This window comes from Sesamum indicum, linkage group LG5 (assembly GCF_026168435.1).
Source record: "Sesamum indicum cultivar Baizhima isolate 11 linkage group LG5, ASM2616843v1, whole genome shotgun sequence".
In the NCBI taxonomy this organism is placed as follows: domain Eukaryota; kingdom Viridiplantae; phylum Streptophyta; class Magnoliopsida; order Lamiales; family Pedaliaceae; genus Sesamum; species Sesamum indicum.
Genome location: NC_142661.1, coordinates 19,424,389 through 19,703,301, shown reverse-complemented (window position 1 = coordinate 19,703,301; position 278,913 = coordinate 19,424,389). Strand labels below are relative to the sequence as shown.

General features: G+C 34.0%; 40 protein-coding genes and 1 non-coding gene across 81 annotated transcripts; 17 read left to right on the top strand and 24 right to left on the bottom strand.

Annotated features, from left to right (window-relative positions):
* Positions 1-2,224: 2,224 nt before the first annotated feature.
* On the bottom strand, positions 2,225-5,941 carry LOC105161384 (auxin response factor 18). 2 transcript variants are annotated; one of them, XM_088880538.1, is made up of 4 exons: positions 5,849-5,941; positions 3,876-5,066; positions 2,604-3,490; positions 2,225-2,520 (listed from the first exon to the last, which is right to left on the bottom strand). In XM_088880538.1, exons 2-4 carry the CDS (start codon positions 4,983-4,985, stop codon positions 2,451-2,453), a joined length of 2,067 nt encoding a protein of 688 aa, XP_088736664.1. In that variant the 5' UTR covers positions 4,986-5,066; positions 5,849-5,941; the 3' UTR covers positions 2,225-2,450. The 2 variants fall into 2 exon arrangements, with proteins under 2 accessions (XP_088736664.1, XP_011077348.1); XM_011079046.3 differs by lacking the exon at positions 5,849-5,941 and adding an exon at positions 5,215-5,817.
* Positions 5,942-14,751: 8,810 nt separating this feature from the next.
* Positions 14,752-18,500, bottom strand: LOC105161382 (cytokinin riboside 5'-monophosphate phosphoribohydrolase LOG3). The gene is made up of 7 exons (XM_011079045.3): positions 18,065-18,500; positions 17,270-17,367; positions 17,061-17,091; positions 16,217-16,316; positions 15,456-15,526; positions 15,203-15,346; positions 14,752-15,100 (listed from the first exon to the last, which is right to left on the bottom strand). The coding sequence occupies exons 1-7, from the start codon at positions 18,182-18,184 to the stop codon at positions 15,005-15,007; spliced, it is 660 nt and encodes a 219-aa protein (XP_011077347.1). The 5' UTR covers positions 18,185-18,500; the 3' UTR covers positions 14,752-15,004.
* Positions 18,501-26,693: 8,193 nt separating this feature from the next.
* On the bottom strand, positions 26,694-29,439 carry LOC105161381 (29 kDa ribonucleoprotein A, chloroplastic). The gene is made up of 5 exons (XM_011079044.3): positions 28,989-29,439; positions 28,335-28,436; positions 27,843-28,145; positions 27,226-27,330; positions 26,694-26,966 (listed from the first exon to the last, which is right to left on the bottom strand). The coding sequence occupies exons 1-4, from the start codon at positions 29,352-29,354 to the stop codon at positions 27,268-27,270; spliced, it is 834 nt and encodes a 277-aa protein (XP_011077346.1). The 5' UTR covers positions 29,355-29,439; the 3' UTR covers positions 26,694-26,966; positions 27,226-27,267.
* Positions 29,440-30,482: 1,043 nt separating this feature from the next.
* Positions 30,483-34,724, bottom strand: LOC105161380 (synaptotagmin-3). Of its 2 annotated transcripts, XM_011079041.3 has the most exons (12): positions 34,323-34,722; positions 33,794-33,892; positions 33,659-33,709; positions 33,440-33,563; positions 33,177-33,295; positions 32,606-32,707; positions 32,441-32,515; positions 31,957-32,033; positions 31,580-31,829; positions 31,068-31,436; positions 30,853-30,984; positions 30,483-30,776 (listed from the first exon to the last, which is right to left on the bottom strand). In XM_011079041.3, the coding sequence occupies exons 1-12, from the start codon at positions 34,434-34,436 to the stop codon at positions 30,648-30,650; spliced, it is 1,641 nt and encodes a 546-aa protein (XP_011077343.1). In that variant the 5' UTR covers positions 34,437-34,722; the 3' UTR covers positions 30,483-30,647. The 2 variants fall into 2 exon arrangements, with proteins under 2 accessions (XP_011077343.1, XP_011077342.1); XM_011079040.3 differs by having other exon boundaries at positions 32,441-32,707; positions 34,323-34,724.
* Positions 34,725-37,429: 2,705 nt separating this feature from the next.
* Positions 37,430-45,949, top strand: LOC105161379 (ethylene-insensitive protein 2.2). The gene is given in 8 exon segments (XM_011079038.3): positions 37,430-37,656; positions 39,618-40,429; positions 40,981-41,067; positions 41,160-41,270; positions 41,355-41,567; positions 41,987-42,172; positions 42,278-44,893; positions 45,288-45,949. Coding segments are annotated over 7 exon segments (3,843 nt in total). The 5' UTR covers positions 37,430-37,656; positions 39,618-40,180; the 3' UTR covers positions 45,669-45,949.
* Positions 45,950-49,013: 3,064 nt separating this feature from the next.
* Positions 49,014-52,196, top strand: LOC105161378 (phenylalanine ammonia-lyase). The gene is made up of 2 exons (XM_011079036.3): positions 49,014-49,508; positions 50,267-52,196. The coding sequence occupies exons 1-2, from the start codon at positions 49,120-49,122 to the stop codon at positions 52,014-52,016; spliced, it is 2,139 nt and encodes a 712-aa protein (XP_011077338.1). The 5' UTR covers positions 49,014-49,119; the 3' UTR covers positions 52,017-52,196.
* Positions 52,197-53,491: 1,295 nt separating this feature from the next.
* LOC105161377 (3-isopropylmalate dehydrogenase, chloroplastic) lies at positions 53,492-56,961 on the top strand. Its single transcript, XM_011079035.3, has 7 exons — positions 53,492-53,797; positions 54,690-55,010; positions 55,095-55,256; positions 55,343-55,417; positions 55,607-55,716; positions 55,792-55,864; positions 56,566-56,961. Exons 1-7 carry the CDS (start codon positions 53,615-53,617, stop codon positions 56,755-56,757), a joined length of 1,116 nt encoding a protein of 371 aa, XP_011077337.1. The 5' UTR covers positions 53,492-53,614; the 3' UTR covers positions 56,758-56,961.
* Positions 56,962-58,052: 1,091 nt separating this feature from the next.
* LOC105161376 (adenosine kinase 2) lies at positions 58,053-61,746 on the top strand. Its single transcript, XM_011079034.3, has 12 exons — positions 58,053-58,228; positions 58,571-58,624; positions 59,343-59,389; positions 59,496-59,527; positions 59,638-59,739; positions 59,973-60,037; positions 60,119-60,195; positions 60,270-60,367; positions 60,672-60,742; positions 60,828-60,894; positions 60,982-61,165; positions 61,388-61,746. The coding sequence occupies exons 1-12, from the start codon at positions 58,146-58,148 to the stop codon at positions 61,528-61,530; spliced, it is 1,023 nt and encodes a 340-aa protein (XP_011077336.1). The 5' UTR covers positions 58,053-58,145; the 3' UTR covers positions 61,531-61,746.
* A 1,184-nt stretch (positions 61,747-62,930) lies between these two features.
* Positions 62,931-67,915, top strand: LOC105161374 (uncharacterized). Of its 3 annotated transcripts, none has more exons than XM_088880791.1 (2): positions 62,931-65,894; positions 66,026-67,915. In XM_088880791.1, the coding sequence occupies exon 1, from the start codon at positions 63,054-63,056 to the stop codon at positions 64,464-64,466; it is 1,413 nt and encodes a 470-aa protein (XP_088736917.1). In that variant the 5' UTR covers positions 62,931-63,053; the 3' UTR covers positions 64,467-65,894; positions 66,026-67,915. The 3 variants fall into 3 exon arrangements, with proteins under 3 accessions (XP_088736917.1, XP_088736919.1, XP_088736918.1); XM_088880793.1 differs by having other exon boundaries at positions 62,931-66,161; positions 66,362-67,915; XM_088880792.1 differs by having other exon boundaries at positions 62,931-67,392; positions 67,743-67,915.
* Positions 67,916-69,404: 1,489 nt separating this feature from the next.
* On the bottom strand, positions 69,405-74,933 carry LOC105161373 (uncharacterized). Of its 4 annotated transcripts, XM_011079031.3 has the most exons (8): positions 74,602-74,933; positions 73,611-73,776; positions 72,989-73,041; positions 72,436-72,523; positions 71,484-72,307; positions 70,166-70,639; positions 69,998-70,051; positions 69,405-69,860 (listed from the first exon to the last, which is right to left on the bottom strand). In XM_011079031.3, exons 2-8 carry the CDS (start codon positions 73,771-73,773, stop codon positions 69,660-69,662), a joined length of 1,857 nt encoding a protein of 618 aa, XP_011077333.1. In that variant the 5' UTR covers positions 73,774-73,776; positions 74,602-74,933; the 3' UTR covers positions 69,405-69,659. The 4 variants fall into 4 exon arrangements, with proteins under 4 accessions (XP_011077333.1, XP_020549631.1, XP_020549630.1 ...); XM_020693972.2 differs by lacking the exon at positions 73,611-73,776 and having other exon boundaries at positions 72,436-72,542; XM_020693971.2 differs by lacking the exon at positions 73,611-73,776.
* A 151-nt stretch (positions 74,934-75,084) lies between these two features.
* LOC105161372 (uncharacterized) lies at positions 75,085-78,914 on the bottom strand. 2 transcript variants are annotated; one of them, XM_088880651.1, is made up of 7 exons: positions 78,341-78,914; positions 77,618-77,714; positions 77,429-77,544; positions 76,893-76,937; positions 76,135-76,160; positions 75,547-75,682; positions 75,085-75,331 (listed from the first exon to the last, which is right to left on the bottom strand). In XM_088880651.1, exons 1-7 carry the CDS (start codon positions 78,588-78,590, stop codon positions 75,216-75,218), a joined length of 786 nt encoding a protein of 261 aa, XP_088736777.1. In that variant the 5' UTR covers positions 78,591-78,914; the 3' UTR covers positions 75,085-75,215. The 2 variants fall into 2 exon arrangements, with proteins under 2 accessions (XP_088736777.1, XP_088736778.1); XM_088880652.1 differs by having other exon boundaries at positions 75,085-75,328; positions 78,341-78,911.
* Positions 78,915-79,766: 852 nt separating this feature from the next.
* Positions 79,767-80,800, bottom strand: LOC105161371 (transcription factor TCP11). The gene has a single exon (XM_011079029.3). The coding sequence runs from the start codon at positions 80,707-80,709 to the stop codon at positions 80,062-80,064; it is 648 nt and encodes a 215-aa protein (XP_011077331.1). The 5' UTR covers positions 80,710-80,800; the 3' UTR covers positions 79,767-80,061.
* Positions 80,801-93,741: 12,941 nt separating this feature from the next.
* ROT4 (DVL family protein) lies at positions 93,742-94,345 on the top strand. The gene has a single exon (XM_011079028.3). The coding sequence runs from the start codon at positions 94,011-94,013 to the stop codon at positions 94,185-94,187; it is 177 nt and encodes a 58-aa protein (XP_011077330.1). The 5' UTR covers positions 93,742-94,010; the 3' UTR covers positions 94,188-94,345.
* A 7,126-nt stretch (positions 94,346-101,471) lies between these two features.
* LOC105161369 (cell division cycle protein 48 homolog) lies at positions 101,472-106,208 on the bottom strand. Its single transcript, XM_011079027.3, is given in 10 exon segments — positions 101,472-102,078; positions 102,165-102,524; positions 102,609-102,890; positions 102,987-103,058; positions 103,143-103,364; positions 103,457-104,223; positions 104,683-104,911; positions 105,519-105,541; positions 105,544-105,683; positions 105,856-106,208. Coding segments are annotated over 10 exon segments (2,418 nt in total). The 5' UTR covers positions 105,885-106,208; the 3' UTR covers positions 101,472-101,784.
* A 2,264-nt stretch (positions 106,209-108,472) lies between these two features.
* Positions 108,473-110,579, bottom strand: LOC105161368 (UDP-Glycosyltransferase superfamily protein). The gene is made up of 2 exons (XM_011079025.3): positions 110,057-110,579; positions 108,473-109,529 (listed from the first exon to the last, which is right to left on the bottom strand). Exons 1-2 carry the CDS (start codon positions 110,577-110,579, stop codon positions 108,619-108,621), a joined length of 1,434 nt encoding a protein of 477 aa, XP_011077327.1. The 3' UTR covers positions 108,473-108,618.
* A 2,208-nt stretch (positions 110,580-112,787) lies between these two features.
* TKI1 (TSL-kinase interacting protein 1) lies at positions 112,788-120,319 on the bottom strand. Of its 5 annotated transcripts, none has more exons than XM_088880751.1 (14): positions 120,210-120,319; positions 119,059-119,283; positions 118,873-118,955; positions 118,728-118,775; positions 118,530-118,639; positions 117,866-117,950; positions 117,501-117,783; positions 116,062-116,196; positions 115,811-115,962; positions 115,480-115,718; positions 115,064-115,397; positions 113,709-114,101; positions 113,483-113,611; positions 112,788-113,293 (listed from the first exon to the last, which is right to left on the bottom strand). In XM_088880751.1, exons 2-14 carry the CDS (start codon positions 119,177-119,179, stop codon positions 113,066-113,068), a joined length of 2,340 nt encoding a protein of 779 aa, XP_088736877.1. In that variant the 5' UTR covers positions 119,180-119,283; positions 120,210-120,319; the 3' UTR covers positions 112,788-113,065. The 5 variants fall into 5 exon arrangements, with proteins under 5 accessions (XP_088736877.1, XP_088736875.1, XP_088736876.1 ...); XM_088880749.1 differs by having other exon boundaries at positions 120,100-120,227; XM_088880750.1 differs by lacking the exon at positions 120,210-120,319 and adding an exon at positions 119,990-120,107.
* A 5,171-nt stretch (positions 120,320-125,490) lies between these two features.
* On the bottom strand, positions 125,491-128,609 carry TAF8 (TBP-associated factor 8). 2 transcript variants are annotated; one of them, XM_020694091.2, is made up of 3 exons: positions 126,794-128,609; positions 126,578-126,685; positions 125,491-125,965 (listed from the first exon to the last, which is right to left on the bottom strand). In XM_020694091.2, exon 1 carries the CDS (start codon positions 128,059-128,061, stop codon positions 126,952-126,954), a length of 1,110 nt encoding a protein of 369 aa, XP_020549750.2. In that variant the 5' UTR covers positions 128,062-128,609; the 3' UTR covers positions 125,491-125,965; positions 126,578-126,685; positions 126,794-126,951. The 2 variants fall into 2 exon arrangements, with proteins under 2 accessions (XP_020549750.2, XP_088736339.1); XM_088880213.1 differs by lacking the exon at positions 126,578-126,685.
* Positions 128,610-131,027: 2,418 nt separating this feature from the next.
* Positions 131,028-133,093, top strand: LOC105161364 (thylakoid lumen 15.0 kDa protein). Its single transcript, XM_011079022.3, has 6 exons — positions 131,028-131,431; positions 131,725-131,828; positions 132,081-132,171; positions 132,261-132,329; positions 132,413-132,522; positions 132,611-133,093. The coding sequence occupies exons 1-6, from the start codon at positions 131,224-131,226 to the stop codon at positions 132,701-132,703; spliced, it is 675 nt and encodes a 224-aa protein (XP_011077324.1). The 5' UTR covers positions 131,028-131,223; the 3' UTR covers positions 132,704-133,093.
* A 510-nt stretch (positions 133,094-133,603) lies between these two features.
* LOC105161363 (acylphosphatase family) lies at positions 133,604-134,794 on the bottom strand. The gene is made up of 2 exons (XM_011079021.3): positions 134,468-134,794; positions 133,604-134,151 (listed from the first exon to the last, which is right to left on the bottom strand). The coding sequence occupies exons 1-2, from the start codon at positions 134,747-134,749 to the stop codon at positions 133,885-133,887; spliced, it is 549 nt and encodes a 182-aa protein (XP_011077323.1). The 5' UTR covers positions 134,750-134,794; the 3' UTR covers positions 133,604-133,884.
* Positions 134,795-144,601: 9,807 nt separating this feature from the next.
* On the bottom strand, positions 144,602-147,454 carry LOC105161362 (heavy metal-associated isoprenylated plant protein 6). 2 transcript variants are annotated; one of them, XM_011079020.3, is made up of 5 exons: positions 147,297-147,454; positions 146,991-147,162; positions 146,102-146,343; positions 145,813-145,903; positions 144,602-145,497 (listed from the first exon to the last, which is right to left on the bottom strand). In XM_011079020.3, exons 1-5 carry the CDS (start codon positions 147,438-147,440, stop codon positions 144,890-144,892), a joined length of 1,257 nt encoding a protein of 418 aa, XP_011077322.2. In that variant the 5' UTR covers positions 147,441-147,454; the 3' UTR covers positions 144,602-144,889. The 2 variants fall into 2 exon arrangements, with proteins under 2 accessions (XP_011077322.2, XP_020549732.1); XM_020694073.2 differs by having other exon boundaries at positions 147,279-147,320.
* Positions 147,455-149,871: 2,417 nt separating this feature from the next.
* LOC105161361 (zinc finger (C2H2 type) family protein) lies at positions 149,872-152,287 on the top strand. The gene is made up of 4 exons (XM_011079019.3): positions 149,872-150,034; positions 150,127-150,235; positions 150,342-150,404; positions 152,032-152,287. The coding sequence occupies exons 1-4, from the start codon at positions 149,950-149,952 to the stop codon at positions 152,132-152,134; spliced, it is 360 nt and encodes a 119-aa protein (XP_011077321.1). The 5' UTR covers positions 149,872-149,949; the 3' UTR covers positions 152,135-152,287.
* Positions 152,288-154,001: 1,714 nt separating this feature from the next.
* On the bottom strand, positions 154,002-160,385 carry LOC105161360 (ABC transporter B family member 1). The gene is made up of 10 exons (XM_011079016.3): positions 159,585-160,385; positions 159,443-159,497; positions 159,165-159,340; positions 158,875-159,075; positions 158,540-158,799; positions 158,135-158,451; positions 157,809-158,032; positions 156,452-156,825; positions 155,653-156,367; positions 154,002-155,538 (listed from the first exon to the last, which is right to left on the bottom strand). Exons 1-10 carry the CDS (start codon positions 160,053-160,055, stop codon positions 154,282-154,284), a joined length of 4,050 nt encoding a protein of 1,349 aa, XP_011077318.1. The 5' UTR covers positions 160,056-160,385; the 3' UTR covers positions 154,002-154,281.
* An 8,948-nt stretch (positions 160,386-169,333) lies between these two features.
* On the bottom strand, positions 169,334-173,596 carry LOC105161483 (transcription factor RAX1). Of its 6 annotated transcripts, none has more exons than XR_002287056.2 (5): positions 173,280-173,594; positions 173,038-173,167; positions 172,167-172,908; positions 170,357-170,436; positions 169,334-169,708 (listed from the first exon to the last, which is right to left on the bottom strand). XR_002287056.2 is itself a non-coding variant. In XM_011079181.3 (4 exons), the coding sequence occupies exons 1-3, from the start codon at positions 173,413-173,415 to the stop codon at positions 172,176-172,178; spliced, it is 999 nt and encodes a 332-aa protein (XP_011077483.1). In that variant the 5' UTR covers positions 173,416-173,594; the 3' UTR covers positions 170,161-170,436; positions 172,167-172,175. The 6 variants fall into 6 exon arrangements, 4 of the variants coding, with proteins under 4 accessions (XP_011077483.1, XP_088736527.1, XP_020549322.1 ...); XR_016065447.1 differs by lacking the exon at positions 169,334-169,708 and having other exon boundaries at positions 170,155-170,436; positions 172,167-172,330; positions 172,455-172,908; positions 173,280-173,596; XM_011079181.3 differs by lacking the exon at positions 169,334-169,708 and having other exon boundaries at positions 170,161-170,436.
* A 4,553-nt stretch (positions 173,597-178,149) lies between these two features.
* Positions 178,150-180,641, top strand: LOC105161359 (S-adenosylmethionine synthase 3). The gene is made up of 2 exons (XM_011079015.3): positions 178,150-178,307; positions 179,154-180,641. The coding sequence occupies exon 2, from the start codon at positions 179,160-179,162 to the stop codon at positions 180,330-180,332; it is 1,173 nt and encodes a 390-aa protein (XP_011077317.1). The 5' UTR covers positions 178,150-178,307; positions 179,154-179,159; the 3' UTR covers positions 180,333-180,641.
* A 97-nt stretch (positions 180,642-180,738) lies between these two features.
* On the bottom strand, positions 180,739-181,878 carry LOC105161358 (Thioredoxin superfamily protein). 2 transcript variants are annotated; one of them, XM_011079013.3, is made up of 4 exons: positions 181,860-181,878; positions 181,405-181,608; positions 181,293-181,318; positions 180,739-181,100 (listed from the first exon to the last, which is right to left on the bottom strand). In XM_011079013.3, exons 2-4 carry the CDS (start codon positions 181,561-181,563, stop codon positions 180,881-180,883), a joined length of 405 nt encoding a protein of 134 aa, XP_011077315.2. In that variant the 5' UTR covers positions 181,564-181,608; positions 181,860-181,878; the 3' UTR covers positions 180,739-180,880. The 2 variants fall into 2 exon arrangements, with proteins under 2 accessions (XP_011077315.2, XP_088736372.1); XM_088880246.1 differs by lacking the exons at positions 181,293-181,318; positions 181,860-181,878 and adding an exon at positions 181,752-181,817 and having other exon boundaries at positions 180,959-181,100.
* A 328-nt stretch (positions 181,879-182,206) lies between these two features.
* On the bottom strand, positions 182,207-189,228 carry LOC105161356 (phosphoadenosine phosphosulfate (PAPS) reductase family protein). Of its 4 annotated transcripts, none has more exons than XM_020693836.2 (17): positions 188,999-189,227; positions 188,518-188,639; positions 187,990-188,035; positions 187,713-187,882; positions 187,450-187,567; positions 187,262-187,344; positions 185,806-185,865; positions 185,289-185,537; positions 184,849-184,945; positions 184,377-184,427; positions 184,134-184,214; positions 183,830-183,901; positions 183,667-183,729; positions 183,167-183,319; positions 182,854-182,911; positions 182,701-182,753; positions 182,207-182,612 (listed from the first exon to the last, which is right to left on the bottom strand). In XM_020693836.2, the coding sequence occupies exons 2-17, from the start codon at positions 188,616-188,618 to the stop codon at positions 182,535-182,537; spliced, it is 1,533 nt and encodes a 510-aa protein (XP_020549495.1). In that variant the 5' UTR covers positions 188,619-188,639; positions 188,999-189,227; the 3' UTR covers positions 182,207-182,534. The 4 variants fall into 4 exon arrangements, with proteins under 4 accessions (XP_020549495.1, XP_011077312.1, XP_011077313.1 ...); XM_011079010.3 differs by having other exon boundaries at positions 188,518-188,643; positions 188,999-189,226; XM_011079011.3 differs by lacking the exon at positions 188,999-189,227 and adding an exon at positions 188,748-188,970 and having other exon boundaries at positions 188,518-188,643.
* A 516-nt stretch (positions 189,229-189,744) lies between these two features.
* Positions 189,745-192,082, bottom strand: LOC105161355 (zinc finger protein). 3 transcript variants are annotated; one of them, XM_088880243.1, is made up of 5 exons: positions 191,757-192,082; positions 190,757-190,927; positions 190,455-190,623; positions 190,203-190,269; positions 189,745-190,123 (listed from the first exon to the last, which is right to left on the bottom strand). In XM_088880243.1, exons 2-5 carry the CDS (start codon positions 190,875-190,877, stop codon positions 190,082-190,084), a joined length of 399 nt encoding a protein of 132 aa, XP_088736369.1. In that variant the 5' UTR covers positions 190,878-190,927; positions 191,757-192,082; the 3' UTR covers positions 189,745-190,081. The 3 variants fall into 3 exon arrangements, with proteins under 3 accessions (XP_088736369.1, XP_088736367.1, XP_088736370.1); XM_088880241.1 differs by having other exon boundaries at positions 189,745-190,126; positions 191,757-192,080; XM_088880244.1 differs by having other exon boundaries at positions 189,745-190,126; positions 190,203-190,265; positions 190,532-190,623; positions 191,757-192,074.
* Positions 192,083-193,086: 1,004 nt separating this feature from the next.
* Positions 193,087-193,177, top strand: TRNAY-GUA (transfer RNA tyrosine (anticodon GUA)). Its single transcript is given in 2 exon segments — positions 193,087-193,123; positions 193,142-193,177. It is a non-coding gene; the product is annotated as a tRNA-Tyr (tRNA).
* A 373-nt stretch (positions 193,178-193,550) lies between these two features.
* CDC25 (Rhodanese/Cell cycle control phosphatase superfamily protein) lies at positions 193,551-195,740 on the top strand. Its single transcript, XM_011079008.3, has 3 exons — positions 193,551-193,759; positions 193,848-193,986; positions 195,421-195,740. Exons 1-3 carry the CDS (start codon positions 193,677-193,679, stop codon positions 195,580-195,582), a joined length of 384 nt encoding a protein of 127 aa, XP_011077310.1. The 5' UTR covers positions 193,551-193,676; the 3' UTR covers positions 195,583-195,740.
* Positions 195,741-196,467: 727 nt separating this feature from the next.
* On the top strand, positions 196,468-198,316 carry LOC105161353 (uncharacterized). The gene is made up of 4 exons (XM_011079007.3): positions 196,468-196,624; positions 196,713-196,790; positions 196,917-197,021; positions 198,041-198,316. Exons 1-4 carry the CDS (start codon positions 196,622-196,624, stop codon positions 198,116-198,118), a joined length of 264 nt encoding a protein of 87 aa, XP_011077309.1. The 5' UTR covers positions 196,468-196,621; the 3' UTR covers positions 198,119-198,316.
* Positions 198,317-202,962: 4,646 nt separating this feature from the next.
* On the top strand, positions 202,963-206,082 carry LOC105161352 (ACT domain-containing protein ACR10). Of its 2 annotated transcripts, XM_088880240.1 has the most exons (7): positions 202,963-203,227; positions 203,510-203,702; positions 203,979-204,197; positions 204,545-204,650; positions 204,783-205,119; positions 205,196-205,480; positions 205,705-206,082. In XM_088880240.1, the coding sequence occupies exons 2-7, from the start codon at positions 203,549-203,551 to the stop codon at positions 205,840-205,842; spliced, it is 1,239 nt and encodes a 412-aa protein (XP_088736366.1). In that variant the 5' UTR covers positions 202,963-203,227; positions 203,510-203,548; the 3' UTR covers positions 205,843-206,082. The 2 variants fall into 2 exon arrangements, with proteins under 2 accessions (XP_088736366.1, XP_011077308.1); XM_011079006.3 differs by having other exon boundaries at positions 202,963-203,702.
* Positions 206,083-206,197: 115 nt separating this feature from the next.
* Positions 206,198-209,271, bottom strand: LOC105161482 (uncharacterized). The gene is made up of 13 exons (XM_020693882.2): positions 209,047-209,271; positions 208,739-208,876; positions 208,565-208,646; positions 208,385-208,461; positions 208,116-208,231; positions 207,924-208,032; positions 207,729-207,845; positions 207,519-207,610; positions 207,357-207,423; positions 207,177-207,258; positions 206,864-206,955; positions 206,569-206,712; positions 206,198-206,468 (listed from the first exon to the last, which is right to left on the bottom strand). The coding sequence occupies exons 1-13, from the start codon at positions 209,269-209,271 to the stop codon at positions 206,322-206,324; spliced, it is 1,488 nt and encodes a 495-aa protein (XP_020549541.1). The 3' UTR covers positions 206,198-206,321.
* Positions 209,272-211,525: 2,254 nt separating this feature from the next.
* LOC105161351 (serine/threonine protein phosphatase 2A 57 kDa regulatory subunit B' beta isoform-like) lies at positions 211,526-215,156 on the top strand. The gene is made up of 2 exons (XM_011079005.3): positions 211,526-213,030; positions 214,513-215,156. Exons 1-2 carry the CDS (start codon positions 211,864-211,866, stop codon positions 214,816-214,818), a joined length of 1,473 nt encoding a protein of 490 aa, XP_011077307.2. The 5' UTR covers positions 211,526-211,863; the 3' UTR covers positions 214,819-215,156.
* Positions 215,157-219,419: 4,263 nt separating this feature from the next.
* Positions 219,420-222,013, top strand: LOC105161349 (carbonic anhydrase Nec1-like). The gene is made up of 7 exons (XM_011078999.3): positions 219,420-219,630; positions 219,735-219,946; positions 220,727-220,833; positions 220,963-221,077; positions 221,251-221,418; positions 221,496-221,549; positions 221,694-222,013. Exons 1-7 carry the CDS (start codon positions 219,531-219,533, stop codon positions 221,772-221,774), a joined length of 837 nt encoding a protein of 278 aa, XP_011077301.1. The 5' UTR covers positions 219,420-219,530; the 3' UTR covers positions 221,775-222,013.
* A 65-nt stretch (positions 222,014-222,078) lies between these two features.
* Positions 222,079-225,517, bottom strand: LOC105161350 (E3 ubiquitin-protein ligase RZFP34). 4 transcript variants are annotated; one of them, XM_020694083.2, is made up of 13 exons: positions 225,077-225,517; positions 224,869-224,992; positions 224,167-224,254; positions 224,012-224,071; positions 223,782-223,814; positions 223,482-223,559; positions 223,345-223,388; positions 223,203-223,243; positions 223,032-223,114; positions 222,785-222,876; positions 222,610-222,679; positions 222,458-222,499; positions 222,079-222,373 (listed from the first exon to the last, which is right to left on the bottom strand). In XM_020694083.2, the coding sequence occupies exons 2-13, from the start codon at positions 224,952-224,954 to the stop codon at positions 222,221-222,223; spliced, it is 870 nt and encodes a 289-aa protein (XP_020549742.1). In that variant the 5' UTR covers positions 224,955-224,992; positions 225,077-225,517; the 3' UTR covers positions 222,079-222,220. The 4 variants fall into 4 exon arrangements, with proteins under 4 accessions (XP_020549742.1, XP_011077305.1, XP_011077306.2 ...); XM_011079003.3 differs by having other exon boundaries at positions 225,171-225,517; XM_011079004.3 differs by having other exon boundaries at positions 225,070-225,516.
* A 1,646-nt stretch (positions 225,518-227,163) lies between these two features.
* Positions 227,164-228,855, bottom strand: GAMMA-TIP (gamma tonoplast intrinsic protein). The gene is made up of 2 exons (XM_011078998.3): positions 228,392-228,855; positions 227,164-227,748 (listed from the first exon to the last, which is right to left on the bottom strand). The coding sequence occupies exons 1-2, from the start codon at positions 228,773-228,775 to the stop codon at positions 227,374-227,376; spliced, it is 759 nt and encodes a 252-aa protein (XP_011077300.1). The 5' UTR covers positions 228,776-228,855; the 3' UTR covers positions 227,164-227,373.
* Positions 228,856-238,574: 9,719 nt separating this feature from the next.
* Positions 238,575-239,705, top strand: LOC105161346 (C2H2-type zinc finger family protein). Its single transcript, XM_011078997.3, has one exon. The coding sequence runs from the start codon at positions 238,724-238,726 to the stop codon at positions 239,525-239,527; it is 804 nt and encodes a 267-aa protein (XP_011077299.1). The 5' UTR covers positions 238,575-238,723; the 3' UTR covers positions 239,528-239,705.
* A 3,638-nt stretch (positions 239,706-243,343) lies between these two features.
* LOC105161345 (Ankyrin repeat family protein) lies at positions 243,344-245,465 on the top strand. The gene is made up of 6 exons (XM_011078996.3): positions 243,344-243,626; positions 244,415-244,506; positions 244,600-244,678; positions 244,767-244,861; positions 244,963-245,058; positions 245,131-245,465. The coding sequence occupies exons 1-6, from the start codon at positions 243,446-243,448 to the stop codon at positions 245,209-245,211; spliced, it is 624 nt and encodes a 207-aa protein (XP_011077298.1). The 5' UTR covers positions 243,344-243,445; the 3' UTR covers positions 245,212-245,465.
* A 416-nt stretch (positions 245,466-245,881) lies between these two features.
* Positions 245,882-249,771, bottom strand: RABC2A (RAB GTPase homolog C2A). Of its 3 annotated transcripts, none has more exons than XM_011078994.3 (6): positions 249,269-249,771; positions 248,439-248,474; positions 248,200-248,265; positions 247,597-247,718; positions 246,715-246,843; positions 245,882-246,333 (listed from the first exon to the last, which is right to left on the bottom strand). In XM_011078994.3, exons 1-6 carry the CDS (start codon positions 249,405-249,407, stop codon positions 246,223-246,225), a joined length of 603 nt encoding a protein of 200 aa, XP_011077296.1. In that variant the 5' UTR covers positions 249,408-249,771; the 3' UTR covers positions 245,882-246,222. The 3 variants fall into 3 exon arrangements, with proteins under 3 accessions (XP_011077296.1, XP_011077295.1, XP_011077297.1); XM_011078993.3 differs by having other exon boundaries at positions 248,406-248,474; positions 249,269-249,768; XM_011078995.3 differs by lacking the exon at positions 248,439-248,474 and having other exon boundaries at positions 249,269-249,770.
* Positions 249,772-250,858: 1,087 nt separating this feature from the next.
* LOC105161343 (phosphatidylinositol 4-phosphate 5-kinase 9) lies at positions 250,859-256,719 on the bottom strand. Of its 10 annotated transcripts, none has more exons than XM_088880742.1 (11): positions 256,449-256,716; positions 255,989-256,043; positions 255,344-255,418; positions 254,051-255,235; positions 253,716-253,883; positions 253,095-253,260; positions 252,866-252,976; positions 252,549-252,736; positions 252,292-252,449; positions 251,668-251,830; positions 250,859-251,306 (listed from the first exon to the last, which is right to left on the bottom strand). In XM_088880742.1, the coding sequence occupies exons 4-11, from the start codon at positions 255,016-255,018 to the stop codon at positions 251,030-251,032; spliced, it is 2,199 nt and encodes a 732-aa protein (XP_088736868.1). In that variant the 5' UTR covers positions 255,019-255,235; positions 255,344-255,418; positions 255,989-256,043; positions 256,449-256,716; the 3' UTR covers positions 250,859-251,029. The 10 variants fall into 10 exon arrangements, with proteins under 10 accessions (XP_088736868.1, XP_088736869.1, XP_088736870.1 ...); XM_088880743.1 differs by having other exon boundaries at positions 254,051-255,145; XM_088880744.1 differs by having other exon boundaries at positions 255,989-256,032.
* Positions 256,720-263,573: 6,854 nt separating this feature from the next.
* NODGS (nodulin/glutamine synthase-like protein) lies at positions 263,574-274,562 on the bottom strand. The gene is made up of 18 exons (XM_088880654.1): positions 274,305-274,562; positions 272,278-272,529; positions 271,810-271,876; positions 271,590-271,706; positions 271,414-271,519; positions 271,000-271,156; positions 270,809-270,904; positions 270,596-270,644; positions 269,115-269,386; positions 268,461-268,633; positions 267,909-268,029; positions 267,786-267,838; positions 267,580-267,709; positions 266,721-266,866; positions 265,623-265,811; positions 264,700-264,932; positions 264,236-264,378; positions 263,574-263,854 (listed from the first exon to the last, which is right to left on the bottom strand). The coding sequence occupies exons 1-18, from the start codon at positions 274,467-274,469 to the stop codon at positions 263,792-263,794; spliced, it is 2,532 nt and encodes an 843-aa protein (XP_088736780.1). The 5' UTR covers positions 274,470-274,562; the 3' UTR covers positions 263,574-263,791.
* Positions 274,563-278,913: the final 4,351 nt, after the last annotated feature.

Below are 278,913 nucleotides of genomic sequence, written 5' to 3'. Positions count from 1 at the left end.
AATACTTTGGGCCCATTTTATCGTTTTGGGCCTTGCTTCTTTTATCCATGTGAGTATGTGTATAATATTTTAAAAGCATTAGCTAATTTAGGAATGTCTTTTGATTATGAATAACTTCACACATTTTTCTGTTCTTTTTTTTTTTGGTTATTTTTCAAGCATTTATTTTTTTATATTTGAACCGGTTTCAATCAAATCAGAACTAATCTCAACCAGTATATTTTGTTTCTGATATAATACATGTAAATTATTAACAGAGTGAATAATCACGTAAACAAATAATCTTTTTTAAAAAGGATCATCTTATAACCGTACGTTACAGATGAGCAGAGATGGGTGATGATTGATACTGTGCTCAAAATACAGAGAATACATTCAAATAATAAGACAAGTTTCCATGAAAATCATCATTATTAATGATGTATCAATATCATAATCATGGAAAATTTACTGACAATACTCTATTTCCCCTTGTCGTAATTTTCCATTCTGGTAACAATAGTTAATAGATTGAATTTTCTTTCTATTTTAAATTATGTTGTATTTTTTAATTTATTTTATATATACACATCACGTATATAAATTTTATGAGTTTTGCCAATTGATATCTATTTATCGAAGGAAAATAAAAAAAAAATATTAAGTATAGTTTTTTAAATTATAAATAATCTATGTATACTTATACAAAATTCCAAATAATGACAATATAATCACCCCTAACATATTCTAATCCAAAAGTGAGTGTATCAAAGTTTGTCTGGGATTCGAACATTTGGAGGTGGATGGTGGCTCAAGTCCACATCAATCATTGGGCCTACGCATCTGCATTCGGCGTCTGGTAGTCTCCAGATCTCTCTGTTTGGGCCCATTCCTAAGGTAAGTGAGAGTTCAGTGGTGATTATATATTTAATAAATAAATCCATATATAATACCATCGTATTATTCTTTTCCATAAATAAATTTTTATGGAAGCATAATTTTTATTGTAATTAATTATTATGATAAAAGATAATTAAAAATTATACTTTTATTTCATGATCCATAGTCTGTTTATAAAAATTATCCATGCCCTTTTTATAATTATAGAAATCACTCCTAACAGTAAAAAAGTAGGGATAGTTTGTATAATAGTGTTAATATTTTTTAGTGGGTGTCTGTGTATTGCCCAAAAGGCATGAGTGATTTATGTAAATAAATTATAGTTTAGGGGTATAAATATAATTATTCTACGAGAAATTATGGCAACTATTAATTAATCACAATTGCTATATATTACGCGTGTTTGTTTTTGCGTGCGTTCAAAATATTAGTTATAATTAAGAATCATTTAGTCATAGCTAAAATAATTGCAAAAGGCAATTGATTATTATTAAATTTTAAGTTTTTATATTAATTTTATTTCACTCTAATAGATAGTATCAATTTATGAAAATTTTTATAATATAATAATTTATGATATAAAAAATAATTCATATATTTGATGTATTTATTGATTTTGGAATGCAACTACAGAAGTTGACAGTGTTATAGAGTCGTGATTGTAGTTGGTAGTTATTCAACGACTTTGATAGAAATCACGGCGTATATTATGGGATAATGGTAGGCTCTGAAAACAAAGAAGAAATCAATTTCATCATCATAAAACAACACTATGGAAATGGCGTTGTTCCTTCATCTTCAGCCATCCACGTGTCATTTCCTTCTGTCATCGCCCTACTGGATCCTGGCCCTTATATTATAAAGTATTTAAAGAAATCGTTCTTTCTGAGATGCGGTAAAACTTCAATCCGCAAGCAACACGACTTTATGGAAGTTGAAGTTTTCAGGGTGACGCCTACCACATACGAGCATATTATTAGTGGACCCCACTTGTACAACGTACTTCTCACACGTACGTGCGTGCACCGGGCAAGTGTCCAAATCTAAACAATTAATAATTTATTATTTTTTAATAAATAAATTGCAATAACCCATCTCCCACTGAATAATATATCTATTCAAGTAGTAAATAAATAAAAATACTTATATAAAATAAGACAAATATCCATACATAGCATAAGACTGAAATTTATAATTTCAAATTTGTGTTCGTTATATTTATTATATATACACAACAACAGCAACATCGTGCCACGATAATTAATATTTAATAAAATGAGTTAACGAGCAAGACGTACGGCGCGAGAACAGGAAAAGTTGCATCAATTTTATGAGAGGTCCAAGATAGTAACCATATGACTTTTGTTCCAAACATAAAACTATTAATAATGTTTCAACTGTTTGTTGATTATGGGGATTAATTGCCTGCACAAACACTAGAAAAACAACCAACATTAGATATCCCAAACATATTCCTAAATTTATGTTGGATCCCAAGGACAAAATTTCATTCTGTCATGTTCCCAACAAGGAACAAATTCCAAACTCAACATTACGGTTAGAACACGGATCTAAGCACCTACGTTGTCACTGCTTGAATCAGCAACAATTGTCAACCTTCTCGCCGTTTTCATGAAGTTACTGCAACAGGGACACACACATAAGTTTAAAGTTTTAGGGAAGACAATGATACTCGTGTGAGTAGAAAGAACAAAACATCTCACCTAAATGGTTCGTCACCAAGTTGCCGGACTACTCCTGCGGTGTCTCGATAGTGGACATGATTCGGAGTTTCCGAAATTTCATTCCCGAACATGTCTGTCAATTTCCTGTGCAGCTCTTCATAGGAACCGAGCAGAGAAAGATCAAGAGTCCGGCCCACGTCCTTGGATTCCATGAAAACTTTGCAGTGCTCAATCTCTAACCTTAGTTCCGATTGAAATACTTCACAAGAAGAGCGCTCGGGGACATCACTCCGATGAAAAGTGGAAATGGATCTATCACAAGTATTTCCAATTCTATCAGCATTGCAATCGGAAGAATTATTGTCAGCAGGGATGGTGGAGACAGTGTCGCTGGAGCTACTCTGTTTCTTGACAATTATTGGCTGACCAAAAAGCAAAAATGGGGCTGACTTCTCATTATGGGATTTTTCTCTTGATCCCTGAGCTGAATTTCCCATGGTTAGAAGACTAGTAGTATTTTCATTACTGCCAGGCTTGAGGGTGACGGAATTGGGGTCTCCACTAGATACGGAAGCTCCATCGCGAGGCAGAAAACCAACAGGAAACAAACCTGATTGCAGTGTAATGAGGTTGAGATCTGATAATGATAAACCATATTGAGCATGCCTGGCTCCCTGCATGCCAGCAGGAGTCTTGTCGGCAAGACAACCCAAGTGGTTGCCAGACCTACGAACGTGGTTGCCGCAAAATGCTGGCAAAGGAAGTTGTCCGTCTAGAGGGAAATCTGGATTCTGCTGGAGTCTCAATTTCTTATGTGGAGGTGAGAAAGGTGAGAGATCGATGGTGGGCATGTTTGATACTAATTCCACCAGCCATGGGCTCACGCGTTTCACATTTTGAAGTAAATCAGGCTCATCCCATCTCACCTACAAGGATTCACTTTTATAAATACATGGATGTTCCAACACTCCTAGCAGATATTGTCCGGTCCCCAGCCGAAAGAAATCCATTAAACGATGAGAATATAAATTTGCAGTTATCATCTTTCAGCAAGCAAAAAATTAAAAGACTCTAACAAGATTCTGGAATAATCAAACTATAAACTTAAGATATGCATCACAGGTCATGTCTTTATATGCAAGATAATTTAGGATCCGTAGTAATAGAGCAAGTATGCTTTGGCAAAACGGAAACAGTTTTCCGTGGGACAACATTTTGCACCACAAACTGAGGCCTACAGCACAATTGTTTCAGAGAAGTAACGACGAACTAAGCTAAAACAAGTTACAACAAACAGAAATCAAAACTAACCTGGAGAAGCCTCCAAGGCGAATTAGGCCATCGAATGGGATCAATAACTTGGACTGATGATATGGTTCCCATGAACCAACTTATACGCGATGAATCCTCCGTCTCAAAGGCCATCTTGAACCTCATCCCTGAGCACCAATGTATTTGCATTGCTGCCTTTACGAGAGAGGCCTTTACACAGAACTCGGGAGTGCTAGCTCGAGGATAGTAAACCACATCAAAGGGTTGTCCACTGGCAGCAAGAGTTGCAGCTTCAATCACGTCTTCTGCCTTCACCTGTCCCCTGCTTATCAAACTCCCGCCCTCATTTTCGTTCCTGTTTCTAGTCAAATTGCTCTCCTTCTTACTCAGAAGTGCTTGAAATCCTCCACATGGCACAATGCCTTTGCCACCTATTTGACTCCACCCCAATGACATTTCAGGTTCGCCACCAATTCCCCTCTTTGCACGTCTGATTTCAACACAAAGATCGCCGTTTTCTGCCCTCAGAAACACAATTGAATCACCTGCCACAAGCTTCTTATGGTTTACGAAATTACTCCATCCAGTTGTCAAGAGATGCCGCCTCGGTGTCCCTCTGTAAATATGCCTGAATTTCCAAATCTCCCCATGAACATCCTTTGCAAGAATAGTCTGAACCGGAGGATCTGCAGAGTAGTCTAGCCGAGGAAAAATTGTCTCAGCACAATACCTAGGCACTGAAAATCCTCCACCATTGTTTGCATCCGACTGAGTTAACGTCTTTGCAAACGACGTTGGCTTGTCTTGATTCTCAGTACCATTGAGCCTAATAGCCCCATCATTATCAAAATCAACTTCATTCCCAGCAATCGGGACCAATCGAATTTTCACAAAAACCTCATCAGTCTCAGGATCTGCCATGAACTTAACCGCAGATACTTTACAGGGTATATAAGATGGAAAAGTAGGATAATTCCCAATATCAACTTTCACACAAGCATGCTCTAAATGACCTTGAGGAAAGTAAAACACCTTAGAATTTACCGGCGGCATTTGCACCATGCTACCCGCGCAGGCATGCCACAAATGAGAATCCAAACATTTCTCTGTTTCTTTCATTTTCCCTTTGGATTCTATAAAGGTAATCATTGGAACCAAGAATTTTACACCACAACAATCAAAACCCAGAATTCAGTCCGTGTCCTCTCTTGCAGACATAATAAGTAAATGCTGTCACAAAATTAAAGACAAATTTCTGAGACACAGGTATGAACAACTCATGCAAAAGCAGAAAAAAAAAAAAAAAAAAAAAAAAAAAAAGAGAAGGCAAAGCATACCAACGATAGTAAATTTAGCAAAAAGAATTGTAATTTCTTACAGTAATTGTCACCGGCAGGCAAACAATCCCATCTGAAGGAACACCAAAAAACACATTTTTCCTAGAAAACCAAACTCCTAATCTTGGAAAATCAGAATCCCAATTGTCTGAAAACAAATGATCCTTGTACGGAACCCAGAAAATCCCGTTTTCTTCAATCTGACCGCTCTGCTAAAAACTCTTCATCTCAGTGCAAGAAGCCCACAAAATCTTTTCCAAGAAACTAAGACTACATGGACAAAATGAACTCTTCTCTACAAAAAATTGAAAACCCTCCTCCAGATTCTCTGCTCTTCCACTTCTCACCCAAAAGTACTCAACTTTTCAAATAAAAACTCAAAGCAAATCATGAATTTACGGAAAATTTAAGATGAAAAAAAGAAATAATCAACCAAGAGGCAAAATTACACTTTCACTTCTAGCTTTTCTTCCATGCTTACACTCAACTCCCACTCTATATACAGAAAGCAAAATCTTTCTTGTTTCTCTCTCCAAACCGTCCTCTGCCAAAAGTCCTTTTTGTTTTCTCTCTCCTTTGTCCTTAATTTCACCTGAAGAGTTTTATTACTGTAACCTATGACTCTTACTTTTTGCTTTTGTTGTTGAATCAAAAGGATATATTAATATTTCTTACCTTTTTCTTCGGATCTGAAGAAACTTCTAATGTACTTTGGGTAGCCAGCACAACAACAAAGATCTTAAAGCAATCTAACCTACTACCTAGTATCACTCTTACTCTGCTCGTCTAGTTCATTCAATTTTACTTCTTTTTTTTTTTTCAATATTTCCAACTCAAATATTATTACAAATATAAAATTTTTATGAATCTTTTATGTTTTATGAACTGGCTCTGGTCAACATATAATGTCGATTCAACAAATATTTAACTTATTTTTCCTCAAATTAACAAATATTCAATATCATCATAATTTTAGAATTTGACGTGAAGAGAGTCGTATTCCTCATTTATACTTACTTCGATTGTAAGAAGGTAAGCGTTGTCTTCTAACAAATTTTTTTATTTTAAATTTTACTAAATATATAAGAATAAGTATTAAATCCCCACCTAAACACAAACGACTATTTAAAAAAAAAATTAAACCTATTAGTTTAATCATAAACAAAGACAATTTCCACTGTTTTTCCCCTTGCTGATCATTACCCATTTTGTCCCTTTGCTTTTTTCTAGACTTGAGTAATAATATAGACTAATGCATGTGGTAATTTATTTTATTTGTTTAATAATTATAATATGAATAAACACATTCTGTTTGTTGGATTCAATTCGATACTTGTTCATTAGTGTAATTGTATTAGTTTTTATTAAATTAATTTTGTCCTGAGAGTTTGAAAGGATCAAGGTATTGTAGTTAGTGAAAAAAACAGTGGAATTAATTAATTAATTAATTAGTCTAATCTTAATTTCCTTAATTGAGGCAAGTCAATAGTTGCCCTAAAAGCAAGGCAGGCAGTCTGAGTCGGTAGACAAGGAAATGAACATTAAAAAATGTTGAGGGGGTCCAAAGATGTCGTCATTAGAATTGTATTTTCTTTTTTTTTTCCCACCCATTAATTAATATATTCTTCAAGATTACGTCCATCTACTCATTTTTCCTTATAATCACATCATGAACAAACTATATATGTATTAGTTGTTTGAAAATTTTAATTTCTTTAATGCAAATATATAAATATTTTTGTTTACAAATTTTCATGATGCACCAAAAATGTAAATGATTAATACTGCAATTTTTAAATTAGAAAATATGATTTAAATGAGTCAATTCGATTATCAATATTCAAAACAGAGTGTTCTTTCATGATACGAATGCAAATACAATATTTTTCTTTTTTTTTTTAATTACTCTCACTTTTCTCATCTTTTCTTCTTCATGGTCATGAGTTTGGGGATTTTTTGGGAAATTCCCCATCTTTACATATTAATGGCCTAATTAATTCCTATTATGTATACTAATTAAAAAGAAAAGAGAGTTTTGTACTCATAAATGACGGTTAATGATACTGTCTAATTTATTTAATTATATTTAACTAATAAATTAGTTTTTTTATTTATTTTTTTAATGTAACTAAAAAAATAGAAAATATATTTAAATTTAATATGTTTTGATTGAGGGGGCACCATCTTATGTAGAAATTATTTATGGGATAGTAGAAAAGAGAGGTGTTTATTAGTTGTAAGGAAAGCACAAGATGCAAGAAAATGATTAGAATGTGACTAAGGGCATTGCCAATTGCCATATGCCTCCAAGAGTCTTGAAATCATTATGTCATGGACTATGCCCACTCACTCCATACTGCCGCTTCCCATAAGGCAACGAATATTTTCTAATTTTTATCCTCTATTTCAAGGAGAGTTGTTATTTTTAGTTTTTCATGAATTACTGAGTTAGACATTTTTAATTTTGTACGAATTGATTTATAAAAGTAAAGTTGCAATTTAATTAAGTCATATGTAATTACGTGTAATTCTCATATCAAATTAGTCGAAAAAAAACTAAACTTGCTAAGATTTTAAAGTTATAAAATTAAATTACAAAACTCAATTCTTGTAGGATGAAAAATGTCGAGCCTTCAATTACTGGATTAAAATTACACTTTTTTCTTGTACATAGCAACACACATGAGTGTAAAATGTGAATGTGTGTTTGTATGATGCAAATATATAATTATGGTTATTATTAGGATAAATGTCTGATCAGTGGTTGGACGAAAAAACAAATAACAATATACGTACTGCATGTGGGGCTCAGAAAATAATTAAAAATAGTAACGACAAAAGACTCTAAGGACATGCATGTTTTTACTTAAATTGGGTTGATTTTGTGACACACCAAACGTCGTTTTTTTAAATTGTCTAGTGACTGATTTTTAAATTAATGAATTATAAATTTATAAATTATATTGACATGACTGATTTACATATATTACAGTTGTAAAAATCACAATAAAAAATATATTCCAAGTGTGAATAAACTTGAGGTTCACTCTATTTTATATGTTGGAAACTAGCTAGTTATCCAATTGACTTGAACATAATATTGGTGGAGTCTACAAACTAAATTCATTGCGAGGGCATGAACATGGACTTGGACCAATGGACCTACAATAGGCTATTTATGTAGCTCCCCTTACCACATTGTATTTAAATACCATTAATTATTATATACTTTCTTTAATTATAACCCCTCTTATAAGATATCTTCATTTATCAATATAATATATAAATGTATCAAGAGATAACAGGTATATCCAAAAGATAATATTTACTCTCTCCAAATGCCCTCGTATACAAAACTCAAAGAAAAATAACACAACAACTAACTGTATAAAATTTTAAATGCAAACCGGGCAAGAGACTAGCATATTTAATATTCTCATAACCAAAAATATTGGCTTTAAATGTCACAACTGACCCACCTATTCACAATAACAGCATGACCTATCTCCTGAAAAAAAAACATGGCAAATTTGATGAGTTGCCAACTCAGTAAGTACTAGTTAATTAGCCTATATATGTATATACATATATAGGCATGTATAACAGAAGACCACTTCATTCAACGATAACAATCAACCAGCATTTATTTTATAATAACAAAGTTGCAATTTCGATTATACCAATCAATCGATACTTGTGTCACAATTTCATGAAGTCATGAAATAATAATACTAATAATCAATCGAAACTAATATCAGAATCAAACACCATACTCAATGTGATTCATGCATTATTAAAGTTTAATTCTCTTAATTTTTAATTATCTCTTTTGAGCCCTGCTTAGCCTAACCGAATCATATTATGTGGTTTTGCCTGTTCTAATCATCTTAGTCAATGTCATACAATCAACATCACAAAGTATGCATTGTATGTGATATCCCCACACTGGTCAAGTGTGTAGCAATCCAAGCGCAGGTCATCATACCAAACATGGCACTCTCACACCACCCCAATGTGTAGCTAACAGCATAGGATATTCCCCTTATCCGAAATACCCCGGTATTCTTCGCGCCATGATACCTAGCTATATATTCATTTTTCTCATATCATATATCGCATTATCATGACAGCACACAGGTCATCATTAATGACATCACGTCATTGTAAACCATTGAATATGCTCAGGTTAGGTAAGCCATCTTTTCCATCTCAATAAATTATTTATGTTTTATCAACTCCATAGTTTAGTTTGTTCGACACTCATCTCAGTGTATCATTTGCACATTGACAACTTCACAATTTGTTTTTAGTCAATCATCAAATGAAAATGTGCCACAATCATGTACAACAACTCCATCATTCGTTTCTATCTAACAACGAAATCAATCAATTAGGAGCATGTTACGATCATCTCCATAATTCAACTTTATTCACTACATGTATCACACAACATAGCCAAAACATATAACAACCACTTCATGAGACAGCCATATAATCCAATTAAGTACATGAAAATTTATGATCAAGTGCACAGGTAAACAAGTAGATACATATATATATAGATCCAATTAACTATACTTACCTCAAATCTCAAAATGATTCAGTTAACACAAAGAACCGCTCAACCCTCTATCTTGTAGTCATGTCCTATAATAAAAGTATTATACATATAATCAATATATTAAGAATATCATAAATGGTAATAAGACATTAAATAATATTCGTACATTTCCACCAATCTTTTAATATTTCATTTATATCGAAATTTAGACCTCCATTCCATTTTCTTCTAAATAAATAAATTTTCTAAACTTCTCAAATATCTTTTTAATTTATCAACTAACTCATAAGAATTCATTTAATCGTACCCCTTTTATCTTTCTAATAATCGTTCTTAAATAACATCCCTGAATTGAATCATCACGATAATCTCATTTTCTTTTTAAAAATCATAATATTTCTCAAATATAATTTTTTAATATTTCTTAAATATAATTTTCGAATATTTCTAGAAGTTTTTTATTAATTTTTGTTATTATATAATTTAATTAAACACCAATACATATAGCTATCATTTGATTAACAATAATTAAATTTAACAAATCTAATAATTTGATCAATCAATTATAACATTTTTAAATCAAATGAGATATTTAATTCACCACCAACTTAAATAGTCAATTCATGAAATATTCTAATTAAACAATATATCGATCAATATAAATTATATTTAGTAAATGGGCTAACCAAATAATATAATTATATAAATTAATAAAAATTTTAATTATTAAAACCTTACCTGTTTCGCTCTCATCCGAAAATGGAGGGGTTTACTGTGTGTGCGTGTTAAGCATATGTGTTTGTGCAATACAAAAATATATATAGATGTGTTAAAGTGAGCCGGTGGGGAGTGATGGCCCACCGCCACATACTTATTATATATAGATAAATATATATTATTTATTTTTATTTAATTTAATTTTTTTTAAAATATCACTTACGTTTTTCTTAATTTCTTAATTAGTATTATTTGATATCAATTTATAATGAATTCCAACTTACTCTATTCAAATTTTAATATATTTGAATTTCAACCTATAACTTATTTATAATAAAATTTAAATTTTTTTAATAGTAATCAATTAGTCTCTTAATAATGTGTAAAATATTATGAACGCCACAATTTACAAGTTAGAAAATGACAAGTAAGAAGTGATGAGTTCATGAGGCTAGCATATCGCGCACATGTTGCGCCAATAGTTATTAAGCTGCTCTTATTTAAAATTTAATGTAATTATGTTTTGATGTTTTATTACTTAAAATATTACAATTAGTATTTTTTATATTTGATTTTGTCCAACAAATAAATCAACCTGTTAGTAAAAAATCATGAAAAATGCTGAAATGTGCAAAAGAAATTAAATAAAAATTTATATTTTTCACTGATTGACTTACGGACTTATTGTAGATTAAATAAATATTTTCTGAGACAAACTACCCTTATAAGAATGAAGATGTATAAGGATCGTTTGGTTATCAATAATAAGTCAGTAATATATCAATCGAAGTAAATACAAATTTTCATTTAATTATTTTACTGATATCAATAAATTCTGTTGAATTTTAACTAATGAATAGATCTATTTATTAAATAAAAATAAATATTATAGGTATTAAATATAATTTTTTAAATCACATAAAATTTAAGTATAATTACAACACACCTCAAGAATGATGTAATTATCCCTTAACAATATTATATACGTACGAGGTATGCATATGCTTCATCTGTCTCTATATTGACATTCTCCCATTTAATTTCAACTACATCTTAAAATAAGTTTTTTATTTTTTTAAATAATAATTTTATTTATACAATTAATCGCCTTATTATTATTTAGAATAGTTGTTTAAGACTCACATTATGATATTATGTATTTTATGGATAATAATAAATTTAAATCAGATTTATATATTTTCAATTCTTATTTAAAACATGGTTTTCAATGTGTGAAAATGCACATTACAAGTTAGGATGAAGAGGATGTAAATCCAATTTTGTATTGTATTTTATGTACTTTGATTTTTAGCCATTTTATTTTTAAGGATACTAAATATGTCATATATTTTTTTAATTTGCAATTTTGGTTTTTAAATTATTGAAATTTGCAAATATTTATAAAACAAAAGTACTCGCCCTGCGCGTCCTTTTTTACGAATCATTAATTTTTTATTGGGGTTCAATTTATTTTAATAAATTATGTATAATTTTTTTAAAAAATAAACCTCATGCTGACACCCCTTGTAGTGGCTGATGGTCTTATAAATATTACATTCATATGCAAAACATTATATGTTAATAATTATTTAAGTATTAAATTCGTAAAATATTGAAAATAGCATGAATTTAATTGCAACAAAAAATTAAACTGCAAAAGCCCAGTGAGCCCACTCTATGCTGACAGCTACAAGACAACAAACGGGCTGAGGAGGTTGACTCTAGAAGTCCAGGGGAAGCACGTGTCAGGAGATGAGTGGAGAATGACGTATGGTGTTTGCCCAACCGCTGACTGCTTTGCCGGTCTGCGGAATCTTTGCCGTTTTTGTTACTGAGAAGAAGGATACAGTCGTCGGGGTACGTTCGTAAATTCGCCTTGGTAATTTCTCCAAATATTGGAAAAATGTTGAAATCGTGAGGATAAAAAATTAAACATAAATTTAATGAAATTTAGCGGTGGAAAAATTATACCATTTATATAAAGTGGCTTCATGTATAATTTATTTATCAGTTAAATATTAAGGTACTCAATGGGGTGAGAGTCCTCCAAAAAGTCCCATGAACCTTTTCCTGAAATAAGTCCCAAGGAAATTAGAACTCAAAAGAAGAATTGGTCTCTTGGAAGCTCAGGGGGCCCAACATCACCTTGGTTGCCAGCAAAACACTTGTCTAGGTTAGCAGATATTGTTCGAGAAAAACCTAACACAGAGATCCGGGAAGATGAACTCCTGAAGAAGTGGGAGTCTTATTCTGCCAAGGACTTTCAATAAAATCGGACTTTCTTTAGATTTCTCAAATCAACAAATCAGAAATTCAAGGAAATTTATCTACTGGCAACTACCTTCCCAACTCCCTAGGTAGGGAACCAGACTCCTATACTACTGTGGGACTTCGACTATAAATTCAAGTTTTGGCTCCTCATGCAAGGGGATGATTTTTTTTTTAGCATACATAAACAATTTATGCCATATATACTTATTTTTACTCATTCTTATAACACAACTTGCTATCTTATTTTTGTGCTTTCCCTTTCCAACATTAATTTTTTTAATATTACATATTGAGTTGGGCATTGAAATATTAATTTTTTTTTGTAAGTTTCCATCTTTAAACTTGCATCGAATTTGACCCACCAAGAAACTCAAATCCACAAACTGTTTTATCCATGAGCTTTTTACATGCATTAATAGAGCTTATAAGATATTCAATATCAATTTTGCTATTAATATGATAAAAAAGTTTGTTAAAATTTTATAAATAAATTAAGAATTCTGTACTTTTTCTAAATAATCTTAGAAGCTCAATTAAAAAAAATATTATTTAATATTTTAAAAAACTTATAGTTTCCTCAACCAACCTCAAAATTTGGAGTTTGAATTAAGACATAGGTTTAATAAATTACAGTCTTGGGAGGTCTCCAAGTGGATTTTTTCTTTCTTTTTTTTTTTTTAATAGAATGCAATTTGTTGCATCATTTAATATATTTAAATTTACAGTTAATTTAATACATTAATAATCTAAATCAATAAATACGAAATAAAATATAATACACTATTATAAAAATAAACATATATCATTGTAAAATTACAAGTTAATCGAAAAAGCAAATCCTGGTTGTAGATGTTTTGTTATTGTGGATGTGGGCATGCAAAGCCGAGGAGACCTACACATTGTGTAAAATGTCCTTATCAAATTTTGTGGCCCAACCTAATTATCAACCTCTCATTTCCGAAATGAATTTTCATTGTCATTTTAATGGGCCCCTTTTTCCTCTTTTAATTTTGGGTCTAAACAAAAATACGTTCAAGCCATTTTACAAAGACAGAAATGGTTGTCTGTTGTCTGCAAGAGAGAGAAAATTAGAGGAGAATAAGGTTGTAACTTGTAGGCTACATGATTTAAGAAGAGGAGAGGGCATTGATTAGACCTTTCAACAACCAAAATGCGCTTGTTTTATTCTGCTGGCAAGAACAAGATCACTACATTTTGATGATATGAAATGAAACTGAAATGCAGCAGCAGCAGCATGCATGGGACCATTCCTACCTATAATTTTGTCTTAAATTATACACCCCACACTCTTCTCATCTTGTCTCAATCATCTCTCTTCTGTTCATTCTCTCTCCCAGACAGACATCATCTTTCTCATCCACTATTTCTAGTTTTTAATAATTAACTTAGGCTCGCTAATCTTGAATTCTATATGTAATTCTGGTCTCAACGAAAAAATACCATCACGCAGCAATTAATTGTCTTTGAGGCTACAACCTTAGCTCTAGGCACCATGCTTTCATTGTGTAAAGCTAAAATTTCATGTCAACAAAGATCATCTATGGCGTTGGGGTCAATGTCCAAATTAAAGTTGGTCGAATCTCAACAGCAAACAATGCATTAGAGATGGAATGAGTTGAAACCACATGGTCCAGCTGGTTCTTACATTGCTGCAAATGTGGAACACATGAATGATGAAAGTAGGCAGATTCGCAAGTTAACCATTACCAACCAGATGCCCACCACTCTTCCATCTTCACCCAGAATCCTAAACCAGGAAACTCTGGACCATATAATTTGTTTGCTCATTCTTCAACGACAGGATTGTCTCTTAGAGAAACATGATGTACCCTACTACTTCCATTAATCACATCAAGTAATTATTACCAATCAGCAGCGTTAAGTACTCGAATACAATTCTTGTCGCTGTTAAATTTTTAATACCATTAGTGTTTTTTGTGTTTTCTTGTACTGGCAGAAGCATAATTTCGTATACGTTTGAGAAGAGATCAAGAAGAACAAAACATCATAGGACAAAACTAGTAAAGTTGATATTAGCTTGGGAATTACATAATAGATTTTACTAGTTATATTACAAATTGCAACTCGAACTAAATTTCCATGTGAAGGGAAATTAATAGGTAAGTCTCATATAAAGAGAGGTCATTTCCAGATAGAAATTTACAAAAAGATTTCCCCCACAACAAAAATTTTAAAAATCCCAAGTTAGCTTAATTCTTGCAATGCCAATGATATCCCTCTATGCTGCAGACTCCATTTTTTCACCTGGAAATATCGTACTTCTGGGAGTAACCGAGCTGCTGCTCCATCTCCCAGCTCAGCTTCGGAGCAACTCGTTCATGGCGTGGTACATATTCCTACAAATTACAGACATTTATGTAAACAATAAAACCTTAATGTACCATGACAAGTGGAAACAATTTCATTAGCTGCTTTCATTCAGCTCAACAATTGATCACCTCTAATTTCTTGACCAGCTCCGTTGCTGTAGGAGCAGAGACGATAATGTGGCGAGCGTTCGGACTAATGAAACCTTCCTCTACAGCTTTGTCAATGAACGAGAGCAACGAGTTATAGTATCCGTCCACGTTCAGCAGCCCTACCTGCAAAAACGCCACATAGTCGTTTTAAGTCACTATCTTTTAGTGCAAAAGGGTCTCCCAATCGTTAGATGGAGTAACATTCTTGAGCTACAGATCAAGAAAGGTATACCGGTTTATCATGGATGCCGAGTTGAGCCCAGGTTATGACTTCAAGCAATTCCTCCAGAGTTCCATAACCTCCTGTATGCATTAAACTCGACATGGTTACTTAAAAGTTTGAATTATTTGATCAGTGATTGTGACAGGGACAAACAGGCCTTCAATTTTCACATAAATTGTGGGACACATTAATGTTCTTGTCTGAGTAAAGAGTTGGATGATGGTTGGAGAATAATCATTAATGGCTTAGTGCATCTCTGCTCAGCTGGAACAGGCATGTTTGTTTCACATTAGGAGAATCAGATGGCCCCAGACAGTCCTTCTACATTTCCCAAAACTGGCATTCATTTTTCTCATCTTTTAGTAAAAATAAGAGGCATTAATCATTATCCTCTGCAAGCCTATCAGTAATGATTTCTCTTATACAAACAGGGTAGAACGGTAGTGTACTTGAGTATTTATTCACTCTGTGAAATGGTAGACTTGCACAGGAACTAGAATTTATTACAATGGGTTTCTTGCAAAGTTAGTACAAGAAAAATTGATTTTATACTGTTTGCTTCCTTTTGAATTTATCAAAAAAGTATGCTATTGAAACTGACAGAGCATCAAGAAAGAAATGATGCAGCACTGAGAATGAGACTGTGAACTCTGAGTTGGAGAGAGGGGCAAAAATATGAGATAGTGAAAGAACTAAAGCATCAGTTTGGTTAGGTTGACTTGGAATATTTGGCAAAAAATGTACTGATTGGGGCAGGGGTTTACACCAACCTGGTAAGGCAATAAAAGCATCTGAATGCTTAGCCATCTCGGCTTTCCTTTGATGCATATCTGCAACTGCTTTCACTTCCCCTACTGTTTCACCAGTTAACTGCAAAAGGGGTACACAGCATTCCATAAAGCAAGAAAATGTTGATAAAAGCTAAAAATGGGGGCAAAAGTTTTCATGATGTTTTAAGTGTTGTGCAGTGAAGCAATGATGGTGTTTGCAGGAAAAAACATTGGGCTAATGCAAGAAATTTCAGAGTCAGCAACTCCAGAAGCAAGTAGTGGTTGATGCAGTACAAGATGAAAATGTATGCATGGACCAACTTAAGGAATTTAAATCAGGGAAAAGGCCAAGATCGAAAAATACAAGCGATAATAACAATGGTTAGAGCTAAGGAAACAGAAATGGCAAAATCAGAGAAAAATGTTGTAGTCCAAAAATGACAACATTTTTGGTGAAAAACCAGATACCTAAGTGAGTCTATTCTGTGGATAAGGCTAGCAAGGACCAAGCAGGAAACAGGGAGGACGTTCACTTTGTCAGAATCAGTGAGCAGAAACAAAGAACAGAAGAGAAATGAATTCAATCACATTTTTTAACTTAGAAAATAAAAATTTAGAGCCAAGAAAAGGTTAAGAAGGGAGAAGATAGTTAAAAAAGAAAGGGAAAATGAAAGCAAACAAGAAAGAAACCAACCAAGAATATACCACAAGAACTACTGTGACTGCGGCCATGGAAAGAAAAAGAGGAAAACAATTGCAATATACTACTTTAGTGGGGTTTTTACAGTTAAATTATTCATCAAGAAGAAAAGGGTCAAGACTTTTTTAACCATAGCAGACATACCTCTCGAGGCATGAGTGTCTTGGGAATCACCCTGCAAGGGGACAATAACATGACAAAAAGATCAGTTTTAGTAAAGTGTTTAAGCAAAACATGTCATAACAACAGTAAACTCAATTTATTTAACAGCTCCCATTTGCTATTTCTCACACCTTTTTGAGGCCAATATTCAAGGATATGGATTACAATATGTAAGATAAAAAGAAGCTCACCCAATTACATGCCGACCACCATCATGAACAGCTTGTGAAACCAATCCCATCAGGCCTATGCTGCCTCCTCCATAGACCAAATCAATGTTCCTAGAAACCTTAAGAAACACAAACACACATTGGGTTAAAGTTCCAATGCTCTGAGCAAAATGAAGGCTTTTCAAGTGGCCTCATATGGGTTTAACTTTAACATATCTATGTGAGCAGCTAGCCTCCCTTTTAATGTTGTTAAGGAGGAGAAGTTTAATACACAAAGAAGATTTTTCCATAGCTATATGCAGATAAAACAGTGGGAGTACTTGTAGTACATTCAGATAATATGTTCTTATCCATTTGAGGATGAGAAGAAGTATTCATTGCAAGCATTTGAGAGAGGCCTGTGATGAAAGCAACAGGACGTGTTTTATAGTACAAGATACAAACCAAAGATTAATGACAAAAAACCAAGTAAGATCTTCATCTTTTTCCATCTCCATGTACAAGAAGGAACCCAAAAGTTGTTGAGCTTTTAGTAATTTGGACTCTCCACACACACAGATAATAGCTTTCTGCTTGAAAGCCTTTGAGAAACAACACATTTGCATGAGAACGCATAAACGAAAAACAATCAGGCCAACAGCAAAGCTACAACCTGAAAACTCTTAATGCAAGAATGAAAAACGGAGACATGGGTTTACTCAACCAGGACAACAAGTTCTTGCAAGAACCCATATAAGAGATGCCAAGACAAGAATTTGATTGGTTTATGAACAGCCCATGTGGAAAACAAAGCTGAAAAAAGACAAGTAGTAGTACCAAAACGTTGCCGAGTTGAACAGCAGCTTCTTGGTAGCTACTCTTCTTGCCTTGGCTACTCCCACAGAAGACACAAATCCTCTTGAATTTCGATGCTTTCACTTCACTCTCTTTCTCCATTTTTGTTCAAATATCTCTCTGCCTCACCCTCTGCTTGGTTTTTATATATTTGTCTTTTTTATCTCTTGATATATGTGACGACTTAGAAGAAAAGAAGAATCTTGCTTCTAATCCCCTTCTTGCCCTGTATATACACCTTCACCCTAAGCTATTATGTATTCATATACTGCCTAGTGCCTACCTCTGCACATAACATACATACATACACTACCAAATAACTTGAGAGAGAGAGAGAGAGAGAGAGAGAGAGAAAATTTGTGCTATCAAGGGATACAAAGCATCAACTGGAATCCTTTTGCTTCACCACTCTTGGCCCTGCCCCAAAAACATTGGGTTGGATTTTACATATATAATAACGGCATTCCCACGTGTTACAAAAGAATTGCCTACGGGCACGTGTGGACCACCTCTAAATTTTAACTCCATCCAACTTAAATTAATAATACACTTGTCCTGTAAATTGAAATAGCCCTCAAGATTATATAATTAATTAAATTTTATTGATTTAGTTACTGTGTTGTATCCTCCAGATCTTCTCAGTGCACCATCAATCATCACCACAAACTTTTGTACCTTTTTCTGGGCTAAGCGCAAATAGTTGATACTATTCCAAACTTTAGGCTTACATGCAATTTTACCATTTAAAAGATGTAAATCTTACATAATTTTGCAACTTCTTAAATTGCATTTCTCTCCTCATCTAACTTATCAAATTAAATAAAATTTATTGAGTAAATTGAGCAAGAAGAATTATAAACTTTCAGCCATATGATATTTTTTATATTTTATAAGGATTAATTTAACTTCTTATTTTCTTGAAAACGAGAAGTTAGTATTAGTGTACTATAAAAAAAAAAAAGAATTATTCTGTAAATTATAAATGACTACAGCTCACAGCAAATCAATACTACATACCACGGTCATACAACACTACTGTAAAAATTTAAATTTTGACCACGATTAACCAACAATCACTATGATTTTAACTATGTCAAAACATTCATCATGGTTCTGGTTAACATTTTGATTTCGCCTGAAACAACAATGGACCGTTGCATAGTCGTAATTAATTAATATTCTCCATAATTTTTTACTTTTAATTATAGTAATTAACCATGAAAAAAATCATATTTTTCCTTACCGTGGAAACTTAATGAAAAGGAAGAAATGAGTTTGATGTATTTAGAATTGTTTACGTGTTCATTTTAAATGTGGAAAAAGTAGTTCTACTTTCTAAAGCATGTATTTAATTGGTCACTAACCAGCTATTATTATTAATTACTTACATGTAATAACTACTAATGTAAAATAGAGAGAAACAGACAGACAGACAGACAGAGAGAGAGAGAGAGGTCAATTTCATATGACTTAATTAATTCTATATTACCTACTTTTTGTTTATAACTTTTTTCACTTTTGGAACAAGTGATTTATTTTTTTTCATTAAGACTTGAAACATTTGAGAATATTAGATAAGATTTATTAGGAAGTGGAGCTTTGCCAAACTCTATTTAAGACGTGCTATCATAAGTTGTATATCACTTAAATAAGCATAGCCAAACACTCCCCTAATTAACTTCAATTAAGCTTCCCCTAATGCTATCCATTCAATTCTCACACCCTGCCACAAATTCTAACTCCCATCATACTTGAATTAATTATATAATAAATAAATATATTATATTTGTTACGTGGTTGATTCGATATGATCATATTTGTTTTGAATAAAAAATTTTATCTTAGACTCGTTTCTTGTAAATAAGATCATATGTTTGACGAGGGACCGTATATATCTTTTGAATATATATAATTAGGTTGAGAAGCATAGGTGGAAAAATTTTATTCGAATTAGATTCTAAATCAATCGTAATGGTTGATCACTTTCTTAAATTATACACCAATTATGTGATAAACGTATTGTACTTATCATATAATTAATTCAAATTCAATCAAACTTGATCAAAATTAGAGTTTTGGAGACATAGGTATAGGTCGTAGTAAGTATAATAAGGTAATTATTGGACAGGAAAAGTGCATAGGTAGAGAGAGCTCATAAAACTGACAAATTCCTGAACGTTGATCACTTTATCTTGATCATTTGTGTGCTATCCTCAGCTAGGTCGGGTACGCCTAACCTCATCCATCATTATTCCACGTACTTACTTTTGATAAATATTTTGATAATTAATTATAAAACTGTAAAGTGTATAAAATGTTGGTGATTTCAATTTTGTATTTTAATGGTCACACATATTAAATAAGTATTAAAATTTTAATAATAAGTTGAAAACTTAGATCGTGCATCAACTATAAAATTAGCGTTAATATTCTTATCTTTTATCAGAAATTTTAAAAATTTATATTACACTAAGATCGAAACATCTTATAAACTGCAAAAACAAACTACGAGCTCATAAATATTTCAACCCAACATCTTCTAACTATGGACATACATCATTATGAATTTTGGTGGGGAAGAAACTACCAAAACCCATGTAGACATGATCTACCCAACCTTAAATCGATACATACTATTCTTAACTACATGGATCATTGCAGCATGCCTCCCACTGCTGTAAGAATTGCCCATACTGCCACACTTGCACCTTCATAACTCCATTTATAGATCAAACACTTGTACACTAATTGATTGGGGATGAAAATATGTATAATTCAAGGACATTATCGGAGTTTTAATTTGAGAGAGAGCCATCCCAAAATACTATCTGGTTATCTAAAAATTATAAAATAAAAATTAACAATCATTTAATAAATTCGTCATCATCATGACGACCCATGTAAGAAGGCAAGGGAGCAGAAATTCTGACCGCTCCCCTTTGCTAATTTAGTTGAGAAACAGGCATTGGGATTTTGGATTGTAATAAAACGTGTCGGTAATGGTAATGGAATTGGCACTTTACGGCCTGAAAACTTGAAAAGATTAGCGCCTTTCCATCTGTACTGTGAAAGCTTAAAATGGACAGAGTGAGATGGGCTTCTTTTTTTCTGTTTTTATATATTTGCATGCGTGTTCATATATTTTACATTAGAATATGTACTATATATATATATAAACAAAAATATATTATTATTAATAATTAGTATGGGCATGTCAGTATATATATGTGTGTGTGTGTAAAATGCAAAGGAATTCGGATGTGTTTTTTTTTTTTTAACAATATATATAGAGCAGTGTGCAAACTAAAAATTGATGTTCATGTCCCCCTCTAACTCTATTCTATGTGTTGTATAACTTGGATGAAACATTTTATTACCTGAGCAATCATGCTTGTCCCCCCCACCCCCCCTTTTCCCATACCATATATATTTGCATTTTTCCATTTAGTTTTTCAGAAATTTCCTATTTAATTCTTTGTGAAATAATTAATTTTGGAGTTATTTAGGATTCAAAAATAAGAATTTATATATTTGATGCATGCAGTGAATGGAGCAGTGGTTGGGTGGTTAGTGTACCATATTTGGCAAGGAGTAGTGCAGATTCAAAAATTGAAATGGGTTTGCTTGCACTGAGATAACAAATTTTGTAATGTGTTATCCCATATTCAATTAATCTGCCTGCACGCTTTTAAACTCGTATATATTTTTGCATCCATTCACCATTCTTACTTTATTCATAATTACTGCTTTAATTATGTGGTCTATACCTCCTGTGTTTATATGTATATAATAAATGATGCACCTCTATCAACCAATCTTCACTTCTCTGCAACAAATATTGTTCCCCTCCCCTCTCATATTTATATTTCTCATTTGGCTTTTAGATGTGTCAACTATTTCCTTCAAGAAATTAATTATTAGTTAAGAATTGATCGTTATGTCGCTTTAGTATTTAATTCATATATATATATATGTATATATATTTGTAAAAAACACAACTTCATTATTTCAGTAGTTACTAAATGCTCGAATTTATAAAATTTCGGGTCATGAGATATAAACCTAAAAGAAATGAGTAAATATTGACAAAAATTCCTACCGTACCATTGGTTGGATCTGTAGAAAAAGAAATGAGTAAATATTGACAAAAATTCCTACCATACCAATAGGTTGGATTTGTAGAGGTTGCGGCTATAGCCTATAAGGTACGAGGTTAGGACCTAAAAAGTTTCATCCTCAAAATTCTTTTTATACTGTGGTACGCATCATAAAAGAAAATAAGAGTTTCTCAAAGTAGGCAAATTCATAATAATCTAAATTGTTGTCTACATTCTCATCCCCAGTGCACATATAATTTCGACTAAACAATTAATTCGTTATAAATAACATCACACACAACATCAACAACATGAAACAACATTATTAATTATTGTCCAAGGAAAGATAAGTTTAGACTCAAAATTAGCAAAAGCTCGACAGCAACACATTCACTCACTCACTCACTCTCGCTCCACAAAGAACAAAGAGACGTGAGATGACACTCTACCACTATCTATCAAAAAAGTGGCAAAAACTTCGCCCTTTATGATTAGCAGCATAATCGCATTGGGGTTTGCTGTCTACTTCTTATTGGCTGACATTCTTGCATAATAGTGTGGAAGCCCTCTTAGGACAGATGGCGGCCAATGGGGTTGCAGGATGCTGCTGATGAGTGATGGCTTTGTCACCAATTATGTTTCTTCATCAAATTACCTGTGACTCGCACGAACCCTTGTCCCCAACCGTGGCTCGACACGTATAGGCTCAGGCAACACCAATGTCGTGGGTCCCACTCTTCTTGATCTGGTCCCATAAAGTTCCAACACAAGTATCATCACCTGCTTGTCGCACAAAACAGAGATGTGTGCTATGCTTGCTTAATTTGGAGGGGAAGTTGCATTTCTACTTTTGTTGTTCAACTTACTAAATTTGGAGTGTGGGGAAAACTTTGGTTTATCTTGGGCTTAGGTTCTCTTTTTACACACACGCAACTCAAGCACGCATATATATTTAAACATAAAACCGTATTTTGGGCTTGGATTTTTATTTTTTCCGCCAACACTCAACTCATGTAGATACAGATTCAAACACAAGATTATTCACTAAAAATCTTGAGCTCGAATCATTAGATTGTCCCCTAAAAATGCATCTTGTACTTGGATTTTTTCTATACTTTTTTTGCTATATATATTACTTAGGTTCAAAATTTGAATAAAGGACGCTTCAAATTACATTGCATGCATTGACCTTGATTTGAAATTTATTTTGGGATTCCTTTGAACTAAATTAAAAATATTTGTTTTATATGATGCATGTTATATATTTGCAATTTCTATATATATATATATATTATAATTCCCTTCTTGTGAGGTTCATTGGCAGGGATATTGACTTGAAGATATGGAGAGAGGTAGATTTGTGGAGGACGGTAGTGTCATGTCTGTCTCCGAAATGTAATGTTGTATTATTACATAGGATAAAAGGTTGTGTGTGGTTTTGTGTGTTTGGCTGAGTCAATATGTCACTCAGATTGGCTCCAAATTGTGTTTGCTTCTTCTTTCTTCTCCCTCTTGGATTTGTAAATTGTACAGGTGGAGACAGACGGCATTGGTGTGTGTGGTTGATCATCAAAGTATAGTGTATCCATTGTGTGTGTGTGTGTGTGTAGCCATGCATGCACATTTGCTGTTTCTTTCTAAGTGTTAGAATTAGCAGATATAGAAAGTGGTTTAATGTTAAGCACCTTGACTTGAGAAGCAAATTAAACAATCAAACCTCATGATATGGAGAATGTAACATCAGTTGGTGGAGTGGAAAACAAGTATATATGGCCATGGGCAGACACTCAGACATTATGAATTCGCAAGGTTCCCAACAATGGGCTTTCTTGGGATTTCCATCTTCCATTGCCCCTTTCCTCATTCTCCATAATAATAATAATGAAGAATTATTTTTTTTACATTCCTCACTTATCATTTATTTATATATGATTTTTAAAAGATTAAATACCTACCTATTAAAAATCTCAACATCATTTACACAAATTATCTCTATCTTTTTAGAGAATTGCACATACACTTCTAGAAAATGTTAATATCATTAAACAAATTACCTTTGTTTTTTGGATGTTATAGATGATTTCCATAATTATGCATAAAATAAGAGTTGTTTGTGTATAGATCAAGGGATGTAAATGTAATTATTCCTAAATAATAATATAAATGTATTTTGGTGAATTTTTTTTTAAATTCGACGTTTCATTTTCTGAAAAAACTAATCATAGAAATTGTTGCATTTATTTTGCCTTATTTTTGTTCTTCCTAATTTATATTTGTTTTATTTTTTGCTATTGTGCAAATTTTTAGTTATTTAGGAGCTAAAGTAATATATAGCGAGTATTGAAAAAATAGTCCAGGACCAAATTCGGTAGGCCCAAGCTCACTACCCCAACCCACCACCTCGAAGGTCTGACCCGATCTACCCATTACTTGACCCGGTTCCTATTTTTAGATGACTGAAACCCTTCGCATTCTTATTCTTTTTCCTTGGCCGAATTTATTAACCCTTCTCGTATTCTTTCCTCTTTCTCGATTTTTTGCGCCATCTTCAATGTCTTTTCTCTATTTATTCACTATCTTTGGGAAGAAAAAGAAGAGAGAAACAAGTGAAGAAAAAATAAAAGAGATCGGTAAACCTGAGCCGAAATGATTTACGGTTGCTCTTTTTCTCACTGTTCCTATTAATTTATAATTGTTGTTATATTGGTTTGTACTCTACTGTAATAATTGTATTTTTTTGTAGGCTCACTGCAGGGATAAATTCCCAACAGCGAGCACACTTAATTTTGTGGAAAAATAATTTTTAGGATAATTGCACTCACTTCCCTTAAGGTTTAGTGTAATTACACGTAAACTCCCTATAATTTAAAAATTACATTTAGTACCCTAGAGGTTTACTTTCGTCTAACAGATAGAACTTTTTGTTAGTCAAAATTTATTAAATTTGTTGATATTATTAAAGAAAAAATGAATAAAAATTGACATTTATTCTGGATTGACTTATTACCGAACTATTACAGGTCAAATAATTTTTTTATGACTAAACTATCTTTGTGACCGTGAAGATATACATCCTCACATGCATTAATGTGTAAAGATATATAAGAATAATTTGGTCATAAAAAATATTCATTTGACCTGCAATAAATGAAAAATAAATCAATCGAGGGTAAATATGAATTTTATCCCCATTTTTATACTAATATTAACAAATTTGGTGAACTTTAATTAACGAATGGACTTATTTATTAGATGCAACGGAAGTACCGTATGCAATTGTTTAAACTACAAAAATTTACATGTCATTACACCAAATTTTAGAATAATAAAATACAATTAGGGACACTTTTGGCCGTCACTTAGACGAGTACTTTGGGTGAAAAGTGCCTTAATGTAGCATACTAAGAATTACATTTTTCAGGGTGAAGATTGCAATATATTTTTTTACTCGGGGTGGTAAGTAACCTTTTGATTTGTTTTCAGGTACAATGTGTAATTTAACCTCGACAAACTGGTTAAAGTTAGTTCAATTAACGTTGTTTGTTTATTGACAAGGTTTCCATCGGCAAACTTATGTTTTACCCATCCTATCCAGGGTCCAGGCCTCCTCAAGAATATGCTTTTCACTTAGAACATACGGAGTGTTTGTATGAGTTTAAAAACAAAATACTTTTAAGTTTTTTGCTTTAAAAAAGTACTTTTGAAATGTCTCGAATGCTAGTTTCTGCTTTTAAAACTGCTAAGGAGCTTCTAGCTGTTTTGTTTTTTTCTGTAAATAAATTTTACTTTATTTTTTTATTACTATACCCTCATTACAGTAATCTTAATTCAACTTTATCATTTTTAATTTATTTTTAGAATTTCATATTTAAAGTTAATATCGAAATTTTTAAACAATTGCAATAATTTAACAATAATCAAAGTTACACTTTATTTTATAATTTTTATATTTTTTTGCTATGTTATCGAATTATATCATTCTTTTATCATTAAAAAATATGAATTAACTGGCTATGATTAATTAACAATTTCTTTCTTCTTTTTTTTTTTTTTTTTGCATTCGTGCAAGTTTAATTATTGTGTATAAATCAACATTATATTACTTAACTTGTGGGAGCTTTATTAAATTAAACATTCATTTTTTTCTATTAATATATCAATATAAATAAATAAAAAAATATATTAATCAAAATAAAATTTATTATTTTTTAAAAAAAATTATTATTGACAAACAACAAATGCAAATATACGTAAAAATATCTTTTAAACAAATGGGGGCAAAATAATTTTTTTAAGCAATTAAGTTTGTTTTAGAAGTAATTCTTTCCAAACAATACTCAATTTAGCTTTTGACTGTTTTTAATCACTTTTAATTCTGCTACAATTTTAATTTTTTTCTATGAAAATCACTTTTCTAATGGCAGAAGTTTTCAATAACACTCCCTTAGTATATGACAGTTAGCTGCTTATCCATCATTTCACAACTGCACAATATTTCACACTGCAAAGCTCAATAATCCAAAAAACTAATATTCTTCCAAATGGGGTATTACAGAATTTCAATTTTCAGATAAACATTCGGAGCATACATTGCAAAGTTCATACACTTCCACAACAGGAGTTTTAGCATGGATGAAAGGAATCAAATCCATGGTCTAGTCCAGACGCGAGCATCAAAATGCAGAGTTGCAGCAAGTGCAAGGTGGAAGGTGCAAGTTCTTCCATCTCATATCAAGGATCGCCTCACAGCTCACAGGGCCGTTTATGCTGTAACTCTTGATATATCTCTGATATACAAAACAAATTTGAAGTGAAACACGCATTTAATTGAGACATACAAGGTCAAACAGTCGAGGTAAGTGGGAGCACCAAACATATTAATTAAAACTCAAATTTGCAGTAGAAAATGTTGATCCATAGCATACGGATAGGGTAATTGCTTCATATGCATAATGTACCAATCAACATCAACTTAAGAGAGTAATCCTCGAGGAAATATCACATGTCACAGCTGCTAATCCAGCAACCATTGAGTTAGAAATATACCCTGAATATATGCCATTTGGAAGATCTTGACAGATTCAGTCATTAATATTCACGCCTTGGACGGGCCTCAGCAGGGCTAACTCGAATAGGTCTGCCGTTAAGGTCCTACACCAAGAAATTTCAATGAGATTGGAAATACTTCATAGACACTGAAGGAACCAGCACTACAGATACAAGTCCAAGTTAAATAATAAAAATAAAAAAACAAATAAAAAATCCAGGAGAAAAAGTCATTGAAGATGTGCAATGAATTTGAAGACTTTTCTTTTCAAGAATCGGGTGTTTATTGGTTAAATAAAATACAGTTGATTTTAAGTTAAAAGTTTTTCATCTTACTTTTAGCGCTAGAAGATGGAGTGAATGAAGGACTCTACTATGATAAACTATCCAAGCTCAAATTTCATTCATCACTGCAAATGACATCATTGTCGAACAAGATTCTGAATCATAAAAGCTAGTAGCAGTAAGAAACAAACATAGGCAAAAGACTAAGATAATGCTCAAGTCTCAGGATTAAACCAAAACATGTGAACATAACAAACCAACAGTCTACACGACACACACACACACACATTCACCAACAAATATGAGTATGAGCATCACAACATGATACTTACAACACCATCCAATGATTCAATGGCATTGTTGACCTCTTCAGCACAACTGTATGTTACAAAACCAAAACCCCTCGATCTACCACTTTCCCTGTCATAAACCACCCTTGCTTCCTTAACATTTCCTTGCTCACTAAACAAGGTCTCAAGTGCAAGATTGTCAACCCCCCAGGCGAGGTTACCCACATAAACTCTGTTGGTGTTATCCGAATTTGTCCCTCCTCTGGGTCCTCCTCGGAATGGAGAATTTTCCCGCTTAGAAGGAGGTGGCCCAGAATTTACCCTTAAAACTCTGCCCTCGAGTTCCTGCAAATGATCATAAACTTCAGCACATTGAGTTCCAATGGCCTAACAAATTAAGCTAGGAAAAATTGGTGCACAACATACAGAAATCTTGAGAAAATATAAACCCAAATCAGTAACATGACATCCTCAGTGAAGTGTTGCTTTAGAAACTTAGTTAACTTATATGCCTAAGAGAGTGATGGAGCTTACATATCCATTGAACTTTTCGGCAGCAGCTTCCACTTCCTCGATTGTAGACATAGTCACGAAACCAAAGCCTCTACTTCGTCCTGACATCTTGTCATAGATAACCTGCAAAAGTTTCATAGCTCAGCAAGCCAAAAATTTATATCGTTTTTATATCAAACCTTCTCAGATTGACTGCTCAAGCACAAGCTTTGAAAGTACAAAAGCCGAGATAATATCCGAATTTTATTTAAAAGAAATACTTTCCAGATAGCCAAATGACCATCAGAATGAATTGTATTAAAACTTAGCTTGAAGAAGCACGGAAATGTGTAAATCCATGCACATTCATGAAGGTTGGTCATTGCATACCATGCAAGCATAAGCTCCAAAACTGATAGTCAGTACATTTTGAGCACAAATGCAGAAGAATATATAGATATATAGTTATACGCAAATGCAGTGTAAGACCATCATCCCTTCCCGATTTCAAGAATCCAATCCATAAAACTAAGGAACACCGACAGCATGAAAAAAGTAGTGAACTCAGACTCACCAAAAAATGAAACAAGAAAACGTAAAGGAACCCTTTTCTCTTCCATTAGTAGAAGCTCAGATAATTCCACAAAACCAAGAAAGAAAGTAAATACTTGGGAAGTAGCCAAACATTGAAATTACCTCAACCATCTGAACATTTCCGGCTTGTTCAAACAGTCCAGCAAGCCCAGCACTGTCAACACTAAAAGGCAAATTCCCAACAAAAAGTTTTAAGTCGGGCGAGAAACGCGGCTCCTCAGAGCCAGAAAAATCGAGGCTTTCGTCTTCCACCTCTTCATCCAACTCAGATGAAACCGCAACGTTGCTGACGAACCTGGATGTGCGGTGTGCATAAGTATTGACAGTGGAAAGCGGAAGGACGAGTTTAGGCAGAGGTTTGAGAGAAGAGGGAGTGAAGAGAGAAGCAGAGGAAGCGGAGGAGGAGGAAGAATGGTGGAGGGAGAGGGTTTGAGGAGTGAGGGAGAGGAAATGGAGTGAAGCAGCCATTGCTACGGTGTGTAGAGGATAAGGCCTTTGAGTTTGAAGGTCTCTCTCTTCTTGAAATGGGGTTTCGGAGAAGAGTTTAATAGACGGAAGAGATATTTGTGGACGGACACAGATACTTGAGCCCTATGGATAAGGCATTAAGGGCATGTTTGGTGTCCCCAATTGAAAATAATATAATAGTATATATATTTTACCATTTTATTGGATAAAATAAAAAGTTTAAGTTTTACAAAATAAAAAGAAATAAATTCGGTACCGTATAATCATACGATAATAAAATATCTCAAAAATGATATTCAACTAATGTTTGTTTAATCCTGAAAAACAAGTCTTACCAACTTCTCATTTAATAAAATTCTTAGTCACGTTAATTTGATTTGATCGAATTAATTATATAATATGTCGTGATCAATTCAAAATTAATTAGATTTGATCTGAATTAAAGTGTGCTTGACGACTATATTTAATAAAAATAACTGCGACTTGTTAAATTGATAAAATTAGACGTTTATATCCATTTTGTGACAGAATTAAAATAAAAATACCTCTTGATTTAACCTCTCCAAAAAATTCCTTATTTTGGAAAGGACCAACCAGACGTGGATGAAAAAATCTTACAACATAGCTGGACTGCTAGCCACTAGGTGGTCTTAGCAACAACAAGGACAAAGTAAATACCAGCCATACACAAAAATATGGGTAAACTGAGGATTTCATTTCATGCTTCAACACTGTATGAATGTTAGACCATAAAATAAAGGAATAAATTACGACGAACTATCTTTTAATTTTTCATAATTAAAAATATTTTTTTATTATTTAAAAAATTATAGATATCTATTTAAAATTAATAGTTGTCTAAAAAATACTTCTTGGGGCAGCCCATTATAAGAGTATATTTGTTAGACGATTGTTAATTTTAAGGGATATTTGTAATATTTTAAACATAAAGAAGATATTGTAATTATGACAAATCTTATGAGAGCTTGTTGTAATTTATTCCCAAAATAAAATAAGATAGTTGTTGGGATAAAAATAAAAAAATATATTTAATATATTTGTACCTCAATCATGCTTAGTTGTTTTTACAAGTATAGTAAAAGCTAAACCGCAAGAACAGACTCTCCCTTTCATGGAGTGTTTTTGTATTCTGTTAACTGCAATAAAAGAAATTTTTACATCTCTGTTGCTACTGCTACAGTTGATTTGCCTTTGTGTGTGCTTTTCGAACACAAATGTAATAAAAAGAAACATGGAATTCTGATGCCATAACTCAACAGACAGCAGTGAGAGTCATATCACCTTCCACCTTATAACCAAGTGTATACTTCCATCTCTGGAGTTGATAAGACTGTACTTCTCATTGATATGCCCATTGTAGACTACATCAGCCAGATTAATATCTACATACCCCAGCGACTCCTAAGTCGAAAACAAGAATTAAGTAATATCAGTTTCGAAGTTTGAGAATGATAAGAATGTAATAATCTTTTTGTACCTTGGTCATAAATCCCAAGCGTCGTCTCCTCTTAGCAATCACTTCGATGTGTATTTTGTCCTTAACGGGAGCTTCGTCTAATAAGAACTGAAATTCTTCGTTCCAAACCGGGTTCCGAGTATTCTTGATAGACTGTGAGAGTATATTGTAGAGAACACAATTACGTTTCAACTAAATGATGGCCGAGTAATGAAAGTGGGATTAGTGCAATCTACCTTAGTTTTTCTCTTGTCTCCTCTGAAGAGGATTGTGGCATAAGGACTAACGTGGTTCTTCTTCCCTTCAACGTCCTTTGCTTCTATGACGGCAACCAGAAGCAAACCTGATCCACTTAATGAGATGTTTCCATGAAAATTGTTACAACTTCCATTCCCTGCAACATCTATTCTTCCACTGTATTTTAGGCTGTCTTCCAGGAAAGGAACAAAGGTCATTTCCACTAGGATACTGCCTCGTGGCTTCTTGTTATGAGGGTCGTCCGGATGCATGCTGTGTAGCAGATCAAGGGTGAATTCTTGCTTCTTGTACGGGATGAGCTCATTCAGAGGAACCACTTGCATCCCAAGATAATCATGAGCACCGACCTGCCATTCAAACAAGAAAAGCAATACCACGTTTAGTCGAAATCCCACTTAATGAACAAAGATTTCATCGTGTTCTACTGTAACATATGATAAAAGGAAAATTCCTGGCCGGATTTACTAATAAAATTTTACTAGTAGTAAACCTTTTCCCAGTCATACAGTTGCAATTGGAGAACTTGAGACTCTGGATCCTTCACGATCAGCTTGAAGTCCTCGCACCATACAGGGTTCAAACTGTTCATTACGACTGAAGTCTTCTTTGCTGGAAGCCTTTCCCCAGTAAGGCTGAGTTTGACGTAGGGGTCAGATGCACCCAGGAAATCCATTTTCAAGAGTTTGTGTGCTCTTACAACCTTAACGTTCAATATTCCGACAGGCTTCTTTGCTGCTCCTCTGCAGAAGTAAAATGTTAGAGAAGTTCTATTGGTCTTCTTTGCTTAGAAACATACATGTAATTCTCCTTTTCACCTCTAAAAGAAAACAAATTATTTTCAATAGCTCCCATCACTGTTGAACTTACATTGAACTATCAAGGATATCTAGGTCATACGTTTGGGGCCAGAGATAAAGCTTGGCAACTTGTTTTGCAATAACTTCCTGCAGGAAACCAACGTCCAGGCATCATGATAAATGCAGCACAAGTTTTTAGTTCTTTCTTTTGTTCGGACATTAAAGAACCTCAAATTTGTTATTTCCTGACTATCTAAGTCGAGCATATGCGTTTCACAGATACAACTGTCTGAACACTCAAACATGGTCCTGGTGAACTTGAAGGAAGCAGAGAAAAAGCTACAGAATCAAACATCGGGTTAACTAGGTTGACTTAACATGGGTAGAAAAGCAAAATAATTCATAGACTTAAAATACTTTTTCGTTAATCTTATAGACCTTCTCCACGTGCTGCGACGTGGATACTGAGAACTTTTTGGATCTAACATGCATTATCAATGCAGATTTACAATTAAGTTCTCATGCACATTCAGAAACACACTGCGAAAAGGCACCTGGACAAGCTGGTAGAGGCCAGGTATCGACATAATATCTCCTCCCATGACTCTTAGTCCAAAGTCTATCTTTGGCTGCAATCTTGCAAAGAGTATATCAAGTGTGTACAATAGTTCTTCCGAAGAAATCAGAAACCTGGAAGCGGAAATATTTGAATTGTTTACCTTCTCCATCAATGAAACAGCAACGCTTGAGAAACATGGGAATGTTGGTACGAAAGGTCTTAAAACCATCCTGACTGCTGCTGATGCTTGAATGTCCACCATCTGGCCTTAAACAAAATTATATGATCTCAGAATCAGTGTAATAATCAGTATGCATTGAAAAATTAAACCGAGCAAGAAAAATTATGATCTTGCACCTGCAATCTACAAAATGTTCTTTTGTTTTTTTTTTAAACTTGTTAATGCAAAATCCTCGGGAAGTTAAGACTAATATATGAATCTTGATATGGCTGGAAGAGAGCATGATTCACAGTATTTGTTTAAGGCCGATGATGTGCCATTCCTTTTAACCTCAGCAATTTCTTAAGTGTTTATTTCTCTAAATTAAGCCTTAGAATTGTGATTAGAGACCATGGATAAACCAATACCGACATTCTTTCTTTGACAACAGAACTTCCAACAGTTCTCTCGCAACGTCAAGGAATGTGACTAATTGCAAGAAATTTGAAATTCTACTCTCAGAACTCTTCCATTATGGTCAAAAGCGCAGAGGTAGAGAAGTTCTCCTAACCTGGACCGTCAGTTGCAGACACAACAGTTTGATTGCCAAACAAATGTCAGCATTTCCAGCCCATCTCAGTGAAAGATCAAGAACTAGTTCATTCTCTTTAGAATCTTGGGTCTTCAGGCCTGGAAAAAGGTGAGATTGCAGAACCATATTACACTATATAATGGACAAAACTGGATTTCTTATGATTATATGCGACTAACGGTCACCAGCAGAACAAATCAATATTGATCTTCAGATTTTTCAGCCACTCGATTCTTGCTTACCATGAATTGTGGGAGGTAAGTCTCCAAGAGTAAGGCGCTGAAAACAAATAGATTTTATCTGATATTTGCCAACATACTCAGCAAAGAGATCGTCCATTGTGGTTTTTATAATCCCACATGCAGCCTGCAGAAGACGGACGAAATTAGGAAGGGGAAATGAAGCAAACTATACAGCTTATGCCCGGAGGCCTCAACAGAGAATCTTCAATGTAACATCACCTTATCAAAGTACGGCCACATATCAATGATAAACTTGTTTAACCAATCAACCTGCAACATTTAAAGTACCACTCATTTCAAAAATCCTAAACCTTCACCATGAAACTTGTAATAAAACCATTTGAAATCGCTCACTCTCTCGTAATCTGGATTCATCACCCACAATGGAAGTTCAGGGACGATATCTATCATAGAGTTTGAGTCAATACTATTGAGTGACCTCGTAACACCTTCCTGAAAGTTTAACCACAAGAGAATTAGTATACTCTCTATCTGTAAATACGCAAAATTTCCAGTCGGATATCAGTATACTGGAGTTTTCCATCTTGAGCTCACATTGAAAAGCTGACAGGGAAACTAGTAATTAGACCAGGACATGTTTCAAAAGACTGAAACTTGGACAGTAAACCTCGGAAAGCTTCATACTTGCTCTGAGTATGAATCATGCAAGAGATACAGAAAATTCAACACGAATACAAGAAAACAGACAAGATCTATACGTAGTACACTTCTCATCTAACCAGAGATATTGTTCTACATTCATTACATGGAGAAATAAACGTTGATTCTACAGAGGATGTCTTTTATGTAAATAGCCGCATGTAGATTGAACACACACTGAGAGAGGCAGACAAATGTTAATTGAAACAGTATGAACTCTGACCTTCTTAACATTTCTGGGTCGAAAGTATATGAACATGAAGAATCCCAGAAAAAGACCAATCGGTATTCCGATTCCAAATCCAACCATTCCCAACAAACTATCAAGAATCCCCATTTTGTGTGATGATCAAAAAACGATCAAACGAAACTCCTGTTTCATTGGTCGTGATCAAGAATCATGTCCCACGTTGTCGGGACAAGAGCAGAATTCTTGATCAGAACGGGAATGTGAAATCAAGAACTGGGATGCAAGGAAATGTATTATTGGGGTTATAGGTGTAATAAAAAAAGAAAGATTTCCCTGCTGTGTAGTGGCGATAGGATATATACTGTATTGATACTGTTCAATTTAACACTAGCAGAATTGAGGATTTGAAATCTGACAGAAACAGAGAGGGCGACAACACGTGGACATGAATGAAGCGTGGTCTGAATGGAACACGTTTTGTGCCCGCGTTGGTAGTTGTCTTGTGCTACAGAATATCTTACAATGTGGTTGGACTTGGTGAATTGCTTACAATACTATGAATATTTGTTTACTTGCGACTTGCAAGGATGGTGATCCAAGCCTGCAACTCTTTCCACTTTCTTAATTGTTAAATTTTCACTTTTTCTTTTCTCAAGCAAAATAATCATATTTCATCAAAATATTCAGTATCAATTAAATCAATAGTTTCATAAATCAGTAAGATACAAAATATTATATAAATAAACAAACATTCTCAAACTCAATTTCACTATAAGGACAATAACTTCGTTGGCTCGTTTTACTCGTATAATAAATTATTATTATTATTTAAAAAATTTAAGATCGTAAATTTTACTCTTCATTATTTCTTATAATGAATATGAGATGTGTAAGAATTTGATTGTGTAACTTGAACGTTTATGACAAATCCAAAATCACAAGAAAATGAAAGAATTAAGAATGTGGCTGAATATGAAGGTTGGAATTCAGACAAGTGGTTGGAAATGTTCCACCTTTGGATTTGTCAGTTTTCACTTAATTATTGGTGACACAAATATGAACACCATAGCCAATTCTTAGGGGATACTTCTCAATTTCTTGCAATAATAGTTTAGAATTACTTGTTTCTCAGTTTTCCACAATCTTTCTTTAATTATTTTTAACAATTATAGTAGTCGTCATGCAAGATGCGTGCAATTCAAATAATACGGTTTTAAGTCTAAATTTTTCCTATTTTTTTTTCAATAAAAACAAGGACTAAACTAAATTTCTTGTAATTTAAGTAAATATAATAAAATTCTCCGGCGATGGTTTTGACTATATCTTAAATTTTATAATTAAAAATAAAATAATTTAAATTCTAAAAATGAAATATGTAACTTTTTAAATTTCACGATGAAAAAAAATAAAACAAAACTCGACCGTATGGAAATTGTTTTAAGAATATTGAATTCCATATTAATTGGACTCAAAATTAAAAACTCACTCAAAATAAAGATGGGCCGATGTGTGATCCAGTCCATTTGTGATAAATAAGGTAAGCCCAGCCCAGTTCTAAGAACCATGAAATCGCTTAGATACAATGAACCGACAACCCTAAAACAATCAAAACACAAAATTATTATTAATAATAATTAAAAAATTATATTTAAACACCCCAAAAATCACAATCTGATAAAGATAACCTAGATTCTTGGGAGTAATTATGCTTCATCCATATGGGAATTAGTCTTCTCTACCCCCATCATTAACCATTGAAAAAGATGGATTTAATTCCCTAATTCTCTACTTTCAAGCCTTTAAATCTTAATCTTATGTAATATATTTTTTTTGGTTAAAAAAATACAATGAAGATAATGTGGTTTAATGTAAGTTTAAGGAAGTATACCATGAATGTGTTCATTAAGTTGAATGAACTGTACATTTAATACATATATTGATTTGTGTAATCCCTATTTGTCGCTTTGATACCACCGATCATCAAAAATGGAAAATTTCTATTCAAATCATATTTACCTTCATTTAAACCAATTTATTTATAGATACATATAATACATATTTATACGTATAATTAAATTTTTAATATTTCAATACCTAAATCATAGACATATAAATTTGCAAACCCACCCCATTTCCATTCTTAATATAAATTGTTAATGAATATTGATTATTATTAATAATAATAAATAACCATCAAAGAAGTAGACAAAATTACATAGTTGGGGATGAGTTCAAAGTTCCGAGACATCAACTGTTTCCCCAAAGAGAAATGGGAATGCTTCAGATTTGCAATTAAGCTGCTCTCTTCCCAATTAATTAATTAATTCTATTTATTGAGGGGTTTCTCGAATATCTATAATTTACACAATAATAAAATCACCAGTTTATATGCATTTTGTGTACATCTATGTTTCCTAATTTAATTCAGGGATAGCTATATCTACATATCGAATTTATTATTTATCTATATAAACTATTCATATTTTTTTTTTTATAATTATGAAAATTATCCATTACATTTAAAAAAATATTTCATCATTCATTCGCCTTTCAGGGCCTATTCAAAAGAGAATTCAGTACTTCTTGTTCTTGAACATCTGAGCTGGTAGTTCGATGTTCAGAAATTCTTGTTTGGACGACTCATAACATTCATACATAATATTTTTATCTAAGCTTTCAATTATATGTCTTTCAATAATAATATACCGTTTCATGGAGTTAAGGTCCAAAATATGGAAGAAAGAAGTGTCTCATCCGCTCTACCACTCAATCAGTTAGCTTATTCTTATACTCCTTTCATGCTCATGCCACATTGAAGTACTGCAGAAGAAAAAACACCAAAATTTATCGAGTAGTTAACATGTTGGTTAACTGAGTAGTTTGTGTAATAGTGTTGATACTTTTTGAGGTGTATGTATAATTTTTTAAAAAAAATATAAATAATTTATATAAAGAAGGTCATGTATTAGGGATATGAACGTAATAAGGAAAAAATGAAATGAAAGTGGACTAATTAAATAAAAAAGGAAAAAGAAAAAGGGAAAATGCTTTTTAGTTGAGGGTCCCCATTTTCCCTTTGGGGAAAGATATTTCTCACACACACACATACACGCACTATTATAATCAATCAATTAATAAATATATAAAAATATTTTCTGCCCTCTCTCTCTCTCTCTCTCTCTCTCTCTCTTTCTACAGTGAACCAGCTCACATTCTTCCCAATCTCTCCATCTGTATCTCTATCCGTATCTGCATCTGTCTATGGTTTCCTTCTCTAGTTGAGTTAGTATATGCTAACGTCTGGCTTTCTTCGAGGGCTCTGATCTGAACTCCGAGCACGCACGACCGCAGAGAAACGCGAAAAAAGGTGAAAATATATGTAGAGATTGGGTTAGTGAAGTGGAGAGATAAATGAACTTTAATGGTTTATGCGTACTCGTCAAATCTTTCCGTTACGTACATGTTGGGTTGTGTATAATGTGTGTGTGTGTGTGTGTACGGTTTTGGGTTTGTGTGTGTGCGGGTATACAGCTTTGTTTCCTCTACAGGGTCGGAGTGGTCATTGTTATCAGTTTCGGATCGTTTTCAGGCTACTGAATTATAACAACTTTGTGATTCATATGAGTCTTTCTGAGGTTCACCCCAATGGTGGGTTTTTAGTCGTTGTTCGAGGGTTTTGAGATCAAAGGGTTTTTGTTTGAGGAATTAGGGCTTTTGGGGTCTCCTATGTTGCTCCGTCGATTTTCCGGTCTGATTGGTGTTGCTGCGAAGATCCATTTGATGTCAAGTATAGTATTGCTTGCTATTTGGTGAATCGTCAGTTTATTCCACAATTTGTCATTGATTAAGTTGTTGATTTCCATTTGAGGATTTCTGTTTTCTTTAGCCACCGGATTCCGGAACATATGGCCGTTGTCGCGTCAAGAGGCCATTTTGTTGTTGCTGCTTAAACATGCAGACACATAATTGATAGTTGAGTTCCTGATTATTGAACTCGTTTGCAGTTTGTTACTGTTGCTCCTATTATAACCAAGATTGTTGAGATAATTAACTTGTTTAATTAGCTGTTTCCTGACATATATTTTAGGTGTGTATTTCTATTTGTGAGGTGACCTTTGCATGTTTGGTACATGAACTGATAATTTTAGGAAAAATCTGTCAAGATAGATTCTACCTGGAGGATGATCTTTGCCATTCCTTCTTGTGGCTGTGATGGCTTCCGAAATGGAATAATCTTTTTCTTTCCTCTGTTTGGTTTGCTTAATTACACAGTTGAACTGAAATAAGTATTAGCTTAGCACAACTATCTACCTTGTTTTATAATACAAAATGCATTTTAAACATTAAAAAAATTGATAAATAATAAGTGATAGCATTAATATGACTACAATTACATAAATATTCATTTATATAAAATTTTAAATGTATAATAGAATATTAAGATATTTAATACATATTACATATTTTGCATGTGTATACACTATAGATATGAATATGCATATATTGTGTGTATATATATATAGCTAAACATATTTATTGATTATGCACACGTACTTTAGGTATAATATATTGTATATTATTTATAAAAGTCTGCTATAAGATATCTATGTAGTAAGAACATATAGAAAATATTAATAAGTATACATATACAATTCTATATAACTTCGTATATATATATATCTCAAAGTTTATTGATAATATCTGCTTAGGAGAATATAAGTTTTACACACACATGTACATGCTGTGATTTAGTTAATGTTATCATAATTAAAGATTTGAGTGAAAGTTAGAGGTAGCGAGGGGACCTTCTTTTAGCCATGATTACAAATGATTTCGACTTAATGGGGATTACTCTCCCATGGTTATTGAGGAATGAGTTTCCCCCCTTTTAGCTAGAATGTCTCATCCTTGTACTCCTTTATCACACTTGTCTTGTATTGTTCCTACCAAAGAAGAAGTGGCATTAAATTATTAAATAAGTGGGGAAGTCTTTCACTAAAATCTCTATACCCTCATATGAAACGTGTCATTAGTATTCTGTGGTTGGAGCTGAAATTCTTAAACCATCTTTTTGAAGGAAAGAAATTAATTCTTGACCCATTAAATGATATCTTGAAGCTCCTGCACAATTGGAAAAATATGAAGTGTTTGGAATCACTGTCGTTTCCAGTTGACATTTATCTTAAATATGACTATTGAATTTTGAACAGTGTGGAGACTGTTAATACTGTTGTTTTTTGTTGTATATAGTCTGTAGCACTTGGACGTGTTAAGAAACTCCAAGTTGTAAAATTGATTTGATCCTGAGATATTACATTTATTTTGCAGCTATTTCATCGTATCAGGATTTGTAGAGTGTAGCTCCATAAAGCAGTATTTTCATCAGTGCCTGCCTTCTTGGAACACATTTTTTGCTTTGTGGTCAACCGCTTTTGGGTGTTCTTGTACAACTGGGAGCAGAAGCTCAACTCAGTCATTAGAGGTTCTCATAGTCAGGCGATGACAAAGATTCAGTAAAGATCTACCATATTCTGCCAGGAAATGAAATTAATTACCTATTGGTGTGAAGGTAGTTTTGCTTGTGAGTAGTGTCAAGGTCTTTGTCAAGGATTGTCATGTGACCATACAAGTGAAGCTGGAACTTGGAATAATGACCATATACTAAGTTGTGGACTGCCTTTGTAAGATGTTAAAAGATATTATCTAGTCTCAGATGAATACTGAGCGGAGTTTCTGATTGAATCTGCAGCAGGTCAGGTTTATGGTGGAAGCATTTATTCTATGTTAGGCGGTATGCAGTTACGCTTAGTAATTTCTGCACACTTTACAGCTCCTTCAAAGTGGCGAGTCTGAAAGGATAATGATACTTTACTTTTGAACATTGGGAGCAAATGGAGTCGAAGACTGTGACAACTGATTATCAGCCAAGCACTAGGGGTCGGATGCTTGCTGCTGCTGGACCGGTGCTGTGGGTTGCTGTCAGCTATGTAGACCCTGGAAAGTGGGCTGCAGCTGTGGATGGGGGAGCTCGGTTTGGCTTTGATTTGGCATTGCTTGTGCTTATTATAAATTGTGCTGCTATATTATGTCACTACCTATCTGCCCGCATAGCCATTGCCACTGGCAAAGATCTTGCGCAGGTGGTTATTTTCCATTAGCATTTTATTTTTCTTGAGGTGCATTAAATTTTCCTAGACTTCACAGCTTCAACTTCCTTGAATTAAAATTTGAACTGTTGGGAGATGAATTGAGGATTCCATCAGCTCATGCTTATGCATTTGCTTTGAATATCGAAGACGAGCTATTTACTTCACAGGCTAACTTAAGGATATATGCATCAATTCGCAGCTTAAGGAATTCAAAGTTGGCTTCAACATGAAAAACTGTAGTGATTAGAAGTGACATTTTAATGGTTTAAAAGTTAAAACAGGGCCCCTCTCTTAGCTGGTAATGTTCTAAGTTCTAACTAGTTTGAGTGCAACTTATCTGCCAACTAATCTTTATGTTTTCCCTCTTATAAGTATCACTGACTGATGGGAGAATTAGTTTAACTCCTCTTCTGCCCATGCTTTCTCCAATTCATCATATATTTCTATATTGTATCAAAGTTTTATGCAGTACTCTGTTTCAGTACTCTTCTTTTATATAATTTATGAAGATATATGAACTCATTTTCCTAGTGATGTTGTAGATTTGCAGCGAGGAATATGATGATATAATATGTGTGCTTTTAGGAATTGAGGCAGAGGTCTCTATGATTGCTTTGGATCTGACGATGGTATTTTTACCTTTCAGATATTATTTCTAGTTAATTGTTTTTTCCTGGTTATAGTCTGTTTTACTAATTGCAGATATGAATGTTTCTTGTAGGTTCTGGGAACTGCTTATGGCCTTAATGTTATTGTCGGAATTGACCTATTTAATTGTGTTTTCTTGACTGGCTTTGATGCTGTAGTATTTCCAATTCTTGCCAGCTTCCTTGTAAGTTTTTCTACTCCGTGTGGTTAAAATTTCTTGGTTCTCAGATTGGTGCAAACTGCAAACCGGTGCAACTACTGTTTCCAGGGAAACCCAAAGGCAAAGTTCTTGTCCATATGCTTGGCAAGCTTTATATTAGTATCTTATTTTTGTGGAGTTCTGCTAAGTCAACCTGAGAGCTCTGTGACCATGGGTGGGATGCTTAATAAGCTGAGCGGAGAAAATGCATATGCACTGATGAGTCTCCTTGGGGCAAATATTATGCCTCACAATTTTTACCTCCATTCCTCTATTGTACAGGTTTAAACTCTCTCACTCCCCCCCACCCCACCCACCCACCCACACACACACACTGGATCATCCTCCCTCTTTTATTTTTTGTTGACTTGTTCATTCTCGAGCACTTTTGCCTTGATGACTGTAGGCATCAATGTTCCGGCAATTGGAAGTTAAAACATGCTTAGGTCATTAGCAGTTTTTACTGTGTTTCTCAATCTGTTGCATCTTTTATAATTTGGTCGCTTCGAATATGTTTATGGTGTTTGAGCAATTTTCTCCTTTGACGATTAACTTCACATGAGGCATGCCCACTCAAAAGATCAATTTTCGAATGTGCATGTGTGTTATTCTTCTTTATTTTCCTTACATAGTATCTTAATAAATTTTCTGAAAATGGGTTTGTGATGCTTTGCTGATCGGTCTTTACAATGCTTTTGCAGCAAGATCAGGTGCAAACAAATGTTTCTAAAGTGGCGTTGTGTCACGATCATTTTTTTGCCACTTTGTGCATCTTCAGTGGAATTTTTCTGGTCAACTGTATGCTGATGAACCTAGCAGCTAATGTGTTCTATAGTAGTGGACTTGTTTCGCTCACTTTACAGGATGCACTGTCATTGTTAGAACAGGTTGGTTTTAGATATGCAAAGTAGTGATTTATCTATCTTGTAAAATGGGACTTTTCAATATTCTGGTATCTTCTAATTTATTATGAGCTCTGAATGATGATGCAGGTATTTAGGAGCTCAATAGCTTCAATTTCATTGTTAGTTGTTATGTTTTTCTCCAGCCAATTAATAGCACTAACATGGAGTCTTGGAAGACAAGTGGTTGCCCAAGATTTGTTCAGATTGGAGATTCCTGGATGGCTTCATCGTGCTACGATCAGAATAATTGCCATCATTCCAGCCCTCTATTGCGTCTGGAATTCCGGAGCTGAAGGTATATTTCAACTCCTGGTCTTTACGCAGGTCGTGATTGCCCTTCTGCTTCCATCTTCTGTGATTCCCCTATTTCGAGTCGCTTCGTCCAGATCAATCATGGGCCCCTACAAAGTTTCTCGTCTGGTGGAATTCTCAGCTTTAGTCTCCTTTGTGGGGATGCTAGGACTAAAAATTGTCTTTGTCATAGAAATGATATTCGGCAGTAGCGAGTGGGTTAGTAGTTTAAAATGGAATATTGGGAGTGCTGTGCCTATTCCATATCTTACTCTTCTGATGGCCGCTCTAGCATCCCTCTGTTTGATGCTTTTGCTGGCAACCACTCCACTGAAGTCCGCGAGCCCTGGAACAAATAATCGGGCAATGAAGTGGGAAGAAAAATCCGAGATGCCTGAGTCAGCTATAGAGAGGGTCGGAACCGAAGTCACTGAAGTCCCATATCGATCTGAAAAGGCTATGGAGCAGCAGGAACCTGAATTATCATTGAAGAAATCCATTAGAAACTGTCAGACCATATCAATTCTGAGTCCTGATCTGAGTTCGCCTGAAACGCTTGCGGATTCTGAGAGCAATCTTTGTTTGACTATGATTCAGGAGAATAAATCTGAGATCACATTTTTGAAGCCTGCCATAGGCAATCCTGAGGCAACTGGAACCCTCTCAGAAGGAGCATTGGCTGGGGTGAACGAGGTTGTTAAAAGTGAATTACTGGATGCCAGCACCTTGAGCGATGGGGGAAAAGACATGGTTGAAAAGACATTGGAAATAGAGGGACATGTGAGGAATGAGAGGGACGGTGACTCACGTGCTTGGGAGGCTGAAGAGTTGACTAAAGATGTTTCTGAGAGCAACCAGTCTTTGACATCGGAGGGTTCTGAATCATTTAGAAGTCTTAACTGTAAAATTGACAGTGTGGGAAGTGGTGGAGGAAGTCTCTCAAGATTAGCAGGATTAGGCCGTGCTGCAAGGCGTCAGTTAACTGCAATCCTTGATGAGTTCTGGGGGCAGTTGTTTGATTTCCATGGGCAAGCAACACAGGAAGCAAAGGCCAAGAAACTGGATGTTCTGCTGGGGGTTGATTCCAAGGTAGATTCTAAATCTTCTTTTCAATCTGTTAAATTGGAGGGTGCCAGTAAGCAGTCTACTGGATATATCCCTTCTACTGGTGGAAGAGGATCTGATTCTTCTAGAGTTTCAAGTTTTTGCAATCCCTTGAAGCAGCATTATGGACAGAGCAATATTGGATTACCTCTTGGGATGCAGCAAAGATCATCAATTTCCTCTAACCACATGCAACTATTAGATGCATATGTGCGAAGTTCCGGCCACAATATGCTCGAGTCCGGTGAGAGGCGCTATTATAGTGTACATGTTCCATCAACTTCTGATGGTTATGATCAGCAACCAGCAACCATTCATGGTTATGATTTGAAATCATATCTGGGTCGAATGGTTAAAGAAGAAGGTTCCGAATGTCGGAAAGATCAACTGGATTCACTAATGCAAAACTCCACACCCTCAATCAAATCAGAATCTGTGTACTCATATGGTAGGCCGTTGGGGCAGAAGCCACATAGTGGATCACGGACTCTCACTCCTCCTGGTTTTCACAATGTTCCTGTTTCCCGAAACAGTTCATTGAAATCTGAAAGACCCTTCCAGAATCTTTACACTCCTGAACCTGTGGGTCTCCCTAATACCTCGCCCAATGAGAGGAAATTTTATAGCTTGCCAGACATATCAGGACTTTATATCCCCCAACGAGACTCCTCTTTGTCTGGAAACAGCTCTCAGCGTGATAAACCTATGATTTATGGTCAGTCCATTAATCACCCAGCTCGCAAGCAACCATGTCTGAGTGCTGCGACATTATCTGGTACTGCTTTGGGATTTAATGGACCCCCTTCTTCAGAGTTTCATAGAGATGCTTTTTCTTTGCATTTCAATTCTAGCTCAGCTGGTTCACTGTGGTCTAAGCAGCCGTATGAACAGTTTGGTGTGGCTGATAAATCTCCTTCAGTCCAGGAAGCTGCGTCAGTCGTGGATATAGAAGCAAAACTTCTCCAGTCTTTCAGAAGTTGTATCATAAAACTTCTGAAGCTGGAAGGATCTGATTGGTTGTTCGGACAAAATGATGGGGCTGATGAAGACATTATAGATCGCGTAGCTGCAAGGGAGAAAATCTTGTATGAAGTTGAAACTAGGGCTCTAGACAGAAAGATGCAAATGGACGAGGCAGACCAATCAAACTTTATGCCAGTTCCTAATTGTGGTGAGGGATGTGTTTGGAGAGTAGATCTTATTATAAGCTTTGGAGTTTGGTGCATCCACAGGATTCTTGATCTTTCGCTCATGGAAAGTAGGCCGGAGCTGTGGGGGAAATATACCTATGTACTCAATCGTCTTCAGGTAAAGACCACTACTATTTCTGTTCTCTACCTTAGAACCTGCTTTTTCCTCATTTAGTCTTAAAAATATCTGTCATGGATTAGGGCATTAGTATCTTATTGCTTTACTTCGTTCTCTTCAGTACTGAATTCAAAGCAAGCAGATTCTGCTAATGTGAATTTATTAATGTTCTGTTGGCTACTTTCTTGCACTTTATGTTGTTGCTGCCTATGTTTATCCTTTTTCTGGGAATGGAACTTGAAAAAGAAATGGTGTCCTTTTGGATTACGATGAATCTCAAGAGTTAATTGTGCTTCTAGTTTATAGCTGTTTCCTGTCAAAGTTTTTTTGTCCTGCAGTTGGCTGTTCTCCTTGTGCGATCTGATCTCAGAAACATCTATTTTTATGACTGTAGGGGATTATTGATCCGGCCTTTTCGAAGACTCGTTCTCCAATGGCTCCTTGCTTCTGCCTTCAGCTTACTGTTGGAGAACAGCCAAAGCCGAGTCCACCCATTTCAAATGGGAGCTTACCTCCGCACTCAAAACCTGGCCGCGGAAAATTCACGACAGCAGCAATGCTGTTAGACATAATCAAAGATGTAGAAAGTGCTATATCCTGTCGTAAGGGTCGAACAGGCACTGCAGCCGGCGATGTAGCTTTTCCCAAAGGGAAGGAAAATTTGGCATCCGTACTCAAGCGATACAAACGTCGTTTGTCAAATAAGCCAGTTGGGTCTCAGGAAATCGGGCATGGGCTGCGCAAGATAGCAGTATGACCTCCTCAGGGATTGTAACTTTAATCCAGTTCCTAGAAGCTGTAGACAAATATGCTTATTCGGTTGCTAGGTTTTGGAGAAAAACCCATACTGAGCATGAGAACTGGGCTCAGCTGACATAAACTCGCCGGGCCTCCCATCTCTCTTCCTTCTTGTGTATTAAATCTCAGTTCCTGTTTTAGTTTCTCCATCTGCTTTGTGGTGTATTCATAGGAGGATAAAATGTGGTGGGTGTAGTGCATTAGCAAAAGGAAGGTGGGTATAAAGAAATGTGAAATATATTTAATTTACAGGTTCAACATTTCACTCATTGATAACTGATGTGTGTGTGTGTGTGTGTGTGTGTGTGTACAGAAGAAGGGTACGACAGGATGTGGGTGGGTGTAATTTTCAGGCGAAATTGCATCCCATGTGTTTGAATCTTTCACCACCAGCAGCTGTGAATGATTGAAAATAGTGATACTCTTGTTGTTTCAATGGGAATGAAAATACATCGCCTCATTCAGAAGCATGAATATGATAAGAGTTGAAAATGGCTTTATTGTTTGTTTTCACAAATCTTGTTCCTACCTAACAAATACATATTTAATAATATGATAATTGGTAGATAGAGATGATCTCACTATTTCCTGGCACAACCACCTAAATTAATGGGGTGGGGGGCAACCGGGCAAGTTAAGTTAGAGTTGTTAATCCCAATTAATATACACACAAGTCCACAAAGTCATTGGCTGCTTTCCCTATTTCTTCTTCTCCTTCTTAATTGTATAAATAATAAATAATCATGACTCATCACAGGCAGTTGTTCCTACTTTCCTGCTAATCCCATTTCTCATTTCTATGTTATTACCTATAATACCCTCTACCAACTCCCTCCTATTTCTCATTCCCATCTTCCTTTGGTAAAGCACTTTCCACCTACACTTCTTTCTTCATCATTTCTAGGAATAATTACGTATGCATTTTCTAACTTATCATCTGTTTACGGGTGATTTATGTAAATTATGTTGATATTTCTAATAGATGAATTATATAAAAAGACCATAGATTAAATAGTGCAAATATAATTGCCTTTAAATTTTATTCTTATAGAATTGCCGTTGCTCCTTTTCTTTTTTATTTTTGCAAAACATAAATCACATCAACCCACTATTCTAGTATTCAAGTTGGAGGAAATTTGATTATAGCATGAAATAAAATAAGTGATCCACTTAACATTGAAATTCTTTCTTATTCAAAAATACAACATGTCAATAAATTTGGTTTTGAAAAGGAGAGAGTGTATATAATTTCATTCCCCAACTCAACTCTAGAGTTGCCATCAACATTGGGATGGAACTAAAAGCGTGGTTGTTGAATTAACAAACAAAGGCACAAAGCACATGATTGGTGGAAGCCACACAATGCACACCACTCTTCACCACCAAACACAGCAGGAGAAAGCGCTCTTTGTCAAACCAACTTGTTTTTGTCCAAATATCAAAATACACACGCACATACACCTGCAATACACACGCACATACAAATATTCTCAATTGTTTTTTAAATGCATTTGGATGTATAATATAAGTTAATATTACATCAAAATGTATTTTTTTTAACTACTTGAATGAAACACCATTAATATTTTAGCTTCATGATTAAGATTGGAATTTCATAAACAAGTTCAAATTTCAATCTAATTTGCACCCAAGAGAGTGGAGGTTAGTGGGGGACATAATGGTCAAGTCAAGTTGCCCGAGTGCAGTCAAACCACACCATTTTCGTCATTTACTATATTTTATTATTAATAATAATTAATCATTGAATGCTATGAAATATTGGTGAAAATTGCTTTCATCCTGTCTCATTCACACAACTTCTAATTAATTATACATTAACCATTAATTATGTAATAAATACATCCCACTTATTACAGAGTGATTAATTAAATATGATGCACAATAACACTCCTTCAGCTTTATGGACCATATCACTAACTCTACTTCGTCTCAATTTTCTCTTCATCCATCATCTCTTTTTCAAAAATCAAGACAATCTGAATCAAGTTTTTCCGGCTCAACAATTTACAACACTCTATCTATTTTAAGCCCATCTACAATTTGAAAACTCAATTCAAAACATATTTAATTTTGCATTAATCAGATACAAACGGCACAAGTACTACATTAATTTCAAACGAAGAATTTGAATAGCATGTCAACCCCAAAACCTCATCAACTTACCTAAGTATTTTTTTTAAAATAAAATTATAAAATTAGAGTGAATAATATTTCGTAGTATCATAGTCGCAAGCAACCCATATGAGTATATAAATTTAATCCTAAGATGTTTAACGAGGAGCGCGACAAACTTGGGCGACGGCCGACTGTCAAAGCTTTAATTGTCAGCTACCACAGCTCTTTGATTGTAGCCACGAAACTCACCAAAAACCAGAGCCTATTTGTTTAATTCTTGTCCAATAATAAGATACATTACATTACATGACAACGACTCTCTTCTCCTACAAATAACTACCAACTACAACTCATCTTTTCTAACAACAACCAAAATCAAATTCAAATATATATGTATATATATATATTAAATTATTATCACGTTACTTGATATTCCATCTCTATTTAAATGACTTTACAAAATAAAATAATATTTTTTAAATTATAAAATAAGAATCAAAAGTTAGAAAATTAGACAACTGATATATTTTTCCTATTTTGCATATACAAAAAAAAAGATTAATAAGATTTTTCTGTTGAATGTATCGTTCAATAGATCATCTAACCAAAAATAATACATATATATTAATATAAAAAAAATATAATCTACGTTAAAAAATAATGATTAATGACACAACTGTACTAATTTCTTATGAAGCTAAAAGTACCATTCACCTGATAATATAATTGATTTATTATACTTTTCAAATATTACATTTATTGAGAATTTTTTTTTTATTTCTTTTTTTAATATAATGTATTTTTTTTAAAAATATAAAAAACTATTTACTATATATATATTGGGATCGATATGTCATAATTGATAATATATAATTAAATAAAGTCAATTAATTTATGTGGAAAAATATTTCAATCCAATCCCACTGCCACCAACCCCCCGCGAAAAAGCAAATATAAAAAATCCACGTCCGCGGATCCGTACCGTTGAAATAATCCCATGAATGGTCCAGATCAATCCTCAACCAACCCCCACTCTTGGGGAACTTAATGCCTGTTTCCATCCTCCACCCCTCTCTCCCCCTCTAACGCCAAATCCCACCTACCAAAACCTATACGTATATGTTTCTGTATCTATTACCATAACACAAAGCACAAACCTCCCTCTATTTAAAGCCACACACCTTACTTACCACATTTCAAGAACTCTCTCTCTCCCTCTCTCTTTCTCACACACACAGCACACACAAACATCTCTCTTCTTCCTAGTGTGTGATCTGTGTGTGGGTATTTCCATGGCTGCTGCGACGGAGAATGGCCATCACTCGAACGGGTTCTGCGTGCAGAAGCAGAAGGATCCGTTGAACTGGGGCGCGGCGGCGGAGGCCCTGAAAGGGAGCCACCTCGATGAGGTGAAGCGGATGGTGGAGGAGTTCAGGAAGCCGGTGGTGAAGCTGGGCGGAGAGACGCTGACTATATCGCAGGTGGCGGCGATCGCATCCAGGGATAATGCGGTGGCGGTGGAGCTGGCAGAGTCGGCGAGGGCCGGCGTGAAGGCCAGCAGCGACTGGGTTATGGAGAGCATGAATAAGGGGACGGATAGCTACGGCGTCACCACCGGTTTCGGGGCGACGTCGCATCGGAGGACCAAGCAGGGTGGCGCTCTGCAGAAGGAGCTCATTAGGTAATTTTCTAAAATTACTGCTGGTAATTTTGTTTTATATTATCTTATGTTTATATATTCTTTATTGTTTTAAAATCTTTGCAAAAGTAATATTCAAAGCGGGACCTATCTTTGGGGTTAGCAATTGCTGAATTTGTTGTTTTTAAGATAGAAAATTACCATATATAGTAATTTTTGGAAATGGTATCGAGGGATGGTGGTACTCAATATAAAAAAAAAAAAATTAATTCAAATTAAATTTGGTGGGAGTGTAGGAAAATTTGACAATTTTCTTTTTTAACTGTGTACTATGAATTTGGCTGTCAGATGTGATGGGTAATATAGTACTTTCCTATTTCGACTGTAACAAAAAATAAAATAAAAGGATTTTTGAGGGGCAGACGTTGACCGTTGGCTGAGTATATTTAGAAGTGGGGGATGGCTGGCCATGTTATTGTTGGACATTGGTATAATACAGTTATCTTAACTAAATGACCCAAAAGCTGTATTTATATATGGTTCCTCGGATCCTGCAATATCCCTTTTGTCTAAGTATTACAAGTAAACTATAAATCACATTAATTCCACTAAATCTTGATTTAATTATAAGTGTATTATTATATTTGTCAATTTATGATATATATGTTTGCTCTGTTTAGGGCTCCAGTTCTTGCCATGTTAATGCATTGCTTGATCTTGAAACATAAAAGTTGAAAACCTCAGATTTTGTAATATCTGTCTCAAAATTTCTGACTTGTCTCAAACTTCATTGACACCAGGTTCTTGAATGCTGGAATATTCGGACAAGGCACTGAGTCATGTCACACTCTGCCCCACTCGGCAACAAGAGCAGCAATGCTTGTCCGAATCAACACCCTTCTCCAGGGCTACTCAGGCATCAGGTTTGAAATCCTGGAAGCCATCACCAAGTTCCTCAACCACAATATCACTCCATGCTTGCCCCTTCGTGGCACGATCACAGCCTCTGGTGACCTCGTCCCCTTATCCTACATTGCTGGGCTGCTCACTGGCCGCCCCAATTCTAAGGCCGTTGGCCCCAATGGAGAAGCCCTCAATGCTGAGGAGGCCTTCAAGCTTGCTGGTGTTGTTGGAGGGTTCTTCGAGTTGCAGCCAAAAGAAGGGCTTGCACTGGTCAATGGCACGGCTGTTGGTTCTGGTTTGGCCTCGATTGCCCTGTACGAAGCCAACATTCTTGCTGTGTTATCCGAAGTTATGTCGGCTGTTTTTGCTGAAGTTATGAATGGAAAGCCTGAGTTCACCGATCATTTAACGCACAAGTTGAAGCACCATCCCGGTCAGATTGAGGCTGCTGCCATCATGGAACACATCCTTGATGGTAGCTCTTATGTTAAGGCTGCTGAGAAGATGCACGAAATGGATCCGTTGCAGAAGCCGAAGCAAGACAGATATGCTCTTAGAACGTCGCCCCAGTGGCTCGGGCCTCAAATTGAAGTCATTCGCACAGCGACTAAGATGATTGAGAGGGAGATCAACTCTGTCAATGATAACCCCTTGATTGATGTCTCAAGGAACAAGGCCTTGCACGGTGGGAATTTCCAGGGTACCCCAATTGGAGTGTCCATGGACAACGTTAGATTGGCCATTGCAGCGATCGGGAAGTTGATGTTTGCTCAATTTTCTGAACTGGTTAATGATTTCTACAACAACGGGTTGCCTTCTAATCTCTCCGGTGGGAGGAATCCCAGCTTGGATTACGGTTTCAAGGGAGCTGAAATTGCCATGGCTTCCTACTGTTCAGAGATCCAGTTCTTGGCAAATCCCGTAACAAATCACGTGCAGAGTGCTGAGCAACATAACCAAGATGTTAACTCTTTGGGCTTGATCTCTTCAAGGAAAACAGTTGAGGCTTTGGACATCTTGAAGCTCATGTCCTCCACATACCTAATTGCTCTGTGTCAAGCCATTGATTTGAGGCACTTGGAGGAGAATCTGAGGCTAGCTGTCAAGAACACCGTCAGCCAAGTTGCTAAGAGAACTCTAACAATGGGTGTCAATGGAGAGCTTCATCCATCAAGATTCTGCGAGAAGGATCTGCTCCGAGTGGTGGACCGTGAGTACGTCTTTGCATACGTCGATGACCCTTGCAGTGAAAACTACCCATTGATGCAGAAACTGAGGCAAGTGCTCGTGGAACACGCATTAAAAAATGGCGACAACGAGAAGAACTTGAGCACGTCTATCTTCCAGAAAATTGGTGCTTTTGAGGATGAACTTAAAGCCCTCTTGCCCAAAGAAGTCGAGAGTGCCAGAATTGCGTTGGAGAGTGGAAATCCAGCTATCGCTAACAGGATCAAGGAATGCAGATCATACCCCTTGTACAGATTCATTAGGGAGGAACTGGGAACCGGGTTCTTGACTGGAGAGAAGGTTACATCGCCGGGCGAGGAGGGTGACAAGGTGTTCACAGCATTGAGCAAGGGGCTGATTGTTGATCCATTGTTGAAATGCCTTGAGGGTTGGAGTGGTTCACCTCTTCCTATCTGCTAGTTAAGTTTGATTCTTGGAAAACATGATGCCTTTTGTTAGATTCTTGTTTCTGATTTTCAACTTGTGTCTATGTAACCTCTGTGTAAGGTGAATTACTATGTGTAAAAAGTTTCTTAAGACTTTCATGTTACCCTATAATTATCGAATGTTCAGACCTCAAATGCGTTGATTTTTGATGAATTATGGAGTGAAAAAAGCATCAATATCCACAAAAATATCTTAACCTTGAGCTGGAGATGTTCTTGTTAACGTTGTTTGGATTTGAGCAATGCATGGGCTAATTTCAATTTGCGCCAATTCAAATAATGATACTTCCAAATATCACAATATCATTTCCACTAATTAACTATACTTTCGAAAAAGTAGTTAAATTTTTTAGGGAAAAAAGTGGATAAGTGATTAATATATAAAATAATGTATAAGTATTTGATTAAAAAATTGATACATATTTGCAAGATCATTTAACTACTTTGGTGAGTAGGTAGAATTTAGGATATGATTGGTATGTGTGGATACGAAATCAACTTAGGAATGGAATAATGATAGAAAAAGAATTGCATTTGAATAAAATTTCAATGATTGATATATATATATATATATAATAAATTAGAATGTCACGAAATTATTATTCTTTTAATTGATTTCATTCAAGTAATTGATAATTAGTAATAGAATGAAAATACTTTTATGAAAAACTTGTTTTTTTAGTAATTTACTTTTTTAAAAAAATTATTTATCCATTTTTTATTAGATATGTTGAGTTCAATTATATAGAAGCAAGTCAGATATTATTTTCCCGACTCGGGAGTATTTGATCGTTGAGCCTTAGAATAAAAAGATCCAATTCACGTCCTCTGCTAAGAATCTCTCATATTCGGTTCTTTAATCTTCCCCGACCATAGCCTCAATCGAGGTCGCATTATCTATGGAAGTAATAGTATATATATATATGAAAAAAGTATTTACTTACATAAAAAATTGATTGAATAAATGTATAGATAATATTTTTCTTAAAAGAATGATTCGGACAACCCAATAAATATTAATTAGAAGTAGGTGAAAGAAATATTTGAATTAATAAAAATCAAATTAATATTACTTTTTGGATGGCCATGCATACAACATACATAATTATTTCAGATACAAGTACTTAAATTTAAATTGAAATTAGATATTAAACTAATACAATAAAAAAAATATTTTATTTCAAATATATTATGTTGGGTGATGGAATGATTAATCTCTTATCTAAGAGAATAATCGAATAAGTATTTTTAAATATAAAAATAAACTTTGAGAATGTCCATTCAATTCTCACTCCATTTATACTTACCGATCACCCCTTAGTCATTATACGGAGGGGTATTTTCAAAAATAAAAATAAAAAAAAAATAGAGAATTTTGTTTATTAATTTGCTAAAAATATGAAAGGGAGTTATTTAAAAGGAAAAGGGAAGAGTAGTAGGTTCATTTTATGTATAGTGGCTGACTTTGACCTCTCAATTGCTCAAAGGACAACTCTTGTTTTACATATTGTAGTTGATAGAAGAAGATTGAAGAATCAAGGTTAGGCCCATAACCGGAAGCCACAGTCGCGAATGGCGTCACAAATCGTAAGACGACTCGCTCGGAGCGGAGCCTATGCTGGAATCTTCTCCTCCCCCAACCCTACTTTCCTAGATCGGACCTTTTCTTCCGCCGCTTCCGGTTCCAATCTGATCCGAGCCACTCTCTTCCCAGGAGATGGCATCGGCCCTGAGATCGCCCAATCGGTTAAGCAGGTTCCACGAACACGTTCCATGACTTATTTATTTATGTATAGTTATTTTGATTTTCACCTTTTTTTTTAAAAATATTATATTGACGGAGCGGGGGAGGACTTTGCCTTTCGAAGAAATGTTGGAGCTAGGGTGATTAAGTGACGCGTGCTAGAATTTTTGCTGAATTTTGGGTGATTTTGGAATGCGTATCTTTTGTTGCTTTCTGTTGATGGTTAATTAATAAGTGATAATGGACTGAAATATTGTGTGCCTTATTCATCACTTGTTGCTTTTCTTTGTGCTAGCTGGATTCTGCCACAATCTTGAAGGATAGCAGAGTTAGGACTTTCCTGGAGTAGTTTCTAATGTAGTTTTGGTTGATTGGGAAAAAAAATGAAACGTGTAGACAATAACCTTGGTTGTATTCGTCATTCAAATCCATCTTTGTGGATAGTATTGTTATCTACACTCTTTCACTAGGGAAAGGACTGAGTGCATTTTGAATTTGGTTGGCTAAATATGTGCTTAAAGAAATAACCTTTTCATTTCAAGAATTGTGTACGGCGGTCAACAGGGTGTAGTTGTAAATCCAGCTGCAATCCGACCAAAGGTGTATTATATTTCTATAGCATCCAAATATCCTTGGTAGTCCTTTTTATTCATGTTTTCCCGACATTGGAAAAAATGTGAGAGCTATGAGATGATAAGTCATCTTCTTTGGCATATTCATTATCATTTATCGGTCTTTTCCAGCTAAGCTAATTTTTGGCTTTGTATTGCTGTAGGCATGTAATGTCTGTCATAGTTAAGGCTCTATTTTGTAATGAAGATTTCCATGACGATTTGAAGCTTTTTTTCAGAGGAACGAGCTATTATGCCTAATGTAAAAACTTAATACGTGGTAAAAATCCAGGTATTTAGAGTTGCTGAAGTGCCAATTGAATGGGAAGAACACTTTGTTGGGACAGAGATAGATCCTAGAACTCAGAGTTTTCTAACATGGGAAAGTCTTGAATCTGTGAGAAGAAACAAAGTTGGTTTAAAAGGGCCAATGGCCACACCGATTGGGAAAGGTCATCGGTCCCTTAACCTTACCTTGAGGAAAGAGCTCAATCTGTACGCCAATGTCAGACCTTGTTACAGCCTACCTGGATACAAGACGAAATATGATGATGTAGATCTCATTACTATTCGTGAGAACACAGAAGGAGAATACAGTGGACTTGAACATCAAGTAAGTTTTGTACATGGACAGTCATTATCATAAAGCAACTCTTATGTTGTTAATTTGATTGAGCCTGTGTATTATATCTATTAGGTGGTAAGGGGTGTTGTTGAAAGTCTCAAAATCATTACACGCCAAGCAAGTCTGAGAGTTGCAGAGTATGCTTTTCACTACGCCAAGACCCACGGACGAGAAAGAGTATCTGCAATACATAAAGCCAACATCATGCAGAAAACTGATGGTCTTTTCCTTAAGGTCTGCATTTATGCATATGCTAGTTATTGATGTTCCTTTTAAACCTTTTTCTAACTTCAGTTTCTTCTTTACACTTTTTTCTGCAGTGTTGTCGTGAAGTTGCAGAAAAGTACCCGGAAATAGTTTATGAAGAAGTAGTGATCGACAATTGCTGTATGATGGTACGAGAGATTGTCTTTTATGGATGCAGAATTAATGTTGGGAAAGCTAATATCTCCTGAAAATAGTTGGGAATGCTTATGTTTATCAGTATCAACATAATTGCAGTTGCATTATCGCCATAAGTTCTATGCATATGAAAAGACAAACAATGTAATTAGAGAGTAAAATGTTCCTTTTTCTGTTTGCAGCTTGTGAAGAATCCATCACTTTTTGATGTTCTTGTGATGCCTAATCTCTATGGTGACATAATAAGTGACCTTTGTGCTGGTTTGATTGGGGGCTTAGGCTTAACTCCAAGGTACATTCTATTTTGTCTGGTCTTTTGATGGATGTTCTCCTTGACTAATTTCACTTTACCTGGTCCCTTGTGCAGTTGCAATATTGGTGAGGGGGGGATTGCTCTTGCTGAGGCCGTACATGGTTCTGCACCTGATATTGCAGGAAAGGTTAGTACCGAAGCAGCTCTGCACTTCTTTTCTGCTTCAAGATCCGAAGTGTTTGTATGAGGTTATTATTGCCTCATAGTGCCATATGATTAGTTATACTTGCTAATGTGTCAAAAATGCTAATTGACACATGAATAGCGCCGATCTAAAACTCGCATATAATGAGGAGAATATGTTTTCGAGTAGTTTCTAAGTGTTTCCAGTTCAATGGTAACAATAAGCTTTGGTTCAACTTTGCAACTATAGTGGCTGAACCACGTTACGGGCATATGTTTATAGACATTTCTGAAACATGCAATCATTGTGGTCCATCAACATAGTGTTAACTTTCTCTAAGTCTCTTCAGTTAGATAGTCTGGTTATGATTTTGAAGATGCCATAAATAAGTGCTACTGATTCAGTTGAGGAATTGATATTGTTAGGATGCACATAATCACTGTCACATTATCTAGATCACATTTTTGAAGTTCTCAAATATGCAAGCAAGGTTTTCTGATAGTAAGGGGATGTAACAATTCAGTGGAGCTTAACAAGACTTTTTTGAAGCATGGTTGGAATTATTAACGAGCTTGAAATCATGTGTGAGCTTTGATTGATAAAAGAGTCAAGCTGAATGAGCTCTAATACAGCGAATGATTGTTCCTTCTCTTCTTTATAAGCAATATAACAGCTGCTTAGATAATTGGTTAATGTTGCTGTAGAATTTGGCAAATCCAACTGCTTTGCTTCTGAGTGCTGTCACTATGCTGCGCCATTTGGATCTGCACGATAAAGCTGATAAAATCCAGGATGCTGTTTTGAAGACGATTGCTGAAGGGAAGTACAGAACAGGTGATCTTGGCGGTAAATCAACAACAACAGATTTCACCAAGGCAATCTGCGATCACCTCTGAAATTGTGGATCGGCATATGTACATTTTAACTTATTTGCATTCAGCTCAACAGGAGTTTGTTGAGATGTTTCTTTCAACACAATTTCATACAATCAGAATTAGTCTGTGAAGCATATTCCTTCACCTTGATGATTTACCATTACCAGAGGATCTTCCAGCAATTTTGCTCGATGAAGCCAATAAGACACGGCCCTGTTCAATTAATTCTGGGGTGGCAATGCAGCCTGCCTGGTCTCTTGTAGTTGGTTCAGAGTTTTACATGCTTTTCCTCTTAAGAGCTCCTATCTTTATTTTCTCCCCAAAAACGGGAAAAAAAAAAAACATAAGAGAAAAGGTATCAAACTTGTTTCCAAACTGAGTTGAGCTGTTAAGAGAATTCGCTATGGTAGTTGTTAAAGCTATAATCTGTCTTTTGAGTTGGAAACAAAATATGAGATTGCGTTGTTTAATAAAGAAGTTCCGTTGTTCTATTCTCTGAGTCGTGGCATATTTCGTGTGCAAGTATTCTGTCGGTAGATCTCCAGTGGGGGGGGTTTGGTGCACGAGTGACATGTTTAATATTTTATTTAGAGAATACACCAAAGTCATGAAACCCTAACCTCACCTTACCTCGCTGCATGGACCACATTCTCTGTTTGAGTTAAATTGAGTGTTGAAGTTGTTTTCAGTTTTTGCAGTTATAATTCCGACAGTTTTTAATAGGTGAAAATCTTGTGGATAATTGATCTCTTAATCTAATGGTTAAGATTGAGATTTTTAAAATTATGAGTTAAAGTCTCATTAAATATATTACAATTTGTTATTTCATAATTTTAAGTTAGATTGATGTATTGTTTAATTATTTAATTTTTTAAAATAATAATATAAAAAAAGCGACAATCTTGTCTATTTAACAAGATGTCATTTGATTACTTTTGAACATCTAATAAAAACTTGAAGATATCTTTAAACTCAAATTATGTTGAAGTTAAATTAATGTTACCAAATAAGTTTTTGTATGTGATGGATTATGAAATTCATTAATAACTCCAAAACATTCATTAATTAATTGTATTAGGTTAGGTATGGTACAGTTGAGGAGGGTGGCCATGTCCGTGTCATCACCATTCACCAGAGCAGGGTAACTTTAGAAGAGATGACAGTTTTGTATTTCCAATTTTGTCCTTGAGTCCAACACCCCAACAGCACGCATCTCTATGTTATAGGAACGGTAAAATCTCAGCCCCACAAAAATCTGCCCTACCCCTTACCAACCACATTTCTCTCCCAATTTTTCTCCACCTATATATATATTCACCCTCAACCCCCTCACCCACTCTACTTCCTCTGTTCGATCCTTTCACTCAATTCCCAAACTTTCACGCGCATTTCGATCTCAACCAGCTCAAATGGAGTTCGAGGGAATTCTACTGGGAATGGGCAACCCCCTCTTGGATATTTCTGCTGTCGTGGATCAGGAGTTCTTAGACAAGTAAGTCCTGGAGATTGTTTCTTGTTCTCTATGACATTGTTTTTTCCCCCCATTTATATGCGTGTTTGAGCTGGAGATCTGGCATTTTTATATACCTTTGTTTTGATTTTGGGGCTTTCAGTTTTGTGGATCTGTGTGCATGGTGATAGTTTTGCTTGTTAATGACCACGGTTTCATATGCGCCAGTGCACAATTGTAGCTTTTTTTGTAGATATGATGCATCTTCAGTTCGTTTTATTAGATCTGAGATTTTTCATTCCTAGTTCTGTGAATCAATGTGTTGTGGTGATTTTGTTAATCTATGTGTACGATGAAGCTAATCAGGTTACTATTGCACGACAGGTATGACCTTAAAATGAACAATGCAATTCTCGCAGAGGAAAAGCACTTGCCTATGTGAGTAACTCATTCCCCCCCTTCCCCTCTCCTTTGAATTGTACTCCGACATCTGTTCTTTTAGATCTGTAGGTCAGTTATTAAAGTTCCAGTATAGGATCGTGATCTGAATGGTTTTCTGTTTACTTTAAATACTGAACAGCGTCTGAATCTTGATCTATTTCTAAACATGAAGCGGTATGAGAAATTACTCTTTATAGTGGCTATTTTTCGAGTTCACTACAACCTGATTAAATCCAGAATTAGTGATGCTTGTTAAAGTTACAATCACTCTGATCCAATTTGTCCTATGCATGCTGAAGAATGAAGATGGTCCTTTTGCTTCCCTGATCATATGTGGTCCAGCGGATTCATCATGCTCTGTTTTCTGTTTACCTTAAGTTAAACAAGGTCTGATGCTTTTTTATTCTTCTGGTTAGGCAACTATTACAATGTCTCTTTTTCTCCTTAGATCATGAATTTCAAAAACAAAATTTTGTGTATGGTCTAGGGGCTATTCATTTAATAATTAAAATTCTGCAAAAACACTGGATCATGTAACAGAAGTTCAGGTAATATTGCCAGAGGTCCATCTAATAATGAGTCGGGATTATAAATCTAGATATACTCATATTAGAGAAAACGTCTAGTAAGGTGAAGCATGGGCCCGGTTTTATTCCTCAGAATGATTGTCATATGATCAGGTGCGGATGTAATTCTTGATTGATGTGTTTCTCAGGTATGAAGAAATGGCATCGAAGTATAAAGTGGAGTACATTGCTGGAGGTAATTTATCATCAGTGAAAGCTTGATTGTTCCTATCTGTTCTCATCATACTTATCATTCAAATTTTATCAGCATTTACTAGTGACTCATGATATTTATGATGCAGGGGCTACTCAAAATTCAATCAGAGTTGCCCAGGTAAATGAGATTCCTGTTTATAGCTTCATAATTTTAAGCAAGTATACAGTTGCCCAACAACGTCATACCAGTTATGCGTGTTCTGATTTCCAAGTTGCCGTCATATACAGTGGTTGCTACAAAAACCTGGTGCAACTGGTTACATGGGTTCCATTGGGAAGGACAAATTTGGGGAAGAAATGAAGAAAAATGCAACGGAAGCTGGTGTCAACGTAAGTATTCTGTCCTGTTTCCTTAACCACCATTATCACCCTTTTAATATTATATCCGCATAATTTCTTACACTTGTTTAAAATTGTAGTCCTGTCATCCAATTTATTACAGCATCAAGACAATGTTCTTGTTATCTTCTATTCCTTATTTTTTTCTTTTTAATCATTGGAGACCCTCAATCATGAAAGACTATTATTGTGATATTTTCTATCTTTTCCCCATGGTTGCATAGGTTCATTATTATGAAGATGATTCTCCAACTGGCACTTGTGGTGTCTGTGTGCTTGGTGGCGAAAGGTTAGTTTCCTTTAAGGGATGGTTGTTTTATTTACTTCAAATTTCTTGTGGCTAACCAAGTCATGGATTAATGTATTGCAGGTCACTTGTTGCCAATTTGTCAGCTGCCAATTGCTACAAACCTGATCACTTGAAGAAACCAGAAAACTGGGCCTTGGGTATGCTTGGCATAATTGGTACTTCTTGGTTAATTTTATACAATCTATTTAACTTATGCGTCGTCTTTTGACAGTGGAAAAGGCCAAATACTACTATATTGCTGGGTTTTTCCTCACAGTTTCTCCAGAGTCTATCATGCTTGTTGCTGAGCACGCAATTGCAAAAAACAAGGTCAGGAATTTTGATGATTAGAGATTGTTTTATTGGAGTGAAAAATAAATGTACATGAAAATACTCTATCTTGAAAATGAACTGCATAAGTAAATGTTTTGTATTGAGTTTGAGATATAAGTATAGGATAAATAAACCTGATTGATCAAAAGGCAAAAACATCTTCATCTTGATTTTTATTTCCTTTATTAAACACAATAAAAAGGTTAATTTTTAAATTAGAAATATTATTCTCCACGCTCCGTTTCTCTCATTGAATCAAACATTTATTGCCTACTTATTCTAAATGTTAATGGATATGTAGGTTTTCTGTACAAACCTTTCTGCTCCATTTATTTGTGAGTTCTTCAAGGATGTACAAGACAAAGTATTACCGTAAGGCTGATTTCCTGATTCTTTGAATTAGCTAGATGATTCAGAAGGAGAGAGAATGATATGCCTTATACTATTTGGGTTTCAGGTATGTGGACTATGTTTTCGGGAATGAAACGGAAGCAAGAACTTTCTCCAAAGTTCATGGCTGGGAGGTAATATTTCCAATTTTCCAGCACATCAGTTCACTCATGTGGTCTCTTATTATATAAGACTAAAATGCAGTTGTTTTTGATGGGCAGACAGAGGATGTGACAGAAATAGCTTTGAAAATCTCCCAGTTGCCAAAGGCATCTGGAACGCACAAAAGAGTTACTGTTATTACACAGGGTGCAGATCCAGTTGTGGTTGCGGAGGATGGGAAGGTGAAGTTGTTGTCTGTCATTCCATTGCCTAAAGAGAAACTTGTCGATACCAATGGTGCAGGTGTGTGATTGTGTTGTTTTTGAGAGCCTCTAATGCCAAAAAAAGTAAAATGTCCACTTAGAATAATCTAAATAAAATCTAATTAAAGATAATGAACTCCCAACTCTAAAAAGGCTTTCTATCATAATCCCTCTGACGGTATCAGCCTTCAAAGTTTCCAGATCCAACTTCTTTCAACTGCTGCATGATCTGAAACTTATTCTGCATCAACGTTTCTTGCAGGGGATGCCTTCGTTGGGGGATTTTTGTCTCAGTTGGTTCAAGAGAGATCCATTGAAGATTGTGTAAGAGCCGGTTGCTACGCAGCTAATGTCGTCATCCAGAGGCCCGGTTGCACATACCCGGAGAAGCCAGATTTTAAATGAGAGTCATCCTTCCATTTTCCATTACCTTTACTATTCTTAGCTGAAATTTGAATATCAAAAACTTATTGCATGTATTTTTGCCGTATTTGTATTTGGCCTACACTATTCATTGTAGTGCCTGCGCCACTCCACGCCCAGCCGGCCCACGCCACCTCCGTTGTATTCTTGTTTGCAAGGGATTTTGGTTCCTTTAATATCATATTTTTTGCTTAATCACTTAACATGTCATTTTGTTATTTGATGAAATCCATGTTAACATAGATGTTGTATTTATGTTGGCTGATCCCACATTATAGATCTAAATCAAATCATTTCGGCTGAATGAGGGAAAAGAGTATCAGCCAGACCAAGCTCATAGCAGTTATGATTATAACTTGGAGATAATCAAAGTGAGCAGAGCACGTGAAGCAGCTTTGTTCATTCATTGTATGAAACCAATTCAATAGAAGACCGACGACTTAAAGTTGGAGGTCAACTCAATGGATATTACATTTGGAATCATACGATGATATAATGGATTTGGAATTATAGTTACTAAATTATTAAATTACATTAGATGGATGTACATAATTAAATATTTATTTACAATTGAATAAAATAATAAATACTCAATCAAAATAAATTAACTTTAAAATATGTATTAATAAAATTAATTAATCAAAAAATATAATTATCTGTGGAAGAATAAAAATATTGCTAGTTCAGTAGCCTTCCTTGATAAATAGTATAGATTAAGCAAATGAAGAGCAGGAATACTATACCCTCTGTTTCTTTTTCTTTATTCTTCCTTCTTAAAATTCTTGATCTGCAGGTCCTCTAGTTAACTATTAAACTCGATTACTTACATATATATATATATATATATATATAATCCCCAAGCCCCTTTTAAATTGCAAAAAGTAATGACTTTCTTAGAGTTCAAAATCAGTATTAGGTTGATAAAAATGATTTGATGATCGAAATTTCATGCTCAATCCCAAGTATATAGTTTTAAATTATAAAGCCTAATAATAATTAATTAGTTATTAATAATGCTAAATAAGTAGCTTTATACTAAATTAGTTTGTAGTATATTAATATGGAAAAATTACAACAAACTCTTTCAAGATTTATCATAATTATAATTATTCTCTTATTATTGAAAAAAATATTAACAATCTTCTAATAATATCCCATCGTGACCACTCATTATAAGAAGAATTGTTAATTTTAATAAGTATTTATAATTTTTTAAATAATAAAAATTATTTATAATTATAATAAATTTTAAAAAAATTAGTTGTAATTTTATTCCATATATATATATAGGTAGAGTTGTATACATAGAATTTAAAAATAAAAGGTATCAACTTTTTTTCCAAAGATGCAATAGCAATAGCAATAGCAATAGATTGTTTCCAAGAACCAAAACTCCCATACCATACCATACGCCATATGCCATACGACGCCTCATCGCATTCACTCCCCATCCCAAATTATATTTCCCAAACTTTTCAATCACGCCCGTTTTCAAACCCTCCGCCATGAACCACCTTAATCCTCCTCCTCCTCCACCTCCTCCTCCGCCGCCTATCATCCGCCATACCAGCACCACCCAAATCCTCAAGCAAACTACCTCCCTCTTCTTCTCTCATCCTCTCACTTTCGTCTTCCTCTCATCTCTCCTCCTCACCTTCCGTTCCAACGTTCACAGCGCCTCTCACTACCTTTCCTCTCTCATCGACCGTGACCCTTCCTTGAAATCCCTCCTCTCCCGCCTCGATTTCTCTTCCCCCTCCCATCTCCACCACCCCCGCCGTCACTCCCACCACCCACTCCACTACCGGCGTCGTCGCGCCTTTCTCCACCTCTCCCGCGTCGGCACCCTTGACGATGACTTCTTCTCCGGGGATTCTGATTTTGACCGCTCCCTCTTCCACCCCTCCTCCGGCAAACCTCCCCCCAATGCCACTTTTGTCCGTCTCTCTGACTTCAAACCAGAGTACGGCTTCTCCAATTCCATCGTTGATAATGGAATCTCTTTCCCGAAAATTGTTAAGCCAGGAGCTGTCGGTTTTAAGCCGGAGGTTAGGAAAAATGTTACACTTCTTGAAGAAGAGGAAAGGAAATTTGTTGAGAGCAGATTAGATGACAGTAATGCGGTCGTAGATTTGGATTTCTTGATAAAGGGTTTTGAATTGGGGCATCGAGACGCAACTTCTTTGTTCTTTCTGGCGGGTGTCTTGTCCGCCACTTATGCATATGTTGTGTTGGCATTTATAGTTACCTATACTTGGGTGAATGGGATTATTTTCCTTAGAGTGGTGGACCATTTGTTGGGGAATTACAGATCTTTCTTGCGAACTGTGTGGAATGGCTCAAATATCGGACTCAGGAGGCTTTCTGGGTTTATTCTGATGAAATGGGCCGTGAGAGATGCACTGGCGCAGCTTATGGGAATATTCTTTTTCGGGGAGATTGAAGATCAATTTGTGTTTTTCAAGGTTTTCTTGAGGATGAAGTTTATGCCATTTGCCAATGTGGCACCATGGGTTATAGGGCATGAGTGGGAGAGTGCGGGCTTCATTGTGGTCTGGTCCTTGAGTGATTTGATGCTGGGTTTCTTATTTGCCGTCGATTCCTGGGTAGCAATAGTTGACGCGAGGAGGGGGGGCAGAGAAATTGTTAGAGAAGGATGTCACATGCTGGTAGCAATGTTTTGCCCTGCTTTCGAAATAAGGTGGTTAGAAGCTATCACTTGTGGATCAGTTGGGAGGTGGGTGTTGAGGAGGATATTTGGGGATGTTTTCACATTGGTTTTTCAGTCATTAATGGAGGTGTATTTTATGGTAGCATGGCTGGTCTTTTACTTTGCAGCAAGACACAAGGATGATGCTGCACTTGGAAGACCATTTGGAAGAAGAGAATTGGAAGGTCTTCTTGAGGTTGCCAGGTGATACTCAACAAAATTAGTAAAATCTTTTGCCAGACTTGATTTCACGTATCAAAAGTAGTGGTAACTCGCTTGGTTGCGACGCTAAATAGCAGTAACCTTTTCTGGTGCTTCTGTTGTTCAATTTGCGAAAAATGTGAATTAGCACTGCCATTGTTTGGTGATGTTACCAGTTATGTTTGTATGTACTTTGCTAAGAGCCTAAGAGGTAATATGTTGTAAATCTCCACAGAATTTCATCATGTGTATACAGCTTTGCAGACTCTGCGTTTTTTTGACCTTCAAGAATGTGCTGTTCTTGGTATTGCTACTAATAGTTGCAAGATACATTTTACTTAAGATTGTGAATATGTATGCTCATTCAAGCAACATATGCTTCGAGTTTTCATGGGGTGCATAAAAGCAAAGGCCACTGGTTAATTCTTCTTGTTTCATATGGCGGCAGTTTACATTAGCTAGGTTTCATACCTAAACTATGATTTTTTTTTCTTGCATTATGACCATTGAGTTCTTATTTTCCAGTTTGATGCAAAAGGACGAGGCAGCTTTAATTTGATGTCCGACTTGATGTCTTACTAGGGGAAAAAGGTGTGCTAAGTCCATAGGGTTTGAGTGTTGCTATTGTAGTGTAAGTAGGTCCAGTGTATAATTAATAAGAAAATCTCATAGTCTGTTTGTTCTTTTATCCACAAATGTTGTCATCACTAGTAAGGGAGTTGATATTTAGCTGTCATGTAAAAGATTCGGGGCACTGGGCAGGTAGAAGTTTGATCTCCTATCAGCATGATCATTTTGTAGTGGAACAATATATAGGTGGTCTGAAGGATGGGGGTAATATTGTTTGAGTGGAGTTTGCGGTCCTTAACAACATTCCTGGTTCTTGAATGAACTCACTCCAGTTAGTGTCACTTTTACTCGTGCAACTTCTTAAGTTACTGTACTGGATCGGAGTCTATGTCTCAGAGGTAGGATTCATTCCAGCCTTCAGAAGCAGGTTTCTTTGGAAAACTTTATTCTTGTGTGAAGGGGGGAAGGCCGTATTGGACTATTATGATCATTGTTTCTTACCAGGAGACTCTTGACAATGTCGTCAGGTTACTTTTTGCTACATAATTTGCAAAGAAGAGTTTGGTTCTTCTATGATTGTAGTTGCAAACGTGTAAGGAAACAAGTATTTGCGCTCATGGACGGATCTGGAAGTAGATTGGTCCTGATCAGCACCAATAGGATAAATCCAAAGAGTTCTATGTCATGGAGTATAGAATGCACGGCTGTGGCATCTCGGCAATGCTACCAAGGAAGTGCTTATACAGAAGTTCAATGATGTTCTCATATAGCAAAACTGACGCTGCTTCTGTATCTTTTCTGTTTGAAGACAGGAAGTTGCTGAGAACTTGTCTTTCCTTATGACGGCAGTTTGCATCACTACAAGGTTTAAGTTTCAATGAGAAATGTAGCAAGAGCATGTTGGTCCGATTTTTTATTTAATGAATCTGAGTATTTCTAGATTTACTGTTTCTTTTTTAAATATTGACGAAAGAGGAGGTGAAATAATTGATGCAGTGCTTGGTCAAGGCAAAGATGATGGAGAGTGCAACAGTAATTACTATAACTGATCAATGGCTGAAGCCAACTTGATTCAAATATGGAAAATGGAGAAAGCAGATTGGAGAGGAGGAAAGAAACAGCCAACCCTGGGGTAGGGTATCAGGTCATTTTGATACTTGACCTTTTCAAATGCTGCATTTAGTGCATATGGCAACTCTCAGGAAATTTTAGGCGGTCAATGATAGTGTTAAATCCCTTTTTTACTTTTTACCGTTTAATTTCTCGCACTATATATTATTCTCTGTACTTTTTAAATTTTTCTTTTACGGCCTGTTAAATTGTTTTGTGCAGCTCTTAAAGCTAGCATCTCTCCAGTGCCCCCGGTTCAGTTGAAGCATTCTTCTTGAGCTTTCATGCCAAATAAGAAGTTTTATCTAATGGTAGAGATATGGAATTTCGTTAACTATGTCTTAAGGGATCCTCTGGACGTTTTTGGCTGCTAAAAGGAAACTGCTCTTTTTCTGATAAGGTTTTCCCAGTCTGCTATTGTTGTGAATCATCTGAATAATGTGGTATCTTATAGTTTTTCAGTTTATCTCCCAGACATGACGATAACTTTTAAGATTTGCCCTTTTCTGATGTCTATAGTCCGTATCCATGCCTGCAGAATACCTTCAGGACTTTCTTGGAGTTGGTAAACTATTTGAGCTTTTTCTTTTTGTTGATAGTTTGTGGCGTCTGAGCATGAGTTAGACGTGCGCCATTGTTTAGATCCTTTATGTAGAGTGTCCAGGCCCATTGGAATTTATTTTATTCCTATGAATTTGTGTATGGTTGCACCATTGTTTATAAATCTGGAGTATTTTGAACAATAGTCGCTTGGGTATGATAGTTGTTATGGTTGCCTTTTCTTCATTATTGTGGTTTTGGAATAAAACCTTACAACTACTATCATTTACCTTTCAGAGCTGCCACCAAGAGCACAATATAGGATGGTAAATTGCTGAATTTGATGACTCAAATTATTTCTAATGCACAGAGAAGTTATGTGGATGTACTCAACCCCTACTGTGAGATGATTCTATGCATCTTGATGTTCTTTCTCTGTTTCTTTCCTTAAGAACATGCATCTTTTCACTTCCTTAGGGAAATATTTGTCGTGTCGCCATTTTTATTTTGTGCATTTTCTTTTTCTGTTTACTCTCAATTTATGCTTTCCGGGCTTGATCTAGCAAAGCCATGTATAAGGGGTGCTTCAGACCTCTTATGGTCTTCTCCCACAACTACCAAGCAAACTTTTAGGACATCTCCAAGAACTATCTTCTCGTCATCCTGTGGAGGCCACGAAGACCATTGACAACATACATCATAGGCTGCGAAAGGTACATGCCGTCCATCCTTTGCCACTTTTTCTTGCACGCTTTTCTCTTGGAATATTCATCTTCTCTCTTCATCTGTTTGTGTTTGTTTGGTGAGTGAGAGATATTTTCGCTGCTAGTATTGAATTGATTGGAAGGTGGAAATTTTGGGAGGATGATGTTTCGATATCAAGAGGTCAATGTAACAGCAAAGAAAGGGTTGGGTTTGGAAGATTAAATGGTTGACATACTTGTATTTTTAGACAATTATTTTTTACTTTGTCTAGTTAGTGATTATCCAATGGTTGTGGCTACGGTTGAGCAAGTTAATTACTTCGTCTCTCATCATATTAAGGCAATTCATTGGTTAACAGTTCTCTCCTTTGAGCATGGTCTGCAGCAGCCAGCTTATACGGTTCAAAAATGCTTTCATCTTTCGGCTATGTGAGGGATGCTCAAATACTCTGAAGTGTGTGGACAAATGTGTTGTAATGGAGTTTACTTTATTCTTTGATATTATTATTACATGAGTTGATGTGATATATAACTACTTGTACATGAGCAGAAACATAATTGAAGAGCCATCGACTGTTGTGGACCATGTGGGGTCAAAAGTCTAGAAGAGATCTCCAATCTCACACATTTCCTCCTACTCTCCTACATTTTAGCATTATAGAGCAAATATTATCTATTCTATCAACAAATCAGTACATAATGGTTTTTAATATTAATAACATGTGTTTGGTGGAAAATTTCTAAATCTGAAAGTGTTAATATGCATGGGGTGCCTTGATTAAGGAACCCCTTCAATTTTCTTTTCAGTTTTTTGGTAATTAAAGTTAAGGAACAGGCAGTAAGCGTAGCGATCATCGTTGAGGTTGATCATACAAGTAGGTCTTTGATTGTAATGGTAGGAGTCTCCCTCTTCCATACTACTGTTTGAGACACGACTATGACCAAAAGAGAAGAGGCAACCACAATACTCTACTCCTATTGGTGTAAAAATCACGTTTCATAATTAAAAGTCAGGTTGCAAAGGAGTTTCGTGCATGAAAAAGGGTGCATCTGCATCCCAATCTGTAAATCTGAATTGTTGGAGAGAGAGAGAGAGGGGTGGGATCGGGAGCATTTAATGAAATGTTAGTGAAGCACATGATAATGTGGGTCAAAAACTCTGCCCAGACAGAGACGCACAGGCACGTTGGTGACACCTCAAGACTGCATGTCTCCGCGTGTGTGGGGTTGGATTGGTGAATGCTGGCCGCTGCTCCTTTCTTTATTATGAAAAGATACGTAATTCAAGAAATATCTCTCTGATGATTCCGAATTAAAAATCCCTGAAATTTAGATCAACGGAAACGACTGCAATTGAAAAAAATGCCAACGGACAAGCTTGCCTCTTGACATTCCGTTGCCTGGAATGGCATTTTTTCCAAGTCAAAAATAAAATATTTGTGGCTGCTGGGATTCGTGCCCAGGTCTCCACGGCCACAACGTGGAATTCTCACCACTAAACTACAGCCACTGGATGCTTCAAGCTTATTTATATGCAATATTTATTTGAAATGACATATTAAATGCTTGTGTTGGTTCCAAATTTTTATTTTCAGGTATTGTTACATAATCCACCCACCCTTATTGATATACTTCCACTTGTACTCGAGGAAGAATCTTCTTCATGCTCCATTTGCTTTTTATTTTTAGGTTGTATATGCAGACCAATACACTCATGCGTTTACTTTGTATTATAAAAACTCATTTTTTTTTTATCTAAAAGTCCAATATTAATTACCATCTGAGTTTAATAACTCAACCCACTTAAACTACTTAAGGCAAACAATCTAAGTAAACACAGTATAATTATTGCAAAACATTTTTTATCCTGCCATTCAAATAACTCATCACAAATACAAAGGTAAGAAGATGCACGGTGGATAGCTGCAATGCAGTTTAATTAAGATTGGCGTCTTGCGATCAGGTAGACAAAAACAATGCCTTCAAGTTGCATTATGATGCCCAGACCATAAGAAATGCGATTAAACAACCAATGATCATATTACCTCCTGATTGTTGTTAGCTAAAAAATGGTACTGCAATGTTACCATGCTACGCTAGGGCTGCTAAAATCCACCACTCGAAATACTAGATGTTCAGCTACAATCTGTTTAGATATAAGTCAAATGTTTTAAAGCCTTCATTCCCACATGCTGTTTGGAATAGACAGGCAGCATCGAATGGATGCAGGATGTCGAAAAACATATACAATTGCCTAGTCACTCATGAGGAAAGAATCAACTGCCATTAATACTTCGTAGGATTCTTCTATAGTCACTCAATGTTATATCTGTGCTTCTGTCAGGAGAATCATGATGAATAAGCGGAATCTTTGGTCTCTGACCTTTGGGATAAGGGTAAATGGTGGCCAGTTCACAAACACGGAGCAGGATGGACTTTGGCAGAGGACGCCAGGCCATATTGCGTTTCTTCTCTCCCTGCAGCAAAATGTACATCAAGAACAAAAACTCTCAATCTAGGGGTATATGTAATATTCCATAATAGCAAGCAGCAGCAGATGAAAAACATAATAGATAATATGCCTTAAAGAAATTTACAAGTGTATATGACTAACCTGGCGCCCTTGGTCCAGAATACCACTCGCTTTCAAAAGATTTCGCCACTTGTCCTTGTGTAAATTCACAAACAAAAGGTGGTTTCAAGCCCAGATATAGGATCAAAAAGAGTATAACCAAATAAAAAGGATGATGATGTCACGCAAAAAAAAGGATGAGGAACTGACCTTGAGATCTACAGACGTACGATGCGCAGATGTGGAAAAGAAAAGTTTCTTTATGCGACTCCATCTTCCAACTCCATACTGAGAGACGCCATCAATCAATTTCCTAACCTCTGTGATAGTCCAAAGTCTATGATGCTTTCTCCGACCACTAACTTCTTCAGGCCTCTCAGGAATTGTACAGTCATCTCTTTTCTTTTGATGTGCTCCTGTGAGACAGTCACCCCTTTTCTTCGGAGTCATGGCAATTATGCAATCATCCTTTTTCTTCTGACTTGCTAGTGATATCCGGTCACTACTCTTTTTTGAATGAGCTACAGTAAACTGGTCATCCCTTTTTGTCTTACTTGCAGCACAATCATCCCTTTTCTTCGGATGAACTGCGCTGATACATTCATCCCTTTTCTTTTTCTTGTTTGGAGTAACACATTTACCTTTTGACTTGGTCATCAAATTTCTAGTATCCACATGCTGGACCTGTTTGCACAAAATACCATCATAGTCATTTGAGTTCAACAGCTACAAAACTGTTTCAATTACAGACATGTACAATCTGATATTGTAACAGATAAATAACTGTGAATATCTTAAGAAAACAAAAGATTTAAGTGTCATTTCCTTTTCCTCTTACGGAACCATGGAATAACTCGTCTTTGATATAGCTTTAAAGTATTTCAACCAGAATTAGGAAGTGAAAAGCAGATAATTAAGAGATTAGATGTTGAAATCAAACCTGGTAGAGCTGGCAAGTTGCCAAGGGGCATCAGACAGTTTCTGTGAAGCAGGGAAGGGGGGAAGAGATATTTAAACCAGTACTGACCAATCATTAAAACAGAACCCTTTTTCTTTTATTAATTAGAATAAGGAAACTTGCCGCTTTTTACTAAAACGATCCTTTCTAATTCTAGACGTCCCACATTACATAATTAGAAACGAAACAGCCTCCTCATTTGTAACTAAAACTGCTAGGTATACTTTCAGGCCAGCAACCAACACTACTTACCCCCTTATAGAAACTGAAGACACCATAGCGAAAATAATGGAAAAAATACAAATAATTCATCAAGGTAGATGCACTCTAAACTCAAGAACAAGTTTACACCAAGACACACTCACACACCAAAACCAAAACCAAAACAAGAAAAAAGAAAATGATAATAATAATTAATAAATAAATGACACGTAAAAGAAAGCAAGAAAAGAAAAGAAATCCCTGGGTGCATCAAAGAGAGTATACAGGAAATTAGACAGAAAACAGTTTGAAGCTACAGCTAACTTTAGGTCAAAACGAAATAAAGGATGCCTTGCTTTGAGAACTTACCAGATCACATGTACGCCCCTTTGGACATTCTTTATGAACCAAAGAGCCAAAGGGCACTTGAATAGCTATGACAGAAGACTCCTCAGCAGGTAATTGTGTTGCTCTAGAAGCCACATGGCACTTCTTATGATCTTTAACTCCAAGAGACTTATCTTTGAGGGTGGAAGTAGAAACCTCTCGTCTTTTTCTAGAATATGCAGGAATAGGATCTGCTAATTCATCAACATACCTCTGTGTGGGCTTACGTGATCTCTTTTGTGTTGGACGACCAGTACAGTTTGCTTGAACTGACGTCAATTCATCAGCATACCTCTGTGTGGGCTTACGTGATCTCTTTTGCATGGGAAGATCAGTGCAGTTTGCTTGAACAGACGTCGTTAAAGCCTCCTGCCGCGGAAATATGTTGGTCTCACCATCTTGGCCTGTGACCTCAGTTTCATCATTTTTCTGAGTCATTGGACTGCAGAACATTTCATCCGATGGGGAATGTTCTCCATCATTCCCATCAGATAAGATATCTTGAGAAGAACAGCTTGGACTATTGTGAGTCTTGCCAATATTCTGTACAGTACAGGACCCAGGAGAAATTGAAGGATTCTCCTCAACCAACATTTCACTCTTATTGCAACTAGGAATGTCACTCTCCGAGCTCCCCATATCCAGTTGATCTTTTTGGCAGTCAAGCACTTGCTTTATTTGAAAGAGCGATGATTTCCAACGAGTGTCAGAACCAGCACTTTGCATTTGACTGTCTGAAACTGAAGCCGCCAAGCCTTCACTACAACCATAATCCAAATCTGTAATGCTTTCAGCAAATTCAACACCTGAACAAATAGAGCAATTTTTTTATTTTCATTTGTCCTTTTGGGTGGTGGAGAGGGGGAGTATTAGCATCACTACTTGACGCCTCTAAAAGATTGACAACAACTGCAAACAAGGAAAGCATACCCACCTAGAAGGTAATCATCTCCCATGCTACAGAAATCATTATGTGATCGAAAATATCCAAATTCGACTTCATTAGGCATCGAATCAAGTACCTACATGGGAACCATTTTACTAAGACAAAAATGGCATCAAATAGTAGAAACATATCAGTTTCTTTTGTCTTGTCCCTCAACTTCTGTTGAAATATTATCTTCATTTCAAAAACAATGCTAGTGACACATATCAAAGGAATTGATACAAATGCAAGCTGCTGGTCATTCACAATTTACACGGAAGAGGTTCAAGGGCCATAGACAATGAGATAAGGATAGACCCTTTAGCATCCTAAAAAGTAAAGTCTCAATATGGTGGGCCATAATTAAAACATAAGAACAAGTGAATGCTCAGAAGACGAGGCAACACGATATCCACAACTATGGGAACATAACTGAGATGCATGTAGTTAATAATCCATAACAAGCATTAGGTTCACATTTTATAATCAAATTAAATAATAACACGTTTACAAGTATCTGGATCAACCATCACTAACGGACAAATAACCAAATAAGACATACTTCTCCATTGAGAATATCTTCCCCTTCCTGAGCAATAGCAGTATCTGGCCCACCTGCACAAAATCACAAAGTTATGAACAATAGCATGTTAGAGCCCAGCAAACATGCAGACTCACGGATTTGGGAAAAACAACTCGGAAAGAGCTTTCTTTTTCCTCAGAATGAAACAAAAGGAAGAGGAGCAATATTTCATTAATGCAGGCAGCTATGGATAACTTGTCAGGAAATCTAAGTCAAAGCAAAACAAAATCTAGAGTCACTGAGATAAGCATTGATCTCCTTGAAGGTAAGAACAATTACTAGCTATAGAAATGATTAAAATACATCTTGCTAAAATTTGATGTAATACCCATAAAGATGTTACAACTTGAGATAAGATGTAAACCAATGAAATGCTAAATCATCATTACAAAGAATTACAGTATCGGCACCCCTCCTCCACAAGTTCTTTATAGCAGCTCTTCTCCTCAGATTTCTCAAGTATCAATTGTTCCATGAGCATTTTCAAATCACTCCAACCATCATTGACCAAATAATAAAGACGATATATTCAGTTTCTTATTAATCTTATTAGTCAGCATGAGAGGAGAAAGGAGTTCACGCTACTAGATTTAAACTGTACCAAAACTGCAGGAAAAATCTTTTATGTCCATAGCATTCTCTGGAGTCTTCCTACAACATATGACACTATCCATTGGCGCATGCCCATCATGGGGTTCTACAAGCAGACGCTCAACATCAATTGTCCCATCTTCCAATCCACGAGTTGGGGGTCCATTATCCATGACCTGATAAATATTATTAATATGAAAAGCATTCTATTTACACTTGTACAATAACACAATATTCTACTTAAAGATAATTTGGAATATACACCAAAGATATAGCAAAGCCAACAAAAATAACTAAGTAAAGGATTTCGATATTTGCAATCACTGGCAAATGGGCCAAGACAGCTATACAATTTATGTGCCAAGTTTCATCTCATCAAGCCATTCCGCTAATTTTGAACGAACTCGATGAGGATTCAACAGCAAAATACTTCACATTCAAATTGCCGAAAAATGATATTAAAAGATATCCCAGAAAAAACTTTGGTCAAATTTAGTTGCGACTCAACTTTGTTCCTAGAGGACAACAAAACTCCAAACTAAGTTCTGCCATCTAATCCGAATGTAATAGTTTATCTTTATTCAACATCACACAGACCAAACATAAATACAGGTAGAAGGACGGATGTGCTTTTTATTATAATAAAACCACTTCTCGGTAGATGTAAATGTGCCAGCGCCGATCATCGCTAAGCATAAAAGACAGTCACTTGAGTAGGCCCTACGCTTGTGTCTTTCGCACATTTCACACGTCTCATGTACTAATCTACTTGAGACGCTTCGCATCTACACATTAGGATAACCGTGATTGACAATCTTGTCATTCTTCAACCACCCAACTTCCCTCCCCCAGTATATAAACCTAAAACAACTAGAATAAAAGGCAACATAAATTTTACCAGTATATCGAACCAAAGATCAGAGTAATGCGCATAACGGCAAAAACAAAAGAGAAAATGCGCAAAACAGTGAGAGAATTAGCAAGCAAAAGAAGAAACTAACCGGAACGGAGCAATTGCCCGAGTCGGCTTGATTCAGATGCTACTGAGTGTGGGTGGGTGTGTATGAGAGAGAAAGAGGGGGGGAAAGGGATGGGTCATAGAAGAATGGAAAAAGGGAGGAACAGTGACGCAATTTATGACGCGGAATCGAAAGGGGTTGTACAAAGTTGTAATGGAAAATGAGTTTGGGGTCCGCCGTGGCGATGCCTCCTGCGCAGTTATTGTGATTCGTAGGTGATGTGACAAGGACGCTTAACAGGAAGTCGTTGCCTACACCCACCGCCACCCCAGGCCTTTTCATTTATTTATTATTATTATTATTGTTTGTTGTTAACTAATCCAAGAAATTCACGCTTAAAAATTTGTCAACCCCCCCATAATAAGGGACCATACTTTTTAAATATATAAAATAGTGAAATATTTAATTAACAATGAGGAATGCATTTGTGGTTCCATACGGAAAAGCTCGAGGGGGCCTTTGCACTTCAAAAATCATAATAGATCTATATTATATGTAATGGTAAAAACTTTTGATTCCATGTGAAAAAGACAACTAAATCATGAAAGATATGAAGAAAGGTCAAGAGATCAGGTCGGGTGAAAAGTAATCCTAATTCATGACCGTGGCCCGTCTCCTTGCTCTCCTGTTGAGTTTCCGTTCATCGACAATCCTCTTATTTTCACGTCGTAGTGAACTTCTTCAACTCTTCTAAGGTCAAACCTCATTCCTGCTTCAGTGGAAAAAAAAAAAAAGAACCATTTTGTTTAATGCATATCAAATTCATAGAAAAAGAAAGAAGAGCTTATAGTTGGAGCAACTTATGGAGATAAAAATACGCAAATTCCTGAGAACTATTAAAGCAAAGTGCAGAACAAAAACTCTTGGTCCTTATTCATATCAGATATCAGATTGCATTAAGTATTTTTACCAGAGTAATAAGCTTACCATCAAATTTCTTGTGCAGAAAGTCATTCCGCAGGTTGAGCATGCGAAATGCTGCATTCACATCTGTTAAGAACTTCAATACTTTTCTTGGACAGTCATAATTACCAGCAGTCACTTGGTTCACCACATACCTAGGCTGCAAATGATCATGTAACTCAGTAATTTTCTTTCCAATAAAAAGCAAACACATCTATAATCACCAACTACTTGCCTCATCCATTACAAATGGCAATGCATTGCATTTAACTATTTTTTCTTTCTAGAGAAATTTTGGTAAGGAACAAAACCAATGGAGTTATGTTTCTCGGGCTGATGCCATCTAAATTTACCATTCGGATATGTTGCTTTCAAATAGAAGTGTCTGGACCATCTCCAGTTTTCCATTGCACAAACAAAATTTTGTGCCAGATCAGAGATGGTGATTTTTCATTTGATTCTTATCGAGAGCACTATTTCAGAAATTCAGGTGGTTTTGCATCACCACTTCGGAGACATCCTATCTCAAAGATATGAATTCATTTTCTTACACCAACTGTTGCTTTTCTCAACATTAAAGTGCAGCAACAGGCTTTTGATGAGAGCGCTTACCAGATCATTGGACATAAAACAAATTCCTGCAGAAGAATAAAAACTTTATATTAGAGCATAGGAGAAACATGACCAAGTTAAAGGATGCAGGAGAAGGTAAACACGGCTGTTCATAGCTATATAATGTAGTAAAGGAATAATTAAAGAAATACATAAAATGCTACAGAAGCAATGTGACAGTAACAGAAAAAAATTAATCAAATTCCCTAAACAGCAAAAGCACTTTCAGAAACACAGTCAATTATCTCTATGTCGCTTCCTTTGAGCTGTAAATTCCCTCCCTCGGACTAACTTTTTCCCAAGTCTTGTTCAGTCCACACCATTATTATACTCTTCAAAAGACCAGGAAGGAAAGCCAATGAGCGCAAGTTTTAAATGCTTTCTATCCAAATATGGTGTGAAGGACAGTTTCATCTACAGCTACAAAGTGAACTTCCAGAGCAAGATGATGGTGAATAAATTCTCAAGATTTTCACTATTGTTGAACACTGAAAAACACTAGTGCATTCAGATAAGGACCTGCAGTAATATTAGTTGTCAAATTTTTTTTGGTGGCTCGACTAGAGGTTTACTTTCTGAATTCGTTTGTGAAGTGGTAGTTTAAATTTAGACCGAAGAATAACACAATTAAAGAATTCTGTACATACAAATATAATATGAAGTAGCATAGTTGTCTCAGAACTGAAAGTTGTTGCCTACCAAAAGCAAGACAAGCAATTAAAATAAAAAAAAAATGTAGCCAGAACTTTGACGCTTACCAATGAGATAGTCTTCAATATCCAGGCCAAACTCCAATGGCTTTACTGTGTAAAAGAGCAAGAAACAGAATTTCAAACACTGCCATTTCTTTGGGAACTGTAATAAATTTATAGATCTGATATAATAAACTGAAGAATATCTTCACAAACTAATTCAGCATAATGGTAAAAAAGAAAGAGATAAAGCTTGAGTATCAAAATCTAGCTTTAACTGCTTTCTGTTGCCAGTTTTAATGGATACATATTTGGGCTCATAAAATAGCAAGAAAGTGAAAGCAGACTTATCTCCTTATAAAGCTAAGCAATTTGCAGCTAGATCCAACGTAAAAAAAGAGCAGAGGAAATGTGGGTCAAAGAAATCCAGCATGATCAAACATCATGAGGCCACAGCTGTAGGATTAGAACTAAATTTGATGGGCAGAAACTTTCATAAAGATGAATAACCTTAAATTTTCACAAAAGTTTTATTCAACAATAAAGAAAAATATATACAGGGTCCAGGATAGTCATTCACTTGTAATTTAAGTGGAACATACACCCAAGTTTTTCCTCAGCTTCTGCATGCAGAAGAAGACTCTCAGTTTCTAACCAATGCATGAATGCAAGCAGCCATACTACATTCTGTGTCTTACCCCTCCAATCACCATGATACCTACAAATGAACCATACAAGTATTAGTTCTGAAAACAGAGAATTGCTCGAGCACAATAAATTCTCCTTCTCACCTGTAATAATGGCCAGGGCATTCCCACGTAATTTCTGCAAGCTTACCATATAGCTCTTTCAGCACACCAATCTGCCCTTTTGCCTTCTCCAAAACCTCTATTCAAAAATCAACTATTTAACAAAAATGATATCTAAAACAACCATAGGAAGAAACAATGACTAGTTTCAATAGTAAGAAAAAGTGTTGAAATTCTCTCATCTCAACTTTATCCTAGCATTTTGCTTCCATCTCTCCCAATATAATCTGAATCACATTCAGAGGGCAAATCAAAAAGTCACTTTCAAATGCCAACATAGCTTCTTTGCTGTCACCACGCAAGAAGTATATGGTATTGGATAGTGGATAGAATACAGCCCGATTAAGTCTGTAATACTTTCTAATTTCATTAACAAGTATAACTAATACTCCTGTGACAATATTCTAATTTTATTGTTTCTAAGGATCAAAATACCTATCAATAAAAGGAATCATATTGATCATCAACTTTCAAGCACTATCTATAAAAGGAATAGTAGGATATATTTTTAAGTCTTAACAGACCTCCATGTCAAGTTAAATTGTACTTAAAAAATTTTAGGTCCGAAGGAGTATCTGGTTTTGAAAACCATATTCGAATGGCATAGCTCGTAACAATGGAAGATAAGTAAATCCATGAAAAAGGGGGAGAAAGACAAAATTGGGGGAAATAGGCAGGAATAAAGCTGAAATCAGAGAATTGGACCAGTTACGGGGCGAGACTGATGAATAAGCAGTAGGCTTGAGTGCATAAGTCTGGCCGCGGACTCAATTTCCGAAGCAACGCTCCGAATACGCTCACGCAAGCAGCCGGAATCATCGAAGTGGTGGCGGAAATCCTGGAACTGCTTCTCCAGCGCGGATGAATGAGGGGAGTGGGAGACACTGTCTTGGGTAGCCATCGAAGTGTGTTTCGAGGTCAACATAGAAGCAGAAAATTGAAGAGAAGAATCCATAGTTGCAGAGAATCAAGACTGATGTGAGCTCACAACTTGTGTATAGCTTAATCTCTGCCCTTCTAACTAATGCTAACGAATTGAACAAGTGGTAAAAGAGTGAACAACTAATTACAAGGGAAGAAGTTGTTATTTCAGTTAAAAGGCAGAAAACATAAAAGTGATGTGTGTTGGCTTGGTAATGTGTGTCTTGTTTCTTTTGCTAGTTGCAGAAACAGAGTAAACCAGCAAGAATTCCTTCAAAGTGAGAATAGAAAGCTTAGAGGGCGAAACAAGGGAGGATAATGAGGGAGTTTCGGTTGGGAATACGGTTTTGAGGAAATACGAGTGTAGTCCAAAAACCGATTTCATTTTGGTGTAACTTTTACTTGCCACCTTCAAATTAAGAAAACATTATTTCATTCCCTTGTAATATTTTTTCCAGAGATATTACTTAGAATAGTGAAAATATAATAAATTTTTATTTGAACTTAATAATAGCATAACCTAATTTATTATAAAATAAAATAGTTATAAATTATGTTTGTTTTGCTATGAATTAAATGTAAATTTTTTTAACTTTGAGAGATTTATTTGCAATTCAATCTCAGTGAGCCATTTTTCAATAAAACTACATATTGATATTTTAAATTGAGAGTGGGTAAGTCTTAGCGTAATGGTGGGACCACAATCAATAAACAAAGCTTTTAATTTGACCTTAAATATGGGAGCGGAGCAGGAGGAACAGCATATCCAAGTTTCACCTGAGCCGGGTCCCACCTCCATGCTCCAATCATTGTCTCACTATCCCACAGGCCTGCGCACTCTTTTCACTCAGTATCCCATTTTCATTTCCATCACAATAAACTCTCCCAATTCAACACTATTATATCCTTTCATACATCTTTATGCTTGGAATTCAAAATTTTTTATAAACAAATATTTTGAATGTGTGCAAGAAAAACAATACTGATTTCAATTTATTTTGCATTTTAGTGATGAGATCATTCTGGGAATATTATTTATAACTTAAAGTATATATGGATTGCATTTGATTTAAATTTATAATGGTGAGACTCGTTCTTTAAACATCGGTATGATTTAATATTTTATTGCAATTAAACTTTTTTTAGAAACAAATTAAGATTTCACTGTGCCATAAGTAAAAAATGAGTTGAGTAAGCAGTCAAATTCATGTTTTCGCAAAAAAATGCATAATTATAATTGTCAGTAATTTATATAAATATATATATATATATGACATTTAATTTAAGCTCAGAGTACACAATTCCCAATTCTGAAAAATAAGATGAGAAGACATTTATCTTAAATTCCAAAAGGGGCCCATTCCAAATTTAATTTTCAATTTTCCCCATTTTTAAATGAGAAAAAGGCCCTGAAACCCTGACAGGTTAATTATAGTCATACACAATTTAATTAATTGGAGTAGCCTAATTACTCCTGCTAGATAGGTTATAATCTAGCCCGGTACCTACTGATTATCTCCTCCCACTCCGCTATAACTGTCCACCTCGTCCTCCACCATAGCCGGTTGCAATAGCAGCGCCATAAACGGCATATGCCGATACCCGCTCATAGGAAACTCCAACGTCGACGCCTCCTGCTGCCTCAGGTTCGGTCTGCAGTTTGGCTCCGGAGGTGGCCCGGCCGTCAACATAATATTGCTGCTGGGCGAAGATAAGGTCATTGGGGATTGGACGGTGGCGGAGGGGTTGGAAAGCGGGACGGCGCAGGAGGAACTGGAGATGGCTTGCGCCGGGACGGTGCCAGTCCCGGTAGCGGCTATAATTGAGGGCTCGGCCTGGCGAAGGAGCCACTCAATCGTCTCGCCATCAGAGCGATGGCCGAGTTCCCGCGTCAGCTGGAAGACGCGGGCAGCGCAGAGCGCCGGTATCCTGATGCGGCGGCCACGGCCGTTGACCTTGGAATGGCGATCTTTACGGGAGGACCCACCAGCGGGCTTCCTGGAGCCCACCCTCGGCGTTAAATTCTGGGTGGCGGCGGAGGCGTTGGTGAAGGGATGAGGGGCGGTGGGCGGAAGGGCGAGATGGCGGAGGTTTGGTGGAAGAGAGAGAGGGTTGTCAGAGATTTCGTTAAGAACCATAGCGGAAGAAGACATAACTTCACTGACGTTGAGTTTTATTTATTTGTGGGGTGTTTTAGGGTTATCGTAAAGAAGGAGACTTGCTCTGTGTGTGTGTGTGTGACCCCACAAGTTGAAAAAGTACAATTGAGAGAGCGTGGGTGGGCTGTTTTATAACAAGAACTAGGTGGGCCAGTCCCTGCTAAGCTTCTGACATTTGTACCTCGGAAGGTGTATGTGGGCTTTTGGGCCTAAACTATGGCTATGGGCTTCTGGGTCCCACACTGTCAAAAATATTTTTGTCTGTACAGTTGACAACTTAATATTTATTTATGAAGCGTCTGGTATTTGAACTTTGAATATATGCGTGTGCTGAGTGTGTGGGTATTTAAAAATAATAATAAGTCTAATTACCTGTTTCCTTTTCAAGAAAAGTAGCATTCTTCTAATTCTTTTCTTTTAAGAGCACAATTTGAATTGTCCCTATGGTTTCAAGAAATTATGAGTTTGCTCCTATTCACACTATATAATTAAAGATTAAAATAAGCATTTTAGCATAATTATTAATTGTCATATCATAATTTGTCAACGTGAACTTTATGTAATTGAACAATTCTGTACATTGCAACACAAATTTTAGCTAAAAACAAAGGTTTTTTGTCGTTTCTTTAATTGTACCCATTTTATTATGGAAACTCCATAACTTCACGTTTCGTTATAAATTTCCGTACAATGTAACCTATATTCATAAATTAGTAATGATTTGTTCACGTCATTTTCCCATTTGCATTAACTTAGATAAAATAATAATTACAGAAAGTACAATCATTCAAATTGCATCAAAACAAAAATAAAATATTTTATCATATGCACGATACAAATTCTCGTGACTAACTTCATACCAAAATCGTGATCAAGATTTTCTTTTATTCTGGATCATTGGAGTATACACAAAAAAGAAAAAAAAAAAAAAAGAGTAGCCATTTAACTTTTCCTACATCCTAGTTACACAGTTTAAGTACCATGCCCCCAGAGTACAAATGCAGCTACAATTACTAACAAGCTTGAGGTTATAAATTCAATTATTATTAAATGTGTGCGTATTTATTTCAGTTCATGTAAATTTTTATAATCTATTGTAATGTAAATTTATTAATCGAATCGACATATTATTCAATTTATTGATATTATTGCATTTTCAATTATACTAAGAGATTTATGCATATCGTCCTTTATAAATAAATTCGAAGTCATGGATTCGAGTCTTATTGAGCGTGTGAATATTTGTCTCACCGTATGTGAGTGTTTATTGTAATTTGTTTATAGTAGTATTAATGTATTCGTTGAATTAAAAATTATTTTAACTTATTTTTAATATATTAATATATTTATTGAATCGAAATCTTATTCTGAAAAAATATACTAAGAGAGTCATTCTCAAAATTCAGCGCCATTTTTCAAAATTTTCAAGAATCAGAGTGTGGGCATTACAATATTGTGAGGTCAGCCCGGGACAAGAAATCTTTGTGCTGCTGTTCCTCCCAACTACTTACCTTACGTTTCAGTTTTTCTTTCACTTGTCGTAAACAGACAAAACTGTTTTGGTGAAGAATTAATGTAAAAATGAAGACGTGTATTCTTTCTGGGAAAATGAAGAATTTAAAACCAGAAAAAAAAATAAAGAAATAAACAGGGTGTTTAGTAAATTACAGCATTAACCCTCAAAGGAATCTTAATATTTACTCATTGTTTTATCCTTTTTGGGAAAACTACAAGATTTAAATGAATGTCTGATATTTTTCATTTATTAATCATTATTGTTGATATTATCTAAACAGAGGATTATTGAAGTTTTTCATTAATGCAATTACTTAATTAATGGTATCTAATTTGCTGGTTTGAAGAGGAGAAAATGGGGAAAAAGATTGAGGATTAATACTTTTTTCCAGCTGGATTTACATTTAAAACTTTATTATATGGGTGGTTAAATTATTTAGTAGAATTATATTTATTTATTTTGGACAATTGTATGAAGTCTTGACACTGTTCCACCAATTTTTTGTGATTAAGAAATGTTCTTCAACTAATAAAATAACTCTTATAAAAAAAATTGATAAGATAACTAACTTTTTTAACTTACTAAATTTTATATTAACTTAATTATTTAATTAATTTATATTAAGAATTAAAAATTATTTATTATATATAGATAGGACGGCATGTCAGGACGAATAGTAAAACAAAAAGACAAGAGAGAAAGAGAAGAAAATGTAAATTGGGCTTATGTGAAGCCCAAGTGGGTATTTGGGCAAAGATTGAGGGTAGGTTATGTATTTGGGACGAATACGTAGGACTCTAACACACATCTTTCAATTCCATTTTTGACAGGAATTGGGTGGGGCCACGGCATCTCCAAACGTCAGAGATTTTATTTAAAATCGCGTAAAAGAAGTGACAATTATTATGATAACAAATGAAGGTGAAAAACGATATATTATGCTTACTGCGTCATATAAACATCGCTATCAAGCTTCTTATTTTTTCAAAATATAGTAACTGCATTTATGAAAAGTGAAAATTAATAACTTTTTTTATCTAAATAATTTTATTAATATGAAAATGGCATCTCAAGAAACACTAATGGAACCTGCATTTTTTAACTAGACCTCTATTTCTAAATGTATATTGGGTTGGGTTGCGTTGGACAAATCTAGAATCAAGTGAACCAAATAAAAATAGAAAATGAGTCGGTACGATACAGACTTGATTCGGACTAAGTTGATTCTAGATTTGGAATTAGTCCAACTCAATGATCCAAAATAACTTGGTCCTAAGCCGAACCTAGTCCGGGCTAGTATGTTGTCCCATTTGGGTTTAATAATGTATTATATGTAATTTTTATTTTATTTTTGAATTGACTATACGGTAGATTTTTTAAAAATGTGCAGCTCTAGAACTTTTATTTTTATTGTTTTATTTCTAAAGTCTTGTACGTTAATTCATTAATACTCTTTAATTATTTTCTCAAAGTTTATTTCAATTTTTTTTACTTGTTATTATCTAAGTTTATTAGCCAAATTATTGTTTGAATTCATTATGTAGTTTTAACTACTCTTTTGCTAGTTATATATATATATATATATATATATTTAATACAACAATAAAAAAGTTAAATACTCATTCAAAAAGTATCTTAATTTCATAAAAGATAAAATAAAACCCATCAGACTTGATATGGGCCTGGATGGAAACTCAATCGAACAGGTTTATGGATTGGATTGGAGTTTGAAAATACACTGAACTGAAACTCATTTAAATGTCCAAAAATATTCTTGGACCAGCCATAAAAAATATTAAACTAATTCTAAATTAAAATTTTCAAACTGATCTATTCCACTAAGTCAAGCTTTTCAAACTTGACTTGTATTGTTAAAATGGTTTTAAACAAGCACTTAATCACCCCACCATGTGGGGTGTTGTCTATTAAAATGACCACTTGTGTCCTTTTCTTTATTTTTTCTTTTGTTTTTTTCGCCTTTAAAAAAAATAAAAATAAAAACAAAAGGGAAGAAAGTTAAGAACAAAATAATATATAAATAGAAATAGAAAAATACAAAAACGAGGAATGGACGGCGCCGAGGAATCTAATCATAGTAAGGAAGTAAGAGCGCCGGGCATTGTCATTGTGTTGTGTAGTAGTACTAGGTCAGGTGGTCGTTGTCTGGCATGACGGGCGCACACAACCCTCATTCTCTCCTACTATACTATATATCTTTCTTAAATTTCCTATCTATCTATATAATAATTTCAACATCCTTACTAGATTTCCTTGCTTTGACTTTCCAACCTTTATTCTCCTACTAATGTTTATATGACTCATCAAAATAAATCCCAATCGCTTATTAGACCTGGAGGGGGTGGGGGGTGGGGTGTTAGAGAAGTTATCTTGAGCTGCCCATTTAGGTTTATTGTTGCTTTTACAATTTTTCCCTCCATTGAGACAAGAAATTACAACTTCATCTCATGTTTGAAATTGAGAAAATCAAACATGTTTAAAAAAAAAAAAGAAAATCAGTGCTAAATCTTGATGAAACACAAACATGGTAAATGTTTGTCCTGATTTGTTTTGAGAGTTTTTGTGGTGTTTTTAGATGTTTTGAAACAGTGTATCATTTGTTTTTAATCCAAATAAATCTACACTAATTATAGGCCCTACAACTAAAAAAATTATATACATACTCATACATATATAAATAAATATATATAAAAGAGACATGATTTGACAATGAACAGTAGTTTTTGTCTCTCACTAAACATTATCAAATATACCGTACTTATTTTATATTATCTCCAAAAATAAATCCAAACATATACATTATTTCTAATACATACTTATCTTTATTTTTCTCTTTTTATCTTCACAAATCACACTAAAACAAGTAAAAAGTGGAACCAAACTTAGTGATGACCATTCTCTGAGGTTGTCGCCTCTCTCGGGCCGTCATTCACCGCAAAATCCGTTGTTCTTCTAGGTTGCCCAAACAACATTCTTGTGAAATCCTACAAAAATGGCTAAAAAAGAAAAAGAAAAATTGATCAAAATACATTGGATGACGATGAAAATTTTTATGTGATAGTATTCGATCTAATCTATTATATTTGATCATATTTAAATATGTTTAACCGTTGTAATAAGCTGTCAATTTAAGTCTATAAATGACAGTTTTAAAATTTGATTTTTCACTCACAATATTTGTCATACAATGTAAACAATCAACCACCTTGTTAACAGATCACACTATTAAATCGGATAAATAAAAACTGAATAAATTTTTTTAAATTACTCTGTCAAACTATTTTATTCAATCAGACTCTATCAACAACTTTTTCCAACTATATAAGTGGAACGACCCATTCTCTCAAACTAGCAGGCCCAGTACAAAATGGACGGCCCGAGACAATAGTGGAATGAGTTACCCCAACCAATCCCAACTGATCCATTGCTTGTGAACTGATAGAAATACCCCTATAAATTATAAAAGTTGCATTATATTCAGGAACATTTTAGGAATTGTGCATTTTATATATCCAACCTTTAGTTCTATCCAATAAATGGTGTATTAGCAAAGAGATATTCTAATAGTTCGATTCTGTTTAAACATGGCAATAGATTCAGGTCGACTTAGCAAGTTTGGGATGGGTCTTAGATTTTGGTGCAGACCCCTCCAGAATGATATATGTAATTTTAATTTATAATTTACTCAGATACATTAACTTTTTTAGCAATACATGTATTTATAAAATAAATTGTATTTAATAAAAGAGTAATTTTTTTTCCTACAGAAAAATCAATTTCTTGAAAAATAAAAGAAAATTAATTAAGTTTTACGAGTTGAATCGTTGTCTGAAAGAAGGGGTCACAAATTGCAAAATTCTACTAAAAGTGAAGCGGGACGATGCTAGATAGGAAACCGGCCACGAATCCATTTCGTTGTCATACCTAATTCCTCGAACAAACGTTTTTTATTTATTTTATCACAAATTTTTTCGTTCTTGATTTAATTATTTGAAAATTATACCTTGATTTCTAATCCTTTCAAACATTGGATCCACATAATTTTGGCCCCTCCAAATTGAAAGGGTCATAAAGTACAAATTAAAATAATTTTTGGGTGCGAATTTTCCTAAATTATTTAGATAAAGAAAGGTCCATCAATCATAATGCTTGTGCTTCCCATCACAATTTCTTGAGGTTGGCCTACACATCTTCAGGTGGGCAGCTTAATTCATGCAACGGAATCTACTTTATAATAATTAAATTAAAATATATTTTCATTTATAAACTATACTTTTTATGTAGGCTACGGATATAAAACAATACGAGCGTTATCAATTGGTAGGAACATTGTCAAGAATTTTCGACATGCACATGAGATTTGAAAGATCCGGAATTAGGTGTGCATGACTGAATATGAGATATGAATGTAATAATGATACTTAAGAAAGACAATCAAAAATAAATTGCAACCAACTCTTATGAGATTTGATATAATTTAGATACTTTATTGTTATTTGAAAAATTACTAATATTCCTATTAATGTTTGATAAGATTATGTAATTTTTTGATAGAAGCTTGTAATTGTCAACTTTACTGTTATTATATATATATATATATTATTAAAAAAATAAAAATTATAAAAAATCGAATGAGGTGGGTAAAAAATGACAAATGGTCCACTTAGTTCATAAAATTTTAAAAAAATAAATAAAATTATAATTCATAGTGAACGAGGGAGTTTTAGCTAGTTCACTACGAAAAATAAATGAAAACCTGATGAGAGACTAACGGATTAAAGCAGATGTTAGATGGTCGTTAAAATGAGGGGTATATTAGTAATTTCTCAAATGATAAAGAACGTATTTGTAATTTTGTCTAATATTAAGAGAGCTTATTGTAATAATTGTAGTTGACGTGATGTGTCTTTTCTTTTTCTTTTTTTCAGAACAAAGAATTGCATTATTTGAGAGATAATCCCAAAAAGTTTCTCACAAGCAATTACATATTGATCGAAATAAAAAAATATATTACGAGACAAGATGAGATGCGATGGAAATTATTTCAGAAGCAAATGTCTAATGAAAATTTATTTCTCAACAGCATAAAATAGCGATTACCTTCAATATTCATCTACTATTAATAGTTAATCAATATTAATATTAAAATATTGAACATTTAAATACAGATGATGAATAAAACATAAAAATTAATAAAAAAGGAAAGTTCATCGTGAGTGATGATACATGAGGAATTTGTTGTGCATGCGCATGTACATTGAGTATTGTTCCTCGATTTTATTAATATAAATGTTATATTTCCCATATTCATAATTAATTGAATTTTGTTTTATTATAGTTTTTCTTTTACTTTTCCGTGGGCGTGTGGGTATTTATTTTCTTGGAATCCCTTTTCTATAACTTGAACTTCGTATTATTTGCAAAGACTGACTTATAATTAGGATGTGAATATTATGGAACTATAAGAACAAAAGGTTCTTTAAATTTATTGGCAGTTTAATTAAGAAATCGAACTTTTTTATATGTTTGTACGCGCAATTTGGAGTTGAACATGAAGTATTTTACATATATGTGTGGGAATAATCTAGTACTAGGTTGACTTTAATTTATAAATCCAAGAACACTTTATGGGAACTTGAAGCTTGTGGGAGTTGAGGAAACGTGACTCGTACTTTTATGAATTAATTAAAATTCTGGTTTTAATAGTGTATTTTAATTCTTTGAACTATAAAAAATTCTTTAAAAAGATCTTTGCCAGTTGTAAATTTAATGAATCAAGGAAAAAAAAAGTGAATTTTTTATGTGCAATTTTATTTAGCATTTGTGAGAAAATAAAAAAGAGAAGAAAGAATAAATAAAAGAAAAGAAAATCAATAAATTTAAAGAAGAAAATATTTGGTGGATGTAGTGTTGGTGGGCTAGCGCCAACGCATCTACAGGACAACATCCAACTGCGACATAAAGGGTCCACCAGCCGCTCCCAAAATATTCTTCAACTTAATTACAATACATCCCTCGTATTATTAATTTCGTGAAAAAGCTGATTTCATAAGTTTTTTTTTTTAAATATGATCTTATTAGTTTGCAATAAGTATTGTTTAAAATAATTTATAGAGAAAGTTACAACATTAATTGTGCTAAGAATAATATTAATTAAAACCTTGTAATTTTGCTTTTTGCTAAATGTTGCTGATTCTATGCATGTCTCCCTTTAATTGTATTTTGTTATAATACCAAAAAAAAAAAAAAAATAGAGTTAGCTAACACTTAATTATTACAATTGACAACTGTAAATTTATGCAAATATTTCTAATTTCATTAGTATTATTCACTATTATATATTAAATTATGGTATATGTGGAATTAATTTGTTATTGAAATATTAATTACATGCTAATTACATGACATGACCTCGAAAAGTAAGATAATTTATATGATGATGTCAGAGAAGGTATCTAATTAAATCAAAGCTCTGGATTATTATTTTGATTCATATATTAAAATTGTCGTAATTAATTAATCAATGTATTTTAGGACACCTGAAGTTTAATTTTGCTTGTACTATGTATGTGAAGTTCATATCATAAACATAATCTATAATCACCTTTATGTTATAGTTGGATTGAAAATTGTTTTTCTCCAATTTTCGTATTTTCACAAATGTAATATAATTGTTCGTGCACTATGAAAATTTTGGTATTGTAAAGGGGCGATTGGGATACACAAATTCATTTTTGAATATTTGCCAATGAGAAAAACGTAAATCTTGAGGATTATATTTTTCTTAGTTTTTCAAATTTAATATCAGACTGTATTGATATTTGAAAAGTATTATTAAATATATCGTACAGTCAAAAGCACTACAATTAATACTCACAAAAGTTAAGAGAATTATTTAAAGCAAACGTTACTATCAAGAATCTAACACATGTAATGTTCAAAGTAAGTATCAAATCTACGAATATTATCTGAACGCGTGTAATTTACTCAAAATATTAATATTTTTTTTTTAAAAAAAAAGAATGAATAATTGGAGACTTTTTCCAGCTAGGTTTATGCCAAGTGAGCATGTAAGCTCAACCTAGTATAAAACCTAGTACTTCGGAACTGAGAGGGCATCTCATCAACTCCATATATCTTTTCAATTCCTCCCACCCCTCTCTCTCTCTCTCTCTCTTACACACACACACAGTTCAGTTTGTGCTAACAAAGCCTTTTTTTCTTGTTTGTATGCATATGCAAACCCTAGTGTTTAATTAGGGTTTTTGTTCTTAATACCATAGAAAAAGGGTTTTCTTTCCGATTCAATTAATATTGATAGAAAGATGTGTGAACGGATCGATAAATAGTCGTTATTTTGCAAATGCAGTGTCATCAAGATTCACATTCAAACGTCCTGACGTGATACGACGACACGCAATGAGAATCTTGATGATGCTGCATTAGCAAATATCGACTCTGGTACCAACAGTAATATATATATATGTATATATTATGACTATTTGATTTCCAGTTATTGTAAATCTAGCTCACGTCTCTTGTTTTTTGATCAATTGCTCTGTGTTCATTTCACAAAATTTTGGTAGGTAAATTTGTATGGATCATAAATAAATATGTGGTATTGGTATTGATCAATCACATCAGACGGTACTGATCGAAGTGAAAGGTAATCTATATTAGATTTTGTTGTCCATTCTCAATTATATGCTTCCCTGTCTCCTCTTTTATTTTTTTTCGAGTCAAATAATGTTCGTAAATTCTAAATAACAAATAAATGTGTTCATTTTCTGACTATTTGAGGAGCTTTCCGTATGTATTTTATTTAGGTTAATTTCTTGCTAATGGGATGATGAGGAACTATGTGCACCATAAAAAGATTCTCTACCTTATTAATCATTATAATTTAAATCAAAATAAATCAATATTATTTATTACAGTCGAATAAATTTGATGTGAAATATTAAATTTTGATGTCCACGGTTAATTAATTAACATTCGTCAGTAATTAAAATATTTACAATAATTTCTAGCTGTAGTTAATATTAAAATTTGCAATTTGGTCCCCCTCCCACAACCTTTACTAAAAGAAATATAATATTTAACTATAATTAGTGAATAGTTATTGATCATGGTTACACAAATAATTATTGGCCGTGGTTCTTACAAGTGTGGTGAAAATACATTTGCTCTGACTCAAAATCATGCCAAAACTAATTTTCATAGTGAATAATTTGAATTTTTGCATCATTTTATGTCTAATCATATTTAATAATAATTATTTATCGCGATTTTGATCCATAGTTATGAAATTGTAATCAATAATAAATTTCTTCTCGGACTTGATACTACTATATATGTATCAGCCCTTGCCACATATATATGATGCGTTTATGAGCTATTTAATTTGATTAATTAACAAATTCTAAGTACGATTTTTTATCCTCAAAGCTAAATATATTATTGGACATCGACGACTACATATTTAGGGCTTGCAGGATTATGTGATAAACATTAATAGTTGAATATCACATTATTGCATATATAGTACTGATTTATTATGATTTCAAACCCGTAATAATTTATAATATAGAAAATAATTCATTCTATTTGTAATGTAAATAGTTGTCAAAGAGTCACACACGCGCGCTCATATATAAGCCCATATAAAGATCAAAATATATTGCAATGCATAGAAGAATGTCTTCATATCCATGTTGCAAGGCTCATTCAAATTTGCTATGTGTGTGTTGGAAATTTTTTACTCGAATTAGGTTTGGTCGAATCAAATTAATTATATAGTAAGTGTGATACATTTGACATCTGATTGGTCACTTTTTTTAAATTTTACGCCAATCACATTATAAGTATATTGTACTTATTATATAATTAACTCAAATCCAATGAAACTCGACCTAGATTAGTATTTCCTGGTGCGCGGGTGTGTGTTTATGATTTGGATTTCTCATGATTTTGGTTCATTAATTGCAGTATATACAATTAGGCTTTCTTAGCAGGAAAGAGACGTCCACATGCAGCAGACCATAAATTGAGATAATCAGGTGTTAGCAATTTATTAATTAGGATTAGGATTCTCTAATTTGTAATTCCAACCATAATCTTTGCTTTCACACCTTTATCTATTAAGTTGGCGAATCACTAAAATTATGATAAATTAATACTATCTATTACAATCAAACAAAATCAATGCCAGTACTTACGTTTTAACCACAGTTAATCGACATTCGCCATAGTTTTCAGCTGTTGTTAATGATTTAGTCTTGCTTGCAGAAATAACAACGGATAACTATTATGCTGTCGTAATTAATTAGTATTCTCTATATTCTTTTACTTTTTATCAGAATAATTAACCATTATGAAAATTTATATTTCTTCTAGTGAATTATTTACTTTTCCTTTTTACTAAAATAAATTATAAGTTTTTAATATTTTATTTTTAGATTTTGAAAAATACGCGAAAAGTGTATCGTAAAAGAATCTCTGCAAGATATGAATTAGTTTTACTCAATTTTTGTGAGTAAATCAATTACAATTACGTCACGATCTCAATCACTGATAATTATAATAGTTAATATACTAATCATCAATATTAAACATATATAATTAATCACGACGACTCTCATAATAATGATACTCGAAATTATGATCTAGAGTTTCAATTTTGTCAATTTAAATTGGGCATAATTGACTAATTAGCTTTACTTAGCAGTTGGGCCCTAGTTGAAACCAAACTTTGCGCAGAATATGTTTGTTCTATATTTACCTTAATGGACTCATGGGTCAAAAAGGCCCAACACCATTAGTATGTTCATAAGAATTGACCCATCAAGTTCTGGGCCACACCAGATCTTGATCAAATAAAGCCCAATAAGGTGGTTCTGTGAAATATTTTCTTCTCCAAACCTTGAAATTTCTTACTGAATTGGTCAGTCGAACTAATCACATACAAAATGTAATAAATATATACTAATTATGTGATTGATTGAATTATACATTAATTATATATGATATATATTATATTTACCATATAATTAATTTTGGTTTGACCAAATCTGATATAAGTTAAATTTCGCTTTAAGCATTGCTTATCAAGATAAATCCTTGAAATTTGTAAACGCATGCTATAAATATTGATAAAATTAAAATAATATGTTTTTAATGAAAAAAAGAAAACAGCCCTCGACTACTATTTTCAGGAAATCACAAAAAAAAAAAAAATAGTATTTCGAAATCTTGGATCTTCAAATTCATTTATTCCTATTTCGAATTTCAAATACCAAAGAAAAAATAAAAAAGAAAAAAGAAATACCAGATTTTTGCTTGAATCCATTGATCATAGTCGTCATCAATTCATGGTAATTTTCTGAGAGTGAAATCAGCACAAAATACAACGGAACTGGACAAATTTACACTGTACTCAATGGCATGTCTAGTTTTATTCTACATATTAATAATTGCAAAGGTATTGATGACAACTTTAGGGTCGGTTGTCCTCTCTTCATTTTTCACTACCTTCAATTAGTGTAATTGATCTGAAAAATAAGTCCCTTCATCATATCTTACCTTTATAATGAAGTTTAGAAGAACAATGTTGTTATACCCAAAAATCAGATTAAAGTTTTTAAGAGTGAATTTTAGTTTATTGCTAACTTCAATGGACAAAGTATGATTTTATTCTCTCAGTTGTAAAGTTTATAAAATAAATTATTGTCGGAACCACACCTAGAAGGTCTCTGTTAATTAAGCTTAGATGGTCAAAGTCAAATATGCCATAAGAGAAATATAATAGAAGCTCGTAAGAATGTCGAGTAGCAAAAGTTACACCTGTTGCATGAGGGCGGATATTTATAGATTTTTTTCTCCAATTGTAGGAGGTGGCATGAATTAGGTACACCAAAATGATTGGATAGTCATAATGAGTCCATACATATTAGGGTTTAAGATGCATTGGAGTTGGGTTATAAAAATCTTGAATTAATAAAATGGATTCAAAAGTGGTATGAAGATCGTAATTATACTATAGGAAGGTCCTGATATATGACATCTATAAAATGCAACATGGATTACGTATAATTGTATTTTATTATATGATCGAGCAAGAAGTCTACGAGTTAATTAAAATGTGAAGACAAAGTTTAAGTCAGAGTAGAATATCTTGTGATGCAAATTAATTTTCAAGCAAGTGTCTTGATCACTTTTCCTGAATAATAAATAAATCATACAATTAGTATTATACTTGTAATATAATTGGTTGAAATGAGTTGGAATTTGGGGGTAAGTAATTGTAGCAGCCAATTAGAGAGGGCAAATTAAGAGAAATAAATCCAAGTGAAGGTACGTACGTATGTTCCCTACTGGGGTGTGTGTGCAAGATTTGTCTTGCATTGCAACTGGGCACTGCTCCTCAACAATATTGATGATTAGAAATTACGATTTATGCAAAGTATGAGCGACAAAACCCATAGAATAGTGGTGCAAAATTTTAATTTTAGGTGAAAAAAGGAGGCAGGTAGAGGCAGAGGCAGTCCACTTTGCCCTATTCAATGCACCCACTCTCTCAATTATAGCTCATCCATTGCGATCCATAATTCGTACTAGTCTTAGATTTCCCATTTTCATACACCAAAAGCCCTTAAAAAAACCCTCCAACCTCAACCAGTCCAGTATAAAGCTACCCATCTCCCCAACCCTCCCATAAACCCTTTGCTCTCTTCCAACAAGTATATGGTAATATTATTAACACATGGCTGAGAGCGACAAGGAGACGGAACATTCCCTGACGACAACAACCACGACCAACAGATCATTTGGGTCGAAATGCAGCCATTTGGCGAAGAAGCAGCGGGCCAAATTCTACATTGTTCGTCGCTGCATCGCCATGCTCGTGTGTTGGCACGAACGGAAGGAACCTAAGGACTGATCGACGTACTTCCATTTATATATATATATTTATATATATTGTTAATTCTCTCATCCTACATATATAGTTTAATTTTAGTTCCATGATTAGCTTATTTAATTTCTTTTTGTTGGAATATTATATGTCTTGTCGGCAACAGTATTTATTATCTTCATTTATTTTTTTTCTAAATATGATTCCGCGCACGTATTATCATATTAACAGCAAAAACTTACATAATTATGCCCCTTCCTTCGGGAATTTCATGTCAGCTCAACTTGCTTGAATTTTTAGGTTAGTGGTTTACAATATTTCCAAGTATTTTTGTATTATTTTTCTCTCTCTTTTTCTACCAAAACCATCACTGCTGAACATCCCTGCACCTCCCTTCTGTCCGAACCTTTTACCAAATGGTACTGTTATCTTAGTCTGAAAGTAGTGTTTTTTTGGGGGGGTTGCAGCGGTGATGGTAGTGGTGGGGCATTCAAGGAAAAAAGGATATCTGTTGTGAAAGATGAACATACAGGAAAAGTGTTTCTAAACTTAAATTGTTTGTATATATGTGTATGAAAGTTCGGACTCGATTCTATTTTCAAATTCTGTTGCATCTTCTATTGTAATTAATATATACACGTCATGTTCTTGTATATGAAAATTTAATTATCAAATTGTGGATTATTAGAGTAGGTAGGGATGTCCGTTTGAGGGCAACAGAGAGTTGAGTTGGGGGGGGGGGGGGGGTTGGGTTCAAAGATACGATGTTAACTAGCACAATGTGTATATGTAAATATAAAACATCTGATGATGAGATGCTTTTAAAAAGAGATAAAGTTAGTCAATAAAATTAGCGCAAAGATTCTTATCCCCATTGCCTTTTTCGTACATTTGAACGTTTGATGCTTCCTTCCACAGTCTGTGTTGGATTTTGGGTTCAAATCATGTGCTGTGTTTCACTCTTTTTATTTTTTCATTATTAGTATTTCAATCTCTTTCCTTAATTGTTAATTAATTCATTCATTACAATAAAAGCATTCATCAATATAACCATCACATTCATTTTCTTTTCAAATCAATTAAATTTGATAATGTGATTGTTATTTAGTATTATACTTTTATATTCATTACATAGATATCGGAAGGAAACATAAAAATGATCAATAAATACGAAAAGAAGTTGATATGTTTAAATAATAAGAGTAAGAACGAGTTAATTTGTTTTGAATTAGAATCAACTAAAGTCCAATTTATTTAAGACAAATTGTGTACAAAATATTGTGATATGTATTAATTTAGAAATATTGATATATATTTAAATATATATATCAATTAATTAAACTGATTTAAACCTAAATTAGATTGAAAAAGTTGATAGGTAGTGCATGAGGCAATCAACATATATGTATATATATATATATCATTATGAGCATATTTTTTATAGCTTTTCTATGTGCTGCCATATGTGAAAAGGCCTAGTACATAATACGAATTAAATGTAATTTATCCCTTCATAAAATTAAAAAAAATAAAACAAAATCCCCTATAAAAGAAAAAAAATACAAAAAATTCTCCTATTATTTAAAAAATGATGTACACTGCCTTCTCGTTCCACAGGAGTAAATTGCATTTGACCTCACATCCATAGGAGGCCAAGTGTTGCAGCGACACTTTGCTCATTTTTTTTATTTATTTTTGAATAAAATACATAAAACTTAATTTACTTTTCAGCTGGGGTTTAAATTCAAAATTCCAGAAAAAATATTTCTTTTTTCAATTATGCGAACAACAATATATCATATCTAAACTAATCAGCTTTCTACAAACCTACAAATTCACACACACATATACATATATATATATATATATATATCGCCTTGTAAAAATAATAGAATTGGTAATTCCAAGTTGAAGCACGTGGATAGCAGCTGGGCTTCAAAATTTGAGCCTCATACAAAACCTTTGTTGAAAAAATACAGTAGATTGTAAAGTACTTGACACTCAAATTATTAATAATTTTTCCAGTACAAATTTCATTTCATTAGCCAATGCGTCAAAAGTAAGAATATATATATATATATATATATATATATACACACACATATAGTGCTAAACTTGGTGATCGAGGAGGGAATGAAAAGAAGATTAATAAATGAATATATTTCGCTTAAATGCAGTAATAAATCAAACCTATCGGTTATATAGGTACTAAAATTGATGTAAAAATTTAAAATCATAATTAATTAATATTTGCTGTAATTTTATCTAGGACAAAAATATTAGTTGTGGCAAATACTTTGGTTTCATTTACAGAAAAAAAAAGGCTAATAGTCATTGCACAGTCGTGGTTAAAAATCATATTTCTTTTAGTGTAAAAAAAAATATCACAGTGATTTGACTAGTTCAAGTGAACCATTACTATAAGTACCCAACGACTGATTTGACATATAATCTAAACTTATTTTGATTACATCTGTTACAATTGATTTGAATCTCTAAAGTCTATTTATTAGAGCTGATAAGATATTATCTAACCTTGATTTTTTTATGAAAGATATTGACTGCAGCAAATTTGAAATTAATTCAACCAAACTTTTCAATTACATAAAAGAATATCGTATTCAGCCTCAAATAAAACGTTTTTTTATCTAATTTTATTATTTAAAATTTACGTTCAACTTATAAAATTACCTTATCTATCAAAATACAAATTTATTTAATTTTCATTATTTAGAGTATTTACAACAATTTTATCAGGAAAGAAAAAAAACAAGGGTGGGGGCCGACAGCAAGAATCCTTAGAAAAGCGTGCGGGGGGCAGTGGGTACGATACCCTCTGCAGCGGAAATATGCAGTTGCTATTCGATTCTCAGCTTCCGCGCTCGTGCGGCCCCCTGCTCTTTACTTGTGGCCCCTCCCTCATCTAATTGACTTTTTCTATTATTATACTTCCACCCCCCTATCTCTCAATAATTACTTCTACGTCCACACTATTTCCATATTCTGCTACCTCAGTTCCCCCCCTTCCATGCACATCACCTAACCGCTTCCATAAACCCTCATCTTTTTTTACCACAATTGGCAAAATGTCTATTACCCCCCTGTGGGTTTTAACCTTGTCAGCTCCCAGGGCTGGGGAATTTGGAGGCGTGATAGGTAAAAAATCTCAACAGTTTTATTGGGAAGAATTTATGGGGTTGGAAATGAGAAAAGTTTGTACATGTTTGTTTTCTTTTCTTGGTTAAAAAGAGGAGTTACGTTTTTACATGGGTAAATTTTGAATTTTATGTTACGTATGACGACGGCTAGTGTAATAAATACTTATAAAAGGTGGAATTTGTTATATTTTATATTTATTTTTAGACCTTGCAATTTTTGAAAAAAACTTGTATTTAGACGATGATCCTGATTTATTTGAAACTAGCTAGAATTTCATTTACCTATAGATCATTTTCTGCCGGTATAAGAGCTTTTTCCTTTATGTTCGGCGAAAATGACATGTTAATACCATATTTCATTTTTCGTATAGTTTCTCTTATCATGCAACTTCGTCTTGGTACAATATCTAAGAACATGGTCTCGTTTATGGCTGATTATAAGTGCCCTGCGGGCTAAAAAATCATTGACTGATTAAGGCATCGAATACCCATAAAATAAGAACACAATTATCACGATATGTCTCTTTTGAGTTTTGTTTATTTTCTTGATGTAATATTGGTATGCTCGAATTTTAGAAAAATCAATTTAATCAAGAATATTGGATGAAGAGGAGCATAATATTTACTGAAAAGTAAGTGCCGTGATCTTCTTTAAGGAAATAATATTAATAATGTCATTTACATAAAAACCTTAATAAACAATTAAATAAACTACTCAATAACTAATAAATATAAACAATATTCAGGTTTAAAAAATAAAAATAGAATTCTTACACAAATAATGATCAATTTAAGTGGTGAAAAGGTTGGGAAAGTTTGAAGAAGTAGATGGTGAGCATGCGATGAATTTATGGAGGGGAGGGGGCAAATGTAAAAGGGTAACACGTGCAATTCTGACAACACTGGAAACAATTACTTTGTAGGTGGTGTCTCATCCATTTGAAAATTCGAAGAGGGCTGCTGGTGATGGTGGTGGTTAATAGTTGTGCTGCCCAACCCCACCCCGCCAGAGGAATCCAACGTGTGGCCGTGGGGGTGGGGCCGCTTCCCCTTTTTTCTCATAACTCTGCAATAATTATATGGGACTCATTCCGTGCAATTAATTTGAACAACTATTTTTTGGTTCTAAAATGTATTTTTAAAATTGTTAAGAAAAGTGTTTTAGACAAAGCACGAGAAACACCTTTTAGCTGCTTTCACTTTTTCTGAAAATAGATTTCATTTTATTTTTTATTAATTTTTCCTCATCATAATAATTCTAATGCAATTTTATCATTTTTTATTTCTAATATTGCACATTTGAAGTTGATATTAGAATTTTTGAATAATTTAATAATAATCAGATATACACTTTCACATACTTAATAATTTAGAATTTTTATATTTTATTTTCTGTATTATCAAATCAAAATAATTCTTATATAATTAAAAAAATATGAATTAAATGGCTATAATTACTTAATAAAAGGTTTTTTTTTTTTTACAATCATGCAAGTTTAATTATTGTGTATATCAACAATCATGTTACTTCATGAGAGCATTACTAAATTAAACATTCAATTTTTCTATTAATATATTTTAAAAATATATATATATTATATACTAATCAAAATAAAATTTATTATTTTTTTGTAAAAAAAATAATTATTATTGACAAATAATAAATGCAAATACAAGCAAAAATATTATCTTTTTTAATATGTGGACAAAATAATTTTTAATTAATTAAGCTTATTTTACAAGTGTTTTTTTTTCCCCTACAAACACTACTCACTTTTAATTCTACTATAACATTCAACTTTTTCTATAAAAATTACTTATCTGAAAGCAAAAATTTTCACAAATACTCCCAATGTCACCCACAAAGGCCAAAACTCATCTTCCTTTTATTTTCAGGCTTCCTCCAATCATCATATTCAGTTATACCATAAACTAATTATTTGAGACTATATTTGGGTTGATGGATTTGAATTTAAGGGAAGAATTTGAATAAAGAATTCAAATGACCCCACTTAATATTATTATTATTATTATGTCAAATTTTGAGGGTCTAATAGTCATTCAAATTTAGTGCAACCTTGGAACTAACTTTATACCACCTTCCAAGGTGGTATTAGTTATTCAGGTGTAACAGTAATTAGTGCAGGGTATACTGGGCCCCATACAATAAAGTAAACACTATATTAACTTATATTAATTTCCTAATACAGGCTTATACATCAAAATAAAAGGGGCCTTAAAGGATAACACACCCCCAACGCCCCAATGATTGGTGCTTGGAAGATCCTCTCCAAAATCGCTAACGGCAACCAATTTCTAAAGTCCCAAGGGGATATACTCTCCCAGACGATAAGGACACTGAGGCTATAAAAGGGGCCTCTCGCCATTGATTGAGGGTAACGTAAGTTTGTTACACTTACACACGTAACTAACTATTACTCGAATTTCTAGCACTACACTGTTGTTCTACATTATGCTTTCTTCATTAATTCTCATTTTCATCATGACTTACTTATTTGAGTGTATGAGTGCTAAAGATACTTTTTGCAGGTCCCGTTCCTAGAATTGTAAAAAACGAAGCCCTAAAATTTCAAGTTGGACTTATCCAAAAGAATTCTTTTATTTGCATGAAGGAGAGACATAAATATTTCGAATGGGACAATATTTATTTTTATTAAAAGAATATATGGTCTACTTATAGTCAACTTTAAGGTCCTTTCATTTTATGTCCCTAGTAATTAATGACATACATATATTTCAATTTTTGCGTTCTCCATCAAGAAATTAACTCATTGTTGAATCTCAAAGTTCGCCTGACTTCCAACGTACATTGTGATGATAAAGTTATTAATCCCTGTTACAATTTCACACAAAATATCTCCCCCCCCCCACCCCTAGATAAAAGGATTAATCAACGACTTATTGACAAGTCGAGCATTTGTACATGTCAATTATTTCAAACCGACATAAAAATAAGCAGACCGTATCTAATCTTTTCTTTTTCTTTTTTTCCAATTCAAATAGACTACTTTAGAAACTTATACCCATATATAATTGCATTTTAATCAAAATAGAAGGTGGGATATAAAATTAAAATAAAAGATGACGTTGTTTATATATCCGACTTCATGATTAGACTTCGACTTCCGCCCATAGGATAGCACAAAAAGTCCTGATAGTTTTTCGATATCTAGCTAGCAAAAATCTTACCTCAATTATTGATATAATTACGTAAATCAAGTAATAGTGTAAGTACAATATTGTTTGGTGGACCTTTTTGTGTAAGAAAAGAAAACAATCATGAAGTGAAGTTTTCAAGTGCTTATGAATATGCATGCACGAGGGAAAAGGGGGGGTGGCCAACTTCAAACCGAGGTCCCAATTAGGGCGCCTGATTCATACCTACCGGCAACAACATCCGTGATTTTATTCTTTTTTTTTTTTTTATTAAGTGATGTGTTTCTAAAGGTCCATGATTTGATTTGATTTGATCTGATGTAATTTTTCAGAGTCAAATAATACAAGCAAACATATGAAAATAATAATTGACAACACCCCATCATGTCCCTCCTAGTTTTCTTAGGATCTATGTCAAGATTTCGACATGCTTGCCCGAGTGCCGTTGTAATCCTCTATTGTTGTTGGGATTGTAGGAAAAGGACTTGTCATCAGATATATGTTGTAGTTCATTTGGAGAGTTGGAACAATGAGATCACTGGCCTGAAAAGCAGTGAGAAGAGGCCAATTGCCCAAAAGGTTGCTCATTTTCGGACATTAGTAAAGATTGAATTTTTGTCTGGCCGGTGCATCAGGCCACTCACAAAGAATGATGGTTCAAGGCTTGGGCGCTGTAGCCACCAAGACCAGGCCCATTGACAAAATATGAACTGAAATAGATAAAATTTAGCAGGTAGAGTATTCTGATCTAGCCTTGCTCCCCCCCCACCCCCTATGCTGATTTCTCTAGGACAAGTAGGGTCAAAATCTTATTCATTATTTCAGGCACTAAACTTAAGTAAATTGTCCTTTGGAGAACGGATTGAAATTTATGTTGTAAAGTTTATTTCATCTTTTTCTTCGTTCAATATAGACATACAACGTGTATAAAAATAAAATTACACATTACTACAATAAATCCAATCCAAAAAGTAGCTTAGTCTAATCACCTCCTTGACCCTAATCAGGAGACATGTTTTGGCTTTGATCAGTTATCCTTTAAACGTCATTACATTCCCGTCTTCAGTTGAGAAACAAGGTTATAAATCACATGAGACTGTATTCAACGGTGAATAAATCATAACTGACGCAAACCAAGAACAACTACTGTGAAGTATTACGATATTCTATTAATAATCGAAGCAGTATGTTATGTCAACTGAATCCCGTGGCATCGATTTTCATGTATACGGAAGGGGTAGTGGTATAAATCTAGGAGCATAGGTATTGCATTAAGATGCAATGAGCATTTAACTATAAAGGTCATCTTCATCAGCTGCACCTGAAGACGTTGCAAAAGGATCGGATCCAGTTGCAGCAGCATTGCTATTCTCAGCAAATCGGAACTCAGAGCCAAATCCTCTTGACTGCTGTAATGTCTGAGCAAATGCCTGGTACTTGCGTATGTCAGCATCACTTACACTTCTCCGGGCATACTTCATTGATTCTTCAAGATGAGCAGCCTTGATCTCTGCTACCTCGTCTTCATTGTCTTCCTCCATGGCCTCAGGGTTCTCCCGTCGTCTTCTCTCCCTCTCAATGTCCTGACAGCAAGGAGGTCAACAATGAGAATATTGCCCTTCTACGCATACAATACATTTAGAAGCAATTACCCGAAATAATTTCTTACTTTTTCAATGTCCTCTCTGATAGCGTATTTGCATGCACGTTGGCAAATTTCTGTGATGTCAGCACCACTGAAACCTTGAGTGTACTTTGCGAGAGCTCTTAGGTCAACATCTTTGGAAATCGGCGACTTTCTCAAGCATGCCTTGAAAATTTGATGGCGTGAGTCCTCATCAGGAAGAGGGATGTAAATCAATTGATCAAGACGACCAGGACGGAGAAGTGCAGGATCAATTATATCAGGCCTGTTGGTGGCACCAATAATGAAAACAGTTTTCTTTGCGTTCATGCCATCCATTTCTGTCAGAAGTTGGTTCAACACACGGTCAGCAGCACCACCAGCATCTCCTACGCTGCTTCCCCTCTGCAAGAAAATACAATTCATGTAAGCAGCAAAAAGACTAGCCGTTTTGTGTAAGAGTATGCATCCAAAATCTGGAAAACACACCTGAGTCGCAATTGAGTCCAACTCATCAAAAAATAGGACACAAGGAGCAGACTGGCGGGCCTTGTCGAAGATTTCTCTGACATTGGCCTCACTCTCTCCAAACCACATTGTGAGCAATTCAGGCCCCTTCACACTGATAAAGTTTGCCTGGCATTCGTTGGCGATAGCTTTGGCCAACAAAGTCTTTCCACATCCAGGAGGACCATAGAAAAGAACTCCCTTTGATGGAGACATGCCAAACTTTTCAAACTTCTCAGGATGCTCCACAGGATATTGGACCGTCTAAACAATAACGCGTTAAATCAAAAGTTCAGTTGAGCAGATGATACTCGGACTTACAAAATAGATAAATCGAAAATTGCTTTGAAGTATAGATACCTCTTGGAGCTCTCGCTTGACATTCTCAAGGCCTCCAATGTCGTCCCAGCTAACATTCGGCACTTCAACCACCTACAATATTCAGACATGCATGTTAGTAGGACTCAACAAGAATAAATGAAAATCGTAAAACAAGTACCTATATGAATCACATACAGTTTCACGTAGAGCAGAGGGATTGCTAGTTCCAAGAGCAGTCTGGAAGTGCTCATTGGTAACAGCCATGGAGTTCAGAATTTCTGCATCAATTGTATCATCTTCCAAGTCAATCACATCCATCTTCTCCCTGATGCATTGAAGTGCAGCCTCAGTGCATAAAGCAGCTAAGTCGGCACCAACATAGCCATGTGTATCCTTGGCAATTCTTTCCAAATCAACCTGCAAGATAAAGCACAGGGTAGATTGCATTTAGTTTAAGGAAGTAGGGAAGGGATAAACTTCAGTGAAAGCATCGAGATATTTGGGCTTACATCTTCAGCAAGTTTCATGTTCTTGGTATGGATACGAAGAACTTCAAGACGGCCTACTTCATCAGGAACACCAATGTCTATTTCCCTATCAAATCTCCCAAACCTTCTCAGGGCAGGGTCAATGCTATTGGGACGGTTTGTGGCACCAATTACAATAACGTGGGCACGAGCTTTGAGTCCATCCATTAACGTCAAGAGTTGGGAAACAATTCTCCTCTCAACCTCCCCATGGGTTTTCTCTCTCTTGGGAGCAATTGAGTCAATTTCATCGATAAATATAATAGATGGTGCATTCTTCTCGGCTTCCTCGAATGCCTTCCTAAGGTTGCTTTCACTTTCTCCTGCCAGTTTAGACATAATCTCAGGTCCATTAATACAGAAGAAGAAAGCACCAGTTTCATTGGCCACGGCTCGGGCAATTAAGGTCTTCCCAGATCCCGGAGGACCATAAAGCAGTATTCCTTTTGGAGGCTTGACACCAATTGACTTGAAAAGCTGTGGGTGCCTTAGAGGTAGCTCTACCAACTCCCGGATCTGAGCCATCTGTTTACGTACACCACCGACATCATCATATCCAACCTCATCCAGCCTGTCCTCATCCTCCCTTTTTACCGGCTCTCCTTCACAGAAGATCTCAGTATCAGGAGCAACAACACAGTACTCAGCTGGATCAGTCTCAATCACCTTGAACTCCACGCTTCTCATTCCTCCCCTCACAAGAAACAGATCACCTTTCCTCACAGGTCGGTAGGCCTCAAGAAAATATGCTGCGCATGCATGAACAAATTTAGCACACCGAAAATTGGGGAAAGAAACCAATTGTCTCAACTCATCTATGCTTCAACTGTCCAACAGATGCTGATGAATTATATGTCAAGGAAAAAAATAATCAAAACGTATTGCAATTGATTATGACAACCCATTCTGCGGTAACTGAGAAGCACTTCGTCTTTTAGCTATATGTTTAGATATCAGAGGATCGTATTCAAGTTATGTGGTTAACCAGAATTGAGGTGATACAGTCAAATAAGAAGATAAAGTAGGGTCACTCCGTGTGTATATACAACAGCTTTAGCAGATAAACTATTTCATGCAATAAATGCAAGTACCTCTGGAACAGAGAATATATCAGTAAACTAGAGGATATAGGATCAAATACATTAAACACCAAGCATCGATGAGAAAGCATAAATGTCTAAGAAATAATATCATAAAGGGCAACGCACGTTTCAGGTAAGCATCAAAAAGGTTTCCAGTAACCCCTTCAACTGTGTCATCAACAGGAAGAATGTGGACGCGCTTTCCGTACTTCACGTCAGGACATTGATGCACAGAAACCACGTCTCCTAGTCTAACCCTAAGGTTGTTTCTGACAACCTTGTTCATTCGGATCTTTGGTTCATCACAGTTATCATCAGCAAGTGCAATGCAAACTGTGTCCTTCCTTTTTTTACCCTACAATCAGTGTCATAGTAACAAGTCAGTGATGACAGAACTATAATATTCATAATAAGCACACCACAAAATGGATCTAAAAAAATCAAGTTCTTACAATTTCCGCAAAGTAAAAGAAGAAAGTTAGCTACAGCACTATCATCTGAAGTCCCCTCCCAATGATCAATATCTTGTAGGAAGGTAATCTATTCGTTTTAAGAGTTAAACATGTCTCAACAAAACAAGAATATCCATTTATCTAATTGAGCTCCAGAATTCAATATTTGATAACTATGGGGTCCAATCAGCAATCCCAATCTCTCACTCTTCTTGAATGCAAGTTCTCTAGCTACACTAGATAAATACTGGGATATGATGGCCAACACAATTAAACAAAAGAAAGATGCAGTTACTATTCAAACACTAATCTTGCTTAATCCAACACACAGAAAACTTAGCTTCAAAACCATAAACTTTGCAAAAGGCAAAAACTTCAAAAACTTTAATGCAGAGTGGTACCAAAGCCCCATCAGAAGAAACAAATATAATCCCAGCAGAATAGACAAACCAGGAACCAAATATTAACTAATTGAAACAAGAAACCACGAGAAGGGGATAAATATGTAACCTTGATCAAGATGGTGTCCCCCGGAAAAGCTGGAGCTTTTCCATAGTTTCAGGGTGCATTGAAACCACAGAGTTATCATCGTTGATCGCCTCATCCACTACAAGTCGATTAGGCGCCTTTTTCCTCTCCAGAATCGCCGTACTAAAGTCCCTCTTCGTACCCTTACTGCACATCACACACAAAACAAAAGCAACACCCACAAAAGAGGAAATCAAAACTCACAAAATTTCAGCAAGAAGAAGAACAACAATGATATTCAACATCAAGGTACTTATACATGCACACAGTACTGCATACAACTACTTCCAGAGATCTAAGAATGCATTCAAAGACTTACGAATCAGAGGACTCTGCTTGGTTGCTCATGGTGCTGAAATCAAACAATAATTCTGGTAAAGCGTTTGGAACTTATTGATGAACTGAAGAATATGAATGAGAGAGTTCTCAGCACCAAATAATGGATATATAGTGAAGATGGGCTTCGTTTCTTGTCAGGAAAGAAAAGGTAAATTTGAAGTCTTTTCACTTTGGTGCCTTTTTTTGACTGATGCTTTCTTTCCCAGTTGAGGTAAAGTATTATACTTTTTTTGCATCGAAATTCTTGATTTGGATTTTGCTGTGGCCTCTGGGGATTGGTGATGAATCATTCCTCATTTCTTCTCTCATTGGTGGGGAGAAATGAAAAACCAGAAGTCTCTAGAACCTTACAATACAAGCTATCCGAATTTTCCCATTTCAGGTTTTGAGATATATCATCAACTTTGTGGATATGAGTATGAGTGCGTAAACTTAACAACCAGTTCATGTTTTTAATGTTTGAGGTTTTCATCTATTATTTGTACTAACTAGTCAAAAATCTCCTTTCTAAATTATTAATTATCATTTCGTATATATTTTAAATTTTTTAAAATATTTTTACAAATTAATATGTTTTATGAATTAGTTTTTTACATATCGTTGGATTTTTTTTCAAAATTTTCTGAAAAAAAAAACAACAAGAACAAAATAATTTTTTTTACCGAGCTGCACAATTCTTTTTTATTTTAGAAAGTATTTATAATTTCTTAAGTAACAAAGAATTTTTATAATTATATTAAATTTTATCTAAGATAACTTTATTTTAACTTAAAATAATTTTAAATAAAAAAATATTATAAAGTCACCCGCACATTTATAGGGTTCAAACTAATTATTTCTTAATTATGAAATTTAACTTTACCGTTGGCATAAAACCTCACTGGTAATTTTTTATTCTGCATTAAATGGCGGTTTTTTTTTTTTTTTTGATAAATTTTATATAATCATGAATTAAAAAAAAATCAATAAAATATAATATTTCTTTAATATTAATTTTCTATTTTCATGTACTTTTGAGCACATTGTATTACACAATAAGCGTCAACATGGGCTTGGTTTGGGTAGAAAACTAAGTCCAAGTGAGGCCTGTTTCTCTGATAATATTGGGCCACAAAATAGTGCTTTCCGCAATTGCTGGTCCAGTTGTGGTGATCGGCCCAATTCTTTACCGTGCTCATGTAAATTTCAAGTATAGCAATAATTTTAATCAATTACATTATTTAATATATTAAATCATTAAATATTAATTAGATACATCCAAATTTTTTTAAAAATATACATATAGAAGGGGACAAGCAAAGATCATTACAAAAATAAGTAAGATTCAAACCCAAAATAATTTTATTAAATAAAAAATTTGAGCATTTTGTATAAATCAGATCAATTTATTTGTGAATCGAAAAATTTAATATATTTATATCAAAGTGTTTGGATAAAATAAGATGTTAGGATCTTCGGCATAATAAGGTTTTTAATTGGTGAAATAATTAAAATAGACATGATAATATTAGAATCAAATAAATTATTATTTCTTAACATATTTTTGGAACGCTTTTATAAATAGTACAAATTAGTTTACTTTTAAATAAAATTTTAATAAATAATATTTTTACAAACAAAAAAAATGACAAATAATTGTGTAAATTTTTAAATTAAAACATTATATATGTACATTCATGTTAGTCGAATGTTAATATAGATATATAGCTGCAATAATTATTTCTAATCATATAATTTATAATATTTTGAATTTATATTTTTTATCAAATATAATATCAATAATAATTTCATTTTATTTAATTATAATAATTTATTATTAAATATTGAAGTACTTTGTTTATTTTTAATATTAAAAAAATTAAATAGCAAAAAGCCTCTTTAAATCATAGTGTGTGTGTGTGTGAGAGAGAGAGAGAGAGAGAGAGGGAGGGAGAGGAGAGTGTGTGTGCGTGTGGGGGACAAATATGTATAAAATCCCCCTATATTTTAAAAATTAGCAAAAAAAATCTTTCTATTTAGAAAATAAGCTAAAAACTCCCTCTTATTTTGTAAAACTCAACAAAAAACCCACATTCTGTTAACAACTAACGGGAAGTGGCAGAGACGCGCGTCTAGTGCATTTGGTTGTCCTTTCTCTACAGTTTAGGTCCATATTTTTTGTCACTTTGAGCTAAAATACTTCTTTATTTTGAAATCTTATAAGCTTTTTAAAAAAAATTATCCAAACAAATATTGAGAGCTTATAAGCTCTCAAACATTTTATAAGATATTTTGAAAAACTTATAAGTTTAGCCAAACACCCACTTAAGCTTAACTTACATTTGATTCAAACTGATTTTTATTATTAATCAAATCAAACTTAAATGTAATTTTTTAAATTCGATAATAAATCAAATAATTTAAAATAATAATACATTGAACTCGATCTGATAAATTTACAGCTCTAACTTACATAAGTTGCAATAAATTGATCTTGTGGGTTGGATTGAGTTGTATATAAATAGGTGAGGTCAAATCACCAACAGAATCCTCGTTCTTTTAGCTCAGCTCGACATCCATAAAGTAGCAATGATAAATTACTATAGAAAGGTAGGCAATCTCGTACACGGCTAGTACAATATTTGGGCATGGGCCATTCTTTTATTATTACAGCAAACATGCAAACAAGCTGAAAAGAAAGAAAACAAACATCCCTAGAGATTAAATATCACACGTGCCATATATCATTATTTTAAATTAACTTTCAGTTTTTCTTAACCTCACCAATTTTGTTCTCCAAGTCTTTGACAAAGCGATTGAAATTTGCGACGGATGAGCCATCCGTCGCCATTGCATCTTCTAACATTTTCCTCACCTTCTTCACTTGCTCTCTGATCTCCTCCGACTTCTGTCCAGCCATCAAATAATTAATTTTTTCGGAAACCCCTTCTTTTGATAATGTTGATTTCAGATCAATTCCAATCTTCAGATCGCTCACCACTAATTTTCTATTAGTAAATTGATCCGTCAGCAAAGGGTAACAAATCAACGGAACACAAGATCGTATACTTTCTAAGATCGAGTTCCATCCACAGTGGGTTAGAAACCCTCCAACAGCCGGATGTGAAATGACTTCCACCTGTCGGCACCACCCCACGACCAACCCTCGACCCTTGACCTGGTCTTCAAACCCAACGGGGAGGATATCCGTCTCGTTGGAGCTGACTATATCGGGTCGGAGCACCCAAATAAAGTTGACCCCACTAAGTAATAGCCCATTGGCCACCTCATGAATTTCATGCTTAGTAGTGTGAGCATAGCTCCCGAATGAAACGTACAAAACTGAACCGTGGGGCTTGGTGTTGAGCCATTGGGTGCAGTCGGACTCGGACCACAGGCTCGTGGAGATGCAGCTCTTGGTGAAGCCCGGGGCAAAAATCGGGCCGATGGAGTAGAAAGGCTGGTATTGCTGTAGAGCTGAGATTGTGTCCTCTTCAAATTCTTGAATTGTATTGCAAATTATGAAGTCAGCTTTCTTCACGTCTTCAAAACATTTGTAAATGATTTGGTGCGCTATTGTTGATATGTCGTCTTTGTCCTGGAAATAGGACATTAAATCCCTCGGCATTATGGATTTTACTCCCGGTATATAGTCGATGGCATCTGTGCGATTTTCTGTTCCAAGTCACAAAACTAATTAGTTCTAGCAATCCAAATACATTTTAGTATATATCAATAGAAAGTTATTAATATAACAAATTAATTAAAAGACATGTAGCTATTTATATATTAAAAGGAAAAAATGCAAACAACTCCCTTATAATATTACAAATGAGTAAATTATCTCCTTATGCAAAAAAAAAATAAAAAAATAGCAAGTTACCTCTTTGTATTTTAAAAAATGCAACGATTTACCCCTTTGTGTGATGAGTCAATTTACCTCCTTAAATGGGGTGTCACTGTGTGAGTGTAATTATTCATTTACTTGATTTTCATGTTAGCAATCATGATCAAGAAAAGGGTCTTAGGCTCCAAATTGAATTTTTTATTTCAAAATTTATTGTATCTTCTGTTCCGTTCAATATATACACACTATGTGTATAAAAATGATATTATGTATTTAATTTTTTTTTATATACATAATATGTGTATGTTAAATGGAGTAGAAAATGCAACCGGCACAAAGATAATGGTCCTCTTACCACTGGAAGCAAAATGGCCATTCTTCCTGAGTAGGTCGACGTGATAATACAAAGTGAGAACAAGTGCTGGCTCAGTAAAGAAAGAAATGTTAACAAGATCATACTTGTCCGCAATCACAGACCCCCACACGTAGAAAGTATCAACAATTATGCTATTGATCGTGCTATCCTCCCTCACCAAATTCCGCACTATTTCATCCACATGCGCCGAGAAAACATGGAGAATCCCCTCAAAGAACTCGTCATGGTTCAGCGACCGGTCGAACCCTACAGGGAAACCATCGGGAACAGTGGCGTAGCGTATGTCGAGCCCGGATTTACGTGCTTCGGAGAATAAATCATGGTCGACGGGCCGGCCTTTGGCTTTGGAGATCTGGTGGTGGATTGATTCCGTGTTGATGAAGGTGATTGTGAAGCCATTTGATGCTAGTTTTATGGCTAGGTTTGTGAAGGGGATTACATGGCCTTGAAGAGGGTATGGGAACATTATTGCATGAGGTTTTTGTTTATGAATCTCTTTCATTTTTTGTTTTTTTTTTTAAAAAAAAAAAAGATGGAAGAGAAGAGGAAGTTATAGCTAGAGAATGTGAAGTATATATATGAACTATATATGTAAGATGGAGGGTGGAGGATTTTTTTCAGACACACATGAAGATATATAGGAGCTAGAAAGTTAATTTGAGTTTTAGGTTTCACGTTGACAGCCTAATAATTCAAGTTGTGTAGTGTGGATGTGTGATTGAATTAATGGTGTTAACCAATGTGGGTGCTAATTGCTGTGTGCTGATTGTGGCATTTGCCATATTACACAAAAAGATACGCTTTTGTACTCCTTAAAATGTCCAAAGTATCTAAGTACGTAGCACTTAGGATTCGTATTTGTTTTTTTGGAGACGGGTCGAATTGGGCTGATTGAACCGTCAATGACCCAAAACTCTTGGCCCTTGGGAGGATGACATGTGGCATTATCCAGGAGATCTAGCATGGTTTCCCTATATTGGGTGCCCACTATAAATAGCTTTCGATTCAGTATTCAAGTGTAATAATATTATTTAGATATTTTGTTAATTTTGCTTGAGTCATAGATCTTTAGACTGCTGTTGACTTAATTATCAGAGTGTTTTTGTCGGGGATGATTGCGACACCTCTATTATTGATTTTAGGCTTATTAATTAGACATGATATGGAGGGATTCCTTTGACAACAACCTTGACCCTGAGAGACCTCGATTACCAAATTGATAACGCAAATCATAGTAATCCAAATTGACATGCCATAAAGTATGTTAGCATCAAATAATTATTCCTAGTATTTAAAATGGATTTTTAGATAAACGCGCAAGTGTTAAAAGTAATGGCCCCACCCAACCTTTCCTATATGCTAATCATATCTTTCCTTTCAAATTCTCCGGAAGTCGAGTTAACCATCCACACAAAATTTTAATTTAAATTGAATTTTATCGAATTTAAATTAATTATATAATAAGTACAATATATTTATTATATGATTAATATATAATTTAAAAAAATATTAATTATATAACAAGTATATGACACTTATTTCATAATTAATTTGATTTATACGAACTTTCTCTGTAAAAACTACAAACCCTAATCTACTCCTTTTCTAGTTAAGACAAAAAAAAGTGCATTTTCTATTATGATAAGGCAAGATAGTGTAAATTGTGAACCCAACATTTTTAACTAATGATACTTAATATCCATCTTAGTATGATAATTAGGTTGTTGTTTATGAACAAGTTTGAAGTCATACGTTCAAATTTTACTAAATATGTTGATATTTGTATCACATCATGTAAGTTTATTATAATTGTATCTCAATTTATTATAATATGAATTTATTGATCAATGTAATGCTCAATTTATTGATATTCATATAATTATATAACCACTAATTTTATATATATTTAAAGGGAAAAAACAAAAGAAGAAGAAGATACATATTGCCCGCCCTCGGCAGAGAGTAAGAAAATTAAACTGAGAAACGCATTTATACTTCATTGGTTCAGCTGTTCCAAATGACGATCCCTTTCAAGAAAAGACTGCTCCTTAGTGCTTGACCGTTACTGGATGCCCTGACCTCTCGCTAAGCTGACCGACTTTTACTTTATTCCCCGTCTTCAATGTCCAATCACTTAATACTACAGACAAAATAAATCACAATTCATTCCCCTCACCATATACGAATCTAATTCACAAACAAATAAGAATATCTCCCATATCTATGATTCACTTGTAATAATATTTAGGGTATATTGCAACATGTTTTTCTAAAATTTGTAATGATTATTATTTAAAAAATTATAAATATTCTCCAAGAATTAACAATTATCAAATAAATCTTTCTTCATGACAGTGCATTGTAGGAGATATTTACTAACGATCTTTAATATCAAAAGAGTATTTATAATTTTTTAAATAATAAAAAAATATTTTTAATTATAACAAATGTTATAAAAACCCATTGTAATTTATGATAATATTTATCCTTCACAAAGTTCAAAGTTCAAATTTCATACACATAGAACACCGACTTCTCTGCCAGAGTATATACTGCAATACCATCAAGAGAATCTGTCATCAGAAGGAGAAGAGAAACTGAAAACAATGAAAATTCTCTGTGCTTCGTGTGGTTTTACCCACTATCCTGAACTATTTGACATGTTCTTTTAGATTTTTACTTAATTGATGGACACCACCGTAATCGCATGTCAATGGAAATGTTCTGCTATTTAGAGTAAGTCAAAGCAAATATACATCAATGTATCATCTTCGGTGCAAGAAGCTGGTTTAAAATCTATAAGGAATTTTTTGGATTTGAAATTTGTACAGAGCAAAAGAACTTGATTAAATAACATAGAGCATTATGCGTGCCCCTGATTCCTAAACTCTGCAAATGTTATGGACCCTTTTGCAGTGGCACATGACCCTAACTACATAAGCTCAGATTACACCAACTATATCTGTCTCCAAGTTCTCTCACATGATTTTAGACTTCACTGCCGATTTTGAAATCTGAGAAGGAAGCAGTTTGGCGGGCTTCAGCTGTTGATGCAGGCTCTTTCTTGTCCAAGCCAAAGAACGAGCAACTTTGAAACGCGTCCACACTGTTTGCTATCAGGCGGTTCAAACCACTAAGGCTGTCGCTAAGGATTAGATCATTGCTATGGTATCTACATGAGGGTATGTCCAAATCTAACGGTCCTAAAGAGTCAGGCTGTAGCATGGAAAAATTAGAATTAGTCATAAGCACCAACAAGTCACAGAAACCTCAGGATGATCACTGAAGTATAGTTATCACAAAAGATTTGAAAAAATTAGCTGATAAGCAGTCAAGAGCGTCCTATCAAATAAACATGGCTAAATATCGACCAAAAAAGGGAAATGTGCACTTGGAAAAACTTACCCAATATATATCAGTAAGCCCACCAAAATCCTTAGTAGAGTTTTCTGAAGGATGATCAGACATGCCGTCATCCATAAGGTCTCCACAAGCAAGATCGCTGCTTGTCACCTTCTCCATTTCAGGCAACTCCTGGAGGAAAATAAGAACAATAGTTTTACCATGAAATCTTAGAAGAAATATTGTTGCTAATAGTTTGGTTGCTATTGCAAAAGCAAACCTCAACTACCTCATGAGATGCTGAAGGACTTGGCACAGTAGCTTGTTTACAGGCATCCATTGTATCATTCATCGACACATCCTGTTCTTTATTACAGAAAGCACCAGTTTTCTGGAACGCAAAGGCATCGCATGTTTCTTCACCATCCCAGATGGAAGGTGCATGAGATGCAAGCCCCTGCTGTAAGTCAACTTTATTTTGATGTTTGTAAATGTGAGCAGCAATTGCAGCATCAAAAGAGTCGCAACTAAATGGCATCTGCTGGAAACAGTTTGAACCAAGAGGCATTGGAAACTCAGTGCAGTTGACATCTGTGCTCTGTGTTGATTCAGAAAGCAGATCACCCACACTTATGTTGGTAAGACTATCAGCCCACTCCCCAGTGGACAATGCTATATTCTTCTGCAGGGAAAACAGACTTCAGAATAAGGGAAGCTACCATGATGGTTTGCTTACAGGAAGTAAAGATGAAAAATAATAATTCAATAAATTTTTTTTCCTATGGCAGCATATAACAATCTAGGGGTTGGTTTTACCGAGTTCAACTTCAATCATTGGCAATTGCACAAGGCAGGCAAATTTTATCATTCTTAATTCAGCTCATGCACCACAAACGACCAACATAATATCAAGGATTTCTATTTGTTTCTTTAAACATATTTCACCAGAGGCAGAAAATACATTTTAGCAGTTTCTGCAAGCAATCTGCCCAATGACAGTTGTTTTAGAAATAAAGAGATCAACACCTCCAATACAGCACACAAATAGAATGTGAATGAACTAAATTTGAAAAAGAAAAAACATGCTAATGATAAAAAGAGAGAATGGTCTATAAGCTAAGTCACAAAGTAAGAAAGAGGGATTAATATACAGATTCCAGTTTAATTTGTTAAGGTTCTTTCTTCTGATTCCACTCTCTTGGCGGACACTGGCACAAGTCTCAACCCATTTAAAGAGAGCAGAACTCCAACATGAAGTGCAAAAAGATAAAAAGACATGGCAGAAAGCAAACTGGTAAAGAGGATATATAAAGTGTAAAGGGCATAAAGCAAGCATTCATGAGTTAGTTAATGTAGTATCCTCATCCAAGGACTATTAGGAAGAGTCACTGGAGATGAATCAACCCAGAGAAAGAAGGGAGCCCATCGAGGTTATACGAAAGATTGACTTCAGATACTGGGAAAAGTTATTCTCGAGCTGAGTGAGTTAACAGAAACATAAACCACTAAAGTTACTAAAAGATGAGCTTACAAAAATATGTATCAAATTAATATGCATATATGTGATAAAGTTAAGGTGTTTCCATCCAGTCCTAATAAATAATCCAAGTTAATGCAATAAAGCAAATAAAGTTGAAGACAAACCATGTTTTCAACTTGTCTCGTGACTGCTAAATCTCCACTCTCTTCTCTGAGTGATGATAAACCTGCAGTGCTATCTTGAAATCTTGAAGTATTGATTTTGGAAACAGAGACACCACACTCAACTGTTGTAATTGGAGTCCGTGTAGACGAGGGAGACAGAGTGATAAGTTTTTCAGCAGAGACAAGCTGGTCACCAAGAGGACTGTTTGGGTTCTCAGCCTCAGCATTCTGCTCTGGTGCTATGTTAATGTTCAAATTTTGCTCTTTGATATTGGCACAAGAAAGTGCTTGAGCAGTCGCAGATTCAACCTCAGCTTTTGAAAACCAGCCATACCTTAAATAAGAAATAAATCTGTTATACTATGCTCAGTCTGCTAACACAATTCTTCAGATAGAAAGGGATATAAGAATAGAACCTGAGGCGGAAAATTGGAGGGCTTCCAATTAGGTAATATACATCTGCTGCACAAAGAGGAGAGTCCTTAGTCCATTTCTGATATCCCACCAGGTTTTCCCTCTGTGCCCAGTAAGGAAAAAGCATTAACTCTTTAGATAAAGAGCTTGAGTTGCCCCATTTGCGATTGAGATGTTCCAATATAGATGATAGTTTCTTTCGTGTACTCAAAGTCAACTCCAGATGTGGATTATGATTATCCTGCCAAAATGAATAGAAGTTCAGTACATTCTTAGTTATTTCTACAGTCAAACAACAAAACCACTTGGAAACATCATTAGATTTCAACATACCATTTCTAAGGCTTTTCGAGTACATTCATCAATTGGGAACAACTGGAGTTTAAGTTTTGCTGAATTATGTATATTATTCTCATTGAACATGCTTTGTGAAGATGCATGTAAAGATTGAACCACTTTACCAACAAGCTGCGAACCATCATGGCCTGAAAATATGAGAAAAACCAGGTTTTCAATTTCAAGTTAATTTCTCATTGATTCACACAGCAGTCCTGCTCTCACAAAATTGAAGAGTGGTGATTCACCTGGTGTTTCCTGAACATTGTCAATCTCTTTGTCAGTGTCAACTCGCTCCAAATGTTCAGCAGCATCAGCAACCAAAGAAACCCCAGCGATGGCAGCCTTCTCCCATCTTTTATATGCAGCTGTTGATGCAAGGCCTACAGAAGAGGATCTGATTAGTAACACCACAGTGATCAACAATGAATAATTTAAGAAATAGAAGTTTGACGCTTCATCATGCTTATGGACACTAGTGATGCATGCAAATAACAAAAGCAAAAATCTACACAAAGAAAACTAGAAAACAAAGATCCAGAAACAAGAATACTGCTACACAGCAAACCAACAACTCCAAATGCAAATCCTACAGATTGTTTATCCTTATAAACTAAGGTAAGAGATGCCAGATAAAGATCTACAAGATCAAATGCCAAAAGCATAAAGGGTGTTATTGTAACATGCATAATCACCCTCCTATAGCCATACTTGCTAACACAAAATGCGGATAAGCTGAAGACAAAGATGCTAGAGTGGTCCTTAAATGTGTAGCCACAAATAGTAACCACTATCTCCCTCTTACATTTGCAAATGCATTTTGAGAATCCCAACCAAACTTCCAGATCTGAATATATTAATATTCGGTGTGGAAATACAATAATGCATACACACAATATTAACGAGGCATTGCAAATCTGGTACAATCAAGCAACTGGAACACAATTATTCAACATAAGTGAAGCAGAGGATGGAAAGAAATGTCTAAGTGAACAGTACACAAGGAATTGAACTATATGATGCACCCGAAGTCCCCAAAATATGCAGCAACAAAAATGATAGAAGTAGCTTCTTTGTCAAATTGTTTTCTCAACCTGTTTTAAGGACACAGGGGGATTGTGTCCATCTAATCATATTCTAAGCAATTTATATATGCATCTCGTTGTAATATGACTGCATATCCAGTATCTCCTTTATCACATCAATGACTCATGGATTAGATGAAGAAGAATTGAATCTTCCTATGTTGCAGAAAGCCTTCATTACCTTCATTTCATTTAACAACTGGCACGATATAGATTGAGGTTAGATAACCAATGTACACAAACTAAAGATAACCTTTGAATTAATTAAATAAAGTACTATTAAACATTATCAAGGCCAGGAAAGGGCACTGAGGCACTATGAATCGAGAATATCAGAAAACTATCTTCAGCAGCGGCAGCACCCACTGAACTTTATGTTTGAACAATTAACCAACCAACTACAGTTCCATGCATGATGACTTTCTGGTGGATAAAAACAGCAATATAAGACCAAAAAAATGATCCAATTGAAATCATAGACAACAGAAGCAATAGGTGCTACAAGATGCATGCATCTCAAAACTGATGAAAAAGCAGAAAAGGATTATAGACGGACAAAGTGATGGCACAACCCTGATCCAATATTTTTATTCAAAGTATACCTGTTTTCCGCCGATGTTTTGCTGTTTTCATAGAAGCTGGGTCTACTTTGCAGTTGGTACGACTCATTCCTATATTTATATGGCGCTTGAATAGAGCACCTTTTCCAGTTCCGACTTTCTGGATGTTCTGGCTGTCCACAAGAACCATTTTTACTGCGCGGTTGTCATGACCTGATGCTCTGACCTGATTTCCAGCAGGAATGTTTGGAATAGAAGAATTATTCTCTCCAGTAGATAGTCGTTTTTTGATGTTCTTTTTCCGATCTTTCAACAGTTGGTTCTCCTTCATGACAAAGAAATAACGAGTCCAATAAGATCCAAATTATTTCTCTTGACAGATAAGAATCCAGGAATCTGAAACTAACCAGAGTCTCTACAAATATCTTAAATCTTCGAGGTTTTAAGTGAAGCTTAGAGGCTTTGCAGCTGTACTTTTCCAGTAATGACCACCTGCAACCAAGTACATTAGATAGGAGACTGAGAATTAGAAAAAAGAATCCCTCATGCAACCAAAAGAAGATCTACTTGTAAATAAAACCAAATGAAGTTCACAAGTAGAAAGTCATATGTATCAAGGTAAAGATTCAAAGACCCAAAAATCCAATCTAAAAGAGAAAAGAAAGCGACAACGGAAGAGTACAAACCAATAATCAGCATGCAAATAAATCCATGGACACTGATCAAAAGTACAAAACATACAAATGCTTATAGCAGCACAGTTACCACTGCACTGAATACAAACATCATACACCAACCTCTGCAGTTTATTGATCTCACAAAACAACAGATACAACAGCTCCTTCAACTAATCCTTGACGCCTATGTTCCTTTCATTTTCCAAACAAGCAGGAAATTATTATGCAAAAACTACCTAACTGGCACCTAATTGACCAATACATTTCTACTTAAGAAATAAATTAAACATACTTCCGATGTGAGGTGACACAGGTAAGAGAAAAAGCATTTGAAACTTTGTTATAAACATAAACATCTAATCTGAACAGAATATCTCTAAAAGTTAATAGCTACCATCGAAGCATAGCAGCATTTGTGTCTTTTGAGTTTTTGGCATCAAGACAAAGTTCTGGCCCCAGCAACTTGTTCATTCGTCTTACAAGCCGATAGTAGTAATGCCTAACCTGAATGCCAAATATAATGAGAAGCACATTAGAATTGACAAGGAAAGAATTGAGTAAGAAGTCAGCCATGTCATTTCATGAAAATCACCTGATCCTTGTTTTTGCTCTGGACACGGCAAGTGATTTTCTCAAAATTCTGCCAGAAAAAGCATTCTCACTGTCAGTATATATACATTGATGCAAAAGCACATTTCTTTCCAAATGAACATCTGCGGAAAAGGTAGCAGATTTGCCTTGCCAACTTGCCGTAGAGCAGCAAAAAAACTTTCTTCCTCCTGACGAGTCCAAGCAGCCCATTGCCTTGTTTGTTTTTTCACTATGTAGGAGTAAAACCAATCAGCATATGTGTGTATATATATCTATACATATATATACTACCAGTAATTGGATATCTAATAAAGTAAAGGATCAAAGAATACCAGGCATCTGTGGAGCAGCATGCTCTTGTGAGAATGAGGGCACACTAGAACCCCCATCCTTATTCCCAAGATTCTCTGAGCCAAGGCAAAGCTCACAGTCTAATGAAACCTGCGATACCATTTGTATGTTTTTTTCATCACATACGTGTTACACCATGCATTCTTCGATCACTATGTCTCAATTGGCACTTCTAATAGCTCGTATCTTGCGTCAAGACAGAATGCCTGGTCAAAACAAGGAGAAGATGGTTAAGGAATTTAATAGAAAACATTTTAAGGATTGATGAAATTGTAAAAGTAAAATGTTCAATCTGCATAGATATACAAACAAGAATGCCTAATAATATGAGTCAATAGATTGAAGAATAAACAACTCTCAGAACTCCAAGCACCATCAATTACAGCTCTATCAATGCAAGGCAGAAGTAAGAACTTTTTTACAGGAACCCTAGCTCAAGTAACACAACAACCTCGACTTGGAGTAAAGAGTTAAATAATTTCAACTGATGCAAACAGATTCCATAAATTCCCATACCAAATTGAAATACCCAAGGCACATCAGAATTACGAAGAAAACATCAGAACTGAAAAAAAAAACAAGTAAGATCATTTGTTCAAACAGCACATAGGGTTCCCCAGCATTATAATCCAAAAAATCAAGCACCAGAACACAATTTTTAAGCAGAATAATTCCCATAAAAAGGAATCGAGAAACAATTAGAGCTTCATCTTAGAAATTCAAAACAAACCCTACTCACCAATTGAATTCACAAACCTGTCTGGCCAAATTATAGAATCAACAAAAAACCCTAAGATCTATCACCCCAAAAAATTGAAGTCAGAGACACAAAAATCCATTCCCCCACCCCTCCTCAACGAGTATTATACATGGAGAGAGAAAAACAAACAGGAATCATGGGAGAATGCATACCAGCATCAAAAATCAAAACAGAGAAAAGATTGAAAAGCAACAACAAAGGCAGAAACGATAAGGAAAAAAAAAGGAGAAAAAGAAAAAGAAATTAAAATTAGCGACTTAACTCAGAGATGAATAACTTGAAGTGCAGTTAAAGTTTAAAATAATGCAAATAAATTGAGAAAAAGAAAAAGAGAATAAATGAGAGAGAGAGAGACACACACACACACACCACCTGTTTGATGGATTTTCTTTTACTTTTCTTATTTTATGGTTAATACTTCTTCACAACCTTATATAGACTTATTTGGGGATAAGTCTATGATGCATAAACATTTTTATTATTATTATTATATCCTATAAATCTATTCTCAAATTATCATTATTATATAAATACAAAACTCATCCACACAACTCAGCATATTAAAATCCTAACAATAATCATAATAATAATAAAAGGAACACCAAGTTGATGATTTTACTATATCTTAAATCAATATAATACACTTCAATCCAGAAATCACTCAGGAAATTGACTTTAAATTATTACTAAACTATTATAAACATTTTCTTTTGGCATCGTAGTATCATATCTTTTGCAAGAAATTAATTAATAATATCTAAACAGAAATATTACATAAAAGTAAAATAAAAATAGCGAAATCATGACGACTAGTTACATTGCAATGGAAATAAAAATTATACAAATAATATAGTACTAATTAATTCGAAATAAGATACTTATGTCCTCTATTTAATTAGAAATTATGTAATAGAATTGTCATCTTTCCAATATTATATGGCACAAAAGGCAATTTGCTTGACCAAAAAGGGATCACGTTCATGGCCCTCTATGCCTTATAATATATTCACTTCCACCCCTATTTAGGTTCTTAAATATTTAAATTTTTTGTTTACTAAGAAATAAAAATCTTACCTATTTCTCTCATATTTGAATAATTTTGTTTTGACCAATTTCACTTCCAAAAATCAAATTTCATATATGAATCATCCCATTGTATTGTTCAACTTACAATTTGAATTTAATTTTCTGACTTAGACACGTATATAAATCATCCCATTGTATTATCTTTTTTAATAGTTCAAATATTATCATTTTCTCTTCCCATTGCGTGAAATTTTGGAATCTTTATATCCAAATGATTTATATTAACCCGACACAACCCATTTACAATCCAACCCAATTTGAACCCGTTCATTCAGACCCAACCCAAACTCGACCTAACCCGCCCATTTGCCACCTCCAACCAGAACAATAACAACGACAACAAGAAGAAACCTAGTCAGTGAAATTAAAAATCTTATGAACAACAAACCATAATTTATAGTGAAGTTTCACAATTTTTTTTCTAAAAACATATCATTCACCAATATATCAAGTTTAATTAGTCAAATTAAAAATCTATGTGAAAAAAATATAAATATGTTGAAATATTTTAAAAAGCGATAGAAATAATTCAATTATATTAATATTATAAACTTGCAAACTAGGTATATATTATAGTAATGGGATGTAGTAAGATATAAATCGCAAAGTGATAGAAACAGACGACTTAATAATAATAAAAATAAAAACAAAACAAAGTATTTTTGGAATACGGAGAAGATAACTCATCTATAAAATCAAATATGACAGCGACCTTGTTATTACAAATGATTTTCAAATAAATCTCATGATTGTTAATATATCAACCAAAAAATATATTCAACGAGGATGGATGACCATTTGAGAAGTTCTCCTGTTACGCGTCCTCAAAAAAAATATATATATATATACATTCATATACATATGCATGATTTATGAGACAAAGACATGGTTGCTATAATTTCATATATTTCTAACACAACAGTAATTATAGTAAGATTAAGAACAATAACAACAACAACGATAATAATTTAGCATCTACAACAGTTATGAACACATAATATTCAACAATTGAAAATTATTATATGCATGTACAATTTAAACAAATGAAATAAATAACAAAATGTTTCAAATAATTAATTGGTGACCACAATTAGAATTATAAACAAAAGCAACTAAAATTTAAATTAAGGGCTTTTAACTAATGGTTGGAACAAAAAACTGATAATCAATCTACAAGAAGTAATAAAAATGAAAATCTTAATTAGTACTTTATTAAAAAAAAAAGAAATATTTTTTGTATCCATCCTTCAAATCAATAAACACTAAAACAATAATTATATATTATTAAATATTAATCTAAAAAGTTGGTTATATTTGACAAAATAATTCCACTAAAATTTAGAATGTAAAAACATCTATCAGTGCTAGAACATAACAAGTAGATCTCAACAAGTTAATCTTCTTCTTATCAATTATTTGTAGGGTTTACACAAAGATTAAGCAAATAATTCTAGAAATAAGTAATTGATTACCTTGTTGATATCTCGTCGTCATTGGCATTGATCTGCTATGAAATTCGTATCTCGATAAACGTTGATTCAACCTCCGTAGAATCTTTTATAGAATGAATTAATTCTTGATGAAAAGTGAATAATTTCACCATGAAAATTCATGTCGCTTGATGGATTATCGGAAGAATAGATCATTAATATACAAATTCAAAATGATGTTAAAATGAGAGAACGAATCGCATAAAAAATGAATGATTCAAAACCCATTGCTACAGATCTTACGAAAAGAGAGAAGAAATGTGAAAATTAAATCAATCTCAAAAAATATCTTTCATTTAATAGTTACACGCGTTTTATTTTATTATATAGACAAAAAATATTCAAAAAGGGAAAGTCCCAATTAAGCGTGTAACGCCATTCCTTATGACCATTAAACTCGTGCCACTTCTCGAAGACTCAAAATTTATATGTCTACATGTATGTACACACGCACTGCGGTAATTTTTTTCTCATATTTTAGTTAATCCAACATAAAAAGATAAATCCTTTTTACCTTTTCAAATATGCTAAAAACAAATTCTAAAAAACAATGTCACACTTTTACTATTTCAACTTTGCTAGATACTTAAGTACATTGATAGTGGACAGGTATGAAAAACTTCGGCCTAAAACCTTAGACAATACTTCCTTAAAGAACTTCTCTCCTTCCACAAAAAATAGAAATACCTAAATAGTATTGATGCTTTTTTTTTTTTTTTCCATATCGCCATATCAAATAAATAAAACAAATAAGTGTACAACTTTTGTTTTATTTAATAATAATAATAAATATTTCTCTATTCGAACATAGATAATAAATAGGCATAATGATTACTTATATACCTTATGGCTTAATTCAGATTCTACTCATAATATACGTATTATATTGTTACTCATGTTACACGCAAAACAACAGAATTAGGTCTTTCTCTTACCCATTATTTTTTGTCTTAATTTTTTTCATAATAACTTTCTAAAATTAAAAATTTTCAAATTTTAAACATATATCAAAATGAAATATTTGTTTTTTTCTTTAAGAAAATGAATGAATTGATTCGACATGTTACCTTGACTTGTTAAGAAATATTTTTTGAGTTATCAATCAATAAAATATTTTTATTTTTCAAATTTTCAAAAGGTGCAGATTGATCATAGTTTATCTTGACCTAAAGTACCAGTAATCAATTACGAAATTGAGATAGATTAAAAAATGAATTACAATTTAAGAACTGCCAACTAAACATAAGTATGAAAAATAGGTTATCACTTTGGGATAAATCTTTTTCCCTTTGAATCTGTACCAAGTTGAAGCAAATTTTATGTACTCTAAAAAATTTTGTTGAGGTATCAAAGTAAAAAATAACTAAAATATGCACAAAATCTAATTGATTCATTAAAAGTTTAAATTAAATAATTGTAAATTAACGCATAGATAATCATTTGGGTACTAAACATTTTACCCATATCGATATACGTACCTATATGTATTCTAATATCTAAAACATTTATCTCTGCATGTCTGAGTCCAAGTTTGTGTCTGATGTAAAATTATTGGTCATAGATACGGATACTAAGTATTGGAATGAGTCTGAATTTAAGTATTACTCGCTTGTTGGAGGTCTAACCAGAAAGCCCAAGGCATACAAACTGTCACTTATCTAGCTTGGTGAAATTAGCCCATTTTTGTAAACGAAAACAAGCGCACACCTTGATTTTGATGGAGTTGATAACAGGAGGAATGGTTATTCATGTGGGCTGTTGTAAGTTCTTGCCAATTCGCCCCCTTCAGATGAAACAGGTCTCCAATTGCGGCAATATCAGGGTCCATTTACTTTTGTAGGTGGAGTAACAGGTTCATAGGAACCGGTCAAAATAAAATGATTGGATAAGATAATTTAATGAGTTATAAACAATGTCTACTATAATGGATAATTTGAGTTTTTAAAAATCTGTTAAGTGATTGTTATTTACATTGTATGATAAATTCTGGAATAAAAATATGAATTTTCTAATGATGTATGTTTTTAAATTAATAGACTTAAATTATTATAGACAAAAGATTAATATTATTATTAGTGCATTTCACATATAGACGTGGCAAAGTTCCAAGATCCCAAGGACATGTATAAATACATGCAACTACTATATATATTCTTATATATATAGATAGATAGATTGTATCATCTCTCGCTGCCCAATTACATTCACTGCACCTAATATTCACTCTCCACCTCCCTCCCTCCCTCGCTCTCTCTCCATCTGTGTGTGTGTCTTTGTGTGTAGAGACGACTTATATATAATGATAATATATATGTAACAGAAAAAGTCGACCAATGAGTATGGGAGGAAAGAGGAAGGAAAAGAAGAGTTGAGGAACAAGGACGACGTGGAGGAAGAAAATATGGTGGTGGCACAAAGGTCGGTGGAGGAAGAAGGTACGGTGGCGACGCAAAGGGAGAGATGAAGAAAAATTTGGTTCCATACTATTGCAAGAAATTCTATCTGGCAAACACAGGGTTATTATGGACTTTTAACCCAGCTTTCCAGCCACATGGGCTGGATTTGTGAATCTCACCCCCTGCTGGTCTGATTTAAAATCCAGCCTAGTTGAGGTGATCCCGAGCTTCTTGGATATAGGCTGGGCCGAAATCAAGAAATGAAAATGAGGTATAAGCGTGGATTTCTAGCCCAATCCACCCGTGTACCAAAATGTAAACAGACCCTCAGGGTGCTGCAGAATTGCCGCTTGTGCATACTTAGAGGACAGCCAGGATTGGGACTTGTATCATGTACATTGTGAGTGAAAATGAAACTTGACTTCATGAAGCAAAACCTCCACCTCATTCTCCGATTTTAGTAGTTTTCTTTAATAATAGAATGTGCTTCAGGATCCTAATGGTTCGTGAAAAGCAGGGTGGTGACCTTATCTGCCAGTTTGGATTTCATGATAGCGACATCTTTTCCTTTGGACATGTATGTGAAGCTCAAGTGATATTGTGCAACATCCCTGTATTGATTACTAGCAAACAGCAAAAAAAGGTCAAACAACTGGTGAAATAAATATGACATTCAAACACTAGAGCATGAACTAGTCCTTGCAAATACTCTCTTTGTTTGTGGTTCTGCAAAGAATGAAAAACTATAGAAGTCTCTATTGTCTGCACATACTAATAACAGTTTGCTTGATGATTAATAAAGAAAAGAGGCAAAACCAACAAACTTTAGGTTGTTGAGGAGCAAGAATGTGGAAAAGGAACAGAAGAGTGCAGTCTGCACCAAAATGCAGATTGAGCAGCTTCTTTCTGAGAGTAAAATGTACAATAAAGGGTAAAAGAATTTCAGTTACCTCATTAATTGGGAACAAAATGCTTGATGACTACTTATGCCATCCAGAGCAAGCAGTTTCTTAGTCCTTACCACTGAGAATGGTGAGCCAAAGAAGATCCTTCTAGCATTGGTTTGACATCCTCCTATTGTCAGGTTACTGGAAGCAGCGTAGAGAGAATTTGGATTTCAGCAACAAGGCGTGTTAGCCATAAGGAAGCAGATGAGCTGCAAAAAATATCAGGGCACATTTGAAGAAATTCCAACAAGACAATTGATATATGTAAGATGTTCCATGTACCGAGCTACATGTAGTAAGGCACTCGAAATAAGATACTCCAGATGCAAGAAATCCACCATTTCAATCCTCTCTCCATTCCAGCAGATGGTAGCTGGATGTGTAAGTCTACAATGACTCCCACATAATCCATTCAACAGAAGTTACCCCGCTCCAGTTCATTTTGCCAGATAGCCCAATCTTTAATCACACAACAAAATGAGCTGAAACACTGGAACTACTCAAATTCCTGAACAACTTAAGACGCTATTCCACAAAATTCTGGCACCCATCCCCACACAGAATCATGATTACTGTAGATTTTAAAAAAAAAATACCTAAAAGTGATAATGAAACACAGAAATTCAATATATTTCATACCAAAGACAAAATAATGCATTCTAAGTGTCTTCTATTGCTTGGTTGAAATTCATCTAGTAGAAGGTTTTATTGCTCAAAGTACATTATGTATACCAACTCTATCTACCAGTCTAGAAATAGACAGATGTAAAGAAAGAGATATTGTTGAATAGAAGAAAATGTTTGCATCATTCTGCACGTACTTTGTGTGTTGGTGGGATGTTTGCTAGAGCATCCAAAATAAAGCAGCACTTCCATGGAAAACTCTCATAGAATTGCAAGGAATGTGAATAATCAATGGCACAATAGAGCTGCCAACAAATTGACATATACTGACTGAGAGGGGTAGAGCTAAGAAAAAGCTACAGTTTCATTCATTAAAAAATCAATGTCAACAACAGAAGAATTTGAGAAAAGACCTGACATATCTCGAAAAATGCCTTAAGCTGTTCCGATCCTAAATGGATTAGCACCACATTCACAAGCACAACTACAGTATGTTTTGAATTTGACTAACCTAATTAACTGCTATTTTCCTGAACATTAGTCATTCAATGTCATTCAAGGAACTACAAATTTACAACTGAGGAAGCTCCTGCTGGTTTTCCATGGACTGCCGTAGTATAAATTCCACCCTCCTCTTCTTGTCATCTTTTTCATCCTCGCGTCCGAACCAAGAGGCCGTTCTCCCACCAGCCTTGTTCCTAATCCTCAAATCCAATGGTTCACCAAACACTTTTTTGCCACTCTTGAACTCCAAATAAACAGAAGTCCTCTTTTTCGGAAGAATTTTCTCCCCATCACTTCCAGATTCAAGCCCATCTCTCATTGCCTCAATTGCGGGAGCAAATGTCTCCAGCAAAGAGACATGCTTTTCTGTGTGCTTCTCAACAGAAAGCTTTGCTGGCAGATTAACAGGTGACACGTCTCTCTCTCCAGCCTGTAAAGGGTTAGCTAAAAATGGGTTCTCCATTTTAACTCCCAATCCATTTCCCCCATCATCTGGTTCAGCAGAGGTTGCAGCCACTGATGACCCATTAGACATCAGACGCTGCTGCAAGCTTAACAAAGATCTTTCGGCCTTTCTATGCTGCCTTGCTAGCTCAATCTTATCTGCCCGAGGATCAGAAACCCGCTCATTCCAAACAGGTGTCCTTACATACGTGTGAGGATCAGGGAATGCAGGCAACCATGCTGGTACGTGCTTCAAACTTGGAGTCTCACCCATTTGCACAAAACTAGGTATCATTTTCCGTTCTCTAATCACAGGAAACCGCGGGACTGGTTGAGCAAAAGGTATCTCCTCAGCCATCTCTACATACTCTTTAATCTCTTTTATAGCACCTGAACTCACTACACAATCAGTATGAATCTGTGAAGCACCCGAAAACCCTTGCGACATCCCAATGTCTTCCAATCCTTGAACAACATCAAACACATTGCACTCTGTTCTACCAGCTAAATTGGCATAAAATTTTGAGGTTTTACCCAGGTCACAGATGTACCTAATCGCAACATCAGCAAGCGAATCTAGAGCAGACTCATTGAATCCCCCAAATCCAATGCTTTCGCATACCTGAGCCACTGCAATTCTTGATATAGCTCGGCCAAAATCACCGGGACCATATCGAATAACTGAAGTACTCGGTACGTCACTCTTGGCCTCCGCTTCACCTCCATCGTTCATGTTCAGATTCCAGAATCATTTAGCGTTCTTAAGACCCCGAAACCCTAGAAATTCTCAACTCACAAAATCCACCACCACCAGCAAAAATTCAGGGAACCATAAAAACTAAAAAGAAGCCGTCTCCCAGAAAAGAAAAGAAAAAAAAAAACCCTAGAAATCCAGCTGAAATAACAGCGAAGCAGGGAAAACAACGACTGTCGATGTATCGCTATACATACGCCCAAACAACGAGCTACTGTATATAAATTGCCAGTGAATTACGAACACTTACAACAGATGCAATTTTCTGTCCGATCTCCGAATTTGACAAACTTGCAACGGTATGATGAGCAAGGAACCGGATTGAATTCAATTGTGATAAAACCCTAGAGAGAAAGGAAAAAATGACCGCTCTAGGGTTTTAACTTTTTGAAGAGGACAGTTTTGGGGGGAAATGAAACTGGGATTTAATGGTGGAGTGATAAAACCCTACTGGGAAACTGAAAATGGAAATATGGATCGACAGAGAGAGAGAGAGAGGTCGAAAAGGAAAGAGAAGTTAGAAAAAGGCCCTGAAAGGGGTATTTATAGGCAGCGTCAGACATGGAGTATGGCTCTATATAAACCTTACACATTGAAAATTACATACATTTCAAATGCTAATTGCTAGGGGGTATTTTAAATCTTGTTTACCTTATACAACCACCACATCCTACCAAATTATTGTAACCAATCAGAATTCAATTATATTATTTTGATGCTTAAGTTAAATTCATCCTAGATAATAAATGCTTAAGGTTTCGAGAAATATTAAGGTAATAAAAATTATACTTTGAGCATGAATTATATGATTTCACGTGAATCACAAGTGTAACAATAAATGAATGTATCACAAGTGTACCCTGCGACCCAGGGGTTCCACACTCGGGCCTTCACCGGTTCAAGAACATATGGGTCGGGTCTGCCGCCTTCTCCGCCCTCACATGCTTCAATCCCTACATGTGGCAAACCTGCAATCAATTCAAGTATATGTACCATTTATGTGTTAACTCTAATCTCTGTTATTGAAGTTTTTGGGTATGATCTCGGTGTGTTGTGTACTGAATGGCTTTATACCCTTGGAAGAGTTGGATTTCGTTCAGTGTTTGGGAATTGAAGCCATGGAATTGGAATTGCACGTGTTTTCATTCAATGTCCGAATAGGGTTTTGCTCAATTCCAATAATGTTTCCAATACCCAAACACGTCGCTAGTGTGCTCCACTTAGACTTCCTATGATGTCTCTGGTTAAGAAGCCTCATGTTGGCTGGATATTTTTGTACTGGAATTTGTTCATGTTGAATATTGGGAACGGACGTCTCTGTGTTGCATCCTTAAATATCGGGGGATTTTTTTCACTGCCCTGCAGAAGTGCATTTGCGAATTGACTTTAATATGACGGCTGATCTTGATCAGACTGAGATCTATGTTGATTTGTTAAGTCATGAAGGACATTGATAGTGGACAGGTGTCAGAGAGATACAAACAGTTAAATGAATTTCACATGAACGCAGGGGAATCCCAAGATCTGGCAAGAAATGTCCTGATGGAGGTCATTGCTTGTGATTTGTAAAAATAATTGCTCAGGGAGAAGTATCAGTAAGTCTGGTGATTGTGATTGCTGCAATGGAACCTTTTTCCTCCTGGTTGGTGGGAGAACTCTTAGTTCCGAGCCCGTTCTGTCTTGGCAGGGAAATGGAAACAGACCCTCTTTGTTGGTTGAGGATCATTGTGTTGCCTTATGTGTTCACAAATCTTTCTATATTTTTTACCTTCTTTTTTAATTGGCAATGCACATGTTGATACTTATGCAGTTGGCATGACAAAGCAATGCTATTTGAGCAATATCACCGGGAGAAGAAACAGCCTTACAAATTTAAGGTACTCCTAATGAGCTGAGTTTCAAATTCTTACACAACAGCAGCATTCACACATACATGCAGGTGCTGTATAATTTATGAAAAAATGGTAGTGTGTTATATGATTTTGTTTCTTACATTTGATTTTAATTTTTGGCAGTGGAATCAGATGGACAAAGATGTACGAGACTCGTACTACTTCAACAGCCCTGTTTACTTCCCCTAATCTTCTTTCTCCAGTAGCTTGGTTTCTTCTGAATCTCAACTTCTCAGAAAATTAGGCCTTTAAATTCTGTCATCCCCTTTCCCTCAATAGGAAACTAAGAAATTAAGATATTTGTTACTTCTTGAAATTTTTAGCTGCGGTTCGTACCGACTATCAGGACTGTGAGTTGTGTGCATGAAACAAGTAAGCCAAGTCAAGGTGCATCTGGTTTTTTGCTGTAGGCCTGAAAAAGATTAACCCACATTGAGGGGCATGACCATTATTACTGTTGCTGCTCTCTTGGCCCATCTAACTATTGGTTTTCTTCTCTTGTTTCTTTGTTAGGCTGTGTCTCATGTTGATGTTTGCATACTCCTTTCTTTGTTTATATAAGGATAATTACATTCAGCCTACCCGTCTATTTATACAAATACACATACATTCGTAGAAACGTGAATATCATTTATATAATTCTTTCATGTTTTTTTAAAAATTGACATACGCTTCACTTTTTGATTGATAGGTGTGATTTTTTAATTATACAAAAGATATAAATGATTTGTGTAAATGAATTGCAGAGATCAAGTGGTGTGGTGGGAGGAGCAAAGCCTCTGGCCCAACCTGTATCGGGCTAACCTGTTAGGTTACTTATTCAAATGCTCAGTGTTAAATGGCTTTTATTTTGAATTTTCTTTAGTATGATAAATGAAATTATGAACTTCGAAATTTTAAAGTTATAGATTCAAGTACAATATATTCTTTTACACTTTAATGAATATTATTACATTCTGCTTAATAAATAAATAATGATCACGTTAAGAGATTACGGAACATTCAATATGATCAGCACTACTTCATTTAAAATACAGAAAAGCCAGACAATTAGTTGAGTTTACTGAGGTTCGTTTCAGTCCACGTGTGCGGAGCCTATGCTGCTATGCTATGCACCCATTTCAACTTCCATTGCGGACGACAATAAATTCCTCTCCCGGGACTAGCAATAATCGACTCCGATGATCTTCTCATCTTATCCAACATAAAACCTCCAATTCAAGATTCTTCACTTTGTCGTCAGTACCGAATGGCGTTTCTTCTGCAGTTACATCCTCCATCTCTTAATCTCCGACACAATCCTCTCCTCCTCACAAATCCCATGAAAGCATCGCTGTCCCAAAAGACACCGCAATCGCGGAATTCACTGCAGTTTCCGCAATGGGTTTCTTCTGTTCGGTCCAAGTCTTTGAATTTCTTGCTGTCTGGCTCTCTTGCTCTTGCTCTCTCCCTCACTGGTCAGTTACCTTCTTCATTCCGCGCCTCTCCAACTCCGTGTAGTAATTCTTGACTATACCAAAGAAAATTACGTGCTGTTGATGTTTTTTATGCGATTTTTGGACAAATCTGCATCATGTGTTTGCGCCGGTTCCATTTAATTCTCATTGCTTTCACATGTATGATACCTTACTTCTATGGTTAATTCTGTGTAATTGGGTATTTTTTTGTTGATTTTTTTACTTAAATCCCAAGGAAGATTCTCATTTTTGTGACAAACATGCATATATTTCTATGCCCTGGGACTTTGTAGGAGTAGGATTTGCTGAGGGAAAGATTGGGGTGAACAAGCCAGAATTGCTACCTAAAGAGTTTACTACCGTAATTGATGTTGCTGGGTTCCTGTCAGATGGCCAGGTGGGGCTCTTTCTTGATTGTTCCATTTCAATTTCTGAGAAATTTGGGTGCTGGTAACATGCATTTTGAAAATGAATTCTTTAATTCTTACTGATTGTACTAAACTCGAAATTCCTTGCATTTTTTAGGTAGAGGCTCTGGTTTTCAGGTTATACGAGACTATCAAGTCTTACATTCTGTCAAATAATGTAGTATTGTGCAGGTAAAGATGCATTCAGGATTGTATCATAACGCTTCAATCTGGATCTGCAGGAAAAGAGAATTGCGCAGGAGATTGATGCCCTCGAAAAGGATACAGGATATAAACTAAGAGTTTTGGCTCAGAATTATCCTGATACGCCTGGTACAGCTGCTGAAGTCTGTTCAGCTTTCTGACTTATCTCTTTTATGTTAAATATGTAACGAGAGATTGCGTTTTCGGTTTTTCTGTAGGGCTAGCAATCAAGGATTTCTGGAAAGTGGATGATAACACAATTGTATTCGTTGCTGATCCCACATTTGGTATTGGTCCATAAATGGAGTTCTCTTCTTACACTAGCTAGATAATGGGTTCACGTGTTAAACATGACGCTGTGTATAACCAGGAAATATACTGAACTTCAATGTTGGGGCTTCAGTGGATTTAGACATACCACGTAGCTTCTGGAGCCGATTAGCAGGGAAATATGGGAACATATTTTACTGGAAAGAGAAGGTTAAACTTATTGGTCGCTTTAGTATTGTGTCAAATGATGTTCTTTCGTTTATGATAATTTTACTGATATGATCATTATATTAAGCAGGGAGAGGACGCGTCTATTGAAGCTGCTGTTATGGCCATATCATCCTGCTTAAGAGAACCAGCGGGTGCAAATAATTGCTCAGAGGTAAGATAAAAGCTGCAGCACTGAGACTCTGTTTCTCTGAAACTACTACTGCTGTTTCTTAGCACAATCCTTTGAGGAATCATCATCTTTCCTCCTTGGATTGATGTCAGAACCAAGATTTTGTCCGATAATAGAGAGACGTGATATTAAGGCTTTATTGTGATCGGTGAAGTTATTACATTTATGTATAACATGATGAGGAATTAATATTAACTAAATATAGTTCCTGTCATCCTTTTCAATGGTACTAGCTATTGGCTTCTGCATTTTGGTCTTTTTCTTTCAGAATAATAGGATGGCCTTCTGAAAACTGGTTGCAGCTTACTCTATTTCAAGAACGTCTATAAAGTTGTCTTCTTTGTTTATTTCTCCAATATAATCCTTGCGTCTAATGCAGCACTTTCAATTCCATCAAATTAACATTCATGCTTCCCCCCACCTGATGCATTCCTCGGCTGGTATTTGATTATCAGGCCTAACAGTGTGATGGAAATGAATTCTATCTCTATTCATGCACGTGCTTTGGCCTCAAACAAATGAGCAATATATATCCATCTCTGGGTTGTCTTGTGTAAATTGAATTAATTGACGTGGAGAAATGTATCAATTGTACATTCTGTCTTGTTTTACATGGAACTTTCTAGTTTATGAACAGATAAAAGCAACTTTTCATGAACAATCATAATTGTGCCTAAGCTGCAGCTAACTCTGCTCCTGCTAGTCTAAGAACCCACCCTGATCCTGTATTGTAGTATCCTTTGTAACTCATTGGAAGGAACAGAAGATCAAGCTCTGAAAGAATACCTTAAGCTCAAACTCTTATATAAATATTTGTACCGCACAAAGCATATTGGATCAAACTCCACATAATCTCCAAAACTATATGCAACAGCAAAAAGCCAACAGATCTTGGAGGAACTGATTATTATTGAGATTCCAAAACCCCAGAAATGCATTATTGATATTTATAACACCGTATCGACTACTGAAAATAGTGGCTATAAACTACACATACAAATATATTTGATCACCCTTGCCGGTTTGTAACATGATAAGGACACAGAGCAAACAAGAAAGACAACCCATGCATCCTCATAAGGTGATCAAGAGAAAACTATATAGGAAAGGCAATGAATACTATAGCAGGAGTGCTTCAGCTCATACTTTAACCAGATACAAGGATCATTTAGTCAAACAGTTGGCTTACGCTCAAACGACGTCCCGGGATCATCAGTAGAGGGGAAGACTTGAAGACCAGTGACCATGGCGTCAGGCGGGCCTCTCCTGCACCGCTGCTCCATTTCTTGGACCTTCTCTGGGCTCCCTGAAAATAATGCCTCCACAGAGCCATCCCTGCGGTTTCGGACCCAACCCTTCAAGCCCAGTTCCTTAGCGTTTTCGATCGTCCAGTTCCTATAGAACACCCCCTGCACCCTTCCCTTTATCACCATCCTCACCTGTTTAAGACACATGGAAATTGGTATCTCTAATTGCACAAGGGAATCAACGGGTTCAGCATGCAGCAGAAAGAAAGTAGGATTGCAGAAATGCAAATTATATGTCAGAAATCATAGAACGTTATGCATAAAAAACTTGGACTTTGTTCAGTAAATTGCTGCTAGACAAACATGGCGATGAAACATACACGCAAAAACATGGAAATTAACCACAGATTTTCTCTCGAAAAGTCAAACATTTCTTACACTGAAGAAATGATAGATAACTGTAACAATCACTGCTAAAAGAAAGCACAGACAAGAAAGAAGCGCTCACAGTTTTAGCTTCGGAGGAGGTGGGGTTAACGGCATCCTGGGAGGCGCTCAACGAGGACATAGAATAGAGTAGAGGGTGTAGACGACGTCGGAGCAGAGGAGGAAGAGGAGGAGGATGAAGACGAAAACAATGGCGAAGCGGTAGAGAATGAGAAAAAAGAGGGCGATGATGAGGCAGTAGAAGAAGAGGAAACTGGGTGAATCGTCTACAGCGGAAACCACCATTGTTCGGCCATAGCAGCTGCTTGCGAAAACTGTGGAATTTCAAGATTGAGATCGCCATTTCGTTGCAGTCAATTTTGAGTTTGGATTTGATAGAATATTGGAAAAGACAAGTGTGTGGATCGTTCTTGCTCTTGGTGGATCCAAGAATCTTGGGCGGCCCAAAGATATTCTTCACAGGTTAATTACCACCAGAAATCCAATACAAAAAGGGAAGAAGAAAAAGATAAAGTAGGAACATTGAATCTATTTTTATTATTATTATTTTTTAAAATTTTATTTAGGTTTTCATAAATATAAAAAGCAGAATATTGCAGTTTGGGTTTTCAAACATAAGTCATTTATATGTTTTTAGTTCTCAAATAATTTGACATTGTAGTTTTACTTCTCAAACTGTTACTTCTTTAGCATTTTTGGTCCATTCTGTTAGAGAATCGTTTAAATTATTTTTTTTAACACCCATTTCTCTTCATGTTTCAAGAGAGAAGTCACAAAAAAAAATGAGTTTAAACAACAAATTTTCTCTATAGTATTTTTGCCAATTCATTTTCTTGAAAACAAATATATTGTACTACCACATTATTAAAATGTTGGTATAGCTGACTTTACGGAATTTTCAGGTCAAATTGATCGAAAAAGACTAAAATTTAACACATTTTTAAAGTTGTGAGACCAAATTACAAATTTTCATTTAAACATAATCAAACTTGCCAATTCCTTAGAACTAAAATTATTATATTTTTCCCTTCTCTTTGTTAAATTTTAAATTATTATATTGCTCCAGAAGTAGCCCAAAACGCCGCAGTGCACAGCCCAAAGTTTCTAGTAGTGCTAAAATTAGATAAAAGCAGGTGATAAGAGGTATTAGGGCCCTAATGGTAAAAGTCCCTGGGTTTAATGGGCTTTTCTTGACCCAATCGTAATTGGTCTTCAATAATAGGAATTATTGGGCCTGTCCAAGAAATCAATCCTTAATATATTGAAAATTGTAGTAGAAATTATTGGTGGTTTGACTTTAAAGACATACAGGTTTCATAATATACTGATTCATATATTATTAAATATTTATATTAAAAGTTTAATTCAATATGTTAATAATTCAAATCAACGGATACATTCAAATGATATAAAAAAAAATAAAAAAGAATTACTATAACAATATACATTCGTGAAACTCGAGGTTAAAATATTTTTTGTTGCCAAGTAAAGACATAGTTCTGGTAGGCATGTACACAGTCGTTTGAGCTTATCCGAATGGAGGCCAAAGTCAAAAAAGGTGTAAGAATCTTCACCAACAAGCACTCGTGTGTGGGTATGGGTGTGTGTGTGTGTGTGTCGCATGTTTCATGCTCCGACCTTCAAACAATCGAACTCATAACAATATTTCTTTATGTGTAAAGATTTGTTCAGAAAAGAGGGCGTGCAGTTCAAACATTATATTTTTCTAGTACTGAAACCGCATTTTTCTTGCAGTTTTATGCCGACATGAGGGCCTGTTCTATCTTGACTTTGATTTTGTTTTAACTTACATCTCATCACATTCAACTAATTCAAACACTAAAATATCACTGGCTGTTCATCAATAATATTACAAGTGTATTTCATATTGATATAATTTATTTTATGATACTTTATGATTTATCATTTGAACTATATCCATTGTTACATTTTATCATTTAATTTTTTTTTAACTTATCATCTCAACGTTGTGAAATTGTATTTTGCCGTATATGAGTTTTTTCTAGATGCTTTTCTGTTAGAAAAACATCACATGCAGATCATATGTGATGTTTAAGGGCAATGTGGTGATGCTTTCTTAGCATGTGCACTACAGGTGATGTTTTTTTCGAATAAAAAAATAATCAGAAAAGAGTCGTATATGGTAAAATGCAAATATCACAAAGTTGAGAAAGTGAGTTAAACAAAACAAAAAAAAAAATAAATAATTAAGTATGGAAACAGATATAGTTCAGATGATAAATTATAATTTATCATTTATTTTAATTTGACCAAATCCTACACAAAATCGAAATGAAAATTTCTTTGTATTTTATATATATATGTTTTAGAACGGGCACAACGTATATTTTAATGGGTGCAAAATTTCTATTGTAAGAGTTAGAGGATAATATAATTGGAAAAGGCAAAATTATCCATGATCATTTCAATAATTAATCATATATACTATTATTAGTCATGCTTTATCTTAAATATAATTATCAAAATGATGTGATATATTGATTTATCAGATGAAAATTATTTTTGGAAGTTACTTTTGATATTACATGAACGATAATTATTATTTTTTGAATCAATTAAATATCATTTTTTCTTAAATGTTGGGCAACATTAACATATACACGTTCTCATTTTCTAGTGTGTATATTACATATAAATTAACATATTTAATAAAAATAATGTAAAATTATTAAAAAAAATTCATTGAATATTTTTATTTGTTTACAGATCAGAAGTGATAGAGGAGAAACGTAAATTTAAATCTAAGATTTCTCATTTTAAAAAATAAATAAAGAGACGATGAAAATTCACTTGATTTATCACTATATATATAAAGAATAAAGTCTACTTTTCCTTATATATATTTATAATAATATAAAGAATAAAGCCTACTTTTTCTTATAATTGATGGCATACATAGCGACACCAAAATCTAAAATATTATTTATATTCTTAAATATAATTATTATTTATTAATTTTAAATGATCCACATTATGTTCTAACCGTTAATATGCTATTATATTTGTTATCTATTTATACTCGTGTTAATAACTCGATTCGCTTTTTTGTTATACATATATATAATAGGTTAATTTCACTTAAACTCTCTTTAAAATATAAAATTATATTTTTTTAAAAAAAATAAAATCACACTAATACCCCTCTAAAACTTCACTATTTACAACCCACCTTTTTTCGTTAGAATTTAGATAGAAAATACTGATTTTAGCAGAAAATAAATATTATATATAGCAAAATATATATTTTTTTACTAACGTTAATATTTTTCGTCAAAACTCTAATTAAAAAAAAATCATGTATAAATACTGTAGCTTCAAAAAATATATAAATATAATCTTAAAAAAGTTTTTTAAAAAATATAATTTAATATTTTAAAAAAGAATTTACGTGTAATTAAGCTCATAATATTTGAATAATGATGGTTGGCGCAAGGATCAAAATCTCCATAATAGTTTTGCAAACCATCTTTAATTAGCAAGTGAGAGAGCGAGAGAGAGACGTGGATTATGACGTGGCGTCCGAATTCAAACTCCAACGTAGAGCCAACAAGGAATGACGTTGGCTGGCCCCACCAATCACTTCCTGTCCCCACCCAATAATTTTTTTTTTTTGTTGTTTTTCATTTTTGTACTTTATTAATTATTCCACCAGCTTCCATAATCCCTAACCCATTTCATACCCTCATCACTAAAAATATAAATTATTTTTAAAAAATATTTGTGCTTTAAACTTAATAATATATTTACGATAAATTAGCATATCTTTAAATATAAAAGAAAAGAAAATTAACAATGAAAAGCCATTTGGATGGTGCTATGTGCATGTATGTATGTATGTATGTATGTTTGATGATGATGTATGAATAAGGTGTGGGGAAGTCATAGAGTTATAGTCAGAGCTGAGTCAGAGACACTAGAAGGCCACTTTTGTTGTCTGTATGTGGGGGAAGGTGGTTTTATGATGATGATGATGATGATGATGGTGATGTAAGCCATTCCCACATCTAATTTTATTTCATTATCCCAATCTCTCATGACCATGGCTGCTAAAATTAGGTTATCCCAAAACCTTGATTGCATCTCTCATCTATTTTATTATACCTTTGCTTCTCCTTCATCACTCTATCCTCATCAATTATCTAATTCCTTTTTTATTTTTATACTTTCTTTTTAATAATTCATTATAATTATATTATAAATTTTATTCATCAGTAATTAATATACATAAATTATCAATATCAAATATATATAATTAATCAATAATTCGTATTACAGTAGACTGCCAACTACTATTATAATAAATCAATATTCACATATTTATGGGACTCAAACCTGCAATCTTCTAATCATAAGACCTCAATTTCACCAATAAAGTTAGATTTTCTGACCATTTTTATTAGAGATTACATATATAATAGCTCATTCCTTTTTTTTGGAACAAGATTAAGAGGGTATTTGGGTGACCTTATAAGCTTCTTAAAATAATTAATTTAAAAAATACCATAAATAATGTCTTTTAAACTTAGAAGATATTATAAAGTGTTTGATTATTTAACTTTTTTCAAATGAACTTAATAAGTTAGGTCAATTTTCTTTAGTTAATTATAAATTTATGATTAATAATATATTATAAGTTCTATAATTTATTTTATCCAAATATTTTTAAAATAAAATCTAACATCTTATAAAAATGTATAAATTTATAAGATTTATTAAATGAATAAAATCAAACCAACCACCTTCCAAATGAGGTCATTTAAGTTGGACAGGGCTAGTATTTATTAGTCATTTAATTAATAGTTGTGGATGTTGTGGGGTCCTACCATCATTTGAATTAATGACTTTATCACAAGTTACATAATACAAATTAAAGTTTTTATTATAAAATAATATTGTATTTTATATTTCAATTTAATATATAAATATCATGTACATAAGATATTTTTTGAATATATGGATGATATGAATCACATACTGATTATGTCTGTATATAATTAAATATAAAATATAACACCATTTTACAGTGAAGTATATGATCGACACAAATAAAGTGATTTTATTTATGTATTTATTGTTAAAAAAAAAATAGGTATTTCATAAAAGTAGTGCTTATTAGGTAAAGTAGAAGGCTCCATTTTATTTTTATTTTTTGCAAAAAACATAAGAATTAAAACAGGCTTTGAGTAAATACCTACTATTGTTTAGACTCTGAAAGTATTATCATAGAAGTCATTAACTATTGATAATTTTTCATAGATTAAATTAAAAATATCCGTCATTATTTACAAAATGATCAATACCCTTCTGATCTTAACGTTCGTCGAATAATTATCCCAATCCATTGGTCTTATGTTTCAGTTTATTTTTACGGTGAATTGACCAAAATTCGCTTGTGGAGTATTAATTATAATTTTACGTATTGAGTTTTTTATGGACTAATCGGATATTTTTTTTTATAATTTTTAATTTTTTTTTATCCATTTTGTTGAATTTCTTAATAATTTTTTTAATTTTAAAAAATACCGCAAGAGCAAAGTTGATATTCTAAACCTCCATCGAAAGATTATAATTTCATTAAATAATAGGAGGATATTTATAATTTTTTATAACGAGAGGATATTTTTAATTATACAAAAGAAAAAAAAGACTTTAAACAAGGACATAATTTGTGATATCTAGAAAGCTCTAATTAAGAGATATATACCAACTTTCCAAAAATTCAATTAAGCCATCATTTAAGCACCAAGTTAATTATTATTAGCAATAATGAAAGGTAAGAACTCATTATATCAAAGTGGGACATTAGAATTTTGTAATCCAATGATAATCACTCATTATTAATTATCTTTTATAAATAATTTAAAGTAACATCACATAATTAAGCACAAGAAAAAGTAATTTAAGTATATAATAACATAAAATATCCGGAATAAAATTACAATTTTTCTTTTTAATTTCACTTTATATGATGTACATTTTATTTTATTATATATATTCTGATCCTACAACACCCTGCATTAGTGGACTTCTTTGCTTTAATCTTAGATGAAAAAACAATTATGGAAATCGTCGTTTACGTGTAATTAGACCTAAAATCGTTATCATAACAAAAAGGCATTTGTCGCATTTGTCACTTTGCACTTTTATTTAGTCCAGATGTATGTTTCTAGTTGTATTTACACTTATTAATGGACTGCCAATTGATGTGGGAAAATAAAATTAAATTTATCAGAATGAGTCTGAAAAATATATGACAAAGGGTACGTGGGAGACACAAACAAGAAATCACAATCAGATTCAACTTAAATGTGTATCTCATATAAAAAAAATATATATGGTGTATCTTGTAATATTATACAAAATTATATTTATATATTTATATTTACTATGATTAGCGTTTATACGTGCTAAGGGAATGTTTGCAAGCGCTTCAAAAAAATATTTTTCAGCTCCTACTAAAAAAAGAATACTTTTGAAATGTTTGAAGTGCCAATTTCTGGTTTTTGAAACGAGTACGAAATGCGCTTTTTGATAATGCGTTTTCTAGCTGCTTTGCTGTTTTTGTAAATAAATTCAACTTTGTTGTTTACTATTTTACCTTTATTATAATAATTTTAATTCAACTTTATTGTTTTTAATTTTTTTTAAAAATATATATTTAAAGTTGATACTGAAAATTTTAAATTATTTGGATAATTTAACGATGATCGAATTTACACTTTCACATATTTAATATTTTAAAAATTTTATATTTTATTTGCTATATCATCTAATTATATTCCTTGGTTCACATGATATTATTATTTGATCAATTAATACAATAGTATCTTTTGCAATCATGCAAGTTTAATTGTTGCGTATGTAATCAACATTTTTATTATTTAGTGAGAGTATTATAAAATTAAACACATAATTTTAATATTTTAAAAACTAAATATGAAATATACTAATAGAAATAAAATTTATTACTTTTTATGAAAAAAATCATTGTTCTTGACAAAAATAAGTCAAATAATGAGCAAAAAATTGTATCTTTTTAACATATAGGGGTAAAATGGTATTTAATTAATTAAGTTTATTTTAGAAGTGATTTTTCTCCAAGCACTATCCAATTATTTTTTATTTGTTTTTTTTTTAACAAACACTACCAGCTTTTATTTCTGATACAACTTTCAACTCTTTTATACAAAAATCACTTTTATAAAAGCAGAAGTTTTTGCAAACACTGCCTAAATTTGCTTTAACGATTTAAAGAACGAGAGTTCTGTGTGCTTAGATTTGTTATAATTATAAATATATCTCGTTGTTTGAAAATTTATAAATAATTTCTATACGGTGGGGTGGAAATTACCATTTATCTTGTTATTTTTTTAATAAAAATATTTAAAAAATATAAAAAAGATGAGATGGATAAAATAAATAATCCATATAACTTATTATATAGTCCATAACAATATTTTAGAAAATTCTAAAAAAATAATATAAAATTATTATTCATAATTTAAAAGAGCATTTCAGAGGCTAATGAATGAACTTGTTGTTCGATGTACGTGAAAATCAAAGTGTATATATGATTTTTTAAATAATAATGAGATAATTTATATTTATGGCAAACTCCATGAGAGGTGACTGTAATTTATTCTAAATTTTCGTATAAAACAATTACCGAAACAATTTTCAAGATTAATTGAAAGATACGTGGTTGGTTGTTGTCGCTTTATAGATGAATAATGTGGGATTTTGGGTTAATTATAATATTAAAACAAATTGGATTTCGATTTTATATTATTGTGATATATTATTTTTTTTTGCATATGGGGATGAATTCGATTAATTTTTATTTATATTTTATTAAAGCGTTAGAATAATTGGAGTGACTGTTCAGTCCCAATCAAATCAACACTCTATCTAGTTTATCACTTATGTACTGCAACTGCTAATTGCTTGAATCAATTATTAAAGCAACTACAGATATGAGACAAAGGTGCATGTCACTGCATGAGACGGAAAACCACGCAATTGCTTGCACGATTTGTCCCCAAACACGACTTTTCATGCCTCACAAAACTTCATCTTACCATTTTTCCCCCCTCCATTGCAATCATATTATGATTTCAACTGCTGATAATTATAATAATTAACAGTCTAATTATTAATATTAAATGTTATATATGATTTCTGAAGGGGGCGTTAAGTAAGATTTTTAGTAAACGACAAACGAAAATTTAAATTAACTAATTATTGCAATAAAAATTCAATGACGAAATGAAAAATAAATAAATAACACTTAGGTGTAGAAATTATTAATTAACTTGCTGGATATTTATTATTATTAATATGTATATAGCCTTTTATTGTGGTGAAAAGTCAGGAATTTAAACAATAATCTTTAAGGGAAATCTAGGGTTTCATGGCATGCAGCTGTTGGACGTTCTTAAAGGTTATTTCTTCATGGGAGAAGACAACGTCGAGATTTGTAAATTATAGTACAAAATTTCAGTTTGTTGTAGAAACGATCAACTCACTACTTGACTTAAATCGTACACTATGGGAGATCAGCTTTCCGAGCCCAGAGAAGTCACTAAAACCCTATTTTGCAACATTTCGGATGTTCTATTATAAATTAGTATATTACTTACATTTGTTATTAATTGTACTTCACACACGTCACACGTATAAAAAAACTTTTGTTACATATAAATAACGATCTATATTTCATACCCATAATTTGTTTATGTAAACTGCAATATATATAAAAAATAAAACATTATTTCTAATAAAAAAAATTCAAACTTTGACGAATATTTATGATTGTGCAGTATCAATTAGTGATTGATTTTGTAAGTGGGACCAAAACATTAGTTATATTTAAAAATTATGATAAATGTTCGATCATAATTAAAACCATTCCAATGTTGATTATTTATGATCAAAACGTAAATTTTCACATTAATTTAGTTTGATCCTAATATATATATTTGATGTGGGAATGTTTTTACCACAGGCCTTGGGAGACTTTCCAGATGTTACACTGATTTCATGTTGGAACATTTCTCATTCAAGGCTTCTGTAGAAGACCTTCTCGAGACTCTTTATTAAGGTCTTGCAAAAGTCCTCAAAGTCTGCCTCAAAATCACAAATCCATTATTACAGGCCTTATATGTTGCTATCAACCTCAATATATACGGATGACTGTAGCCTTTAGACCATCAATTCCATCAAGGGTGTATGTAAAAATCGTATAATTAGACCAATAATTATAAACATGTTTTTCTCCCAGTCAGTTATAATTTTTGCTACCTATACTATTTTATTCTCTCTTTGTGAATCTGTTCCAGTCACTGACTTGAGTGTCGGAAAGCCTATGTTGAAAACTCTCCAGATTACATTGTTCTTGGAGAATACCTTTATGTGGAGTAGCATCACATAAACCCCTCACTAAAATTTTCCTAAATGTACACTATTATCTTTTGGAACAACGATTTTATTAATTTGTCATGATTTTTAAATCGTAATAATTTATAATATAGAGAGTAATAATTTGTTTTGTAGTGCTTGACAGTTGACATCCATAATACCACACAGACACACTTGTCAGTAATTAGCAATTGCACCCGTGCAAACTATACTCACAAACACACACACGTTGGAGAAGCTAGCAGAGTCATTTTCTTAAATAAGAATTGATATATAAGGCATGGGGCATGCAACTATTAACTAAATATATTAAGAAAATTCTTACTTAAAATAGATTTGTCGAACTAAATCAACTACAGAGCAAAAGTAATATACTTGTCATGTGACTAAATCACTCTCTCTGAACAATATATACATCAGTCACACCGTACATATATTACACCTACCATATAATTAATTTAAATCTGAATACTTAATTAACCTGAAGAGGACGTATCCCGACAAAAACCCTCACTTTCAATCCTCATAAGCAGCCCTCGCAATTGCATAAATTTAAAATTAAAGCAAGCTTTATAGTTAATTAGTAAAATTAATTGCAAGAATAAGACATAATAATCTTAATTGTTTAGGACAAACCAAACACACTATATGAAGGTCAGCTTGGATCATTTCTAACCATCGGTTAATAACCTTAATATCGCCGTCATTTTAAAGATAACATAAATAACACAAGCAATTCATAAACAAAAATGAGTATTAATTAATTTAATTAACTAACAACGTAAAACCACAACTACCACCGTACAAGTTAAACAAGAAAAACAACACCGGCTAGCGGTTTGAATATTTCTACTACATCGTACAAATGCTTCTCCGAAAAGGAAATTTTGTTCTCATATATATATACATTGTTATGTATATATATGTATTACAGTTTTTACGTAACAAATTGTTTTTAGTATTTACAATTGAAAATTCCAACTCTTGGTTTTAAGACAGAGAGCTGTTTAATAATTATCCATCTTTACATAATAAAACATCCGTTAGGATTCTCGTCGCTAAACATATGATCGTTGGTATTATCGTTCATATTTAAGTACGTCGGAGGTGGCGGAGGAGGTCCGTGTGCGTACTGCACCACGTACCCCGTATTCGGATAACCTTGATGATGATACATGGGCACATGAACATAGTCTTGATTGGCATAGGTTTGATTGTACATGGGCATCGCATAGTATGTGTGCGGATTGAAACTATTGTACTCCATCTTGTTCACTTCAACTTTCGTTCCTTCGTTCCCTTTGCTTCCCTCTCCGCCACCGTCACGTTTTGATTCGTCGTCCTTTTTGTTACCGCCACCCTCTTTCTTTTCATCACCACCGCCACCACTTTTGCCGCCTTCTTTGTCTTTTTTCTCCTCTCCAGCACCACCACCACTGCCGCCTTTCTCTTTCTCGCCTCCGCCTACTTCTTTGACGTTCTGGTTTGAAGCGTGGTCGTCTTTCTTGGGAGGAACAATCTCTACACCTCTTTTCAGCTTTTCTTTCAAGTACGTGGTGAGTTTGTTCGTGTCCATTGTTCCAATCACCGTGACCAAATGTTTTTCTAAATCCGTCGTCACCCTGTTAGCCCCTATTCAACAAGAAAATATTTTATTCGTCACCAATTAAGTGCAAATAATATGAAGAATAAAATAAAAAAGCCCAATTTTTATTTTTATTTTTTAGAATTTTCCTAAGATCATATATAAAAGAATATTCCTCATCTATATTTATTAATTAAGACATACCAAATCCCTCCATAAATAATAATAATAAAATAAATAAATAAGTTAGTTTCCATATGTTAAAAGTGATGATGTATATACCTAACTCAAATATTTCATTAATATTTAATTGATTAATAAATTAAAAAAAAAACGTAATAAAAATAGCTGGACTAACCCACCATTAACGTTCTTTAATATGACACGCTTTATCTTATTTGCGCATCCGTCACAGTGCAGCTTGATTTTCATCACCACAGTGCTAACCGCAGCCTGAAATACAACCACCACAAATTAAATAATAATAATTCATTAATAATCAAATAATTCATTAACGCAACCACAATTACAATTACTGAAAAATTCTCACTTAAATTAAATTAATTACATAAATATATTAAACTTATCGTATAATTAATTGACATTCGATCAAACTTAGTCGAGTGAGAATTTTCTCGTAACTACAATTACCTCCTTGGGTTTCTCACTGTCATCGGGCGCCTTCTTTTCCTCTGCAATTTTCTTTTCCGGCTTCTCCTCGGCCTTCGTGTCGGCGGCGCCACCACCTCCGCCGTCCTTTGGGGGGTGAGGGGAGATGAGCTCCACCTTCTTCTTGGTCTTGGTTTCAACTCTCTCCCGGAGCCAAGCGGGGTCCAGATTCCCCGTCACAGTCAATCTCTTGGCCTCGCATTCAGCCTTCACTTTCTCAACACCTTCACAAATTGGACCACACACCAATAATTTTAGGCCCGAAGCTTTATTTGCTGCACCTTGTGCATCATTATACATGTGTGATGTGTCCCATTAAATATCTTTAAAGCTCAAATTTAATCGATATTTTTTTAGAAAAAAAAAACAAAATGAATATAAACTTTTAAAAAGAACTGTAATGCAAGAATGTGGCGTGGGAGGTAGTAATTTTCTTGTTTTTTAAAAAAATTGAAATTATAGTGTATTCATATTTTTTTTATTTAAGGAGATTTTATGCCTAATAATACTTTAATGGGGTGAAATAAAATTAACCCACAAATTTTGGATCTAAGTAGTAGGCTAAAATAAGTGGAAGACAAATTTTATTTTTATAATCTTAAATTAAAAATACGGAAATAGGTTTGGTAGTTTATGAGTGTGTCACCTAATTTTCGTACTATTATTAAATAACAAAGAAGGTAGCAAGAAAATAAAAAATATGAATGGATGGAGGATTCTTGCATGATTTAGTTGGATTTGTATTAATTATATAATAAATATAATACATTTATAATGTAATTAATACATAATTAAAATAAAAATGAAATAAATGTATCATGCTTGTTTCATGATTAGTTAATCCCACCAAACATAATTTCCATGGAATTACCTTCGAAATGGCTGACGGAGCGTCTGACTTTCTTGGCACAGCCTTCGCAATGCAAGTCGAGCTTCAGCACCACCGTGATTGGCCCTTCGTCTGTTTTTGCACCGCCGTCCGCTGCCGCCTTCTCGCCGCCTTCCTCCGCCTTCTTCTCTGCTTCATTCTTAGTCTCAACTTTCTGAAAGAAAAAAGAAGAAAAATACATATTAGAGCAAAATTACCCCTTGCTGCATGCCTAAGTAAGAATTCAGGGTTACCTGAGGACTGTACTGTAATAAGAGGAAGATTAAGGACCTGAAGGAAATTAATTACCTCTCCCATTAAGCCTGTTTCTCTCAAGAACTGGTTTGTTTTCTTAGGATAGGAAGTGCAAATTGTTTGAAGGGAGAAAATGGAGGCAATCGCCGGGATATATAGAGCAGAGTTTTTGATGAAGTCATCTGGGGCCCACCTCATAAAAACATGTATGTATATGTATGGGGTATGTATGCATGTATGTATGAATGGGTTGGATGTGGATGGGAATGGGGCATGGGCCTGATGGGAATGTGATGCCGCCCAAATAGACTGATTTGGAATTTAGTTTCGTGATAAATTAGCTAACTTACTTTAGTGGAATGACTATGCTACCCACAGTCCAAATGTATTAGGTGGACTTTGCTAAACCACATTGCTAATTACAATTAACTAACCTTCAAAACACACATGCTCCACAAACCAATACTATAATTTAATCACACTATCAAAAAGTATACAAGGTTAAGGAAACTTCTAACCCTATTAAATCAATCACAGAATGAATGTGATATACGGTATCATGTCATTAATCACTTTCTCTCAACTATACATCAACACACAGTAAATATATTATATAATTGGTCCAACTCCAAACAGATTCGATTTGAATTAAAATTTCCCTTAATGTGCATTACACATTGTTCTTGAAGTATACCAATATCGCAAACATCCTTTAATATTGACAATATAGCAAAAAGACCCAGTCGAGAAGTTCATATCAATGCCCTCATTGGAAGACAGTAAATACACGAAAATATTAAAAAAAAAAATGAATTTTTTTATGTTTCTCTACTTGTTTTTATGTTAGGTAAAGTTGGTTGAGTAGCTTCGAATCATGTTACTGAAACTTATGTTATGTGGAGCAATAATTGTACTGCAATGTCCCATTAATTCATGTGAACGTACAAATTTTCCTTGCATGTGATCTTAACTATACTAAACTAAAATGAGTCACCACAGTACTATACATAAACTTTCGTAATTTCTAAGATATCCGAATACAAGGTTAGCATTTATTAAGTCTGATCAGTTGTTAATTCTTCTTACATATTACTCAATGCTACAATTGATTAAAACGTGAAAATTAAAGGGGAAAAGAGTCCATCTAAAAGGAAAAGCGCACTTTCAGTCAATACACTATTAATTGTTGGTAGCGAAACATACCTGTTTGATGAATAGCGACTTAGCTCTGGCCGCCGGGCAAGAATTCAATGCACTAGTTCAAAACTTTGACAAAAATTATAAAGATGAGAATTTGATGCAATTAATATTTATTCAGCAAGAAGTTGGGGTATCTTTCTGTTCAATGTAATTCTCAAATTTGACTTCGGCGTTCGGACATGCACGTGGGCTTGGTGGCTACATTTCTCTAGTAAAAATCCATGTGTGATATTTCAAATACTGTCATACATATGATCAAAACCATGAAATGCGTTATATATATATATATATATATGTTTAGAGGGTTAAATGTAAATATATATAGTTTTTGGATGAAATTACTCAAATTCGAGCCATATTTATTTAAGTTTATTGAATTATAAAGAAAGTGTGAAATCATTATAAAATTTATACAATTTTTTTATATTTACTGATATCACAATCATAATCTACTCTTATCATATATTTACAATCTAAATTAAAACTCAGTGACAATCGAATATATCCAGAAAATGGAGTGGTTAGATTACTCAACCCCATCCACCCGATCTTTCTTTGTATGTATAATGTCTAGAATTTCCCTACTCAAGAGAGGACATTACATCAACGCCCCTCGATCTAAAAATCCCGCAATAAATACATAACCACACATGAATTATCTCTCCCATACCAAAAAAATATACATCATGAGACCTAAAAATCTAAGCACGTCAGACAGTATATCAATTAAGTCCAATAGCAACAACCAAGTCCATTTCAAAGTTTGATGAATGGAAAAAGTGGTGTGGCTGCTGCAGCCATCACAACTCAACTTCACCTGACACTTGCATAGGAAGTGGGATTATCAGTTAACAAGAAATGGTGGAATAGTGAGACCATAGTTCCGGATTGTGGTTAGTGAATGTTAAGTGGGTGATGAAATGCAAGAGAATGAAGAAGAAGAAGAAGATGTCGTCGTCTGCTCTGCTACAAACTAAAAAAACGGACACAGGTTAACTACTTGTGCTTCCCTTGTCCTTTTATGCTCTTACTTTTCATATTCATTCATGATAACAATAGATTATTGTGATTAAAATCACACATCCCATGTTGTCCAATGTTAAATAATGATGATGATTAATTAAAATTGATTTTATAATTATTTTTTTGGGAACTATGCATGATGTAGTCTCATTTTATCCGTAAGGTAATAAAAATATCCATAATTAACGACATTCAGGGCACCAAAAATATTTTTCTCACTTACTTTTTATATTTTTCATTCTACTCTTTTAAAATATGTTTTCTGAAAATTCTACGTCAATATTATTTTGCCCGAATCCCTTTTTTCTCTAGCCCAATATACTGCTCAACATGGCCCAACAAAAGACAATTGGGTTGTCTTTACGACCCGCATTTAGAGCTTTAAAATAATGAATCCTTGTTCAGAAGCCCCCTTTTTTCCCAAATTAGGGTTCTAGATTCTGCTGAAAAGGAACTACCCTAATTTCACAAACCGCTTCTTGGAATGGGTGGAAAGTGCCCTCACAGGAGCGTGAAGAAGCGCCGCTACTCTCACAAAACCGCTCGCCGCACGAAATTTCTTGTCAAGGATATCCTTTTTTATTTGTGTTTCATAATTCTGTCTCTGAATTTTGATTTTATGCTCAGTTTTTTAATTTTTCTTGACTGTTGACGGTTCTACGCGACGACGCTGTTTATGATGAGCTTCACAAAGGGGAGGGAGAAAGGAAGCAATTGCCAGTAGATGAAGATCTTCCGGGGATGGGCCAGTATTACTGTTTACACTGCGAGTAATGTTCAAATTTTAAACTTTGTTTTTGTTATAAATTTCTTCTTCTTCTTTTTAGTTCTTACGAAAATTTTCATGGAGTTTAACTAATTGGTCATTTTTTCCAGTCGGTATTTTGCTAGTGTGGCGGTGAGAGATGAGCATTTCAAGACCAAGCGACACAGGAAGCGGTATGCTCGCTGAAATTATTGCATTGCATCCTGTTTTCATTTTTTTTAAGCTTTGGTTAACAAAATATGAACTTACTCTACGTTTCTAGCAAATTAGATTACAGTTTATTATATAGTTCTTTAAACATGTTGTCTTAAATTTGAATTGACGGCTGAGCACTAGAACTTGGGTGCCACTATAGTTTACTCTCTGTAGATTTATAGTCTTTAAAGAAACAATACGTAGAAATGGTTGTTTGCCTAGGAGCTTCTGATGAAAAATAGAATACTCGAATATGGAATCTTTCGTGATCCTAAGGTAGCTAGCTAATCTATCCCAGATCAATCTGTTGAAAAAATATGACGAAACTCTGTACTTGCTGAGGGATCCTACTAATTAAATTGGAAATACTGGTATCAATTTCTCAATCTTAAGTGTATGTAACCGTGTAGGGGATTTTTGAGATTAACTTGTGAAACTGATAATTGAAAGCACTAGCAAATGACGAGAATATATTCCAATCCAAGGGAGTGTATAACCCATCCTTGGTCAGAAATGATTAATTTCATTCACCAAGTATTGAACTTTAAAATCTATTAGGATATCGATAATCAGATGATTTGACCCAAGCATTTAAATCAAAATTTATTATCTCATTTATTGACACAATAGTGTTCTATATCAATTTGATAATAATATTTGTATCTATAAAAATAGTCGTTGAATCTAGACCAAATCATTGTGATAGTTAAATTACACAACCTAGTTTTCCTACACGTACAAGTAAACTTGCAAAACACGCAATCGATTTTTTTGCTACCTGCAACAATCATTCATGACAAGTATGGATCATTGACATCTTGGACAACAATAGAATAATTGATATTGAATCGATTTGTCAGATCTATTGGTATTGATTATCGTGTAAAGAGCAAATCAAGACAAAAAAATACTTAGAAAAACTCAAATTAGCACAAAGCTCACAACATAATAAATGGGTTCAACATTTCCGTTGAATTGCAAAATAAACTTAGTTCTGCTTTTCCTTGTTTGTGAGAAAACAAGGCAGGCAACCCTTCCAAAATATGCAAACAGCCTTTCTTTGTTGTGCAGACAGCCTTCACCCGTCGATAGGCCGTAATCATATCTGATTGAGTGTTCGGATCTGTTATGTTTTTACTTGTCCCTTTGTCCCCAATAGGTCCGAATAGTTCGTTTTAACTCCATTTTCATCAAAACTTGGAATAACCACTCCTACATCCACAAGATAGTGATTCAAATCATTTGTGCACTAAACTCCTCTCAAAATACTAAAGATGAACATAAATAAAAGAATGAATTGTGTCTTATCATGAGGTCGTCTATTGAGTAGTGATTATAGCGTCACCTCGATTTTGGCTACTTCTCTTCTATTATCAAGCCTTGTATGGTATGTTGATTTCCTAATGCTTTCTTTTTGTTGCCGGGAAACAAAAGTTTTCTTGGGCAAGATGGGGGTAAAGCAAAGAGATATTGGATAGGAAAGTAATGTTCAGTCTGTTTACCTTCATACTAAGAAGTTGTCACTGACTCACTTTTATGTATCTTTGCCAAGGAAGTTGTGTAGAGGTTTTTGTTTTGCAATTAGTTAACGTTGTTTCTGCACAGTTTGAAGCAAATGATGGGGCCTGCTCCTCACACCCAACTTGATGCTGAATTGGCCGCTGGGATGGGGATGCCAGACAATGGTCCAAAGTTGATGTCAATGTGAAGTTATGGTTTCGTTAATACAGTCAGTCTGTGTGGCAAACAGCTCTCTTGTTTTTTTTTTAATTATTATTATTATTTATCAAGATGCATTTCTAAGACAATGTTAGAGCGTACAATTTTCACCATCAGATTATATAATTTGTTTTACCATAAATAGTTTGATCTGTAGGCAGCTACTAGCGCTGTCAATGATTATTGTGCATCTGGTTCACAATGCTGCAATAGTTATCTTTCCGAAACACTCTCCACATTGACGTGTTTGCGTAAGACCTATGGTCTGTGTTCCTGCCTGGAGGAAAAGCAGGAATTAGCCTGATAAAATGCCAGTTCTAGGTTTGGATTTGGTTGTTCAAGTTAATCGCATTTATTAGGTAATTAACCACATGATCAAACGCAAATAAATGAATTGATACTCTTTATGTAATTAAATAATTTCAGATTTTTCATTTACATATATATGATTAAATTAAACTGAATTTGTTTTTACTATTCCAAATAAGAAGATTTAATTGTCATTGGATATTTTTTTCAATTAAATTTAGCATAAGTCGATCATTTTCATTCCAGAGTACGCACAAAATGCCTTTTCCCCCATCAAAAGTACTGATTGAAATATTATAAATCGACAATGTAGATCAATACTATATACACAAAATAACTGAGTTTTACAATAAAAATTTGAATACTTTACATTCAAATAAAAAATCAATGAGCACAAGACCGTAGTACCAAGAACACCTTTGAGCATCATCTCATCGGTGCTGTATGATTGCAACTTTAGAGTTTGTCTTTCACGCCATCTTGAAAAGGCTTTTGAGCTTAATTCCCAAAATGGGGAAATAATAGGAAATGGTCCACCAGCAATAGCAATGATGAATTGAAGGTCAGTGAGATTTAGGCAAAAAGCCCTGTTCCCATCCACGCCCACCCAGCCGAACAATCCATTATCACGTATGTCCCCATCATATCTCCTCATGCAACCCTACTGCCAAACCCACTCTTATTACGGAAAATTCTACTTGAAATTGAGTTTGGTCCAACCTAAATCAATATATGATAAATGCAATACACATGTCGTGTGATTGGTTTATAATTTAAGAAGAATGACCGATTACGTAGTATTTTATGATTAATTTGAATCGATCAAATTTGATTTGAGTAAAAAATTATCTCTTATTACTTCTTGTTGCATCATCACGTTTCACGTCCCTTTGTCCTGTTTTCTTGCCTATTTGTGCAACCAGCACGTGAGGTTTGGTCACTGATGTTTTCCCTTCTCCTCACAATCACTTCCATCGTAAAGCATGGGACATTGGTCCCCGAATATGGTCCCAGTCGGAAGGGTCTGACATATAACATTATATGTACTTACACACACACAGATAATGTATGTGATGTGAATAAATTCAGTAAAGTTGTCAAATTGCTTTTGAATGTTAAGGAGAATGCCTGAATAGGTTAAGATCTGTGCCACTTTTATTGGAGTCTTGATCTAACGTAATTGTTCATTTGGACTATGATTGCGGATGGCGAGGCATGTTGCTGTGGATGGGCGGACCATGTCCTGTCCGTACAATGATACTCTTCTATGAAAAATCTGGTTAAAAGTCGGAAAATGTATGCATCTAATAGATTATCACTTGTATTTTCCAATTTCCTACCTTAACCCGGTGCTGGTGCTGACTTGATGGGTAGAGGGTTTTCATAGAGAAGGACTACTACAACCCTGACAAGTTATTTCGTTTAGAAGTATGCATGTTGTTTGTAGCGCGCACTCGTCATGTGATAATCGTAATTTCGTTACATATTAAGCTCAAATTTGAGTAAGCTGAACTGAATTCAAGCTAAAATTTCTTGTCACTTGGAGGTCAGCAAAGTTGCACACCAACTTATATTTTTACATGAACTTGAAGGAAAAATAAGTCTGAAAAAATGGGGATGCTATTTGGCATTGGAAGTGTAGATTCATAAACAGATTTGAGGCACAGGAAACAGCTATGTATTCATAAAATTTAGATATTAATACACATGCTATGCTATGACAAAATGTAAGAGATCCAAAATCAACTTGGGAGGTATTCAAGATATGATCCTTTCTACTTGTACCTTTCATAACCATCACTGCACCTCCCGATCCTGATGCCGCCCCTAAGAACTCGAACCTGCAGATGCCACCATGCTCACAGCTTGCCCATGCGAGAATCTTTGTAACTGTATCATGCGCGCATATATCCCATCAGGATAACTTTTTAGTAAATGAGAATGAGAACCTTGTTCCGCTACTTTGCCATCATCAAGAACTGCAATGACATGCGCGTTTCTGATGGTCGAAAGCCTGTGTGCAACGAGAATCGTTGTTTTTCCAGCACAAGCACGGTCCAGAGCTTCTTGTATGCACCTTTCTGACTCGGCATCAAGCGCGCTTGTGGCTTCGTCTAGCAGCATTATCTCTGCTTTCCTCAAGAAAGCTCGAGCTATGGCTATTCTTTGCTTCTGTCCTCCAGATAACTGTACTCCTCTCTCCCCAACAAATGTTTTGTAGCCGTTAGGCAATGATGATATGAACTTGTGAGCGTTTGCTAATGTTGCTGCTTCAATTATCTCGGATTCAGTAGCTGACTCATGCCCATAGGCTATGTTTTCATAGATGGTTGTGGCGAATAGGCACGGTTCTTGTGGCACCACTGCAATGTGGCGTCTCAGTGACTTCAGATTGTATTTTCTGATATCCTTTCCATCAATGATTACACGCCCTGACGATGGCTCATAGAACCTCTGTATGAGTGAAATGACTGAACTCTTGCCACAGCCGCTAGGTCCGACGAGAGCAAGAGTTTTCCCAGCTCGAGCGCGAAGGCTCAGATCCCGGAAGATTGCTATATCAGGCCTGGTGGGATATGAGAAATCGACATGCTTGAATTCCACTTCACCACGGAGGCGGTCAGGAATGATTGTAGCGTCCGGATCATCGGGCTCGATTTCAGTTCTGCGGTCGAGGAGTTCAAACACAGAGCGCATTGCACGGCCGCCCTTGATGAAGTCCGGAGCAAGGGTCAGTGTTTCAGCAGCCCCATTGGCGGAGACCATAAGGACCATGAAAACGCGAATCGTCTTGGAAAAGTCAGAGATTCCGTGCTTGACAAGCCAGGAGGCATACCAGAGGCCGAGAGCATAGGATCCATAGAGCAAGAATTGAGCTATTCCGTATCCGCTTCCAGCTATCTGTCCCTTCCAGAAGCAGCGGCTGAGAGGAGGTTGAAGGCTGGAGGTGAAAAGGCCAACTATTTTGGATTCGGAATTGAAGGCTGCTACAGTTCTTACATTTGCTACAGCTTCCCCTGCTAGCTGTGTGGCCTTTGAGTGTGCTGCTTCTAGGTCTCCGGAGAATCCATTCATGAACATTTTCTGTTGAAATCACAACAGTCTGACTTAAGGGAACTGTTAAATATCCTAGAATTTTATTCATAGAGAAGATGATCTAAAAGTCATTTTGTTTCTGTTCTCCTAAGAATCACAAACCTGTAAGACTGTAGCTGCAACGACGACAGGAAAGACAGCAATGAGTACAAGAGCGAGGCGCCACTGCAATACAAATCCAGCAGTACATGCAACTAGCATAAGAGCTGAGTTCTGCATTATAACAGAAATCCTGTCTCCAATTGCTGACCTAACATTATTTGCGTCAAGAGCCAGCCGCGCTGCGATTCTGGAGCTTTCATTCTCTTCCCTGTCAAACCAAGCCATTTCATTTTTTAGCACTGCCACCAACATTTTCTCTCTGACTCGTTTCGTCAAGTTCTCTCCCACGACATCCCAGAAGAAATGCTGTAACGTGTTGAAAATAAGGGCAGCGGATGAAACTCCAATTAGAAGATAGCAGTATTTTGCAATTTCCCTGATCATGTAAGCATGATCTGGATTGTAGTAGACACTAAGAACGGCACTCAGCACGTAGGCGAAGAATGCACTAAGAGAGCCACAAATAACAGAGCCTACGGAGCCGACCAAAGCATAAGCCCATTCAGGAGAATTCATCTTTGCTAGGCGCCAGAAAGAACTGGCTTGCTCTTTGAACGGAAGCTTCTCAAGCCGATAACTTGAATACGCAGCATCCATGGAGAGGCTGAAGTCTGAGGTGGAGAAGTCGGATAATCTTCTTGAGTAGGGCGATCGACCATAGGAAGAGTTTCTCGTGATTATTGGCGAGCTTACTGAGTTTCTTGCACTAGAAGGCCTGAACAGGAAGAACCGTGTCAAGAAATAAGTCAAATATGGATTTTCCAGATTTCTAGTAACAAAATTAGATAGGATAAAGAACCTTGCACTGCTCTTTCTGGCATTGTTGAGGGAAGCTTCATGAGCTGCTTCCTGCATTCTGATGAGCTTGGCATAGAAACCGTTTTCTCCTTTGGCAATGAGCTCATCATGGGTTCCGATTTCGGACACGCTACCCTGCTGCAGAACAGCCACGAGGTCAGCTTTTCGAATGGTGGAGAGACGATGAGCAATCACCAGAGTAGTCCTTCCAATCATGAAACGATCGAGGGCTTCTTGCACTAGCTTTTCTGATTCAGAATCAAGTGCACTTGTTGCTTCGTCCAACAGTAGTATTGCCGGGTTCTTGAGCATTGCCCTTGCTATAGCTATTCTCTGCTTCTGACCACCCGATAGTTGCAATCCCCTCTCCCCAACCTGCCATTATCAAATTAATACTCTAACCTATGCATTCAATCGAACTTCCTGACAGCTATGATCAACATTTTAGTCCATGAGTTGCATCATTGAATTCAATACTAAAAGTAAGATCCAGGAATCAAGTTGTCGACAATCTCTCTTATATCGCGCTTTCTGGAACTGCTACTGTCATGAAATATATATTCTTGCACGTGGCCCTATCAAACAGTTAATTTTATTTTAAATAGTACTTAAAACAACCCGACGAGCCCTCCTAAATCTTGAGCAATTATATATTTTTTAAGGGCATCATGTTTATTATATAGCCAGAGCAGAAATCTCTAAAGACTTGTCTCATGCCATTATTTATTTCTCTTCTGGTTTCACTTATTACCATCCTCACAATGTAAGAAACTTTCTTGTTTTTACAAACGTGAATGGAAACCAACATTTGCACATGCATTGTTGACTGAAGCCACGTTACCTTCGTTTAAATGAATGACCTAACACTACCAGACTCTTGACTCCATAAAAAATGTTAGGTTTGGTTTGTTGACCAAACAACTCCATTCAGTCATTGGTGCAATAAAATATCAAATGAACGCCACTTCACTCAACCTACATTAAGGGATTCTTGATGACCATATTCACCTCCCAGGCAATGAGTAATATCTTCACCATAAAAAGGCATAAAAGTTAGGCTGGCATGTCCACTTCTTCAGGGCTTCCTTGTTTTGTACCAAAAAGTACATTTGTAATAAATGTTCAAGTCTTTGTCTAGTCCCTTGCCATTCTCTTGGTAATTACTTGAATATATGAATAATAACTATTATCGCAGCTAATAAATACGGTCTCGACCAAAGTTTAGGAACTCTGTAGCTGCTTTACATGGATATGGAAATAAGACCACGAGCATACTTCGTTTATGATATTAAACATGAAATCATGAGACCAGTCACAGTGGACTAGATAATCTTTCAGATGCAATGATCAGAACTAACCTGCGTATCATAGCCATCCGGAAGCTTGACAATGAAAGAATGTGCATTAGCGACTCTTGAAGCCTCTTCAATTTCAATTAAACTTGCATCAGGCCTGCCCAAAAGTATGTTTTCTTTGATGGTGGTGGCAAAAAGTGCCGGTTCTTGGCTCACCAGCCCAATTTGCTGCCTCAGCCATCTCAACTTTAGTGTCTTTATGTCATGTCCATCTAACAAGACTTGTCCTGTGCAGCAATTGCAGCTAGTTACTAACAAAAACCATCTCGACGACTAAATGAATTAAGCACCAAAAAATTTAGTAATGAAACTATAGCGTGGATCATCACCTGAAGGGGGATCATAGAATCTCTCAATGAGGGATACCACTGTGCTTTTTCCGGAGCCGCTACTACCTACCAAGGCAATAGTCTTTCCGGCTGGAACAGTAAGAGAGAAGTTGTTGAGTACTCGAGTTTCCGGCCTAGAAGGGTAGGCAAAATCCACATTTTTAAGCTCCAGTTGACCTGTTATGGATTCTAACTCCAAGCCCGATTTCCTGTTTCTCTCAACACCCGGCTTGTGATCAATTATGCGGAAGATTTTAGCAGCTGCAACTCTTGCCTTGGCAAATGCAGCCATACTTGGAGCAGATTGCCCCAAAGCCCTGTAAATGAAGAGAATCTATTGAGACAGAAGTTCTGAGTAAAGAATAAACTCCGCAGACAGACTACCAGAACGGACTAAGAACTTACAGCCCACCAATCATGACTGCAAACATAGTTGCTATTGCCAGTCCTCCGTTGGTGAAATGGTGCCTAACCATGTAACCTCCATACCAGAGCAGAAGAGCATAGCAGCAAAAAACAGTAAAATATGTAGCTCCAAGGCCCATTCCCTTTGCAAATCCACTTCTGTAACCAATCTTTTGAGCAACCTTAAGGGCTGCAGAGTATGCTTGTAACGCTCTTGATTCACCGACGAATGCCAAGACGGTTCGAATTTGGACTATTGTCTGCGAATTGGAGTTCAATTAAGGAAAGCCCACAAGGAGAAACAGAACATTGAAGCATAATTCAATATCTCCTACCTGTTCTGCAATATTTCCTGCCTGTGAGAGAGCTTCTTGGCTCTTGCCAGAGAGCTTGGCCAATGTGACTGTGTGAATGGCTCCAATCACAGCTATGAGAGGAACCACAGCAAGAGTGACCAAAGCTAGTTGCCACACTGCAGTAAAGCCCACCACAAATCCGGACACAAATGTTGCCATATAATGCAAGAAATTTCCTAACTGTAAGGAAAAAAACAGCACTAATCATTTTCCAGTTATATGCCAAGAATTAGAAGAAAAGATCCAGTTGGGCTTTCTCCTTCCTTCACCTTTTCACTAATTGCATCCTGAACCATTACTGCTTCAGTGTTGATGGCGAAAACCACATCTGATGTTCGAACCTCTGTATCAAAGAATTCAATGTCTTGGTTCAAAGCAGCCTCCAAGTACTTGATCCTCATCTTTGTTGATTGCCTCTCCCCAGTCCACATCCAACATGATATCTCTGCAACCAATCGGATTGTCCTAATTTGAATCAAGAAACTCAAAACAACACTCCTTAAACGCAACAAAAACATCTTTTTTTATCCTTTTTGGACAAATTTACCTGCCCATGAAGACGCCCATATCGCAGCTCCCACTATAAGAAAGTAAAACGCATACTGCAAATAACCATCAAGACAAAAAAACAGAATGTAACTTCTCCTCTTTCCCTTTCTAAGGAAAAATGAATGTACTAAAAAACTTACCTTGAGAACTTCTTGTGTCATCTTATCAACATTATTCGCATTGGAGCCAAAAGAATTAACAAGATCAGCAAAGAACCGAAGGAACAAAGGCAATGAGCTGCCATGAACAACAGCACCAACTGTACCAATAGTCATAAGAACATAATCCAGCCCATCAGCAAACCGGAACAGCTCACCAAACCCAACGGAAGGCGGCTGAGAACCAGGCTTCTCCGGTTCACCGCCGCCATCCTTCTTCTCCCCAGAGGTGGAAACTTCCATTGCCGCTTCTGTTTTTCTTCTCTCCACAGAATCTTCTTCTTGTGCAGCTGAAGCATCTTTGCCCTTAATGTTGTCGTGGGGTTTAACAGACGAGGAGTTGCTGTTCTCTTCTGAGTTCTCCGAGTTCGACGAGACAACAAGTTCAAGGCCTTGCAGCTCAGACCACCTCCATTGCTCTATCGTCTTTATCTCCTCGCAATCTTGCGTCATTTTTTTCTTATCCCACACACACAAACTCTCAGATATTCTCTTACAAAGTATAAACAATTCTTTGTTATCTCACACTCATTTCTTCTTCAACGGCTGCATTGTCCACACTCATATGTCTCTCTCTGTTCTTGTTCTCTCTCTCTCTCCTTCATGTTTTTTACAGTGGGAGAGAGAGGGGTTGCTTTAGCTATAGCTGGTCCTGTAAGAAAGTGAAAATTATAAAAAGAAAACAGGGGGAAATTGACAGATGATGGAAGCATGAGGCAAGCCTTTACAGTGAGGGTGATGGAGTACCGTGCGAGAGAGAAAGAGAGAAGTGTAAACTTCCCCGACAAAGAACACTGTGTAACTTGAGGTTTTTGACCGAAGACAGATACTTATGATTGGTTCTTAGAAAAATAAATGGGAAAATGTAATAATATTTGGACATGCGTCGTAAATGGACTAAGTTAGAAATTTGATGGGTTGAGAATAAATTTACAATTTCCTCTCAATCTAATTATACATAAATTCTTATTATTTGACGATTACATTTAGTATTTTTATATTTGTTTTTGAATAAAATTATAATTTTGGTCCCTCGTGATATAAAATGTTGTATTTTTTGTGACATAGTATACAAGTTTAGTACATTTGATCCCTTAAAATAAAAAATAATGACGTTTGGGACAAAAAATGCTATAGCTTTTATCCTATGAAATCAAATATGCCATAATTTTTATCATATATAATTTTTTAATGTGTGGGATCAAATGTGCTAAGTCTGTAAATTGAGGGACCAAAAGTGCAACACCCTCTATCGTGTGGGATCAAAAGGGCAATTTTTTTTTATTTCTATCGAACAAAAAGACTCATCTATTAGTCCAAATTTATCAAATTTGTTAATATTCACAAAAAATAAATAAAAATTCATATTTACAATCGATTTACTTATTATTAATTAATTACAGGCCAGACAAATATTTTCTAACTAAAATACCCTTATAACGATAAACTCTCACATGCATTATCCTGTAAAGATGTATAAAAGTAGTTTGGTCAACCAGGGACAAATATATATTTTTATTCAACTATTTTGCTAATATCAGTAAATTTGCTTAATTTTGACTAACAAATGAGTCTAGACAAAACAGACGTTAGGGGTACTAAACGTAATTCCTCAAATCATAAAGGATTTATGTGTAATTAGATCAAATCTCAATACAGAACAGTGTAATTATCCCTAAATTAATTTTTATATTTTTTGTTTTCGTTATAATGTAGATAGATGTTCCATATCTATTGCAAACAGGGAATTTGAATGGCTTATAAGTTTTAAGGCTTTCTCCTCCTAAAATTTTTTTTTCAATAAAAAAGAATGATACCCATTTGAAGTTATAATGAATAATATCTTGCGGGACGAAACACTAATCGTATTGCATTCCAGCATCATGATAAAAATAATAATAATATTTTTATTATAAATTAGTATTGTATTTCGTAATATATTTTTTAATATACATTATATATAAGAAAATTTTTACATTATGGATTCAACATTAATTGCAATAAAATATCACTAAATTACTTAGGGAATATAGACTCTTACTAGAAACGGGCCTTTTTGTTCAGGAATATAAAATTGACTTTTTGCATTGGTCAAAGTAGAGGAGATCATCTCAATTGAAGTTCACGAACTCATTTTGACAATACTTTTTTTTTTTTAAAAAAAAAGAAGCAATTAAATAAATCAAATTAATGTTTATGTGAAAAGAGTTGACTTTATCGATTTATTTATTTTTGTGATGAAATGTTATTTGAGACTAAACTCATTATTATTAATATTATTTGACTTGGAAGCAGTGGTAAGAATTTATATATTTGAGAAGATTGCATAGTTTTAAATTTGGAAAAAGATAATAAACACGGGAATATAGTCTATTTTTTATTTATATGAAATATATTTATTAATTTCTAAATTTAATACATTAAATTAGTATTTAAATCTAACAATAACAAATCAATTTTTATTCAAATTTGGAGAAGGGCAATGGGAAGAAATGGAAGTGGATGGTCAAAGTGAATAATTGTATATATAGCAATATTTTTCAAATCACGAGATATGGAAAGTACGATGAATAAACTCCAATTCACAATTCTGTCCTGTAGAAATGAGAAAATTCCAAATACCTCATGAGTCTGCGTTTTTTCAGCTAATCAAGTTGCACCTGACTTGGTGACCTGAATTATCAATTATAAATCTCTAATCATTTGATGGCTATCTAAATAATATATGATCCTTATGAACATCTGAAACACAAGCTTTATGAATACCAATTGAGCCATTTTACAAGGTATGCCGTTTATTACTATCAAATTGTATTCTACTACCTCGAGTTCAATGCTAACTTAAGAATCGGATGATCTTAATTGGGGGTCACCCAAACAAGTGTAATATTTTGTATGCTTGCCAACCTTATTTATTTAGATTGAAGTAATCATTTGAACCCACGCTTCAAGGAGTCGTCGGATCATCACTAGATAATTGTTAGGTCATCGCCTAGTCATCATCGTGTTATTGAAAACTTCGATCTGAATCAGCAGATATTACTGTATTTGTTTGTTTTTTCTTTAAAATCTTTTTGCACATATATCGTAGTTTGAGCTGTAATTTTTGTATTGTTGTGCTAAACTATAGAAAGTGGGAAAATGCAGAGTTGAAGTTGCAGCACCTTCATCTTTAAGCTTTAATCTGTCAGACACCACACCACACCACACCGCACGCTTCCACCAAACATGACATCCATTCGTCCATTAATTCCTCCGAAAAGTTTATACAACCATTGCTGCGCACCTCCATAAATCAACATTTCCCTCAGCAAATCATCGCAAAATCTGTAGATTCCTCTCCCAAATCACTTCCTTTCGTCACCGTCACCGTGGCATTGAAATTATGAGTTGGAAATCCCACTAATTTATAAATATTAATTTATATTAACAATAATTCTTGATTCTTTATGTATATTTAATATTAGTAATTGACGCATATATATTAATTATTAATGACTAAAACTCATCATATAATTACAATTGATTTACTCAAAAAAAAAAAAAAATAATCATTTTTTAAAGTCAATGCGGTCTAGCTAGTTTAGTTAACGAGGTCGAACCCTCAAAATTATAAAAGTATAAATTCAAAACCTACTAACGTGTGGACGTTGTTTTACTTTATAATTATTACAAGTTTAGTTGTTGATTGGTAATAAATATTATTTGATTCTGGTTATTAAGTATTGGTTGTTAATGATTGAAAGTTACGGTGTAACTGTAATCACTTCATTCAATAAAAAAATCAAATCACTTTTTTTATGAAAAAAAAGACATGCCATTATTTGCGTGTCAAAAATTTTGAAAATCGAATCAAATATATATTTATTATGTAATTGATGTTTAGTTTATGAAGATTGATGAATTATATGTAATAATATTTATAATATGATTAGTTGAGTAAAATTAAATGATATGATATGGTAAGAGGTGAGGTGGGAGTTGCTTTAATTAGGAGGTTTAGATTATTGTAGAGGGAAAAATCTGAATGAGTCAGCTGCTTTTATGCTAAATAATGATAAAAGTAAAACTTGGATCTGAATTGTCAGTATTGTTTTTGTTTTTGTACCATTTTTTGCATTTGTATATTGTTCTCCAGAGTACAACTGCCACAGAATTTTGCCAAAGCTATTCTCTCTCTCTCTCTCTCTCTCTCTTAAATAATAAATGTAAATTATTTATTTAGAACAAATGAAAATGTTGAATCTATAGAATTGTAATCAATTTTATGATAATTGGTTATAAAAGAAATAAAGAGGTTTTATGAAGTGTGGTGATGTGCAGAAGGCAAAAGAAGGCTTCTGGCTATCTCTACTTTTTCTGCAATTCCTTCCCAACAAAGCTTTCTTTTGCTTCCCACTCCTCACGCGCATTTGTCTCTACATCTTCCTCTGCGGCTGCCCACCACCACCTCTGTTGCCTTCTTCTTGTACAAATGTTCTAACACCATATATTTTCTTTTTTAAATGAATTTCATTACATGTGAATCTCAATTCGACCAATACTTGTTTCAACTCGATTCGTTTATTAATCAAATCAAAATGAATACAAGCGCAATTTCTCAAAACTCAATAAAAATAAAATAAATTCTAAAATATATTCAGCTCGACTCTATTTTTTTTTATTTTTTGTCCCCTCAACCCAATAACTTGAAATAGAAAATCATTTTCTCTATTTCTATGATCGAGAGTGACATGGGGTCCACGCTATATACTGTAAAATTGCAAAACTGCCATACTATATTCCAATGAGATCAACCATATTGAGGCCTCAATGTGATGGTCAGATTAGGTCAAGTGACTGGACCTAGTGACGTCAATGTCCTAATCATCCGTTCAATCCTTTTGGAATTTACGGTTATCAATCGAATTTGTCAATTGATGTACTAAGTTCAAATAAATATCCACTCTAAATACCCAATCACCCATAATTTTAGATAAGTGAATTCAATAATATCGATTATTCTGAACATTATATGCGCTCGACGTCACATATTTAAGGTACCCGATAAGTGTAACTGTGGCCTACCAATGTATTCCTAATTACGCTTTGCGAATGAAAAATCTAGGATATAAGCCCGGGAATCTTTGATGAGGTGCAGGACGAGTACGAGTCTGGAGTTGAATCGAGATCGATTAAATCATGAGTCAGATAAGAGAAGTGGAAGCAAATTGGGAGAAGATCCATATCCGGATGTGATATGGTGCAGCAGATGTGTAGTTTGGCGTAAGTTAAGTTCTAATTCTGGAAACAAGTAAGTGTTGAGAGAGAAAGCGATTTTTGACGACTCAAACCTCTCTCTCTCTCTCTCTTTCTGCAGCTCACATCACTTGTAAAAAGACTACACCTCTGCCCAAATGTACTTCCTTACAAACAATTTACTATGTGAACTTGGATATGTGTCCGCTTTCCCTTTTCGGAAATTTACCCCATCAATTTGAGGGTGTTTCCAAAATTAATTTAGAGTAAATTACGACCACCGTTTATAAAATTTGTTATAATTATAAATATTTTATTATTATTTAAAAAATTATAAATACTTTTTAGTATTTTAATAAAATTATGTAATTTTTGAATTATCAATTTTGTCATTATTGTATTTTATTAGATTGACCTGAGATTGCTGTCACATATTTTAATGACAGACTATCTTTTTTAATTAAATTTTCTTCAATCTCAATCGTGGATTATGATATTTTATTAGATATCTTATCGAAATTAAACTTAGGGTTTAATTTTAAAACAAAACACAATAATTAAATCTAGGGATTTGGGTGGGAAGGGAAGCAGGCTGGCCAACCTAGGCCTAAAGTCAACTGATTAACAGTTAATACACGAATAAGATTAAACTTGATTGATAAAGTTGAGAATTTATAGTTATAAATTCGTGTTTTTTTAACGTGACTAATGTACGGTGTTATTCTATTTTAATAGTTATTATTAATTAGATATAATTATATGATATTGATAATTAATATATAATGAGTATAAGTGAAAGTAGCTGTTAAATATAAATATATGATATTGGTTATATAATTTATGTATTCAAAAATTAATAGTTCTTAGCTTTTTATTTAAGAAAAAAAAACTTAATAATCATCAATTAATTGACTTAATTTTTGGGGATGGATGAGGCTGAGGCCTCGAGGCTTCATATTTGATACAAGTCAAAAAAGGTGTTCTCTCTCTCTCTCTCTCATTGAGAGGTTATTATTAGGGTTATTAAAAGTAGTCCCGTTCTGACGGAAACTAATAATTTTTAATGAAAAGCTGAAAATATAATTCTGAAAACTTCACTCCTCCAAAGAGGTGCATGTGATGTTAATTATGCTATTACATTGTCCTGCTCCTTCTGCTTTCACATTTCGTCTTTAATTATTTATTATTACTATTTTAATCATCCCATTAAAACCTATAATTTTCTTGACATCAAACCATAATCAATAGCTAGTTGGTCAGAACTTGAATCGCAAGTGACACAATGATGATGCAACAATCTTGGTGTCTTTGGAATCTTCAGTAGTTCCAAGTAACCTATAAGACAAGTCGACAATTTGGTCCACCTCTGCCCAAAGACTCTAACGCCTATCTTACCATTTCTCTCGGGTTGTAATAACAAAAAGGAGCATAAGATACACACACACACATATATATATATATATATATATAACAAAGTGTTGGTCCCAATTTTGACAAATTCGTTCTAAATTTGAACCATTGTCATCCCTAATCACATTGTATCAAATATTTGAATTATTGTATATTTTCGTCATAAAATAAAAACTGATCAGACCAAATTATTCCTCGAAAGCTATCGTAACTCTTTTTTTTTGTTTAATTTTTTAAATATTAAATGACATGTCGAACACACTTTTGTATTCTTATCTTGCAAAATGTCCAGCATTATACAAAATAAGTTTGCAAGGCGTTGATCCATTATATAGGTAAACACATACAAGTATTAAGTTGAAACAAAAATGTGTATCCCATATGATGTACGCAAACGTCCTATATTACTTACAAACGAAAAGTTTAGGTGGCTTATAATCATAAGATCAGTTTTCTCTTTTTGACAACGCGTCTTTTTAAGATAAATCCATAATTTTTTTACCAAATCAGAACAAATAATACTTTATATAATAAAATACGAACCAATTGAAAAATCCAATCGCCTTGCAATTAATTGCAAGAAAAAGAGAAGATGAGTTGAGCTAGTTGTATGCCCAAGTAGAGGCAAATCTTTTAATGATTTCCAATTATTATTTATGTATAAAATAGTTTGTAATGAAAGCATATGATATTCCCAAGTTGTTAATATTGTGTGTCTGCCAAGTAGGTGTAATCCAATCAGAATAGAGAGCTGCCCCAGTAATAATATAGCAAACGTCTCAAATTTTGTGTACATGGAGGCACCTCTCACTTCTTCTTTTCTTATCATTTTCTTCTACTTAGGAAATAAAATGATACGTACTTGTCCCCCCTACCAAATGTATAACATTTCTTTTTTATTTTTTACATTCTAATATAATTTATACATTAAAATGCTGTTTACTTTGGACCATTAGATTGGATCAACAAATTCGTACAAAATTAAAAAAGAGGTAAAGAGACCGTTTTACCCTCTTCTTCTCTTTGCCAGACGACCCCCTTCCACCCTGTCCCGTAATTCTTCCCTACGCCGCTCTTATTCTCATCTAGATGAGGGTTTTTTAACAGACCAAACATGCATGGGACTGCGTTTAATCCCATCTACATAATTAAAAAAATGAACTCCCTGTAAATAACACTGAGTTTTCTTTTTATCATTAATTTAATGATAATTTATTTTATCTCCCAAATAATTCATATCACAAAATAAACGTCATTTAATATAGATGACCAAATACTCGTGCTGAAAAATTATCGGACGCACCATTATTTCATATTAAATTATTATCAACTGATCATGATAATTTATAGAATTTTGGTACATTTAAGTTTCGAAGCGTTTACTTGTGTCAGCTCGATCAAATAGTGATTTATACGAAAACCTTTTAAATTAAAATAGGAAATCGTTGAATAAACTAGTGAATTTGATTCTCAACTCATAATTCAAATTCATATACAATAAAAAACAACGATTGAAACATTTTATTATAAATTAGCGTCATATTTTATATTGCACGTCATATATATAAACGATAGGCATAACATACTTTTTAAAATATATAGTGTATACATGCAATATAATATGATGTACAATACTAATTTGCAAAAAAAAGGGAAACCTTATATTAATCGCATATGGGTTATTTTATATAGTTAATAAATAAATTGATATGCATGCATTGTTATTATTATTATTAATTTTGGTGAAATAAAAGTAGAGATATGGAAGCAAATGACAAAAAGAACGTGTGATTTGTATTTGAGATTTGAATGATTAAAGTTTGTGTAGTGGGTAGCATTGCAATGGCATGCGTGAAAATTATGTCCTTTTGCCCCACACCCTTTTTGTCCTTTTTTTTTTTTAATAAAAATAAAAATAAAAATTCATTTTTCAAATATTTGTATCATATTTTATTTTGGAAAAGAGAAAGATTGATGATGGGGCACATGTTTTCTTTTTGTCAAAGAATGGGAATTGGCAATTGATTGTTGTACGGAAGACAAGATAGGCTGGGCCAGGTTGGTGACACACCCAAATACTGGGTAAAACATATAAACTAAATTAATCTCTTTTTACTCATTTGTCCTTGCGACCCGCAATTCATGTTTTATTATTGGCAATCGGCAATTGATAGTCCTTGTGACACATCAATATCATTGGGTATTCAGGCCCATATTCACACTATGGATCCAATGCTGAACCCACTCAAGCCCAAATGACTACTTTGTAGATGGACTCAGCCCAGTTAATGTAGTTCGGGCCCGCCCATGTAAAACCCGCTCTGTCCACAATACATGAGAGGTAGACGTTGTTTCACGGACGGACGGGCTAATCAAATTTTATTTCTTTGGGCTATTCAAATTCATTACCGTCACTGAACCAATAATCATTGGATTTGGTAACTCGATCCGTTGATTTAACAAATTAAAATTTGAACTTTAACTTTTCGTTTGATAATTTTTTAAGCTCGACTCGAGTTGGATTTTGGTTACGAAAAAAATAATAATAACAAAATATATTTTGATATGACTTGTAAATCAATTAGTGTCTCATTGCACGAGATATAATTTTTACTCCGACTTTACATAAATATCATAATTTTGAACTGAAAAAACACCTAGTTAGGAAAATCGATTTTAGGATAGGGAGGTGCTTTTAGCTGCTCTGATTTTTTTTTTTATAAATATTTTATTTTTAAAATTACATACTTAAATTTGATATTTGAGTTTTAAAATAATTTGAATAATTATACATTAAATGTATACTTTCACATATTTAATATTTTATAATTTTTATATTTTATTTGCTATATTATCTAACTATATTATTCTTATATCATTAAAAAATATAAATTAAATGGCTATGATTAACCTATAATATATATATATATATTTACAATCATACAAGTTTAATTATTAAATTAAACATTCAATTTTTCTATTAATATTTAAAAAATAAATATAAAATATACAAATCAAAATAAAAATAGTATCTTTTAAACACATGAGACGGAAATGATTTTTAATCAATTAAATTTATTTTAGAAATAATTGATCTTTCCTCAAGCACTATATATCTAATTTGGCTTTTGTTTGATTTTTATTTATCTATAAACATTACCACCTTTCAATTCTGCAATAATTTTTATTTTACAAGAATTATATCTGTAAAAGTAAAAATTTTCGCAGACATTCTTTAAAAAAGATAGTAGGGGGATTGGAGGAGAAGGGTTTGTGGGTTCAAACAGTAATACCTAACATTGACAAAGGTTTGATAATCTGTACGTAGTTGCAAGGCTCAAATCCAATGGCTCTTCTGTTTGGTGCAGACTTTCTTAATAAACCCTAATGTTTGAAAACGTCAAGGACTTTTGTCCGTTGGCGTCTCATCTATTTGCGTAGCGTAGCTGTTCCAAACCCTGGAAATTGGAAATTTCTTTGCTTCAGTTGCCTGACAGCGCACGCAATCCTGTCTGTCTTCCACACCTTTTTGGTAATAATAATCTCTCAAAACTTATAAAAGAGCATGTGTGTGTGTGTGTGTGTCTGACTGACTGTTATCTGTAAAGTTTTCGCCTGCTTTTAGGAAAAGGGTGTGGTATTTGTTCGGTTTTTTACTTCTTTCAATAGTGATTTAATTGGATGGGCGTCAGTTTTCAACTACTGCTTTTTATGACCTCTTTTGTCTTAAGTTCAAATGTTGAGTTCTTTGACTGCGTCTGCTGTTAAAAAAAAAAAAACAAAAAAATGAATCATTTCCTACACCGATAAATATTACGACTTAAAAATTATAATAAATTAATATTATTTATTAAAATAGGAAAAAAAATATATATATATATATATATTGGTTTTGTTTGTAAAACAATGCTTGTGTGTTAGTTTGGCTATTCACACAATTGATGAACACACACTGCACGTATCTGTCTATATTTTGATGAAAACTTGGACATTAAATTAAATATTTTTAATTTTCTCAATTTTACGATCATTTCAAAAATCCCGTAGAGCATAAAACAAAAAAATCTAGAAACTCATATTATATAAGACTGAAAGAGTAATTTCACCTCCAGCAGCTGATCATTTGCATTTTTCACTAGACAGACATTTTCCGAGCAGTCTTTGCCTAAGACACCTAATAATCCTCCTGTAAAAATAGTTAAAAATTAAAATGTAATAATATATATAGCTGGCATTCAAGATTGTCTGTTCATTTATATATCTTAAATTCTTACAGAAGCAGACGAACCGGGAAGAGGTCAATGGGTTAATAATTACTTAATTTATTTTAATTAATCTGCTTCTTTTAAGCAACTAAATTATTGATTAATTTTGTCCAGACCTTGCAGCAGCCAACCTAGCCAGTATTTAACTAAGGCATTGTACACTCGAATTCACATTTCTTTTTTCTGGAACCTTTTTGGACAGTTTCCTATGAGAATCTATTCATGACTTCTGTTTCCACCTCTCATCCATCGGTCCTAATTTATTTATTTTTTTAAAATAAATCGATAATTCTAAATCAGTCAGCATGCTATTATTATAATATTCAGTAAAAAATACATCCGATATTTCTAAATCAATTAATAAATTGATCAAAGTAAACAAAGAAACATACTAAACTAAATAACCTGTATTCGTTGGAATCAAACTCATAACCTCTTGGTCGATCAATCTTGATTTATTCAAGTGGATTTTTTGTTTTTTTCGTACTGATGCAATCCTTACTCAAGCTAATTAAAATACCTGAAGAATATCCCCTCCCTTAATTTAGACCAATTTATTAATATTTAAATAATTATTTCAATAACTAAAAATGAATTTCTGGTAAAAATTCCATCAAAAAGGAAAACAAAAAAAAAATTGGATTCTAAGAAAATATATTCCAGGGTCATGAATTGTGGGTTATGTTTATTTAATAGCAACCCTTTGTTTATTTATATGATTAATTTAATATATTATTTGATTGGAAATAATTAATGTAATATTCAGTTTTTCATATCTAAACAAATCGAATAATGTAATAAATTATATATAAAGAAAATATTGACCTTAATTGTTTTTGTCAAAAATTGTTGTATGTATGCATGAGTTCTGATAAACTTCAAGAATCATAATTAAAAGAAAAAAAGTCTTGAAGTCAAAAATTTGAAATGGTCGATCTCAAAATGGTTTGAAATGGAACGTCGTAATCAACTGACATGAAAATGTAGGTTGCCTGAATTACTCAAACATTTTTATTAATTCTTCTGCACTACTGTGAGAAAATGTGCATTGATCTTTGGACGATTAGGACAACACATCAATTTCTCTGATTCATGACTTCTGAACAATGGTGGTTTTCTTTCAGCAATATCATAGCAAAGATTGGCAGAAAGACTCAGATTGTGATTAGCATCAAACTATTTTTTAATTTTTTTAAATAAGAAACATATATTTATACATATACACACTGCAAAAAATAAAAGATCTTAATGGCTATAAAAAAAAAAATTGATATTAAAATTAGTGTTGAACTAATTATTAGTTGAACTATGATTTTTCTTTGCAAGTATTGAAACATTTTCTTGCAGTGATAATCCTGTATCAGATTCATTTATTAAAATTGGGATATCGTCATCTGCTACGTCCAATTTAAATAAATCAAGTTTCAGCACTGATCATGATATCTGATTTCTTGATTTCAGGGAGATGGGGCTTCTCTAGTTTCCATGAAAATTTACATCCGAAAGTTGCAGTAATGATCAGGACAGTAGCGTACAGTTGTACTGTCGAAAAAGGTGTTTTTCATTAAAACCCACCATTTCCCCCGGAACTGATGATCAGAATCTAGGGCTAATCCTAGTTTAATTTGAAATCTGATCAAGAAAACCTTACCCTCAACCATCACCGTCGATCTTCTTCTGTTTGGATCTCATCCATAAAGAAATTGAGATTGTTGCTGCACATGTTGTTAGTGCTAATCAGCTGCTTGATCTCCTCAATGCTGTAATCCAGTGGATTTCCCCCAAAGCACTCGTTTCCTGCTGCTGCAGCTGCTGCTGATGATGAATAACCATGATCAATGGAAGTAGTGGTCAAGAATTTCTGATCATCTTCATCAACCCCATTGCTGAAACATAAATTCTGATCACCACTGGGGAACATGTAATCATGGTCCAGTACCTGATCCTTACTACGGCCATGAGTAGTAATCTGGTGGTTGGTGGTGCAGCTCCCATCAGATGAGCTGCAGCTAGCTTCCCCTCCAAAGATGAGGAGATTGCTACTTTTACTATCTCTGTTGATTATCTGATCATAATCACCATGTAACGGGCCCACAAAAAACCCATCATGCGCACCAGAATTTGAAGAGATGAGAGTGGTGAAAGTAGGGGATAATATGGGCTGAAAACCTCTGGAGCAATTAGCCCTAACTGGAGATGTAATGATTGAGGAGTTGTGTAGAAGGGAATTATGTGGTGGTGATGGATATATGGTAGGTTGATGTGGGCTCTTGTGGTTAGATGACAGTGGTGGAGGCATAGACATCATGAGTTTCTTCTTGAGCTTTGTGTTCCAGTAGTTCTTGATATCATTGTCAGTTCTGCCTGGTAACTGACCTGCTATTATTGACCACCTGATTTTGTTTTGTTGTAATAACAACAAAAATGTGTAAGAAATTTGAAGTAATTATAACAACATGCACATGAGCATGAGAGATGAATGCTAATTAATGTTGTGATGATGAAAAAGAACAACAAACTACCTGCTGCCAATGGAAGCAAAGAGGGAGCAAATGATTCTGTCTTCATCATCTGAGAATTCTCCGTGCTTAATGTTGGGTCTGAGATAGTTGAGCCATCTCAGTCTGCAGCTTTTTCCACATCTTCTCAGACCTAATTGTTAATTACAAAAAACAGCAAAACCACATGATGATATTGATCAGTATCACCATTCATTAATGAAATCGAAAACAAGTAATGAAGCATGAGACAGATAGATCAATACCAATTTTGTGGGGGAGAGCAATCCAATTGCCACCAGTGCCATGTTTCTCTATGTACTCCTTTAGCTTAGCATCTTCTTCAGGTGACCAGGGACCTTTCTTCACATTTGCCTTGTCACAGCATGGAGCTCTTCCCATCTCTCTCTCTCTCTTGATGCAACTAGCTAGGATACTTGTTGTTTGGACAACCAGCTCCTGCTCATATTTATATATAGGTACAAGGATTATTGTAAGAGATATTACACACAAGTCAAACTTAGATACACTCTAATTTCAACATCAAATTAATAACTTATCCACCCCATCAATCATCACCAACCAGAAACTCCCTCCACTGTTACCCTCACTTGCCTCTTTCTCTCTACTTCTTTCTTCAAAAGAATCCAAAGACTACTCTCTCCACCCAGTCTCATAATTTTAATTTTCAGTCCTCTAGGGTCTTGAGGTTCACTTTTTCAATCATTTTTTTTTAAAAAATTACTTTTCATGTGCATTATTTTAAAATTACAAGACATGCATGATTATCAAAATGAGTTTGTATAGGATCAATATTCCCGCCTTTCATACTTATAAAACTAAAATTGCAATTTCTATATATTACTAGAACTAAACGCCCAGGTCGTAACGAGTTATTGGAAATAGCTCTTTTAATTTGGTAAAGTCATATTTTTAGTCTTATAGAATAATAAGTTCAACGCATTTAGTGCTCTGCTTCACGTGATTTTTAAAATAATACCAGGATTAAGAAAAATCAACACATCTAATTAGACCTCTTATGGAATTTTTTTAAATAGTTCCAAGATTAAAAATAATCGAAACATGTCGAGTATTTTTTAATTTTGAGATCATTTTAAAATTTTCATAACGCATATGACTAAATGTATCAAGTTTTTTTAATTTTGAAATTATTTTAAAAATCTCATGATTAAATAGAGGACTAAATACGTTGAACCCATAACTAATTAAAATGTAATTTCACCTTTTAAATTCGTTATTAAGTTACTATACTATTCATTAATGCCTTCTTAGACATTTGAAATTCCTGAAATTCTTTAGAATTTTGTATAAATGAATGTATATATATGTATAGTTGCGAGAACTCAAATTAAAAACTTGAAATTTGGATCGAGATTCCGAAGATAGCAAGAAATTTAATATTGGGTTTGATTAGGGGATGAAAGTTGAATACAGTTCATTACATTATTGGCAGCCTTTAATTATAGGGCTTGTATGGAATGAGACAGATGCAAAATCTGACTGCCAACCTATTTTAACATAAGATACCCTCTGTGTCTTGTAATAATATTTTACATCTGCAAATGGATTTAATTAATAATTACTCAAGATTAATTATTATATACATATTAATTCAACTGCCAGCTCGGAGACTTGTAGTGGAGTATGGTCTAAACCTGATTTTCAGATAACAATTACGTTTCTAATTAATAAATATTGCAAATCAAGAACAATACACCTCATCTCATTCCATTTATTAATTATACTATTAACAATTAATTATTTTTTTTGGGGGGCATCTTGAAATTGTCACCATAAGAAATATAATTTTTTGTTATAATTAATTATAAAAAATTGTAGCAAATACTAATTAATTAACCACGGCTACTAGTTGTTTCTAGGGCGAGGCCAATATAATAATCACAAATAAAGATTATGCCAAATGTTTTGGTGATAAGTAAATCTATATATGATCAATGTTGATTAATTATGGTTAAAAATTTAAGTTTTTGCATTGATTTTTTATATATATATGTTGTGGGTTTGATCTGAGCTCAAATTAGCATTATAAGTTATATATGGATGGGATTAATGAGAATAAAATGTTTATATATCTTTAGGCAACGAATTACATTTAAATTTTCTAAATAAAAAACTGATTATGCATGGGATTAATGAGAATTAGAAACATAATCAAGAGGCAGATGGAGGGTAGTTGAAAGTTCTCTGAATCAGAAAAAGACGTACGTAGCTGTTACAAATGATTGAGAAGCAAATAGACGTTTCCTTTTGTACACTTCCATTAATATTCCTTTGCCCAACCTTAATCAATGTCTAAGAACGCATGCATGCATCTGCATCTTTTTCCTTAACAACCCTTACTTGCTTTAGGTAGAACTAATTATACGACAAATACAGTATATTTGTTGTGTGATTGATGTATATATAATTCAGAAAAAGTGGTTGATTACATGACAAATATATTATACTTTCTCTGCGAATGATTTGTTTTGATATATCAAACCTAATTTGATTAAGAATTTTTCTGTCCTAATCCTCACTATTAAAATGGTTGTGATGATGAATAGATTCTTAGTTTTCTTGTTTTTGTTCAAGTTTAATTAATATTATTACAGCATATGATTACCAGCATTTTACGAGGCCAATGGATTCTTACGAGTTTTGATGCATGAGTTCCAGCAGTACGAATGCATGAAGAGGAACACGGCCGGGTACAAACCAAATCATTGTTCCAAACAAGGGCGCGCAGTGTGGCAGGACTAAAGTGCAAGAAATCATGCTTGGTGATGCATGCGAATCATCTATTTCCCCCTCAACACACTTGCTGCATGCACCTACCCTATCGACATACCCCCCCCCCCCCCCCAAAAAAAAAGCACAGAAAATAATTTGTTTAACCCACCAAACTTGATTCAAATTAGAATTTTCCTATACCGCTATTTTTGGTAATTGATAAGTTTTATACAGTATATGTTACTATTAAAATTATAAAAAGTATTATTATGACAAAAAAATAATTCTTAATAATATAATTTAATTTTTTATCAGCCTGATTAATGTTTTCTTTTCCGGTGCGTAGCCTTTGGTACGTAACTGAATGAAATTTATTACATTTTAATTTCACAACAGTTGTTTGGCAGCCTGAACCTGAACACATGCTATGGGCTAGACCTCGAAGACCCCAACCATTTGGGCCTATTATACAAAGTTGTTGTAATGGATTAGTCCATTTTGCTTCTTCAATACTTTCATCCCAAGATTTCCTCTCAGGCCCCATTGTTGGGCTGGACCAGTACCACACAGTTTCTAATAAGTTATTACCCACAACTTTGACATTTCCAGATTGGATCCAATTGGTAATAACGTATCATTTGATCTGCTAACATAAGGATGGCATGCACGAAATGAGTTTGTGACAAGATGGTTGATTTGACGGACGTACGAGGAACAAGATACAAGTGATGACCACGTTTTTCAATTTGGCAATGCAATTGTCGGTGGCTAATACATAGGTGGAAAGAATGATTACTACAAGGTTGGTGAGACACCATTACCATACCCATAACATTACTGAAAAAGACATCTGCCTACCCATTTTGTCCACAACAAAAACAATTAATATTCTACCTCTTCCTATATCTCTTTATCTTAACATTCACCAACTTCATTAAATTCAATCCCACAATATCTAATCTACACATTTCAAATTACCATAACAAATTGCTGCCCACTTCCTCCAAGTTATATATAATTATAAATATTTTTTTATTTTTTTTATATAATCATAAATACCTTTTAAAGTTATAAATACTCTAACAAATACTCACGACAATGGACTATTATAAAGGGATATTTGTAATTTTAATGGAGTATTTATAATTTATTAAAAAATTAAAAAAATACTTATAATTATGATAAATTTTAAAAGAGGAGGTTGTAATTTATCCTTAAAATTATTGAGGTTGCTATAAGGTCTCCATCACTTGAGTTCAAAGAATTTTGGGTAACATCCATTTTGAATAAGACTAGGAGGAAGAAAACATGATGAAGTAATAAGTTAACGTAGTTTTGTTTTATGATAAGTATTTGGGGATAAATTATTATATTATTTTTTTTTAAATTTGATATAATTATATATAGATTTCATATAATTTGATAAATTATATTTAGTATCTCTAACGCTTGTTAAAATTGCACATAAATTCATAAACAGTTAAAATTCAATAAATTTGTTGATATTAGTAACAAATTAATGAGAATTTATATTTACTGTAGTTGACTTATTGCAAGTTGACTATTTTTTTCTAATTAAATTACTTTTTTAAAAATAGATATTACCACATCATATGCATTATCGTAAGAAAATGTATAGGTTGTAGTTTGGTCAGAAAAGATCCAGTAATAAATTAATAAGTAACCAATCAATAGAGGCTGATTATGGATTTTTATTTATTTATTTATTAATATTAGCAAATTTGGTGAAGTTTGATTAATGGAGATCTATTTGTTACACAAAAACAACGTCAAGATTACTAGACATAATTTTTCAAATTACAAAAATTTTACGTGTAATTACACAAAATTTCAAGATAGGACGATGTGATTATTCCTAAATAATTTAAAATAAATGTCTTACTCAAATGATAATAACAAAAATAGACTTTTAAGAAAATTAGAAGCGCTTATTTCAGACATTATTAAACTGATATTAAGGATGTCGTGTTTGCGTCCGGGTACATTCAATTGTATGAAGTGTGACGATTTTTGTCTGTATTGTTGTAAATAACAGTATGGATTATGGAAAGAAAAGTTAAAAGGTCAAAACTGAGAGTTGCCTGAATTTTCCTACGCGTTGACGGCGACAGAGTTCCGGTGGGATAAAGACTTGTCACCAATTCCACGTACCTCCACTGATGCACTCAGTACAAGTCTTCCACTCCAAACAACTTCCAAGTTATTGCCTACCCCACAGAAAAGTAAAACCAACCTACGCCACAATATCAAACCGTTCATGGTTCCCTTTGATTGCCAGTTGGCGCCATCTGGTTCTCCTTACTTGATATTTGGGACCACCAGTTGAGTTGGGTAGGTGGGCGACGGAGATGAGAGAGAGAGAGAGAGAGGAGAGAGAGTAGTGGTAAGAGAGAGAGCGAGTCACGCGGATCTGCTGTATATATACCCTTCGTCTCCACTCCGGAAATTCATTCTGCGCTTGTGCATTGCTCTCTCTTCTCCTTCATTGTGATTTCGGGATATTAGTGTTCTACGAAAAGGTAAGAACACCAATGCTGAAATAGTTGCCTTTTCATTTTGTTAGATCTGTTAGTGGTTTGATCATTCTGGTTCCGATCTGTACCATTTCAGTGTTGTAGTGTCTGTGCTCATTTTATTTTTTATTTTTTGGTTCTGCATTTGGATTGTAAATGCGTTTTTTCGAACTCACTGTCGACTGATTTGATGTTTGCTTGGAGTGTTATTTGACATTCTCATAATTTGTGAAAGATATGTGGTGATAAAATGTAGAATTCACCCAATTTAGAACTTGGAATCTGAGTTGAGAGAGAGATGTAGAGATATATTCTTGGTCTTACTTCGTGAGATTCAGATCTTGTTGAGCATTTTATTCCTGGAGAGTACGTTGTGTGTGTGATTCAGGATCTGCATGAACTGTACGAAGTTTGGTGAAGATTTGATGGTTTAATGATGCTTGACGTGTAAAAAGATAATAATCGACTAGGTATGGTGCTGGTATGGTTATAGCACTATAGATCTCTGTTCTATCTGCCTTTCCGTGTTGATGCAACAGCCTTTGGATAAATAATGTTGTGGATCATTTGGACAACATATGATTTGTCATCGGTAATATAGTTTTGTTTGATCTTATATATGTGTTTATTAGTGTTTCTAGTTGACGGAAGACAGATTAAACAAATCATTTGATGCTGAAAAACTTGTTCCCCATACCTAGTATTACTTGAAACGAGCAATTCATTGTTGATATGCAGTTGATTTATTGCAGTCACTTGGAACAAGGAACACTGTGTACCTTATCATTCATTCAAATTGCATGAATTCATCGCATGAATGATCTATAATATATCTCTTGAAATGCATTTCAGATCAATATGGAAACCTTTTTGTTCACCTCAGAGTCCGTCAATGAAGGGCATCCTGACAAGCTCTGCGACCAAGTCTCAGATGCCATTCTTGATGCTTGCTTAGAACAGGATCCAGAGAGCAAAGTAGCATGTGAAACATGCACAAAGACAAATATGGTGATGGTCTTTGGCGAGATCACAACCAAGGCCAATTTGAACTATGAGAAGATTGTTCGGGATACATGCAGAGGCATTGGGTTCACCTCACCAGATGTTGGCCTTGATGCCGACAACTGCAAGGTCCTTGTGAACATCGAACAACAGAGCCCTGACATTGCCCAGGGTGTCCACGGTCATCTCACCAAGAAACCTGAGGAAATTGGAGCTGGTGACCAAGGCCACATGTTTGGTTATGCTACAGATGAAACACCAGAGCTCATGCCACTTACTCATGTCCTTGCCACCAAGCTTGGTGCCAAGCTCACTGAAGTGAGGAAGAACAAAACTTGCCCCTGGTTGAGACCTGATGGTAAGACACAAGTAACAGTTGAGTACAGGAACGACGGTGGTGCCATGGTTCCAATCAGAGTTCATACTGTCCTCATATCAACCCAGCATGACGAGACTGTTACAAACGATAAAATTGCTAGTGACCTGAAAGAGCATGTTATCAAGCCTGTAATTCCTGCCCAGTACCTTGATGACAAAACAATTTTTCACCTCAACCCATCTGGTCGATTTGTCATTGGTGGCCCACATGGAGATGCAGGTCTGACTGGTAGGAAAATCATTATTGATACCTATGGTGGCTGGGGTGCTCATGGAGGTGGTGCTTTCTCTGGCAAGGATCCTACCAAGGTGGACAGGAGTGGGGCATATATTGTTAGGCAGGCAGCAAAGAGTGTGGTGGCTTCGGGACTTGCCCGTCGATGCATTGTGCAAGTTTCATATGCTATTGGTGTAGCTGAACCACTTTCAGTGTTTGTTGATACCTACAAGACCGGTAAAATCCCAGACAAGGATATTCTTGCTCTTATCAAAGAGTCCTTTGACTTTAGGCCAGGAATGATTGCCATCAATCTTGACTTGAAGAGAGGAGGAAACTTCAGGTACCAGAAGACAGCAGCTTATGGTCACTTTGGCCGTGATGATCCTGATTTCACTTGGGAGACTGTCAAGATCCTCAAGCCTAAAGCTTGAGTTTGCCGGCTGCCACTGGACAATACTTCCGCAAATCGATTCCCTGTCTTATCATACAGGTTGCAATTAATAAACAAGATTGGCTGGATATATTAACACTATGATTCTTTTTCAGGACTCCGTCATGATGCGGGACCAGTACTGTTTTCTGCTTTCAATTTTGAGGGATATAGGAACCTGGAGAGTATTTGTGAAACTTGTCTGTTATCTTTTTTTGCTCTCCTCGGTAGCAACGTTGTATTGAAATTACTCTATGTCATTTCATCATTTCTGAATTTATAAAACGTTTTCCATAATTTTCAATTAAAAGTTGTATCAAATTTGATTCACTGCAACCCACCAGTTTGAACGTATGATGTATGTTGCCATCAATCGTTAACAACGGAAGCACTCAGGCCAAAAAGGATAGTAGCATTGGAGTTTCATATATTTAGCCAAATGAAAATTAAGAAGAGACATCTGACTGAGAATTGAGATGAGGGAGTGGCTCTAACTAAGATAATGTATTAACAGAAATTAAAGGTAGAAAGTTGGAAGTGAGAAGTTTGTCAAGAGTGCAGCCACAGGCGGTCATGTAGACGCTCTTCTCCGGCACCAAACATCTCATCCACTCTTTCACCGTCTCTGTAGAAATGAAAAGTGGGCGTGTATCGAATGTGTTGAGTCGTTTCCGGGCATTCATCAATATCCGCGTAAACAAAAGATAGCTTCGGAAACTTGTTGCTCAACTGGCAGAATACAGGAAGAATCTGACTGCAAACACGACACCTGACAACAACAACAAAACAAATCAAACCGTATCTTGCCATAAACGTTCAGGGCTCTAAAGATCGAGCAGACTTCTTCTTTTAAGCATTTCATCAAACACTTAGCTTACATTTCTGCAACAAAACATGCATAAACGTTAACGATTAACTAAACACAAGAGAAAACATCGACCGAAGTAAAAATCAAACGAACCAAGATGCGCCGTAGTTGATAACTGCCTGCAAGATAAATTTCCCAAAGCAGAAATCAATCCACGACCCACTCCCAGCAACAAATAGTTTGAGGTTGAAGGGAATTAACTTACAGGGGTTTTTGAAGTTTTGATTTGGCGAAAGATTTCGTTGAGATTGTCATCACTGGCGGCAGTAATGAGGTTACCTTGAGAATTCCTGAGCAAGTTTGAAGCTTGGTAGTTCTCTTCCGTGCCTTTCTTTGCCCTATCTCCTCCTTTGTCCTTCTCCATGCCTGAAGCGTTTTTTCTTTTTCCTCTCCAGGTTTCTTTTATGACCTTCAAAAATTTTAGATAAAAAAGATAACAAATCTCAAAGAACCAAATATATTTTGCTTTAAATCGGGACCCAAACAGTTAAATAGTTGAAAACTGTCCTACGATTTAGGGCAAGTTTGATCTAATTTTATTATTCTTGTTACCTTCTTTTTAATAACATTCGATTCATTTGTAACATCTTTAGTCATATTCAAAACTCAAAATAAATAAAGATATAAGAAAATATTATAAAAAGTAAACTATATACTTACATGCGGAGAACTCAAACCCACAACATTTCCGTTAAATAGGATCAATATCAAACTCACAAAAATCACTTTTAAAACTCAATTACAGTATTCACAAAAATTTAAACTTGAACAAGAAAAATTTTGGCAGAATCATCCATTATTCCCAACCCTTTTTGTCAGCGTCAATCTGCCTTATTCATATATGAGTGTGCACCCAATGTTGGCTAGAAAAACAAAGTTGAACTGTGTCCAACTCCTTCCTTATTAGGTTTTCCAAGATCATGTGTTCTAAATAAATGAACTCTTGAGATCGTACAGGTAAAAAGGTATGAGCATGGGGTTTCCGGGGGGACAAGAAACATAGATCCTGTCTGTCAAGGTCTTTGAAATTTGCTGTTCTAGTAACCATAGTACAACAAAGTTACTATTGCTTTCCCAAATACAATAATTTCTTCTTCATAATGATACTGCTTTTTTAAATATTAACGAGTTTTTCTCCTCATAACACGATAATAATCCGTATACCATTTCTCCCCACATTCCTCCCGTCCTCGTTACATCTTCAATGCTTACAACTGTGGGTAGATCAAAAGTTCTTGCCCATGCGGTATAACCCAGAACGGTAGTTGCAGATAAGAGGCATCAATCATATGCGCCTGGCACAGTGTACCACCGGAGTAGCGATGAAAGAAATGTTCAGTCAACTTCAGAGAATGCCCCTGGATGAAACTTCTTGCATAATGCTTCTGCAGCTGCTCGTATTCTTGCTTCATCCTACAAATTCCATATATTCTGCAAATTTAGTAACGAGCATCTCTTTCTTCTAAAGGAAAAGTGAACGTTCTAGAGCAGATATCCTTACCTTTCCTGTGAAGGTAATGACTATTGAACCTCCTCTTGATTCACGATAAGCCCCTAATGACACCCCAAGGTACCAGGCAAAAATTATTATTGACATGCAACGGGGGAGGTCGCATGGGCTAAGTAATTCAAAGTGAGTGAATTCTTTTCTTACCAGTGTAGACATCAGGAAATTTAATAGCAATGTCCGAAAGCGGTTGAGCGGCTTCCACCTGCATTACAGATGAGATGATTTTAAGCCGTGCCATTATAGTAGAATGTGAGACTTGAGTTGTGCTGGAGTAGTGTAGTCTATACTGTTTGGTAGTTCAAATTCGGTGCATACAAGAATTTCCTATATCATGTGTACTATTATGTACAAGCGACAGTCAGATTTACTATGCACAAGGCTTATTCAAAGAACCAGGTGGGAGATCCCGAAAAGCAATAAAGTAACATATATAAGTTGTACGTTCATAAGGACTTACATCAGAAAGAGTTGTTGCCAGTCTCTTTGACACAAATGGTTCCGTCATTACTAAAAGCTCATTGGATTTCATCAATTCAATCAAGCAATCCCACTCCTTTTCCAGCTCAGCAGCATTTGTCGCGGTAAGAATTATCACATTTTGGCACTTGATCTACAAGAAACAATTGGACAAAAAAATAAAATAAAAAACTAGGCCAGGCAAAGAAATTTGAGTTGGGTATTATTTCATTTCTTCCTTTTTTTATGGTCAGATTAGTAATTTCAATATTTTCTAATAATTTCACAATTATATTTTTTTCTCTTAACTACCCACTAGTCCACATTTCTCTCACCTTATTCCTCCACATTTATTACAATTTACAATTGGTTTCATTTCACAAACTCTTTTTTCTCATCATTACACCACAGTTCTTTTTATATGCTCGTGGAAAGCGCATGCGATGACAACTAATTTATGCAAAAAGAAAGACAAATGTCACCAGATGAGATTTAACTAACCAAAGGCACTCTAAGTTTATCATGATGCATCAACTCGGTGATGCCTTCGGGCAACTGAGCCATCTGGAATGGAAATAAACAATGTCATGGTAAATAGGACGGAAAATTATCAGATGAATTTAGTGGATCGAATCTGATTCTCACAAACTTTAGATTATGTTACCTCATTCCTATCTCCAGTGCATCTTTCACCGATAAGATGCCTCAAATATTCTTCAAATTCTTCATCAGGGGCCTTCAATAAAGGATAATACTAAATAAATGAAGTAACAGTGAAACTAACATCCAGCTGAATAATTTAAAATAGCTATAAAGGAAATGACGAAACTGTGCTAGCAAGAGTATTAGAAAGAATGGCTGCTTCATTTAGTTCCCTGAATATGGAATTGACTAACTTTATCACACAAGTAGTGGGAAGTATATAAAAGTAACACGAGCTAAAGATATTGTCGATAACCAGGATATACCATCCGGACACCAAATGCTTTAGCAATACCAGCTACAGTGACATCTGAAGGCAATGGACCAACCCCTCCGTATATGAAAACCTGCAGGAGCAGTCATCAACAGTGTTGAAAATTAAGTTACAAATTCAATCCTTCTAGATGCTTATATGCTATTTCATCAGTTACAAATTCCATATAAACTCTGTCCCTCTCTCTTCACACACACACACTCGCAGTATACACGCCTATAATGCAAAAGTTTACCATATCATTTGTAGACTTCTGTCGGTCAACTTCATCTGCAACAGCGTCAATCTGCAAAAAGATGATATCAGTGACTTAAAGTATACAACAGCATGTCAACAAAAGGGAAACTTGACATATATTCTATAAATCCATTGTTGAGAAAGCAAAGGCTTTAAACTAAGCACTAGATTGCATTTCAAATGAATTTCTTTGACCAGAAGAAACTAATAGTCATGCAGAATACAATTACAGCGACGAGTATGAAGAATAGATAGCACACCTAAGAAGAGCTAGCGCACTGGAAGTGGCATTGTTCATGATTTTCTCACCATTCAATATTATAAATAAATTAAGAAGTTTGAGTTGAAAACGTTACTGCGTAGTTGTCTGCTGCTTAATCCACTTGCACTTTAGAATAAATATAGCAACAGCATAAGAACGCCGAAGCTCATTATACATCAAATTTAATGTAAAAATTTACAGAACTTACATCATTTCGCGTAATGGAGACGTGTGAAACCACCCAGCCTATGGAATGCAGCTTTCTACACAATACGGATCCCACCCGATCCTCAACAGTGCCAGACCTGAGCTATGAAACCACCAAAGATATCACTAAGACAATGAAAGAAATAAAAAATGGATGTTGCAGCATAAAATTTATGCTTTCACAAACTAAATACAATTAGACTCGGGATAAATTCACAGAATCAACGAGCATCAATCATAAGAAAACAGGTAGTTTTGGGCTAGAACACGATCAAATGGCGATTAGACAAGTGAGACAGTAAGGATAAGATAACTAGCAACAACTGACAGTCAACCACCATAACAAAGACAACGAAAATGGCATCAAGGAAAATGGAACAACATATCAAGTGAATCACCAAGGAACATTTTCGTGATAAATATCAGTAACAAAACACATACAGGATTTCATCTCCCACCGCAATGACTGAGGCTGTAGACATACTTTTCCAATGTGACTCCTCATGGTTCACGCCATTGCTAACAGCATTTAAAGGCTGAGAAGTCAACTTCTTAACTCTCCCTGCTCTTTCCAATCTTCCATCTGGAAGAAGATATGCAGGTTTGTACTTTTCTTCACTATTGTCGGTCTTGGTATGGCACAACAGTGCATTAGGAACTGTATCATGAATGCTACCAATTGAAGTGTAACTGCAGAAATTCAACAAAATACACCAGTAAAATAAATGTCGAATAACCATGAAAGGAAACCTCTGTTCACAGAACCAAAAAAAGGTGAAGAATATAGTGGCCATTATCGACAAAATTAGCACCTATACCAGACTACTATGGAAATAAGTACAAGAAAACTCAAAGCATAGGTGATGTTAACATAAATATCTGTAAAAGGAGCACTCCACGCTATAAAGTTCTAGCACTCTCATCAAGCAGGCTCTCGAGTAATTCTCTGAAGATTTACCCTTGATCGTAAAGGCTGCAGTACTGAACCTTGCAAGTCAAGAGAAAGGCCCAAACATCTCTGCCCATAGTGAAAGGTAAAACGTTTAGTCATGCAGCAATAGAAACAACTTCACATGTTACATGCTGCAATCATGGATGCTCACAGAACACAAAGTAATAACCAATGCAAACATGAAATTGCCTGCCGGATCACCCTCTCTGTTGTCATTAAAAATGGGCTCGTATGCTCCTATACACATAAACATTTAAGGTAAAATAGGTTTCTATGAAGTGTAAAGAATCATCGGTAGTTCAGTATATGTTCAATGGTAGGAGATACATATGCCATTAAAAGACGTAGCCAGGGACTTGTAATAATTCTGCTTGTTCTCACTCTATATACTTAGAGGTTTCCCCAAAGCAAAATGATCTATTTATATAATTTTAAATTCTAATAGTTGATGGCTTTTTCGGTCAATATATTACAATACGAAGAGCTCCCAAACACTTTAAGATCTTATTTTTAAAATAAGATTAAACAGCTTTAAGCTCTTAAAACATGTTATAAGATGTAGGAGCTTATAAAGTGTTTCAAAAAATTTAGTCAAACACCCTCTTAGTTTCAAGAGCTTGTACTTGAATAATTTCCCAGAGTACAATCCATCAAGTACATTATGTAAGATGAAGACTGTATTTACTCTCAAGAATGCCTTCCTATACATATGATATCATGAGACATCCTTATTCTAGGATAAGGAAACCTCGAGGAAAATAAGCTCATCACTTCTCCCTTCTCCTTACTCTCTTGAATGATGGACGTTTCTCCATGCATATGTGTATTTATTCCGCTTGGCTTTACTCTCAGAATGTCTTCCGATATATATGATGTCATAAGACATCCTTATTAAAGGATAAAGAAACTTTATTGCGTCAAACGCCTCTAAGGAAAATATGATGCTCATCACTTCTCCCTTCTCCTTACACTCTTGAATGCATGCACACTTTCTGTGCATATGTGTATTTATTCCTCTTGGAGGGAAGTTCAAGTTACATTACGTCCAACATATGCAAAAGAGTATACTTACTCAATTACTAAACTAAGGAAAACGATTTCGCGGTTCTAAATCCTGAATCCCCCTAAAATTAAGATTAAAAAAAAAAAACTGTGTTGTTAGCTCCACATAGACCTAGCCACATAAAAATCTGATGAAAGTTTTTTATGGTAAAATGCAGCACCCTACATTATGAAAGCCTATTATTATTGAAGAACTTGCAATTGCGTGCAGAAAATTAAGAAGCATTTTTATGGTTCATCTGAGGCTCAAATAAGAAGCACTGCTTAAGTATTGAAGAACTTGCAATTGCATGGAGAAAATTAAGCACCAAATATCATGAAAGCCTATTACTCAGAGAACTATCTGACGAACACGAAAACCTTGATGAGGCATGAATAAAACTTTAGCATAGAAACTGACCTGTACGACCAATCCAAGATAGGATTCACTCTCATGAAAGGTGGCCATCCAGGTGAGCTCGGGGAGAACTGCTCTTGCCCTACCTGAAGAATATGGGCAGAAATTAACAGTTCAACCTTCTCTGTTCTCATTCTTAACTTAATTATGCTTAGGTTAGAAACTTAATGAGAAAGAAGTTGTATACATACCGCAGTAGGGTCGCCAATTCGCACACCGAGAAAAATAGCTCTAATAGGCTTATCTTTTAAAAGAGCCTCCAAGCCAGACTTAAAATCTAGGCGAATGATGTCCATCTGCAATTTGTATCTGCCATAGTGGAACTAACGTATCAATAGTCGTTATGCATAATAGTACAAAGCAAGCAGCAAGCATATACGTGCACAATTTAAATAAAAGTGGGGGACGCTAAGGGTAAGATACACAAGATACGGGGCAACATATATCCACATACACAAAAGCTGTGTCATAAGTGAATGAGTTGATTTCTGGGAAAGCAGATGAGCTCTCAAAATAAATTGTCCGTATTGGAAATGTTGTTTCATCATTCACCGGATCCCGAGTGGACAGATTCGTTCCAGCCTTATGCATATAATAGCCTGCTCTAAGAAGGTGGAGCAAAACCTGTAAATACAGAACTGTATATTGTTATATATTTCTTAAACTTATAAAAATAACAATATTATGAGATTGGCCTGGGAGAAAGGATGCCTTTATGTAAAACAACTTACGGTTGAATCTTTTCCACCATTGAAGCTGAAGGCAACCTCTTCAACACTGTGATGAAATTAGTTAGTGCTAAATCTAGTCTTCCTTCAAGAGAGCTAAATGACAATCCTAAACAACTATTTAAATACAATATTCAGTAGCCTTCTCATATTAACAATGATGGCTAACAGCTCATAATGAACCACGAATTATTGATTGCATTTAATTTTTCTATAAGTGTAAAACTAATAAGTTCAACTGAGACAACATATAATCGGAAGAATAGATCATCTCCGTCTTCTTTGAAATCAAACTTTTGACTTCTGATACAAAACCCCATCAATGCCGCATAGTATCATAAAAGCAATACCAAAATCAGTCCAACTGTTAAACCCCACAAAGAGTTAACAGCAAAAATCCTATTCTATGACATAAATATATACATCTAGTCGTGCACATATCCAAAGCAATCCTCTTCCAAAAAGAAAATATAACTACAAGAAAACCTCTAACAGATTGCAATCTTAAAGATAAAAGGAAATGGTGCTTACGAGTAAAGAGCAAGAGCCCTTTGGATGACATAGATGGCGTTGTTGTACTTTGTCTTCAACCTTATATCATCACTTTCTCTGACAGCTTTATCGATCTCCATCTTTGACTTATCTCAATGAGCCTTTCTGAGAGAGATTCAAAAATTAAAACTAACAATCAACAATAGCATCTTTAAATTCAAGAAACTGGTAAAAACAAGTCCATTGCTATCTTTTCAATCATTGGATACCATGAAATCCAAGAAAAAATTCCTCATCAGAACTTCTGAAGTTTTCCTTGTCGACAACAAATTCACTTGCATTTGATGTAAAAATAATGGGCTTCCAAAATTTCTCCAGAAAAGTTAAAAGATAAGACATTCAAAGAACTGAATCCCCATTCAAAACCATCCTTGAGGGGTTTAGCGTGAAATTCCACCTTCTTCAGAAGAAAAAAGAGAATGAGAAACAAACAGAACAAGAGAAACGAATGAAATATCACCTTTTTCTTGAAAGGCTCAAGAAGTAGGAAGGTTGGGAGATGTACAAAGAACCCCGTTTTACAATGAATCTGTGATTCTTTTTTCTGCCCTTTATTGCTTTTCTTTCGGATAATTCTTCGGTGGCTATATCCGCTTTAATACCTAAACCAATAGTCGTACTTTTATCGTATCAGAGCAACTTTTCCAAGAAACGGGACATTCCGAGAAATTGAAATGGTGGAGAGAAAAGAAAAGCAGCCAAATTTCACAATTGAAAAAAGTCCCTACTTTTTAAATGATAATTTACAGCTTTTTTAAGCCACATCTTTAGGCCACCAAACATGGCATTATAGAAATTCTTACCATCCAAGGCTGCAATTAGCCTTACAGAGGTTTATGTTTTTCTTCTGACACAAGTTGCTTGGCTTATTACCTTATTGTCTTATAATTTGATGCAAATGAAAAGAATTTTGTTTCATGTTTGACTAAATGCATCGTTATACTTGTTATTTGATCAATGCATAATTTAGTTCAAATATAGTTCGTGAATTTACGAAGAATTATTTAAAGATAATTGCTCAAATATATGAAATCCTTACATTGTATTTTGATGAAGATGACTATCTTGATGTAATCTTGGTTGATGTTGAAAGAATGTCCATTTGGACCAAATAAAGGTTACATGTAATAACTTAAGTCTTGTACAAAAGCAAACTAAACATTTGACCTTGAACCATAAGAATTACATTGAATTCTAGAAGTTGGATGTACTAAAGATATTCTTCTTAGCATAAAACTGTGTTTGGTTTTGTATTTCATTTTAAGTGTGCTCACTAAATATATATTACATAGCAGTAGTTTCTTGACTTTCGGGCACGACAAGACTTAAAGAAATTTCATACCAAAAATACATTTCCACATGAAAATTCCTAGGCGAAAGATTTGGCCCCATAATGAACTATTTTCTTGAACATTTCTCAATAATTACAACAAAAATATGAAATCACCAATATTGCAAAACGAAGGGCGATTCGTTCTTGCAACCGCTGCTCTTGTAGTTTTTGCTCAAACCAATTGAAGAATGATTGAGGTTGTTGTCTGGTCTAATAACCTTCTCCCCAAATTTCAACCAAAGACTTCACCATCTTCTGTGTGTATCAAAGAATAGAAGCCACAATTAGTACGCAATGCGAATCTGGAACGATAGAATTTTATGGAACTTACTGCTAAAGGAACTGGTTCATTGAAACGTTCTCCAGGCGAGACTACATCCTGGTATGAGGCACTCTGGCTGCAAGAAAACAATTTCCAAAGTGACATATTCCCGAGGGCAAAAGCCATATAAATTCTTGAGTATTCTTAGAATTAAGATTATTTATTGAATTGCATCAAGTAATCTTGAGGTAAGCCAAATAAAGCCTTAAAATTTTCTGTATTAGCTTTTAAGCAGAAACTAGAAAGGTGAAGATTTAATACAGCCAACGCAGTACCGTCCCGAACACCACAAGCGAGGAACAAGATAAAGAAATAGAAATGGCGAAGCACGTGGCTACATGCCTCATAATTGGCTCCCTGGGCTTTCTTTCTGATGCAACGGACTGGTCGCCTCTCCAAGCTCTTCTCATCTCATGCCATGCTATTGCAGCTGCATATTGAGTTGTGTATATTGACAATGATAGTACTAAATATGTTTAAATCAAAATTTCAGAAACATTTTTCTGTAATCAGGAAACAGGAGTTCTAAGAGAAAACATAAAGAAATTTGCAGGAGACCCAACCATAGTTGATAAAGAGAGAACTGCAATCATCTTGATCAGCAGCCATGTTTTCTACATTCACGGGTTCTGAACCTCTTGAAGAATGGTTAATGAACAAGTGAGGACAACTGATTCCTTCCATCTTCTTGAAATCTGAATGCCCACTAGCTTTGAAGGCACTAGAACAAACAACTAGATCAAACAGAAAAGGATCAACGACTAAATTCAATCACTCAAGGCATTATTGTTGCTACAAGAAACAACAGACTATCATAAACATGAAATCATTCTTTATAATGTCAAAACTTCAGAAATTCCGCCAAACTTCACTCTTCAAAATATCGAAAATGAGTTCAGTTTCACTTACCACAACGAATTAGCAGAAAAACACAAACAACAAAAACGTGGTTAATTAAGTGATCCATGCAAAGGATACACATGGAAGTGCAAACTCCATAGGAATACGAAAATGTTACTTATCCGAATATGTACAGCTACTATATCCTGGAATCATTGCTTCTATTCTCTCTCATAATTAAATGCGCCAATAGCGCATAGCCGTAGTAACATTTGACACATGATTGTTGGGAATGGCAACAATAACCTTCATTTCTTTAATTGTATTAGCAACAGTTAGCATATCTGCAAATGGACTGCAAAAGTGAGGCTGACCCTGAGGGATTTCTCTGCTTAAGTTAGAATATCAATTATGAGTAGAACATCAAACAACGATAGCAATTTGCTCTAAGATCAGAAAACAGCAGCCCAGAAAAGAGTAAGATATGGACAATAACACCACTGGACATCATTTGACGGTAAACCTATATACTACTACAAAAATTAGGCAATACATCATTAAATACTCCAAAAATTTGTTCCAGCACTAAAGAACATTAAACTCATTAACACTAAATAAAGCCAAACGGTGAAAACCAGAATGGGGCAACAATCGTGGAAAATCACTACATTTTCTTCAAAGTAACGGCGTTCAACGAGATTGCTAATGTCAAATCCTACGCACCATAAATTCAACTCTCAACTGCGACTCTGGAGTCTATACTGCAACTCAGCATCAGCTTCAGAAAACTACCTTCACTTTGAATGGATGCAATCGTAAAGCAACTATCAGAAAACGATTCGAGGTTTTAGGCAAGAAAAACGAAAAGATAGAGGAAGAAAGAGAATTAGGGAAAGAGCAGCATAGCTCTGGATGAATTCAAGAGTTTTCGAGGGAAAAGCCAGCAGAGAAGAGAGATGATGAGTTTCCGGATAGTATTGAACATAATCTCATCAGAAATGCAATTTTTGGAAGTATTGGTGTTAATTTATCTTTTTCTCACGTCTTAGCCAAGGAAAATGAACTTTTAGTCCAACTATATTTATTACCAAAATCACAAAACATATTGATCTCAGTCACAATCCTGTCCCCTTGGTTTTAGCTCCAAAGCTGCATCTCTGCTTCAAGTTGTCCGATATTTAGAGCTTAAATTCTAAGTTTTGCAATCACAAAGCACACTGATATTTAAATGAGTAAATATCAATTCGTCCTAAAATTCAAGATGATAAATATTGTCGTATTCACTTATTTGGTATTTTAGATCGTGGAGTACTTATAATAAATATCTATTTGAATCTATCATATCAATAGACATGTTACATTGATAGTTTTAGATTATAAGGAATCGAACAACTTATTAGAATGATCACATTATTAGATCGGGTTAACTAATATGGGCATGGAATATTAGTTCACTTATTTGAATTTAAACCGAGTTATTCATTTACTTAAAAACCTTGAATTTTGGGGGTTAAAACAAGTGAACTTTAGAGAAAGAGTTAAAATTGAAATAAAATTATAAGTGGATATTTTTGTAATAAGCAGTAAAAAAAAAAAAAAAAAAAACAATTGAAGTTTTAACCGTGGGTGGAAAAGTAGAATAAATTAGAAATGATGTGTAAATATTTTTTTTGAATTATTTATAAAACCATCAAAAGCCACTAAAAGCACCTCTTTACCTTCTTTTAACGTGTACTTCTCTTTTTAAAACCCCCAAAATAGAAGCATTTAATTTGCAAAATTCTCCATTGCACACTCTCAATTGAAAAGTTTACAATTTTCAGGAACAAGCTGAAAGATGTCAATTAGTATTTAGGGTAAATTATATTGACACCCTAAATTAAATTAAAATTATACAAATATTTTTATTTTTTGTAAAATTACAGCATCTCCTGAGGGGTGTCAGTATAATATTTTTTGGGGGTGTTTGTGCAAACTTTACCTTGAATAGGAGGTGTTCCTATGATTTCAAAAAAAAGATCGTTTAAAAAATAAGTTGAGATGCACAACGCATCCGACCTTAGCTCAGTTGGTAGAGCGGAGGACTGTAGTGGGGTAATCCGATAGCTATCCTTAGGTCGCTGGTTCGAATCCGGCAGGTCGGAATTATTTTTCATTTAATTTTCTCTTTTTCACAATTGTATGTTCTTTTTAATCTTTGCTGGGCCTGAAAAACTTTTTATGTGGGAATCAAATCCAAACTCTGGGCCCACTTTTAATCAATTTATGAGTCCAAGATCGGCCCATGATCAACCCAGTCCCCAACAAGAGAAGAAAGAGAGAAGAGTAGTAACTGTCCAACTGATGCGATTCTGAGCCCAGTCCCCAACAAGAGAAGAAACAGAGAACAGTAGTAACTGTCCAACTGAAAGAGAGAAGACTATTAACTGTCCAACTGATGCGATTCTGAGCCCAGTCCCCAACAAGAGAAGAAAGAGAGAAGAGTAGTAACTGTCCAACTGAAAGAGAGAAGAGTATTTAAACTGTCCACCTGATGCGATTCTGAGCCCAGTCCCCAACAAGCGAGGAGAGAGATTCATCATTCAAGAATCAGGATTGAAAGAAGAGCAGCAAATTATCAGATCGCCGGAAAAGTAGAAAGAGATGGCTCCGAGCATCACTTACATCACCGGCCCTCAGCTTCTCTCTCTCAAAAGTCACCCTAATACCGCCATCATCGATGTTAGGTATACAGTTTCGCCTTTAATTAACAATTTCTGCTTTGTACTTGCATTATGCTTTTTGTAATTTGTTGAGGATCTAATGTTTTTGTAGGGATGATGAAAGGAGCTCCGACGGGCATATAGCCGGTTCTCTTCACTTTGCCAACGCTACATTTCTTAATAAGTTACCCAGCCTCGTTGAAGCTACAAAAGACAAGGATACTCTTGTTTTCCACTGCGCTCTCAGCCAGGTCCTTCTCTTTTCTTTTCTGGAGAAAACAATGATCTTCGTTCATTTCTATTTAGGTTTTTACGGGAATTTCTGTTTGTCTCTGTGATTATTGGCCTAAGATTGTTGCAGAATTTGAATAGAATCTGGATATGTGGTTTTGCATTGTAGAGTATGATGTTTGTTGAGCAGTTGGCAATAGACAAGAAGCCACACAATCATTTTTACTTGTTCTGTTTAGTTTATAGAACTTGAAGTTTTTGGCAGGCAACGGAATTTCCGTTTTTGAAACTTGGCTTTAATAAGCAGTCCAGTTCAAGAAAAAATGTTTGTCTTCTTAATATATGTGTGTTTCTGCACTGTAGTTGAACTTAGTAGTTCTAAACTGTTTTACTTATCCTTTTGTTCCTTATTCAACATTTAGTAGTTCTGATGAAGATTGTGACTGTTTTTGGGTTTTGTATTGCAACTTGTTCTCTGTAGATGTCTTCTTGATGGATCATTGGGTTGCTGATATGATCAGAATGTTCTGCGGGGTTTATTACTTTTTTTCAGTTATATTAGACTAAGATTTTTAGTTCAATTGGAATCTTTGTCAAGGGACTATGTTGCTGAAAAGACAACACTCTGGTTTTTGACTATCTTGGTATTGGGAAGGAAAGGCATGCAAACGCTGGGACCTTAAAATTAACTGGTGTGGAAAGAGGTGACCATACAGATGAGTATCGCCAGAAAATGTCATGGATTGTAGCAGATGACAGATATGAGGGAGGAGTTGCACATACATGAACTAGAGTGCTCACAATTGTGATTGAAGTTTTGCTTAGAAGTTAGGGAAGAAACCAACTTTCCTACTTAGAATGATTTCTGAAGCTGCCGGTAGAATAATCATACAAGGCTGGAAAGTTTGTCATAGGTGTTTGGAGCTTAAACGATAAAGGACCAACATTCAGATCTAACTTCCAGTTGTGAAACTAAATGGGTTGATCATTTAATTAACAGGGATAGTAAAAACATAGGAAAAATGAGTTAAGGAGAGAATCTGATCAGCCCCATAGCAATAGGTTGAACCATCTAATCACTCTTTCAAAAACCGATCATCGATAGAAGTTAAGCGATCTGATAATTTATAGCCATCATTTTGTTTACTGCCTGAGTTTCAAATGAAGGTTCTAGTTAAGATCATCAAATATTTGGCTTTTTGAAACATTAATTCATGACACAATGGTAACCATAGCAATCATCAGCTGTGTTTTCAAGATAGTTATTTTTGCTTTTATTTCTAGAATAACCAAGCTTGGGACCGTGCAGCTTTATGTTGTAATACCCTGGCTTTCACATTCTATCTATAACATCAAAACCATCAAGATTGTCCTGTCCATCTTTTCCTATATGTTTCGACCAAACCGTACTCGTCTTGAATACAGAACGTGACTACCTTATGACTCTTTTACAGGTTCGTGGACCCAAATGTGCTCGAAGGTTTGTCGACTACCTTGCTGCTGCAAAAGATGTGGGAGTGAAAAATGTCATGGTTCTCGAACGTGGCTATAATGGTTGGCAAGCTTCTGGAATGCCCGTCTGCCGCTGCAGAGATGACCCCTGCAAGGGCGTGTAAACTGAAGAAATCCCATCTGGGGCTGATTGCATGTAGTTGGTGTATTTGGTGTTTGATACTGCACCTTTTAAGAAATTGTACTCTCAGGTGGCCGACAAACTATCAATACTTGCTATAAATGTTCATCACCATATATACGTATACGTATATTTCGCTCATCTCAGAATGTCACCCGGCAATTTCATTACTTTTTCTTCTTCTTCTTTTCTTTTTTCAATAAATACATCTTAAGTCTTAACAAAGTATAAAAAATCGATTTATCCTCATACTTTTAAATCTGAACTGACGACCTCTTGACTATGAAATGTTCTAAGCTTGTGTTGTGATTATGATCCAATTAACCCATTAAAGGTTTTAACAAATTCAGACCTATATACACCCCCCTCCCCTACCCGGATAAGCAGTCCTATGTATTTAATTTTACCATTAAAGTGCAAGTCTCCAAAGAGAGTTGATAGAAAATGGGATAATTTTCCATTTTTACCTCTTAAGTTAGTTACTAAATCATTTTTTATAGTCTATCTATCGATCTTATTAATTTTGATCCTCATTTTCTTAAGTGTTCAAAGTTAATCATTTTCATAAGTTGGCTGCCTAAATTAATGCTGGACATTTTTATCAACTAATAATTAGAAAGAACTTTTATCATTTTAAAAAATTGATGAGGTCAGAATATAGTAACATAAGAGATTTCTCCTAATTTTGACTGATTAAGGAGACTAAAAGTAAATTTCTCTTAATTTTAGCTATTTTTTCATCCAAAGTTATGCCTCACACCCCTTTTCTTTATAACAATCAGGACTAGCTTTGATAATTTAAAAAATTATGAGTTCAGGTTACAAAAATGATTTAGTACTCAATGTTGTATAAGGGGCAAATTGGTCTACTTATATGAAAAATAGAAAATCCAACAATTAGACAGGTCAATAACCGGTCCCGGGCGAGAATCCCCAAACTTTATTCCAGTTAAGCCTCACTTCCAAAATTCGCACGCATCCATCGTCTTTCGGCAGCCAATCTGACCTCTGGAGAAAGCGAAATGGTAATTCTCCTTTTTCCGTGCGTTTCTCTCGATCAACTGATGGTCAATATTGGTTTGTTCTTGCAATAATAGTGACTACGATTCGCAGGTTTGCCTAGCTTGTTTGTTGCCGCTGTTTCTCGTCCCAATTGTCAATTTATTGCCTCTCCTCTTCGATATCATTATGGTTTGTAAAATTCTTATCTTCATCATTTGCACGTGATGTGTTTCTAGTTTCTACGTTTTGATGGCTCGCGTTTTGAAGAATTCATGATTTTCTATGACTGATTTGTTGATCAAAAACTATGTTCAGGCAAAGGTGTATAGGTTGTTTGGATGGGAATATCAGAAGCCGGAGAGAGCACCCCCTGCTTGTCCTATCAAACCCTCCGCCTCTAAAACCGGCACCATCAGTTCTGTAAGTCGATTATTATTGATTACCGATTTTTGAAGGCTTTTGTTAGGGTTAGGAGCATTTTAATATTCTTATGCCAGCGATTTCTGTGAGTGATCGTCATCTTTCACTGACAATTATTTAGTGGGAATGAGAAAATCAATCACAGATAATTCATTGATTCAAATTCGAATAGTTCCTATGGCTAGTTAGTTTCTCTTTAAAATTGATGTATGGCCGTAGAACCAAGTTCAGAGTTGGCTTATCAGAACCTTGTAAGAGTTTGATTCATCAGATTAATGCACACAACAATGTAGGTTGTGAGAGCTTGCTGGTTTCGCAAAGCAAGTACATCAAAATATGATTTCTTATACTGTAGTATGAGTTGACAGACTGAGCTAAACCTGGAAAAGAGTAAAATATGAGATACAAACTACACTAGAAAATCCTTGCCTTCTGCCATTTGCATACGTGTATGTTGCAACAATGCCATGTTCGGTTTAATAAAGATTTTCATTCTTTCTTTTTGATTTTTCGTAGTGGAATATGGATTATGGAATATATGAGTTGTCTGGAACACATGATTATAATCCTAATATTTTTGACATTTTCATTGCTTCCATGCCTTTCTTTTTGGGTGACTGTTTTTCTTGAACACGGGAATATAACTTGTTTAGAAAGTTGGTAATGGAGCATCAATAAACAGATTTGTTGGAGCCAAGGATATAGACAGCATTAATCATGAAACATAACAATATGTATTGTGTAATCTGATGTTTTAGTTGTACTGCATCCTCCCATGTTTGTAACTCTGAAATAGTAAGTTCGTCTATGTTGATCTGAACTGTTCTTCCGAGTCATGGAAGCTATGATTATTTGAAATATTTGATAAAATACTTAAAGTATTTGGCGCAATCCTTTCAGCTTTGGTGCCAACGCACATGGTAGTTTCCTGTGCTCTTAATTCGTTTATATTTATTCCTTCAAATTTTCAATTCACCTAGTTTGGGATGGTCAATAAACAAGCGCCTCTGTATCGATAGGTTACAGATAAAGACAACCTTGCTGCGCCAGATCAATCACGAAAGTCAGTAGGAGTGGATGATAGCAAGCAGGATTGAAACCAGCTGTTTCTGTTTCTACATCATAGTCAGATCTCATAAACCTCTGTTTGGACTAGTGAAGAACTGAACTGGTAGATGTAGAAGATAGAGGGATGGATTATAGTCCGATTGCTTTATGATGAAGTCATAAATCCTTCTGTGACAAGAAAATATGTTTCCTTACTATTATAGTTCTGTGAAATTTCGTATCCGCAATTCATATGAAAGCTCCTTCACTCGGAACAATTAAAGCCTTGTTCCATGCCTGCTAGTCTGGAGACTTACACCAAAAGCTACCAAATTCACTTTCTGGGTAATTTCTAAAATACTGCCTGTGGAAATGGGGAATTTTTAAGATCACAAGGTAGAATTCTTGTTATCCTGAATCAAACAAGTGAATGCGCGCGGGCAGAGACATTAATATTTTAAGATTATTGATTTTCCTCAAATTTTCTTGGAACATTTTCTGCTGCTGATGCTGATTGTGTTCTTCTTTGTTTTTGTTTTTTTCTTCATGTTTTAGTATTTATTTAGGGTAAATTAGAACGGGCTCCCTAAGATTTGTCATTATTACAAATATTCTCATTGTTTGAAGAATTATAAATACCTTTTTAAATTAATTACCGTATGACAAATACTCCTCGTAACAGCTCACTGTAGGAGGGTATTTATTAGATGTCTTTTAATTCTAAGAAGTATTTGGAATTTTTTGAACAATGGAATATTTATAATTATGATAAAATTCAAGAAATTTGTTATAATTTACCGATTTATTTATGTTCAGCATATACTCTTAAGCAGTTCAAGTTATCTTGATTCGTGGAGCTGAAACAAAAATGAAAAAAATATTGAGTGGTTTACCCCAGTATTATACAGGTTTAGTGAGCCCATTATATGCAAACTCAAACTCAAATGACAGATAAGGTATTCTCAATATCTAATTCTATGTTTGAGGAAGGAATAATCTCAAACGCCTGCGTGCACAGATATACGTTTTTATTGCAATGTCACAAAATAGACAGTAGTTCCAAATAGGAATTTGAAATTTGAAGTTCTTTGTTGCAGGAAATTATCCAAATAAGTTCAAAGATTTGTTATAAGGGTTTTGAAAATTCTTATTCTCAAATCGATCGATCCAAACATAACTTTAATATTTTCAGTACAATTTCATGAACAGAAAGGAATACTAATTTCCAAGAAATGTTCCTGAATATATATACTCTAAAATCGCATCACTACTTGAGTCAATTGCACAGGGAGAAGCGGAATAGCAAATGAAGGAAGACGATACTTCTGCTTTTAAACTGTTTAAAATTAAATTGATTTAAACAAAATATTGTAAACAACTTCATACTAACTTCTGCAGCTTATAACTCCTCAAAATAAATAAATAAATAAATTTGCAGCTTATAAGTGAAATTATAAATATTAAATTATTTTTCAAATATTTCAACTTCAATTTTTGTATTTTTATACACTTTCAACTTTTATTACTATTTAATTTACAATTTCTTTTCATCATAAAAATAAAAATTATTACAAACACCTGGATAATAGAATCGCCAGCCCACTAGCTTGTTTTTAGGCTTGTGGACTCCGGGACACCATTCTCGAATCGGAACCTTTAACCAGTGCATGAAACTAACTCATCTAAATGGATCATATCAAAATTAATGTTCTTAGTCATACAAATTACCTTAATTTATTACAACCAACAGAAAAGAATTATGGTGCCAGCCACCCGAAAAAAAATGTGAAATGAGGTTGACTCTATCTATGTTGTCGAAGATGCATAGATGGACTTAACTCCCATAAATACGACCACAAATCTGTTTTCATGGTAGTTTATTTTATATATAAATTTTAGTTTGAAATTATTATTGTATTTGAGCAATTTTTACGTCTAAATTTAATAAGTCATGTTAGAATCATAGTTAAAAAACAAAAAGAAAAAATATTCAGTCCATCCCCCCCCCCCCCCCTCGCCGCTACCAGCTGAAAGAGTCGAGTCCTCTGGGGACTCAGGAGGGCAGTTGCTAAGGGATAGGCCAAGTATCTGAGGAAATCCTCCAACTTAGATTTGCAACCATTGGGGACTTATCCTTCAAGCAAATATGACTCTTTCTTATGAGGAAGTTTTTTGAATTCCTAGGAGACGATTGATATAAGCCTGACATCTCCCTAAATCCTTGAAAGTACTTCGTGGTCGGGGGAGTGCCCCTCTTTCGAGCTGTTAGTCTGAGGCTAGGCAACTTGTGAACGAGAGTCTTCAAGTGCATATGTGGCTGCCACACCAGCACCCTTTTTGGACTTCCACGAGCTTTCTAGCCTAACGGATTCCTTCAAAGGGTTCGGAGCTCAAGGTTTTTCCATCTTGAGCTGCCCACATCCTCGACTCTTTTTCGAATTTTTTTTCTAGGTTGGGTTTTATCTGAGGTTGTCCGTGTCTTAAGACATTAATATTAATTGCATTTAAAACATTATTGGACTACTAATAATATCAATAATTACATTCTTCATTACATCATACATCAATTATTCATATAATAAATTATATTATGTAAGTACGGACTAATTAACCATATTGGTACCACATGAATCTAGACATCATGGCAAGACGTTATTGGCTGTTCCAATTAGTTCCAATTTTATTTTCTTAGATCTAATCCAACATCTTAATTATCATTCAAATTTGAATATCCAGATTTCATTTTTATTACCAAGTACTATGATATAATTGCATCACTCTCAAATAAAACCAAAACTAGGAACAATTTCAAAAGCTGAAACATCAAATCTAAATTAACTCTGTCCAAAATCTGCAGGGGCACAATTGAAGGCGACGTCGACCGAAAGAATTGGGTTAAATCTCTATTGGACCAAAGAATTGAATCAGGAATAGGAGTTGGGGCAACGAATGAACACGTGAGATGGTCCTAACCTAGTATTAAATTTGTAATTTGGGAATTGGGAATAAATAATCCGGTATGGAATAGGATTAGGTACGATGCATGGGAAATCTAAGATTATAATTTGCGGATATGCTATTCGCCCTTTCACTTGTCAAATTTACGTAGACCGAGAGAGACAGCAGGCCAGTGGAAAACGAGCATTCAACTCCAATCATCAAGTTTAATTAGAGTCTTGATTAACGACTGCGATCCCCTGATTAAACAATTCAGACCAAGATTAAGGAATCTTTTCCTATGTTTTCTGATGGGACAAGTTTGGATTATATGTGGGTGCTCATCATTTGAGCCTTAAATGCTATGTTAATGTTGTAGGGTTCTCGTAAATATCATGTTCGATATATAAAGTATTGAATAAATAGATGATTGACATATGTTGTATTTATTAAAATTAAAAAATATTTATTTATTTACTTGAGTTACGTTCTCTGATTTTATTGATTTGATTTGTATTCATCATTTTTTGTTAAATTATTGCAAGATGTGAAATAAGTTTGAGCACTCATTAACTAGGCCCGTTGCAAGATTATAACATTATAAGTTTGAATTCCACCAATATATGCATATTATATTTTAATTGTATTTATTGATTTATTTCTATAACATTTGTTTGTCAGTTATAAAGTAGAGGGAGAGTAAGTTATGCTGACTTGTGTGTCATTTCTAATAGAGTAAATTTTGATACCGATTTTCATGATATTTTAAAAAATACCCTCTTACTACTTTAAAAATTACAAATACGTTTTTTGGAATTAACGACCGTTTAATAAATACCCCCTATAATAAGATGTCATAATGAGATATTTGTTACATAATTATTAATTTTATTGAAATATTTATAATTTTTTAAATAACAAAAAGAATATTTATAATAAAAGAAAACTATGCTAGAATTTATCCTGACTAATATATAGATACCAACAATTGACAACATTGTAATGATTTTGATTCCTAGTAAAGGTGCAACTCAAATCAATGTAGCCTAGAAAAGCAATCTAAATAAACAATTACGATTATTATTGTTGTTGTTGTGTTTGCATCCCAACTATGAACTGATTGCCCCAATAGAAAAAAGACATAATTTAGGAGGGTTTTATTGTATGTAAGTGAATGAAAGCAACAATGGAAAAATATCTTGTGGAGGGTTATTGTCAAAATTTTTCATCTCTTTTTGTGGGTGTAGCCAATAGCCATCATCAAGACCAATTACTAAATTTAATATTTGCACATAGTGTACCAAAAATACTTATTCTTGGTTTGATATAATTTTTTGGTCCCATAAAAAATTAATTTAATTTTTTTTATAGGATTAATTTAATAATTTAGTATATTAATTTATCAATTTTCGTGGATTGAAAGCTTTTTTTATTTTTTTTCCTAGAATTTCCACGATTCAATGGATTTTCCCACATTCACATCATGTGAGGGCATAAAATTGGGATGTTGAAAATTCCGATGAAATCAATGATGTTTTAGTTTAATGGTTAATGTTGAGGTATCATAGACAAATTCGAGATAATGGATTCGAATTCTACTGTACGTGTGGGTATTGTCTCACTTCATGTGGGAGTTTATAATTTATTTATCATTGTTCGTGTATTGGTTGAATTGAAATATTGGTTAGTATTTGATTAATTGGATTAATTGAAAGTTAATTACAAATTTTAATTGAAATATAAAACTCAAATTAAAGTAGTTGAGGGATTCTCATTATATGATAAAGTTTAATTAATTTGATTAATTGAAAGTTAATTACAAATTTTAAACTATTATTTTTAATGAATAAAGAAACCGATAAGACTTACACTCTCTGAATCCTCATTTGACATTAACACGTGTCAAACTAGACCATTGACATTCTCACAAACATCAACTGCGGATTCTCATTTCTCACAAATGTAACGCTTGTTGATGTGATCATTCTTGTTTGACTTAGAGCTGAGACTGGATTTTGGTGTAAGAGCGATTTTACCTTTTACGACATCTGTAGATAATATACCGCGACGGGTAATACTTCACTGTCACTAGAAATCCCAAGAACTCGGCGGATCACCAAGAAGCACACCGCGCGGCTTCTTGGCCTTTTTACCGAACAAGAAAAAAGATCTGAGGGAAAAGCACAAGTGATTCACAAGAGCTATTCTCCTATTTTTACCAAGTATTCTTTTATTCGTCTTCACAACTCACTTTCAACGCATTGTTTGGCCACTGAAAACTACTGCTGCTACTCACCACCCTCTCTTGCTTATACATATATAGCAACTATAAATGTAGAAGACAAAGGCAAGATTTCTCCTTCTCAAAGAGATAAAGAGAGAAATCCCACTTTTTCTTTGCTGGAATTGAATATATTCCTTGCATGAAAGGTACAGTCTGTTGTGGTTGAGAACTGAAAATGTAACCCAAGTCCTTGTTTTTTTGTTTTGGATATAATTAATAGGGAAAGGTTCACTCTCTGTGTTTGGAAATTGTGGGAGAAATGGGGTTACTGTACGATGATGCTGTGATAATTAGGCAGTCAGAGAAAGAAGATGAGCCTAGTGTCATCACTGTAAATTGTCCTGACAAGACTGGTTTGGGTTGTGATCTTTGCCGCATAATTCTCTTCTTTGGACTCACTGTTGCCGGAACTGGTATGTATTTTGACTTAACTTATTGTTATTGCATGCAACAAATTGTGGGTTTTACTCAGAAAGAAATGCACACAGCAATGTGGTTTCTGTTGCATTCAGATTACTCTCAAAGACACGCACTTTCTTGTCTGTTTGCGTTTTATGCTCTAAGTTAGGTGGCCTACTGACTATATTCTTGAAACTTTAATTACTTCTTTGTTATGTGATACTGTCTGAGTTTTTATCTGATGATCATTGTATGTTTTATGTCGTTTCCACCGAATGCTGTTGCTGAAGATGTATCTACCGATGGAAAATGGTGCTACATAGTGTTCTGGGTGGTAGGCAGACCGAGCACAAGATGGGGGTTGTTGAAGAAGAGGCTGATGGGGGCATGCCCTTCTTTTTGGCTGGCTTGTGGAATGTCATCTTACTGGGCTGAGTTGCAGCCCTCCAAGCCTCCTGACGTCTTCCTCCTCAAGTTCTGTTGCAATGATCGAAGAGGCCTTTTGCACGGTAACGTGCTATATTCTGCAAAACTTGAATCAACTTGTTAGTTGTCGCCGTTGTTTATGAGGATGTCAACTGAAGTATTTACAATTAGAAATTGTGAAACTTCATCATTATGCTAATTTCGTAACTTCAAAACAGAGAGAAGGGAAAGATGAAAAAAGAGAGAGCCCTGTTCTATATTTGGACTTTTGTGTGTTGTGGTGCCAACGTGTTCATCTTGTTTGGGGTGTGAACTTATAGAATTTCTGCATCTAGTTTGGCCATCATGTTTGATGCTGATTATGTTATCTGGACCGAGAGGGATATTTGGTTTGGATTCATTAGTTGAAATTTGGGGATTTTTTTGGCAGATGTAACGGAGGTTCTTTGCGAGCTTGAGCTCACAATAAAGACGGTAAAAGTATCGACAACTCCAGAAGGGAAAGTCATGGACCTCTTCTACATTACTGACACAAGGTTTTTCACTCACAACTTTGTTGAAAGTAACATAAACTTTTGCTGGTTTTCCTCAGTCAATTACCATAAATATTTTCAGTTTGATCAATGCCTTCCATTCAAGACTTATTGTGCGTTCAATGGTCGTATCAGGGAAATTATGCATACAAAGAGGAGAAAGGAGGACGTGTATGACCATTTAAAAGCTGTTCTGGGGGATGACACCAGCAGTTGTGAAATAGAAATCGCTGGTCCTGATATTTCAGCTTCTTCTCAAGAACCCTCATTTCTTTCAGATGCAATCATCGAAGACATGTTCAATATAGAGATGCTGGAAAAACATCAAGACCACTCGCTCGCCTTTAAACGTCCATCCATCACGTTCGATAACTTGTTGAGTCCTTCTCACACGCTCATCCAAATCGTTTGCCAGGACCACAAAGGTCTCCTATATGATATCATGCGAACTTTGAAGGATTATAACATCCAGGTAACACGAACTTATATCCAAATTTACGTTTCCTGTTTCTCTAACGGCTAATTCTTGTACTGATTCTTAATACCAGATTTCTTATGTGCGCTTCACAACAAAAGGGAAAACAGAATGTGAGTTGGACTTGTTTATCATGCAAGCAGACAGTAAGAAGATAGCTGATCTCCGAAAACAGAACTCATTACGCTGTCGTCTCGAGATGGAACTTAGCCATCCTGTCAGAGTAGCTTTGATCAGCCGGACCCATGATACCGAACTGGTAGTTGCTAACCCCATTGAGTCATCTGGGGAGGGCCGTCCCCTGGTTTTCTATGACATAACACTGGCTCTCAAGATGCTAAACAAACCAATCTTTTCGGTACTTCCCAATTTTGCATTTTTCAGTTGCTTTTATTTTGAAATTACACTTTGTGAATAAACTTGTTTAATCCTTTTCCATACGCATAAGGATGCGATCCAAGAACACGCTAAAGAACCTTTTCTATTACATTATAGTAATGCATAAATGATAACTGTTTGCAAGAATCCCATCTGATTCTTGTTCAAAATCATTATTGATCTGATACGGCTAACCTTTTACAGGCTGAAATTGGGAGGCATGTGATCGATGATCATGAGTGGGAAGTTTATCGAGTTTTACTTGATGAAGGGGATGGTAACTCTGTTTCAAAGAAAGAGATAGAAGAGACCGTGTGGAAGATGTTAATGAGTTGGGGGTAAAAACGATGCACTGTTACTTCTCTGGGCTGCAACTGGCTGCTAGATGTACATATCTTTGTTTTATTTATTGTAGATCTACAATAAAAGCTGAGATTTAGGTCATTTAGCTTTACCAACCTTGTAGTCCACAATATATGTAAAAGCAACCTAGTTTGTTACATAGTCATCAGAATGACTATGTAATGAGGTTACCTGACGAGCATAAGCAATAAAATTTTGAAAAAAAATTAAAGAACTCCATATCAATCTTTAAAGTAATACAGAGACCTCAAATTGATCATACCACACATGAGATCAGAATGACAACAGGTACAACATCCAATGCAACAGATGAAGATAATTTAAGGGCATAAACAGATGTACTTATCGAATAACAGTTGAGATTGCAATAGAACTACTGAAGGCCAAAGTTCCCTTTGATTTACACAATGAACATGTACAGAACTTCTTGAAGCAGCTGAAGCATGCAGAACAATCTCTTACAACTTCCAATATATGCCAAGTTTGTGTAATATGCCAGACACCACTGCCCAGAAGGTGATTTCTGCAAATATTACATACAATAGGGTCCCCAGTCTCTCAGATTTCCATACATCAATAAAGACATGCTGCTGAATCCATTTCACCTGGAAAACAAGATACATAGATGTTGTCTGAGCTTCCAACTTGAAAATTAAATCAAGTTTGGGAAAATGTCTCGGATTTTCCACACTGGCATGTAATTACCAGGTTGTTGTCTGGATTTTTGAAGTACCATCCGTTTACGAATGCTGCGAAAATTCCCTGTGCTGCCATAACGAAAACAAGCATTGCATTCATACCTATCCATTCCAAGAACAAGAATGGCGTGCGCAGTCCCCATACATCAATCTGCACATGCACCGAGAAATACATGCACTTACAATATACTTCATCTGTTCTACATTTATCGATCAAATTTCATTTTGACAGCAGAAACAATACTTCACCAAGAAATCAACTTTTTTAATTCTTTTGGGGGGTGGGGTGGAGGGGCTTTTACCAGGATGTATAAGCCACTGAACACAACGGCTGCTGCACCGGCGGTGAAACAAACATAACTGAAACTGTAGAGCTGCTTGTTGATAGGAATAGCTGCAAAAGAGTGTAATATGCATCTTAACGACGAATCTCTTTATGATAAACAGATCCCTTTTGCAAGTTTGTTAGTACGGGTAGTTTCTAGAAAGGATGACGTATACAATACTTGAATTCTAGATGTAGATGTTACATAGTTGGTTTACTGATTTCAATTTGCAGAAGACGAAACATTCATGATTGTTGTTGGTGTGATCAGAGTAGTAGTGTGTACTCACCATCTGTGAAATGAAGAACACAGGCTACTATTAACAAACTAACCCCCATTAACACCCATTGCTTGAGCCTTTCAGCATGACCCTGCCAGCATACACATTTGTCATCACAGTCCATTCATGCATGACGTAATTGATTTTAAATTTTGCACCTAAATAAATTTGATCTGATAATGAATTTACCTTGTAATGAATCAGTACATGCCCATAGTGAATACCAATAGTGCCAGTAACGATGGCTGAAACCGAGCTGCAAGAGAATAGAAACCACGTTCAGTCTGCTCAAAATCAAGATGCTTTGAATTTTGAACAGGGTCAATAGTTGCAGAGTGAAAGAGCAAAAACCTCAACAGCCCTTCAGGCTCGAAAGGAGCACGACACCAGCTAGGTGCATCCTCACGAAACGGACCAGAACCTGGAGAACTAAAAGTGCAAGCCTGCAAATAGCTCAATTTTACAGCCATGAAAGGACAAAAACATCATGGAACAGAACAACAGTAAGAATTCCTGTAAATGAACTAAGATTATTAACTGTTAGGGAATTATGAGACCAACCCTTAACCGTGCCCAAACTGGTTCAGCGTAGAGATGATTAATACCCCAGACTTGTCGATCCACGTAACCAACTGCATTGCATGCTGGTCCTAAATGTCCTCTCATACCACATTTTACCTGAAAATTTAGTATTTCATCTCATCTTTTCTCGTGGTAACAAAATGTTATTGCTGTAGTAAAATTGTAGGTTATTACAGTGTATCTTTCAGCATTGTCATCTTTGTACACCACGAAACTCCAGTCAGGAACGAACAGAGAGAATGTCGTGACCATGTAAATAACAAATGCAACAAACCCTCCAATCCTTAAAACACGAAAGCAAGTTACGCTTATTCATGCTGGGAATTGCACTAAAAGCAATCTAAGGAAAAAGATGGATTAGCTTACCATTGCCATTTATATGCAGTGAAAATTGAAAAATGACCAGATTTTAGGCTGGTTGGTCTGAGCTTGGTGGTCAAGGCCTCTATTAAAGCCACAACAAAGTACACCAAAGCTATTCTCTGTGTGTATATACGCAAGAAAACGATATCAAACAGAGAGATGGAATTAAATTCTTATGTAATAATGTCTAACTAAGAATTCACTTTTATTTCTTAAAATTCGACTCAAATTTGCATGACATGCATGAAAAAAATAATGAAAATGCACATCACCTGGAGAATTCCGCACCATCGGATATGCTTCATGTCGACCCCATAAGACAGATTATACGGTGCATGAGAATATCCTCCTGCAATGTCAAAACAGATAAAGAAAAGTTATCAAGTATGAGGTATACGTTGTTCTGATCATCATGCAAACTGCTATTTGAGAAAGACGGTATCGGCCAATACCTTGCAGCAGAATTCCCCAAAAAAGGAGCTTCAACGTCCTCAAAATGATCTTTCTAATTGCAGACTTGACCTCTGGAATTCTCTGCCAGATCAACATTGAATATCTACTTTATTCACACAGAATAGGCAACGGAAGCATGAAGTCGTGTGATCACCAACTGATAAAGAACCTACCTTGAGGGCAAGAGCTACAGCCACCCCCACGATGAAGAGGAAAAACGGCAACACAAAATCAGCCAACGTGCATCCATTCCAAGGTGAATGATCTATCCTTGGATATGCCTCTCCAGCGTCATCTACGAGTATCATTAACTACATTTGCAATACTGCTCTTCAGAAGCTAACTCATGCAAGCATGCATGCATGAAGCTAAATACAGAACGAAAGTATTTATCCACATTTTTCACTAATAAACTAGTTCAAAATAGCTCATTTTTCAGATTATCATAAAACAACTTGTGTATCACACCATCTTCTCATACCACTATGGTTAGGCCTCTAAAGGCGTCTAACGTCGCAACCCTTTTCGTCTTATGCTTTATCAACGGCTTCTCCTCCTTCTGTTCCTCAGGCAGGTCCAAGGTTGTCCTGCTCTTTTCCTCATTCCCATGGACAGTTTCTGCAACTTTCTTGTCCTGATCATTTGCAATGGTTGCCCGCTTCGTGCCATTGCCAAACCCCTCTTCCAACCTCTTCGAATCTTCCATGAAAAAAATGGATTGGACCATATGATTGATAAGCAGTTTATATAAAAGTCGTCTTCTTTTTTCTTCATTAATTCTAAAAATATATTCTACAAAATTAATTAACTGCAGAAAATGAGGTGACTTGAGTTAGCCTGCATCAATGCTTCTTGGAAGGGCTTGTTTGGTTCTTAGTGGCCGACTTCAGCTATCATTTTTAAAATCTTATGTTGCAGTTCGTGTCAGCTTATTAGCATTGTAGTTCAGATCATACAGCCGGCTTATTATGGAAAAAACACAGTACAGTACACTTGGACTGCTTTTTTTTAATCCTCATAATAATCATTATTATTATTATTTGTTAAGTATAATTTTATTATCAAGATAAACATATATGGAGCGATGAAACATGAAAAACCCCAATACGTTAAAATTATGTTGTGATCAATAGTATTAACTACAAAAAAATTAATTTTTCGCTACACCATAAATGACCACAGCTTAAAAATGTAGTTAAATTCAATACTGACAAGAAGGAAAAATTACTCGTAGTGAAGTTTCTGGGCCGCAATCCTTGCAAGTCTAAGAACGGACCCTGCAAAAATAATGTTAGCATTTCGACAATCAAGTCGGTAAACAACCATGAAAAATAAATTTAATTATGATGAAGTAGTAACGAAACTTTGTAATAATTAAATGAATGCTTGTGATAAATGCTTTCGAACGAGTATTAGTATAAACTCTTTATCCTTGACCAAAGAAAGAAGGCTTGTTTTTATAGCCCTAGTTCCCCATTTGATGTCGAAATGTGCCACTTTAGAATTTGGATCAATGGTTACTACAGATAAGTTCCCTTAAATTCAGAACTCTTGAATGGGATCTTCAAGGAGTCTGCTAGACAAGGAGATCTTAGTCAGTTAAGCCTCTTAGATGATAAGGTCTGCCTTTTTCTTGGGTATTGTTAAGCTATGAGGGAGGTCCAGTCAAGTCTTCGAGCTATGTCATCTCCCTTTAGGACAAGCAAATGACCTTCTGCGACTTATATAGGCAACCACGTTAATTGGGCTAGCAAGCACCAAGTGGATTTTTTTTGTGGGTCTCTTGAAAGCAACAAATGCTGGATCGTAAAGCCTTGCTCCTTTGGCGAGTTTCTCACTGGGACCTTATTCTTGGCATGGTATATTTATGGCAAATATTATTTAAGTACTAAATATTGTTGCCAACCAGATTTGGATTAGTCGGTGAGGTTGAAATTTTGCGATTTTAGAAGTTTTGGGTTCGAATCCTATTACATGCGTGGAATGTTATTCTATTGCATGCATGATAGGTGTTTTTTATGTTTTATTTATCTATAAATATTGTCAAACAAAATCAGTACGAAACTTAAATTTTAATTATGATTAATGAATATTTGTCATAATTTTTAGTTATTGTCAAAATATTTGTTATGATCTTACTTATGACTAATGTCTTTGAATCACTTATAAAAGTGGCCGTCGCAGAAACGTGATTAATTTATTTAATAATTGACTGTAGTAAAGTCATATTTTTTTGAGTGGTTAGACACTAAGTATGTCTATCCATGCTCTACCCTATTCAAGCCCATTAATATCCCAAGCCCACTACATTCGACCCAAACCTGAAGATTGGGTAATAGGCCCACACCAAGAGTACCCATGAAAGATTGAGATGATCCACAGGCCCGTAATATTATTTATATCAAAAAAAAAAAATTTAATTTCCAAACAGACGTAAATTATCGCATTTCTAATCATTCGCTTTTGTTTCTTTATTTATATATAAGTATAAAATAATTAAACAATCCTTGCTGGAAGTTTGTTGTAATTATATATAGAATTTTTATAATTTAAGAAATTACATTTAATATTTATAAAATTTGTTTCGGTATAGCAAATAAATTCATTTGCCTTCAATTAGTAGTAACATATATTTTTTAATTAAATTACTCTTATATATCTTCACACACTAATATATGTGGGAAAATATTCAACTTTGTAAGAGTAGTTTGAATAGAAAAAAAATTATTTAATTTGTAATAAATTAAGTGATGCTATATATGAAGTTTTTATCATTATTTTTTTTATATTTATAAATTTAATAAATTTTAATTAAAAAAATTATTTATTAAATAAAAATAAATTTTAAATTATATAAAATTTACATATAATTACACCAAAATATAAATATAGATCATTCTACCTATAATACTAAAAGAAATTTGTAAAAATCCTGAATTTCGTCACGTTCCCTCCCACTCACCCTCTCCCTCTCTCTCTCTTCTATACATATACAAATATACGTGTCCGTGTGTATCCGTCTATATCTACATCAAACGGCTCTCTCGCGCTACCTCTGTTTCTCGATCGCCGGAATATTCCGATCTCCGGCGATCCATGATCGCCTCCGCTATTGCATTCCCATTCCATACGTTTTCTTCCTTGGGTTACTATAATAGATCCATTATTCATCCGTCTCGCCCAATCACTATTTCACTTTTTTTCGTTTCGGAATCCTTTTGATCTATCTTTCGCATTTATCATTGAATTTGTGAACACCTATATATATATATATGTAGATACCTGCATTTGAGACGAGATGTTCAACAAGATAATAAAGAGAGGCCAACGCAAGGTGGCCAGATCAGATGTTGATTTGGCCCATGCTGCGCAAGGCCGGAGCTCCGGCTCCGTCTCTACCTCGAACATCGTTATCAACCACGCCTCTCACCCCGGGGCACCGCCACATTTATCTCAACAGCAGCAAACAGCTGCTCCTGCGGTGCCGGCGCGGCCGCCTTTGGGCACCATTGAGAATCTACCCGCGTTTCGAGATGTTTTAGCTTTGGAGCGTCAGAGTTTGTTTCTGCGGAAGCTGAAGATTTGCTGCTACCAATTTGATTTCTGTGATACTCTGAAAATGGTGAGGGAAAAGGAGATTAAGACACAGACTTTGGTTGAGCTTGTGGATTTTATTCAATCCGGTTCTGGGAAAGTTACGGAAGCAAATCAAGAGGAAATGATTAAGATGATTTCTCTGAATATATTCAGGTGCTTGCCCCCTGCCGCCCATGAAAACACAGGGTCCGAGAATATCGACCCCGAGGAGGAGGACCCGTATCTTGAGCCTTCATGGCCTCATTTACAGCTCGTTTATGAACTGCTCTTGCGTTATGTGGTTGCGTCAGATACGGATACTAAGGTTGCCAAGCGTTACATTGATCATTCGTTTGTCTTGAGGTTGCTTGATTTGTTTGATTCAGAGGATCCAAGGGAAAGGGAGTATTTGAAGACGATTCTGCATAGAATATACGGGAAGTTCATGGTGCATAGGCCATTTATTAGGAAGGCGATAAATAATATCTTTTATAGGTTCATATATGAGACAGGGAGGCACAGTGGGATTGGAGAGCTTTTGGAGATTCTAGGGAGTATAATTAATGGGTTTGCATTGCCAATGAAGGAGGAGCACAAGTTATTTCTTGCCCGGGCTTTGATACCACTCCACAAACCTAAGCCGGTAGCAATGTATCATCAACAGTTATCGTATTGCATTACGCAGTTTGTTGAAAAAGACTACAAATTGGCGGATACAGTTATAATGGGCCTGTTGAAGTATTGGCCAGTCACCAATTCCCAAAAGGAGGTTCTCGTTCTTGGGGAACTTGAGGAAGTTTTGGAGGCCACACATAATGTTGAATTTCAGCGCTGCATGGTTCCCCTTTTCAGACAGATTGCTCGTTCCCTCAACAGCTATCACTTTCAGGTTTGAGAAGTTCATTAAGTTAGTAAATTATTTGTTTGCCTTGCCCTTTTGTAACTAGTTGTTTCCTTTCTGTGTTGCTTAGTCTGTCGTGTTTCTTTGTTAATGTGCTTGACTTACTGCTGTTTCTTTGGTGGAACTATGTCTAACTTCCCTACATAGCTCAAAAGTTCATTATGTGCATTTTGATCTTGTTTGATTATGTTGTTCCAATCTTTTATATTTGAGAATATATTTTGTATGAGGATTCTTTTTTATGCTTTTGCGGCTCTATTCACCACCCAAAAACTTGCGAATGACAAGTACGAGTGTGCTAGTCCGTTCATTTCAGTTTTGGGTGCCCAAGAATAAACATTCTTTTCTGTTCAGTTAACATTTTCTCAATGTTCAGATTGATGACTTTCTGATGTGGTTAGTATAAGGAAATTACAATAGAGATTGTGAAATGTCTGAGGGAGAAACAACCAAGAAAAAAATGTTCTGTTCTATCAAAGAAAATATGTACTCTTCTGATATCAGCTTGTTTGAGACAATCACTAGAGAAAGCACCACAGGTGGTAGCAGCTTATTTCTGCATTTTGTAGTTGGTGATGGGTCGTTGGATGAAAGAGTGACCAGCTCTTATTCATGCAATTGTTTTTTCTTGATTAAAAAACCAGTGCTTGGACTAAGATTTGCACTTACTGTTATATATTTTTATTAGTTTTAGGACCATCCGCAAAACACACTAACCAGTCCCCTTTGTATCACCTTCCTCACATTACCACCACCTTATTTGACCATCATCAATAGTACACTGACCTGATCCGCCATATATAATGCTACAATTACTTTGTTCCAACATCTTCTAACAACTTAATTCCTCAGCAAAGGCCTCCTTGTGTTCAATTATATCACTGGTCACATGACAGCTCGCCGAAGTACTGATAAAGACTGCTAAAAGATTTAATCTTATCATGCTACTGAAGCCAGTTCATATCTTTTACTTTACCTAAATGATAATTTATTTTGTTTAATTATCTAGTCTTTGTTTTCTCACGATCTTTCAAACTGGTATGTGCAACCCCAAGATTAGTTGTATTCGGCAGTGCTGCTTAGCTTCTCGTTCATTCTTCGGTTTCAGCAGATTTGGAGTCGTTGTTAATATCTCTTTTCGGATTTGCTGCTAATAATGTCATGCTCATTGGTGATTTCGAGATTGATGAATCCACCTGTGCCTACTTAAGCGATGATGATCTGTCCTGAGAGAGCGGGGATTTGCAATTTATATAATAAGATCATTGTTAAGCATCAATTTGCTATTATATTTGTGCCAACGATGAAATACTAAATGTGTGGATATTCAATTGGTTGCAGAATTGCTTCATCATACCTTAAGAATGATTTGTTCACATTGGCTTTTTCACCATCTTAAATGCGATTTGTTCAGTATTTGTAGTGAAGTTCTATCTTCATAGTATTTTATGAAGTAAATGAATGTTTCAGGTTGCAGAACGAGCTCTTTTCCTGTGGAACAATGACCATATTGTGGGTCTGATCTCCCAGAATCGAAATGTGATTTTACCAATCATTTTTGGGGCTTTGGAGAAGAACATATTGTCCCACTGGAACCAGGCAGTACATGGCCTAACTGTTAATGTTCGAAAAATGTTTTTGGAGATGGATGCCGAGTTATTTGAACAGTGCCAGCGGCAGTATATAGAGAGGGAATTCAGATCTAGAGAGTTGGAAGAACAACAAGAAACCAAATGGCAGCAATTAGCAGCAGCAGCTGCTGCTCAAGGAGGATGAACAGAGATACGAGTTCATCGTTTACCGGTTCTCCTAGTCTGGATGGATCATTTTCCAAAATGGATCAGTGAACCTCGGATGCATTTTCTCGGTGTGCATCGTACATAATTTTGTGGTCTCTCAGAATTGACTTTGCCTTGTCATGAAATGTTGCTGGCAAATCAATGGGCAATGTAAATTTTGATGTATATTTGTATTAATGTGCTCTGCGGACTAAGGTTAAAGGTTGGCCAAAGTGCCTTGTTTTTTTTCTTTTTCTAACAATAGTTGCATTATGAGAGAAATTCTCATCTCATATCTTCAACTTCTGACAAAATTAATCATTTATTTTTGAATTGTTTTCTTGGTGTCCCATAACCCTACTCTTCTACACGTCTATATTACCTCATCATGCGCTTCCATATTTTTCACTAAGTGAAAACTCTGGCTACTCATCTGTAGGCCTCGAAGCTGGACTTTCTATCACAAGGACTTTTGCAGCGCAGTAATGTGATCTTTGCTCATGTTAAAAAAGCAGCATCGAATGTATCATCTACTCCGAAAAATTTTAACTTTGAAAGAGTTTGGTTGGTGTGATTAGTGTAAAGTTAAAAAAAAATGGCCAAACAAATGTATCATAGATGCTATGTAATTGATTTAGTTTTGCCAAATTTAATGTGGATAAAATTTTTTTACACGATGTGCATTTCATCCTATAGTTAGTTTGAGCCAAACTTCAACTTTATTCAAATCCCAATCCTTAAGTGATCTGGCTTCTCACCTCCATCTATATTATACAATGTTATAACATTATATACACTTGCCATATAATTTAACAGCAATATCTGAGACTATTTATAAACACACAGCACTATCGAAATACATGAAACAATCGACACCTTCACATGCATGAAATTCTTCACACACACACAATATACAATATATATATATATATATATATATGTATTCGACCACACTATTACATAAACCCAACTTTTGTAAACATTAGTCCACCATCTGTACTTGAACTAAGGATCTCGAACAGATTAACCATGGTTACCGGCAGCGTTCCCGTCCTTGTAACTCTGAACGCCCGCCGCCGGCCCATTTTTGTTTTGGCCGCTATCCCAAGATTCCCTCGGAATGCTATGGTGGTTTTCCACACCCGGGTCGGCAGCAGCGGAGCTCTCTGTCGCCGCCGCCTGCTCCACCTCCAACTCCCTCGGCACCGCCTCTGCAGCCATATGATCAACTCTTTCCTCCCTCCCAACGTCCACCATTAGCTTCCTACTAATACAAAGAGCAAAACCATCTTCTCCCCCCATCAAAAGTAGTAGCAAGAACAGCACTACTACAATCTTCCCAGCCATAAAAACACTGAATTACCATATATGTGTTTTCTGAGGTAACCATCCACAACATGAATGCATATCTATATATATATATATAGAGAGAGAGAGAGAGAGAGAGATTGGAAGGCAGATGATCATATTGATAGTGGAGATGAGTGGAAGTGGGTGGAGAGCAAGGAATTAGCAAACGGATCAATGTGGGGTTTCCACCTAAGAGAAATAATTATCAGCAGCAGAAATCTTTGCAAAGTGGTAATTATAATGCTCCATTAATATTAACATTATTTGACATATATATATATATATATATATATATCTTTCTGATCATTTTCCTGTAAGATATTTTGGTATGAAGTGCTGACGAATCCCTTTCCTCAAATAGAAATTTGCCAGCTTCAGTTCAGCCTCCAGCGAATTTGGAATAAGCCCACCACCATTTTATCTGCCATTAGGATTTGCGGCAATGATGAGTCCTACACTTGACTTAAAACATCATCATGTTTCTGTATCCTATTCTGTGTGCTAAGATTTTTCAGAGGAAACTTCTTGAAACCCCGTTTGCTACTTCTATAATTCAAAGTTGGGGCAAGTTACACCTACCTCTGCCCAATAAATATGAAATTATATTTTTTTTTTAAAAAAAAATTTAAAATTACACTAAGGAATCAGATTTTGGAAAGGAACTAGATTTTTTACTAACGTCAATATTTTTCGTCCAACTTTAATTTAAAGGAATTAGGGTTAGATATAAAATTTTTAAAGAGAGTGTGAGTATAATTTTAATATTTTCTTTTTTTGAAGAAAAATATAATTTTGTAGGGAAATTAAGTGTAATTAACAGTTGAAAGGTGGGTTAGGAAAAACACAAAAGAAAAAAGATTAATAAATGATGCTTAGGCTCTCCCCCCTAATTAATACAAGCCTGTAATATTTTTGTGATGACACATATATAGCTTGGAGATACACATTCCCACACTTCAACAAAATACAAAATTAGGGGCACTAATTATAACTATATAGTAATAAGATTAAAATTATTGTCGCAAATATATATTTTTTATAATACTTTTAAAATTATTACTTGATATCTTGTCATTAAATTATATTTTTAATTTGTAGATCCAGTTTGTGTACTCGATCCCTTTTTTTTTTTATCATTTAATGAAACCTACCTTCCCAAAAAATAATATATATATATATATATATATATTGCTCTTGTTACTATACACATTAATATATGTGAGAAGGTCAAATGATATAAATGTTAGCGTGTGGAAATTATATATAGATATATAATTTAGTTAAGAAAAATTTATTTAATATGTAAATGAATTTATAATAAGTCAGTCGGACTAAATATGAAATTTTATTTAATTTTTTTTATTGATATCAACAAATGTCATGATTTATATAACGAATGAATTGTTCATTGAACAAAAACAAATATCAGAAATAGATGTAATTTTTTTTAATCATAATATATATATATATGTATATGTATATTTATTATGAAATATTGTACCATGAACCGGCCGGTTCTCCAAAATAATGATTTATTAATATCTTGAAAGCTCCAAGTCCGAATCGACAACAACCCTAACGTCACCGATTACGAAATGACGGCTGTAAAATAAAAACTAAAAAATTACGAAATGATGTTTCAATAATCCATATTTTATTTTTAAGGCAGGTATTTTCTGGTGTCTCATTTTGTATTCTTTTTTTAATATTTAATTATTTATTTAAAGTCCCACTCTTTCACAATCCTTTAAAATAGTTATTTTTACAAATTTTCAATTTCATGCATCAATATTAAATCAATATCTTTTCTAAGCGATAATTATACTCCTCTTTCCTGAGATTTGATGTACTTGTATGTAGATTTTCTGTATTTTGAAAAATTACATTTAGCACCCTTGATATCCGTTAGTCAAAATTCACCGAATTTGCTGATATTAACAAAAAAAATTATATTTACTCGAATGACTTATTATTGACTTATTACAAGTCAAATAAATCTTTTTATGATCAAATTATCCCCATACATCTTCAAGCGTTAATGCATAGGAAGAGATATATCTTTACTGTTATAAGGATAGTTTAGTCCAAAAAAATTGTTAGACCTATAATAGGTCAGTAATAAGTTAATCAATGGTATATATCAATTTTCACTCAGTTTTTCTGTTAATATCTACAAATTTAGTGAACTCTGACTAATTGAGGAACTAATTTGTTAGACGAAAACAAACCTCAAGGATGCTAGATGTAATTTTCCAAACCACATAAGATCTACGAGTAATTATACCAAATCTTAGGGGAGGGGAGTGTAATTATCCCTTTTTCCTTTTTATCACCACTTATGACTATGGTGTTTAATGCAATTTACCCCTTGTGATATTACAAATGGATAAATTATCTTATTTGAAAAAAGTATATCAATTTATCTCCATATATTTTTTTAAAACAGAGCAATTTGTATTACTTCCCAGAATGTACAAAGTTTGATCTAATATAATGAAGTCGTTTTATTTTGTTAACAAAAAAATTGTTGGACTAAGACTTTATTTAAAAATTTTCTATCATTATTTATATATAAATATGCTATACATATATTTATATATGTAAAAATATTATTTTGTACAATAAATTTATATCAACAAATAATAATAATTTAAAATAAATATTTTTTGTTTAATACGAAAATTAAGTTTTGCTGAGCTAAAATAATTATGCTACAGTTGTGATGTGATTAAAAAAATAATATATGAAATATATTAATTGAGAATCCATGGAAATAGGAATGAGTTAGAAATTGGGAATAAAATAGGTGAGGTTGCGTTGGAGGCGGTGAGATGACATTTTTATATTTCGTTCAAATTTCGTGGAAACAAGTCCTCTTTTTTCTTTATCAAAACGAGTCATAAAGTTAGGTAGAAACAAACAATAATTTACCAGAAGAAAAAATAATAATAATAATAAAATAAGCTCACTCGTTTCTCCTTCTTCTCATTTTTCTATTTCTGCTGGTGTAAAAAATTAATTAAAATAAAGGGTTATGTAGTGTTTGTTGAGAATATATGTATATTTCTTTAAAAAATAGAAATAATAAGAGGGTGTAGACGTTTGTCGCATTTCGGTGCAGAATAAAACGTGCATTGCCATCTTAAAAAATGTCATGTTCACACACAACCACGACATGAAGAAAGTCGCATGAAACTCCCATTCCGCATACCAAATCTCATTATATAAACCCCAGAAGACAGCTATATTACAATCAATCAAGATTTTCATTTCATTACCATCTGCAAATTGTTGTTGTTTCTTCCAAACTCTAACCCCCCCCCCCCCCCCAGAAGAAGAAGAAGAAGAAAAAGGGCTAGAATGAAGAGCAAAAGCAAGTTAACAAAAAACATCATTACTCCACTTCTCATTGTATTGTTTATTCTGGCTGGACCCAAATCCATCGACGCTCAAGAAGTCGGTACGTACTACGTAGAATGCAAATAACGCTTACCAAGATTGATTTCAAGATTATTTGCGCTTTTTAGCATCTGATGTGGGGTATATGGTTGTTTGGGTGTGCAGATGATGAAAGGGAGTTTGAGTACGCAGCAAACAGCGACATGGGTCCGGGGAAATGGGGACAGATCAAGAAAGAATGGGCGGCTTGCAATAACGGCAGTTTGCAGTCTCCGATAGACATGTCCAACGAGAGAGTTCGGATAATTTCCAGGTCGGAGAAGAGGACTTACAGAGCTGCTAATGCAACTGTCAGGAACAGAGGTCATGATATACAAGTAAGAATCATTCACCATTCACCAGTCACCAGTCTCCCTCAAACCTCATACATTTTCTCACTATGTTATAATTTCAATAAATTACAATCAGCACATTTCACATTTCACATGATTACAAATGCTTATTGATGTTTGAAAAAAATGTCAATACCTCTCATTTTAACAATCGTTCAATAATTAGCTCAATCCCTTAATATCTATTAGATTTTTATCCAATTTTTATAGTAAACTGATCAAAATGTCTTTATTAATTATAAATTCTAATTTCACTTGTTTTTCTAAATTTTTTGAGAAATTTTTGTTGACTAAGTGGATTTTTTTTTTTTTTTTTGGCACAATTTTTCAAATTTTTCGATCCACCTTGCCTAGATTTTTGCAATTTTTTAGAGAAAGAAAAAATACAATAATGTTAAAATTAATAATTTTAAGCTTCCATTCAGAATTACATAATTTCATCAAAGAGGTATTAGTAACTTTTCACATAATAAAAAAGTATTCATAGTTATACTAAATCTCATACCCTAATAATTTTGTTCCATATTTTCCTTAAATTTTTGGAAATCACCACTTACTCCATACAAACTTTTGTCTGAAAAAATTTGCCCAAACTCAAATTCATAATAATTTTAAAAAAATTGATCGATCACACGAACAAAGTCACAAATATTACATTTATACTTATTATGATTAATTTGATCTAACCAAATTTCGTCAGGGGCAAACAACTTGCTTGTTAAAACATAGGTAGAGACTATAGTAGTAATGAATTTTGTGATGCAGATGCAATGGTTCGGTGATGCTGGATCAATTTTCATCAACGGGACGGAGTACCCCCTCCGGAATGCCCATTGGCACTCTCCGTCTGAACATACTATCAACGGCAGAAGGTACTTATTCATATATTTTATATAATTATAATATTTTTGGCGTGTGATTTATTTTTTCTTATAATTTTCGCGTAACCAAATTTGCAAGATTTGTGCGTCATAGGAATAATCGAAGTTTTTTCTTCGTAGGTACGATCTGGAGTTACATTTGGTGCACCTAAACACGGACCCAAATGTGAAAAACAAGATTGCTGTTATTGGAGTCTTCTACAAGATCGGCAAACCCAACCAATTTCTCTCAAAGGTGGTAATAATTTGACAGAAATTCTTTTCAAACTAAGCTTGAATTTTATACAGTTCAAACACGTTAACCGATTTACATAACAAATACACCAAGTAATTGTATATCTGATTTGACTTCAAAAACAAAAATCATTATAACGTACTAAATGATAATGATTTTCTGATTATTGACAGTTAATGACGAATATACGGAGCATGATCGATAAGAAAGATGAGGAGAAAATCTTGGGAATGATTGATCCAGAAGACATTAAAATACGCAGCAAAAGGTACTACAGATACATGGGATCACTCACTGTTCCTCCTTGCACAGAAGGAGTCATTTGGACAATCAACAAAAAGGTTAGTAGAATGGACGATTCGCTGTTGTAATTAGAATTTGGAGAAATTCATGACTCAAATCTTTGAACTATTTCCAGGTGAAGACTGTCTCGAGGGACCAAGTTAAGTTACTCAGAGAAGCCGTCCATGATGTAAGTTCATATCTTTGGTAATATAAACTAGCAGTAGTTGAACGAAAGACGAGACGAATTTGATTTGACTCTTTGCTTATACAACAAATATGTTTTCCAAATTCGTCTCTTTGCTTATACAACATATATGTTTTCTTCCGACAGTATGCCGAGGAAAATGCAAGGCCCTTGCAACCGAAGCACAATAGAGATGTATACCTCTACGAAGCTGGCAATACGAATTGATAAGGACCTTTTATGTTCGTTGATGGCTGCATTAAGCTTAAGACGTCTTTTGAACCTTCATTAGCCGTTAGTGTGTGTTGTAATGAGAGTATAGTCTCCTGAAGATCTGGAAATTGGACCAGTGTGCAGAGATGATGAGGCACAGACAGACTAAAGTATTCATTTGATTTATTCTATGTTGTAATGGGAATCCACTGTTTTAGAGTTCACTCTTAGTAAACTACTGTCTCCTTGTATAATTTTATCAGTATTACTTCTGCATATACTTGCAACTGAGGAAAACTCGATAAATTATATGGCTAAATAAGTAAATTCTTAGTTCGATATCAATGATAAATGAGCTAAGCGTTAAGGGATGCTCTTAAGCAGGCAAATACAGAAGCTATCAGCAAAGAATAAGGAAACGAACCGATGTTTGTGTTAATGCAGTTTATCCAACAACCCTATCATCTAACCATCTCCGATATTCCAGGCGAGCATGTTGTCTGGCCGCCTCTCGTCTGCTTTGTATTGTAGGAGTTGCAATTCAAGCATTTCTGAGCCACAACATGATAGTTTACCTCAGACGTCTCTCCACAGTCGTTGCACAGAATCCATACCTAATACATCGCAAAATAAGATATTAAGGCCCTTTAGGGAACATCCTTGTACACAAAAACAAGCCATGTTCGAACTGTCATTACCATTTTATTTTGATAAATGTGAGGCATAGGTGTGGAAGCAACCTGAAATTCACATGTCGGAAAGAAATGTTCATTCTTGCACTATGAAATTGTTGTAAGAATATATATATATATATATATATATATATTATATGTGTTGTGTGTTTATATACCTCCTGATCAAGTCTTTCCCAGACACTGGTCATATCACAATATGATTTTGAGCAAACGGGGCAAGCGTACCTGCATAACAACGTATTATTTGAAGTACCAAACCAACCGGATGCTCGAAAGAACTAAGATTACTACAGATACAAGACGGACTAAGGAGGACGAGAAGGAACTTACTGAAAATGACGTTCCATCTCCTTAACACAGTCAAGATGTATAGTGTGACCACACCGCAGCACAGTAATATTCCTCGTCGTATCAAAAAGATACTGCATTCACAGATATGAGAAATTACAACGACGCCTCAATTCGGGTCACGTAAAATTACACGCTTAACTGGATTTGTTTTGCAAAATGTGTGGAACCTGGGGGGACTTTGTAATTACCCGGAGCTTCTAGTATTATGTTCACCAAGTATATTTACCTCAAAGCAAACAGGGCAATTGTGATGCATGGCTCTCTCCACGCATACGTGCGAATCTTTCAATAAATTCGAATAGCAACATTCTGAAACAAGAACAGCACTGTTTTAACCTCTCACTTTCTACCTCAAAAAAATCAACTGAGACACGTTTCAAACTCTAGAACGACTTACCGCATCTATCGCAATGGAAAAAGTTTTCCTCACCGCCAGTTCTATCACGACAAAGAGAACAAGCAGAAGAAGAGACACTGAGATACAAAGTCTCGTGAAGGAGCTAAAAATGAGAAACGAGTAATAGAGAAAAGCTACCAACCGGCAGATTCCACATTTATCGCAGTGATATTGATTCTTGGACACCTGAAAACAATATTCATTGTTGTTTTAAGTACAGCAATTATCAAGAAATAGTGTGTCTGATTTTTTTTCGAGAAATTATCAAAAGAATCGTACATCGTCATCAAAGAATTTGCACTTTGAGCAATAGTACTTTCCCAAACAAACCCCACAGTTGATGCATATTTGTTGAACCTATATGGCAAGGAGAAGTAGCAGCATTAGAAAAGGAGTTGATTATCATGAGACTTTTAAAGAAACTCACAAAATACAGTTCAGATTTTTTATTACAAACTGATGTTACATCTGATATTACACTTCAGGTATACATGTCACAATGTATAAAATACACATGGCATGTACATGTACAGTACAAGACAAGATTTTTTTTTCACAGGTCTAAATGTTGAAACTCACATCTTGTTCCGTGTTGCACAACGAGCAGATGACCTGAAGACGGATATAAAGCAAAAACAAGTAAATGCGTTGTACATAAGCAGTTTTTATTAAGCCATTTCCACAATTACCAAACATTCCACAAGAATAAAGCCATTTTTTTGTTCAAGAACAAATGAGATTCCGACTCGTTTTTCACTCAAACTCATAACAAAATTGATTAAAAAAATGAAAGAAAATGAAAAACTAACCCTTTTTATTTGATGACGCGGGATATCGTGGCGTTCGAGTGGATTAACTTCTAGGGAGTTCTGCTTAATTGCAGATCAAAATCTGTATTAATCTACTAATCAAAGATCGAGCAAGCCTAAATATGATGAAGATTATAGTAAAAAATGTTGCACACCTTTGAGTCATTGTGGCAGTGCCTGCAATCAAATACCTCATTGCAACAGGGTGCTATGATCTTGCACCTTCTCCTATAATGTGAGCACCTATCAACAAAAATCCACTCCCTCAATTAACATTTACTTCCTAATATCTATATGTATATACACAGAAATCAGCAGAAGCAAAATTTAACACAATACGGTAAATTACTATGAGCTTTCCTGAAATTTGGCATAATTACAAATACCCCTTGTTGTTTGAAAAAATAGAAATACCCCTTGATATTTGAACTTTGCTTTTGCTGTATTTTTTTTGTTTTTAAGAAAAAAAATACAAAAAAATTGGACGAGGTGGATGAAAAATTTGAAAATTTGTGAAAAACTTGTCCACTTACTTCATAAATAATTTCAAAAAATTTTAAAATAAGAAATATTATTATTTTGTAATCCATAAAGGTCATTTTGAATGGTTAAAAAAAAAGGATGAAAATCTAATCCAAACTAATTGATTGGGCTAATTATCATACGATTATTAAAATCAAGGGTATTAGTAACGAGGTGGTATTCTTAATTATTACAAACTTCGTAGTAGTTTACCCAACAAAACAAGGACAGTAATATTATATAAAAGTAAAATAATTAAAAAAAACAATCCAGTGATGAAAGCTGGAGAAATTAAAGAATAAGAGCAAAAACATAAAGTGAAAAGGGATCTATACCCATATTTCTCAGAACCCATCTCTTTCATGAGCTCCTTGTCTGAAGAATGAGAATTTATACTATGCTTCAGACCACCACTCTCCATTATGTTCTTACACCGACAAAGAATGCAACTAATTCCTCCTAAAATTTCACAAGAAATCAAAACCCAAAATCTAAAATACACAAAACAAAATTGCAAGAAAAGCTTAGAATCAGACCCTTAACTGAGTAGCAATCACTACATACAACAGATGTTAAATCTTCAGCAGGAAGCGCATTAGGCATCAAAGAAATCGCAATTTGAACAAAATAAACGAACCACCAGTTTGAAAATCATGAGAAGTAGGGTAGGTGAGACGGCAGCATAAACACGATTCATATATTGCTCTTACGCCAACTTCACCAGCACAAACGGAACAACCATAGGAGCAATAGAAGGAGGAATGCTTACAAACGACGTCGTGCCTGCGAATCACAGGCAAGAAATTTGTGAACTTCCTGGAGAGGAACCCCAGGCCAGCGGTATGAATTTGAGACGTTATTATAGTTAGTTGGGGGTTGATGTTATGAATATGATTTCTTGGAGTGTGATAACGTGCGCGTGGTGTGCGTATTTATAGACCACAGTGTGGGTTTGAAGATCAAAAAGGACTAAGCCTTCACATGTGTGTGACCCTTTTTTTCTCTTTCTTACTTTCTCGGTGACAATGATGATTGATGTGTTGTTGTCCATAATCATATGCGTTTCTATTCCTTTTTTCACCTTTTCATTTTAATAATTAAACGGTCGGGACTCGGACATAAGATTTTTTTTTCAGATATTAGTGTAAAAATAATATAATAAATTAAAAAATATTAAATTATGTAAATTTAATTTAATTAAAATTAATTTAAACTGGATCAGAGTAATAATGACACTGAATTAATACCATATTGTTAGTTAAAATAAATTTAAATAATTACGTGTTGGGCTCAACTTCATAATATACTGTTCTGAGACGGAGGAAATTGTTGGTAAGGCAGGGATATTTTGGTCAGAGAAGGGAAGAGATACTCTGTGGGCTGGTGTTTTCGACAACCAAATGGATAAATTTTTGTAAGATTTGCTGACAGAGATTGGGCCCTACTTTACTGGAAGTCGGTTCCGTATCTTACGTATTGTTTCACGCACGCAAAAGTGTGTGACATTCACGCACATTCCTCAAATTCGAAAGCATGCTCATTTTCACAACAGTAGCCCACTTCAAATGCTGCTCCCACATTTTATTTAGTTGATGTTCGACTTTCTTTCAAGGCATGAAGAATAATACCCATTATTATAATATTTTGATTTAATGAAAAATAAATATTGATGTTGTAGTAATTCTTTGAACAAGGAATTTATCCATCGATCTATTAGTCAAAATACACTGAATTTGTCCATATTAATAATAAAAATTGAATTAAAATTAATATTTATCCTTGATTGAATTATTACTCACTTATAACAGGTCAAACAAGTTCTTTTAACTAAATTACCCTTATAACATTGAAATATACATCCTCATGTACATGAATGCATGAAGACATATTAGGGTAATTTGATCAATAAAAAAATTATTTAATCTGTAATAAATCAGTGATAAGTCAGTTGGGGGTAAATATAGATTTTTTTTTTTTTAATATAAGCAAGTTTGGTGAATTTAAACTAATGAAGGGACTTATTTGCTAAATAAAAGCAAACCTGATAGGTGCTAAATATAATTTTTCAAACTGTAAGAAATTTACGTATAAGTACACTCAATCTCAAAAAAAGAAAATATAATTTTTCCAAAAATAAAATTAGCACAAACACCATTGTCTAAATCCCAATAGCACATTCCACCTCTGATGAGCCCAGAATAGCCCAATGCTACAATCAGATGGCCCAACAACAAGTTGAAGATAATTAATTAAAAATAATGTATAGCCCAAAATCTCGAATGACATTTATTCAGTTCTAATCAATAGATAATTTTTGTTTGCGCATAAGTATTTTAAATTAAACAAACCAAAAAATTGATTGGTGCATTAGTACTTATCATAATTCTTGTTTTTTTAATTAAAGTTATTACTGTTGAGATGAAAAATTCTAATTTAAATCAAGTTTAATCAAATTAAATTAATCATATATTAAGATTATTATATTTATTATGTGATTGATTATTTTTTTTTATTTATATATCAATTATATAGTAAATATATTATATTTATTATATATTAATTTATGTCTGATTAAACTCGATTTAAGTTTGAATTTTCGGTATTTAGATAGAAATAAAAAGGAGAAAGAAGAAAGAAAGAGGTGGGAATCTTTAATAACATTACTGGGCCACAGCAGCAGCACAATCAGCCCATTGACTCATCACACGAACATCATCCAAACCGATCAAATCAAACTACCAATAATTACAAATTAGAACACAAAGCATGTAAAATCAAACGGAATTACATACACAAGAAACAACAGAGAGTGGGAATTTACTTTTTAGCCCTTGCACCGTTTAGTAATCACTGGTTGTTGGCAACTGCTCATGGGTCTGGTTGATGAAGAAAAGCTCGTAGACGAGCCCAGCAAGCCCACCACCGACTAGAGGCCCGGCCCAGTAGACCCAGTGGTTGTCCCAGCTCCAGCTCACCACGGCTGGGCCGAACGACACCGCTGGGTTCATTGACGCCCCATCGAAGGCTCCACCAGCCAAGATGTTGGCGCCCACGATGAAGCCGATAGCAATTGGTGCGATTGTTCCCAAACTGCCCCTCTTGGGATCCACTGCGGTGGCGTACACGGTGTACACTAGCCCAAAAGTCATCACTGTCTCAAAGATGAAGGCGTTCCAGACGCTGACCCCAGATGACAATGCAAAGGCAGAGGTAGTCTGTATATTATAAATAAACAAAACCAAGAAACAAATTAAAATAGTTATTTATGAAGCTAATTAGGATTTAATGAAAACCTTATCAGATTATGCATAATGAAAAGTAATGAGATTTAAATAATAATGCTTAATACATCAAAAATTCAATAATTAAGGGACGTAATTAAGTTAATCGCCCAATACATCTGGATATATAATGTAGACAAGCGTCATATATTAATTGCAGATGAGGAGTTTGAGTGGTTTATAAACCCTAAGACCTCATCTCCCTAGTTATTCAAATTATTTGAAAATTCTAACATCAGCTTTAGATGAGTAATTTAAAAGTACATTAAAAGGAAAAAGTCGGAATAAAATTATTATATTGAGGGTAAAGTAGTCAAAAGAAAATTGAATTTGTTAACAAAAAAGCCAAAAGTGCTTCTAGCATTTGGCATAAAAATACTTTTTTTTAGCAGTTTCGGAAGTAGAAGTTGGCATACTAAACAGCTCAAAAACATTTTTTTGAATCTAAAAATTGAAAAACGCTTTTAAAAAGCTCGTGCAAACACTCCCAAAATCGAGAAATGCAATGAAAATAGTGCAAGTAACTAATTAACATAAAAGGTTGGGGCCAAATTTTAATTAACTGAAACACACTCACCAAGCCTCCGGTGGTGAACTTGAGAAGCAAGCAAGCGACCACTGCGCCGAGCAGCTGAGCAATCCAGTACAGTATGCCGCGAAGTAGGCTGATATTGCCGCCAACAAAAGCCCCGAAAGTGACTGCGGGGTTGACGTGGCCGCCGGAGATGTTGGCGGCGATGGAAACCGCCACGAAAAGGGCAAATGCATGTGCCACGGCAGCAGCGATGAGGCCCGCGGGTGTGGCGGCGCCGTCACTAGTGAGCTTGTTGAAAGCCATCCCTGACCCTTCCCCAGCGTACACAAAGAGTAGGGTTGAGATGAACTCCGCCAGCGCGGCCTTCAAGGCGTCGGGGCGAGTCGCCTCCTCCGTTCTTCCCACCGTGATCCGGCTGATCGGCATGTTAGGTTATGCGATTGATGAAGATGAGATGTTCGTGTAGAGGAAGAAGGGCTGGAGAGTTCTGAGTATGGTTCCTGGTTTCCACATCTCATGCATTTATATACAGCTTCCAGGGTGCTCGCCACCTGCTATAACCCGTTCCGGTAAAAGAATGGATGAAAAAATTTGGATGAGACTGTTACGGGAAATGTCTAAATTTAAATTAATTAAATAATAAAAATAATGTATTCATCGTATGATTTTAGTACAATTTCAAAAAAAGTAATCAAACACATGACAAATACATTACATTTGATGTATGATCAATTTAATTCAACCAAACTTAATTTGAATTTAAATTTATCATCCTATGAGAAGGCGACTTTTGAATTCTAAATTTTATTACATTAATTTTATATATTTTATTAACATATACATTTTACGAATACAAAATCTTCTTTTAAATAAAATAAATAACGACATCTTTAGATACGTGGAGTGGAGTATAAAATCAAATAAAAGATACAACATAATTCGAAATAAAAAATCTAATCTGATCCTACGACTAAAGGAAATTAATAGTGGCGGAGAGGTAGAAAAAATAGTGAAAAAAAACACTGATTATCTAATATATTTCAAATATATTATTTTTTGTTGGAAATATTAAATATTGAATAATATCTTCTCTGATGATTTTAAGTTTTAGACGAGAGTAAATAAGTCAAATAAAAAATTTTGAGTTCAAATTTTATTCTCGTCCACTGGCACAATAAACTTCACATGTTCGGTTGTATTAAAAAAAATCTAAATTTCACATACCGAACATATTAAAAATATTAAATATTAAAAAAAAAACGTATATTTCTTTAGACGAGACTAAAATCAATAACTATATAAACTAATGATTTTGTTTTTAGTGAAAAAAATAGGGTGTAATTAATGACATGATAGTAATTATGGAGGAGACATTATTTGTTATACAGCAAAGCAGTTCATCATAGAATGGGGGGGTGGAATTTGTCTTTCTTTTCTTAATTGGTGTCTGGAAACATCTAATAATTTCTTATGTGCTACTTTGAGGAGCTCATAACATGGGATCCCAATTCACACTATTTTTTTCAAATAAGATAACATTTTGTCCAACCGCTCTATATACCTTATTTTAATTGGTAAAACTAAGATTTTATGTGTTTAAGATTATGGGTTCGAATTCCATCAATAAATAAAATGTATTTAATTTTAATAGTACGTGTTGTTCTATTTTAACAGTTGTAATTGATTAGATATAATTATTTAATATTAATAACTAGTATATTGATTATTGCTAGATAGGCCATCACTTTCATTTAAAAGAAAAAAAGAAAATATTATACTAACTTTTGAATACCCAAATTTACCCTTAATCCATTTTTTTTCCCTCTCAACCTACTATTCTATATTTTTCTCGTCTCACTTTTCACGTTTTTTTCTTCTTACAAACTTGATTCTTTTCACCTCACACCAAGTCTGTTTCTAACAAAAAATTTCTTTTCTCTCTTCATTTTTACCACAGTTCTTTTTTATATGTCCGCAAGAATTACGTACATACCGGCGACGACAAGCATATATTAAATTAGAGTATATGATTAAGTAGCCACTAATAGTTGTGGAATGGTAGCCCATCAAGTGTTTAGTCATGTAAGATTCTCACTTAAACAACATTATCACGTTAGTTTCCACTTAAACAAGATTATCTCATCCCACCTAATAACATAATTAAGAAAAGTAGACAGAATATTAGAGATTGGAATATTTTTTTGAAATAAATTTGAATCATTATATCATTCAATACATTTAAATACTGAACCGTACGTATTAACAAAATAAATAGACAAAAATTTAGTACTTGGTCTACTACTTCAGTAACTATTTATTTATTATAAATGTGTACTTTTAATTTAGGGATAATTACATTACACCCCATCAATTATTGCCTTTTTACACAAATTCATTCTTGTCTTTTAAAAAATTACAAAAATCATCCCTGACAGTCTTTAAGATCTAAAAAATGCCCCTGTTGACTAGGTCAACTTTTAAAATAATTTTCCAAAGACATAAATGCCCTTAGGGTGTTTCTGTAATTATCCCTTTACTTTATAATTATTAATGTATTTATTCAGTTTTGAGATTTCTTAATATATGATTGGTTGTATATATAATTGGATCAATTATATAAAACTTTTTTTTATTTAAAGAATATTGGAGCAAAGAAGTGGGCAATGATTAGGTAGGATGGAGCATAATTAGCTTATTTCTAATGAAGTGGTAAAGTTCCATAAGTGATTGAGAACCTTTTGGTTGATGTGACTCAACCCAATAACCCACCGCATCATTTTAACGGTAAATTACCACCACAAACTCTATAAATTATATCAAATTATTCATATACTTCTTGTGTTTTTTTTTTTAATTGAAATTGCAGCTACACCCTTAGAGGGTATTAATGTAATGTTTAAGGAGATATTTGTATAATTAATTTTATCCTCTACAGCGGAGCACCAATCAAATTACAAACCGCATTTTTAATATATGAAATCAAATAAATTATAATAATAACAATAATAATACATGAAGAAGTTGTAAATGTTGATCCAGTCCAAATTAGCAGCATGTGGAAAGAAGGACAAATGGCACATGCAGTATGTTGAACTTTTCCTTACCAGGCTGGCTTGTAGATTTCCAGACACACTCATCCTCCAACTGCTCTATCCTATCCACCCTCAAAAACCAAATCATCAGCTCACAAAATTAAATGAGTATTAACCCAATAGAACTAAATGCACCAATTTTTGAAAGTGTTAAAGACACGTTTACCACTTCAATTGGAATGTCTCAATTTGATAAAAAGAAAAAGGTCCTATTCACTCTAAGTCAGAATATTTCCTTCAATTTTTTTATAAATTCTTTTGGTTTTCAATTATTCACTTTAATAATTGCCGGTATTGAATTCTTAATTGAGTAGGTATTTTTTGTTTTTTTTTTTTTTGGGTTATTTTCAGCTTATGTAATGAATTTCCAATATAGTTTAAATAAGACTCTCTTGAATCTTGTTATGAATTAGATGCTCAGTGGACTTTTAAATTTTACTTTAATTGGAATTAGATTAAATGCCTATACAGGTCTTTTTTTCCTTTCTTTTATTTTTTTAAAAAATTTTATTAATTCTTTTATTTATTGTACCGTACTTAATCAAATTGAAATTTTTTTGGTTATTTACTGAATATAATCGACAGATTCGATTCAGTAATTGCATATCAAGTTTTTGGTTCACTTAAATCAATATAGCCGACTCAAGACCAGCACTAACCAGTCCAAAAAAACTTGGTCGGGATCAATCTAATACTATTTATGATCGATTTTGAAGCGGTATTAAGCCTTCAATGCATTCGAATTGAATATATTTTTAAATTCAAACCCAATTCATAAATTGATCCGATTGAGGCTGGAACCAGCCTTAGACCATGCACGAATCAGGCCGGGAGTAGGATCCGTTTTGTGACAATTGATAAAGAGATGCGAGTTCAATGATAAAGTGAGGCTTTGATCTGGGCTAGCCCATTGACTCTGTAGGATTTATTTAGATCCAGTTGGGATTTTGCTTTATCTATTTGATTCTTGTCTGAGCAACAAATGGAGGGAGAAATTAAGGGGAGGGGGTTTGTGATTTCCCCAAGAAGCGATATTGATTAAATTTATATTATTGTAATCACGACATCAATTCGCGATTCAAAATTGCGACTTGACGATCTTTTTTAAAAAAATCAATTTTAAATCTAACCGCGACTCGTAATAATAATATTATAATATTAAAAAAAATTATATTAATATAATTTTTTTATTTTTTTTATAATAAAAAAATAATTAATCCATATTTTGAAGCCAATTTTTTCTTCACAAACTAACTAATGGCCGAGGGCCTTTTTTTGCCTCCAACTATCGTTGATTAATTACTGCACATTGTGAACACGTACCATTTTCATTAATATTTAACCGAATGGAACCGAAAATATTATTTTTTTTAGAGTATTGGGATTATAAGTGTTCAATTTGTAAAATTTTAGATCAAAAATAAGAATCACTCTGTTTGGTGGGATCAAAAGTGTGATCTTTGCCTTATATAAATAACTATTATCTAAAGCTATTTTTTTTAATTGGTCATCGACTCATCAATAATAGTAAGGGGTAATTATATTTACATCCCTTGACATACTGTTTGTTTATACAAATCATTTCAACTTTTTGCATAATTGTAGAAACCACTCTTGATAGCAAAAAAATAATGGTAGTTTGTGTAATAATGACAAATATTTCTTAGAGGTGTATGTGGAATTTTAAAAAAAAAATGGGGTGGTTTGTATAAATGATGTCAATATTTTTTGTGGGTGTATGTATAATTATTTAAAAAATTAAGGGTAACTTGTGTAAATATCCCATAGTTTACTCCTAATAATAATTACCAACATAATTTTTAATTAAATATTTTTTTCATTTATTAGTCATTTGTAATCACCCGCGACCAAGATAAATAAAGTTGAATCATCACGTAATTTATCTAGGAAACGACAGTGTTGGATGAAAAAGATTCAAAATATCCTCGAGATGAAACAAAAAAAATGCCCAAAACCTCTAAAGATCCGCGTCTTTTGAGATCCAACCCATTTAATCCGACAACCAGATTAAATAGCCACTAAGTTGACACTCATCCAATGACTACGCTATTGATACGTAGCCTGTACAGATACATGAGTGTCTATAAATAATAAAGAATTCATTTAACAGGTATACGTTTATTACCACAAGATCGCACTCCACATAAAGATACGACCCCTTATAACCTCGAATCCTAAATTGACGTAAACTTCGAATGATTTTCCTCAACTAACCTAGTAATTTGTGTGCGTAGGCCAACTATCAATAATTCAGTTCGACATACTGGTGAGACGCGTATCTTAAATCATTACCAAGTTACAACCCATTTGTTCTTGAAGTCAACTCAAAGTTATAGAGGAACTCGACCCAAATGAAGAGAGAGTGAAGCTTCGGGCTTCGGCCGCCAAATTATTCAGGAGGCAATGCCTAAGTGGAGAAGAGTAATTATAAGCAACAAGTAGAAGGAGACATATATGGTTGACTTGACTCTAATTCATGATTGGATGACACTGTGGCAGTGTGTGTGCGGAGACTGGAAATAGAGTCAGGTAGCAGCGACTGCACGTACCTTAATTACCTCTCTCTCCTGCTAATTCATCATCAAACATCTTCCTCTAAAGACGCACTTAAGTTAAACTAATTATTATTATTATTATTATAATTACTTGGTTTAGCACGCAAATGAGCTTGCAAGAACCGGAGAAACAATCAAGACTATATGATTAATTGGACATGCTGCATTGTGCATTTAATTGCCACCCCTACAGCTAACTATGTCTATCGATTCAATTATTATTGACGTTTTTGGCTAGTGTCAGTCTTGATGGACTAATCAATACAACTAATTATATGGTCTTTGCAATAAAAGGTCTGTGTGATCGGATTGAATTTTTTTTATTTTAAATTATTTTATTTTATTTTTTAATTATTTTATTTAATTTATACGCACCACTTATATAAAAATTACATTATACAATATGTATTTAATTTTGACCTCAAGCTTGAAAGAGTGATGAAGTAGAGGGGCTAGGTCTCGTAGGAGCAGCCGTTGTTGCTTTGAGTCTATATGTAGACGTATGTGGTTATATAAATGCTAGACCTAGTATTTGATTTTATCGAGTAATTAGATAATGAACACATTTAGATAAATTAGATAGATAGATGAATAGCTTGAGAAATTATTTTGAGATAAAATTTAATTAAACAGATAAAAAAAATAAAGAAAATTTATGTAGAGGGGGGGGGGGGGGGGCAGTGTTGTGTCATGGAGTCAACATGAGATGATCAATTTTGCTTATTAATTAGAATATTATTGGAGCAGTTAGAAAACATTTAGTAGCAGTACGTGTTCATGTTGTACAACGTGGTGTTAACTAATTTGGAACTCAAAATTTAGCATAAATAGTTTAGTTTATGATTTGATCATTATTTCAAAGAGTGGAGCTCCAATAATCAATCACCCAAATTATTCTGATTTTAACAATTTTAATTTAATATTACATGAATTAATTGAATTATTTATGATATTACTTTTATATTAAAAAAAATAGCATCATTATTCGTTAGTTCTATTGCTTTTTATTTATAATGTCGTCCAAAATATTGCAGTTTGGTAAAATATTTGACAAGTATATATTACTGTGAAAAAGGAAATAATTTCACCGACATGCTTTTATGATTTTATTATGAAAAAATGTCTCGCTAGGGAGAGGAGGTTTTAGGCTTATAAAACGCTCAAGCTCCTCATTTGCAACCAATGTGGGAGCTTGCCTACATCATCAACCCTCCAGATGAGGGTCTTGGGATGGGCACATGGCTTTGTTCTCATAGATGGTGCTAAATAATATGGCGTGTGACTTAGCAATCGGTGTCCCGTTGCGCAAGGTATTATCCGCCTGAGGTAACATATAAGTTTTACGGTCTTGTCATGAAAAATATATCTCGTTAAGAGATGAGGTCTTAAAACTTATAAGCCGTTCAAATATCTCGTTTGCAATCAATGTGAGACGTTTTTACCTACATATTTTCTTTAATATATACCTACATATATTATTATTTTTTGTATATTTAAAAAATTATAACTATAGATACACTACGTGTTTAGAATTAAATCAAATATTAAAATATAGTACATTAATAAAAAAGTTGAAGTATTGATCATAAGAGATGCTACTACATGGATATATGATACTAAAATGAGCTTAAAAGCGTTCAAAAGAATAACAATAGTAAGAAGATAAGCAAAATCCATCACACACAATTACCAATCAAAACGATGCTTTTTGGTTTCTTTGTAGCAACTTTTCCTCCTAAGAGAAAGAAAGTAAAGAATAGAAATAAATGCCTTACGTACGGACTACAACTGATTTTTATTTTTGGTTAATTATAGCTAGATCACTTTAAAAATATTAAATTATATATTTTTTAAAATTATTCTTTTACCCCCTTCGAGATTCTTTATTTATAATTGAACCTAATTTATCAGGGATTCCACAAAAAATGTTGATTTTAGCAAAAAAAAATACTTAAATTTCTAATTTTACACATTATTCAATATTTCGTATAAATTTTTGACAATATAACTAATTTTTTCATTTATCAACGATTATTTTTTATCCAATAGCAATAAGGAAAAAAAATATTGTATTATAGTTATACCCGTTTGAGTTTACATATATTATATTTACCCCTTACAAGTATTAAAATATTACTAGGGTATTTTTGTTTGTAAAATATACAAAATGCTGAATGATGGGTATAAATTAAATTTTTTTATGTTTTTTTTTTCACATCAATATTTTTTGTCTAAATATTAACAAAACAGAGAACTCTTAGGAGTGTAAATGGAATTTCAAAAGCTTTTGTGGAAAAATATGATTTTAGATTTTAAGAGGGGTCTAAGTGTAATTATTACTTATTTATGCTGGCAATACAAACACACACAGTGGCGTGCCTTCCTCTTCCTCGCCGATTTTTCACGTATAATCCAAATTACGCCAAGAATCTCTCTGCTGATCGGGTACTGTAGTGTAGATGCTTTGTGCAGCCACCGCCCTATTTCTAATCTGTATATGTTTAATTTATTTAATTTTTTTACATTTTCCATCTGGGATTCAATAATGGATATGTTATTATATAATGAGAACGCTTTTAATAATTATATATGTCTTAATTAAGTATTTAAACTACTAATAAGTGACGTAGACTTTAATTGAGATTAATAATATTTGCTTAATTACAACATTAATTATGATTAGCAGTTTAGTGTGTATACGTGCTGGACTGCACGTATATTTTTTTTTTTTCCTTACGAATAATTTTGGGTATTATTAACATTGCATGTGTTGGGCATTTGATGCAATTAAATAGTAATTAAGGTAATGATTATGGAATTTAAGTCAACCCTATTGACATTTTACATGCACTTGAACATCGTCCACAGCTACTTTATTTTGACTTAAAATCCCTTTTTTTTTTCTAATAATTATACGATTGTAAAATTGATCGGATAGGAGATCGAGTTCGCTCTAAGGATGGTTCAGATAAAAAATCTGGAAGACTTGAAAAGAGAAAAGATAGGTAGATTTGATGAATGGTCCCTAGGAAAAACTCTCCGATACTTAAATCAGTTCGAGGTCGCGTGAAAGTAATAAATGTCATACTAATGAATAAAGTGGTTGAATAATTTCTGTACTATATACTAGATATAGTGGTACACACTGTCTGCAAGCATAATTTTTAGTAATATTTTATTTTATTGAAATTCATAATCGTTTCTTTATATTAAAATTTGCCATTTCCTTACAAACCCACACGCAAAATTATTTGGTAACATTTTTAATGTATTAATTATTAATACATATTTTTCTCAAATTAAATTAAAAATTGACAATTTAGATGATATATGTTCTATTGACAATGATGATTATATATACATGTAAAAATAAATACTATTATGTTATTTCAGCTAACAATAAGCTTAAATAAAATGGGATTAAATTTAATTTTTGAGTCCATGTAATTGCATGAAATTAATTTTCTAAAGGAACTTGATTGAGTCATTAATTTAACATGAATTGAAAAATTGAAGGTATTTTTTTTGTATTATAATAATTTGGTATAGTGGTAGTATAATAATTCTAAAGGGGATGTGACACGTTGTTCCTACGTGCATATAATAACTATTTTTTTACGCTTTAAAATATAATATAAATAAGAGTAAAATATATAAACCAGTACATTATATTAATAAAAAGAAAGAACAAAAAAAATAATTTATCAATTAATGTAAATTTTAAAAAGTTGAATAAGTTGGTTATTTTATCATGAAGTATATTTTTGACTTTACAAAATACTAGTGCAGATGTATCATTAACCGTTATTTGTGAATGTGAAAGAATTTTTGTTTTTCGTATTAGTATAGATAGAATATATATATATATATATATATATATATATAGCATGTAAGGGAACGTGCCATTATTCCGTACTTTACTAGCTGCATGCAATCATTGGGGGTGAAAACCATAACATTTCATCAATTAATTTAATCATTGGCGTAATTAGTGGGCTGCTCTGCTGCAATCCATATCATTTAATTAACAAAATTTAATCAATCTTTACTGCTGGGAATCTGCTTAATTAGGACTCACAAATGTCCGTCCTAATAAAAAATTGATTAAATATATTAATAATTTTAAATTAAAAAAATATTTAAAGATAATTAAATATTACAGGACGCTCGAACAAGTAACTTTTTGATGTGAAGTATAAATATTCAGAGTGGGATAAAATCACAACATATATGAAAATACTTTACGTACTAGTATTTGATAGAAGAACAAAATTAAGGATAAAAAATCATTAAATAAATACTAATTTAAGAAGAAATAAACTAATAATTAATTAATATTAATATTGTGATTATGATTAAAAAAAAGAAGAGGGGGGAAGTAGTGGAGTGGTGAAGGTAGCGCAAATTGTGTGGTGCCAGGCTTGCACTCTAATCCTCCACAACGAATCGTTCCCAAAAAGTAATGGGTTTGCTTCAAAGCCAACCGATTCTCAATACAAACAACCCCCCCCCCCCCACCCCATATATATACATTATATATATATGTATGTATATCTCACTACTTGCTCAATTACTAATCACACACACATTCTTGCAAACTTTGGTAAGTCGGAAGTGCAAATTTAGAACACCCTTTTCTTTCCTTAATTTTTCTCGTACTTGTTGTTGGTCCGAAGCAGAGAGAAATTAAGGAGAAATTATCACATATGCAAGCTCAAGAGTTAGAAGTGGTTATGATTAAGGGGAAGAGGAGCAAGCGGCCAAGGACGCCGTCGCCTCTTGGAATAACCATGGCCACTAGCTCATCCACCACCGCCGCCGAGTATGGGGTGGGTTTTCGTGGTGGTGTTGTAAGTGAGGTTTCGGCCGGCAGTTCTGATTCGGTTGAGCTGGCACGATTATATAGAGACGAAGAGGAAGAAGATATGGCCAACTGTTTGATTCTCTTGGCCAAAGGACGAGACCAGAAGCAGGCGGCGGCAGTTAACAGGAGCCCGGCAGCGGAGGTTTATCAGTGCAAGACGTGTAACAAAAGTTTCCAGTCATTCCAAGCGTTGGGTGGCCATAGAGCGAGTCACAAGAAACCCACTAAGCCAATTATAGCCGTAGATGAAAAGAAGGCTTCATCATCAAGAGATCATAAGCAAGAAAGTTCTCCATCGGACGGCGAGCATGACGACACTACAATTCTCTCTCTTCAAATTCCGAGCAGAACTCCGAGCAGCCCCAACAAGAACAAGACAAGGGTTCATGAGTGCTCAATATGTGGTGCTGAATTCACCTCCGGTCAGGCCTTAGGCGGCCACATGCGGCGGCACAGGCCGTTGCCGGCAGCGAGCAACCACGGGGAGCCTCAAGAAGCGAAGAGGCCGAGGAATCTGTTGTCGTTAGACCTGAATCTGCCTGCCCCGGAAGATCATGATCATCACAGAGAATCCAAGTTCTCATTCCGACCAACAGAACAAGTCATAGTTTTCTCTGCTTCCCCATTGGTTGATTGCCATTACTAGACAGATATAAATTCATTTAAATTCTTTTGTGAATTAATATTTATCTGAGCATGCATGCATACAGCAAGAATTTAATATTTAATTAGTTTTAGGGCCATTGTTAATTAGTAGCTAGGGTTTGATTCTTTTGTATCTCCACCAAAATGTTATATATAGAAGAAATTCATGATTATTTCTATTCTTTTATGTATAGGAAAAGTTTCAATTTTAGTCTTATAATTAAGGGTATCGTTTTCTGTTTGCACGAATTGATTTTCGTAATTTAGTTTTGTAATTTTAAAATTTTTGATAATTTGAGTCATTTTCTAGTCAATTCAACTAAAAAATTATATGTGATTTGCACATAACCTAATTAAATTATAATTTTAATTTTATAAATTTAAAAAAAAAGTAATATTTTTGCTCCTGCACCAATTAACTTACATAATTAAAGTTGCATCTATTTGATTGAAAGAAGTAAGCATTTGGAATGAATTCTCTCTCTCTCTCTCTCTCTCTCTCTCTCTCTCTCACTCTATATTATATATATAGACATAGCGTGTCCAGAGTATGACAGCGAAGTCGGCTTGGGTTTGATCAGTCTTCCACCTTCAGCCAAGTATAACATCATGCCTTATTCCATCAGCTACCCCTTTTCCTTTTTATATTTATAAGTCATTGTGATACGTTGTCTTAATTGCCCAATATATAATAAATATTTTTTTATATTTTAAAATATATTATAGATAAAAATAAAATATATACATCAACACATTACATTTATAAAATAATAATAGTAAAAGTACTATCGTCGACACGATAAAAAAATTCGTACATTGATGTTACAACTGTCGTTTATGAATGAAAAATATCTTTCTTTTATATTAGTATACACATATATATATTTTAATATTTTACTTTATTTTGAATGTTGAGTGTCGTATTTTATTATTTCATTATGAATGCATTCTGAATATATATGATCCACGTAAATATATATTCAAGAAAATAATTTATGTATTTATCATGCATAATTGGTAATATAGAGTATGAGATAAAACACTTGTTAATTAAATTCGTGCGAGAAAATTTTTGGTCGAATTAAATTTGATTAATTATATTATAAATATTGTTAAATTTGAAATTTCTTTTATCAAAATTAGGTTGGGTCTAATCAAACTAAATGTGTTATATTTGTGTGATTGATTATTTTTTTCTAAATTGTACACAAGTTACATGATAAATGTATTGTACTTATCATATAATTGACTCAAGTTCGATCAAACTCGATTTAAATTAAAATTCCGGGTTATAAGTATCAGGTGAGTAATTACTCGTAGTGTTGTTTGCAGATTTGATTAATAACAGTGATCAAAGTTCATTTTTGTGTCTGATTAAGTAATTATTAATGGAATGACTAATATTGCTTCCTCTCCCCAACTAGTCCGTACTTGTAATTGACAGGCAAACGCCACCGTTTTGTTGAGGCTGTGAAGATGCATGGCAAGAATGTTAAACACTTAACTAAGTTAAATATGAATGTGTTTATAACATTATCCACTGCATAAAATAAGATGATGGATCAGTGTACTTGCATCAAATCAAACGCTGACAGTTTGACACCTGTCACGGATTAAACAACCTAATCATGTGATCACTTTGGGTGGAACATTCAGATTCAGGTGGTACTATGAAAGGGAGATGGACGACACATGATGCTTTGCTGCCAGTTTCCCACCCCTCCTATCCTATGTTGCCTCAAATTCCGGCTTCAAATTCTTTTCTCCTATTATTTTATAGGGTAAATTACAATGATTTTTTTTTTAATTTAGTATAATTATAAATATCTTTTTATTATTTAAAAAATTATTAATATCTTTCTGATTTTAACAGCAATCTAATAATTAGCTCAAGTTGTTAGTTTTCATTTATTTTTTATAATGAACTCACCAAAATGCCCTTATGATTAAAAATTAATACATATTAATTGTTATGATTAGCATTCCTGGTATAATTATAATCGTTTAAAAAAAATAAGTAAAATTATTTTTTTGGTACTTTTTATCATGAATTAATTATCATAGCATGTTGTCCATCAAGTATGTAAAAAAGAATTATAGTGTGAAATGATAAGAAAAATATAATTTATAAAATAAAATAAATTATAATTATAAATTGTAATAAACGTGATGAAGATAACCGAAAAATATGGAGTAACGAGCAGTTAAGAGGAAAAAAAATATAATTGATACATTGTTAAAAATATTGAAAGTACTAATCTAACAAAAAAGTTTGGAAAGGGAATAAATGAATTAAACGGTAAATTTGGATATTCAAAAATTGGTTCGATAAAAAGATATTCTTTTATAATAAAACTAAAGAATTATTCTGATTTTAAGAGAAAAAAATAAATTAAAAGAATTAAATATTTAAAAGTTGATATGATAATTTTTTTTAAGAAAACAATATGGATAGTGGGGCCCTGTAGAAATTATTGGGCCTTTCTGAATTGGGCTTTTCAAAATGTGTGAAGTAATCCCAAAATTTGATTTACCGTCTTTTCATATTTATATCCAAATTTGTTAAAAATTCTAATAATTAAATAACCTGAAATACAGTTCATAATTAAAATTAGGATAGATATTATATTTGGTCCCTTAAATTTTTATTTAGAATCACTTTAGTCCCTCAAGTTCATTTCCTTAACCTTACACTTCACTTTTTATCTCAATTTGATCCCTCTGACTATTTTCCGGCAAAAATGGTGCCAAGTTTTGATTATTTGAAGGGTAAAATAGCCAATAAATTAATTTTATCTCTTTATTAATTCTTTTTTTACATGAAAAAAGATAACTTATTATATTATTTTATGTGAATAATGAAAACTTTGATCTCTTGCGAACATAATAATAATATATTGCTTAATTTAAATAAAAGATCTCTCTTTTTAGTAGTTAAAAAACAACCTAAATTTTGACTAAATTTCATAGAACTTATCTTATATGAAAATATTAGAAAAAACTTTAAGTCGGTAATTTTTTTTATCAAGTCTTAAACATAAGTCTTAAAAAGTTACACCATAACAATATTTATTAAATATTTGAATTTTAGAACAAGAATTTTGATAGATTATGTTTTTTAATTTATTTTTTTGGTGGATTTTATATATATAAAATTTGTTTTAAAAAGTTTTCTAAATATATATAGTCACATTTTATAGAAATAGATTTATAAAAACCTCTTACAATTAATTTTATATGTTTTTAAATTAAATAATCTAATAAAAGTACATTCGATCATTTTTTTTTATAAAATCGTACTTGTTAATATTTAATAACATTGTTAAGATTTAATTTTATTTGACATGGATTAAAAAATAGACTTAGATTTTTTAATTATATTTTTAGATTAGATAAATTTTATAAAATTTATTTATAATATTAATTTATTTTGTTACTTTTAAAAATAAAAAAAATACTATTTTATTTTAAGTTAAGCAATATGTTAATATTATGTTAACAAGAGTTCAAAATTTATATTTTCCATACGAGATAATTACATCGTATTCACCATATAAAAATATAAAGAAATAGTTTTCTTTATATAAAAAAGATTAATCTAATAAATTTACCAATTTAAGGGCCTAAAGTGATAAAATCAAACTCAAAATTAACTATTTTATCCTTCAAAAAATTAAACTTCGGCCATATTTTCGCTGCAAATGATTAGAGAGATCGAATTAAGATAAAAGTTAAAAATTTAAGAACACTAAAATTAAGAAATAAACGCAAAAGATTAAAATAATTTTAAATAAAAACTTAAAACACCAAGGAAAAGTGAAGGTAGTGAAGAAGCGTTGAAAGTTGAAACCCTGGGTTTTAGGCAACAAGAGCTGCTACTAGGAAGCCGCTGTTACAGGAAGACACGAATCAGTTTGAGATGGCGGTGCCAGACGGTCGACGTGACGGTGGAGATGAGGACGCCGCTGCTCTGTTCGACGAAGAAGGTATGGAGTTGGCTGAAGAAGACGATATCGGGCACTCCGAAATACCACTCCATCTCCGTCCCCTAGTCTCTGCCGCCGAGTCCGGCGACCTCAACGCCCTCCGCCTAGCCCTCGGTAACTCCAGAGTTGTTATATTCTGTTCTTTTTGTTCGATTTTCCGTGCAACGAGACAATGACTGCTTGTACTTATTGATCTTCGGGAAATATGAAAGGGAATTTAGGATTTGCGAAGTATATGTATATTGTTAGGTAGATTGAGTGAAATTTTAATATTTCATTTTTGTTATTTATCCATGTCATTTTACCTATGCTTAGATTTTGTGCTTGGTTTACTGTTTGCTGGAGTACAGTTAAAATGATCTGAATTTTTGATATATTTTGTTTTGGTTGATTTCCTCGTCTTTCTGCCTTTAATAATTTTCACTCTCGGTTGAGAAAATCCTGAACGATTTTTGAATTGTGCTGGAAAATTCAAATGCACCAGTAGTTAGATTTTTCTTTGTAAACATTTGCCACTTTTATTACCTGTCATTTGCTTAGCACTGATTATCATAGCATAAACTAGGTTATTTGTGTGCATATTTAGCTCTATATGAGCGAGGATGTTGCTAAGTTGATAGAGCACCTTTTGCAAGCACAGCATTTGAAATTCAGTCATAGAACCTTGACATAACTTCAAGTGGTAAAATTGAAATTACTATTCCTAGGCCTGATCCGATTAATGATAGTAATCAGTCATTGGTGATTTCAAATTCTCAGTCAGATTAAAGTTATATAGCTGTTTTACTATGTTCTAATACGCCATGGTGTTGTCTTTGTGATTTTAGACATGATGCTTACCTATGGCAGAATATTATTATTATGTCTGCTAATACTTGTTGAAAATTTATGGATAAATCCAGAAAGTTTCAATGGAAATATTGACGAACCAATGGAAGATGGGGACACTCTTCTTCATCTGACATGTCTTTATGGACATTTACCCTGTGTCCAGGTCAGATTATCTCTTAACTACCTGTTGTCATATTGACTTGTTGATGTTGATGTCATAAATTTGTTACTCATATGAATTTATAATTTTATGCAGTTTTTGTTGGAAAGAGGAGCTGACTTGGAGGCGAAGGACGAAGATGGAGGCATCCCATTGCATGATGCTTGTGCAGGAGGTGGGTTTATCAGCTTCCCATCTTCCTACCAGAATCTTGTTTTCTAGGATCTTACTTGTCTGCTTTATATTCTTGGAACCACTTGTAGGTTATACACAGATAGCGCAACTTATCATTAGCCGTGCTAGTGATCCAGAGCGTGTGAAGAGAATGCTAGAAACTGTTGATACAGAAGGAGACACGGTGAGTCTACCCTGTCATGGATGATTTGGATATCCAATGTTCTAGAATGTTTTAACCAGAGTTAGTTGCATAATTTGAGAACTTTTTGGTGCATCTTTTAGCCTCTTCACCATGCTGCGAGAGGTGAATATGGCAATGTCATAAGACTGTTGCTTGCTCATGGAGCTTCTCCAACTAGGACAAATATATATGGAAAGGTATGTGAGTGAGTACTGCATGAGTTTCTGTTTATCAACTATCACAAGTTACTTGATGAATTGTACTTGCAGACTCCAACTGAACTCGCTGATCCCGGAACTGAAGCTAGGAGAATACTTGAAGAGGCTATGGCTGCTGTATCTAGTAATTAGTCTGTCATCTGGAAGACTTGGGCCGTTGCCCAATTGTTGCTGGTTGCTCCTTTTGGTAGGTAAAAATTTGAAGGATAATCCTTGTTAATGACTTTAAGTGCAGCCAAGTAAAATATAAATTATATGTGAATTGGTTTCCTATCTGTAACACTGAGTGATGTATGCATTATTAGGATACTGCTCAGAGGGAACTCCTAGTTTAGAATTCAACTCATCTTTATTCATGGCTAGCTGCTCTCAAGTTTCATCAATTATCCCTTTGTTTCACATTTATGTTTGCGTTGTTGCTTTTGCTGAGCCGTAATGTTAAAACACATGCACGACAACCTTCTTTTGTTCCTTTGACTATGTATGGGATGTTGCTTAATGGTTCTCCTGGATGAAATCTTTAATTTGGTCAAAGGTTTTTCTTGTTGGGGGAAACAGAAGATTATATGGGCATGGGCTCATGTAAGCAGGTGGATTTGATTCTAGTGAAAATCAGATTTGCTTGTTTTCCCTACAGGGAACTATAGATTGCATTCACTTTGGAGTAGTGGTCTGAACTCATTTTGATGAGATGAGGTCGCGCGGCATGAGGACTTTGGATATTAGCATGGTGTGATAGCATACTCCTAACTGGCAAATGGATGCAGCTTTCAGAAAGAGCTGGTACTTCGTTATCCGCTGATGTAACAAACAGAAAAATCTTGACTTTGATAAGCAGATAACACAGTATAATAACAATTAGGTGAGGAAAAAAACACCTAGCATTTTTCTAAGAATTTAGGTGGATTCTCAATAAAATACAGGAACAAGAAACAAACTTTACACGAGCATTCAGATTTTACTGGAAGCAGCAGCAGCAAAAACGGTGGTAGGACATGTACCTGAGGCAACTCAAGAATAACAGAAGCAGGGCAAAACTGGAATAGACTATCATTTACACATTGTATGAATTTAGGTGAAAACTCTCTCTCCATTGGAATGCGTGTGATGTCTAGTTTGACATTTGGCCTCTACTAACGGGGATTATGAGCAACAACCACCGGTAGGAGGTCTCTGATGTTCTTGCTTCTGTTTTGAGATATTTCTCTTCAAAACCGTCGAACCTTTTTCAATGAGTCTGGGCATTTCCATTATCTGAAAAAAGGGTAATTTTGTTGATGTGGCTATAAATTCTCTCTTGCTCCAGAGACACAAGAATGCTAAGGTAAAAATAATTGAAATAAAACTTGACATGGAATATGAGGGTTAATTATTTTTTTATTAATAAAAAATAAATATAATTTATTTTAATATTTAATTTCATATTACGAGTCCCGGTTTCTAACCGCGGCTCGAATAAAAAAAATATTTTTTTTAAAAAGTTTTTAACCAAGTTGCAGTTTGAAACCGTCATTTGTAGGATCCTGCTTGTATAATTGGCTTTCGCTATAACATCGTCTAAAACATGATGATATGAGAGCCTCACGGTTATGATGAATTAGAGCCTAATATAGGGCAACAAAGTAATGTTGGTACCTTCAAAGCAAGCTCTTCAAAACATTGCTCCACATTTTCTCGGGTTTTAGCACTACATTCAAGAAATAAACATCCAAGCTCTTCAGCTAGGGCCATCCCTTCTTCTCTACTCACAACTCGTTCAGATTCCTGGAACAGTAGGAATGTCGAGAAAACCATCGGATAATGAAGAAACACGATGAAAACAGAAATGATTTAAGTAACACCTGAACACTCAGAAGAAATATGATCATAATTAATTATTATGTCCAAAAGTTAAAAACTACGGTGGATAACTGTACAACGGCTATCTGATATTATTTTATAAGGCCAAAATATTAATATATAAATCTTGGAATATATTTTTTCACGTTGGTTTTGTACGACATTAATAGAGTGTATTGATCTGTCATGATTTTTAAATCGTAGTTATTATAATATTGAGAGCAATCCATTTAGTTGTAATGAGTAAAGTGTCCCTTTAAATAATGTTCAACAGGAATACCAAGAATACTTTATAATAAATAACAAAAAGACCTGCCTATTGCACTGCCCAGTTAGCAACAAACAGATAATATGCAAAATATGAAAAAACAGAACCTGTTAGAATGTGTTCTATTTGAACAAGGGAGAAGAAAATTACCGATGTCTGTCCACCAAAAGTATACAATTGTTTAACTTTCGGTTAATTGATATCTATACGGGTCATACACCAGCGTCGGAGTATCAGTCTATGTGTATTTCCTAGAATGTAATGTAATGCATCATTACCACTAGCTACAGGGAAGAGATGAAAACAACATATATTGACATTATCATGTTTCACAAAAGTTGGTGGTCCTGATCAGATTTTGCAAGCAATGGAAATGGTGAAGGAAGAAAGAAAGGGCGACTAGAACTTACTCTATCAACTTTATTTCCAACGAGCATCCTAATGCAATCCTGATTGGTTGAGTATAATTCCAGTTCTTTCGCCCACACATCAGATAAGTTTGTGAAAGTATCTCTCTTTGTCACATCATAAACTGCAGATCATACAGAAAGTTGACCGATGAACACCAGCAGACGTTAAAGCTAGATGTTTATTTTTCAATAAAATGTCAGTAAAATGATTAAGAACTTCATTCATTGGGAAAAAGTAGTAGGTTGAAATTAATGTCAATTCTTTTCACCTAGTTCATTTCTTTTTAGTTCAAATGTTTAATATTAATTTGGCTTGATACAGGTGGAAAGTGATGAAGTTAGTGCTTACTTGTTCTAGTTGTGATTTCTGCATGCTCCAACCAAACTATAAGTGTTAAGAATTTCCAAATGGGTCAAAAATGATTGAAGTAGAATCCTAATGTGAATTTCATGATCAAGGGAAATGAACTTTTGTTACTTCTAACCAACTGTTTTCCATGGTTAAAGGCAATATTCTGGTAAGATCTATCAACTATTTTAAGTACTGATCTACAGAAGACAGTTCAGCAAGATAAGTGACTTCTTCTTGTGTCATGGGTTTACCGAGAACGATCCCCTGGGCACCTCTATAATATGAGCTTGTCAACGTCCTGAACCTCTCTTGTCCAGCTGCAAACAACATCAGAAATTCACCATTACCTAGAAGAACTTATAAAACATCCTACATATTCCTCAAGCTTAATAAGGACAACTAGAATTCCTCAGTTCCTATTCAAGGGGACAAAAACAGTGAAGATTAAAGTTCGTGCCTGTGTCCCAAATTGTAAGCTTTAGTCTTTTACCTCCAACTGCGAGCAGCTTTATCTTAAAGTCAACACCTAGTAATTGAATAATAAAGAGGGAGACAAATGTAAAAAGAACACATTGCTTGTCGATTAAACATTTCAGAAACCTGAAAGGATACGATAGAAAATAATGAAATATTATAAACTAAAAATTGAAACTAGGAAGTATTGTGTAACAGAAGCAATCAATATATCCATTGAGCTAAAAGACATTAAAGCAAGTGAACAACTTCTTAGGTGCCTTTCATATAATAGTTGAGATATTGAACTATAACTTGAAAAAATGGCTGTCTCAGGAGATTCGTACATCATATACTCAGCTAGCAATTTTTATTTGTATTTGCCAGAAGCTGAAACGTCACCGCAGATAAAGCTCTTCCGAAGAAGTAATTAATAAGAATCATGTTACATAGTTAATCAACTATACTGGAAGAATTGATAGAGAAAACAAAAGATGATGGGAGATTGGGCAAAGGAATCACATGCGTATTCAAATCCACAACGGAAACTTCACAGGCATATACTTATCATTCGATCAAAATAGCAACAATACCTCCTCCTACTGTATACAAGTGAAGTAATTAAAGAACTCATAAGAGAATTCTTGTCCTAGCACAATCAAACTCGGATCGATTATTGAATACGGTTCTCCAATAAATCCACAAATAAGTTAAATTAGCATTTTCATACTTAAATCTATCAGCTCATATCAAAAGTATTTGAAGCTCGAGATCATAACTTCAAACAGAGCTCAAACTTCCGCTCCAGCTTCAGAATAAAAAATCCAAATCACAGTTTGCAACACGATTACAAGCAAAGTAGCATACCAATGGTAGGGGCAAGATCGTCAACTACGTTAGAGATGAAACTGACGAGTAAGCTGCTCTTGCCGACAGCTGAATCTCCGATGAGCAAGATCTTAAACGACAGATCGTAGTTGCTCTGCCCCTGCCCCGACGTCCCCATCCAAAACTCTCACGCTTTCTCTCTCTAACAACTACCAAATGATCTCTCTCTCTATATATATACGTATATCTATATGTATGTTCCTTTCTGTATCTGCTCACCAACTATACAGTGACAATGTCTAATTAATAAGAGAGAGAGAGAGAGAGACACACAACTCAAAAGAGGCAAGCAGATGAAAAGACGTACAGTGCAGAAGCTTTTTGGTTTTATATTCCGTCACAACACAAACTTCCTCTCTCTCTCTCTCCATACAAGCACACTGTATCTGTATCTGATATCTGATATCTGATATCTGTGTCTGTGTATGTTATCTATACATAATGCTGAGAGAGAGAGAGCGTGTGTGTGTGCGCGAAACTCAATGCAACGTGTGGTTTTGTTGTGTGTTGATTGATACTGTTGAGGGCGAATGTGAGTGGCGTCAGATGTCATTCATGGATTGGGCTCTTTTGGTGGGCCTTCTTATGCTATTGTGGTGGACACGAGTTTTCATGGGCCCATATCTGACTTGTGTGTATTCTCTGGAAAGTTGAAAAAGATAACCACTTTTTTCTGTTTTCGGAATTGTTTGGAGAAAAATGTTGAGGCATCTTATGATTGCAACTTGAGCTTTTGACCATAACTTTTTATGGGAGCAGTCAACTTGAAAATTGAGAAACAGATTCTCCTGAGTTGTAGGATACTAATTCTGGCAAGTTGTTATTATATGTATATAATATATAATTTTTTAAATTTTAAAATATATTATTAATAAAAGTAAAAAAATATAAATTAATATATTATATTAATAAAAATAATAATAATAATTTATCAATTAATGTAAATTTTAAAACTAAGTTACTTTCTCATTAAAGGTATTTTTATTTCACAAAAAATTGATGTGACGGTGTCATTAACCGTCTCTTATGGATTTGTAGAGGGACTTTTCTTTTTATATTTATATCAGTGTAGAAATGAATACTTTTTATTATTTAAAAATTATAAATATTCTTTTAATATTTAATAAAATTATATAATTTTAAATAAAAATATAAAATTTTTAATTTTGCTTTTGTTGTATTTTTTATTTTAAAAAATTATTAAAAAAATCAAACGAGATGGATGAAAATTTTAAGTATTATTAAGAAAATGTCCACTTAATTCATAAAAAATTTTAAGGATGAAAATTTTAAGAAAATAGTTTACCACAAAAATTGGATGAAAACTTAGATTGATCTAATTGTTAGATGACGACTAAAATCAAGGAGTATGGGTAATATTTCAAACACCTAAGGAATTTTGTGCTTATATCTAATCTTAGGAGATCCCGTCCTAATTTATCCTAAAAATTAATTCAAACAAGTGCAAAAAAATTAAAATCCCTCATTTCAAATCCTCACACCAAAGCTCAACTAGAACAAAATTACAGCCCTACTAGACACTCCAACAGTAGCTAACTAACATCATCCTACAAAAGAACATGCTTCTTTTTTCATAAATCCATAACCAATTAAAGAAGAAATGTACTTCAAGTTCTATTTACTGTAACAGTATACAAGAACAGTTACAGACTTTGCATGTGTAACTCAGAACTGCTTCCATATCAAAAAAAAAGGAGAAAAAACTCAGAACTGCTCAAATCAGCCCTCCACAGCATTAGCTGGAAAGACCTTCTTAATGAACTCTAAGAAGCGCTGAGAGTAAAATGTGGGGTTGACAGCAGAGATGGAGACTGAATCAAACTGAATGGACTTGTATGCATGTTCGATCTTCTTACTCGTGTTGTACTCCTGCAGGATATCAATGATGCCTAAATATAAGACCACATCATATACCTCGTGAAACATTTCCGTCTCATCTTTTCCTGGGACATGCTCCGCTCTTGCTGGCATGTTCACCCCAAGCTGTATCTGGAGTCTGTCAAGTGATATAAAAGTATACATGAGATGATGGATGAATGGAACAATAGTTCAACCTTTTTCAAGTTATCAGTGACTTTTGTTTTCAAGAATGTAAGAATTGCTAAATATAAGGTATAATTATGCAACACTTTCAAAGGAATGGATATATTACGGAAGAATGCTTTGATTTTGAAAAGATACACCGACACCCACGATTTTCAGTTCTCTTGTAATGTAAAATATGACTGCAGTAGCTACTGTATAATTTGTTAACATTTAGAGTTCTTCTTGTAATTTGCTTAAAGAGGTCATTATGCATAAATGTGATTGTCTGAATGAAAATCATGTTTTAGGACTAAGTTGCATGGTAATAATACCTTGCTGTGCCAGGCAGGAGAAGATCCACTTCCTCACCCCCAGTTGAAGATGATGCTCTCAATCGGCTGCCTCTGATGTGTGAGCCCACAACGACACTACTGTCATCAGCTCCACGGGGGACCAAAACAAGTCCTTGTGGAGATATTTCATCCTCCATAGCCTCTGAGGTTGCAAGAATCAGTATTTGAAAGTGAGAAGCCAATTATGTCATGAAAGCTTCAGACAGACAGAATTGTTATCATTTCAATCAGACATTAGGAAGACACTTGTTTATATAGTTAATTGCATCATGTAGTAATAATCATATAGGCGTTGTAGTAAGATAGCACTTCTGCATTAAAAGATACGAAGAATTATGTAACAAGTTTACGAGTATGACTAAATTAGAGCTGAAATAACTGAATGTGAAAATAGAAATAGTGAGTCGAGAAGCAGAAGACAAAATTGGCATATACAAGGTACATGCAGCTCGTATAAGCTTCTAAGTAATAAACATGCAACTAAAATGTAGACAGACTCTAATTTTCTTTCACTTCACAACTTCCATGAAACTTGTAAATAAACGAACAACAACAGAGGATCAGATTCTGTTGCATTGAGGTATGAAGTATAATTAAACTTACCATCTTCTGCAACAATTCCTAATCCATCCACTGAAACATGGCGACCATAAGACATAAGAGAGCATAAGTGCTGAGGTGCTCGGTAATTGACACCTAGTAAGAGGCTGTAATCCATTATGTGCTGTGATTCCAAGAATTTGCTATCTGTTTCAATCTGCCTGCATGTAGCAGAACCAAGAAGCAGGATGAGTATCTTGTAAAATAAGACAATGGAAGGAAGTGAAGAGTAAATCAAAGTGATTAGTTCCAGTACTTACTGTAGGAGGGCATCTCGCCAAGAAGGTTCCAAATAAAAGCAGTAATTTAAGTCCAAGTCCTTAAGTATTGTGTTCTCGTCAATTTCAACCTTGTCTGCAGAACGTCCCAATGAAGAACCTTTGAGATCAAACCTTCGATGGATTCTTAACTCTGTGCAGAACATGTTCCCCATTACTACAAATCTGAACTGCAAAGCATTAAGTGGTGAGTTTAGACCAATTTGCCAAAAGTAAGCTGCAAGATTAACAAATTCAAAGAAATGATTTCTTGAGACAATTTTTCTTCTGATTACGGGTCGTTGGCTCGTTGCTGTTACCTTCTGACCACTGGAAGGCTTAATCCTGTGCAGACCGAAGAATTTAGTGATAAGAGTGTTATCGTATCTGCGCACATGGAGATGATAGTTTGGAAGCATCCGCAGTAGAACCTACATGTTAGATCATTGATTAACCCGTGCTTTTTCATTTGGATGATGCAAACAGAAGGGAAGCATCAAAGGACCCAAAGCTAGACAATGAAAGAGGGTTAAGGTTGAGACATTGAACCTTAACTTCCGATTTCCGCAATGTCTTGATCATAAAACGATCATCCTGGGAGAGGAAAAAGACACTACCACTCTTCCCAGGAGATGAAAGTTCTCTTAGAGCATCATTACCACATATTGACATCATGTAGTCCGCAGCATCAATCTTAAACATCTCTCTCAGATTCCTGCAGGAGTGGAGGAAGGAAACCAAGTCAGAAGTATTAATAGGAAGTTAGCATAATATTCGTAGTTTTACATGCTGGAATCACTAAGACAAATGCAGAGGAAGAAATGGGAGTGAGGCAAAAGAGTGATCAACTTGAAGATAAATTATTCCCACTCGAGTAATACATACTTAATTCAATGCACACAATAAATAAACTACCATGTGACAATTTTTGGAAACACTGAAGAAGAAGAAGAAAAAAATGAAGGAGAAGAACAGAGTCAAAATAATGCACTCCATGATTGTTCAGCGGCTGCTTGTTCACGAAAAAATTAAAAGCATAATGAAAATCCAATAAGCTGAATCACTTTTTCAAACCTCACAATTTTCTGTAACATACAAGCAGGAAGTTGATGGGAGATAGGAATACAGAGGAGAATTGCTTCAGAAAGAGAAAGGATGATCAGGACTTACCTGAAAACCATGGGACAGTAATCTTTCCACTTGAAATCATCGGACGGATGTGAAGGTGTCAGCTGTGAACCCTCTTTAGGGAAGGTCATCCAGAAGCTGGCGCGAGGACCAAAATCAGTAGTTCTAACTTCTCGTCTGTGCACGGGAGTAATTTTCCCTACTGTATATCTAGTCAAATTCCAATCAGCTCTTTAGTTTTATTTATCATCTAGTGATAAGTTTGAATAATACATTCACAAAAAAAACAATACGAGTCAATGGATGTGTGAACATATTCTGGAGCAATTTCGAGGAAGATAAGAAAGTAATCTGCACTAGTTGAAATGGCATCAGACCTGATTCCAAGCTGTAGATTCAGCATCAAATCATAACTTCTGTGGCCTTTGATAATTTGTTCACCTGGCTTCTTTATCTCCTTTGCAAGCTTCTTCTCTCTCCTTTTTGCTTGTTTAGATGACAGCGAAAAGCGATTACTTAACACAAGCTCACTGATTAGGACCCCTTGCATGTACTCTCTTTCCAAGATAGGGTTATTAATGCCATACTCGTTATCTCCACCTTCTAAAACTGTGTCAGACACGCTCGGCAATCTCTCGTTTCCTATAACTTTCTCAATAGATACCTCAAGACTCCACCGTCTTTCCAGGGAAGCATTTGTTGTCCGAGATCGTTGCAGATCTATTAGGCTTCCCTTAGAAGTTTTATCTGATGAATTCCAACCAGAACCTTTACGACTATCTCCTGATGTTGCTTGATGAAAATGGGAAGCCCGATTCTCTTGTCTTAAATCAGGCAGCACTCCTCGTTTTCTCATTGCGTTAAGGTACAATTGCTTACCGGTTGGAACCCTGCTGCCTCTCGGATAGAATGTACCCTTTCCATCCTTCAGTCCCCTTGTCCAAGTTCCCACATAGCAACCACCATCGCTCCACGTGTATATTCCAAATCCATGCATCATACCATTTAACCAGCTTCCTTCATAAGAATCACCACTGATCCAAGTAAGAGTTCCCTTTCCCGACATTTTACCTGACTTCATATTCCCCATATAAACATTCCCATTAGCCCATATGTACTTCCCAGGCCCTTCCGGTGTTCCTTGAATCCAAGATCCTTCAAATACGTCTCCATTGGGAAAATTCTGATACCCGAGGCCATGTTTGAGATTCAACCGCCACCGGCCCTTGTATGTCATATTGTCAGGTCTAGTGTACATCCCGGAGCCATGCATATATCCTCCCGAAAACTCACCTTCATAAAGAGCCCCAGACGGCCATCGAAGTTTCCCGTAGCCATGCCTCATCCCGGATCTCCATTCACCCTCGTATTTACAACCATCTGACCAGATATAGTTCCCAGAACCCTCAGGGACATTTCCAAGCAAGGATCCGGAATAAGATTCCCCATCTGGAAGCAAGATTTCTCGAGCTCTGAAGCCATTGGTTTCAGAATAAGCATGAGAAAGATCTCCATTTAAGTGGCTTTCATCATTAGATACTATGGGATCAAGAGACTTTATCCTATCAGATAAAGAGAGTGCTCTTTGAGCGTCATTAACAATTGCTACAGGGCCAGACATGCATAATTCTAAAGAGTTTTCAGTTCCAAACTAGACAGATGGAAAGCACCTGCAATTTTCTCATGAACTCAGGAGAAAGACTTTCAGTAAAGAACAACCTCCACAATTTCTTTCTAATATACCTCTGAAACAGAGAGAATAGTCATTCAGGATACACATCAATTCATTTCACACAGAAGCACGAACTTAAACAAAAAAAGCTAGCTTCAGGATACGATTAGGCATTTCCGACAGATCTGAACCGAAACTATCATAACTTTCTAAAAAGATTTAACTGACGTGGTTTCAACAGAATACAGACAGGATGAGTATAGAGTAAAAAGAAACTAATCAACAGAACACTTGGAGATACTGATAAATAATCAAAGTTTTCTTCCACTAATTATTCTATATTTCAGTGTTTCAGAATGATAAAGATGACAAAGACCCTTATTTATATATGTGATCTTGGAATTGCTTACTGAATATTACCGTCCAAAATCATACCAATTATATTCAAATAAATAAATCACACATGTACAGTATCTTGGATTACATAGTTAACCACCTCATAGATTTCACAAAACAGTGACCATTTAGTCATATTTATGTTCTAAAAGTTAAAAAGAAAAATACCAAAAAGAAGAAAAATCTACAAGTTCAGCAAGAACAAGATGAGGAAACAAAAGAAACACAAAATTCACACTGTTCTTACAATTTTAAAATTTCTTCCCAGATTGAAGTCTCTTTTCCACCTTCCTGCAAAAATTCTTAGCAGAAACAAAACAAGGTGAAATCAAATTCTGGGCTTCTCCACTTTACAAGCAAACAATGTAATATTAAATTCTTGGACTTGGTATGTTGACCCCCATTTTACAAGCAACAATATTCAAAAGTAATTACTCAAATTTGATCCCCAAAACATACAAAAGCAGTCAACTTTCCAAGATTTGTGGGCAAATGGCAACTGGCATGAAAAGCAAAAACCCATTAATCATATTTTCTTAACCCGCCAAACTAGTATCATGGAAAATCAACACAAAGAACAATATAACTCTCTCTCTCTCTCTCTCTCTCTCTCTCTCTCTCTCTCACACACACACACACACACACATATATATATATATATATACACATTTCACAGTTGTAAAAATAAAGAAGAAAAACTAAAGTACCTTGAAATGTGGAGAAAAATATGAGAGAGACAGAGTCAAAATGGAAGAAGAAGAAGAAGAAAAGGGATGAAAAAGTATCCTATTCCTCTGTATAGGGTGTTTGATGGATTCAATTCAACTCTGCTCTCCTCTGCTCTAAATCCAAAATGGATCACAGATCCCAATAAACTCAAAACGGAGTAACTTGGAACTGCATTCGTCTTAATGGCAGGCCAGCAATATAACGTAAAGACCACAACATTATTTTTCTTCTTCTTCTTCTTACAAACTAAATAATAATAATTATGACATAATTATGAAATATTGCATAATGTTTTTATGAAATTTGACTGTCAATGTATATACTATGGAAGTCGCTTTCATGATCGGTGTAGATTTTGTGACCGTATTTATATGCACCAATGAACTTATAGCGTTTGCCGCTACCGATGTATATAGTTGTCTGGCGGCGCCCAAATTTTAAAAAAATATATATACACACTATTACCATTGCATGCCATTTTTACGAAAATATAAAAAAAAATTATAATTAGAGACGAAGTGAAAAAAGAAATTTGTGATATATGATAACATCTTAAATACGTATTGATTGTATATAAATTGAAAACTCATCGTTCGAACATATTTTACAAGTCAAAAATTATTTATTTTTTTTTTCATTCATTTAAAATCCCTTATTGCAATGTCAAATGACGTATTTGTACTACCTCAGACAATTAATGTAAGGGGTGTAAAATCATATTTACCCTTCCACAAACTATGTATATGTAGACGTGATTTAATAATTACAAATTTATTAAAAAAATTATATGGTCTATTTATGTGGGTGCTTTTGTGGAAATGACTTTTCTGCTCTTGACGTGATTTTTACGTACATCAGTTATCATATTATAATATATATATATATATATATTCATTAAAAAAAATATTTATTATGTTATATTTAGCTTTATTAAATTACTCTTGATATTGATATTATCTGAAATTAGAATAGGGGCTTTGAGGACACTTTGACAATGTGAGGTTAAAGACTAAAGACAAGACAAGCCTTTTATGGGGAAAAAAATCTTGCAATAATATTATTATTTATTACAAATGAAACCAACTCTTGTCTTCTTTGAATGAGATCGTAGATTTTAGTGAATAAATATTAAATTTGAGGTTTTTGAAATACCTAAAAAATATTGAGTTTAAATTTATTGAAAATGTGGCTATTTATTTGTTTAATATCTATATATATTATTTATTAAGGAAGAGCACCTTTTTAATATTTTTATTTATTTTAAATATTTAATTTAATTTTTTTATTTATATATCTAACTTCTTACTCCCAACTATTTCTTGATAGTTATTTCCTTTTTCCCTTAATTTTAATGCATCTTATTTGTCACTTATTTGTTTATATATATTTTATTGAATAATAAATATTTTATTTTAAATGGTATTATAAAATTTGCACATATACAAACTACGCCACAAGTTACTAATTTAGATTTATTTTTTTTTTCGCTATTCTGGTGTGTAAGTGGAGTAACAGAGTTACTAGTTAGTACTTTCTGTCAAGGCACGTGAGAATTATGTTTTTAAAATAATTAACAAAAAAAATATATAATTTAAATTCTAATATGATAAATAATCAATAATAAAAAAAAGTATCAATAGATATAAAATAAATCTAAATTATGTTACTAACTAATTTATTTTAAGAAAAGTTTGTAAATCTCACAAATAAAGATATGATTATACACTTATCTACATTAAATAAAATATTAGAGAATATATTTTTAACAAAATCCGTTCAATCTTTTGGAAGTCATAAACTTATCTAAACTTAAGCTTTTGATAAAATATATATATATATATATATATATTGTAATTTTAGACTAATTTCAAGATTTGGGGACGACTCGACTCAGTGTAGGTGCGGTGTTTAAACCTAACTCCTTTTGCCTTAAATGAATTTAACCAACTTTATCTTGACTTAGCTAATCTATACCATTTTAAAGAAAAAATTATTGCATTATTTATTTATTTATTTTTTGATCCCAAAAGTAATTTTTATATTAATAAAAAAATTAACTTGGTCAACTTTCAAAATTTTGTATTAATTTAACTGTCCAATTAATATATTTTATTCTTATTTATTATATAATTTAAAATATAAAAGATTTTTTATCGTATGCGTGCAGATATAGTGTGTCACGGCTACTAGTATTAAAAAAATTCACTTATTACTCAGGATTCACAATTTATAATATTGCAACATCAAATTTTAAAATATTAATCATATTCTTAAATATTTGTAATAATATAATTACTCGTTTATTTTAATTAGTCTATGCCAATTTTTAATGGTTAGATATTATCATAATTATTCTCCAACTTTATTCATATTAATCATTTTTATTTTTAATCATATATTGAATAACAACACGCAAATATTGTGTGTTACGGTGGCTTAATAATAAAAAATGATTAGCGGAAGATAAAACGTCAAATCGGATCCGCTGCTTCACACTCCCAGCAAGCCGTTGTGCAACGCGCGACACTTTGACCTTTTCTTCAAAGTTTTCGCTTCTTTTTTGAATTTCTAATTAATTATATTAATGAAAAATACTTTCAAAAAAATTACTCCTCCATCCTAAATTTTTATGACCTTCATTTCTATTAAATTAAAAAAAATAAAATTAAATGAGAGAACAAATTTCACTGATTTTTTTACAAGAAATATATATTTTACATATTTGATTCTTGAAAGACAAAATAAACAATTAATATTTAACAATACATAAAATAATACAATATGTAATTAAAAATATTCGTAACTCGCATTTCTCGTGCAATATTTCAAGTCGAATACACAATTTTTAAGGAAAAAAAAATTAAATAACTCAGTCTTTGTGTTAAAATTAAGATTATATAAGTTACGTTAGCACCCCATAAGACCAAATTTAATGCTTTAATTACACAAACGCCTCTTATATTTTATAAAATTAAAAAAAAAATACCTCTTGAAGTTGTAGTTGTAATTACAAGTAAACTAATAAAATTTACACAAACGCTCCATGAGGTACATACACTAGCACTACCTTATGGAATTCGGGTACCTGTAAATAGAGAATGTACGTAATTAAGATTATTTTTAAAGGGTATGAATATAATTTATTTTAAAAATAAAGTGACTTTAAAGTTGTATTTAACCTAACTAAAATTCAAATAGCTTTGTCAAATTAAAACACGTCTAATCATTATAGTGATCATCTAAAAAGTAAGAAAAAGAAAGCGTGGAAGTACATAACCTTTTTTCTCGAACAAGTATGAATGAACAGTGTCGCATTCTTGAAAGTAGAAGTAAAGAAGATTTTGACATCAAATTTTCCATATTCAGCTCAGTTGGATTAGTTCAACCTCATCCTTATTCATCAAAGAATATGGTACACGTCTCTATCCATCACAATCTTTATTAGATACTTGACACTTTATGTAGCTATAGTTTTTTCTTTTGTTCATTTTGTTTTTAATTTTCAAATTTAAACACATAGTTGGGAAAAACATTAATTGCAATTTTACCCTATATAAAAATATAATAAAAAAAGAATTAACTACAAAAAAAAAAGAAAAGAAAAGCAACTTGTCCTCTAAATTCTTTAAAAATATAAAAGGTATATCACGTCGAGCTACCTTAAAGTCTAATACAGTTATAAATGTCTCTTTATTTTTGAAAAATTTATCAATATTTTCAGATAATAACATGTGTCTATTGACTAGTACATTAGTTCTCGTTAGAATTTCATTAAAATTTTGTATCGAATTATCCAAAACGCCATTTTAAACCTATCTTAAATTATAATTTTACATATTTTTTAAAATTTTATATTGTTTTGATGAGAATATCCATAGAACATCATTTGTATATATATATATATAGACACACATTTGTAATAATTTCCAAATCCAACCTCATATTTTCTTTGTATATTTTGTCATTTTTCTAAAGTTAAAATGATCATCTTACTGTTCAAAAGGTCACATAATATGTCACATATTAAAAAAATTATCTGTAACTTTTTAAAAAATTATAGAGTATTTATAAGTATACCAAATTTCAAAAGAATTAATGTAATTTACCCAAAGAGAAACTTACTACCTCCAGCATGAGGAATCGCATCTCTTTATTATTATCATTATTATTATTATTTGAAATGGTTTCTTACATATTAATATTTTTTTTATAGGAATATCTGTTGCATTTAATCCAATTATTCAACAATTTAAAATATTTATTAACAATCCCATTTAAAAAGAACTAAAATTGTAAGTAAAATAATATATACAAATAGTGATTGAGGTGATTAATAATTAATTAATATGCAGAAGAGGCATCCATGAGCATGATGTGTATGCATACCAGTCACCAGCTCCTTGTCATTTTCCAATTTCCAGAAATCGCCAGCGCCCATCCCACCTTAGTTCTGCCGCCCCCCACCGCCCCCTTCATTTTACTATTTTTCTTGACGGTACGCACACCTCCAAAATCTTAATTTGTTTGTAATTCATCATATTAAGAATTTTAAAAATAATAATAATAAAATATTGCCGCTTCAATTAATATAATTTCACACTTCACATTTATTTAAATATACATATACATATGTCCTATTTCTTTATTTTTATTTTTTGTTCTTTGTCATATCCTCAATCAAATTTAAGAAGTGACCCACGAGTTTTTGAAACGTAGCGACAATGGGAAGTGATGATAAGCACTAGGAATTCCTTAAGGCCCCATGATAAATCATCATATCCCCATGTTACATGTTTTCTTGATTTTTCAATATATGAATGATTTTTGCACCAGTTGGAGACTACTTTCTCTCTTACTCTCTTTTTACCTTTTTTTTTTTAACAAAAAAAACAAAAGGATGCGATTGCAATAAGCAGTTGGTGAGAAATGGGTAAAAGGTGGAGAAAGGGAATGAATTGGAAAAATGACTTCAAAATTATCCCTCTTCAATTGAAGGAGAAACAAAAAGATAAAAATTTTGAAAAGAATAATTAGTAAACGCCAGCGATGTGTGTGCATAACTTAAATTTTATTTATTTATATGAAAGAGAATAAAAATAGAACATAATATTTGAGCATAATCGTGATATATTTTTTAAACTCATTGGCCATTGAAAATACGCTCATGACTAAATAATTCACAATTACCCAAAAAGGAATAGTTCTGAGTCATGGGTTTAGTAAATATAACTGTATTTATCTAAAATGGAAAGATAATGATCGCGCTAATCTAGCAACTCTTTGAGTGCTTTTTTAAACAGCTTCCAACTCTTAATACATAAACTAAAATGAAGTCACAATCAAGGTTTAGAATAGAATGGTATACTAAAGAACAAGCATTTCGTAGTTTAGCCAGTTGTAAGTTGTAAGTAGTAATCATTAATTATTTAATTAATTAAAGGTAGAGGTAGGTAATTACCAAGAAGGAAGGGCCAAGTTACCTACTCAAATGGACTGCTCTATTTTTAGTAAGTTAACACCCGGTTTGCTTTTGTCTTTTGTTAGGCCTACATTTCTAGAGTGTCTACTGTACCTAAAACCAAATTACTTAACCACGGAGAGACAACTCCAAAAACCTAACCTTTACAAGTTAAAGATGTACAAAATGTTTGGATTCGTTTTTTTGAGTGTTTTGTTGTGTTTTGTGAAAATAGAGAGAGAAAAACAAAGATAAACAAATGTATGTTAGAGATAGTATGTATGTTTGGATTTATTTTTTGAGATAATTTAAAATAAGTATTATATATTTAATATTGTGTTTTGGGAGACAAAAATTACTATTCATTGTCAAATCATGTCTTTGGAGATAATTTAAAATAAGTATTATATGTTTAATGTTTTATTTGGGAGACAAAAATTACTATTCATTGTCAAATTATGCCTTTTTTATATATATTTATGTATATATGTGTGTATATATATGTATGTTTTTATGCTAAAACAGTTAAAAATACCTAAATAAGGTGTTTTTGAATGATGACAAATATTAGGTATATTTTGACTTGTCTCGGAAACAAGTTGAAAATGAAAACAAACATAGTGGTAAATTTTAAGGGTCACTTTCCGTAATTTGATGAGATTTGATATATTATAAATATATTTTTAAAATATTAAAAATATTATATAATTTTAATTATCTTCTGATAATTATACCAATTTGTTAATTTTCATTAATTTTTTATTTTTTTAATAATAAGCTGACCAACAACTATAGATTTATTTTGACTTATTTTTTGGAATTTTTTGACGGAGTAATTGAATATTTTTTTTATAATTTTTAAAAATTTTACATCCGTCTTGTTTGATTTTTCTATAATTTTTTCATAAAAGAAAGAAAAAACAACAAAGTTGATAATTTTGAGACTCTACATAAGGATTACATCATTTTCTCAATATAAAAAAATATTAATAATTTTTTTAAAAAAAAAATTTATAATTATCTAAAATTTAAAAGAACTAGTCGTAATTTACCCAAATTTTAATGATGATGGATAGGTTGGCTCCACCATGTTCTCGGCCTTATAGAGGCTCGACACAGTCAGAGCCAGAGTCACAAAGATTTGTGGTGTTGGGTGGGTCTAGCGAGTTTGGGGCCCCAACCCATGCTCCTAAGGGATTGAGCCCGCTAGAATAAACACTTTTTCCAGGGGCCAGGCCTCTTTCCTGAAATTTGGGTCTATTTCCCAATATAGGGTTCATTTCACCCTTGGCACTGAGATCAGGAAAAAAACCACGGAAAATTTTAATTCAGATAGGATTTGCTCGTATTGGAATTAATTATACGATAATCTAATATACTCGTTATGTGACTTATCACTTTTGACAAGTATATTACACTTGACATGTGATTAATTTGGTTCAACCACACCGGATTTGAATAAGAATTTTCTAAAAAACCAACATGAGTACATTTAGATTTCGCCCTTGCAATTTTCTCTACTGATGTCACACTTTCTTTTTTGGCTAACACTATTTTAGTAGTGGTAATTGGTGAAAGGATGGAAAGATGGAAGTGTGAATATTTATAGGTGTTACTTTAAAGCACTGCATCATAAAAACCATCATAAGAATTGAGAACTAGGCATTGATTACACTAGGTAGCAAGCAAATTTCATGTAGAAGAGTATCCTAAACATGTTAATCTTGTCAATGAAGTAGTTCGGAAGAAAGTACGATCTCTATGAGAGAGGAGGAATTATAAAGAAAAGCAGCATGTAGATAAGTTTCAGGGATGTAAATTACAGAAGCTCTTATTTAGACACATCAGATTAGAAGAGTCACCTCAGTATCTGTAAATGAGATTCTTCCAGGCGTCCTTGTTCTCTGAATAGTACCTTATCTCAGCCTGCAAATAGGAGAACACAGTAAACTTCTGAACTTATATCTAGGTGGAAGGAATTAATCCCCGGGAAACTCAGAGTTGTCGTTCTGTATCTGTTAGATTCGTATTAGATCAAGGATAGCAATGGTGATTCAGAATCATGAAAATGATGCCTGTTCTGTTAAAAAAGCATCAAATAAACAGTCAGAAGGTTGTTTTTCCTAGATATATCATGAAGGGCTAAACCAGATTACGCGTATTCTGTCTGCACCTAAGCAATGGTCGGCTATGGACGCATAAACTTTTGTTGTTTAAGTGTTACTATCATTGGCAAATGTCTCGTGCATGGTTAATCACTGATTTTGTGTCTACGTGCACCGTTGGAAAAGGCATGTGAGTAAGTACCTTCCTAACCCCTGTAATGGCAACCAAAAGATTTTCACCAATCAAATCTCTGAGCACGTCGTCTTTTTCAAGGGCTTCAACGGATTCAGAGAGCGATTGAGGTAGCCTTTGCACTTTATCTTTGACATTGTCAGGATTATCATCTGTTGATAAAGAAACAAATATCTTGTCAACAGAATTTGAAATGGTAAAATGAGAAAAGACTTGCATAAAAATAAAAGGAGGAGAAAACTAAATAGGAGATTTCAAATATAATACTGCAGTGGATTCGTTACTTTCCAAAATATAATAGAAATTACCTAGATAACACAAATACGATCAGTTGAGCTGAACTTTATTTGTAAATAAACAAAATTCCGCCCTTCAGGTTTTCAGTGTAATCGAAGCAATGAATTGCATAGCAGCCATGCATACCAGATGACTCTGACATGGTGCCGATAGTTTTAAGTGTCACATGGTCTTACCAATTGGTTCAGGCAGACTAGAGTGTTTGCGTAGGCCGTCAATCCCTGCAGCAATTATGGCAGCCAGACCAAGATAAGGATTTGCACAACCATCGAATACCTTTATCTCAAAATTGCTTATGGAGCCATCTGGGGTTCCAGGTGGGCAAGCAGTTCTTAGAGGAGCTTCTCTATTTTCCATCCCCCAGCACAGGTATGCACCACTCCATGTATTAGGTTGTATGCGATCATAACTAGAAGGCATTAAAATTTGATGAAGGAATTAGATACATCATTCCCTTTGTTCATCACCTAATGAAGCAAACCTATAAGCATATCCACATTGTTGGGGTCCAGTACTTTTAACAATTCCACTTCAATTTTTATGAAGATTGTATGCCTATAAATTTGAGGCAAAAGTGGTATATATTATCGTCATAAGAAATTTTGGTTTTGCTCCTAAGATAGTTCAATCAAGTTCTTGATATTCTCAGCAAAATCATTTCAGACTTGTATGCGTGCATGTTATGTGGCTAAACATCATCTGTATAGTAAGCCAGCTCGAATTTAAAAGAGAGAACATCAGAAAGAAAAAGGAAAGAAGATACAACCATGAGATGGACTCACCATGGAGTTGAGGAGAATAATTTATTTACTTAAATGAATTTAAAGTAAGCTGAAAGCATGTATCTCCAAGAATGATGTGAAGCTCGTGTGAACTTTATCTTAGTTATGGCAATAAGATTTGGATGCAACAAACATGCATGTAACACAAAGCACGATTACTTTCACAGAAGAAAAAAAAAACTTCAGTTATTATCTTAGCAAGATGCAGGCTATTTGATCATTGAGTTTGCAGATAATAAGGCACTTCAAACATTAGGGATCACATGAATAAAAGGAAGTAGCTTCAACCATGAATATAATCTATAAGTCAATCAAACCTATTTGGAACTGGTGCTGTAAATGCCAATATTGAAGGAAGATGATTCAATACTCCAGCCATGAACTGCTCCCCGATCTTGGATATTCCATATCTAGTTGCTCCACTGCGCCCCATAAATACATTTTCCCCATTCTCAGACAAACTAATGTGCACATGTGATCCAGAGCCAATATCATCAAGGGCAAACCTAAAAGGAAGATGATTTTGCATCAACATTACAGTACTATCTGGTGAAGTTGCTGGAAATATCAATTTCGCAATTGAAAGCAGTAGGAGTAAAGTTATCCAGGCAGGGAAACTGAAATAATCTCTGTCAGTTTAAGCCAATTCAATGACATAATGCAATTTAACTTACAGAGAAGGTTAATTTCTATAACTCAAATATTTTTCTGAAATGTATTCATGATGCACTAAGATTTCTTCCTCTTGGTATTTCAACTGATTGATACCTATTCTGACAGCTCACTAGTAACCAACAAAATTACTAGTTTCAAAACATGGAACAAAGCATAGTTAACTTTCCTTTTCCTTTCATCTTGTGTCCCGCATCGTCAACTAGAGCTTATACGGTCAATTTCATTACACCAAAAAACATTGGCAGACTCATGAAAATTAAAGTCTATTAGGTTTAGTCTGCTAGCTAGTAAGTGTTTCAGAGCAGCAACTATGAGAATTCACCCTCTAGAATCTAGGCAGTAAGTTTGTCACATGACTCAAATCCAGGTTGTAAATGGAAACCCACTTTTGACCAGTTTGGAGCCGCGTAAAAGACATATCTGGCCACACCCTGGCCGAATAAACACACATTCACTTTAAACTACACCATTCTGTTCATTACATTTCTAAAATCATTGCTTATATGTTTTCCTAGTCTTGGTAGAGCCCAAGAAAATATCAGATTCATTTATTTTCAGAAAGATGCAGTATTCGAATAGAGAAAATAGTTACTAAAATGCTTAAGCTACCAGCACTTCAAATGGTTCTGAAGACCTACAAAAAGCATGGGCAGCATCCAGACTCTGTAAGTAATAAAGAACAAGAGTAGCTTGATGTAGTATTTAGCTAGAATATAATACTCTGATATTAGGATGCATACTTAGGTACAAAAGTTGCCATCAATCCATGTTTTCTGGCCACAGCCCGAACAACTTCTCGTGTGAAAACTAAGTTGTCAGCTGCATTTGCACAGGTTGTGTAACCCAGAGCAAACTCGAATTGACCATGTCCAGATTCTGCATGTAGCTACAATATTTCCAAAAGCAGAAATTAATCGAAGCCAGATCTCTTCTTTGTTTGAGATGAACTAGTCTCTTGACCAGCATGGAGTACCATCTTTTTCCAAATCTTAAGCTATGCAGTAGTTCTACTTAAATGGAAACCAACAGTAATAGAACTACTAATAAGCTAAATAAGTTTCAGTAGTTAGAATACTTTGTTTAAACTTTTGAATTTTTTTATGCCCACACACACACCTCTCGCAAGGTTTCTAGGAGAAAACTGAAGTTACAGTTGCTTCCTTTAAAGACGACTTCCATAAATATTCTTTTGTTCTGGCAAATTCATGTGATATTGGAAGCAAAATATAAGTTGTGTGACATTAAAATATATTAAACCACCATTAGATATATTCACCAGAAAGAATTTCAGTAGGATATATCAAATATACTCGATAATCAAAGAAGTCCCTGACTTCTGGGAAACAAAGCATAAAGTCAAATTATTCAAAAAAACAAGTTTAGCATTCTTTTGGCTGTACTATGAGCATGGCAACAATTATCTTTGTTCAGTTATATGCATCTACTTCAGTTCTAAATTTGAGTTCTAAGCAAAGGTTGTACTCGTGTCACATTCACTAAGTATATCGGTTGCCGATAGTTGAAATACACAATGTCTCCAATCACAAAAATCTCCAGAGTTGCTATGGAGAAAAGGGCAGCACAAGAATCCCTGTATACCTGTTCCACTTCAATATTCAAGGACTGAAGAGAAGCCACAACTTCATTAAGCATAGGAAAAGCCGCATCAAATGCTGATGTGGAGCAGTACGGAGTTGCATCAAATGGTACCCAATTTTCTTTCCCATCCCTGCAAGAGTCAATTAAAAGTATATTACAAATGGGTGATTTAGAATGGTGAATAAATCAAATGATCCATCACATACACTAGCACACTCCGTAAGAGAAAAAACTCATTCTCGAAGCCTGCATTCATTTCCTGCACAACTAACAGGTTCCAGTAAGATTATGCAAAGACTAAAAGTATAAACAAAATAAACCAGATTTACCAAGTTAAATTCATCTTTCAAAATTTTTGCAACTCTTTGCAGTGTCTCTCTGGGACAATACTCCCATGGTATTCCAGGTTTAAGGTGCATGTCAGCCAGAACCATTTCCTGTTCTTTTGCCCTGTGACATTGAGAAATCTAAGAATCAAATCACAACATCAAGATGTATATCACTTTTCCTTTAACAGAAGCTGATTCTTAACCCCATCACCTGCCTTGCTCACTTAGCTATTGTCACTTTGTACTTACAAAGTCCCCTGTTTCATATTCTTTTCGTTTTTTTTTTCTTTTCTTTTGGTTGGTTGGTATGGGGAGGAGGGCGGGGCGGGGTCTGGTTCCTTTAAATTCTTATTATCCTGAACTAATGTTAAAAATTCTATATGTTCATTTTAGTTTTCATTGTCTTTGTTGGAAATATTATTCAAACAAAGATTAGTTTCCATTTGTCATAAGAATTATTTTCCATCTATCCTCTTAATTAAGGAATCTAGTGAGCCGATGATAAAACTCCAAGGATGAAAAGGTCAGAAGAATATGCAACAGATTTCCTACCAAGGGATGACACTTTTAGTTGACAGATCAGGAATGAGTCTGATTTCACCCACTCCGCTTAGATTAGTTCCATCAGCAGGACCATCCATGTGAGAAGACATCGCCATAGATGCACAGGTCAGTCCAACACCATTCTTCACAACAAGGTCATGGAAACGTTTTTGTGGAACCACCTAATACATAAAATAGAAACATCATAATATATATGCGCAGTTTTCTAGGAGAACCATAAACAGTTAGCAACAACCAGAAATAAGACTCTTTTAGTACGCTTACAGACTCTTCTGTGATGAAATTCACACATTAAAGACTGAAGAGACTGATAGCAAACTAAGCATAGCCCAAAGCTACAATTTTTAAGCTTTTCTACTGAATAGTGTTTGGAACTGAAGAAAACATATTTAAGAAAGAAAAAGCAAAAGAATCGTCAAGGATTCTGAATGTGGAGGGAAACAAATAAGCTAATCTAATAATACTTGTCAAGTATTTTTCAGATCGACCACCACGATTCTGTGACATCTTATCTAATCCCTTGCTCAAGTTTCCATGTCAGGAGGTGTTCCTGGAAACTGGACCACTATGACAAAATGATGACATAACTTTATGGCAACAAATCTTCCATACATAGTCAGAAAGTTACAACAAAAGACTTACACGGCACCTATGCTGGCCAGAAGCATCAACCCACATAATGCGAACAAATGAAATGCCCTGAAGAGAAGCATTTATGTCGAGCTTCGTGGGGGAGAGGGATGGAATACTATTTGAACTAAAAGATTCTGAAACAGCTTTGATCTTGTATAACTGTCTTGCATTTTCAGAAAATATGTCTTTAGCAGCTTGAAGAGCTTCAGGGATTGAAAGATCTCCATCAATGCATGCATCACGCAGAACAGCAAATACAATCTCACGTGCTTTCTTGGCACCTGTAAGGCAGTTAAATCCAGGTTTACTAACCTTATTTAGACGCAAACATGCAATAAAATGGCCAAGGGAGCCTGGCATCTTTTAAATTAGTGTGTGCTCTAAAATTGATAACATTGTGTACATGTGATAGTTTCATGTTAAGGTTAGTAGTCTACTTATCATCTCTTTTGAGTTTTGGCAAAGAAAAATATGCAAAGCAACTCATGAAGAGAATGGCATACAGATTTGTGAAATCCAACTTGTGCACTGGATAATCTTTGATTATAAATTAAAATCAAGGACATAAATTGGAATTGCATTATAGTAACAGGATGCGTCTAGTAGCATTAGTTTTCAGTTATCTGGTGACCCAAACCCCATGAACACCTTAAAGAATTGTCTTGAGGAACCTCTAGGATTCATGCCTTGAAGACAGGAATGACAGGATCCCCTCGTTTTCCACACCCCAGATGGTGTCACTAGTTACTCCAAGACTGCCATTAGAGAGAAATCAATTGCAGAACAACATAACGTCTCCTATATCTTTCTTGACAAACATTGATATGCCTCAACAATCGGATACATAAAGAATTACAATTTGCTCATGATAGCCCCCTTTAGCTTCTAGAGGGCGACTCTTATTCAGGACCCCTTCTAGCTCAAACCAAAGAATCAATAAATAGAAATGGGGTGGTGTCATGATTTTATATTTCAACTGTCAAGTATAACTAGCAAGTTAAAATACTGGAATATAGTCATAAACACTCTAAACGAGTCATATGAGCATGTTTAAAAGAGATACCATTATTTCAGATTCTAGGAATTTTGCTACTTAAAAATTTGATAAATTATGAATTTATTCTAGTAAAAAGATGATTACAACAACAGTGGAACAAGGGAATAAATAACCATAACCCCCATTTTTAATCCTCATTAGGACTTCAAATTTATCTCTAGGCATTAGAACGATTATCAAGACTCAAATCAGCATGCAAACATCAATATTCCTCTTCGTTCCACATGATAATGAGGTATAACATATTAATCAATCATGCTGTATATGACTGAACATTTTGACATACAAGATATATCCAACAACACAACAGTCATTATTTTCACCGCAAAACCGAGATCGGCGTCATTCAGCTGATGTTTATTTAACCACGTTCCTGAATTAGCAAGAACGCTAACAGTAAAGTCATATAAAGCAAGATATCGGTCAAACCAACCTAGATAGAAACTCTCAGGAAAACCGCAGCCATCAGTGCTGAACATCACCTGCCAATTGAAATATCATTGTTTCGTGTTAAAAACTTATGAAAAGTGAAGGTCTATACTAACGCAATGGTTAGCATGGAGTGGATGATATCAGTTCCTTAAGTGCATCTGATACTGTTAAAAGTTCTGATCTTAGAACAAATCCTAAAGTTCACGATGTTCACCTTCTTTATTGGTGCGAGCTCCAAGAGCTCTTTGACTGAGGATAGCATCCCATGAAAGCTAAGTTTTGGCACTGCCAGCCCAAAGTCCAGATAAACCTACAATTGAAGGTTTCAATTACAAGACAAGTCATCGGTTCTAATGTCTAGACCTTATTTCTAGATTATACACAATAGTGACTTCCAGATGTCACCTGAGGATACACAGAGGACAAATATGAAGCTTCTTTGGAAAATGGGTATGATGCGTGTAACAGAACAATTCGACACTTGCTGAATCTACTGTCCTCGAGGAGATTACGTAGATGAAGGGGATTAGAAAGCCTTAAATCCAGATCTTTGTCCCCGAAACTACAGAGAGCAACACAACAATTAATAACCTGTTCTTACTAGCTAACACGTATTATTGGAAAACATTATTGAATGTTCATTGTCATAATAGAATAGCAATATCACAAACCAAAGAACAGAAAAATTGGAATCTTGAATTAGCTAACACAAAAAAGGTAAAGAGTTCCAAGCCGATATCCCCGTTCATGTGAAGCAACTATACAGTGTAAGAGCTGAAACAACTGAACTTAGATTTAAGAAAGAAACTACCCCATTACCCTGTGTGTATCTGCATCGGCAAGTCAAAAGATTGGGCAACCTCCAATGCATGGACAAATATGTGATCAATTAAGTTTTTATTTGTGATGCGGACAGGCCTTCCAGCTGGAAAAACAAACTATCATAAAAATGAGCAATTTCCGGGATATCGCAAATCCATTTATGTAGAAGATACCTTGTAAAACATCGTTTAGACCCTCCTGTGCATCCTTTCTTGAGACATTTGTATTAATTTCAAGTCCACTGCGGTATGCAGCTATACTTTTAAAGCCAACAATTTGATCAGCATATGTAATGATTGATAAGGAAATCAACACAAACCTGGAATTTTTTCTACATAAACTTTGAACCAAAATCTGTTTAAGCACACTTCACCAAAAAATCAAAAGGATATGACTTCAAACTATCCACAAATACTTCTGTGAATGAGTCCAATGTCCATGTCCTTCCATCTGCACTGCCCTATCAGGATTTCAGGGAACAAAAAAAGGGAAGTGTAAAGCCCCTGGATCCACAAGTAATGGATAAAGGAGTTCATCAAATAAACAACACAAGTATAAATTCAGGAGATGCTAGAAAAGAATTCAAACTCAAAAAAGGAAAGGCGTACATGGTGAACCAATAACATACAACGACATTATGAATGAAACGTAGTTTCTTTCCCATTCAATAATTTTCCGGAATGAAGTATGTAATATCAAAATTGTAAGGCATCAAGAATTCAATCGACGCTGAAATATGTTTTAGTCTTCTAACAGGCCAGGTTCGACCTCATTGACCACAAGAAACAGTGAGCAAATTAAGATATAGAATTACTTACAGAATTAATGCAATATGAAGCACATAAGAATAGTACATCTCACCTCAACAAGAATCTTCTCAGCTACTCGTTCAATTCTTAGTATTCTACCAACAAATGGTACAAATCCTTTGTGCCACTCAATTTTGTGTTTCTTGTCTAACTCAAGTCCATCATCAATTAATACAGCCGAGATCCTAGCAGCTTCAAGGCACTTTGCAGTGACTGATTCCAGTCCGGATCTGTACCTGTAATCTTGAACAGCATCCAGGGTTGACTTAGAGCCATAAAGCTCTGCAATTTCTTTCAAGCTTCTCTGAAACATATATACAAAGAAAACTGTTGGAAATTTCTAAATATAATCAGTCATCAAGTAAGATCATATCAGAAAATGACAGTAGCAGAACTTGATAGTTGCGATTTACTTAGTATTTTCCACAAATACACTAAGAAGACAAATTGGTTGTGAAACAATTCCACCGGTCAGCCAGGTGGTGCTTCACTCACTTTCAGTCAACATATAGTTTTGCTATCATCACCAGTTCAGCACAACCTTAAGACACATTTCCATGATAAGAAAGAACAAATTCCAGATCAAGATTTGAGGTCACATGAAATATTTTGAATGCAAGAACAAAAGATCCATGTTAAGGGCCTGCTACTTCTTATAGTTATCAAATGCAGTACTCTAATCTTGCTGCATTCAGTTCTTATTGTTTGTCTTACAATACAAGTCAAGCTAATGTGAATTTAAGCCTCATCCACATTACTACAACCATTGTTAATGAAATTGTCAAAAGGAAAAGAAAAAATCAGTGAAAGCTGAATTTCATCTCATCTCTTTAAGGAGGAGAAGTATCATGTTAAATGAAATTGTCATATTAATCAAGCTATGTAAACATAAAGAATCCGGAAAAGTGCAAGTAAAATATTGCAAATAAACAAACTATTCGTACAAAGATATAAAATACCTCCCATATTTTAAAAGGAAGTAATTTATCTCTTTAAGTATGAAATTAAATTACTCTTTTTAAAAAATATAAAGACATAAATTGGTATTTATCAATTATAATATCATAGGAGATAAATTGTGAAATGTAAGAGCAAGCTATGTTTACTCCCACAAGATATTCAACCGACTTATTTTAAGCACACGGAACTTGTGCACTGTCTCACCGGACTTCAATTGAACATCCTGACTCTCTTCATATACACAGTTTAAAATATGTATGCATATATCTTTGTCGGGTAAATCGCAATGCTGGGTGGGTGGGTTTGGGGGACGGGGGTGCGCCAGAGGAAAAATAATATAAGAAATAAAATTATATCTATAAATATATATTACACTGATATATTATTAATGTACATTTCATATATTTTATAGTTTTTGTAGATGAAGAATCGATTAATGTATTATTTGATTATTAAATAATAATGTAAATTAAAAAAATTAAAAAAAAAGTGAGTGCAACCCGATACTTGCGTGAAGTAGAGGGGTAGTCTGCAGTCTGCACATTTCAAAGAAAAAGAAATAATTATATTTATCATTCTGACAAAAAAATATGAGTGATTTCCGTTACCACGTCAACATCCTCAACATATAAATAATTTACATATTTAATATTGATTTTTGTGATGGATGAATTTTTATAAAGGCTTAATGCAATTTTACCGCATATAACATTATAAATTACTCATTTATGATAAAAAAAAAATTTACTCCTATATTTTTTTAAAAATAAAGTAGTTTACGTCCCTATTTAAAGATATACATTTTAATATTTTTAGAGAAATTATTTTATTTTGAAAAAATATAAAAGTGCAAATTATTACATTGTAAAAAAGCACTGAAAAATAAATTTTATTTTATTGCTATAAAATATTTTTTCATTACAATGTTATCGAAATTATTTTTTTTTTTTTCCATTTTTATATACAGAAGACGGCTTTTTGGCTCGTTATGCACAACACAGTGAGTTCCTGTTTCATTCTTTCAATAAAGTCGAAATAAAACTAAAAGATTGTTAACTTTATAAACTTGATAAAAATTAAATGACGTTGACGTTGTTGATGAGCCGACAAGTTTATCACCTTGAAACTAATGGTGTGGGGTACATCGGATAAGGCCGCGCCGGTGGCCTCAGAGAAGCAGTGGAGGAAAGAGAAGGCGGAGTCCAGCGCCACGATGTTGTGAGCGTGTGCGTCCACAAGCTCCGCCGTCTCCACGCCCGTTTTCAACTCCGCGAACCTATCCATATCTCTATCTCTCTCTTCTCGCTCTTCTCCTCTCTCCCTCTGTAAATAATTGACCGAGGCTACGATGCTTGTGTCGGTGAGAACGTGCAAAACTCTATCTATATATAGCACCGAATGTTAGCCAAACTTCACTTTTTTGGTCAAACCTCATTTATTCCTCACTTGCATAAATATTTGTTTTGCCATTTTTCTGTAAATTTGATACAAATCATAGTAGACAACTACGCCTATCTCATTTTTTTGGAAAAAATCAAGTCAAATTCGCACAATAATTATATACATATGTCATACATTTAGTACATTCAAACAAAAATTTTACCCACATATCAATTTTTTTATTTTCGATCCAAACGTTTGTAATTCATTAAAAGGTTGTTTGTAATAACATTTATTTTTATAGTATAATAAAGTATAGATAAATTTGTAAATTAAATATCAGTAAAAATTGAGAGTGTTTAAATAACAGTTAAAAGTACAAAAAAAAAAAAGATTGAGGTCTGAATATTTAAAAAAAACAATTTAATATTTACAATTGTGTCAATAAACTACATTATTTGGTAGGAGATCGATTATAACTCTTGACTTAAATTAATTTAATTTAAACAGTTCAAATTAAGAAATTATAAAACAAACATACTTTGTTCAACATATTTTGAGTAATAAGTTGATAATTATTTATTTTGAATTCTTACAAATACCCTCTTAACATTGAAATTAAGAGGGTGTTTGGCTAAGCTTATAAACTCCTAAAAATATCTTATAACATATTAAAGAACTTATGAGTTTCAATAAAGTGTTTGGTATTTTTTTTAAAAAGGCTTATAAAATCTCAACATAAGATATTTTGGATCTTATAATCTCTTAAAAAAAATAGTTAAATTTTCTGACTTTTTTTATAAGATTTTATAAGTTATGTAAAATTAATATGTTGTAAAACAAAAACATCTACATTCATACACTTACGCACACTCTCCTCTCTCTCTCAGTCTCTCTCTCTATGATTTAAAAAAAAATACTATTTAAGTTTTTCTAACATTAAAAAAATAGAAAATGATCAATTATTTATAATAAATTATTATAGTTAAATAAAAATAAGATTGGTATTGATATTATATTTATTGAAAAATATAAATTCAATACAGTATAAATTATACGACTAGAAATAATCATTGCATTAACAAATAAAATATAAACTATATATCTATATTAATATTCAACTAGCATGAATGTACATATATATTATTATTATTTAAAATTTTAGGTAATAACTCATCATTTTTTTTATTGTAAAATATTATCTATTAAATTTTGATTTTGAATTAAACTAATGTGTACTATTTATAAAAGTGTTTTAATTTTTTTTAAAGCAAAATATGTCAAGAAATTATAATTTATTTGATATTAATAGTATCATGCCCATTTTAGTCATTTAAATAAAAGACTTTATTATGCCAAACACCCCAACATCTTATAAGATGTGTAACACGTCTTATAACCTTTAACATTTTATTTTATTCAAACACTTTAAGAACTTATTTTTAAAATAAGATCCAACATCTTATAAACTTCTAAAATATCTAATAAGATGCAGGAGCTTATAAAATACTTTAAAAAAATTAGCAAAAAACCCTCTAAGTTTCAAATTCAAACTAAAAAAAGAATATAAATTGCATTTAAAATTTCGTTTAAGCAAAACAAGTTCAATTGAGTTGTTAATTTAGCCATCTTGCCACTGTTTTTGAGAAACTCAAAATCATGTCTAGAGATAAGATATTCACTTAATTATTTTAATTGTTCCAAGATTTTCATTCAAATCCAATCACATGCCAATGTGTTTCGATATCAATTGATCCAAGACCTACAACGTAATTTTTGGTTTATATATTTTATTTTTATTTTTAATATATTTTAAAATATGGAGTATTATTTATTTTTGCAGGTATGGACGACATGCCAAAATAACTGGTTAAATATATATAAAAAAAAAGTGACGTTTTTCACTCACACATAGAAGGCGATTTAAAATATGACAACACCAATTTTGTGCCAATAAGTATTTTATTGAACTAATTCTTGAATTAATTGATGTACTATGACTATCAATTAATTCACTAGCAAAGTATTAATAACGTGAAGCTGAATGAGCTATCAATGGTACATACATATTTTCATTTTCTTTCTTTTTTTTTTTTTTTTGAGGGGAAGGTACATACATATTTTCAAATACTTTGAATTTCATATAATAAATGAATTGCATGGGTATTAAGGGGAAGGTACATACATATTTTCAAATGCTTTGAATTTCAATATAATAAATGAATTGCATGGGTATTACGGTGGAATAGCTTGCCAAACCAACAAATGTGTGTTGCGTTTTTTCCATCAGCATTAAACTTTTAGGGGTTAAATTTAAGAATGTATTTATAATAATAATTTAATGTTTAATTATTATTTAATAATAAATTTACTATTTTATTAATTTAAATGCAATGTAATAAATAGGCAAAAAAATTCAATAACCCCAAAAATTGTAATCAACGTCGTTGTGGAGATGTGTTAGCCTCGTATAGTCCCGCCTTGTCATATTAGATTGCTGCACATGAGTTTAGCTTCATTGACCAGTTGTTTGTTATGAGTTTGTTGCCCTGCACGAGTTTGTGACTAATTCATCTTATTATGGATGTGTGTAGTTGATTTTGACCGGAATGCGTGCTATTACGTAAAGTAACTTAGTGGACCAACTCAAAATTTTAGAGTATCCTTATACTCTTTCGTCATTAAGGACTGAAACACTCATAATGTATAATTCTGTAAGGTATTAGATTATATTGCTTAACCATTGATGTAGAGTTACGTCTATATGGAGTACATACTTTCTAAGGGTGAGATTAAGGAATTTCAATTTGGCTCCAGTTGCCACATGAATAATTTTGTGTGGCAATTTTGTCAACATGTGTATTACCTCCTAGTCCAATATAGCATTTCACAGTCACCGAGGCTAATTGGTCATATTGATTGTATCTTATACTGCATGCTCTACGGATTTTACGGACCAACATTTGTATAACTTATATGTGTTGTTTGACAATACATTACCTTTTGGCAAGCTTTTGCCATCACCTCACAAAAATAATGAACAGAATGATAAAAAGACCATCTACACAATGGTTTTCATAAAAAGACGGCCAACACCTTTTAGTACTCTATATATGCGTTTTGACGTATTGGTTGTCATAATGCCGCACCTCCATCCATCATCATGAGAAATTGTCCATTTATCATTCTCGATTTGCAAAGTAGGCACATACTTATGGCTTTATGCACTTTCAAATGATATAACCAACTTGCTATAACTAATTTACGAATTTCACTCTTGATCCCTCTACAAATAAAAATTATGTTGCAGTCAAATAGATAACTAAAGTTATTCACACTCCTTACACTTTCATTTTCAACAAATAGCACGTGTTTTCATGTCTTGCTCATTTTTTGCACTCAACAAGCTCAATTCAACTTACATGTTTATATTCACACACTCCATACCAGTTATTTCGACATTATCTTAAGTTATTTCAAGTATTTTTTTATTTATTTTTCAATATTTTAGCTACTAATTTAAGCATTGAAGTGTTAATTCTATTTTATAAGTTAATCATCAAGTAATTATAAGTTTTTCTTGAAAATCTTTTGATTATTGTGGTCTTACTGCATGACAATATGCATCACCTTTTTATATGTTTTTCTACATTTTAAATTATTTTTTCCTCTCGTCGACTTTCACTTTCTTTTATTATCCATTTTTTCAAAAATCATTTCACCAACGTTTTTATTGTTATCTCTCTTTTTCACCTTTGAAATTTATTTCTTCTCCCATTATTTTCAGTAATCTTTTTATATATTTTTTATAATTTTAATTTATTAAATACAAATAAATAATAATAATTATTTTAACTTTTTAATTATTTGCAAAACACATATTTGTGGGTATGACACACACTTGCAATAATAATAAAGGTAAATTATATCGAGATTTTTTAAAATTTGATATAATAACAAAACCATTGATACGCGACAAATTTATGCAATTTTTAGATAGCAAAGGAAAATGTATTAAACAACAAGACGTATTTACAATTGAATCAAATCCAGGAAACTTTACCGTAATACTAAAAGAATTAAGAATGATATTAAACAAAAGTGATAATTATACAACTCTTTCATTAGGTTTGTCGTAATTATATGTAAATTTAATGTATTATTAAAAACAATTACATCTAATACCTTAAGTTTGTCTATGTCCAATAAATAAACTCATTCATTAGTCGGAATTTATCAAATTTGTTGATAGTAACAAAAAAAATATAAAAATATATATTTAGTTCCAATTAACTTATTATTGATTTATTATAAATCAAATAAGTATTTTCTAACCAAATTGCATTTA

Excerpts from the sequence above, each read along its gene's own strand:
- LOC105161371 (XM_011079029.3), bottom strand. The coding sequence starts at position 80,709 with ATGTCTTCTTCCGCTATGGTTCTTAACGAAATCTCTGACAACCCTCTC.
- LOC105161358 (XM_011079013.3), bottom strand. The coding sequence starts at position 181,563 with ATGGAGAAGGACAAAGGAGGAGATAGGGCAAAGAAAGGCACGGAAGAG. Across the intron at positions 181,319-181,404 it reads TCAAAACTTCAAAAACCCCT|GCAGTTATCAACTACGGCGC; the intron begins GTAAGTTAATTC and ends TTTATCTTGCAG. Across the intron at positions 181,101-181,292 it reads ATCAACTACGGCGCATCTTG|GTGTCGTGTTTGCAGTCAGA; the intron begins GTTCGTTTGATT and ends TGTTGTTGTCAG.
- LOC105161350 (XM_011079004.3), bottom strand. The coding sequence starts at position 225,136 with ATGCCTAATGCGCTTCCTGCTGAAGATTTAACATCTGTTGTATGTAGT. Across the intron at positions 224,072-224,166 it reads ACTGCCACAATGACTCAAAG|AACTCCCTAGAAGTTAATCC; the intron begins GTGTGCAACATT and ends GCAATTAAGCAG. Across the intron at positions 223,815-224,011 it reads CGCGTCATCAAATAAAAAGG|GTCATCTGCTCGTTGTGCAA; the intron begins GTTAGTTTTTCA and ends ATCCGTCTTCAG.
- LOC105161380 (XM_011079040.3), bottom strand. The coding sequence starts at position 34,436 with ATGGGGATTCTTGATAGTTTGTTGGGAATGGTTGGATTTGGAATCGGA. Across the intron at positions 32,034-32,440 it reads GCCTCTACCAGCTTGTCCAG|GAAGTTATTGCAAAACAAGT; the intron begins GTGCCTTTTCGC and ends GGTTTCCTGCAG. Across the intron at positions 30,777-30,852 it reads GCTTGGGATTTATGACCAAG|GAGTCGCTGGGGTATGTAGA; the intron begins GTACAAAAAGAT and ends TTTTCGACTTAG.
- CDC25 (XM_011079008.3), top strand. The coding sequence starts at position 193,677 with ATGGCTCCGAGCATCACTTACATCACCGGCCCTCAGCTTCTCTCTCTC. Across the intron at positions 193,760-193,847 it reads ACCGCCATCATCGATGTTAG|GGATGATGAAAGGAGCTCCG; the intron begins GTATACAGTTTC and ends ATGTTTTTGTAG. Across the intron at positions 193,987-195,420 it reads TCCACTGCGCTCTCAGCCAG|GTTCGTGGACCCAAATGTGC; the intron begins GTCCTTCTCTTT and ends ACTCTTTTACAG.
- NODGS (XM_088880654.1), bottom strand. The coding sequence starts at position 274,469 with ATGGATAGGTTCGCGGAGTTGAAAACGGGCGTGGAGACGGCGGAGCTT. Across the intron at positions 266,867-267,579 it reads TGAATATTGAAGTGGAACAG|CTACATGCAGAATCTGGACA; the intron begins GTATACAGGGAT and ends GAAATATTGTAG. Across the intron at positions 263,855-264,235 it reads CCATTACAGGGGTTAGGAAG|GCTGAGATAAGGTACTATTC; the intron begins GTACTTACTCAC and ends TCCTATTTGCAG.
- LOC105161349 (XM_011078999.3), top strand. The coding sequence starts at position 219,531 with ATGAAGAGCAAAAGCAAGTTAACAAAAAACATCATTACTCCACTTCTC. Across the intron at positions 219,947-220,726 it reads ACAGAGGTCATGATATACAA|ATGCAATGGTTCGGTGATGC; the intron begins GTAAGAATCATT and ends TTTGTGATGCAG. Across the intron at positions 221,078-221,250 it reads CCAACCAATTTCTCTCAAAG|TTAATGACGAATATACGGAG; the intron begins GTGGTAATAATT and ends GATTATTGACAG.
- TKI1 (XM_088880751.1), bottom strand. The coding sequence starts at position 119,179 with ATGGTATCGCAGGTTTCATTAGACTGTGAGCTTTGCCTTGGCTCAGAG. Across the intron at positions 117,784-117,865 it reads AGATATTTGTAGAGACTCTG|GAGAACCAACTGTTGAAAGA; the intron begins GTTAGTTTCAGA and ends TTTGTCATGAAG. Across the intron at positions 114,102-115,063 it reads CGAGACAAGTTGAAAACATG|AAGAATATAGCATTGTCCAC; the intron begins GTTTGTCTTCAA and ends TTTTCCCTGCAG.
- LOC105161356 (XM_020693836.2), bottom strand. The coding sequence starts at position 188,618 with ATGGAGATCGATAAAGCTGTCAGAGAAAGTGATGATATAAGGTTGAAG. Across the intron at positions 185,538-185,805 it reads TGCAGCCTTTACGATCAAGG|TTACACTTCAATTGGTAGCA; the intron begins GTAAATCTTCAG and ends GAATTTCTGCAG. Across the intron at positions 182,912-183,166 it reads TGGCAACAACTCTTTCTGAT|GTGGAAGCCGCTCAACCGCT; the intron begins GTAAGTCCTTAT and ends TCTGTAATGCAG.
- LOC105161384 (XM_088880538.1), bottom strand. The coding sequence starts at position 4,985 with ATGATTACCTTTATAGAATCCAAAGGGAAAATGAAAGAAACAGAGAAA. Across the intron at positions 3,491-3,875 it reads CGCCTTGGAGGCTTCTCCAG|GTGAGATGGGATGAGCCTGA; the intron begins GTTAGTTTTGAT and ends GAATCCTTGTAG. Across the intron at positions 2,521-2,603 it reads CTTGGTGACGAACCATTTAG|TAACTTCATGAAAACGGCGA; the intron begins GTGAGATGTTTT and ends TCCCTGTTGCAG.
- LOC105161352 (XM_088880240.1), top strand. The coding sequence starts at position 203,549 with ATGGGGTTACTGTACGATGATGCTGTGATAATTAGGCAGTCAGAGAAA. Across the intron at positions 204,651-204,782 it reads TTCTACATTACTGACACAAG|GGAAATTATGCATACAAAGA; the intron begins GTTTTTCACTCA and ends TGGTCGTATCAG. Across the intron at positions 205,120-205,195 it reads TGAAGGATTATAACATCCAG|ATTTCTTATGTGCGCTTCAC; the intron begins GTAACACGAACT and ends TCTTAATACCAG.
- LOC105161382 (XM_011079045.3), bottom strand. The coding sequence starts at position 18,184 with ATGGAGAAAGAGAGTGAAGTGAAAGCATCGAAATTCAAGAGGATTTGT. Across the intron at positions 17,368-18,064 it reads TTCAACTCGGCAACGTTTTG|GTTTCTAGGAACATTGATTT; the intron begins GTACTACTACTT and ends GTGTTTCTTAAG. Across the intron at positions 15,101-15,202 it reads AGCTGGTCAAGAAATTAGAG|GAATATGTACCACGCCATGA; the intron begins GTGATCAATTGT and ends TGTAATTTGTAG.
- LOC105161359 (XM_011079015.3), top strand. The coding sequence starts at position 179,160 with ATGGAAACCTTTTTGTTCACCTCAGAGTCCGTCAATGAAGGGCATCCT.
- LOC105161360 (XM_011079016.3), bottom strand. The coding sequence starts at position 160,055 with ATGACGCAAGATTGCGAGGAGATAAAGACGATAGAGCAATGGAGGTGG. Across the intron at positions 159,341-159,442 it reads ATGGGCGTCTTCATGGGCAG|AGATATCATGTTGGATGTGG; the intron begins GTAAATTTGTCC and ends GATTGGTTGCAG. Across the intron at positions 158,452-158,539 it reads GCAGTCATGATTGGTGGGCT|GGCTTTGGGGCAATCTGCTC; the intron begins GTAAGTTCTTAG and ends CTTCATTTACAG.
- LOC105161345 (XM_011078996.3), top strand. The coding sequence starts at position 243,446 with ATGGCGGTGCCAGACGGTCGACGTGACGGTGGAGATGAGGACGCCGCT. Across the intron at positions 244,679-244,766 it reads GCATGATGCTTGTGCAGGAG|GTTATACACAGATAGCGCAA; the intron begins GTGGGTTTATCA and ends AACCACTTGTAG. Across the intron at positions 244,862-244,962 it reads TTGATACAGAAGGAGACACG|CCTCTTCACCATGCTGCGAG; the intron begins GTGAGTCTACCC and ends TGCATCTTTTAG.
- LOC105161346 (XM_011078997.3), top strand. The coding sequence starts at position 238,724 with ATGCAAGCTCAAGAGTTAGAAGTGGTTATGATTAAGGGGAAGAGGAGC.
- LOC105161361 (XM_011079019.3), top strand. The coding sequence starts at position 149,950 with ATGGGTGGAAAGTGCCCTCACAGGAGCGTGAAGAAGCGCCGCTACTCT. Across the intron at positions 150,035-150,126 it reads CACGAAATTTCTTGTCAAGG|GCGACGACGCTGTTTATGAT; the intron begins ATATCCTTTTTT and ends TGACGGTTCTAC. Across the intron at positions 150,236-150,341 it reads TATTACTGTTTACACTGCGA|TCGGTATTTTGCTAGTGTGG; the intron begins GTAATGTTCAAA and ends CATTTTTTCCAG.
- RABC2A (XM_011078993.3), bottom strand. The coding sequence starts at position 249,407 with ATGGGGACGTCGGGGCAGGGGCAGAGCAACTACGATCTGTCGTTTAAG. Across the intron at positions 247,719-248,199 it reads TGCCCAGGGGATCGTTCTCG|TTTATGATGTGACAAAGAGA; the intron begins GTAAACCCATGA and ends TATGATCTGCAG. Across the intron at positions 246,334-246,714 it reads TTGAAGAGCTTGCTTTGAAG|ATAATGGAAATGCCCAGACT; the intron begins GTACCAACATTA and ends CCCTTTTTTCAG.
- LOC105161482 (XM_020693882.2), bottom strand. The coding sequence starts at position 209,271 with ATGGAAGATTCGAAGAGGTTGGAAGAGGGGTTTGGCAATGGCACGAAG. Across the intron at positions 208,877-209,046 it reads TTAGAGGCCTAACCATAGTG|TTAATGATACTCGTAGATGA; the intron begins GTATGAGAAGAT and ends TTGCAAATGTAG. Across the intron at positions 207,846-207,923 it reads ACAATGCTGAAAGATACACT|GTAAAATGTGGTATGAGAGG; the intron begins GTAATAACCTAC and ends CTAAATTTTCAG.
- LOC105161364 (XM_011079022.3), top strand. The coding sequence starts at position 131,224 with ATGGCGTTTCTTCTGCAGTTACATCCTCCATCTCTTAATCTCCGACAC. Across the intron at positions 131,829-132,080 it reads GGTTCCTGTCAGATGGCCAG|GAAAAGAGAATTGCGCAGGA; the intron begins GTGGGGCTCTTT and ends CTGGATCTGCAG. Across the intron at positions 132,523-132,610 it reads TATTTTACTGGAAAGAGAAG|GGAGAGGACGCGTCTATTGA; the intron begins GTTAAACTTATT and ends TATATTAAGCAG.
- GAMMA-TIP (XM_011078998.3), bottom strand. The coding sequence starts at position 228,775 with ATGCCGATCAGCCGGATCACGGTGGGAAGAACGGAGGAGGCGACTCGC. Across the intron at positions 227,749-228,391 it reads AGTTCACCACCGGAGGCTTG|ACTACCTCTGCCTTTGCATT; the intron begins GTGAGTGTGTTT and ends TATAATATACAG.
- LOC105161372 (XM_088880651.1), bottom strand. The coding sequence starts at position 78,590 with ATGGATTCTTCTCTTCAATTTTCTGCTTCTATGTTGACCTCGAAACAC. Across the intron at positions 77,715-78,340 it reads TCAGTCTCGCCCCGTAACTG|AGGTTTTGGAGAAGGCAAAA; the intron begins GTCCAATTCTCT and ends ATTTTTGAATAG. Across the intron at positions 76,938-77,428 it reads AGCTGAGGAAAAACTTGGGT|TAAAGCCATTGGAGTTTGGC; the intron begins GTATGTTCCACT and ends TCTTTTACACAG.
- LOC105161362 (XM_011079020.3), bottom strand. The coding sequence starts at position 147,440 with ATGAGGTGGGCCCCAGATGACTTCATCAAAAACTCTGCTCTATATATC. Across the intron at positions 146,344-146,990 it reads CTCCGTCAGCCATTTCGAAG|GTGTTGAGAAAGTGAAGGCT; the intron begins GTAATTCCATGG and ends CAATTTGTGAAG. Across the intron at positions 145,904-146,101 it reads ACAGTGAGAAACCCAAGGAG|GCTGCGGTTAGCACTGTGGT; the intron begins GTAATTGTAGTT and ends GTTGTATTTCAG.
- LOC105161381 (XM_011079044.3), bottom strand. The coding sequence starts at position 29,354 with ATGGCTGCTTCACTCCATTTCCTCTCCCTCACTCCTCAAACCCTCTCC. Across the intron at positions 28,146-28,334 it reads CCGAAAAGTTCAATGGATAT|GAACTCGAGGGCAGAGTTTT; the intron begins GTAAGCTCCATC and ends GATCATTTGCAG. Across the intron at positions 27,331-27,842 it reads TTGAATCATTGGATGGTGTT|GACCTTAACGGCAGACCTAT; the intron begins GTAAGTATCATG and ends TTCTTGGTGTAG.
- LOC105161483 (XM_011079181.3), bottom strand. The coding sequence starts at position 173,415 with ATGGGAAGAGCTCCATGCTGTGACAAGGCAAATGTGAAGAAAGGTCCC. Across the intron at positions 173,168-173,279 it reads TGCTCTCCCCCACAAAATTG|GTCTGAGAAGATGTGGAAAA; the intron begins GTATTGATCTAT and ends ATTAACAATTAG. Across the intron at positions 172,909-173,037 it reads TTTGCTTCCATTGGCAGCAG|GTGGTCAATAATAGCAGGTC; the intron begins GTAGTTTGTTGT and ends AAACAAAATCAG.
- LOC105161351 (XM_011079005.3), top strand. The coding sequence starts at position 211,864 with ATGTTCAACAAGATAATAAAGAGAGGCCAACGCAAGGTGGCCAGATCA. Across the intron at positions 213,031-214,512 it reads TCAACAGCTATCACTTTCAG|GTTGCAGAACGAGCTCTTTT; the intron begins GTTTGAGAAGTT and ends TGAATGTTTCAG.
- TAF8 (XM_020694091.2), bottom strand. The coding sequence starts at position 128,061 with ATGAACGATGGAGGTGAAGCGGAGGCCAAGAGTGACGTACCGAGTACT.
- LOC105161368 (XM_011079025.3), bottom strand. The coding sequence starts at position 110,579 with ATGAAAGAGATTCATAAACAAAAACCTCATGCAATAATGTTCCCATAC. Across the intron at positions 109,530-110,056 it reads TGGCCATTTTGCTTCCAGTG|AAAATCGCACAGATGCCATC; the intron begins GTAAGAGGACCA and ends GACTTGGAACAG.
- LOC105161363 (XM_011079021.3), bottom strand. The coding sequence starts at position 134,749 with ATGGCGATCTCAATCTTGAAATTCCACAGTTTTCGCAAGCAGCTGCTA. Across the intron at positions 134,152-134,467 it reads CCTCCTCCGAAGCTAAAACT|GTGAGGATGGTGATAAAGGG; the intron begins GTGAGCGCTTCT and ends TGTCTTAAACAG.
- LOC105161355 (XM_088880241.1), bottom strand. The coding sequence starts at position 190,877 with ATGGAAGGAATCAGTTGTCCTCACTTGTTCATTAACCATTCTTCAAGA. Across the intron at positions 190,270-190,454 it reads GGGACGGTACTGCGTTGGCT|CCAGAGTGCCTCATACCAGG; the intron begins GTATTAAATCTT and ends GTTTTCTTGCAG. Across the intron at positions 190,127-190,202 it reads ATGAACCAGTTCCTTTAGCA|AAGATGGTGAAGTCTTTGGT; the intron begins GTAAGTTCCATA and ends TGATACACACAG.
- LOC105161373 (XM_011079031.3), bottom strand. The coding sequence starts at position 73,773 with ATGGATAATGGACCCCCAACTCGTGGATTGGAAGATGGGACAATTGAT. Across the intron at positions 70,640-71,483 it reads AGGGGCGTACATGTGATCTG|GTCCAGCATGTGGATACTAG; the intron begins GTAAGTTCTCAA and ends TTGTGCAAACAG. Across the intron at positions 69,861-69,997 it reads TTCTGGACCAAGGGCGCCAG|GGAGAGAAGAAACGCAATAT; the intron begins GTTAGTCATATA and ends ATTTTGCTGCAG.
- LOC105161374 (XM_088880791.1), top strand. The coding sequence starts at position 63,054 with ATGAACCACCTTAATCCTCCTCCTCCTCCACCTCCTCCTCCGCCGCCT.
- LOC105161353 (XM_011079007.3), top strand. Across the intron at positions 196,791-196,916 it reads TCCTCTTCGATATCATTATG|GCAAAGGTGTATAGGTTGTT; the intron begins GTTTGTAAAATT and ends AACTATGTTCAG. Across the intron at positions 197,022-198,040 it reads AAACCGGCACCATCAGTTCT|GTTACAGATAAAGACAACCT; the intron begins GTAAGTCGATTA and ends CTGTATCGATAG.
- LOC105161377 (XM_011079035.3), top strand. The coding sequence starts at position 53,615 with ATGGCGTCACAAATCGTAAGACGACTCGCTCGGAGCGGAGCCTATGCT. Across the intron at positions 53,798-54,689 it reads TCGCCCAATCGGTTAAGCAG|GTATTTAGAGTTGCTGAAGT; the intron begins GTTCCACGAACA and ends GTAAAAATCCAG. Across the intron at positions 55,418-55,606 it reads TCGACAATTGCTGTATGATG|CTTGTGAAGAATCCATCACT; the intron begins GTACGAGAGATT and ends TTCTGTTTGCAG.
- LOC105161378 (XM_011079036.3), top strand. The coding sequence starts at position 49,120 with ATGGCTGCTGCGACGGAGAATGGCCATCACTCGAACGGGTTCTGCGTG. Across the intron at positions 49,509-50,266 it reads CTGCAGAAGGAGCTCATTAG|GTTCTTGAATGCTGGAATAT; the intron begins GTAATTTTCTAA and ends CATTGACACCAG.
- LOC105161343 (XM_011078990.3), bottom strand. The coding sequence starts at position 255,294 with ATGTCTGGCCCTGTAGCAATTGTTAATGACGCTCAAAGAGCACTCTCT. Across the intron at positions 253,261-253,715 it reads TACTGTCCCATGGTTTTCAG|GAATCTGAGAGAGATGTTTA; the intron begins GTAAGTCCTGAT and ends CCACTCCTGCAG. Across the intron at positions 251,307-251,667 it reads CTCCTGCCTGGCACAGCAAG|ACTCCAGATACAGCTTGGGG; the intron begins GTATTATTACCA and ends ATCACTTGACAG.
- LOC105161376 (XM_011079034.3), top strand. The coding sequence starts at position 58,146 with ATGGAGTTCGAGGGAATTCTACTGGGAATGGGCAACCCCCTCTTGGAT. Across the intron at positions 60,368-60,671 it reads ACGCAATTGCAAAAAACAAG|GTTTTCTGTACAAACCTTTC; the intron begins GTCAGGAATTTT and ends ATGGATATGTAG. Across the intron at positions 61,166-61,387 it reads TGTCGATACCAATGGTGCAG|GGGATGCCTTCGTTGGGGGA; the intron begins GTGTGTGATTGT and ends CGTTTCTTGCAG.
- ROT4 (XM_011079028.3), top strand. The coding sequence starts at position 94,011 with ATGGCTGAGAGCGACAAGGAGACGGAACATTCCCTGACGACAACAACC.